The sequence below is a fragment of the Oryx dammah genome, unplaced genomic scaffold (genome assembly GCF_014754425.2).
Source record: "Oryx dammah isolate SB20612 unplaced genomic scaffold, SCBI_Odam_1.1 HiC_scaffold_13, whole genome shotgun sequence".
NCBI lineage: Eukaryota > Metazoa > Chordata > Mammalia > Artiodactyla > Bovidae > Oryx > Oryx dammah.
The window spans coordinates 10711259-10992987 of NW_024070197.1; the positions used below are offsets into that span (position 1 = coordinate 10711259).

The window sequence follows — 281729 nt, forward strand, 5'->3', positions numbered from 1 at the left end:
ATTTGGCTATTATATTTATCTTCTCAAAGAACCAGGTTTTAGTTTTATTGATTTTTGCTATAGTCTCCTAGGTTTCTTTTTCATTTATTTCTGCTCTAATTTTTATGATTTCTTTCCTTCTACTAACCCTGGGGTTCTTCATTTCTTCTTTTTCTAGTTGCTTTAGGTGTAAAGTTGGGTTATTTATTTGATTTTTCTCTTGTTTCTTGCAGTAAGCTTGTATTGCTATGAACCATCCCCTTAGCACTGCTTATACTGAATCCCATAGGTTCTGGGTTGTTGTGTTTTCATTTTCATTCATTTATATGCATATTTTGATTTCTTTTTTTATTTCTTCTGTGTTTTGTTAGTTATTCAGAAGTGTGTTGTTTAGCCTCCATATGTCTGTATTTTTAGTAGTTTCTTTTCCTGTAGTTGATGTCTAATCTTAATACATCGTGATCAGAAAATATGTTTGAAATGATTTCAATGTTTTTGACTTTACCAAGGCTAGATTTATGGCCAGGATGTGATCTATCCTCGAGAATGTTCCGTGTGCACTTGAGGTAAAGGTGAAATTCATTATTTTGGGGTGAAATGTCCTAGATTTCAATTAGGTCTAACTGGTCTATTGTATCATTTAAAGTTTGTGTTTATAAACCTTTTCTGTGTTTTCTGTCTAGAGAAGATCCTTTAACATTTATTGAAGAGCTGGTTTGGTGGTGCTGAATTCTCTCAGCTTTTGCTTATCTGTAAAGCTTTTGATTTCTCCTTCATATTTGAATGAGATCCTTGCTGGGTATAGTATTCTGGGTTGTAGGTTTTTCTCTTTCATCACTTTAAGCATGTCCTGCCAGTGCCTTCTGGCCTGAAGAATTTCTATTGAAAGATCAGCTGTTATCCTTATGGGAATCCCCTTGTGTGCCACTTGTTGCTTTACTCTTGCTGCTTTTAATATTTGCTCTTTGGGTTTGATCTTTGTTAATTTGATTAATATGTGTCTTGGGGTGTTTCACCTTGATTTTATCCTGTTTGGGACCCTCTGGGTTTCTTGGACTTGGGTGGCTATTTCCTTCCCTGTTTTAGGGAAGTTTTCAACTATTATCTCCTCAAGTATTTTCTCATGGCCTTTCTTTTGGTCTTCTTCTTCTGGGACTCCTATGATTTGAATGTTGGGGTGTTTAACATTGTCCCAGAGGCCTCCGAGGTTGTCCTCATTTCTTTTAATTCGTTGTTCTTTTTTCCTCTCTGCTTCATTTATTTCCACCATTCTATCTCCCATGTCACCTATCCAATCTTCTGTCTTAGTTACTCTACTGTTGGTTCCATCCAAAGTGCTTTTGATCTCAGTTATTGCATTATTCATTATTGACTGACTCTTTTTCATTTCTTCTAGGTCCCTGTTAAACATTTCTTGCATCTTCTCAATCCTTGTCTCTATTCTATTTATCTGTAACTGCATTTTGTTTTCAAGATTTTGGATCATCTTTACTATCATTATTCTGAATTCCTTTTCAGGTAGACTCCCTATCTCTTCCTCTTTTGTTTGGTTTAGTGGGCATTTATCATGTTCTTTACCTGCTGAATATTGCTCTGCCCTTTCATTTTGTTTAGATTGCTCTGTTTGGGGTGGACTTTCTGTATTCTGGAAGTTTGTGGTTCCCCTTTACTGTGGAGGTTGCTCCCTGTGGGTGGGGTTAGACTAGTGGCTTGTCAAGGTTTCCTGGTTAGGGAAGCTTGCATCAGTGTTCTGGTGGGTAGAGCTGGATCTCTTCTCTCTGGAGTGCAATGAAGCATCCAGTAGTGAGTTTGAAGGTGTCTATGATAGGTTTTGGAGAAGGCAATGGCACCCCACTCCAGTACTCTTGCCTGGCAAATCCCATGGACGGAGGAGCCTGGTGGGCTTCCGTCTATGGGGTCACACAGAGTCGGACACGACTGAAGTGACTTAGCAGCAGCAGCATGATAGGTTTGATATGACTTTGGGCAGTCTCTACTTTAATGCTCAGGGCTATGTTCCTGCGTTGCTGGAGAATTAGCATGGTATGTCTTGCTCTAGAACTTGTTGGCTGTTGGGTGGAACTTGGTTTCAGTGTAAAGATGGAGGGTTTTGGATCAGCTCTTGTCGATTAATATTCCCTGGAGTTAGGAGTTCTCTGGTGTTCTCAAGTTTTGGATTTAAGCCTCCTGACTCTGGCTTTCAGTCTCATTCTTTGAGTAGCCTCAAGATTTCTCCATCCATACAGCACTGATGATAAAACATGTACGTTAATGGTGAAAAGATTCTCTACAGTGAGGGACAGCCAGAGAAAGTCACAGAGTTACATAAAGAAGAGAAGAGGGAGGAGGGAGATAGAGGTAACCAAGAGGAGAAGAGGGACAGTCAAAAGGAGGGAGACCAGTCTAGCCAGTAATCAGTTCCCTAAGTGTTCTCTACAGCCTGGAACACCCAGAGAGATTCACAGAGTTAAGTAGAGAAGAGAAGGGGGAGGGGGGAGATATAGGTGACCTGGGGGAGAAAAGGGAGAGTCTACAGGGGAGAGAGCAATCAAGCCAGTAATCACATCCCTAAGTAAAAATAAGTACTGAAGATTAGATTCTTAATGGTACAAAATTGATAACATATACCAATAAGCAAAGAGTAAAACATCTAAAGGTTAAACTCTCAAAAATATAAAACAATATCAATCACAAAAATTATAATATATATATATGAAATTTGCTTTAAAAATAGGGTCTTTTTTGCAAGGTAATAGTAGGTTATAAAAATGAAAATTAAAGGAGTAATAAAGAAGTTAAAAATAAAAAAACTAAATAATGATAATAGTAAAAATATATCTAGGAATTTCTCTGGAGCTGTTGAGGACAGCATGGGGTCAGTTCAGTTGCAGATAGTTCCTTGTTCCAGCTTATACTTCTTCTCAAGGTCTATGCTGCTGCTAAGTCACTTCAGTCATGTCCGACTCTGTGCGACCCCATAGACGGCAGCCCACCAGGCTCCCCCGTCCCTGGGATTCTCCAGGCAAGAACACTGGAGTGGGTTGCCATTTCCTTCTCCAATGCATGAAAGTGAAAAGTCAAAAGTGAAGTCACTCAGTCGTGTCCAACCCTCAGCGACCCCTTGGACTAAAGCCTACCAGGCTCCTCTGTCCATGTGATTTTCCAGGCAGGAGTATGGAGTGGGCTGCCATTGCCTTCTCCTCTCAAGGTCTATAGGCCCCTTCCAATGTTTGCTGCTGCTGCTGCTAAGTCGCTTCAGTTGTGTCCAACTCTGTGCAACCCCATAGACGGCAGCCTACCAGGCTCCCCCATCCCTGGGATTCTCCAGGCAAGAATACTGGAGTGGGTTGCCATTTCCTTCTCCAATGCATGAAAGTGAAAAGTCAAAGTGGAGTCGCTCAGTCGTGTTCGACTCTTAGCGACCCCATGTGCCGGGGTCCAGCCCTCGCAGGATCCAGGGGAACCTGAAGGAAAAACGGCGTCGGCGGATGATTTAGAGAGAGATAAGGAAAGAATATTGTAGATAAGAAAATAGAGGAGACAAAGCCTTGGTTTACATAGAAAGCCAATAAAACTTCGAGACAAGTTTGCCCTGTTCACGGAGGCCACAGGTGCCTTCCTGGTCTCCTGAGGGAGTGAAGACGCAGAACGTCTTCCCATTCAGGTCTTAGAAACCCGGGCAAATAAGTGAACGCAGGGAGCCTCCATGCTCCAAGGGATCAGCCTGAAAAAAAAAAAAAAGGAAGGGAGAGAGAGAGAGGGAGGAAATGATTGACACGAGGAGACCAAGCTACTTCAGTAAGCAAGGCCCAATAGCTTTATTTTTTAAAGGTACTTTTATACCTTGTCTTATACATAGAGGGAAATGAAAGATGCAAATCATACAGAGTCAGCCCAAACATTACATCTGTTTTGTCTTTATCAAAACCGGGATTTTTTCTGCAAACCTTTCCCATAAACAATATTGTGTACATTATCTTCTGTCCTTGGAGGCCTGTGAACATTTTATGACCCTCTTTTGATAAAGGCTTCTCAACCAGAAAACTTATTTTCCCTCGAAATGTTTTTTCTTATAGTTCTAATCTATGTCAGCCTCAAAAAGTATTAAACAAGTTACATTTCTCACAGAGCAAAGATGCAGTGAGTTACAAGAAAGAACCAATTAGCTCAAAAGTCTGATGTGGTTAATTTCAAGGCTACACTTGTTTTTCTTACTTTCCAACTATGTTGACTAATGCACTCCCAGGTGCAGAATGGATAAGAGATATGGGAACTTAGTAACAAGCATTTGGCCAAATAATGGAATCCTACATTAACACTACTCTAATAACCTTTAACTCTTTGAAAGGCTCTATGTTTTAGGCTTTCCATGCCTCTCACAGTTGGGAGGATGTAAATAATCATATGCGTAGCTGCAAGGGTCTGAATATACTTGCAGAGCAAGCTATAATGCTAACAGAGGGGGTTTGATTTGAAATATTTTCATGTCCAGGAGACTTATTAGCTATAGCCCTAAGTTAATTTTTTCCAGAGAAAGATGATCAGGTTTAGCCCCCTGTTAATGTCAGAGGAGCTGGTGAAAGTCATGAAGTAGTAAAACAGACAGATTCTGGTTTAGGGGTAGATGCTCGAGAAAGCCTAGGGAGCCCGTTGAGTTCTGAAGCCTTGCTTAACAGTTCTCTTCCACATGACCTTGTCATGGGTGGGATCTCCCGTGGTGGCCCCTGGCACCCATGGACTGCAGCCTACCAGGCTCCTCCGTCCATGGGATTTTCCAGGAAAGAGTACTGGAGTGGGGTGCCATTGTCTTCTCTATTCCAATGCTTAGTCAATGCTAAGTCAATGCTAACTACAGAGTTTTAATTTGTTGCACCTGTCACTTCCAGAGCAGCTCCCTCTTTGCTTATTTTTGCTTCCTCTGTTTGCAAGTTTCTTCACTGTCTAATTTCCACCCTGACACAAGAGGGCGAAGGTGATCACTTATTTAGGCTCACTTGTTCAGTTGTGCTGTAGGGTGGGAGGAATACTGCAAACAATTTTCACTGGCATGTGTGGGGAGTGCTCCCAGTGTATGGACCACACTGGGTTTGCCTCAGCTCAGTCCCTTGTGGATCAGCTGGTAAGGAATCTGCCTGCAACGTGGGAGACGTGGGTTCAATCCCTGGGTTGGAAAGATCCCCTGGAGAAGGGAAAGGCTACCCACTCCAGTATTCTGGCCTGGAGAATTCCATGGACTGTATAATCCATCGGGTCACAAAGAGTCAGACACAACTGAGCTACTTTCACTTTCACTTTCATGGCCCCTATGCTTTCCCGCTCTACACTGCTCAGGCTCCAGGTTGCTCTGAAGGGGAACTGTCCAAAGCAGGCCCTGGGTTGCGTGCCCTTCCCAGGTCTAAACTGCTCAGGTTCAGGTTCTTGAGTACTCCACAAAGGCAGAGACTTGGTTGGGCCTGCATTTTGTGACCTTCCCAGGTCCGAGGAGCTCAGACGACCAGGTGCTTTTCGAGCGCACTCTCCCGGGTGTGCAGTGCATTTTATCACCTCCCTGGTCCCAGCCGCTCAGTTTCCTGGGTGTGCCGCAAAAGAGCCATCTCAGGTGTGCCCTGTGTCTCCTCTGGGGGGCTGATCTCAGGCTGCGACCCTCCTGGCAGATGTCAACCATCCAGGATCCCAGGAAGACTTAGTTAGCAACTGGGAGCCTGCTCACAGTTTGGTATAGGATGCCGTCTCTGGGGCCAAGATTTCCCCCTGTCTTCCAGCTCTGGCTGTCGCCCACCTGTCTCTCTGCCTCTGGCATGGAGATGGGCCAGTCTGCAGCCAGCTAGCTCTCCTATTGTATTCACTCAATTCTTTGTTCTGGGAGCCGACCAGGCTGTGACTTAGGTTAGAGCTTTTTGAGGGAAAGTTCTCTCTCTCTCTCTTTTTTTCCTCTCTCTCTGGCTATCCCACAGTTTGGGTTGCTATCTCATGTTAGCTCCTTCAGATTGTCCTCTGGACATTCAGGCCCGGTCCTTACCCTAAGCATGCGTCCTGCGCCTCCCCCACTTGCTGGTGCCAGACGCGAGCTTCTAGGCTATTTCTCTGCTGGGAGTTGTGCTTAAGGCACATTATCTGTGGGCTTTTTTTTTTGTTCCCCCTCCTGGTTATGTTGCCCTCTGAGATTCCAAAACTCCCCACAGACCCGCTGGTGAGAGGGTTTCCTGGTGTTTGGGAACTTCTCCTTCACAATTCCCTCCCTGGGACAGGTCTCTGTCCCTAACAATTTTGTCTCTCTTTTTGTCTTTTATATTTTGTCCTACCTCCTTTTGAAGAGAATGGGCTGCCTTTCTGGGTGACTGGAGTATTCTGCCAGAGTTCGGAAGGTGTTTTGTAGAAGTTGCTCAGCATTCAAATGATTTTTTGATGGATTTGTGGGGGAGAAAGTGGTCTCCTCATCCTATTCCTCCACCATCTTAGGACTACCCCAAGTGTGTGATTACTTGTTAGACCATACTGAAGGCTCATGGAATAAAGAAAACCTTTAAAGCATTATACCTCTAAGAGGAAAGTCTGATTTAAAGCAAAGCCGTTCTGGTTATAAAATCCTTTTTCTTATCATAATCTCCCAAGATCATATGTGAAGTATTGAGATAATAAATAAGAAGATATGGTAAAGCTCTCTTGTTTTGTTCAAATGTTAGTTGTGAAAAACAGCATTATTGGGGCACATAACCAAGGCTTGAAATCAACTCCTTAAATTTTTGTCAATTTCTCCCTGAAACTCTCTTCCCTAACCCTGACTATAACTCCAGAAGCCCTTCTTAAGTCTCTTTAACAAACCCAGCACTTTAGTGTTTCAATGTGTCCTGAATTGAACTGTACTGGGAACTCCATCATGGTCTTTTGATCTATTTTTTTCAACCTTTCTCTAAGTCATTTTTAAATTTTTCAAGTTTTATTGACATATAGTTGCTTTACAGGGTGTATAGCTTCTAGCGTAAAGTGAATCAGCTATACCTATGCATGAACCCCCCCCTTTTTTTTTTAATTATTTCCTTCCCATTTAAGTCACCACAGAGCTTGACTGGAGTCCTCTGTGCACACAGTAGGTCCTCATAGGTTACCTGTTCTTTACTTAGTAGCGACAGTGTCTATGCGTCAATGTCAATCGCCGGTTCACCCACTCTGGACTCCCCCAACTCTATCCCTACTCACGTCTCTACATTTCTTTCCTCTTTTCCTCTCCCCTCTCCCCCTCCTCTCTCTGCTGTCTCCTCCCCCTCATCTTCTTTTCTGTGTTCTTGCTCTTTCACATAATCTCTCAGATTTTCTCTTCTTCTAGGACACGAGGAGCACTGTGGAGAAGATCTGCCAATTCCTGGGCAAGAAACTAGAACCAGAAGAACTGAACTCAGTCCTCCAGAACAGTTCTTTCCAGGCCATGAAAGAAAACAATATGTCCAATTATTCCCTCCTGAAGGGTCAGTATTTCGAGGAGAATGGCCAACTTTTGAGAAAAGGTAAAGAAAACATTCTGCCTTCAAAATGGATCAGAATATGTAGAGATTATTCTTGGCTTATAATAGGACACTAACCATTGGGAGTAGGGAATGTTTGAATTTATCAATTTAAATTGCTCATCAGTTGAGATTATCTCTTGTGAGCCCTTATCAGGGCATCTCTTTTTAGAGTACTGATGTGGGCTGCAGGTGCTTGAGAAAGTTATTTATTTTAAGATTAATTTGTTTTGGTGTGGACCATTTTGAAGTGTTTATTGAACTTATTATAATATTGTCTCTGTTTTATGTCTTGGTTATTTGGCTGCAAAACAAATAATGGCATGACCAAATAAATAATAAACAATTAAAAAAAAAACAGAGAAGAGTAGTTAGACATCTAATACAATAATGCAGGTGAGAAATGATGTTGGCTTGGATGGAGGTGGTAGAAATAGAAGTTGTGAAAAGTGACTAGACACTGTTTATTACAGACCCCATGGACATCTCTCCATCAGATTCTCCAGGCAAGAATAATCGAGTGGGTTGCCATGCCCTCCTCCAGGGGATCCTCCCAACCCAGGGACTGAACCTGGGTCTCCTGCATCGCAGGCAGATTCTTTACTGTTTGAGCCACCAGGAAGATCTGTTATAGAAAATAAAGCAGTATTATTGGTGATGAATTTCATTCAAGATGAGAGAAGAGAAGGCAGGAAATTGTTCCAAGCAGGCCAATGTGTAAATGAGTATGACCATTAGGCATATGAAAACAACAAACCATTAGTCTTTCTGCTGTATTAAGTGGAGTTTCCATGTCAAACAGACAGAAGGAAATAGATCGAGGGCTTCCCTGATGGTTTAGTGGTTAAGAATCTGCCTGACAAAGCAGGGGACACAGGTTCGATTAGTTGCCCATTGGCTATGGGCTACTAAGCCCATGCACCACACCTGCTGAGGCCAAGCTCTAGAGCACATGCTTGGCAACAAGAGAAGCCCGTGCGCTGCAACTAGAGAGTGGCCCGTGCTCGCTGCAACTGGGGAAAGCCAATGCACAGCAACAAAGACTCAGCACAGCCACAAATACATAAATTTTAAAAAATATATAAAATAAACCATGTAAGAATGTGTTGTGTACTACTTAATAGCAATACATTAAAATAAATAGATCTAGAAGACATGTATTGGAGTCTTGAGACCTACCCCTAGATCTGACGTGAGTCTCTATTTTGTGTTTGTCAGGCGTGACTGGGGACTGGAAAAATTACTTCACGGTGGCCCAAGCTGAAACCTTTGATAAACTATTCCAGGAGAAGATGGCAGACCTTCCTCAAGATCTGTTCCTGTGGAAATAATAATCAAAAACGTCTGGATCTTATACGGACAATGATAATTGCTCTCCTGTCTTCATATATGTGAAGGACTGGGAGTAACTGCATAAAACCTATTATTTCATCCTGGTGCTTCAATTGATCCAATGTCTGCATCTCTGAGGACCTGACTATTAAAATTATCAGGGTATGCCTATTTCGCTTCTCGGTATCCCAGCTTTCAAAAATTGTTTATAGTGTTTCATTTCATTCATACAGAGTGGTCAAGAAAGCACACAAGAAGCATTGTTGCTGTTCAGTCACTAAGCTGTGTCCGACACTTTGTGACCCCATGAACGACAGCACGCCAGGGTCCTCTGTCACCGGCTATCTGCGCGTTGGCTCAAATGCATGTCCATTGAGTCTGTGATGCAATCTAACCATCGCATCCTCTGATGCCCCTTTCTCCTTTTGCCCTAATCTTTCCCAGCAGCAGAGTCTTTTCCAATGATCGGCTCTTCACATCAGGTGATCAAAGTATTGGAACTTCAACTTCAGCATCAGTCCTTCCAATGAGTATTCAGGGTTGATTTCCTTAGGATTGACTGGATTGATCTTCTGTCCCAAGGGACTCCCAAGAGTCTTCTGCAGCACAGAAGCACCACAATTTGAAAACATCAATTCTTTGGGGCTCAGCCTTCTTTATGGTCCAACTCTCACATCCGTAGAGTCAAAACTATGGTGTTTCTAGTAGTCCTATATGGATATGGAAGAGAAGCCCTGGATGGTCTTAATTTTAGCTGACTGAAGCCCACCAGGAAATGTTATCAACCTAGATGTTTCTTGAATTACTTCTGGAGTCAATATTTCAGAAGCGGGCATTCTTCTTTTTGCTTGTTATGTGAATGTGGGAAGCCTTAAATCCTAGAGTCCTCCACTGGGTAATAGAAGGTGGGACCCATAAAATAACAATTGCTATTATAGATTTTCAATGTGGCCAAAAAGAGAATTCTCTCAGCCCAACCACTAAAACCTGGAAGCATTTCATAAATTCTAAGTATGTTAATGATGAAATGGCAAATAAGAACTGGATCCTGCCATGTAGTTTCAACCCCATACCTGTGAGTCTAAAGCAAGTTCTTGTCTCTTATGCTTAAAAAGACAGATTTCAGGGACTTCCCTAGTGGTCCAGTGGTTAAAACTCTGTGCTTCCAATGCAGGGTGTATAGGTTTGATCCCTACACAGGGAACTAAGATCCCACAGGCTACACAGAGTGGCCAAAAAAAAAAAAAAAAGAACAAATAGATTTCTTAAAAAATAGGTTGCTATAAAAAAAAAAGTGTGAAAGATTTAAATCCATGGTATCCCAATTTCACGGTAGCTTATTGTCACTACATCTATTTATTTAATTTTTATTTTGATGTTTTAAGGGCTTCCCTGAAATCTCAGTTGGTAAAGAACCGCCCTGCAATGCAGGAGAACCCTGTTCAATTCCTGGGTCAGGAAGATCCCCTGGAAAAGGAATAGGCCACCCACTCCTATTCTGGCCTAGAGAATTCCAAGGACTTTGTAGCCCATGGGGTTGCAAAGAGTTGGACACAACTGAGCAACTTTTTTTATTTTTAATTATCTTCAAACTTAGGGGAATCTTGCAAGCAATACACACAAAATTCTTGTGTATAATCCACACAGATTTACCAACACTAACTTTTTGTAACATTTACTAGATTACGCTCTCATTTCTTTCACTCTAATATACAATATAAACTTTTTCAGCCATTTGAGAATAAGTTACAGAAATCCTTTCCTTTTATCCTTCAAAACTTCAGCGTATGGGGCTTCTCTGGTGGCTCAGTAGTTAAGAATCCACTTGTCAATGCAGGAGACAGGGGTTCCTCCCTGGTCTGCGAAATCCCACATGTCACAGAGCAACTTAGCCCGTGTGTCACAACTATTGAGCCTGTGCTCCAGAACCCGGGAGCCACAACTCTGAAGCCCTTGGGCCCGAGAGCCCTGCTCCACAAGAGAAACCACAGCAATGAGATACCTGCTCACCTCAATTAGAGAGTACCCCCGCTCACCACAACTAGAGAAAAAGCCTGGGCAGCAACTAAGACCCAGCAGAGTTAAAAATAAATAAATACAATTATTTTTAAAAAGCTTTATATTTTCTAAGATCAAAAATATTTCACTTATAATCACACAAAAATGACAGAAATCAGGGAAGTTTGTATTGATGCAATGTTATTATCTAATCCACAGTGTGCATTCAAATGTGGTCAACTCTCCCAATAATAAAATAATAGCCTTTTCTGTGGTCTAGAAGAAAATCCAGGATTTAGTTTACATTCTCCTCTATCTGGAACATATCCTCAATTTTTCTTTTCTTTTTTAAATAACATTTGATAATTTAAATGGTGCCAGACGATAGTTTTAGAGAAGGTCCTCAATAAGAGTTTACACAATATGTTCTCATGAATACCTTCACATCTAGACTTCATGTTTTAAATATGCCCATATAAAAAGGAGGGAAGGTAAGGAGTTCCCTGGCACTCCAGTGGTTAAGACTCTGAGCTTCCAAAGCAAGGGGTACAGGTTCAATCTCTGATCAGAGAACTAAAATCCCACATGACATGAGGCATGGCCAAAACATTTAGGAAAAAAAAAAGACGGGGAGAGTAAATTTACCATGGGAAAATCCAACAAACATTACTTCTGCCAGGTGATCAAAGTCAACATCAACAATGAGATGTCAGGTTGATAGTAAATACCCTCTGAGTGTTGTGACTGTACTAGTATTTTACTTCCTCTCCAAAACCCAGAAACCCAGTCTAATTATGAGAAAAATATCGGGCACACCCCAAGAGAGGGACCTTCTCCAAAATACCTGACCAGTAATCCTCAAAACTGTCAAAGTCATCAAAGATAAGGAAAGTCTGAGAAACTGTCACAGCTAAGAGAGACCTACGGAGACATGAAGACCCAATGTAATGTCGTGTCTGGGATGGGACCTTGGGCCAAAGAAAGGATATTAGGTAAAAACTAAGGAAGTCTGAATAAAGTATGGACTATGAGAATTCTCTACAATTTTCCTATATATCTAAAAGTGTTGAAAAAAATAACAAAGCTTATTTAATATATATATATTTTAAGACTTCCCTGGTGGTCCAGTGGTTAGGATTCTGCCTGCCAATGCAAGGGACTCAGGTTCAATACCTGGTCTGGGAAGTTTTTACATGCCATGGCACAAGTTAGCCCCTGTGCCACATATTCAGCCCAGCTGCCTAGACCCCCAGCTTGGCAACAAGAGAGTAACCCCTGCTTGCTGCAGCTAGAAAAAGCTCACACACAGCAATGAAGACCTAACCCAGCCAATATATAAATAATTCTTAAAGATATACATCTTTAATCCACCACATATCTACATCCTCCATCTTGTTACTAAACTCCTGGTTCCCTCCCATGAAGTCAAACTCAGGTTACCCCAGAATGTTCTCTGAATGACTTCACGGTTGCCCAATATTATCAATCTCGTGACCCTCTCTTTTAATGGGCAGGCACACTCATCAACAACCTGGGAGAGATTAATGATTGTTCCATGTTGACTATAAAACGGATCTCCCAGTCCAGTAGTGACTACAGCTAAAAGGCTCACAAGAGGTAGAAAGAGCTCATCGTCATGACAGGAAAGTTTGTGTGGTTTGAAGGGATACCCTTCCCAAGTGTGGATTTCTCACCTGAACTCCTGAGAGAGGTGCAGGAGAGTTTCCTTGTTAAAGATGAAGATGTCTTGCTGCTGACTTTCCCCAAATCAGGTAAGGAAGCAGGATCAGATACTGACAGGCTGTGGCTGTGGCCCTCATTCTTCAATAGACAGATGGAACGCTTTCTGTATGCTGACAATGCATTAGGGGAATAGAAACGTGCACTGATACCACTGGTGTCCAGAGAAAAGGGTCGAGCCAGGCAGTTACACAGTCAGCTGAGTGCTCAGAGGGGGTAGTCGAGGCATCGGAGGAAACCATGGGAATGAAGCCTAAGGCAGATTTGGCTGTTTGTAGAGAGGAGTGGAAGAAGATGGAGAGTGAAGTCTGTAGAGGAAATGGGTGCTATTGCTTAGTCGCTTGGTCCTGTCTGCCTCATTGTGAAACCCCATAAACTATAGGCCGCCAGGCTCCTCTGTCCATGACATTCTCCAGGTAAGAATACTGGAGAGGGCTGCCATCTCCTTCTCCAGGGGATCTTCCTGATCCAGGACTTGAATCCTAATCTCTTCTGTCTCCTGCACTGGCAGGGGGATTCTTACCACTGAGCCCCCAGGGAAGCCCTAGAAGAAGTAGGCTGCTACTGCTGCTAAGTCGCTTCAGTCGTGTCCGACTCTGTGCAACCCCATAGACGGCAGCCCACCAGGCTCCCCCGTCCCTGGGATTCTCCAGGCAAGAACACTGGAGTGGGTTGCCATTTCCTTCTCCAATGCATGAAAGTAAAAAGTGAAAGTGAAGTCGCTCAGTCGTGTCCAACCGACTCTTCACAACCCCATGGACTGCAGCCCACCAGGCTCCTCCGTCCATGGGATTTTCCAGGCAAGAGTACTGGAGTGGGTTGCCGTTGCCTTCTCCAGAAGTAGGGGAGGGAGGTAATTCTGTGAGATGATGTAGTAGTTAATTAGCTTGATAGTGGTAGTCTTTTCACAATGTGACATGTAACAAATGAACACGAACGCCTTCAATATTCACATTCCTTTTTAAATAGAATGTAGCTTCTTGCTTTTATTATTGCTATTGACTGTGTTAGGTCTTCACTGCTCCGTGTGCCTTCTCTAGTTGCAGTGTGAGGACTTCTCTAGAGGTAACTTCTCTTGTTGTGGAGCTGGGTTCAGTAGTTGTGACTCATGGCTTAGTTAGTTACAGCGCATGGGCTTAGTTGCCCCACTGCCTGTGGGATCTTCCCGGGTCAGAGATCGAACCCATTTCACCTGCATTAGCAGACAGATTCTTTACCACTGAGACCCCAGGGATGCCCTATTTCTGCTTTATATGAAAGAGACAATAAGCTCCCTGCTAACAGAAACAAGCATCATCCTGTTATTTGTATAATATAATGGAGCAATGCAGAGTTTAGTCTTGCCAAGTTGCCCCTACTGTTTTTGAACTGAGGGTGTTAAATATATCCGTCCTTAATTTGTTAGCAATAAATCAATAAAACAAGGTGGGAGGGTTGGGGTGGGGAATAAAACATAACCACTGCAGCCAAAAAGCAAAGTAGAAGAAATGGCACTAAATTGAAATCAAAAAGAGTGAAGAAGGGGCTTCCCTGGGGGTTCCAAATCTGCCTGCCAATGGAAGGAAGAAAGGTTCAATCCCTGGTCAGGGAAGATTCCACATCCTGTGGCGCAACTAAGCCTGTACACCGCAACCACTGAGCCAGTGCTCCAGGGCACACAAGCCACTGCTGCTGAGGCCCATGTGCCTAGAGCCTGTGCTCCACAACAAACGAAGCCACCACGATGAGAAGGCTTCTCGGTAGCCCCTGCTCACTGCAACTAGAAAGCCCACGTGCAGCAATGAAGACTCAGCACAGCCCTAAATAATACAATAATAAACAACTTTTTTTTAGAAAAAGGAAAGAATTAGCAGCAGGAAAATAAAATGTTTTTCTTTTTTCAGAAAAGAGTTGAATGTGAAATTATTTCAGGAAAAGAGATATTTTCCAGGACTCCCCTGATGGTCCAGTGGTTAACAATCTGCCTGCCTTGCAGGGGACATGGGTTCAATCCCTGGTCCAGGAAGATCCTCCATGCTGTGGAGCAATTATGCCCGTGTGCCACAACTACCGTAGCCTGCAGGCTCTAGAGCCCGTGCTCTGCAACAAGAGAAGTCACTCAATGAGAAGCCCGAGCATCACAACTAGAGAGTAGCCCCCTGCTCACCCCAACTGGAGAAAGCCCAAGTGCAGCAAGACCCAGCCAAAAATAAATGCATGAATAAATATAACTTTTCAGAAAGGAGAGATTTTCCAGGAAAGGTATCAGCATGGATAGTGATCAGGAATTGGAAAAGAACTTGATAAATTTACTGAACTGAAAGGATATGGATCATATATCTACGAGGGGTGGGGTCATAGAGGGACTGTGATTGGCCAAGAAGCAAGGCTGAAGTCATCAGAAGTGCTATGGTAATGATAAGCCAAGGGCAATGGGAATCTGTTCAAAGGCCAAGAGCAACGGGAACATGTTCAAAGGATTTAAGCAATAGCCAAAGCATAGAAGCAACCCAAAGGTCCATTGACAGATGAATGGATAAGCGTAATTTATTATCCACATATTTAGAATATTATTCAGCCTTAGAAAGCAATGGAGTTCTGACACTTGCTCCAACACAGATAAACTATGAAGACATAGTATGTATGGAGTGAAGTGAAAGTGTTAGTCACCCAGATGTGTCTGAGTCTTCGTGATCCCACAGACTCTAGCCCTTCAGGCTCCTCTGTCCATAGGATTCTCCAGGCAAGAATGCTGTAGTTTGTAGCCATTCCCTTCTCCAGTGGATCTTCCCGACCCAGGGATCTAACCTGGGTTTCCAGCATTGCAGGCAGATTTTTTATCATCTGAACCACCAAGCTCTGCCTGGTTTGTAAAACTCCATTTAAATGAGGTATCAGAAACAGAAAGTAAAATGGTTGCCAGGGACTGGAAGGAGAAGAAAATGGGAAGTTGTTACTTAATCGGCACAGAGGTTCAGCTGTGCAAGACGGAAAAATTCTGGAGATCGTTTGCACAACCATGTATATATACTTAACCCTAGAGAGCTGTACAGGGCTGGTGGCTCAGTGGTAAAGAGTCCGCCTGCCTATGCAGGAGACGTGAGTACAATCTCTGGGTCGGGAAGATCCCCTGGAGAAGGAAATGGCAACCCACTCTGGTATTCTTTTTTTTCTTTATTTTTTAAATTAATTTATTTAGTTTAATTGGAGGCTGATTGCTTTACAATATTGTATTGGTTTTGCCATACATTGACATGAATCAGCCATGGGTGTACATGTGTTCCCCATCCTGAACCCCCTTTCCACCTCCCTCCCCACCCCATCCCTCTGGGTCATCCCAGTGCACCAGCCCTGATCACCCTCTCTCATGCACTGAACCTGGACTGGCGATCTATTTCACATATGTTAATATACATGTTTCAATGCTATTCTCTCAAATCATCCCATCCTCGCCTTCTCCCACAGAGTTCAAAAGTCTGTTCTTTACATCTGTGTCTCTTTTGCTGTCTCGCATATAGGGTCATTGTTACCATCTTTCTAAATTCCATATATATGCATTAACATACTGTATTGGTGTTTTTCTTTCTAACTTACTTCACTCTGTATAATAGGCTCCAGTTTCATCCACCTCATTAGAACTGATTCAAATGCATTCTTTTTAATAGCTGCCACTCCGGTATTCTTGCCTGTGAAATCCCAAGGACAGAGGAGCCTGGAGGGCTATAGTCCATGGGGTTGCAAAAAGAGTTGGATATAACTGACTCGCTAAACAACTGAACTGTACTTTAAAGATGGTTAAGATGGTACCTTTTATGATCTGTATACATTATAAGAATTTTTATAAGTCAGATTAAAATGATTGATCAATTTTTCCTTTCTTTATCTAGGAACAAACTGGTTGATTGAAACTGTCTGCTTGATTTACTCCAAGGGGGATCCCAAGTGGGTCCAATCTGAGCCCATTTGGGACCGCTCCCCCTGGGTAGAGAGTAAGCCTGGGTATGAATTACTAAAGGAGAAGGAAGGCCCACGTCTCATCAGTTCTCACCTGCCCATCCAACTCTTCCCCAAGTCTTTCTTCAAGTCCAAGGCCAAGGTCAGTGTACAGCAGGCAAGACAGTCTTCATCAGGGCTTCCCTGGTGGGCCAGTGGTGCTCTGTTTTTTAAGCCATGTCCAACTCTTTGCAGCCCCATGGACTGTAACCCACCAGGCTCCTCTGTCCCTGAGATTCTCCAGGCAAGAATACTGGAGTGGGTTGCCATGCTCTCCTCCAGGGAATCTTCCCAAGCCAGGGATCGAAGCTGCATCTCCTGTGTCTCCTGCATTGCAAATGGATTATTTATTGTTGAGCCAGCAGGGAAGCCCCAATGCAGGGGACACAAGTTCAGTCCCTGGTCGGGGAAGCTCTGCATGCCGTGGGGTGCAGCCAAAAAACAAAAATATAAAATAAAGATAGGCTTGAGCAATGCTTGTTAAACTTTAATTTGCCTAGGATCTCTTGGAGATCTGATTGAAATGCAATTGTATTCAGTAGGTATGGGGTAGGACCTGGGAGTCTGTATTTGATGGTGATACAACCATGCTGCTGCTGCTGCTGCTGCTAAGTCGCTTCAGTCGTGTCCGACTCTGTGAGACCCCAGAGACGGCAGCCCACCAGGCTCCCCCGTCCCTGTACTGAAATACAAATGTGTAGATCATTCTGTAGGTTATGCTAGCCAGGTGTAAGCCAGAGACCAAGGGAAACGATAATGCCAAAATCTTAGAAAACCACGTTTAAAGTCGAACTAGAATTTATAACTGTATTATACCCTGAATAATCCTTTGTTGCTCTAAAAAGTAATAATAAGTAGCCAGTCTTAATTAAATAAATACCTCCTGCCATTTATGTAGAAGCACCAGAGAGTTGCTCGTATGAGAAGCAGCATAATTACATCAACGCCTAAATTCAGGGTGATTACTCTGCCTTCATGACTGGTTTTTCTAACCACTCTGTGTTCCTATATCCAACTGATACTTTGGTTGGTTGGTTTGTTTGGCTGTACCACACAGCAGGTGGGATCCTATTTCACTGACTAGGGATCAAACCCACACCCCCTGCAGTGGAAGCACAGAAACTTAACCACTGGACCACCAGGGAATTCTTTGGCTTTTTCTTCATTATTATGAAAATCAAGAAGGTTGGGGAAAAAAAGGTTAGAAAATGACTTGATTTTTCATTATCCTATTTTTCTCTTTCAGATGATCTACCTTGTCCGAAATCCCAGAGATGTTTTTGTGTCTGGTTATTTTTTCTGGAGGAGTGCAAAATTTGTTAAGAGACCACAGTCACTGGAACAATACTTTGAATGGTTCATCCAAGGAAACAGTGAGTGAATGTAAAATATGAAAGCTAGGGGTTGCCAGAGTCCTTCATCAGACCTCCTTTTTTTTCCTTTTAAACACAACCTGATGTCTCTACATCTTCCCAGGCCATGAGTATCTCCATCACCACTGGAAGCCAGATTTTCTAAATCCACATACTGTCTTGTAGAGCAGCAGAACCTCAACCAGCCTTTTTGCCCCATCAGAAACTATCCTCGCTATTTTCTGAGTCTTCAGGATCTGTCTAATATTAGCACCGAGCACTCATATTCTTTCCTCTACTCTCCTAATCTATGACTTTCTGAAAGTCAGCTTTCATTGGCTTTCTGGACAAGATCATCCTGACTTTTCACCATTTTTCAGATTCATCTTCTTTATCCCTTTATTTATTTTTGGCCACACTGGGTCTTCACCGCTGTGCAGGCTGTTCTCTAGTTGCTGAGAGTAAGGGCTACTCTTCACTGCAGTGGACGGCCTTCTCATTGCAGTGGCTTCTCCTGGTGTGGAGCTGGGGCTCTAGGGTGCTCGTGGCATGTGGGCTGAGTAATTGCAACTCCCAAGATGAAGATCAAAGATCCCAGACCCAGCCCAGACAAACAAATATTTTTTTAAAAAAGAAAGAAAAGCTCAGACACAGTAGTGTTAGTTGCTCAGCTGTGTCCAACTCTTTGTGACTCCATGGACTGTAGCCTGCCAGGCTCCTCTGGCCACGGAATTCTCCAGGCGAGAAAACTGGAGTAGGTTCCCAAACAACTAACAGGAGCGAGACTCCACTCATTAGCTGATGATTGGATTAAAGCTTTACTGAGACAGGCTCTGTCCACCAGAGCAAGACACAAACAGAGATGAACGAATGATACACTGGAAGGAATCAGTAGCAGAATAACTGAGGCAGAATGAATGAATAAGTGACCTGGAGGACAGAATGGTAGAAATCACTGCCACAGAACAGAATATAGAAAAAAAGAATGAAAAAAAGAAAATGAAGACAGCCCAAGAAGCCTCTGGGACAACATTAAAGGCACCAACATTTGCATTATAGGAGTCCCAGAAGAAAAAGAGAAAGGACCCAAGAAAATATTTAAAGAGATAATAGCTGAAAACTTCATAAATAGTCAACCAAGTCCAGGAAGCTCAGAGAGTTCCAGCAGGATAAACCCAAAGAGGAACCCACCGAGACAGTAATTAAACTGACAAAAATTAAGGACAAAGATCAAATATTAAAAGCAACAAGGGAAAATGACAAATGACATACAAGGGAGATCCCATCAGGTTTATCAGCTGATCTCTCAACAGAAACTCTACAAGCCAGAAGGGAATGGCACGATATATTTAAAGTGACGAAAGGGAAGAACTGACCACCAAGAACACTCTACCCCACGAGACACTCATTCAGACTTGATGGAGAAATCAAAAGCTTTCCAGACAAGCAGAAGTTGAGAGAATTCAGCACCACCAAACCAACTTTACAACAAATGCTAAAGGAACTTTTCTAGGCAGGATACACAAGAGAAGGGAAAGACCTAAACAAAAACACCCGAAACAATTAAGAAAATGGTAATAGGATCATACATATCGATAATTACCTTACATGTAAATGGATTAAATGCACCAACCAAAAGATATAGACTGACTGATTGGATGAAAACGTGTATATATGCACTTCCACTTACCACATCACTCTACTTAACCACCCAAATTGTACATGATTATTTTATATGGTTGAGTTAATCACATTTCCATTATGGATTGCGATTTTAATTGTCTTTTACTTTTTGTCTGGCTATTGATTGTGAAAAACTAATAACCATCTTCTATTATTGTGATTATGTAACTATCACTCACTTAACACCATCGCATCATGATTGGCTAACAGAAAATAATAAAATTCTATATCACCCAAACTACCATTTAATAGAAAAACCTGTCATCACTTTTTAAAATCAAGATACCTATTAGAATCATCTTGAAATTTTTTGAAAAATACAAATGCCCAAGTTTGGCCTTTTTTCTCCAAAGCTCCAGATATGTTTCTAATAAGCAACCATGTTTAAAAACAACTGGATTTTATGCTGATCTTTTATCTAGCTTGTTTCACGTTTTCTATTTCATATTTGGTGATCCCATTTCATTTAGTTTATGTTTTCCAATTTCTCCATCTCTTCCTTTTTTTCGATGTTCTTTCTCAAGCCTTTATCAAGTATAGTAGAAAAGCTTTCGTATACATATATGTGTGTGCATAAAATATGTATAATGTATATTTAAAAACTTATGAATTTTTGCCTACCTATAAAACTTATAACATTTTGATCCCACTATATGAATAGAATGCTCAATTTCTACTTAAAAAAAAAGACTGCTGCTAAGTCGCTTCAGTTGTGTCTGACGCTGTGCAACCCCATAGACGGCAGCCCACGCGGCTCCCCGGGTCCCTCGGATTCTCCAGGCAAGAACACTGGAATGGGTTGCCATTACCTTCTCCAATGGGTGAAAGTGAAAACTGAAAGTGAAGTCGCTCAGTCATGTCCGACTCCTAGCGACCCCATGGACTGCAGCCCACCAGGCTCCTCCACCCATGGGATTCTCCAGGCAAGAGTACTGGAGTGGGGTGCCATTGCCTTCTCCGAATGCAAAAAGCAACAAAGGTTTACTGTAGAGCACAGGGAACTGTAGTCAATATCTTGTAATAACCTATAATGGAAAATAATCTGAAAAATAATATATGCATATTGTTGTTGTTCAGTCACTAAGTCGTCTCTGATTCTTTTCTATCCCATGGACTGCAGCATGCCAGAATCTTCTGTCCTCCACTATCTCATAGAGTTTGCTCAGATTCGTGTCCATTGAGTCGGTAATGCTATCTGACCATCTCATCCTCTGCCACCCCCTTCTCCTTTTGCCTTCAATCTTTCCCAGCATCAAGGTCTTTTCCAGTGAGTCGGCTCTTTGCCTCAAGTGGCGAAAGGATTGTAGCTTCAGCTTGAGCATCAGTCCTTCCAAAGAATATTCAGGGTTAATTTCCTTAGGATTGACTGGTTTGATCTCCTTGCTGTCCAATATGTATAACTGAATCATCTTTCTATGCACCTGAAACATTGTAAGTCAACTGTACTTCAATTCTATATATATATATACTAAGAAAGAAAAAATACAGGGAAAGGAAATCTTCAAGAAGATATGCCTGAGAATTACCTCATTGATGAAATCTGTTTGAAGAACCACAAAGCCTTGCAAAGAATTATTACAAACAAATCATCTAGCCTCTAAGAAAGCTGTAGTAGAAAAAAGGAAAGAAAACCTTAAACCAGAGGAAAGACACTTTCCCAAAGAATAATGATTCCAAAAGCAACATTGAAGGCAAGGTGATAAGGGGGCGAGAGGCGGCAGGGAGGAAGCAAGAGGTGTGGGAATGGTGAGAATACACCTAACTACTAAACATTCGAAAGGCAGAACATATTAGGGGCAACCAGAACGCTGCTTCTCAGGTCACATGGCTCTCTGGACAAGATCCCCTTACAGCATATAAAGCTGTATACAGAACCTGCTCCAAGTGAACTAGCCTTGTCTTATTTTATTTGGTTTCTAAATTTTTTGTTTATTTATTTTTGGCTACGCTGGGTCTTCATTGCTTTGCTCGGGCTTTGGTTGTGGCGAGAGGGGCTGCTCTCTAGTTGCAGTGTGAGAGCCTCTCATTGTGGTGCCTTGTCTTTGTTGTGGAGCATGGGCTCTAGGCGTGTGGGCTTTGGTAGCTGTGGCCCACGGCCTCAGTTGCTCCAAGTCATGGGGAATCTCCCTGGCCCAGGGATCGAACCCTTGTCCCCTGCACTGGCAGGCCGATTCTTATCCACTGCGCCACCAGGGAAGTCCTAGGCTATTTAAAGGGCTATGCCTGATGCGGGATACTAGTTACAACAAGCATAAACGTGCCCTGTGCTGTGCTAGCATTTATGTCCACAGAGTGAACGTATATATGGATCCCTGCTTACATTCCGTGCGTCATCTACTCACTCTTCCTACCTCCCCTGTACGCAGTGCCATTTGGATCATGGTTCGACCACACTCGGGGCTGGATGTCCATGAGAGACAAGGAGAACTTCCTGATACTGAGCTATGAAGAGATGAAATGGGTAACGATTGCTCTTATAATCAGCACACCCTTTCTCATCTTCGCTCGCTCTAACGTCCCCCCCTTCTTTAGCCTGTGCATGGTCATTAGAAGTGAGAACTTAGCCACCCGGTCCTCATTGCCCTGCTTACGGTCAAACGCCATGCTCTCCTTCGCCATGTCTTCTTCATCTCACCTTACAACATCCCAGAACCGACTCATTGGAAAAGACCCTGATGCTGGGAAAGATTAAAGGCAGGAGGAGAAGGGGATGACAGAGGATGAGATGGTTGGATGGCGTCACCGACTCGATGGACATGAGTTTGAGCAAGCTCCGGGAGTGGGTGATGGACAGGGAAGCCTGGCGTGCTGCTGTCTATGGGGTCGCAAAGAGTTGGATACGACTGAGCAACTGAACTGAACTGAACTGAACAATATCCAAAGGGCTTTTTCCATATACTGAGGCAGAGTACAGTGGTTTGTGCTCACACTGGTCACTGGTTCTATCATTTCTAGAGGTATATCCCTTGGTGCTGCTGATAACCTAGTAGCGAGAGGGGTCTGAGAAAGAAGATGGGAATGCGTAGAAGCAAGCTGGGTTCCAGAGATAGTAGAAAAATTAAGTCATAAAATCAATCAGTATGATTACTCTGAGGCCAAGTACTGAACTGAGCAGCAATAGGCAGGAAAAGCTGGCATATGAAACTCAAAACCAATAAAGGTGATGAAACCACAGAGAGAACTTTAACCTTAAGCGGTATCTTGGAGAAAAGAAAAATAACACAAACACTGGCTTTTGCTTCTATCTGAGAAACATTACTTTCCATCATCTTCTTCCAGCTATTTCTATTCCATCCTCTATGGCGTCCACACGAATTTCCTTTTTACCAAGGAGTCTTTTGTAAATAACAATTTACCCCAGTAAATTGTTTTCTTTTCTCTCTCTCTCTTTTTTTTTTCCCTGGGGGAGGGGGTGATTTTTGTTTGCTTGCTCAGTGTTGCTTTTTTCCTTTTTCCTTCTTTTTTCTTTTTTTGATGTTCTTTTGTTCTTTTATGTTTTACTGCTGTGTGTTTACTTGTTAGATCATAGTGAAGGCCCATGGAATAAAGAAAAAAAAATTAAAGCATTTTAGCTCTAAGAGGAAAGTCTCTGATTCAAAGCAAGGCCTTTCTGGTTATAAAACCTATTTTCTTATAATCTCCCAGCATCATGGGCCAAGAACTAATTATTGAGATAATAAATAAGAAGACATGGTAAAGCTCTCTTGTGTTATTCAAATGTTAGTCGTGAAAAACAGCATTATTTGGGCATATAGCCAAGGCTTGAAATCAATTCCTTAAATTTTTATCAAATTCTCCCTGGAACTCTCCTGTCTAATCCTGCTCAGAATTGTCTAGAAGCCCTTCTAAAGTCTCTTTGGAAAACTCAGTATGTTAGGGTTAAGGTGTCCTGAATTCAACTATACTGAGAAATCCATCATGGTCCTTCCAACTTTTTTTTCCCCAACTGTTCTCCAAGTCATTTTTTGTTTGTTTGTTTGTTTACTTTATTTCTTCAAATCTTTAGCTCAGTGGTAAAGAATTTGCCTGCCAACGCAGAAGCCCCAGGAGACACGGGTTCCATCCCTGAGTTGGGAAGATGCCCTGGAGGAGGAAATGGTAACTCACTCCAAAGCTCTTGCCTGGACAATCCCGTGGACAGAAGAGTCTGGCGGGCTACAGTCCATGGGGTCACGGAGAGTCGGACACAACTGAGCACACACAGCCATACTTGCTTTCCAATGTTGGCTGTACAGCAAAGTGAATCAGCTAAGCGTTTACACATATCCTCTTTTTTGGACTTCCTTCCCATGTAGGTCACCACAGAGCGTTGGCTAGAGTCTCTGTGCACACAGTAGGTCCTCATAGGTTACCTGTTCTTTACTTAGTATCGACAGTGTCTATGTGTCAATGTCAATCGCCCGGTTCACCCACTCTGGACTCCCCCAACTCTATCCCTACTCATGTCTCTACATTTCTTTCCTCTTTTCCTCTCCTCTCTCCCCCTCCTCTCTCTGCTGTCTCCTCCCCCTCATCTCCTTTTCTATGTTCTTGCTCTTTCACATAATCTCTCAGATTTTCTCTTCTTCTAGGACACGAGGAGCACTGTGGAGAAGATCTGCCAATTCCTGGGCGAGAAACTAGAACCAGAAGAACTGAACTCAGTCCTCCAGAACAGTTCTTTCCAGGTCATGAAAGAAAACAATATGTCCAACTTTTCCCTCCTGAAGGGTCAGTATTTAGAGGAAAATGGACTTCTTTTGAGGAAAGGTAAAAAAAACGTTCTGCCTTCAAAATGCATCAGAAAATGTAGAAGTTATTCTTATGCTTACAACAGAGCACTAACCATTGGGAGTAGGGACTGTTTGAATTTATCAACTTGTATTGTTCATCACTTGAAAATGTCTCTTGTGAGCCCTTATGAGGGCGTCTCTTTTTATAGTACTAAGGTGGGCTGCATGGTTCAAACTCTCTCTCTCTCAGAATTTAACATGGAAGATATCTCTTCTGCAAACAGTAACCAGGTTAATCCACTATTCTTGCTAACTCGCTAGCTGTGACTGACCCAGAAAGTAAGGACAGGATTGGGAAAGTTCATGTTTGTGTTACTCCTGGTGATTGAACATAGAGAAATATCCTCAACAACAACACAAATGTATGAGGAACAGCTCAATTGGAAAAAGGAAAGAGGAAAGACTTTTCACTTAGCTGAGAGCCTGTCTTGTGATCAGACATTATAAAGCCCCCTGTGATGAGAAATTAATCATGTCCATATCCTTGAACTCAAGATGAATGAACAGAATATACAGCATAGAGGAGGAGGAGCCTGTTTTCCCAGAATCCTAGAATTCAAATAGATTGAGGATGTGATTCATGCAAGGAAGAAATAAAATGGACTTCCTGGTGGTCCAGCGACTAATACTCCATCTCCCAATACAGAGTGCGGGGTTCCTTCCCTGGTCAGGCAACTAGATCCCACATGCTGCAACTAAGACTTCAAACGCCACAGCTAAAGACCCCGCATGCGAAAACAAAAATCAAAGATCTCCAGTGCCACAACTAAGACATGGCACAGCCAAATAAATAAGTACAAATAAACAATTTTTAAAAAACCAGAAAGACCAGTTAGATTTCTAATACAATAAGCCAGGTGAGAAATGATGTTAACTTGGATGTAGTTGGTAGAAATAGAGGTTGCAAAAAGTGGCTAAATGTTGGTTATATCAGAAAATAGAGTTACATTATTGCAGACAAATTATACACTGGGAGAGAAGAGAACAAGGAAAATTGTTTCAAGCAGACAGACGTCTAAATGGGTATGGCTGCCAGGCAGTAAAAAGCAACAAACCATTGGTCATTCTGCCTTATTAGCTATGATTTCCATGTCAAGCAGACAGAAGAAATAGATCAGGGCTTCCTTGGTGGTCCAGGTGTTAAGAATCAGCCTCTAGCGCAGAGGACGTGGGTACAATCCCACATGCCTTGGGGCACTGTAACTACTGAGCTCCTGACCCACAAGAGAAGCCACGGCAATGAGAAGTCCTAGCACAGCTGGAAAGGAGCCCCCAGCTGCCGCAGCTAGAGAAAGCCAGTAACAGCAACAGGGACCCAGTGCAGCCATAAATAAACAGATGAATAATTTTAAAAAATAAATAAAATAAAAGGTGTAAGAATGTATCATGTACTACTTAACAGCAACACACTTTTAAAAAGAAAAGCAATAGATCCAGGAAGACATGCAGTGGAGTCTTGAGACCGGACCCTAGATCTGATCGGAGTCTCTAATTTACGTTTATCAGGGATGACTGGGGACTGGAAAAATTACTTCACGGTGGCCCAAGCTGAAACCTTTGATAAACTATTCCAGGAGAAGATGGCAGACCTTCCTCAGGAGCTGTTCCCGTGGGAATAATGCTCTAAATCTTCCGGATCTTATACGGATATTGATATTTGTTCTTCCATCCTTATACATGTGAGTGACTGGGGGTAATTGCATAAAACCTGTTATTTCATCGTGGTGTTTTGAATGATCAAATCTCTGCATTTGACAATTTGGCTGTTAAAATTTATCAGGGTACCCCTAATTCACTTTGTGGCATCCGACTTTTAAAAAATGTTTATCATATTTCATTTCATTCCTATAGAGTGGTAGATAAATAATATAACTATTACCCCCCAATTATGTCAATTTTTAAATAAAACTGAGAAATAAAATTACAAAGCAGATAAGGCACCTTCTGTTTCCATTGCCTGTATCTCTACAATTTACTATTATGATGACCTTGAAGTATATCATTTCCAACCAGGCATTATTATCTTAGTAGGTGGTGTTTGACCATAAACAATATATTGAATTTATGGAGGCTTTTTAAACCTAGAAAAATGGTGTCATGCATAATGCATTCATCAACTTGCCTTTCAACTCAGTATTTTCTGTTTGGATGTCACTGCTTGTTGATTGTATAACTTTTTCATTATTAGGTATTGAGATTTATAATTTTCACCTATCTTCCCTCAGATTAATTTGGATATCTTCCCTGACAGTTTCTTCTGATTTAAAACATGGCTTTAGCCTCACATATGGCCTAACCTTGGAGAATGTTAGATAAATGGATTTTTTAAATGTGATATATACAAACAATGTGATATATACTGAGACTTAAAGAAGAAAGACATTCTGTGAAATACGGATGAACTCGAAGGGCATTCGTATTAGTGAAACAAGTCAGGCAGAAGAACAAATAGTGCATGATTCCACTTACATAACAAACATAAAAGAGTCAGACTCATAGAAAAAGAAAGCAGAATGGTGGTTGCCAAGGGCTGGGGGCAGGGGACATGGGGAGTGTCACTCATCAGGTACTGTCTCAGTCATACAAGATACAAGACTAGGTTCTAGAGACTTACTCTACAATGTTGTGCCTATAGTTAACAATACGGGGTTGTGCACTTAACAGTTTGTTAGAGGAATTCCCTGGTGGTCCAGTGGTTAAAAATCCGCCTGCCCACACAGGGGACACAGGTTCAATTCCTGGTCTGGGAACTAAGATCCCTCATGCTGCAGGGCAACTGAGCCCGTGCTCCGCAACTACTGAGCCTGTGCTCCAGAGCCCGGGAGCCACAGCTACTGAGACCCTCAGGCCCTAGAGGTCATGCTCCACAGCAAGAGAAGCCACCACAATGAGAAGCCCGCGCACGGCAGCTAGAGAAGAGCCCACGCAGCCACGAAGACCCCGCACAACCAAAAAAAAAAAAAAAAAAGATAAAATTCGTTAAAAAAATTTTTTTTATCAATCAGTATACTTCACCATACCCACAAACTAAAGTAAGAGAATCACATAAGTGTATCAACTGATGCAGAAAAATCATTTAATAAAATTCAATATATCCTTTTCTTTTAATGTTTGAGAACCAGCAGTTTTTTATTTTATTTTATTAAATTTTTGGCCTTACTGTGCAGCATGCAGGATCTTATATCCCCCCACTGGGATCAAACCTGCAGTGAAAGCATAAAGTCCCAACCACTAGACGGCCAGGGAAGTCCTCCAGTACAGATCTTTTTACCTCCTTGAGTAGGTGTATTCCCAAGTATTTTATTCTTTTGCTACAATTGTAAATGGAATTGATGGCTTAATTTCTCTTTCTGATAGTTTGTTGTTAGTGTATAAAAATACAACAGATTTCTGTATATTAATTTTGTATCCTTCACCTTCACCAAATTCATTCATGAGTTCTAGTAGGTTTTTGTTGGCACCTTTAAGATTTTCTTTGTACAGAATCATGTCCTCTGCAAACACTGACAGTTTTACTTCTTCCTTTCCATTTAGATTCCTTTCATTTCACTGTGGGGCTTCCCAAGTGGCTCAGATGCTAAAGAGTCTGCCTGCAATGTAGGAGACCTGGGTTCAGTCCCTGGGTAGGGGAGATCCCCTGTAGAAAGAAATGGCAACCCGCTTCAGTATGCTTGCCTAGAGAATTCCATGGACAGAGGAGCCTGGTGGGCTACAGTCCATGGAGTGGGAAAGAGTCGGACACGACTGAGTGACTGGCACTTCCGCTATGTCACTGTGGGTGAAGCCAGGTCCTGGGACTTGGGTTAGCCTACCGGCAGGCAGAGCTGTGCCCTGGGGTCTGGTGGCAGGGCCCAGGGGTTACAGAGCAGGTGTAGGGCCACTGGTGGGTGGGGTCAGTTCTGTCATAGTTAGCTGCAGGGCCTGGGGTGTCTCGATGTTCCATTGACCTGCTAGCAGATAGGACCTGGGCCCAGCCAGTCCCCGGGGAAAGATGTGGCCTGCTAGTGGGTGGGCCTGGTCTGCAGACTGCGGGCCTGAAGTCTCCTTGCTCCTGTCTGGCCTCCTGGTGGGTGGAGCTGTGCTAGAGGCTCTTGTTGTTGTTCAGTTTCTCAGTCATGTGGGAAATTTTCAAGACCTGCCAACCGGAAGTTACCACCTCCTTTCTTCCTGAGCTGAATGGGAATTCCAGATGCTTCCATCGTCGTGGATGCTGAGGACACAGCCTGAGATTGTGGAGGGAGGTGGAATAGAGCCCCAGAGCGCTTGCTAGGGGGTGGCAAAGATTCCTGGATTCAGAAGGGGGTGGGGGGATCCCTAGGAGCACCACTCTGCCTCCCCCATGCCCAGAGTGAGTCTGAGTCTTATCTCCCCCCTCTTCTGTCCCCGAATGCTCACAGACTTCCCCAACCTGGGCTCCTTCTCCTGGAATAAAGAGAAGATTAGATTCCTCCCTGCCCTCCCCTACAATGTCAGGGTTTGAGTGGGGTGGGGTTCCAGGGAGTTGTGTGTGTACATCCCCACCAGGGTCTGTTGGATAATCAAGAGGGTTCTCATTACACCCTGGCATTCTCTCTCCCCCTCCCCCGTCCCCCAGCACTTCCCCCCAGAGCCTGTCACATGAGCGTTCCCCTCCCAAATCTGATCTAATTCTCTCTCTGCTCTGCTGAGGCCGGCCTGGCCTTAAGAGGATTGGAACATTTGCTAAATGGGACCAGGCCAGGGTCAGAGGACCGACTATGGGGGAAACTCAGGAGGCAGGGCTGCCGCAGGGAGGCGATAAAGGAAGAGATGGATGGAGAGACAAGACAACTAGAGAGGAGATGAGATATTCCTACAGCATTTGGTAAAATCAAAGAAGGGGATAACAAACACTCCTTAGCTCTGTAGGAAACAGTGCTTACAAGATGACCTTGAACATTATGAATTTTCAAATTATCAAGCCCAAAACAACATCCAGATAAGTTGTTAGGAATTTTTTTTTCAATTGAGCCAGGTCCCTAAATACAAAATAAATGTATCCACAGAATCCTATATACAGAACAAAGATTTTTTTTTTTTTAATTTTTTAAATTTTAATTGGAGGCTAACTACTTTACAATATTGTGGTGGTTTTGCCATACATTGACATGAATCAGCCATAGTTGTACATGTGTTTGTTCCCCATCCTGACCCTCCCTCCCACCTCCCTCCCCATCCCATCCTTCAAGGTCATCCCAGTGCACCAGGCCTGAGCATCCTGCCTCATGCATCAAACCTGGACTGGCATTTCACATATGATAATATACATGTTTCAATGTTTCTCTCAAATCATCCCACCCTCACCTTCTCCCACAGAGTCCAACAGTCTGTTCTTTACACCTGTGTCTCTTTTGCAATCTCATATATAGGGTCATCATTACCATCTTTGTAAATTTCATATATAGCATTAATATACTGTATTGGTGTTTTTCTTTCTGATTTACTTTGTTCTGTATAATAGACTCCAGTTTCATCTACCTCATTAGAACCGATTCAAATGCATTCTTTTTAATAGCTGAGTAATATTCCATTGTGTATATGTACCACAGCTTTCTTATCCATTTGTCAGCCAGTGGACATCTAGGCAGAACACAGATTTTGAAATAAAAATTTAAATTCATCTAAAATATCAGGTAATCACAAGACAAAGCACTAGAAATAAACCTACAGAAATAATAACACTTAGTCGAGGCTTTTTGTAAACAACCAAATGAATGATTAATAAGTAATATACCTAGATTGGAAGGCTCAGTATTGTAAAGATGCCAATTAGCTCCAAAACTATTTATGGATTTAATGCCCCCTTTTTTATTTGCAAACATTTATTTGAAACTACAGGTAAGGATAGAGACAAGCAAAAACAGAAATCTCTAGACATGAAAGGAAGGTAAAGATTTAAGGCAATTTTAATTAAATTCCCTATGAGGCTGGTGAAAGTCCTATAGCAAGTTCCCACAATAGTGAAACAGACGCTGTGAACAATAATTCCACCTCTGACTTGGAAATTCACAGAAATACCCACGTGCACCTCAAATACTAACGAGGGCGGGGACATTCAGGGCTTTGAGACTCCAGGCTGGACCAAGGGAGGGAGGTGCGGTCCCTTTGCAGACAGTAAAGCAGCTGTGAGGACCAAGCCAGCGCACCTTCCCGCATCCCCATGCGCACCACGTGCAGACTCACAAGGACTTCAGCCCTCTGGCCCCTCAGAGTGTGCAGGACTGTGTGGGAACAGATGACCACGACCCTATAAATTCGTGAACTGCCGGGGGCCTGTGTCATTCTCATCCGCAAAGCTATCTCCCGTTTGGTACCCAGACGTCGGGGAGGAGAGCTCCTGGGATGAGAACATCAGGCCACAGGCAGGAAGCAGAAGAGGATCTGGGCGGTAGTTTGAGACGTAGGGGTCCTGAGGCCAGCCCAGGGCTGGGGCCGGGGCCGGGGTTGGAGCAGCCGGGCTGTACACGTGGACGCCCTGTGCCGGGACCCACATGGCCAGGTGGTGACTGGAGACGCCGGGCTCGGGCGCTGGGAGCACCCCCGCGGGGCTGGGGGGAGGAAGGCGGCTGTAGAGTCCCGGGCTGTCTGGGAAACTGGGGCTCGCAGCTGTGGCAGTAGATTCCAAGGCGGGGGCGGGGGTCTGGGGGGCTCCGGGGTCCGTGGGCACATGGCCGGCCCTCTGGTATCCGCCCTGGGCCTGTTGTCGCTCCAGACGGGAGCGATGGGCCCGGCGGTTCTTGAACCACACCTGGTGGGGCAGAGGGGACCAGGAGGAGGGGGTGTGAGAGGCGAGGGGCCCCCCGGTATCGCCTCTGCTCGGGAGGTGGAGGGGTGAGGCTGTCCTGCTGAGAATCCCGCCTCCCCTCTGCCTCCGCCCCCCCCCCCAGACCCAATTAGAGGCTCCTGGGGTTCAGGAGGCAGCGGGAAGGGGCGCAGAGGGCAGGGGGCAGGGCTTGGGCATCCCCGGGGCAGGAAGGGGTCTGCCCGAGAGTGTCCGCGGGGTCAGAGGCCCTGAGGGCTGGGCACCGGGATACCCGGGGCGGTGGGGGGCGTCAGGCAGGCCGGATGCGGCTGGCGCGCTGATACAGCACAGGGTTGACCCGGGGTCCAGCCCTGGGTCCGCAGCGGGGAGACCCCTTGCTTGCTGCGGGACCCGGGGCAGCCCTGGCCCCTCTGGCCTCGCGGTCCCCAGCGGTGGCTCCAGGAGGGCGGAGGGGTGGCCCCGGGGCGGGTGGGCTCAGACCTGCACTCTGTGCTCATCCAGGTGGAGCCTGGCCGCCAGGCGCAGGCGGTCCTGGTAGCTCGGGTACTCGTTCTTCAGGAAGGCTTCTTTGAGCGCCTCCAACTGCTCTTTGCTGTACACCGTGCGCTCCTGCCGCTGCCTGTTTGGGGGCGCCAACTTCCGCGTGGGGCCTGACCAAGGGGGAAACAGGGTCCCATCAGCCCAGGAACAGCCCCCAGCCTGCCTGGCGCCCTCCCCATCCCTGGACCAGACCCAGGTGAGCGGGTGGGACTCAGGCCCGAGGGCGGGAGAAGCCTGGGGCATCCAGAGTGAGGTTGTTGGTCAGACCCTGGCTGTCTGCCCTCCAGCCCTAACCTCTACACCTCTCTGGGCCTCAGTGAGCACAGCTTGGAAATGGGCTTGATCTCAGCCCGTGGAGTATTTATTCCAGGGCCCTGCCCTAGGAAGGCAGGCAGGACAGGCTCCTTGGTGACCCTTGGTGCTCCCCCCAACCCCCCACTATCTCCCAACCAAGGGGTAGCCACCCTGACAGGGGACCCCCGAGGACCAGGCTCCCCCTGCTCCTCTCCCCCAGTAATGTGATTCCACCCCCAAACTCCACTAAGTCCCAGGAGGCCAGACTCACTCATGATGGACTCGGGTTCTTGCATCCTCCTGCTGTTCTGCCATCGGAGTTTGAGGCTCTGCTCACAGGCCTGGGACAGACATCCTGGTTTTATGCTGTGCCCACCTTAGGCACACCCTAGGGTCTGAAACCCACCCTCTCTTGCCCCACCCTCAGCCTCCCTGCCCTGCGAGAGAGTGATTAATAATTGGTTAATCCTTTTATTGTTGAGCAACTACTCAGTTCAGTTCAGTTCACTCACTCAGTTGTGTCCGACTCTTTAAGACCCCATGAATCACAGCACGCCAGGCCTCCCTGTCCATCACCAACTCCCGGAGTTCACTCAGACTCACGTCCATCGAGTCCGTGATGCCACCCAGCCATCTCATCCTCGGTCGTCCCCTTCTCCTCCTGCCCCCAATCCATCCCAGCATCAGAGTCTTTTCCAATGAGTCAGCTCTTCACATGACGTACCCAAAGTACTGGAGTTTCAGCTTTAGCATCATTCCTTCCAAAGAACACCCAGGACTGATCTCCTTCAGAATGGACTTGTTGGATCTTCTTGCAGTCCAAGGGACTCTCAAGAGTCTTCTCCAACATCACAGTTCAAAAGCATCAATTCTTCAGCGCTCAGCTTTCTTCACAGTCCAACTCTCACATCCATACATGACTACTAGAAAAGCTATAGTCTTGACTAGACAGACCTTTGTTGGCAAAGTAATGTCTCTGCTTTTCAACATGCTATCTAGGTTGGTCATAATTTTTCTTCCAAGGAGTAAGCATCTTTTAATTTCATGGCTGCAGTCACCATTTGGAGTGATTTTGGAGCCCCCCAAAATAAAGTCTGACACTGTTTCCACTGTTTCCCCATCTATTTCCCATGACGTGATGGGACCAGATGCCATGATCTTAGTTTTCTGAAAGCTGAGCTTTAAGCCAACTTTTTCACTCTCCATTTTCATTTTCATCAAGAGGCTTTTTAGTTCCTCTTTACTTTCTGCCATAAGGGTGGTGTCATCTGCATATCTGAGGTTATTGATATTTCTCCCGGCAATCTTGATTCCAGCTTGTGCTTCTTCCAGCTCAGTGTTTCTCATGATGTACTCTGTATATAAGTTAAATAAGCAGGGTGACAACATACAGCCTTGACGTACTCCTTTTCCTATTTGGAACCAGTCTGTTGTTCCATGTCCAGTTCTAACTGTTGCTTCCTGACCTGCATACAGATTTCTCAAGAGGCAGGTCAGGTGGTCTGGTATTCCCATCTCTTGAAGAATTTCCCACAGTTTATTGTGATCCACCCAGTCAAAGGCTTTGGCATAGTCAATAAAGCAGAAATGGATGTTTTTCTGGAACTCTCTTGCTTTTTCCATGATCCAGGGGATGTTGGCAATTTGATCTCTGGTTCCTCTGCCTTTTCTAAAACCAGCTGGAACATCAGGGAGTTCACAGTTCATGTATTGCTGAAGCCTGGCTTGGAGAATTTTGAGCATTACTTTACTAGCATGTGAGATGAGTGCAATTGTGCGGTAGTTTGAGCATTTTTTGGCATTGCCTTTCTTTGGGATTGGAATGAAAGCTGACCTTTTCCAGTCCTGTGGCCACTGGTGAGTTTTCCAAATTTGCTGGCATATTGAGTGAAGCACTTTCACAGCATCATCTTTCAGGATTTGAAATAGCTCAACTGGAATGCCATCACCTCCACTAGCTTTGTTCATAGTGATGCTTTCTAAGGCCCACTTGACTTCACATTCCAGGATGTCTGGCTCTAGGTGAGTGATCACACCATCATGATTATCTTGGTCCTGAAGATCTTTTTTGTACAGTTCTTCTGTGTATTCTTGCCACCTCTGCTTAATATCTTCTGCTTCTGTTAGGTCCATACCATTTCTGTCCTTTATTGAGCCCATCTTTGCATGAAATGTTCCCTTGGTATCTCTAATTTTCTTGAAGAGATCTCTAGTCTTTCCCATTCTGTTGTTTTCCTCTATTTCTTTGCATTGATTGCTGAAGAAGTCTTTCTTATCTCTTTTTGCTATTCTTTGGAACTTTGCATTCAGATACTTATATCTTTCCTTTTCTCCTTTTCTTTTTGCTTCTCTTCTTTTCACAGCTATTTGTAAGGCCTCCCCAGACAGCCATTTTGCTTTTTTGCATTTCTTTTCCATGGGGACAGTCTTGATCCCTGTCTCCTGTACAATGTCACGAACCTCAGTCCATAGTTCATCAGTCACTCTATCAGATCTAGTCCCTTAAATCTATTTCTCACTTCCACTGCATAATCATAAGGGATTTGATTTAGGTCGTACCTGAATGGTCTAGTGGTTTTCCCTACTTTCTTCAATTTAAGTCTGAATTTGGCAATAAGGAGCGGTGGCTGCGTGGGTGCAGGAGGCCCGAGAGGAGCTACTCCATGTTCAATACAAAATTAACCTTCCTTAAAAGAAAAAAAAAAAAAAAAAGCCCCCTCCAGGCCCATATGCGTCACTGTTGAACTTGATCACATACTTGAAGAAGAAATAAGACCTTGCATGAACTCCCGTCCTGACATCTGTCTTTTCTTTCCCTGCCTAATCTCCTCCGCTCTGCTTTCTGTTCTGCATTTTCTCCTCCTTTTCCACCCTCTCTTGACCTCTTTCCCTCTCCTTCACCTCCTCCAAACTGTGGGGGGCTGAAAGGGTCACCTTTGAAGTCACCAAACAGAGAATGCGTTTGCACACTCTGCAACCGCGGGGCCGTTCCATTATCTCCCAGACTCTGTTTTTTCACCTATAACTTGAAACCACCAGGATGGCTGGGACAGGACCCCGATCACTTTGGGAAAGTTACTTAACCCCTCCTGATCCATCGCATAGAGGAGATGCGGGTGGCCCCTACCTCATGAGGTTGTAATGAAGATTTAATAAGTGAGAAATGCAGGAGTGCCTGCCACACTGTAAGCCCTTCGTAATGAATTTAGCTGTGGACTTTCTTGGTGGTACAGTGGATAAGAATCCTCCTGCCAGTGCAGGGGACGCGGCTTCCATCCCTGGTCCAGGAAGATTCCACGTGCCGTGGGGCACCTAAGCCCGTGGGCCACAACTACTGAGATGGCGCACCTACAGCCCACGCTCTGCAACAAGAGAAGTCACTGCGATGAGAAGCCTGGGCACCGCAGAGAGGGTAGCCCCCTCTGGCAGCAATGAACACCTGGCACAGCCGAAAAAGAATTCAGCTGTGATTTTATTACTGCTGTGTGTCCCAGGCACGGTTTCACATGGAAGGCGCAAGGGTGGATGACGCCATGCCTTAGTTAAAACCCACTCGTCTCCCCGAAGTCCCCTTCCCCCAATGGGTCATGGGTCTGAACCTAATCCCCGCTAATTCCCCTGCCATTCTGCTGAGGCTGGGCCATCATAAGAGGATTGGAGCATTTGCTAAATTAGTCCTGTTCAGGGACAGAGGAAACAGCCAGGGAGGGGCTCAGAGATCAGGAGAAGCAGGAGGTCGGTCGGAGACATATGGGGGTGAGGAGAGAGATGAAGAGAGGAATAGCACTTGAGCCTGAGACCAAAGAAGAGAGAGACAGGCGGGAGAGAAGCGAGGAGAGGCAGGGTCAAAACTGGGGAGGAGGGGGAAATGCCAGGAGGGCCCGGAGGGTCTGCCTTCCAGCACGAGCCCTGTACATCTCAGTTCTTATCTCTTCCTGGTTGTGGGACCATGGGCAGGTCACCTGACCTGCCTCTGACTCGGTTTGCTCATTTGTGAAGTGAGGATGATCATAGCATCTATCTGATAATAATAGCATCTCTCTGGTAGATTGCTTTGAGAATGTGAAGAGTTAGGATTTACTTTCTCCAGTACTGGCAAATAGTACCTGCTGAGTAAGTTTTTCTTTTCTTTCCCTTCCAATTTATTGAGGTATAATTCATATGTTATAAATGCCACTCATTTTAACCATGCAGTTTGATGAGTTCGGGCAATCATATACAGTCATGGAAATACCCCCGTAGTCAAGATAGAGGATATTTCCAGCATCTCAAAAAAGAGCCCCTTTGAGGGACTTCCCTGGTGATCCAGTGGTTAAGACTCCATGCTTCCGAGGCAGGTGATATCAGTTCAATCCCTGGTCAGGGAACTAAGATCCCACATGCTAAGTGGTGTGGCCAAAAAAATTTTTAATTTTTGTAAAGGGGAAGTCCTTCTGTCCCTTTGTGGTGAATCTGATCTATTGATTCCCCAGATCCTGCTAATCACTAATCACGTTCTGCCACTGGTTTTATCTTTTCTAGAATTTCATGAAAGTGGAATCCTACTATATACACTGCTTAGAACCTGGTTTCTTCCACTCATTATTGAGTTATTCATCCAGTTGATCTGTACACCAGGAGTTCATTGCCTTCCATTGCTAAAGACATTCTCTAGATTCACCAGGTTTTTTTAGCCGTTCACCTGTTGACGGACACTTGGACCGTTTCCAGGTGGAGGCCATTATGAATAAAGCTGCTATGAAGGGCACAAGTACAACATCAGTGGAAATGCTAGGTTAAGATAACATTTAGCGCAATGTCTTCAAGGCAGACATCCAGACTGTTCCCATCTGCTTGGTTATTGTGAATAGTGCTGCTGTGAACACAAGAGCACACTTTTTTAAACACCTGTTTTCAATTCTTGGCTCAGCTCATAAAGAATCCACCTGCCATGCAGGAGACCCCCGGTTCGATTCCTGGGTCCGGAATATCCCCTGGAGAAGGGAACTGCTACCCACTCCAGAATTCTTGGGCTTCCCTAAGTGGCTCAGATGGCAAAGAATCCACCTGCGATGCAGGAGACCTGGGTTTGATCTCTGGGTTGGAAAGATCCCCTGGAGAAGGGAACCGCTACCTACTCCAGTATTCTGGCCTGGAGAGTCCCATGGACAGAGGAGCCTGGCGGGCTACAGTCCATGGGGTCACAAAAAGTCGGACATGACTGAGCAACTTTCACAACAGACTAAGGAGTGGAATTGCTGGATCCTATCTAATTCCAGAACTTTTTCCATCAACCCAAAGAGAAACTCTCTCACCCATTAAGCAGTTCCTTCCCAACGTCCCCTCCCCCCAGCAAACACGAATCTGTTTTCCATCTCCATGGATTTACCTCTTCTGGACATTTCACATAAAGGGATTCCTTTGATATGAGCCCTTTATGTCTTGTTTCCTCTGTGAATGTATTTAATACCATTGAGTTGCACACTATAAAATAATAATGGTCACTCTTACGTGACGTGCATTTTGCTATACAAAATAAACACTTATTGGGCTGTTACCATGGGCCAGACTTCAGGGCCAAATACTTAACAAAATGACATCATTTAATTCTCTTGAGGTGGGTCTTCTCAATGTCTCACATTACTGAGGGGAAACTGAAGTTGGGAGGAACGGATTGCCCAAGGTCATAGGACCAGATGTGGCTGAGCCAGGCTCAAACAGCAAGTCTATCTGACCTCATTAGTTCTGTGTTAAATACACACACACATTTTAACTCAGGATCCAGCGAACGAGAGGGGCATTAGAGAGATTGATGACCTGGAGTTGGAGCAACAGAAAGGCAAAGGATAAGGATAAGAGAAGAAGAGGAAAGAAAGAACAAGTTAAAAGCCAGCAGAAAGAAATGTGGACCTTGGAGTCTGAGATTTGACAGTCAAGAAGGAAAAAGGGGGGTGGGGAAAAAAGAGAGAGAAAAGACAAGAGACAGAAGCGATATGGTGGGAAAGTGAAAATGACCAGAACGGGAGAAGGGATGGAAGGGAAGGTGGCAAGGATGGAAGGCGGAAGGGGGAAGCATGAGATGAAGCTGCAGAGGCTTGGAGCCTGATGGGGAGGGCTCCAAGAATCCTTCTTCCTTCGAGAGCCAACTGCTAAGCACCTCCCAGCACACCACTCCCTTCCCAAGCTACTTTAATCCTCATGTGGACCACTGAGGCAGGAAGCAAGGTCACCAGCCCCTTGCAGCGAGGGGTCATAGCAGGTGGAAGCTGGCCATCTGAAGCCCACATTCCTGCCTAATTGGCTTTACAGAGATGTCACAGAAAAGACAGCGAGCAGAGAAACCACATGGACACACCCAGGCCCCCAGAGACAGACGTTTTTACCTCCAGGCCCCTCCACGGAAACAAACAATCACCCAGACTTTAAGCAGGATCCAACGTTTTAATCATTTTCACTCCACAGGTGGCCAGCGAAGGGAGACCTGGAGCTCCAGTGAGTGGGCAAGGGGAGGACAGAGGACTTAACACAGAATGAGGGGGACCTCTTGTTCTGTCCCCACTTCCTTTGACACTCTTCCTGGCTTTAGGAATCCCTAAGGGACAGCTGAAGAACCAGGCTTCAGGAGACTGGCCCAGGAGAAGGAACCTGGAATCTCCTGAAAGATTTGACTCCTTCCTCTGTCCAAGTCCTAGAGAACTCTCAGAAGACCCCAGGAAGTTGCGGCGGGCGGGGCGGGGGTGGTGGTGCAGCTCTTAAAGTCTTACTCCCATTGGCCTGTGTCTCTGGCCCCCCCTCCCAGATTCTATTACTGCCTCTGAATCATTTGCATAAGACACTCCCTCCTCTGTGAATGGAGAACTTAGTGAGGCAGGGAGAGACTCTACTCACACCTGAGACCCCAGCCTCCAGCAAAGAGTGTGGGAGCCTCTGCAAAATGCCTAATGGACACTTGCATCCTGGTCCCAGCGTTTACACAAATCCAGAGCACAATGCCATCTCCGACCTGCCCCTCCCTGGAAAATTTTTGCCTGGATCGGTGGATTGACATCCATCCCGTATGTCAATATATGTTGTCTTTCTCTGTTTAGATATTGCTTCCCACAGTGGATTCTGGGTCTAATGTGCCAACATGACTCAGACCCAGGAGAGATGATGCGAAAGCCATCTTTGGGGGCTCTAGTGATCTCAGGGTGCCACTCATGGTTCCTCCTGACCTGGCATCATCTGATGCCACCCAGTCTCACTTTGCATTGTGCCCCTCCTCCTGACCTTCCTTTCCGCCCTGGGGGCCTGGAGCCAGCTTGTCCTGGCTAGTGAGCACAGACTGTAAGTATCTCTTCCTAAGTGCAGGGACCTCAGCCTGATGCCTTGACATCAGCCACAGTGGGAGTATTTACACCACAGAAATGGGCAACAATGACAAACCAGGATTTCCTCTTCCTTCCAGAGCCCGTTGTTAAGCACCTCCCAGCATACCACTTCTCTCCCACACTACTTTCTTTCACCCCTGGCCTTGTGAAACCCACCAGTGACTGGCTCGTGGCTCCCGCCTCTCCCACCCCAAAATAAAAGAACTCAGATTGAGAAAGTAGGTGTCAAAGTACCAAACTTCAAAGAGCATTGGAATGCCTGCATCCTTCAGATTCTTACACTGCTTGTCTCTGCGGCCACGGGTCAGACTGTATTCAAAGAAATACAGTGTTGCCCCTGGAAAATTTCCCAGGCCAAGCTCTATTTATAGTCCAACCCCACCATCGAAACTGAAAACAAAACCTCTAAAAGAGGGAGTGTGAGTGTGGGATGTGGGGCTGCCCCCAAATCCATTTCTCTTGCCCCACCCCTGTCTCTTATATATTTACAGGTGGGAAGCCTGTCCAACCTCTTCTTCTCTTGGAAATAGCCACAATCATAGCTGGTGTACCCCAAGCAGCAACCGAGATTCTTCCAGTGTTTGGGTGAAGTTCACCTTTTAAAAAATGCTAAAACGAAAGAAAACAAAGGAGACGTGAAACAGGCAACTTGCCTTCCATTCTTCCACCAGATATGCCCATTTCCAGTGTCATGAATGAACGAAAGATGAAATGTCTTTAAGAAGAAACTAACAGCAGGAAGAAAATGTGTGTGTGTGTGTGTGTGTGTGTGTGTGGCCCCCTAAACCTATCATGCAAACCTGACATCCGTGAAATCTGGAAAACTGCCAAATGAATTTCTGAACTTAACAGTATAGCTGGCCTAAAGGTTCCATCCTGGGACTCTGTAAAGTCTGTCTTTGGAATTTCTAGAAGGATCTCTACCCATGAGCTAAAGAAGTGTCCCCAAATGGAAAGTTAAGGAATCAAGCCTCCCTACCTGTTTGTTCAACAGCACTGTGATTTTCTGACCTAAACATGACCCCAGGTCAACTGCAAGTTTGGTTTAATTTCATCTCAGGGTGGATTCTCAGCACCAGTTTCTGGAGTCTGGGGCTCATGGTTTGAAACGCCGGTTGGACTCCGTATGAGACCACCTTGGGGGTGAGAGGATGACTAAGACCTATCGAGCTCCCCAGGAGGAAAGGGGTGGACTGTGTTGGTCATTGGAGCCAAAGAGGCCGTGACCTTCGGAAGGACTCCTGCCACCCCCACCCGGATGCTGTCCCAGGGCAGGTTGGGACAATGTGCGGAGGGGACGAGAGATGGAGAGAGGAGGGTCTTCTACAAGATCTGAAACTTCCAGGCACTCTGATCCTTGTAGTCCAGGGGGTCCATGGGGTTGTAGGTGAATTTCCAGGTGCCTGTGGGGTCCTTGAATTCTAAGCTGTCCACAGGGCTGTAGGTGCCATAGCTCTGGCCTGACAGGGAGGTGGGGGACTGGGTCAGGGAGGGCCCCACAGAGGGGCCTGAAAGGGGGCTGAGGGCCGGGCCCCCCAATGGGGGCACCATGGGAGACAAGTAGGGGTCCAGGCCACTGAAATAGGAGCTCGGCGACCCATAGGCTGAGGGAGAAGAGCAAAAAGCAGAGGCGGGGGCGTAGGTCATGGCATAGGGCGCTGAGGTCAGAGAGGGGCCCGAGGCCACTAGCCCTGCCCGCTGCGCCTCGGGCAAAGGGGACTCAGAGGCCGGACTCCAAATGGACACCGTGGCCACTGCCGTGGTGGGAGAGCCCGAGGGCCCGGGGAGAGGGGGGCTGTAGGAATCTGAGATGCCCAGGGGGTCTGGACAGACATCCGTGGAGGACCTTGGAGATGTGCCTGCCTTCCTCTTGGCAGGACGAGCCTTGGCTTGCGCCCCTGGGGGCTGCTGCTGCTGCTTCTGCTGCTGCCGCTGCTGCCGACATTTAGCCCGGCGGTTCTTGAACCAAACCTGGGGGGCGAGAGCGGAGATGAGGGAGGGAGAGTGGGCAGGAGGCCCAGGGGAGCCTTCATGATGCCCAGGAGAGCCTTCATGATGCCCAGGAGTGGTGATGCCTATCGGTGAAGCATGCCAGAGTCATAACTCTCCGTTTGCAATTGGCTGTGGGGCACTCTGGGGGCTTCCCAGGGGGCTCAGGGGTGAAGAATCCGCCTGCCAAGGCAGGAAACTCGAGTTTAATTCCTGGGTCAGGAAGATTCCCTAGAGAAGGGAATGGCAACCCACTCCAGCATTCTTGCCTGGGAAATCCCTTGGACAGAGGAGCCTGGCGGGCTACAGTCCATGGGGTCACAAAGAGTCAGACACCACTGAGCAGCTAAACAACAACATAGGGCACTCTATTCATCCACCACCCATTCAATTATTTATATACATGATTGTACGGTCACACATATACAATACGCACAACTGTACATGCATACATTTGTGTGTACACACAGTCACACACATATATACACATTCTTCCAGCCAATCATATGTACATACCTACTATCATGTAACATACAAATATACACCTATACATTCATCTGTCCACCAAATCACTCATATATACACGCAGACATACAGTCATACCTATGTACATTCACCATCTAATCATATGCACACACATAACAGTCATGCATAAGCACAGTTGTGAGTATATACACACAGTAATGGGCTTCCCTGGTGGCTCGGATGATAAGGAATCTGCCCGCAATGCAGAAGACCTGGCTTTGATCAAGGGAATGGCTACCCACTCCAGTGTTCTTGCCTGGAGAATTCCATGGACAGAGGAGCCTGGTGGGCTACAGTCAATGGGATCGCAGAGTCCGACATGACTGAGAGACTGACACTTTCACCTCACATATAATGACACATACTTTCATCTTTCCAATCCTATGTACATATGTACACATATTATCATACAAACACATATACGTCCATATATACAATCATATATGCATCATACATATACACAATCAAACACACATATACATTTACCCATCCATGCATGCATGCATCCATCCATCCATCCATTCAATTATTTAATAAACATGTATTCTTCGACTGCTTTGGGGACACACCAATGAAGCTGACATTCTACTTGAGAGAAAGAAAGAAAGAAAGTTGCTCAGTCGTGTCTGACTCTTTGCAACCCCATGGACTGTAGCCTACCAGGCTCTTTCGTCCATGGGATTTTCCAGGCAAGAATACTGGAGTGGGTTGTCATTTCCTTCTCCAGGGGATCTTCCCGACCCAGGGATTGAACCTGGTCCTCCCACATTGTAGGCAGACGCTTTACTATCTGAGCCACCAGGGAAGTCTTGAGAGAGACAGCATATAAATAAATAGGAAGGAAGGAAATCACACAGAATTTTAGAAAGTGATAAATGCTATGGGAGAACCAATTGAGCAGAGTGAGGGGGAGTAGCAGAGTTGGGATGACGGGAAAAAGCTGCAGCTTCTGATGCCAAGGGCGGTGTAGGTCTTATTGACTGGCCAGGTGACTAGATTGGTTGATAAACAAAGACTTGAACAGAGGGTAGGGAATATATCTTCCAGGTAGAGGGAATAAAGAGTGTTCTTGGTGGGAATGCTGAAGAAAGGACCAGGGGCGGTGCTCACGCAGTAGAATGAGAGGGGATAGGCATGCAAAAGAGGAAGCCAGCGAAATTACGGGGATGAGGGATCAACAAGACACTTCAGCCCTTCCTCTGTGACCTTCCCCTCTTCCCTCCGCTCTGGATCCCAGGGACCAGGGCGCCCACCTGAACCCTGGACTCCGGCAGGTTGATCTTCAGGGCCACCTCCTCACGGGCATACACATCCGGGTACTGAGTCTTGGCAAACAGGGCTTCCAGCTCTTCCAGCTGGCTTCGCGTGAAGGTGGTCCGTTCCCGCCGTTGCTTTCTCGGGGCGCCTGGGGTGGACAAAAAAAACAGGACTGTCGGGTGACCTGAGACCCCATTCTCTGCATCTGCTGACGCAAGGTCCTGAGAAGGCATGGGATGCCAACAAGCCTCTTCTGGGCGTTCATCTGCCCAAACTAAGGGGGTGCTGATTCCCTCAACTTCTAGACCTCACTCTGTCCCCCTGGGAAATGGGTTCTCCCTTTGCCGGTCCTTAGGGGGACTCTTGCCTCACCCCGAGGAGAACTGGCTTTACCTGTGTAAGGAGGTATCTGAGTTTGGTTTTTATCCCCTTTCTAAAATTTCTTCTGCACTAAGACATTCACTTGAAACATGACATTTGGGATATCCAGCCTATAAAAGAGGCAGGACCGTAATGGTCAACTTAATAAAAGAATAATACCATCAAAAATAGAACGCTTCCTTCGCTAAGAAATAAAGCATCGCTGACAGATGGGAATTCCTCTGGGTCCCCCTTCCAGATGGTTTCTCTCCCTCACCCGAAAGGGAACCACTGTCCTAAATTTCTGTGAAGATCCACATGCTTTCCTGCATCCCTAAGAGATGTGGGGTGGTGCTTTGCATTTACTGATGAGTCCGTTTGGCTGGTGTATGGCCCTGATGTTACCCTTGTAAGTACCCATCCTCTTCCTGAGGGCAAGGGACCCCAGAAGGTGGGGGCCAGCTGGGGTTGGGGGGGGCGGGGAGGACGATTGTACTCACTTGGGTAGGACACAGCTGGGTGCATCAGATCCACACTGGGGCCACTCAGGGCCAAGGCGTTGACGGAATAGTGGGGCCCCGGGTTCATATACGCCATCATGATCTTCGGGGATGCTGGGGCCCAGGTCAGGGGGCCTGCGAGAAAAGGATGGGTGCTCACAAACTCCCCAGTTCATCACCGCCTCAGTCTCTTCCTAGATATGTGACCTTGGGCAACTTACCCCCCACTCTCTGCCTGGGTTTCCTCACCTATAAAACAGCCCTCTGCTTAAGGTCGTCAAAGCGTCCCTGGGACTCTGTAAAGCCAAGATCAAAAGCTGTAATGAGCATTCTAAATGTAAGCTCTTATTCCTACTCTATCCTTTAAAAGATCTTCTGACCAACCCCCTTGTCCAAGACCTTTCCCCCACCCCGCGTGTTAGTGTTAGTCGCTCAGTCGTGTCCGGCTCTTTGCAACACGTGGACGGTAGCCCTCCAGGCTCCTCTGTCCATGGGATTGTCCAGGCAAGAACACTACAGCAGGTTGCCATGGCCTTCTCCAGGGCATCTTCCCAACCCCTAGCACCTCAAAAAAGATGTTCAGCCTCACACAGAATCATGGCAAGTAGGGAAACTGGTTGTCTCAGTCTGCCGGGGATGGAGAGCTTTCTAGGGATGTGGGATTTCAGTGACAAATCTGAAAACTCCCAGACAAATTGGGATGGTTAGTGACCCCAAAGGAGTCACAGTCAAATGACAGCAAGGGATGATCTCCCATGACTATTTTTGACCCATCAAGTTGGCAAAGATCAAAGAGGCTTGGTAACTCCAGGGCTGGCCTCAGAACAGGCTTCTTGTGTCAGATGGGCGACAGTGTGGATGGAACAAACTGCAAACATGTATCAAAGAAAAACGCCGTCTTTCCTTGGTCCCAGCAATTTGCCTTCAAGGTGCCCTGGCCACCTCATCAGAAGATGGGAACGAACAATACAGCTTACATCTTTAGGTTGACGTGAGGGTCAAATGAATTATTGTGCATCTGATACTTAAAATAACACCTGATGTGCAGCAAAGCCTACAAAACTGTGACGGTTATTATTATCTGCAAGCAGACGTTTGCATAGACTTTATGCTCGGATACTTCTTATTGGAGTACAGTTCACTTACAATGTCGTGTTAGTTTCTGGTACGCAGCAAAGTGATTCAGTTCTGTATTTTTTTCACATTAGTTTCCATTACAGGTTATTACAAGAGCGTGAATAGGGTTCCCTGTGCCATACAGTAGGTCTTTGCTGTTTCTCTCCTTTATATATCATAGTGCGTTTCTGTCAATCCCAAACTCCTAATTTATCCCTCCCCATCCAAGCTAGGATTTTTAATGCAGCATGTTTATAATTGCCGCAATGTGGAAGCACCCTATACGTCCACCAAAGGGGACATAGTAAGTAAGTTATGTAATTTAAGTAAGTTATGTTACGATTATGGCACATCCGGGCAAGAGAGTACTATAAAGTCATTAAAAACTATAATTCTCTGTGAATGGACTTGAAACGACCTCTAGTAAATAGTTAAGGAAAGATTATCCTGGGACTTCCCTGGTGATCCAGTGGTTAAGAATCCACCTTCCGATGCAGGGGATGTGGGTTCGATCCCTGGTCTGGGAACTAAGATCCCACATGCTGTGGGGCAGGGAAGCCTGAGCAGCTCAGCTACTGAGCCCACGTGCTCCGGAGCCAGTGGGCTGCAACTAAAACCCAGCACAGCCAAATAAATAAATTTTTTAAAAAGATTACCCTAAACTTAGCAATGAGACAAATGGTTGACAGCAAGTCACTTCCTGGTTCTCTAGACAACCAAGCCAAGCATTAGTTCCTTTTCTAAGGAACTTGTTCACTATTGATTAGGATCCAGACACTGACAAGTTCAATGGCAACTTTCAGATGTTTGGTTGCCCATGATTTGTCTCTGGTAGGAAAGATAACCTCAGGGTTACAGTTTTGCTGCCTGTAGAACCTGAACTAGTTTTGTACCTAACCTGACCAGCTCTTTTCAGCACACCTTTTCTGAATAACAGTATTAACCTCTCTTCCTTGAATTCTCCTTGGAAACAGCCAGTTCACGACTTAAATCTTTGTTTTTGGCTTATTACATGTGCCTAAGAGTCAGGTTTTTAATTTTTTTTTATTACATTTTGGCAATACCACAGTGTGTGTCTGTGTGTTAGATATCATATTTTACCAAGTTATGGGCTTCCCTGGTGACTCAGGGATAGAAGAATCAGCCAGCTAATGCAGGAGACACAGGTTCAACCCCTGGGTGGGGAAGATCCCCTGGAGCAGGAAATGGCAGCCCGCTCCAGTATTCTTGCCTGGGAAATCCCATAGACAGAGGAGCCTGGTGGGCTACAGTCCATGGGATCGCAGAGAGTCGGACACGACTGAAGCAACTGAGCACAGCATATATAGATATATTTACGCATTCCGATTGCATAGAACATTCCCAGGAAGAAGGACACAATATACAGTAACAGTGGCTGCCTCTGAGGAGCTATGTTGTATCCATATCTCGTTTTACAGCTTGGATTACTTTTTAACCACGTGTGTGTAAATTGCCCTTTCAACAACAAAACCAACAATACCACATATTTAAAAGAGAGAGACGCTCTCCAGGGCTCCCTATCGCCCTAGTTAAGATGACCTCAGGAGACCTCTCAGCCTCTCCAGAAACTTCCAATAACTGTTCTGGGCCAGGAATGCCTCTCTCCCAGCCCAAAACCCTCTCTCACCAACTAACTAACCCCTTCTCCTCCTCCAGGACACAGCTCAAACATAATTTCCTGGGAGAGCCAGCCCACACCCTAAACAGGATGTCACACACACACATACACACTTTCTTCTGTTCTTCAGGAATCACACGTACTAAATATGACATATTTATAAGTATGTTTGCCTGTCTGTCTCCCCTAATCCAGCTACCTGAGGATGGAGACTAGGAACATTGTAGTCCCTGGGGTGTCCCCAGCAAGCCCAATAAATATTTGCAAAATAAAGAAATGCTTACAGTTGAATGGTGTTTACGTGAGTGCCCACCTCATCCTTCTCTCACCGCCCTGTCCTTCTCAACCCTCATTTGCGAGAGTTTAATTTATCATAAATTGAAGCTCTGCTGTCCACTTAGCAAATATTTTCTGAAAATCAATCATGCTCTAAGGTCTAGGGAGACAATAAGAAATAAGACACACAGCATCTCTGCTCTCATGGGATTGAAATTTGAGGTTCTGATCAGGGAAACAAACATCTAACAAGGAAATAGACTTGTTTTGCTGCTGCTGCTGCTAAGTCACTTCAGTCGTGTCCGACTCTGTGCGACCCCAGAGATGGCAGCCCACCAGGCCCCTCCGTCCCTGGGATTCTCCAGGCAAGAACACTGGAGTGGGTTGCCATTTCCTTCTCCAGTGCATGAAAGTGAAAAGTGAAAGTGAAGTCACTCAGTTGTGTCCGACTCTTAGCAACCCCATGGACTGCAGCCTACCAGGCTCCTCCATCCATGGGATTTTCCAGGTAAGAGTACTGGAGTGGGGTGTCATTGCCTTCTCCAAGACTTTTCTTAAGAAAGTCAAAATGCTTCCAGAGAGTTTCAAGAACTCCAAGGAAAATTAAATGGGGTAGTAAGAAATTAAAAGACGCTTGCTCCTTGGAAGGAAAGCTATGACGAACCCAGACAGCGTATTCAAAAGCAGAGACATCTCTTTGCCAACAAAGGTCCATGTAGTCAAAGCTACGGTTTTTCTGGCAGTCATATACAGATGTGAGAGTTTGGGCCACAAAGAAGGCTGAGTTGCTTTCAAACCGTGTTGCTAGAGAAGACTCTTGAGAGTACCTTGGACAGCAAGGAGATCAAATGAGTCAATCCTAAAGGGAATCAACCCTGAATATTCATTGAAAGAGCTAATGCTGAAGCTGAAGCTCCCATCCTTTGGCCACCTGGTGAGAAAAACCAACTCATTGGAAAAAACCCTGATGTTGGGAAAGATTGAAGGCAGGAGGAGAAAGGGAATACAGAGGATGAGATGGTTGGATGGCATCACCGACCGTCATGAGTTTGAGCAAGCTCCGTGAGATGGTGAAGGACAGGGAAGCCTGGCGTGCTGCAGTCCATGGGGTCACAAAGAATCAGACATGATTTAGTGACTGAACAATGAACAACAAAATAAGAGAGTGATGGGGTTTGAAGCGAGGGTGAGTCGTCTGATTTAGGTGAATGATCAGGGAAGTCAGATGTCAATCAGGGCTGCCGTCACTTAAAGGCTTGACTGAGGCTGGACAGTCAGATTCCTTGGGGTTCATTCCTATGGGTGTTGCCAGGAGGCCTCAGTTCTTGCCACACAGACCTCACCACAGGACTGCTCAAGCATGCTCTGGGGAAGCATGATCGGGGAAGACCTCTCTCTAAGGAGGCGACTTTGGGGCTGCAAAACGAAGGACTCTGCACCCGCTGTGAGAGGATCTCAGGGTAGAGGTCTCTAGGCAGAGGGAGCAGCAGATGCAAAGGTCTGGAGGCTGGAATCGTTTCATCTCGTGGGAGGAGAACCAAAGTGTCCAGTGCTGCTGGAGCAGAGTGATCAGGATGGAAAGTGGACTAAGAGTGGGTGCGACCTGATACAAAGGTCTTGGGGACGCTTGGTATCGATACTAATCATAAAAGTAGAAATAACACACTAATCCTAAGAATCAAGAGGAGTCCTAGGTAATGACTGGTATTTACACCCTAGAGGTGTCCCTCCCACGGAGCAGGGCTGCATGTGCAACCAATGAGATATTGTGGAAATGACCGTGTGACCTCTGAGGCTGGCCTCTCTCTCTCTAGCAAAGCAGCTGTTGTGCCGAACATGCTTGCGCAGTCCTGTGGCGAGGTCTGTACGGCAAGAACTGAGGCCTCCTGCCGACAGCCATGGGAATGAACCCCCAGGAATCTGACTGTCCAGCCTCAGTCAAGCCTTCAAGTGACGACAGCCCTGATTGACATCAGACTACAACAGAACGAGAGACCCTGAGCTGGAATCATCCAGTGATGCTGTCCCTGGATTCCTGTGACCTCAGAAACTTTTGCCCGTTGTTCAGTCACTTAGTCGTGTTTGACTCTTTGTGGCCCCATGGACTGTAGCAGGCCAGGCTTCCCTGTCCTTCACCATCTCCCAAAGACTGCTCAAACTCATGTCCATTGAGTCGGTGAGGCCATCCAACCATCTCGTCCTCTGTCATCCCCTTTCTCCTCCTCCCTTCAATCTTTCCCAGCATCAGGGTCTTTTCCAATGAGTCGGCTCTTCACATCAGGTGGCCAAAGGATTGGAGCTTCAGCTTCAACATCAGTCCTTGCAATGAATATTCAAGGTTTATTTCCTTTAGGAAACTACACAACATCATAAATATGTATTTGTTTTAAGCTCCTAGGTTGGGGTTAACTCGTTACACAGCCACAGATAACTAATACACAAGACTTCCCAATGCAACACGGCACTGAGTCCTCAGCCCAAGCCTGGGTCGTAGAGACAGTATTACTATTATGTTCATATTTTATCACTGAGAACATCTGCAGACTCAGGTGCTGGGACTTGCCTGGGTCACTCAGGCTGTGAGTGGGGACCACCCTCCTGGAGGCCCTGTTCTCCCAGTTCCCAGCCTGGATCCCCTCTGTCACCTTCTTTTCCTCTGATGGTATTTCATCAGACCCTCATGAGAAAAGGGAAACAGGGAGCCTGCTGAACTTGCCCTGTAGGGACAATTTGCAGAGCTTGGAACAAAAGCATCCATTTCTAGGGCTTCCCTGGTAGTACAGTTGGATAGCAATCTGCCTGCCAATGCAAGAGACACAGGTCTGATCCCTGATCTGGGAAGATTCTACATGCCTTGGAGCAATCAAGCCCGTGAGTCACAACTACTGAGACTGCATGCCCCAGAGCTTGTGCTTCAAATCAAGAGAAATCACTGCAGTGAGAAGCTCATGCATCTCAACAAAGAGTAGCCCCTGCTCACCGAAGCTAAAGAGAGCCTGCGCAGCAAAGAAGACCAAGAGCAACCAAAAATAAATAAATAATTTTTTTAAAAAATCCATTTCTACTGTCTTCACCAGGGAATCTGCATCAAGTTGCCCGGCTAAGGGGTTGGTCTTCCAGGAAAGCCTAGATCTCTCTCCCTGGGAGGATCCCATTCTACAGGCAGGAAACCTGAGTCAAGCAGCTGATAATGATAACGACCTCCAAGGTCAAGGGTTTGCCCACTCTACAGATCATCCAATAAGCAAGCGTGTGGCGGACAAGACGGCAGCAAAGAACGGTAAGAACATAAGTGATGTCAGACACCCACTGAAGCCCTTCTCTGGGTTTGGCAGCTAGATGAGGTGGTCGATGATATCAGACCTTCCGGGACTTCTCTCCTCCAAACAGGCTTTGTGTGTCCAACCTCCAAGAGCACAGACAACAACCACAGTGTCCATCTTTCACTGAGAATTTGCTGTGAGCCTGACAGAGACCCTTTATCATCCTGCCAGGCGAATTTCAAGGCAGTGATGTTTCATAGTCCCAAACGGTAGAGCTGGGAAGATCACTGTCCTTGCCCTGGGGACCAACCAGTGGGGCCTGAGGCTGTTGCTCAGGGCTCCTGGGGTTCAGCAGCTCTGAGGCCAGACTCCCACCTGAGCAGATGCTCGGACAGGTGAGGTCTGAAGGCTCACACCCACCTTGTGGGTTGTCCTGAAGATAATCTATGGGTGGAGAAACCAACCAAGCCTTGGGAAAGGAAGGTGTCTGCCCCTGGACAGACAGAAAGTCCTCCATCCATTAGGACCTCCAGTTGGAATCCCCAGCTGCACTGGAACAAGATCTCCAGGAACAATAACCCAGTGAAATCGTCCCACGGGGTAGGTCTTATTGTCACCTCCATTCCACAGAGGAGGACACCGAGGCTCCGAGAAGCAGAGTCCCGGGTCCCATCACACACACCAGCAGCAGAGCCAGCACCCTCCCCTACAGTCTGCGCCCTCCCGACCACCAAGTTACACGACCTCAGGATGCTCCCCACAACCCCCTGTGGAGCTCACATGCCCATTTCTCAGATGAGGAAACTGAGGCTGAAGGGGGTTCTGTCCATTTCTGAGGACACACAGGGGTGAGTGGAACAGTCAGGAATAAAACCCAGATATCTTTGATCTCAGAGCATTGCCTTGTCCCCCCAAAAATGCTCAGGACCCCCCAAAGTGGGATGAGGCCAGCCCTCTCCCCTGCACTCACAACAAGCCCAGGTCTGAGACGTGAGCTTCCCATGGCTCATCTGACTGGATCATGACAATAACTTGTCATTGTCCCCACTTTGCAGATGAGGAAACTGAGGCTCCGAGTGACCTCACCACAGACCCACATGGCTCCACCTCAGTCTGAGCAAGACCTACCCCCTAGCTTTGTCGGATCTTTGCAGCCCGCACTGGCTCGGTCACCCAAGAGACAAGGAGCTGACCTTGTTATGTGGCACCCTGGATGGGAGGGGAGTTTGGCGGAGAATGGATACATGTGTGTGCAGGGCTGAGTCCCTTTGCTGTCCACCTGAAACTATCATAGCATTGTTGATCAGCTATACTCCAATACAAAATAAAAAGTTTAAACATTAAAAAAGAGAGAAGAATCTGGGGCTTGTGCTCACCACCCAGGATTGGACGTGGGGAAAGCCAGAGCCTCAGGGGACAGCGAGGTCCCCAAAATAATCAATTCACCCCCATTTCATCCCCAAACTATCGCATCCCCAGCCCCCGGGGGTAGTCTCCTAGTCTCCCCTCCCTCCTTCCTGCTGCAGCCACAAAACCTTGCCGCTCGGTGTACGTGTCTCTCCGATTCTATTTCGCTCATCCATCCATCCATCTATTCAACAAATTCTTAGGCATCCCAACCACATGGCAGGCACTGGGAGGAAATCAGGGTTCACTGGGGGAGACGGGCAATGAGTAGATGAACGCACACATGAAGAGGGAGTTTCAGACTGTGCTAAGTTATAATGTACAAGGAGATGTGCCAAGGAGTTGCCTTCAGGCTGTGAAAAGCGCCCAACCCTGGGAGCTGGCGGGCTTGGTCATGTCACCTCCCCAACAAGCCGCCCCTGAAGGAGCCTGTGTGCCATGGGCCAGCTTCTCCTGTCCATCCTTGCTGCCCCCGGCTGCCATATTTCCCCAAACATCAGGACAGACACTCTGATCCCTGTATGATCATCCAGCCAACATCATACACTCTGGCTCCTCAACCCTGTGCCAGACCCTGAAAACACAGCCATGAATAAAATGGACCCACGTCCCGAGCCCTCCTCTCCCCTCTCTCGCCTCCACTTCCTCCATCCCCTCTCCTCGGCTGCTCCTGCGGACACTCACCTTCAGAGAGTGGGGACAGGGCTCTCCTGGGGGGCCCGGGGATAGAGTCATCAGACAGCAGGGGCTGAAGGAAACGGGTCCCCTCGCATGGGGAGATTTTAAGCCCTGGCTGGGAGTGATGTCATCTGCCGTGGCCTGGATCTCGGAGGGTAATCCTGGCCCCCAGTGGGGGGGACCCGACTGGGCGCCAGGAGGTGACATTGGCGGGGAGGGGGAGGGGCGCCCGTCTGCCTAATCCCCTCCTCTCCTCCCCCTCCCTCCCCGCCCCCCTCAACCATGACATCTTGGCAATTAGGGCTGATGGGGATGGGAGGCCCCAGCACCCTGGGACCAGGATCCTGTACTCCTCAGGGAAGATCTTCCTTAGGTCTAACTGGAGTCCCTCGAGCTTTGGCTGTTGTTCCATCAAAGAGGAAGGAGAGCAAGGTGGGGTGTTCTGAGAGATCATTCGAGAAACGAGGGGCGCGGGGCTTTCCGGCTCCCTCTCCTGGGTCGTCCTTTCTCTCCCCAGCAGTCTATCTGTCTACTAAGTCATCTCTGCATGGCCCCGTTGTTTCCTGCTCTGCCTCAATTTCCCTTTTTCTTCTTTGCCTCGGCTTCCGTCACTTGTTGCTGTTCAGCCGCTCAGTCGTGTCTGACTCTGTGGCCCCATGGACTGCAGCACGCCAGGCTTCCCAGTCCTTCACCATCTCCCAGAGTTTGCTCAAACTAATGTCCATTGAGTCGGGGATGCCATCCAACCATCTCTATAGCTCTTTGATATCAACTTCTCCCATTTCCTCTCCCCCCAAACCCCGCTCTCCCTACGCGTGTCTCTCCACCTCGATCTGTCCCTCCCTCGCTCCACGCCCTTCGTCTTTGCTTGGGATTTCCGGGCCTCCGTTTCCTTTTGCTCTGACCCGCAGGCTCCTGCCCGTCTGCCTTGAGTACCCCTCTCTCATTCTGCAGCGCTGGGGCCCTCCGGTCGGGTCTTCACTGATTCATCGGTCTGTCTTGGGCCCTCTTGCCGTCTCTCTCATTCTCTCTCTCTGAGTCCCTGTTCCCATTTTGATTTTCGTCTCTGTCCTTGTCTCTCTGTGTCTACAAGCATATGGGCTTCCCGAGTGGCTCAGATGGGAAAGATTCTACCTGCAAGGTGGGAAACCCAGGTTCAGTCCCTGGGTGGGGAAGATCCCCTGGAGAAAGGAATGGCAGTCCACTGCAGTATTCTTGCCTGGAGAATTCCATGGACAGAGGAGCCTGGCTACAGTCCATGGGGTTGCAGAGAGTCAGACACGGCTGAGCGACACACACATACACACGCCTCTCTGTGACTCCAGTCTCTCCCCTACCCCACCAGTACCACTGTCCTTTATCCAACCTCTTAAACTTCAATTTCTGTTCTTGTTTCTCTCTCTTCCCTGTTTCTTCCTCTGATTCTTGCTTTCTTTCTCTCTAATTCCCCCTCCATTTCTTTCTCCCTATCTTGATACCTTTCTTGATCTGTACTTCTGACTCTCTTTGTTTCTGCCTCTGAATTTTCTCCTCTCTGTCCTTTTCTGTGTGTGTGTGTGTGTGTGTGTCTGGATATAAATATCTCCCTGAGCTCCTGACTCCACGCGGGTCTGTTTTCCATCCCAATGTATTCCAACACCTACCTATGTGCGTGCGTGAGATCTCAGTAATCCCGCCTTGTGGCTGGGTCATTGTGTCTCACCATAAGGGGCCCTTTCTTCCTTCACCTCCTCCCAACCCCCTGCCAGGAGAGATTAAGGCCAGCAGCCTGGCTGGGGAATCAGGACCCGTCTCATTAGCTTGAGCCAGGGGTGACAGGGAGAGAGGGAGGGGCCACCTGACCCTCACTGACCGGCCAAAAGGCTACTGATGGGAGGACCCAGTCCTGTAACAGACCCTCCTGGCCCACCGGAGAGGGGAAAGAAAGCTGGTCATCAGAGAGTGGAAGAAAGAACAGGTCCTTGGGGACTGCCCTGGAGGTCCAGGGTTCAAGAATCTGTGCTTCCACCATAGGGGGCACACGTTCAATCCCTGGTCTGGGAACTAAGATCCCACACAAGGGGCTTCCCTGGTGATTCAGTGATGGAGAATCCACCTGTCAGTGCAGGAGACACAGTTCAATCCCTGGTCCGGGAAAATCCCGGAGCAACTAAGCCCATCCGCCACAACTACTGAGCCTGCGCTCGAGTTCACGCTCCACAGCAAGGGAAGCCCAAGCACGGCAACTAAAGAAAGGCCCTCGCAGCAACAGGGACCCAGCACAGCTCAATTAATTAGTTTTTTTTAAAGATCCCATATGGAAAAAAAAAAAGGAACAAGTCCTCAAAAGCCCCCAGGTGAAGGTGTCAGCTCCTTTTCCACCAACTTTTCCCACCCAGGGTCCTACCAGGCTGGGTAGGTGTGGGCAGGTGGGTTTCAGGTCACATAGGTGGTTCAGGATGTCAATTAAGCTGAGTCTAAACCCAGGCTACTCCTCCCCTGAGGCAAATAGCTTTCTTTTCTCATCTACACCCAGAAGAAAACGTGGGCAATCAGCCTTGCCTTCTCCCTTTTTTCCTCAGCATACCCCTCCTCCTCACACACAGCTCAGATCCACCCATAAATCCTATCATCTCTGCTTTCAACTAACTGTCCAGCTAAAAATTACAAACCACTGCCGGGAGAAAGGAAACAAGACTCAAGTCAATAGTGACATGGGCTTCCCTAGTGGCTCAGATGGAGAAGGCAATGGCACCCCATCCGGTACTCTTGCCTGGAAAATCCCATGGACGGAGGAGCCTGGTAGGCTGCAGTCCATGGGGTCACTGAGGGTCGGACACGACTGAGCGACTTCACTTTCACTTTTCACTTTCATGCATTGCAGAAGGAAATGGCAACCCACTCCAGTGTTCTTGCCTGGAGAATCCCAGGGATGGGGGAGCCTGGTGGGCTGCCATCTATGGGGTTGCACAGAGTCGGACACGACTGAAGCGACTTAGCAGCAGCAGTGGCTCAAATGATAAAGAATCTGCCTGCAGTGCAGAGGACCCAGGTTCGATCCCTGAGTTGGGAAGATCCCTTGGAGAGGGGAAATGGCAACCCACTCCAGTATTCTTGCCTGGAGAATCTCACGGACAGAGAAGCCTGGTGGGCTACCCTCCATGGGGTCCCAAAAAGTTGGACACAACTAAGTGACTAACACACATGCCAGGAATGACAAAGATCAAAGATATATTTCTTGGGACTTACTTCTCTGGTGGTCCAGTGCTATAGTCAGCCACATAGTCGACATATGGTGACATATAGTCTGCCCTCCTAGAAAAAAAGGAGAAATATTTTCTTGACCTCAAGAAGCAGGCAAAGATTTCTTGAATAGGACATGGACAGCAGTAACCATAGGGTGGGAGAAGGGAGGAAGGTTCGAGAGGGAGGAAAGATGTACACCTGTGGTTGATAGATGCATGGCAGAAACCAACACAATATTGTAAAGCAGTTGTCTTCCAATTTAAAAAATCTTTTTAAAAATTAGATTTAATTAGAATGGGGAACTCCGACCCTTCAAAAAACTTCAAGTTAAAGAAAATCCTAGCTACAGTCTGTTAGAAGATATTTGTGAAACCTTATAGCTGGCAAAGAACGTGTATCCAGAATACATAAGGAAGACTCCAACTCAGTAATAAAATAGCTGAAAGAGATCCTGCACAAAATATATACAAATGGCCAATAAGGGCACAAAGATATTCTTTGTCATTGGAGAAAGAAACACACACACACACAAGGAGATACTACACATAACCACCAAAATGGTAACAAAGAAAAAAGATCAACACCACAAATGTTGGTGAGGTTGTGGAACAACTGGGAAGTCTTATACTTTCTGGTGGGAATGGCATGGTCCCACATTGGAGTACGACTTAGCTGTTTTCTATCAAGATGAGTTATTTTAACCGCATAAGTTATTTTAACCTCATACCTCTTATGAGGTATTTATCCAAAAGAATGAAAACGTATGTCTACCATAAGACTTGTACAGAAATGTTCATGGAAGCTTTTTTCATGTCCCAAGGCCCAAATGGAAAACAGCCAAATGTCTTACTGAGCTGTAAAAGAACAGAGCGTGACACAGCCGTGTGATGGAATATTACTCAGCAATGAAAAAGGAACAGTCTACTACATGTACAACATCACGGATGAGTCCCAGAATCTTCTCTTGGGTGAAAGAAGCCAAACACAATATATTTATTTGTTTGGCTGCACCTTATCTTATTACAGCACAAAGGATCTTTAATGGCTGCATACAAACTCTTAGTTGCAAGATCTAGTTCCCTAACCAGAGATCAAACCCCTGTCCCCTGGATTGGTAATATAGAGTCTTAGCCACCAGACTACCAGGGAGATCCCCAAAATATGTCTTTAACCTTTGTCATTCCCAGCATGTTAGTCACTTCAGTTCAGTTCAGTTCAGTTCAGTTGCTCAGTCGTGTCCGACTCTTGTGACCCCATGAATCACAGCACGCCAGGCCTCCCTGTCCATCACCAACTCCTAGAGTTCACTCAAACTCATGTGCATCAAGTCAGTGATGCCATCCAGCCATCTCATCCTCTGTCATCCCCTTCTCCTCCTGCCCCAATCCCTCCCAGCATCAGGGTCTTTTCCAGTGAGTCAACTCTTCACATGAGGTGGCCAAAGTACTGGAGTTTCAGCCTTGGCATCAGTTCTTCCAATGAACACCCAGGACTGGTCTCCTTTAGGATGGACTGGTTGGATCTTCTTGCAGTCCAAGGGACTCTCAAGAGTCTTCTCCAACACCACAGTTCAAAACTATCAATTCTTCAGCAATCAGCTTTCTTCACAGTCCAACTCTCACATCCATACATGACCACTGGAAAAACCATAGCCTTGACTAGATGGACCATTGTTGGCAAAGTAATATCTCTGCTTTTTAATATGCTATCTAGGTTGGTCATAACTTTCCCTCCAAGGAGTAAGCATGTTTTAATTTCATGGCTGCAATCACAATCTGGAGTGATTTTGGAGCCCAAAAAATTAAAGTCTGACACTGTTTCCACTGTTTCCCCATCTATTTCCCATGAAATGATGGGACCAGATGCCATGATCTTAGTTTTCTGAATGTTGAGCTTATATGTTGAGATTTATGTTGAGCTTTATGCCAACTTTTTCACTCTCCTCTTTCTCTTTCATCAAGAGGCTTTTTAGTTCCTCTTCATTTTCTGCCATAAGGGTGGTATCATCTGCATATCTGAGATTATTGGTATTTCTCCTGGCAATCTTGATTCCAGCTCATGTCCAACTCTTTGGGACCCCATGGAGTGTAGCCCACCAGACTTGTCTGTCCGTGGGAATCTCAAGGATACTGGAGTGGGTTGCCATTCCCTTCTCCAAGGGATCTTCCCAACCCAGGGATCGAACCAAGGTCCTCTTCATTGCAGGCAGATTTTTTACCATCTGAGTCACTAGGGAAGCCTATTCCCTGGAGCTCCTAAAACCTTTAGGATTTCTCGTGAGGAGATAAATCAATATGTCTTTTGTTATGTTAATGAGACACCCTTCAGAAAGCCTTAGGTGACTCAAGGATGATTGCCTGGGGAACCAATCTTGGGATTAAAGGATTAAAATTTCAGTCCCTTCCACCTCACTCCCACTCTCCACCCAACTACCCCCTCCTGGGATGTAAAAAGAGCTAGAGATTCAGGTCAACTGCCAATGACCAAGGATTTCATCAATCATGCCTATATAATGAAACATCCATACAGCCCCACAGGATGGGGTTCCAAGAGCTTAACAGTTGGTGAACTAGGATACAACTTTGTGCTGCGAGAGTGAAAGTGTTATTCCCTTCAGTCATGTCCGACTCTCTGAGACCCCATGGACTGTAGCCTGCCAGGTTCCTCTGTCCATGGAATTCTCCAGGCAAGAATACTGGAGTGGGTTGCCGTTCCCTTCTCCAAGGGATCTTCCCATCCCAGGGATCAAACCTAGGTCTCCTGCATTGCGGGCAGATTCTTTACCTTTTGAGCCACCAGGGTTGCAGATTCCAAACCCCAGAATACAGAGGACAGAAGCTCCTGTGCCTGGGAGCCTTTTGATCTCATCATCTGTCCAGTCACGGTCATGTCCAATGCTTTGCGACCCCATGGACTACAGGGTCCTCTCTCCTCCACCATCTCCTGAAGTTTGCTCAAATTCACATCCATCGAGTTGGTGATGCGATCTAACTATCTCTTCCTTTACTGCATCTGGCCGTTAAAATGCTTTTATAATAAAGTGATAATTTAGCGAGTGTTTTCCAGGATTCTGTGAGCCCACTCTAGCAAATTAATGAAATCCAAGGAGGGGATCATGGGAATATCCAATTCATGATTGGTTGGTCGGGGGGCACAGGTGACTATCTGGACTTGAGATTGATGTCTGAAGGGGAGGAGGAGGGCAGCCCTGTGAGATGAGACTTAACCTCCGGCATCTGACCCTGTCTCTAGGTAAGTAGTGTCAGAACTCAGTTCCTTGCTTGGTAATGTTGGAAGACACACTCTGAGCTGTATAATCCTAAAGTTCAAGAACAAAATATCTGATTTTTAAAAAGATGAATAAAATTGAATTGCCAGGAGACTTATGAAGAACAGAAACTGAAACAAAAAATTCATTATCATTTAGTCATTAAGGAAATTAACCCTAAAATCACAATTGCTACTGCTACTGCTAAGTCACTTCAGTCGTGTCCGACTCTGTGCGACCCCATAGACGGCAGCCCACCAGGCTCCCCTGTCCCTGGGATTCTCCAGGCAAGAACACTGGAGTGGGTTGCCATTTCCTTCTCCAATGCATGAAAGTGAAAAGTGAAAGGGAAGTTGATCAGTCGTGTCCGACCCTCAGTGACCCCATGGACTGCAGCCTACCAGGCTCCTCCATCCATGGGATTTTCCAGGCAAGAATACTAGAGTGGGGTGCCATTGCCTTCTCCGAAAATCACAATAAACGACCAATAATCCTTCCCCAAAAAGAGAGAAAAACAAACAAAAAAAATTTATAAATCAGAAAATCACTTCCAGGGCTGGCACATGTGTGGATAGAGAATGGAGAGTGACTGGTTCCACAGACAGGATTTCTTTGGGGGATGATTAAAATATTCTGAAATTAGATCATGGTGATGGTTGCACAATCTTGACAAAATTCTATAGAAACACCACTAACGTGTATGCTCTCAATGGGAATTTTATGGTATGTAAATTTGATCTCAAATTTTTAAAAAAAAAAAAGGGCAGAAAAAGCAGTTGCCTGGAGAGGAAGCACTGACTGCAAACTGGCCTGAGGAAACTTTTGGGAGGCTACAAACCTTCTGCATCTTGACAGCATGCCAAGAGTAAGCCTTTGTCAAAATCTGTCAAGCTAATCACTTAAAGTATATGCATTTTCTTGTACGTGCATTGTGCCTTGGGACTTCCCTGGTGGTCCAGTGGCTAAGACTCCGCTCTCCCAATGCAGGGGACCCAGGTTCGATCCCTGGTCAGAGAACTAAGATCCCGCATGCCGCAAAGAAGATCGAATATCCCCTGTGCCACAGCCAATACCCAGTGCAGCCACAAAAATGTGTGCGTGCTTAGTCGCTCAGCCATGTCCAACTCTTTCCCACCCCGTGGACTGTAGCCCACCAGGCTCCTCTGCCCGAGGGATTCTCCAGGCAAGAATACTGGAGTGGGTTGCCAAGCCCTCCTCCAGGGGATCTTCCCAACCCAGGGATCGAACCCAGGCCTTTTGCATTGCAGGTGATTTTTTTACCACCTAAGCCACCAGGGAAGCCCAATAATTTTTTAAATTGTGCCTTGACTTAAAAAAAAAGAATATTGGAGGGAAATATTATCTCCAATCTAACTTTTTCTCACTACATGGACTACTTGTAGCCTAGACAAGGAGGATTGCGGAAGCTTCTTTTTGCAGCCCTATAGCCCCAGCCTCCATCAGTCCTCTGCTCAGGATCACAATTAGAAGACAATCCACCCTGTGCTCATCTCTGTGTGGACAGGCTCCTAACCACTCACTCCCCCCGACCTCCACCCCCCCTGGCTATTCTTTCTGTCCTCGCAGTTAGCCAAGCACAAGAAAGGAGCCCAGAAGGCGAGAGGGGCACCCACGAGAGACAGGGTCTCAGGACAGCTGGCGGTGAAGAGCAAGTTCAGTTCAGTCGCGCAGTCGTGCCCGACTCTTTACAACCCCATGAACCACAGCACACCAGGCCTCCCTGTCCATCACCAACTCCCCGAGTCCACAGAGAAACTGAGGGAGAGTAAAGGACTGAGAGATACAGTGGGATAGAGGAGAGCTACAAAGAGGGAATAAATATCCATTCATTACAATGATGGGATGAACAAGACAGAGAGACACGAGAGAGAAAGAATCTTGGTGTTTGTCAAGGAACGTCAAGGGCCCAGGACTGCAGTGGGAGGGAAGAGGGTTAGACCGTGGGGGTGGCCCCAGGTCGTGTGAGATTCAAGTCACTGATGGGTTTCAGTCTTGGCTCAACCACACGCCTGCGGGCTCCTCACACCTGCACCCCTTTAGCTGCCTAACACATTCACGCCATTTTACTTTCTGCAAAACTCTCATCACTGCCTTTGGATGTAGTACTTTCTGCCTGTCCAGAGGCAGGCGCCTTCCCCCCGCCCCCCGCCCCCAGGCTTGGTTTCTCCAGCTGTAGATTATCTCCAGGACAACCCACAAGATGGGTGTGAGCCTCCAGACCTCACCTGTCCAAGCACCTGCTCAGGTGGGAGCCTGGACCCAGAGCTGCTGAACTGCAGGAGCCCCAAGCAACAGCCTCAGGCTCAACTGGTTGGTCCCCAGGGCAAGGACGGTGATCTCCCTGGCTCCACTGTTTGGGACTATGAGACATCATTGCGTTGAATTTCACCCAGGATGCAGAAGACTTAGACAGGCATTTCAAAAATGAAGTAGCACACGGCTCGTGAACTCACTACACAGGAAAATCGAAATTAACACCTTACCGTGATATCAGCCTCTATGTCCCCTGAGGATGGCTCAAAGGGAGAGCTGACAATGTGTGTTAGATAAAGACATATATGAGTGTACTATTACATATATCATAATTCTATATTATAGATCACTTGAGATAGTAAAAATACACTTATACATTTGCATGTGTGTGTATGCACATATGTGTGTGTGTGTGTGTATAAAATATTATTTGGGCCCAATAGTGATGGCAGAGCCTGTGCTGCTGGACTAGGTCCTAAGGACATTAACTCTGTTATGAGTAGACCATAAGGACACCCAAGGCTCCCAAACGATGGGACCCCAGAGGAATATAGGAAAAGGGCCTCAATCAACCCAGTTTTCTCAGGACTGTCCCAGTTTAGAAGGCTCAGTGGTAGAGAACCCGCCTGCCGATGCAGAAGACCTCAGTTCCATCCCTGAGTTGGGAAGACCCCCAGAGAAGGAAATGGCAACCCACTCCAGTATTCTTGCCTCGAGAATCCCATGGACAGAGGAGCCTGGTGGGCTACAGTCCTTGGGATCGCAAAGAGTTGGACATGACTGAGCGCACATGCAGTTTAACACGGGAAGCCCCGCATACTGGGAACCCGAGCCCAGTCAAATGGGGAAGGACTGCTCCCCTTACTGACCAAACTCTTTGGATAGACGAGCTGGACTCTCCCTACTGGCGTGTACACTGGACAGACTGTCAGCTTCAGAGATGGGAATTATCAACTTAGGTCTTCAGAGGAGGAAACCTGAGATGCAGACAGAGGAGAGACTCGTCTGGAGACACACAGCTAATAGTGAAGCAAAACAATATTTGGGCCAAGGTTTCTTTGCCAATCGAAACCAATGCCCTTGAGTGCATTGCTACCCTTGACTCATTCTCAACGGGGTGTTCACGGAAAAACAGACACCACCCACGACCTCACGAGCTTTTCAAAGTTACCGAGGACTCAGGAAGCTTGGTTATATCAGTTGCTATTTATTGTATTTAAAGTTAAAATGCAGAATTGTAAAGTAAAAATTAAAAATAAATAAATAAATTAAAAAATAAATAAATAAAGTTAAAATGGAGGTATTTTTTTTAATGTTTCTAATTTTTAAAAATGTATTTAAAATGTATTTTAAATTCCGTATTTTTTTTTTTAATTGAATGCTTTCCTTGAAAAATCCCAACACTACAAGGTACCTCGTGTCTTGAGATGAACCTCAGGGCTCTGCAGAAAACTGCTGGCAGGTCAGACCCTTCCAGAACATTGTCTGATCAGAAGCCCTGGGTCATCTCTGAGAGCCCTGGTCAGACACACGCAGAGTCCCTCACTTGTACTTCCTTTCCCCATCTCTAGAACTCCCTGTGACTTCCAGGGGGACAGAGAAGAGAAAGAGGGTAGGAAATCAGAAGTTTCAAGATAAATTTTTTCCATCAACCAAGTTGGCCCCCTCGTAACCCTTTCGAAATTGTTGCCCAAACAGCCAGGGAGTGCGCATGCGCGCGGCGCCCCACTCACCCTCTTCTCTCCCCTCACCCCTTCTCTCCGGGGGGCTCCTCTTCGCCTCTGACGCCCCCCTGCGGCCGCCCTGGCCCCTAGGTCTCCCCACAGCTGGTCCTCTGACCCTGGCCTGGTCCCATTGGAGCATTAGCAAATGCTCCAATCCTCTTAAGGCCGGCCTCAGCAGAGCCGAGAGAGAATTAGATCAAATTTGCGGGGAGAGTGGCCCGTCATGTGATGGGCTGGGGGGAGGGGAGCGGACAGACCGTAGGGATAGAAAGAACAGTCCTGCTTGTTTCAGCTTCCACGAGGAGGTCTGAGGCGTCTCACACACTGAGACCCCCCCCCAAAAGGAGACTCGGATGTGGGGGAGCGGGGGGTTGGGGGGACAGAGGCACGGGGCAGGGGCACCTGGGAGCCGAGGTATCTTACTACCCAGCCCGGAGGAGCCTGACGCTTCTGTCTGCGTCTTCACGCCATCTCTCCTCTCTTTAAGGATTTTAGTGTCTCTTCTAGAATCCTTAATTCTTGGCACGTGTGTTTTTACGGGACAGATATTGACAGCCTTTGGGCTGCCCTCAGACGCTCCCCACCACCACCTCCCCAGCCTCCCACCCCCACCCCTACTGCCCGCCTTCGCATTCCAGCCTGAGGGACAATGGTTAGACTCACAAGGTTTTCCAGAACAGAGCAGCAGGCAGCCCCTGAGGGCAAGCCCTTTCTCCTTTAGCATCTGATGAACACTCTAGGCTTCCTTCCCGAGGCTACCAAGCTGCAGACAGCCCCAGGAGCTCACGGGTTCCACACCCCCTATTCTTTCCAGGACCTTCTGAATGGGGCAAGGATGAGACCTCCTGGGGGGAACAGAAACAGTGGAGGCAGAAACCTGTCTGGTCCAGGAGCCAAAGTCAGGTTCCACTCTTCCCAGAAGCTTGACACTTGGCTGGAAATTTTCACAACCCTCCCCCCACCAGATTAGACCCCAGGCTTGTTATGCCTGCGGGCTCCCTCCCTTCCAAGCTCTGAGCTCACAGGTGACATCTTTTGCTGTGATTCTTTGAGTAGTTCTGCCTTGTAAAGCCACTTCAAACGGGGAATGCTCCCATTCAATTCTGCTTTTAGCTTTCTTGGAGCCTCTGCCTGCCTTTCCATCAGTCAGTATGTCCCCCTGTTTCATGTATGTTTCATGTGTGTTTCTGTTTAAGGACACTCTTTACTGTGTACAGTTGATTCTTGCACACTGAGCACATGGCCAGCACCTCTATAATTTACACGGGAAGGAAGCTTATCTCGAACACGTATTTTCTCAGCGGGACGCGTCACTGCCTTCTGGAAAGGAACAGAAGACAATTCAGCACTGTTCTTGGGAGTATTTTGAACAGTAAGATTGGGACTTCCCTGATGGTCCCAGTGGTTAAGACTCCTCGCTTCCAATGCAAGGGGTACGGGTTCAATCCCCAGTTGGGTAACTAAGATCCCATATGCTTTGTGTCACGGCAAAAAAGTAAATAAATGGAAAAATAAATAGTGAAATCACCAACAAAAAGCACCAAAGTACCATATGAATCAACAATTCTGCTCCTAGGTATATATCCAAAAGAACTGACAGCAAAGACTTAAACATCGAGTCCTTAGTTCAAGGACTCTTCACAAGAGCCAAGAGCTAGAAACAACCCAAGGGCCCATCAACAGATGAATGGAGAAACAGAATTTAGCACATGCATGTATATAATGGAATGTTATCCAGCCGTAAGCAGGAGTAAAATTCTGATACACACCACAACATAACAGAACCCTGAAGACAGTCTGCTTAGTGAAATGAGCCAGACACAGAAGGAGAAAATAGTGTACAGTTCCACTTAGAGGAGGTAACTGGAGCTTTCAGAGAGAGTCAAAGTACTTCAAAGGTCACCAGAGGCTGGGGGAAGGGGGAAAGTGTTTAATGGGTCCAGAGACTCTGTCACGATGATATAGGTATAGAGAGTAATGATGGTTACACACTGTGAATGTATTTACTGAACTCTGTACTTGTGCTGTGCTGTGCTAGATCGCTCAGTCATGTCCAACTCTTTGCAGCCCCATGGACTGCAGCTGCCAGGCTCCTCTGTCCATGCGGATTCTCCGGGCAAGAATACTAGAGTGGGTTGCCATGCCCTCCTCCAGGAGATCTTCCCAACCCAGGGATCGAACCCAGGTCTCCCGCATTGCAGGCAGATTCTTTACCATCTGAGCCACCAGAAAAGCCCAATGGAATGGGTAGCCTATCCCTCCTCCAGAGGATCTTCCTGACCCAGGAGTCGAACTGGGGTTTCCTGCATTGCAGGCCGATTCTTTACCAGCTGAGCTACCAGGGAAGCCCAGACTACATGCTTACAAATGGTTAAAACAATATTATATTATAAAATCTTACCATGATTTTTAAAAGCACAAAAATATTCCCCCCAATGCGGCCCAAACAGACCTCAAAAAAGGGCACTTGTTTATAGCACAAGAGCTGAGACAAGAAGGCAGAGTGTCCCTGTATTCCTGGTCAGCTGCGAGCACGTGAGGGTGGCTCCTTGAATTTTTCACAGCTCTGCGCTTGTCTGCAAATAACTAGAAACACGCTGGACTCCTCCTTTGGCTGTTGCGAAGCAGTTTTACCCAGTAGGCAAACTGGCAAATAGTGAGGATGGACTGTATTTCAAAAATGAAAGAAGAGGCAGAGAGCAACGTCTAGAGAAGTTCTAGAAGGTAGAGATCAAAACCCTGGCCCCCATCTCTCCATCTCCCCAGCCTTTTCCTCCAAGCCCAGATTGCTCTTTTAATGTTGCCTTAAGTGGCACTAGGAGTAAAGAACCTGCCTGCCAATGCCGGAGACATAAGAGACTTGGGTTCCATCCCTGGGTTGGGAAGATCCCCTGGAGGAGGGCGTGGCAACCCACTCCAGTATTCTTGCCTAGAGAATCCCATGGACAGAGGAGCCTGGCGGGTTACAGTTCATAGGGTCACAAAGAGTCGGACACGACCGAAGTGACTTAGCATGCACTCATTGCAGAGAGCCAGAGAGGTCTCTCGATGGGCGTCTCTCGGGCAGGAGGCAGAGATGGAGCAACCGTACAGGGAGGGCCAGAAGCACAGCTCATCCAGAAAGGGGGCTGCAGAGATCAAGAAACTGATGGATGGGGAGAGAGCCATTGTTTCGGTTCTGACTGGACCAAAAATGAAAGTAATAACTTTTCCCTCTTAGCGCCAGTTTATCGACTTCTTTCCCATCTCTGTCTCTTCCGTCCAAGGAAGAACTTTCAGGAACGCTTCCTTCCCCCAGCTGTACCTGGATGGGCTCTGCCCTCTGGGCTTCCATCCAGCCCAGGGATAAACGAGGTCAGAGAAACAGAAGGCAAGGCATCCACGTGGCCTGGGGCAGCACCCAGAGCCAGAAACTAGCCTTGTTTCCCTGCTTGCCAATTAAAAAATAAGAGCCATTAAGAAGTAGAAAAGAGGAAAAAAATGAACACAGCCTCTGGATACTTGATTTTGCTGTGTTTTGGGGGGTTTTTTGCTTTTGGCCACCTCACTCGAAAAGTTGACTCATTGGAAAAGACTGATGCTAGGAGGGATTGGGGGCAGGAGAAAGGGACGACAGAGGATGAGATGGCTGGATGGCATCACCGACTCGATGGACATGAGTTTGGGTGAACTCTGGGAGTTGGTGATGGACAGGGAGGCCTGGCGTGCTGCAATTCATGGGGTCGAAAAGAGTCGGACACGACTGAGCTACTGAACTGAACTGAACTGAACTGAATGCAAATATATTATGGATATATATATAGTATGTGCTTATTGAATGTATACATTCTCAGAAGTGAACAGTGTGCCGAGACATCGCGTGCATGCTCAGTAGTTCAGTCATGTCCGACTCTTTGCAACCCCATGGACTGTAGTCCACCAGGCTCCTCTGTCCATTGGATTTTTCAGGCAAGAAATAGGGTGGGTTGCCATTTCCTCCTCCAGGGGCTCTTCCCAACCCAAGGATCGAACCAGAGCCTCCTGTGCCTTCTGCACTGGCAAGCAGAGTCTTTACCACTGAACCACCTGGGAAGGCCCTCTGAGACGTTACTCCACGTCAAAAGCGGCATACTCATCCAGATCGCTTAGCACATTATTAGTCATCAACTTTTGAGTTTTTCTCATTCTAGACTAGGATATTTGGGATGTTTTGGACACATTTATTTTGACAAAAGAGATACACCAGGCAAACAAAGCAAAAACTACACTGAAAATCATCAATTGTTATTAAAGTTTCTAAGCCTCATTCCTTCTGTTAATTAGCATTCCACAGTCTAAAGTTACCGAGAATTATTTATTCATTCTCTTTTTCAAGGACACAAGTTGATCCAATTTGTTCAGCTGATTGATAGCTCAAGTAAACTTTTTCACGCTTGTTCACAGCGGTCAAGCACTCTCCCAGGCCAGGACTGCCCCGGCGGTCCAGGGGTTAAGATTCCATGCTTCCATTGCAAGGGGTGGGCATTTGACCCCTGGTCTGGAAACTAAGATCCCACATCCATCCCATGGCCAAGAAAAAAATAATTCGCCCAGGAATAAATCCTTTTTGATTAAAAAAAAAAAAAGTATTATACTCATTCGCTCCTGTTCAGTTTCACCAATTCAGTCTCCAAAATCTCCAAAAATCTTTTCCCAACCTTCATTCCAGCAGCAATGAGAAAAGGCCACATTCCCCATCCCTGTGTCCCACCCAACTTGATCAGTCTAGTAGGCAGGAATGTTAGCACTGCATTCATGACTATATTTTTACTGATAGGTATTCACACAACATAAAAGTTACCCACTTAAAGCCTACAATTCAGGGTTTCTTAATTTATTCACAGAGTTGCCCATTCATCACCATAATCCGTTTCAGAACGTTTTCACCACCCAAAATAGACCAGTTAGTCCCCATTTCCCCTTCTCCCAAGTTCCTAGAAGGTGCTAATCCACCTTCCGGCCCCATGGCTTGTCTCTTCTGGACATTTCCTATAAGTGGAACCATACAACACGTGAGCTTTTGTGTCTGGCTTCTTTCTGAGCCGAATGTTTTCAAGGTTCATCCATGCTGTAGTATGAATCAGTACCTCATTCCTCTTTGTGGTTGAAACAATATTCCACGGTATGAATAAATGACGTTTTGTTTATCCCTCCACCAATAGATGGACACGTTTGTTTCATTTCCACCTTTTGGTTTTTGTGAATAGTGCTTGCCGTGACCATTTTCACATTTAGTGTATACATTTTCCTAAAACAGTATCGGTGAGTTAGTCCATCTAGTTGCACTTTTATTGGCCAAATAAACTGCCACACTGGAAAATCTTTGAGGGCAGGGAAATTACTCTTCTCATCACTCCTGCTTTCCCATCACATTTGTTAGGCTTGACAGGGAAGAGTTGACAGATGATGAAACTTTTCTGTATCTAATGCTAAGTAGCAGTTCAAAACAATGAACTTAACCTATAATAACATTTCTGTTTTATTTAATTTTATATATATATTTTTGGCACTACAGCTTGCAGGAGTCTTAGTTCCCCAACCAGGGATCAAACTCTCGCCCCCATGCATTGGAAGGGCAGAGTCTTAACCCCTAGACTGCCAAGGAAGTCCTTGTTATATTTAATTTTGAATGTAATCTCCCATATATTTCTAGCGTCCCAGACTATGAGCCTTGTCAGTCATATTCTCCCTTGACCCTTGACCCCTGAACTCATGAGGGTACCGCCAAAAGAGGATGGAATCACCCACTCAGGTCTCTGGACAGAACAGATGTACCATCACTGTCCACCTGATGGTCTTTGACTGAGGGTATTGGCAGCAATCACCCAGTCTGTCTCAGATGCCAACCTACACTCCCAAAGCATGAGAAAGCCCGATTCTGGTAGAAAGCTACCAGTCCCCGGCATGGTGTCTCTTCTCAGTCACTGCTCATCTAAACATCATGATGTTCCATTTATTACCTTGAAAAAGTAGAGAGAAGGTGGCCTCCAGTTACATCCTATAGACCAAGGACATTACCACGTTTGCCCCTATTGACAGCAGCAGCAGTCTTGCTGACTAGTGTGTTCCCAGCTGCCCAAGAAGCAGAAAAGATGTCCAATTATGGCAAAAGGCTGGCGGAAAGGGAGCAGAGTAAATGTCCACTGATGGCAAAATGCCCCCATGAGCATCAAAGAGTGACATAAATCGAAGAACAAGATCTCTTTGCTTTGTTTCATGTCATACTTGATCACTAATTTGTCGCCTCCCGATGATGACAATAAAAGTCCCAGGGGATGAGCATCATGAGCTGTGTTCTCCCCTGCTGATGGTCCCCCGGAGATCCAGGCACAAGCCAGGAACTCAGTATGATGCTTAGATCCAGGTCTACGCAGCCTCAGTTCAGTTTAGTCGTTCAGTCGCTCCAACTCATTGCAACCCCATGGGCTGCAGCACACCAGGTCTCCCTGTCCATCACCAACTCCCAGAGTTTACTCAAACTCATGTCCATTGAGTCGGTGATGCCATCCAGCCATCTCATCCTCATCCTGGTTCTCCTCCTGCCCTCAGTCTCTCCCAGCATCAGGGTCTTTTCCAGAATCAGCTCTTCGCATCAGGTGGCCAAAGTATTGGAGCTTCCGCTTCAGCATCAGTCCTTCCAATGAATAGTCAGAGTTGATTTCCTTTAGGATTGACTGGTTTGATCTTCTTGCTGTCCAAGGGACTGTCAATAGTCTTTTATTATTGAGCAGCTGCAAGTGAGTCCTGTCCTGGGAGGCATCAGGAACCCTCTGTATTAAGACAGCTTGGGGCCTGCCCTTCGTGGATGAATGAACTGGGTCTGGTTTCCCTGTTGCATTCAGGAGCTTGGGTCCCAGGAGCCCGATTTCACACTTCTGTGGTGTTGGAGAAGACTCTTGAGAGTCCCTTGGACTGCAAGAAGATCCAACCAGTCCATCCTAAAGGAAATCAACCCTCAACATTCATTGGAAGGACTGATACTGAAGCTGAAGCTCCAATACTTTGGCCACCTGATGCGAAGAGCTGACGCACTGGAAAAGACCCAGATGCTGGGAGAGATTGAGGGCAGAGGAGAACCGGGATGACAGAGAATGAGATGGCTGGATGGCATAGATTCAATGAACATGAGTTTGAGCAAACTCTGGAGACAGTGAAGGACAGGGAAGCCTGGCAAACTGCCGACCATGGGATCTCAGAGTTGGACACGATTGAGTGACTGAATGACAACATCAAATAAAAGGATTAACCAATTATTAATCACTCTCTTGCAAGGCAGGGAGGTTGAGGGTGGGGCAAGAGAGGGTGGGTTTCAGACCCTTAGGGTGTGCCTAAGGTGGGCACAGCATAAAACCAGGATGTCTGTCCCAGGCCTGTGAGCAGAGCCTCAAACTCCGACGGCAGAACAGCAGGAGGATGCAAGAACCAGAGTCCATCATGAGTGAGTCTGGCCTCCTGGGACTTAGTGGAATTTGGGGGTGGAATCACATTACTGGGGGAGAGGAGCAGGGAGCCTGGTCTTCAGGGGTCCCCAGTCAGGGTGGCTACCCCTTGGTTGGGAGATAGTGGGGGGTTGGGGGGAGCACCAAGGGTCACCAAGGAGCCTGTCCTGCCTGCCTTCCTAGGGCAGGGCCCTGGAATAAATACTCCACGGGCTGAGATCAAGCCCATTTCCAAGCTGTGCTCACTGAGGCCCAGAGAGGTGCAGGGGTTAGGGCTGGAGGGTGGACAGCCAGGGTCTGGCCAACAACCTCACTCTGGATGCCCCAGGCTTCTCCTCCCGCCCTCGGGCCTGAGTCCCACCCGCTCACCTGGGTCTGGTCCAGGGAGGGGGAGGGTGCCAGGTGGGCTGGGGGCTGTTCCTGGGCTGATGGGACCCTGTTTCCCCCTTGGTCAGGCCCCACGCGGAGGTCGGTGCCCCCAAGGAGGAAGCGGCGGGAGCGCACGGTGTACAGCAAAGAGCAGTTGGAGGCGCTCAAAGAAGCCTTCCTGAAGAACGAGTACCCGAGCTACCAGGACCGCCTGCGCCTGGCGGCCAGGCTCCACCTGGATGAGCACAGAGTGCAGGTCTGACCCCGCCCGCCCCGGGGCCACCCCTCCGCCCTCCTGGAGCCACCGCTGGGGACCACGAGGCCAGAGGGGCCAGGGCTGCCCCGGGTCCCGCAGCAAGCAAGGGGTCTCCCCGCTGCGGACCCAGGGCTGGACCCCGGGTCAACCCTGTGCTGTATCAGCGCGCCAGCCGCATCCGGCCTGCCTGACGCCCCCCACCGCCCCGGGTATCCCGATGCCCAGCCCTCAGGGCCTCTGACCCCGCGGACACTCGGGCAGACCCCTTCCTGCCCCGGGGATGCCCAAGCCCTGCCCCCTGCCCTCTGTGCCCCTTCCCGCTGCCTCTGAACCCCAGGAGCCTCTAATTGGGTCTTGGGGGCGGAGAGAGTGGGGAGGCGGGATTCTCAGCAGGACAGCCTCACCCCTCCACCTCCCGAGCAGAGGCGATACCGGGGGGCCCCTCGCCTCTCACACCCGCTCCTCCTGGTCCCCTCTGCCCCCCCAGGTGTGGTTCAAGAACCGCCGGGCCCAGCGCTCCCGTCTGGAGCGACAACAGGCCCAGGGCGGATACCAGAGGGCCGGCCATGCGCCCACGGACCCCGGAGCCCCCCGGAGCCCCGCCCCCGCCCCGGAATCTGCTGCCGCAGCTGCGAGCCCCAGTTTCCCAGACAGCCCGGGACTCTACAGCCGCCTTCCTCCCCCCAGCCCCGCGGGGGTGCTCCCAGCGCCCGAGCCCGGTGTCTCCAGTCACCACCCAGCCACGTGGGTCCCGGCACAGGGCGTCCACGTGTACGGCCCGGCTGCTCCAACCCCGGCCTCGGCCCCGGGTTGGCCTCAGGACCCCGACGCCCGGAATTACTGCCCAGATCCTCTCCCGGTTCTGCTTCGTGACTGTGCCCTGATGTTCTCATCCCAGGAGCACTTTTCCGAACCCTCCTCTCCCTTGAATTCTGTGTCCCCTGTGGACGAGGACGATTTAGGCTCCCGGCAGTTCACGAATTTATAGGGTCGTGGTCATCTGTCCCCGCAAAGTCCCGCAGACCCCGAGGGGCCAGAGAGAACGAGGGCGCTGTGAGCCTGTACGTGGCGCCCCCGGTCCGAGAAGGTGCGATGGTTTGGTCTTCACAGCTCCTTACTGTGTGCACCTCCCTTGATCCAGCCTGGGGAAGGGGCGTTTCTGTGTCACTGTGAGGCCACCGCGGGTCGAGAAGTCCTGAAGATCTCTGCCCGGTTATTTGGGGCGCACGTGGGAACTGCTGTCAATGGAATCGCTGCTGGCAGTTCGTGTGTGTTCCGGCTTCGTGGATGCTGCAGGAGAACTTTCTGTGCAAGCGAGACCAACATCATTCGCCCAGCCCCCCGAATGTTGAGGATTTGAGACATTTTCATGTTTGCTGATCTGCCCTCTTTCGGCTTCTTTGTAGTTTTAATACTGATCCCTCCAATGATGCAGAAGTTAAGTAAGCTCTTCTCAGGTATTAATTGGACATTAGGAATACTTGTAAATTGTCCTCCCCAGCCCGTCCATTTTTCTCAATTTGTTTGAATTTATATATCTATCTCTTTTGGTGGCTAAAGTGTTGCAAACATTTTTCCCATGTGTATTTTCTATAAGTAGAATTTTCTTGATTTTAATGTTGTGTGTTTCAGTGCCTCTCGTCATCTTTTGTGATGAATTCGTGTTTTTCTTTCGTTTACATCAGTGGCACACTGATACGCTGAAAAAAAAATAGAATAAAAAATTTTAAAATAAAAATGATTTTTTTACAAGATGGGCCTCCGTTTTCGAGTTGACATAAAAGTTTATAAAAGCTGACTGTTTAGGGTTTCTCTGGTGGTCCAGTGGTTAAGAATCCACCTTGCAATGCCAGGGACACCAGTTCAATACCTGGTCCAGGAAGATCCCACACGCCACAGCTACTAAGACCTGCACATCCTAGAGTTTGGTCTCTGTAACAGGAGAAGCCACCTCAATAAACTAGAGAAAGCTTACGCAGCAATGAAGACCCAGCACAGCCAAAAATAATTTTTTAAAAAACTTGACATTCAAGGCCTACTTGCTTTGTCACAAGCTGAAAACAGTTTACAGATAACATTAGTCTGAGATTCCCAGTCTGCTGTTTCCAGTATAGCTCAGGGGTTTCAAATGGCAACCCATTTCTGTATTCTTGCCTTGGAGAATCCCATGGACAGAGGAGTCTGGCAGGCTAGAGTCCATGGGGTTGCAAAGAGTGGGATACGAATGAATGACTAACATGGGGGTTTCTGGGACGGGGATGTGGAGGGAGGAGTTGCTCTTTTCTTCTCTAGCATTACTGCTTTTTAAACAGTATTTGGCTGCATCTGGTCTTAGTTGGGGCATGTGGGATCGTCGCTGCTTCCTTGCAGCCATTGTAGCATGAAGGCTCAGTATTTATGGCATGCAGACTTAATTGCTTTGCAACATGTGGGGTCTTAATTTCCCAGCCAGGAATGGAACCCAAGTCCCCAGCATGTCAAGGAGGATTCTTAGCCACTGGACCACCAGGGAAGTCCCTACCGCTCTTCTCTTTCCTCTTGTTTAAGATATCTTTCATTATCATGTAAAGATAATGTCTTCTTCCCTAAAATCATAACAGTTGTAACTCCCATATTTAGGTGTTAAAACAACTAGAACTGATTGTGGATGTATGGTGTGAGGTAGGGGTTTCTTTTTGTTTGTTTTTTTTTCCCTCATGGAATTTCATCCCAGGGGGCTCAGTGGTAAAGAACCTGTCTGTCAATGCAGGAGACGCAGGTTCAGTCCCTGGGGCAGAAAGATCCCCAGGAGAAGGAAATGGCAAGCCACGCCAGTATTCTTGCCTGGGAAATCCCATGGACAGAGAAGCCTGAGGGGCTACCATTTACGGAGCTGCAAAGAGCTGGACAAGACTGAGCACACACATGGCTTTCCAGTGGTCATTTTGTGGAGAGGTTGGTTAATTTGTCATCAATCAAGGGTCCAATCACAGATGGATCGATGTCCACAAAGGCTTAATTTGGGGTCCTCGATCTTTATAACTTTGCATCTATTACCTGTTCCCTCTGTCTCCAGTTTCTCTGCTGCTCATCCTGACCCCTAGGTCTCCCCACAGCCAATTTTCTGGCCCCATCCTGGTCCCCTTTAGCAAATGCTCCAATCCTCTTAGGACAGGCCAGCCTCAGCAAAATAGAGTGAGAATTAGCAGGGATTTAGAGGTCCACGTGACAGACTGTGGTTTGCGGGGGTAGAGAGACAGTTGCGAGGATAGAAGGAGACCGTGTTTATCAGAGAGGCCCTGGTAGAAATGAAGATAAACACACACACACACAGGCCCCACAAGGAGACTGAGGGACACAGGAGAGAGATTGGAGCCAGAGGAGACATACAGAGAGGCAGAGAGGGGGAGTTAGGGGGTGGGGCAGAAAGGAAAGGGAACTGAGGCACCCCAGCCCTGCTCCCTAAACGAAAACAGACAAGGTCCCTCCCGCATGTGTCACTTTCCATGTGACAGCTGCTGTCCTCCATGCTCTAATATCCTTACAAAAGGTCCTTTAAGGTCAGCAACCTAATCCCGTACCCACAGGAGGTCACACCAAACATCAGAGCCTTCAACTGCCTTTCTGAGAAGACGGCGGGCATCTAAGCTGAGCGTGAACCAGGCTGCCCAGCTGAAGACCTCAGTCCTTAACCCCTCCACTCTCTCGAGTTTTACCAAGTTTATCTGCTTCTTGGACCACTCGGAGAAAGCCATGTGGACAGCTGGATCTCTGTGAGACTTCGGGTAACAGTCATCACTGGGGGTGGGTGTGAATTACACGGAGTGTGCAATTGACACAGTGGGCACTAATTCACAGGAAGTGCTGAGTAAATGGGTGGTCTTATCCTACCGGGCTTCCCAGGTGGTTCTAGAGGTAAAGAACCTGCCTGCCAATGCAGGAGACTTAAGAGATTCGGGTTCCATCCTTGGATCGGGGAAGATTCCTCTGGAGGAAGACATGGTAACCCACTCCAGTATTTTTGCCTGGAGAATCCCATGGACAGAGGAGCCTGGTGGGCTATAGTCCGTAGGGTCGAAAGGAGTCAGACACAACTGAAGCGAGTTAGCATGCACGCGGGCACTATTCTACCACTGAGACAGCCCCCTGACCCCCATCTCCATCTTTTCCCTCCTCTGACTCACCCATCTCCCGTCTCTCTGCCCTGTATGCTTCCCTCCCTCTGGCCTCTCTCCCAGCCCTTCAGGTCCCTGGCCTTCTCCCCAGCAGCTTTCCTTGGCTTTGACCTAGTCTGACTCACCACGTGCCCCAACCTCTTAGGCCAGTCAGGCCAGCATCTGCAGAATAAGGGCACAGGTACCATCAGAGGTGGGCTGAAGGGGACATGGGTCTCACTGGCAGATGAAGCTCAAAACTTTCTCAACCCCCGACTCACATCTTCCCGTGTTTCCTTGGTGACCAGGAGAATTCCGTTTCGGCAGTTGGTGCTGTTGGGGTCTCCGGCATTCCCCTCCCCAACATAAGTCCCAGGGAGATGCTCTCAGGAAGCAAAGATGCTGCCCAGTCTCCTCTAGCCCTGATTGATCTGCCGTGACTCAGGCAGTGGACAGAGCACAGTGTAGATCACAGATACTTGGTGGCATTTGCATTTTTATTCAGAATTTCACTACACTTATCTCCAAACTCATTCAGCTGAATACATGAAATATATACAGTTTTTTTAGGTCCATAAAACAGGTTTATGAGGAGTTGATGGAATCCTAGTCCTTTGCAGTGACTAGTGCATACTGCTTGAAACTCCAGACAATCTTTCTTTTCTCTCTCAGTTCCTCCATACCCCTCTTGCTCACACCCTCTTCATTTATAGCTTAGCTTATTTATTCCTTAAATATGCAGCCAGTGACCATGCAAAGGGCTTCCCAGGTGGCGCTAGCAGTAAAGAATCCGCCTGCCAATGCAGGAGACTGGGGTTCGATCCCTGGGTCAGGAAGATCCCCTGGAGGAGGGCATGGCAACCCATTCCAGTACTCTTGCCTGGAGAATCCGCATGGACGGAGGAGCCTGGCAGGCTACCGTCCCTGGGGGGGGGGGGGGGGGTCGCAGAGTCAGACACGACTTAGCACGCATGCATGCACAACCATGCAAATACTGCTAGCCATCACAGCCAGGGAGCATGTCCTCCCTTTTAAAACTTTCCCTCTCCCTCTGTTTCTTCCCATCTCAGATGGGCGCATCACTCACCTCTCTTTCCAGCTCCCTCTTCCTCTACCGCCCCCTACCGCCCTCCTGAGGCCATCCTGGCCCCTGAGTCTCCCCCACAGCCGGTCCTCTGACCCTGTCCTGGTCCCATTTAGCAAATGCTCCAATCCTCTTATGCTGGGCCGGCCTCAGGAGAGCAGAGAGAAAAATTAGATCAAATTGGAGAGAGAGGGAAGGGAGTCATGTGACAGGTGACAGAGGTTGGGGAGGGGGGTTGGACAGACATAACAGGATGGATGGCTCTGGGGGCTGCCAAGATGTAGCAGAAGCCCCTCCTGCTTATCTAACAGACCCTGTTAGGGATTGATGCAGAAGGACACTGAAGAAACAGGGGCAGAGGAGCGAGACCCAGAGGCAGAAGCACTGTTGATTGGAATGAGTTTCTCCCACTCATAGACATGGGGCGTCTTGACCCCTGAGGGCCTGGAGATTTTGATATCTCTCATCTAGATTGCTAGGAGCACAGATTATCGTCTCTAAATATCATTTCCCTCTGGGAGTAACCCGAGTTTTGGCATAAAGACTGGATCCAGGTCTGAGGCCAGAAAAATGAAGGTGAGCTGAGACCATCTCGTCACAGCAAAAGCACAAAAAAGCTCTCAGAGATGATGGGGTTTCTGTCCAAACGCTGAAGAAACCAAAGGCAGGACCATTAAAGCTTCAAAAGAAGAACGTCGGCAAGCAGGTTGAAAGATGTCAAATACGTAAAAACCCATAGGTTCATAATGGTCCTCAAAAATAGAGTAAAAAGAGAGAGGGAAAGAAATTGGTTGAGGCTCTGATTTAAACATTGCCATCTTGCCACTATGAGGCATAAACCAAGCTAAAGAAAGGAAAACATGAAAATACAGAAACGTTCTGGGAGACTTCCCTCGTGGTCCAGTGGATATGACTCTGCATTTGCAATGCGAGGGACACCGGTTTGACCCCTGCTCGGGAAAGATCCCATATGCCACCGAGCAACAAAGCCCAAGCTCTACAACTACGGAAGCCTGCACGCCTAGAGCCCGGGGATCCGCAGCAAGAGAAGCCTCTGCAATGAAAAGCCCCCGTCTGCTGCAGCTAGAGAAAGCCCATCCAAAGCAAGGAAAACCCACCACAACCAATAAATAAATGCATCTTTAAAATAATAATAAAAGACTATACGTTTTCAATTCAGGGAGTGTGGGCCCGATCCCTGGTCTGGGAACTAAGATCCTGCATGCCATACGGCAAAAGAAAAAATAAAGTGTCATATCACCAAACCTAGGATGGTTAATCACTTTACAGCAAATCTCAACGAAATGATTCTATAGTGTGCATACAGATTCCTGGTGATCCGAGGGGATGTGGGAAGCTGCAGTTCTCCAAAGTGGCCACACGGTGTCGCTGTTGGAAAAGAATTCAGTGTTTCTCCCAGTTCAGGCTTCCAGTGACGATCCTGCTAAATTCTTTTTCTTGAAGACGTTAATTGTCTTGGTTAAGACACAATAGGGTCATGGTATTTTCTGTTTCTCCTCCACGCATAGGTAAAATCAAAAGGAGCCTGGTAGATATTTCTAGCGCTTACCAATTTTTCGGGCTCCCCTTCCTTTCCTGACCGCCGTTCCCAGGTGGGTTCTACAGGTGGGTGGAGCCTTGTGCCCATTCTGGCCAATGGGCTGTGACTAAAACTGAGACGTGTGTCACTTCCTGGCTAAGGTCTTTAAGAGCTAGTGCGTGTTTCTTTTCCCAGCCATGCGGATTGAGGATGCTGTGGGTCCAGGTGCAACAACAGGAGAAGAGAATCTCTATCTGTCTAGATCTGCACTGTCCAATAAGATAGCCACGCGCCACACTTGCCATGAATTTGAATGTCAGTTGAAATAAAGTAAAATAAAAATTCCTAGTTCCAGACTTGCCTGGTGGTCCAGTGGCTAAGAATATGCCTGCCAATGCAGGGGACACAGGTTTGATCCCTGGTTCGGGAGGAGTTCACGTGCCTCGGGGCAACTAAGTCTGTGGGCCATGACTACTGATGCTGCCGCTGCTAAGTCGCTTCAGTCGTGTCCCACTCTGTGCGACCCCATAGACGGCAGGACTACTGATGCCTGCACGCCTAAGGCCCGTGCACCGCAACAAGAGAAGTAAGCGCAATGGGAAGCCTGTGCCCCACAAATGGGAAGTAGACCCCACTCATCACAACTAGAGAGAGCTGGAGCACAGCTATGAAGACACAGCACAGCCAGAAATAAATGAATTAAAAATTCAGTTCCTCAGTCACATCCACCTCCTTTCAAGCTCTGCCTAGCACCATGTGGCATGTGCCTAGTGGCCACGGTGCTGGACAGAGACAGAAAAATCCCATCTTCACAATGCCCTACCGGACAAATGCTGCTCTAGGTCACTGACTGGCCGCAGGGAGGACACCTACCCTGAAGAGGGCTTTGCACGTGCCGGGTTTAACCCATTGAGATTTGCGTTTGTTTTTGTGTGTTTCCACAGAAGCATAACCCAGCCTAGCCTGACCCACTAGATTTCTTGCTTAAACAAAGGACTTGAGAGTCTTGTGTTATTTAAATTACCCTCTGGTGGCACGATGTGACATGGCTAAGCCAAAGGGAGAGCTGAGGGTAACACCACGCAGGCTCCAGCGGGGTTAAGATCGAGCTTCCTTGAGTCCCAGTCCACCTACCTGGTTTAGGTCTAAACTGCCAGAATGTACTGAATTGTCAGAATTGTTACCAGTGAAGATGAGGGAGGGCTTTCCTTCTTGTTGGTACTATTGATGGTTGTCAGGGGAGATTTTCCCAGATGACACTGGGTATGGATCCATGGAGCACAGGCGCAATCTCATGGTTCAGCATTTGGCTTAGGGGAGAAATGACTTCATTTCTGTGACTCAAGGTTTGAGAGTTCATTGGGTTAGAATTATATTTGAAATAAGTGCAGACTTTATGGCCACCAAAAGCACTGAGTTTCTTGAGGGAATTTTCTGGTGGCCCAGTGGCTACAACTTTGCGCTCCCAATGCAGGGGGCCCTGGTTTGATCCCTGGTGAGGGAATTAGATCCCACATGCTGCAACTAAGACCCGGTGCAGCCAAATAAACAATTAAAAAAAAAAAAAAAAAGAGTTCCTCAAATGAAAAAAAAAAAAAGTTCCTCAAACTAAAGGAAAAAAAATTCCTCAATTCTGAGCAAATCTAATGGTCTTCATATGACCTTCTGCCAGGAAAGTTCTTCTTTTAAAAATCATTGCTGTTGACCCAGCTGTTCCACTCCTAGCTATCTGCCCAAAGGACCTGAGAACTGGTGTTTAAACAAAAACTTGGACACGGAAGTCCACAGAAGCACTGCTCACAGTAGCCTAGGAGTATAAACAACCTAAATGTTCACCAACGGATGAAATGGTGGCCCACAGAGCGGAAAATTACTCAGCCATAAAAAGGATGACGTTCTGGTGTGTGCCAATGCGCATCATGGACGAACCTTGAGAACATTATGCCAAGCAAAAGGAGCCACAGACCACACATACCGTATGATTCCACTTTTGTGAAATCTCCCAATAGGGAAATCTACAGAAAGTGGATTAGTGGTAGATCCAGGGCAGGGTGGGGGGAGCAGTGGGGAGGCGGTGCTGGGGACCAAAGGGGTGCGTGCTCAGGACTGGAGGGGTGCTCTAGAGTGTAAGGGTTCCTCCTTGAGGTGGTGAAAACGTTCCAAAGTTGACCATAGTGGGACTTCCTCAAAATAGAGGATTGTACAGAAGGACATCAGTGGCCAGACTCCCATCACTTCTACCATCTCGCCACAAGAGAGATTTAAGAACTGACCCTGTGAGACTGCCAGGCCCTCCTCAGTGTCCTGACACTGGGGGGACCACCAGGCCTCTGAAGGCCCAGGCTCAGACCTGGTGTGGTTACGTCTGCCTCACTCCACTGGCCAAAGCAAGTCATGGGATCAAACTCAGAGCTAGGAGGTGAGGACAGCTCGTCTCCAGTGCGAGGACGGTAAAGGGGGCAGGCAGGCGAGAGGAGGGGTGAGCCAGCCCTAACACGCCACCCAGCACTTTCCTCCCAGTTGCTGCCAGGTTACCTCCAAATGCGGGAACCAGGAACCCGCTTCACCCTGCAGGATGTACACCCATGGCGGCTCCAGGGAGCTCCAGGGGGGCACCCAGAGCCCACCTCCACCTTGGCTTGAGGAACCACTGAAAAGTTCAGCCCTGAGTTGGTCCTAGCTCCGCGCTACGAAGTCACTAATATCCTAGGGTGGAGACCAGCGGGAGGCCGCTGCAGGGGAAAATGGACACACGCAGACACAGGCCTGTTTTGTTAACCTCATCACCATTTATTGAGCTGTGAGCTGTTGCCATCACTGCTGAAATCTGAGACTCACTCATCCCGATCCTCCTCTCAGCTTCCCCTTGAAAAGGAAGCCTGGAGCAGGACCAGCCCATACACCACAGGGTAGAAGGGAGACATGGCGGGGCGGTGGCGGTGGAGATGCAGGGAGATGAGCGATGGGGAAGGCACCAGGACCAGCGTGCAGGGACACACGCACTCACACACACACGCACAGGCAAAGACCAGGGGTGTCCATCTCTGCTCCAACCGGCGGCCGTGAGAACATCAGGGAAGGACCAGGCGTCCAAGAGACATTTCAGTCCTTCCTGTCATGAAGCGTCTGCCGAGAGGGGCTGGGCCACGGTTACTGGTCTGTGCAGAGAAGAGGCGGGGAGAGGTGTGCAGAGGCCGGATGAAGCGAGGTGCTTCCCTGCCTTTCATCGCTTAAGCTTTCCCTGTAATAAACTGTAACCGGGACTGCAACAGCTCTGCTGTGTTCTGAGTCCTGCAAGAATCGCTGAGCCTGACCGGGGGTTTCGGGACTCCTGAAATTGCACTCAACCTGTGAACAAGAGTCACTCCTTTCCCTCTCTCTTTTGTATGAATCCCATCTTGGCTTATCTTAGATAAAATCATCATTGGTGGACTTCTCTAGAATCCAAGCCAACCTCATGCTGGTTTAAGCAAATGCCTCCGAGTGACTGACAGTCTGGAGGTGGCAAACGGTGTGTTTCTGCAAGGGATTCTCCATTTAAGAATTCAAGTCCCCCCCAAAGGGGCACCCCTCCCTCCTGACAGCAACAGCCCACGCACAGCCAGCTCATGCAGCCTGGGAATTATGGAATTCTTTTTTTTTTCCTTTTTCTTTGCGCATCTTTTTTCTTTTTTTTTGGAATCATGCAATTCTTTTTTTTTTTTTTTTTGTAATTTGGAAAGACTCTCCTTTTCAGACCTGCATAGGAGGCAAGACATTTGTATTTTTGTACTGCATTGATTCAAATTGTACTGCAGGTCCAAATTCCCACTGAAAGCCGCCTCATTCTGCTCCAGTGAGGATGACGAGAAATGGAACTCGAGGTCAAGGCATTTGAGAACCAGGTTGCTGGTGCAAAGCATGCTGGGGGTAGGGGGCTGGGTCCACAGGCTCCTGGGACAGATGCTCAGTTCTAGCACAGGGGCAGGAACTGGCACTCAAGCTTGATGGAGGGTAGAAACTGCTTCCAGGATCTCAAAAGCCAGGAGTCAGAGCTTGGTTACAGACTAGATAAGTGATCAGGGCCCAGTTCTAGAGTAGGCTTGGTTTGGGGCTCATCTGGAACACAGAAGCTCGAACATTGAAAATCAGGCTCAGAAGATGCTGAAAAGCAGTGCTATGGTCCAGAGAACAAAGTGGAAATTGCAACCAGTGTAATGTACTGGGCTGGAAACTAGTCCTCAGGTTTGGAGTCCATTGGGAACCAGGGGTCAGTTCTGTGGCCTCGGGGCGGGGCCCCCCTCACCTCTGCCTTCAGGGCACATCAGGCCTGAGCCAAAGCGGCTTTGATGGCGGCCACCAGCTTCAGAAACTTGCTCTCCGTGTCCACGTAGCCATCGCCTCCCTGGAGAAGGGAGGACCAGAGGAGGGATGGGCTGGGACCAAGACGCCAACCCCAGTCCCAACCCCCCACTGGCCCCCAGTGAGGCAGGATGAACAGACATACCTTCTTGGAGTGAACCAGCTTTCCCGCTACGAACACTTCAAAGAAGCCGGTGACCTGGGGAGTCCCCTCGCCGCACTGGGGAGAAGGAGAGATGCTGGAGGGGCGGAGACACCCCCTTGCGGACACCTGCCCCTTCCCAGGGAAGGGAGAACACATTTTGGGGTGGGGGGGGGCTGACCCAAACCACCCCCGCTGCCACCAGGACTGAGGGACAGACAGGACCCATGTCTGACTCCTTCCCCTTCCCCTAGACTCACGATCTCTAGACGGCTAGGGAACTCATCTTCTAACTTCTTCTTGAGTTGAAGATACTGGAAAGGGGTGGGTGGTCACACCAGGGTCCACAGAAGCCACATAGGTTAGCCCACCATGGGCTAACCCCCTCCCCCACTTTCCAGGGCAGCCTCTTAGGACCACATGGCTTACCTTGGGCTTGTAGCCTCAAGCACCACTGGTGGGAGCGTGTCCAAGAGAGTGGGTCCCGGGAGAGGAGGCGGCGGACAGTGGAGATCCGGGGAGAGGAGAGAGAAGGGGACAGTGGGGATCCAGGGATGGGAGGGGAGAGGCAAGGAGACAGAGGCAAATGGCGGGGAGGAAGCAGGAAGAGATGAAGAGGGACATGGATGATACAAGGAGGAGGAGGAGACAGACACTCTCAAAAGAGAGGAAAGACACGGGGGCACACGGGGGCGGGGTGCAGCACAGAGATGGAGAGGCGCAGGAAGGGAGCCAGCCACACAGGGAAAATGCACAGAGCAAGGGAGACAAGAGGCAGAGCGTGGGGGGAGGGGGAGCGGTGCACAGAATCGGGGCGACGAGGAGAGAGCACAAGCGCAAGGCAGAGGGGAGAGGGCGGCAAAATGGAGAGAGCCAGGTCAGGATGAGAGCTGCCCAACGACAGCAGCCCCACCCACAGCCGATACCCAAGCCTCAGGGAAACCATTACTGCAGGATTCCCAAGGCCCTCCCATGCCTGAGGGTGAAGGATAACCCCCCCACCCGCGCGCAAACTATTTCAGGACCGGAGTCTGGTGCACAGGCAAGGCGGGGGAGGGGAAGGGGAGGCGCCTCAAAATGTCACTCTCCCCTCTGCTTGACTCAGCGGGCAGGGACACTGCTAACTAACGCAGTGACAGGTCTGAACCTTTCAAAGCCCCAGGCAGGGACCCTCCTCCCCCGCCCCAAGTGGTCATTTCAACAGGACAGCCAGCAGACCCAGGCGCGGGGTACCCCTGTGATCCGCCCGTGCCCCACTCCCAGCCTCGGTTTCCGCACTTGTAGAATGGAGCTAAAACCCCTGCCCAGGGAGTTTCTGGGGAAGGAAATTCAGGGAACACGTATTTATTGAGCGCCCACAGGCCAGCATGCCTGTGCAGGCCAGCAGAGTCCAAGGCGCCAGGGCTGTGACACCGCCTACGGGACAGAACACTCCCTGCCGAGCACACGTTTTCACCCTTAAAGCGGGCAATTAGACCAAACGTGTAACACCCAACACACCGCACTCCCTCCGCCATAACCATTAAGACGACAACCTAGCCGGGGGGAGGGAGGTTCAAGAGGGAGCGGACACACGTACACCTACGGCCAATTCACGTTGACATATGGCAGAAACCAACACAAATTGGGAAAGCAATGATGCCACAATCAAAAATAAATCTAAAAAAAATCTCTCCCTCTACGGATGAGAAAAGTGGGTCAGAAAACGAGGAGGGTTAATAGCAAAAAAGCATCCACCGTCTGGGTTTAAGTCCTTGCCCAACACAGGCCGGGACGATCTAGAACGATCTGGAACGATCCTGACTCTGGCCGGCCCCACCCGACGACCGGTCCTGGGGGAGGGCAGACGGAACCGCCCAGAGAGGTTCCTCCTGCATTACAAACCGACCCCCACCTGCTCCCCACCCTGAGCCCGGGAATCAGGGTAGAGGTTAAAACGACACACACGTGTCTCAGTTCTACCTTTTAGGACCTGAGACGTCTAGAATGTCACAAATTGGGGAGAAGAGGGGCCGAGAAATCAACATCCTCGTTTTCCGCCTCCTCCCACGCCCACCGCACCCACACGGAACCCTCTCCCGAGTGCAAGGCTCCCCAAGGGTCCTGCCCCCTCCCCCGCGCACCCCCGACTCTGCCAGAGGCCAGCTCCGCCGGGACAGGGCGGGGCCCGAGCGGGATTCGAAGAGGGCACCTCTGGCCCGCGTGCTCACCAATAAACTACTCGGACGACGACCGCCATAGCTCCGGACCGCGGTGCCCGCTGCAGCACGGACTCGCGACCCGAACCCGGGCGAGGCAGGGTGAGGTCTGCGCCCGGGGCGGGGCGTGTGCACACAGGCCTAGCACTTGGCGCTCCGCAGCGCGGACCATGCCAGGAGAGGGGGTAATGAGGAGAGGCCTCCAGAGCGGAGGCGAGAGGCACCCTGAAGCCCACCGCCCTGAGCCCCCCACGCAAATCTTCCCCCTCGTTCCCTGTGAGGCCAGGGAAAACCCCGGCAGAGGGGGTCCTCAGAAGAGTCCTCTGCGCACCCCGCTCCCGGACTCCCCCCTCCTCCGAGCCAGAATGGTACGGTCTCAAGGGGCGGGGGTTCAGGGCCAACAGCTGCTGGTTGCAAACGGAATTGCAACTGACCTTGCTCGTTTCGCTGGGAGGACCTTGAGGGCGGCCTGAGGGGGAAAGGGAGCCGAGTTCGCAAGGATTCGGGGTACACAAAGGCGGCCGCTGAAGCTGAGGTTTTTTTCAATGAGCGGTCCGGAGGACCCGCTGCCTTATTAAATAAAGCCTGGCATCTAGAGCTGGGCGCCGCCTGATAGGCACTGAAGTACCGCCCCCCGCCCCCGCCCCGACCAACTCACCCACCCTTTTGCGCCTTCCAGACCTTTTTGAGGCAAGGGGGTCATGGAAAGTGCTAGAAGTTGGCAGCTGAAGTATAAGGGCTTTAGAAAGCCGATGCATCTCTCTGAGCCTCAGTTTCCTCTTCCGGGCGTAAATGCCTTCAGAGAATGTTTACCCATTTAACAAATACCTATTGGGTACCTTGCTGCAGTCATAGGTTCTGAAGATACAGCTCAGTTCAGTCGCTCAGTCGTGTCCGACTCTTTGCAACCCCATAGACTGCAGCAGGCCAGGCTTCCCTGTCCATCACCATCTCCCAGAGCTTGTTCAAACTCATGTCCATCTAGTCGGTGATGCCATCGGAAGATACAGCAATGAAAAAATAGCCAAAGTCCCTGACCCAGGTCTTCCCGCCCCAGCTTCCGTCTCTGACCCCCTGATCCTCACCTGCCGTGATGCTGATATCTCGGGGCTCGTGGCAGACTAGGTTCAATTCCCACCCCCCATTGCTGCCAGCTGTGTGATCTCAGTGGTCTTGGGCAGGTATGAATATAACGAGCCTGTGATGCAGAGCGGTTAACATGCAGCCGGGTGTAATCAGTGTCCCATAATCAGGTGTCTGTCAGGCTCCCAGGGGGCTCAGAACAAAAACCCAAGCCTTGGGAAGTCCCTGGTGGTCCAGCGGTTAGAATTCCAGGCTTTTACTATGGTGGCCAGGGTTCAATCCCTGGTGGGGAAACTGGGATCTCCTAAGGGGAAGCTAAGATCGTGGCATCCGATCCCATCCCTTCATGGCAAATAGATGGGGAAACAGTGGAAATAGTGACAGACTATTTTTTGCATGCTCCAAAATCACTGCAGATGGTGACTTCACCCATGAAATTAAAAGACGCTTGCTCCTAGGAAGAAAAGTTATGACCAACCTAGACAGCATATTAAAGAGCAGAGATATTACTTTGCCAACAAAGGTCCATCTAGTAAAACCTATGGTTTTTCCAGTAGTCATGTATGAATGTGAGAGGTGGACTATAAAGAAAGCTGAGTGCCGAAGAATTGATGCTTTTGAACTGTGGTGCTGGAGAAGACTCTTGAGAGCCCCTTGGACTGCAAGGAGATCCAACTAGTTCATCCTAAAGGAAATCAGTCTTGAACGTTCACTGGAAGGACTGATGCTGAAGCTGAAACTCCAATACTTTGGCCACCTGATGCAAAGAACTGACTCATTGGAAAAGACCCTGATGCTGGGAAAGATTGAAGGCGGGAGGAGAAGGGGACAACAGAGGACGAGATGGTTGGATGGCATTGAAGAAGGAATTCATAGGGCCTGGACTCCATCTTAGGCCTGTTCATGCTGATCATGCTCGGCCACCTTTCCAGTGGACTCTGAACTCTGTGTTTAGTGCCTATGAAAACAACAACCGAAGGATAAGACCCCCTCCAGACAGGGGAACCTTGAAGATCATATCTAGGTTACTCATTGCCTAAGAGAAAACATACACTAATCACCCCTTCCTCCAGATAGGCCATAAATTTTTCCATATCAATCGGAGTGTAACCTCGGGTTTATTCATTATTGGCTAATTGTTTGACTGTTTGAGCACATGAGCACATAGCACGTGAATGATGGGGTTATTGGGATTGTATTTTCCTTGGTTTATGTAAGTCTCAAGGAATTTGGAGTGGTGGGTTCGGACACGTACACATGGGGTCTAAAAGATTTTCACAAATGCTGGTTGGGGTCCTTGGCTAAGAGGAGACTCTGCCTTGGGCCCGCCAGTGTAATAAACTGCACTCCACTATCTGCGTTGTCCTTCTGAGTGAGTTTGTTTACTGGAACGCGTGGCTACAACAGCATCACCGACTCAATGGACATGAGTTTGAGTAAACTCCAGGAGTTGGTGATGGACAGGGAAGCCTGGCGAGCTGCGGTCCATGGGGTCACAAAGAGTTGGACATGACTGAGCAACTGAACTGAACTGAAGGGGAAGCTTGGCCCAAAAGAAAAAAGAAAACAAAACTGCAACAAGATAACCCAAGACTTAGCATGCTCCGCCCCTGATTGGCCCCATTGTTCCCTTCTGGCCCCTCTCAGTGCCCTAGCCACATGGAATCTTGGACCTCACCCACTCACCCGCCTCTGGGCCTTTGCACAGCTATTTCTACCCTTCCCTGCTGCCTGATCCTGCTCATCCTCCAAGAATCAGTTCCAACATATTGTAGGAGAATTTTTGTGTCTTGGTAAACTGTGGCTTCTCCATATTATTAATACATCTGTTGCTGTTGTTCAATCGCTAAGTCATGTATTCACTGTTTGTGATCCCATGGGTCCTTCACTATCTCCCAGAATTTGCTCAAACTCATGTCCACTGAGTCGGTGATGCCATCCAACCATCTGGTCGTCTGTCACTCCCTTCTCCTCCTGCCTTCAATCTTTCCCAGCATCAGGGTCTTTTCCATTGAGTCGGCTCATCATATCAGGTGGCCAAAGTCCTGGAGCTTCAGCTTCAGCATCAGTCCTTCCAATGAATATTCAGGGTTGATTTCCTTTAGGACTGACTGGTTTGATTTCCTTGCTCTCCAAGGGACTCTCAAGAGTCTTCTCCAGCACCACAGTTTGAAAGCTTCAATCCTTTGGCGCTCTCTTTACGGTCCCTCTTTTGACCTTCTTTATGGTCCAACTCTCACATCCCTACAGGACTCCTGGTCTTAGTTTGCTAATCATCACTATCATCGCTAAGCCCCAGAAACTGAGTGACTTAAACCACAGACATTTATCTCATGGTTCTAGAGGCCGGAAGTCAGCAATCAAGGTGTCAGCAGGGTTGTTTCCTCCTGAGTACTGTGGGAAAGAACCTGCCCCCTGCTTCTCCCCTAGCTTCTGGTGTTTGACCGGCAATCTTTGGTGTTCCTTGGCTTATAAGTGCATCATCCAGTTTCTGCCTGCACGTTCACAGGACACGCTCCCGGTGCGCATGTCTGGGTCCAAGTTTCCCCAGTTTACAAGACCCAGTCATTTTAGGCTATAGGGCCCGCCCTATGCCAAATGACCTCCTCTTCACTCATTACATCTGCCACAAGCCTGTTTCCAAACAAGGTCACATTCTGAGCTGCTGGGGGTTAGGATTTCACAGACGAATTCTGGGTGGGAGATAATTCGAACTGTAACCAATCATTCAGAGTTACCTGATTCTATGGGGTCTGTTTTACAACTCTATAAACTGTAGGTAAGTGAAGGCAACACAAGATACATCTTCTGTTTTTGTTTGCTTGTTCGTGTTTTTTTTTTTTTGGGGGGGGGGGGGGGGGCTCCCCTTGCCGTGCCATGCAGCATGTGGGATCTTAGTCTTCCAACCAGGATGGAACTCACGTCTCCTGCATTGGAAATTCAGGGTCTCAACCACTTGATCGCCAGGGAAATTCCAGGATGAATCTTCTGTAGAGGTATGCACATAAATTCTGTCTGGAAGAAAAACCCTACCTCCCTTAGTCCGTTTGGGTTGCTGTGACAGAATACTACAGCTTATATGCTTATAAACAACAGATATGTATTGCTCCCAGTTATGGAGGCTGGGAGTACAAGATCAAGGTGCCAGCATGGTTGAATGAGGGCCTTCTCATGTTCATGGCTGGCCCCTTCTCGCTGTGAGCTCGCCAGGTGGAAGGGACTGGGGATGTCCCTGGAGCCTGTTTTCTAAGAGCACTAATCCCACTCACGAGGGCTCCACCTTCATGACGTCAGCACTTCCCAAAGACCCCACCTCCTCATACCATCATCTTTGGGGAGCAGAATTTCAACATATGAATTTGGGGGAAACACAAATTTTGAGACCATAAGACTCCCCCCAAAATGTTTTGCCTCTACTTGCATTTTTGATTCTCTATCTCTGATCTATAAGTGCAACTGTTTTTGTTTTTTTTTATCTTTTTATTTTTTGGCCACACCCCGCAGCACATGGGATCTTAGTTCCCCGTCCAGGAATCGAACCTGCGCCCCCTGCACTGGAGGTGAAGAGTCTTAACCACTGGACTTCTAGGGAAGTCAGTGTGTCTGTTCTTTGAGTCTCCTCTGAAGCAGTTGTAACACTTCACAGGGTTAAGTGAAATCTTTAACACGTGTTCACGTTAAGATCTGTTTGAGTCTTGGTTTCCCCAAAGTCTCTCTCCCCAAAATTATCTTCTAACAATGCTGTCGTCAAGGAAGCCCAGCACACCCCTCAGGCTGGCCAGGGTCCCTGTAGGGCTCCCCATCACTGCCCCAACCACTCTGGTTGTCCCGGGTCTGACGCTCTCAAACATGCAGCAAGTGGCTGAGCACAGGGCAAATGCCCAGAGGCTGTTTTGTCGACCAGACTTGAGGCTGAGAATTTGCCAGGGGCCTGAAGAATGAAACACCCCCTTTATGCCACCGAGAACAAAAAGGTCTCTGTCGCCAAGGAGTGGGGGATGCTGGAGGCATTAGTCATGGTTCTGGGGCTGGGAAACCATTTCTTTCTTGCTCACTCTCCCTCACACACACGTGTACACACACATACACACACACACAAATGGTAACACACAGTGCTCACCCTCATCTGGCTAAACCACTGCACATCCAGAGACACAACACAACTCAGCACATACCTCTATTCTGCTACACAACGACACAAAAACACCCTTCACTCTCAATACACAACAGCCCAGCCCATACCCAGCCGGGATCACAACATCAACACCTCCAAATGTACAGCTCACAGTGACGCCGCCTCTCTTCGGCCATGTGGCGGAACACACAACTGTACCCTGGACACACAATGACACAACACACCCATGTCCAGCCAGAGACACAACAGCCCACCCTGAGATCCTGCTCACTGGGACCCACGATTGTATACAGAGCACACACCACTGGCTTTGGTCATGGACGTTGATACACAACCGCACAGCTGCACACACAGGATCATTAATGCCCCCTGATGTAGGCACACAGCAACAGACAACTCCATCTGCTCCCAAGAGACAAAGGCACACAATTACACAGTAATACAATGGTACACATCACCATGGCAGGGACAAGACACACAATGAGACTATACAACCACAGTGCTACCCTGGGAGGCAGACCCCAGCACACAGCAATACAACCACACACACACACAACATTAACTAACACAATAACCCAGCCAGACTCTCACTGGGATGCATCACGACTTGAACACCATTGCACAACCACACACCAGCCCAGGGACACACTCAGGCAGAGACACTGCAGCCCAATTACACGCACACAGAGGCTCCCCCAACAGCCTTGCAGTGACCCGCACCCAAGCTCCGCAGGCCTGGGGTCACACAGTAAGCAAACGTGGTCCCCGCCTTCTGGGACTCGCATTATGGTCAAGCAGACAGACACGGGAAAACAGAAACAAACAGATTTCGAGAGGCTGTAGCGAGTGCTGTGAAGAAAAATAAAGCCAGGAAGGATGGTGGGGGTCTGTAAACAGATCAGGGAAGGCAGCTCTGTTATTAATAACAGCAGCCAGCCCTTGAATATACAGTGACATAAAAGCCTCTTTCGGGCCCTAAAAGGCAGGAACTGTGATCATCCCATTTTACAGATGGGCAAACTGAGGTACTTGGCTGAGGTCACACCAGACCTTGTCTGACTGTGGAGCCTGTGCTCTGAACCAGCTTCCTGTCAGCATGATGGATAAAAGCGGGGTGGGGAGGTGGGGTGGGGTGGGGTGGGGACTTGTCAGGGACCTCGAAAGCTTCCCTGCTGGCTCACATGGTAAAGAACATGCCTGCAATGCTGCAGACGCGGTTTCCATGCCTGAGTCCAAAAGTCCCCTGGAAGAGGGAATGGCTACCCAGTCCAGTATTCTTGCCTAGAGAATCCCAAGGACAGAGGAGCCTGGCGGGTTACAGTCTATGAGGTCACAAAGACGACTGAGCAACTGACGCGGAAAGCTCAAAGGGGGTGAAGGAGGCCTGGACTTCTGAAAAGCCAAGAGATCCAGCCTCTGCCTCGTCCCTGTTGCAGGGAAGATGCTACCCGAGGCTCTGTGCCAGGGAGGGTTTCCTGGAGGAGGAGACTTCTGAGACATAGAGGAGGGAACCTGGCAGCGGGAAGAGCAGGCTCTCCCACACCCAGACCCAGCAGGGCATCGTGCTGCACCCCACCTGCGTCTTCGCCAACAGCCCCGAGGTGCGGCACACGCAGGAGCAGGCGGCCAGTGGTGGCGACGGGAGCCGAGGTACCGGGAGCCCCGGCGGGGGTGGGGAGAAGCCCTCCATCAGGGGTGTGAGGGTGCACAGTGATCTTGGGGTGCCGCTCGCCGTCGGGGGTTACCCCCTCACACCTCCCACACTCCACCTTCCCTGGGGCTGCTGATCTGGGACCCGCAGGTCCCTGGAGCCACACCTGGCTGGGTGGCCTTGGGGGGGTTCACCCCCCTCCCCACATGGTGCTGGCTGCCCCGAGCCTGGAGCCTGGAGCCTGTCCCACAGCCTGAAGTATTAGTTGCTCAGTTGTGTCTGACTCTTTGCCACCCTTATGGACTGTAGCCCGCCAGGCTCCTCTAAAATCCTAGTTCATGGAACTCTCCAGGCAAGAATATCAGGGTGGGTGGCTATTTCCTTCTTCAGGGGATCTTCCAGACCCAGGGGCTGAATCTGTGTCTTGCGTCTCCTGCATTGGCAGGTAGATTCTTTACCACTTGCACCAACTGGGAAGCCCAAGAAGCTCCCCTATCTGTTCACAAACAAAGCTGCTCTGTACTTTCGTGTATGCACGTCTTTGCATGGCCATAGGCTTTCCTCAGGAGGGGGGGTGGTGAGGAGATACCCCTCGTCCAAGGTAAGGAGCAGCGGCTGCGCTTTGCTGGAGCAGCCGTGAAGAGATATCCCACGTCCAAGGTAAGAGAAACCCAAGACGGTAGGTGTTGCAAGAGGGCATCAGAGGGCAGACACACTGAAACCATACTCACAGAAAACTATTCAATCTAATCACACTAGGACCACAGCCTTGTCTAACTCAGTGAAACTAAGCCATGCCCACGGGGCAATCCAAGATGGGCGGGTCACGGTGGAGAGGTCTGACAGAATGTGGTCCACTGGAGAAGGGAATGGCAAACCACTTCAGTATTCTTGCCTTGAGAACCCCATGAACAGTATGAAAAGGCAAAATGATAGGATACTGAAAGAGGAACTCCCCAGGTCAGTAGGTGCCCAATATGCTACTGGACATCAGTGGAGAAATAACTCCAGAAAGAATGAAGGGATGGAGCCAAAGCAAAAACAATACCCAGTTCTGGATGTGACTGGTGATAGAAGCAAGGTCTGATGCTGTAAAGAGCAATATTGCATAGAAACCTGGAATGTCAGGTCCATGAATCAAGGCAAATTGGAAGAGGTCAAACAAGAGATGGCAAGAGTGAACGTCAACATTCTAGGAATCAGTGAACTAAAATGGACTGGAATGGCTGAATTTAACTCAGATGACCATTACATCTACTACTACGGGCAGGAATCCCTCAGAAGAAACGGAGTAGCTATCATGGTCAACAAAAGAGTCCAAAATGCAGTACTTGGATGCAATCTCAAAAATGACAGAATGATCTCTGTTCGTTTCCAAGGCAAACCATTCAATATCACAGTAATCCAAGTCTATGCCCCAACCAGTAATGGTGAAGAAGCTGAAGTTGAATGGTTTTATGAAGACCTACAAAACCTTTTAGAACTAACACCCAAAAAAGATATCCTTTTCATTATAGGGGACTGGAATGCAAAAGTAGGAAGTCAAGAAACACCTGGAGTAACAGGCAAATTTGGCCTTGGAATGCGGAATGAAGCAGGGCAAAGACTAATAGAGTTTTGCCAAGAAAATGCACTGGTCATAGCAAACACCCTTTTCCAACAACACAAGAGAAGACTCTATACATGGACATCACCAGATGGTCAACACCGAAATCAGATTGATTATATTCTTTGCAGCCAAGGATGGAGAAGCTCTATACAGTCAACACAAACAAGACCAGGAGCTGACTGTGGCTCAGATCATGAACTCCTTATTGCCAAATTCAGACTTAAATTGAAGAAAGTAGGGAAAACCGCTAGACCATTCAGGTATGACCTAAATCAAATCCCTTATGATTATACAGTGGAAGTAAGAAATAGATTTAAGGGACTAGATATGGATGGAGGTTCGTGACATTGTACAGGAGACAGGGATCAAGACCATCCCCATGGAAAAGAAATGCAAAAAAAGCAAAATGGCTGTCTGAGGAGGCCTTACAAATAGCTGTGAAAAGAAGAGAAGCAAAAAGCAAAGGAGAAAAGGAAAGATATAAGCATCTGAATGCAGAGTTCCAAAGAATAGCAAGAAGAGATAAGAAAGCCTTCCTCAGCGATCAATGCAAAGAAATAGAGGAAAACAACAGAATGGGAAAGACTAGAGATCTCTTCAAGAAAATTAGAGATACCAAGGGAATATTTCATGAAAAGAAGGGTTCAATAAAGGACAGAAATGGTATGGACCTAACAGAAGCAGAAGATATTAAGAAGAGGTGGCAAGAATACACAGAAGAACTGTACAAAAAAGATCTTCATGACCAAGATAATCACGATGGTGTGATCACTCACCTAGAGCCAGACATCCTGGAATGTGAAGTCAAGTGGGCCTTAGAAAGCATCACTATGAACAAAGCTTTTGGAGGTGATGGCATTCCAGTTGAGCTATTTCAAATCCTGAAAGATGATGCTGTGAAAGTGCTTCACTCAATATGCCAGCAAATTTGGAAAACTCAGCAGTGGCCACAGGACTGGAAAAGGTCAGCTTTCATTCCAATCCCAAAGAAAGGCAATGCCAAAGAATGCTCAAACTACCACACAATTGTACTCATCTCACATGCTAGTAAAGTAATGCTCAAAATTCTCCAAGCCAGGCTTCAGCAATACGTGAACCGTGAACTTCCTGATGTTCAAGCTGGTTTTAGAAAAGGCAGAGGAACCAGAGATCAAATTGCCAACATCCTCTGGATCATGGAAAAAGCAAGAGAGTTCCAGAAAAACATCTATTTCTGCTTTGTTGACTATGCCAAAGCTTTTGACTGTGTGGATCACAATAAACTGTGGAACATTCTTCAAGAGATGGGAATACCAGGCCACCTGACCTGCCTCTTGAGAAACCTATATGCAGGTCAGGAAGCAACAGTTAGAACTAGACATGGAACAACAGACTGGTTCCAAATAGGAAAAGGAGTACGTCAATGCTGTATATTGTTACCCTGCTTATTTAACTTATATGCAGAGTACATCATGAGAAACGCTGGGCTGGAAGAAGCACAAGCTGGAATCAAGATTGCTGGGAGAAATACCAATAACCTCAGATATGCAGATGACACCACCCTTATGGCAGAAAGTGAAGAGAAACTCAAAAGCATCTTGATGAAAGTGAAAGAGGAGAGTGAAAAAGTTTGCTTAAACCTCAACATTCAGGAAACGAAGATCATGGCATCCGGTCCCATCACTTCATGGGAAATAGATGGGGAAACAGTGGAAACAGTGTCAGACTTTATTTTTTGGGCTCCAAAATCACTGCAGATGGTGACTGCAGCCATGAAATTAAAAGACGCTTACTCCTTGGAAGAAAAATTATGACCAACCTAGATAGCATGTTGAAAAGCAGAGACATTACTTTGCTGACTAACGTCTGTCTAGTCAAGGCTATGGTTTTTCCTGTGGTCATGAATGGATGTGAGAGTTGGACTGTGAAGAAAGCTGAGTGCTGAAGAATTGATGCTTTTGAACTGTGGTGTTGGAGAAGACTCTTGAGAGTCCCTGGACTGCAAGGAGATCCAACCAGTCCATTCTGAAGGAGATCAGCCCTGGGATTTCTTTGGAAGGAATGATGCTGAAGCTGAAACTCCAGTACTTTGACCACCTCATGCAAAGAGTTGACTCATTGGAAAGACTGATGCTGGGAGGGATTGGGGCAGGAGGAGAAGGGGATGACAGAGGATGAGATGACTGGATGGCATCACTGACTCGATGGACGTGAGTCTGCGTGAACTCCGGGAGTTGGTGATGGACAAGGAGGCCTGGCGTGCTGCGCTTCATGGGGTTGCAAAGAGTCGGACACGACTGAGCGACTGAACTGAACTGAACTGATCTGAGGCTTTCCTCTGTCTGGCATAAATACCTAGGTGTGAAATTCCTGGGTCATAGAGGGGTATATGGTTCATTTTTTAAGGAAACTGCCAGACTGTTATCCATGGAGGTTGTAACATTTCATATTCCCACAAGCCGGGTGCCAGAGTTCTGGTTGCTTCATCCCCATCCTCACCCTCACCAGCATTTGGAAGACTCAGGTTTTTTTTTTTTTTTCATTTCAACATTCCAATGGGCCTGGGGAACTATCTCATTGTGTTAATTTTGCACTTGTCGGGACTCCTCTGGTGGTTCAGTGGCTATAATTTTGAGCTCCCGATACAGGGGGCTTGTGTTCCACCCCTGGTCAGGGAACCAGGTTCCATATGCCACATGTAACAGCTCACCTGCCACAGTAAAGGTCCCCATGCCACAGTGAAGATCGAAGACCCTGCAGGTGCAACTAAGACTCGGTGCAGTCAAATAAATAGAACTTTTTTTTAAAGAAATGCTTTTAAAATTAAAATAAAATTGCATTTCCCTAAAGATTAATGAAGACTTTTCACGCCCTTAGTTGCCAGTCTTTTCTGATGAAGTGTCTACTTCCTCACATCTTTGGCCCATTTTTTATCGAGCCTATTTGTCTTCTTATTAGATTGTAAGGATTCTTTATAGATTCCAGATACAAGTTTTTTGTCGGCTATCTGTCTTGGAAATATTTTCCCAGTCTGTGGCTTGCCTGTTCACTTTTGCAACAGTGTCTTTTGAAGAGCAAAAGATTTTCATTTTGATGAAGTCCAAGGTACGTTTTTCTTTAATTATACTTCATGATTTGTGGTTATATAAGGTGTTTATCGGAGAAGGCAATGGCACCCCACTCTAGTATGCTTGCCTGGAAAATCCCATGGATGGAGGAGTCTGGTAGGCTACAGTCCATGAGGTCGCTAAGAGTTGGACACGAGTGAGTGAATTCACTTTCACTTTTCATTTTCATGCATTGGAGAAGGAAATGGCAACCCACTCCAGTATTCTTGCCTGGAGAATCCCAGGGACAGAGGAGCCCAGTGGGCTTCCGTCTATGGGGTCGCATAGAGTCAGACATGACTGAAGCGACTTAGCAGCAGCAGCAAGGTGTTTATATCAAACATATGTGTGTGTTTGACTCTTTTTGGAGTGGATTGCCATTGTCCTCCTCCAGGGGATCTTCCCCCGACCCAGGGATTAAACCGGCGTCTTCTGAATCTCCTGCTTTGGCAGGCGGATTCTTAACCCATGAGCCTATATTTTCTTAAAGATGATTCATGGTTTTAGCTCTGCTTTGGGGACTTAGGCGTTCTTTTTCTTATCTGGTTTCTTGTCTCATTATCACTGCTAGTTGGAGAGATATAGATTCAGCCTGACAGCAAGCGTCAAGGGTTGGGGGCGGGGCACTGGATCGCCAGGAACAATTACTAGCATTAGAAAGGACTGCAGGCAAGATCCGCCCTCCCCTTGGATCAGGGAAACTGACTGATTTTCCTCCCCTAACCCAAAACTTTCCTGAAGCTAAGAACTGCTCTCTCTGCCTAGACTTACGAAGCAGTATGGTTTATGCTGCCGGTGTCTGCTTCCTTTCTGGAAGTCTGGCATTTAGGTACGTGCTGGGTAGACTGTGCCTACGTGAACAGCCGCCCCCAAATTTTCGGGTGGGTCCTGAGTCTCTAAGGCGCTTCTCTGCGCGGAAACTTTGAATACAAGTGGCCGCATTTTCGTTGCTAGGGAAACGTGCTGGGGCAACCCTGCTGGGAGGAGCCAGAGGCAGGAAGCTCGCCAGTGGATGCCCCGGGAAGCTCCCCTTTGATCCGCTGCGTGTCCTACTACATCTCTACAGTATCGACTCTATATTGACTCGTGTAGGACCTCCTACCAAGTCGCTGAACACGGGAGTGGTTTGGGGACCCTGACTCAACTGATAACCCTGGGTCAGACCCAGATGGAGAGGGGGCGGTGCCTGAAAAAAAGTCTAAAATGCAAACTACACCATGCTGTTCGCTGTTCCATTGTGTGTGGGCTGCCAGGAATTGCTTTATTACATTTAAATTCTACTGCACGAAATGTTAGCAGAGTGGCGCAGCGGAAGCGTGCTGGGCCCATAACCCAGAGGTCGATGGATCGAAACCATTCTCTGCTAGCTGCAATGTTTTGGGGCTTCCCCGGTAGCTCAGCTTAAAGAATCCACCTGCAGTGCAGGAAGCCCCACGTGGACTCCTGGGTCAGGAAGATCCTCTGGCCGAGGGATAGGCTAACCTCTCCAGTATTCTTGGGCTTCCCTGGTGGCTCCTGCAATGTGGGAGACCTGGGTTCGAACCCTAGGTTGGGAAGATCCCCTGGAGGAGGGCAGGGCAACCCACTCCAGTGTTCTTGCCTGGAGAATCCCCATGGACAGAGGAGCCTGGCGGGCTGCAGTCCATGGGGTTCGCGAAGCAGCAAGTAGGGAGAGATTGGGCATTTATGGGTATGGGATATAATTACTGCAGATTCCAAATGCATATTTCTAGCCCTTGAATGCTAGACTTTTATATCCAACTGCCTACTCGACACAGCCAATTGAGCATCTAACGGGCACCAGCAATCTGAGTTCCTGATTCACCCACACCACCTCTGGGCCCCTCTCTCTCCCGTCTTCCATCTTGAAATGACAACTTCAGACCAGGCAAAAGTCCATTGGCTTCTTTGTAGGTCAGCCATCGATGGTGGATTCACTCTCAAAATGTATCCTGGGTGCACCCACCCCTCTGCACCCCGACCTGCTGGCGCTGGGAGCCGCCAGCACCTCCGGGCGGGACTCAGGGAGGCCTTGCTTTCCCTCGGTCTGTTCCCCACATGGCCGCCAGGGGGCGCCAGTCCGCACCAGCGGCCGCTCACGCCTGGCTTCCTCACCCACAGTCACCGGCGTGGACCACAGTAACTGATGTTCCGACTCCCGCTTACCTTCTGATCTTACACCCTCTTCACGACGCTCCAACTACACTGCGCTCCTTGCTTTTCCCGGAACACGACCGACACACTGCCTCTTCAGAGGTTTTCTTTTGGGGAGGGGGGGTCGTGGGGTTTTTTCCTTTTTCAAAAAATTGAGGTTAAATTCACATCTCATAAAACTAACCATCTTAGGCTGTAGGATTCAGGGGCATTTGGTACATTCCAGATATTCTTTTTGAAACAATGATCTTGTCGTCATTTGTTACACGAAAGAATGGCGATGGGACTTATGTTTAAACTGTGGTAAAAGACACCCTAATCTAACCTTCACCCTTAGAATTAGGAAGACTTCCCTAGTGGTCGAGTGGCTAAGATTCTGCTCTCCAATGCAGGGGGCCACGGTTCCAACCCTAGTCAGGGAACTAGATCCCACATGCCGCAACCAAGACCCTGTGCAGCCAAAGACAAATACTGTAAAAATAAACAAACTGGTCAGAGTCATACTGTGTTCTTCCCTATTTTAACAGTTCTCTTAGACCTTAAGTATATTCCCCTGATCATTAAAAATTCTTCCCCTTCCCAAAAAATTCTCCCCAAAGACGGTGTTCTCTAAAATGGTGATGGAATATCTATTGTGTAGACATCCCACTTGTAAAGACCCTTTCTACTGCCTACATTTGGACAGTCCGTTTCTAATTTCAACTGTTTCCAGTCTTCCAAACAGCACAATGGCTGACATCTCTGCATTCATCAAGGAATCTTTGTCCACAATCTTAATTCCTTTTGAAAAAAAAAATGTGGAAAAGCTGGAAAAAGTCTTAAGAAGGGAAAAAAAAAAAAAAAAAAAACCAACCCTGGAATCCCCCACCCAAGAGACTCTGGGGTTAGTTCAGTGAACCGCAGCGTGGATGTGGGCAGATCCTGTTTGCTTTATTCCACAAAAGAACAGAACACAAACACATCCCGGTTATTACACACGCTTCCGACCCTGGTAACGGCTGCAGAGGCTGGCCTCCCTCCCCCGAGTGGCCCGCCCGCCCCACAGCCATTACCACACTTCCTTCCATTCTGCACAGCCCTCTGACCAACCTGTCTCTACATTATGTTTTTTCCCCACATTTCCGGCTGTTTCCTTCGGGCATGTTCCCAGGAGTGCAATCAGTGGGTCAAAAGGTAAGAATATGTATGAGTCGTCTTTGGCACAGATTGCAAGTTTCCATCCTTTTTTTTCCCTAACCATTTTTGTTTCTTCCCTAACATTATAATAGCCAACACTCCTCTAGGGCTTACTCTGTCCCAGGCCCTTTTCTAAGCACTTTTATGTACAGATTCCACCCTTGGAATAACCCACACTTGCAGACAGGGACTCTGGGGCACAGAGAGGTGAAGTAACCTTCACAAGGTCACACAGCTAGTAGGTAAGGGAGCTGGGATATAAAATCAGAAACTGGCTCCCAAGTCCACGCTACTAACCACAATTTAAGGCTCCTGCCTACAGGTGGGTTTTTTTTTTTTTTTTTGGCCGTATTGGGTCTTAGTTGCAGCATGCCAACTGTGGCATGTGGGATCTAGTTCCTGGACCGGGACCGAAACCACGCCCCCTGCGTTGGCAGCGCAGAATCTAACCTAGGGAACCACCACCAGCAGGGTAGTGGTAAAGGATGGAGGGAAGCCCCTAGTAGCTGAAGCTTTATAAGGCCACCTCACGGTCACTCGGCAGTATCATGTACTATCATTGATTCAGCCATCACCCAGCTGGCGGGTTAACTCCACTTTTATACCACAATCAGGCAGATACAGGTTCTGTGGTGCTGGAAGCTTTTTACAACTGGGGGGGCTCACTGTAGGAAAAATGCCAAGTTACAAGTTCAAAAGGTGTAGGGCCTTGAAAGGGACTAGTGCAATTGGCCTCGAACCTCAGCTTCACCAGCATCATGCTAAACCCTAATGTACTTTTCCCCAATAACTATTAGGAAGATTTTCAGACAGTAAAGCCAAGAGTTTTCCTGGGACTGCCACCTAGATTCTACCATCACAGTTCCGAGCTTGTTTGAAGTCGAGTCTAGGTATCTATCCCTCTCTGATTTGTCCCCCATTCCCCCTATTTTATTCATTTCAAAAGAAGTTGCAGAACACGGGGGTATCACTGCAGCTTGCAAATCGTTTAACTAGAGTTCAGCATTTTCTTTTCTTTTAATGTAAAAACCAGAAGTGAAAATGTAATTCACGTGCAGGAAAACCCACAAATGTCTTTGTGGCCGACCCCCGGTTTTTGTTATTGCACACAAGTACACACACATTCCCCCGGAGGCCATTAAACAGCACTTCCTGAGGACTCAGCATTTGCCCTCCGGTAGCTGGGACCACCCCATCCCCCAGGTGTCCTCATGTCTAGCAGACGCTCTGCTAGCCATCTATGGACATTAACAATCTCCTCCCTTCTTCCAAAGTTTAGCTTCCTTCAGACTCCCTCCCCAGGATGGATTACCGGGTCAAAAGGCTGAGGCTTAAGGCTTTACCACACGCGACTTTCATTTTCACTTCAACTTACCCTCTTCTGACCCCTCCTGTACATACACGCAGAGCTGTTTTCTCGTCTGTACAACACTCTTTTCTATTTTTAAGATGGCAGAAGGGGAGGAACAGCAGAAACAGAAATCATGATGTGGGGGGAAGGGGAGGCTCTGACGTTAGTCTCTCCCTTCAGCCATTTGTTTTATAAATTGCCTGCTCTATTTTTATAAACATCTTGTCCTGGAGCAATCCGCCTAAAGGCTATGGTTTAAAAAAAAAAAAAAAAAACAGAGGAAGACTCAACACTTCTGGCAAGATAGCATGCACGATGTAAAAACGAAGCTCCTGGGAGAAACGTCTGTAGCATGTATGATATCCTCAGATCCGTAATAAACAAGCAGCTACTACAGATAAACAACAGTCCACGAGGAAAATAGTCCAAAGGTTTGGAGAAGCATGGAAGAAACTGCGAGTGATCATCTGAAACGATGCTCAACCTCACTGGTAATCACACAATAAACTTTAAAAATTCACGAGGCCATACAGTAGTAGTCAGTAGTGGTAGTGTTCTTGCCTGGAGAATCTCAGGGATGGCGGAGCCTGGTGGGCTGTCATCTATGGGGTCGCGCAGAGTCAGACACGACTGAAGCGACTTAGCAGCATATTCAGCAGCAGCAGCAGACAGCAGTAGAGCTATGAGCAAGCAAGAGGACGCCTTGGCTGCTGGAGGGCAAACATCAGCCCAGCCCACGCAGAGCAATTTGGCTGAATCCAAATGACCCTTTAGATGCTTTCCCTGTAGCCCAGAAATCCACTTCCAGGTACCTGTCCTACAAACTCATGTGAAATGGCACAGGTGCACAGCCATCCCCTTCCAGCTTCACCAGGAGTAATATGGGTCTGGGTGAGTGGAATTCCATGCAGCTGTGGAAAACAATAAACATGCAGCCTACACAGATGCAGAAAATTCCCCAACATGCGCAATAGGGCAAATTATAGAGCCACATTACTATGACCCTATCCAAAAGGCAGAAAAGTGAGAAGCCTTCTATTTTCTGACGCCTGTGTATATAATTTAATAGACGCACACAGGGTACATGACGGAGCCATTCACAGGAAACTGCAGAGAGCTACCTGCGCAAAGAAGTTTGGAATGGAGGGCAAAGGTCAAGGGTGATATTCACCCTTTCTCTGGTACATTTATGAACCACAGTGACGACTTACAGTGAGACCACAGCGCTTTACAAAAGATTTGAAAAAGGCCTTTATGGTGGGGGGAGTGAGAGGATTAACCCCTACTAATGAGCATCAGTTTCCTCACTTTTAAAAGGGGGACAGATCATTCCTGCCTCCTGAACCGGTGGCTGGACAAGGCAGGACGGGCAGGTGGCTAACATCAGGGGCTGCTCCGGCCCTGTGACGGGGCTGCTCTCAAGGGCTGCCTCCCCACCACTGGATAGCCACCCCCGCATCAGAAACCCAAGCGCACGCAGCCCACACCGCAGGCCTGTCTCCTCTGCCCATGCCTCTGCCGGCCCGCCCTGGCTTCCCACCAGGCTTCAGTGGAGAGGAGGTCCCGGCACCCATATCCCTGTGTGCTCAGCAGGGCGGCAGGGGAAGCAGCTGCCCCCGGGAGGGAAACGAGGCACGAGTCACACTCAGCGAGGCCCGAGGTGTTGGTCAGGAGCTGCTTTATTGGGGGGTGGGGGCTCCGGCATCTCTTGGCAGCTACAACCTGGGGACAGAGAGGAGGCTGAGGGAAGACCAGGGGAGGGGGCCCGACATCCTGTCCACATGACGCCCTTCTTCTGGCAGGGGGCCCCCCCACATCCCCTGGAGCGCCCTCCCTGGCCCGACCCTGGGGTCCGATGGCTCTGGTGGGCTGAGCCTCTCCTGGGCTCGGCCAAGGCAGCATCGCTCCGCCCCCGGCCATGGCGACTGGGTCTGGGAAGGGCCCCGGGACCTGCTGCACACCCCTGGGGAGAGGGGTAGCCACTCACTGGATCTCCCGGAACGCACGCTTCTCCACCAATTTCACTTTGTACTTGCGTTTGAACCTGGAGGAGGGAGGAGACAGCAGTCAGTGACCACCAGCCCACCCCCGCGGGAAGGTCCCGGAGGCCCACCCCCACCGCGGCCCCGCCCTTACTTGGCTCGCTCCCGAGGCTCGATCATGTTCCTCCTCTGGAAGCTCTTGAACCGGTCACGGAGGATGTTGCCCTCGGGCTGCGGGACACGGAGAGGCCTTAGCAGGCGCCTGGCAGAAACCCTCAGGCCCTGACTTCTCCATGGGGGCTAGTGAGGGGTCAGCCTTGCAGTCCCCCGGTGAGCCAAGGCGCCCAGTCCAGCCTCGTGTACACCAGGGACTCGGCCTGGTCCTGAGCTCGTGGGGTGACAGGTACTGACCCGTGGACCAGCCCTGAGGAGGCGGCTGGAGAAGTGGAAACGGGCGGGGCCAGCAGTGGGGCTTGGAGGGTCAGAGGGAGAAGGGTGCACAGTGGCCCGCTGCCCGGACCCCCAAGGCAGGCAGAACTACACAGGGCCCATGGCCGTGCAGGGAGCTGGGTTTTCTCCTGGGGGCACCAGGGAACCACAGCAGCTTCTGAGCGAGGGAAGAACAGGCTTTGCTCTGAGCTTTAGGAAGACCCCTCTGGGACCAAAGACATGGAGGGTGGGGCTGGGGGACCAGGGACAGCACAGGAAAAAAGACCTTCTGGGGGTCCCAGGCTCCAGCCCGTCACCTGGGGGACCCCGTGCCCTCAGCCCCCAGGCATTAGCCCCACTGGCCCCGCCTGGGGGTAGCCGTGGTGTCGCCCACAGTCCCTGGTGGACACGGGGAGCAAGGATGGGTGTCATCACTGGGCACAGGCGCCTCCCCTTCAGCGCCCGGTGGGACAAGTACCTTCAGGGTCCTGAGCGAGTCAGAGAGCTCTGAGCTGAGCTGCACGTCGATGTCGGGCTCCTGATACCTAGAGGACACGGGGCGGGGTGTCCCGGGGGTCAGCCCAGCCTGGCACACAGGACCTGGGGCTGCTCCCGGGAACCACAGGCCCAGCAGCGAGGGTTCGAGAACCTGGGGTGTTGGGGAGAGAGGGTCTCCTGGGAGGAGCCCATGCTGAGCAAAGGTAGGAGGGTGCCTGCTGTGGGGTGGTGACCCCTCCCAACCTCCCGGGGAGCCCCGGGGCCGGGCCTCACTTGAGCCGCCCCAGCCGCCGGGGCTTGTCTGCCTCCGCCAGCCGCTTTGCCTTCCGCTGCTCCTGCCGCCGGGCCAGCTCCGCCAGGCGCCGCGCCACCTGTGCCTTGATCCCACGCAGCCTAAAGAGCTCCTGGTGCCGGAGGCGGGCGGCCTGCACCGCGGCCTGCTGCGTCCTCTGCAGGGACAGCAGGGTCAGGGGCCCGGCCAGATGCCACCCTGCCCTGGCCACCTGCTGCCAGGTCACAGGCATGTCCCCACAGTGACTGTTTGCTGAGCCCACCTTCCTGACCCTAACTCTGACCCACCTGTCTCTACGGTTCACACACCCTTCTCCAGCCCTCACCCCGAACATCAGCCCCACGGTGGCAGGGGCTTGACCTAAAATGTTCCCCACTGTGTCCTCAGAGAGGAAGGTTGGGAACTAGTCCTCCGCTGACCAAGTGGCTTCAGGGATCCCAAACACCCCCGAAAGACAGGCTGAGCCTGGGAGAAGCAAGCCAGGGCCCACGGCGCTCACCAGCATCCGGGCGGTCTTCTCCCGCCGCCGCTGCTGCTCCGTCTTCTTCTCCAGGGCAGCCGGGCGGCCATGCGCGGGCGAGGCCTCCCCTCCTGCGGCCGGGTCTCCCGCCTCGGGCCCCTCGTCCTGGCCCTCGCCTGGCTCACCCTCCCCGTCAGACTCCTCTAGCAGCCCCTGGCACATCTCCCGGAAGGCAGACTCCTGGGGAGAGGGGGCGGGTCAGGCGCGGGGCAGGGGCAGGGCGGGCAGCAAGGGTGGGTCTGCGCTCCCCGCTCACCTGGGTAGCAGCCTGCTCTGAGGCCGGCAGGGCCAGCTGCCGCTCCAGCTTCTGAGCCGCCTTCTCCCGCTGCAGCTCCACCTCATGGGCCGCCCACAGCAGGTTCTGGGAGGGGACAGGGACGCAGGTGAGGACCCAGACCTGGGGGGCCCTCTCCTCGAGTCACAGACCTGGCCCTCCCACCTCTGACCTACACCTCCACCCTGGCCTCCCTGCAGCAGCCAAGGGGCTTCGAATTCTTAACCTCACCCCTGCTCTGCCCTTTCTCTTCAAGGACGGTCTACTCTGCCCCAGTACACGGAAATTCCTCAGACAGGGCGGAGCAGGGGCTGTCCAAGACCAGGGAAGACAGTGCAGTGCGGGGTGACCGCTGACCGGCGTGAGACTTCTTTCCAGGGTGACGAGAATGGTATAAAGCTGACTGCACGATGGCTGCCTAACTCTGGATATACCTTGCACCACTGAACTGTGCCCTCTAGGTGGGCAAATCGCAGCGGCCTGAGAATCGAGATCTGATTTTTTAAGAAGAGAAAGACTATCTGATCTCTCCATGAGTAACAGCCTTAATGAGCAGCCGTGTCCTCTCCGAGTTCAGCATGGGTTTGCCCCCAGAGACACCACTCCCCAGGTGAGGGTCACGGCCCCCGCCCAACTGGCTAGGAATCCATCCCCCAGTAAACGACCCTGGCTGGCATTCACGGAGCACCTGTGTCCACTAGTGACCTGGGTTTCTTTTGGGAAATCTGTGCCCCCAACAGCGGGGGTCCGTCCTCTTTGCTCGTGACATTGGTGCCTAACAGATACCTTCGAAACCAACAGCGACTCGCCACCAGTTTCTCCGGCTGCTAAACTACCTTTGCCAACCCGCAAGGCTCACACGGTCACGTGGTTTGTTGCTACCAGATGAAGGCCTCTTGCGTTTATGTCTGAAACATGCCACGGTCTCCCTCACCTCCGTGAGGGAGGAGGAACACCCCATCCTCTCTTACCACAGCAAACTGCCCCCAGTCCCAGTGTTGATGGCCCCCCCCCTTCAGGAAGCCCTCCAATTCCCAAGGCTGGATCTGAAGCTCCCTCCGTGCCCCTCTACCCCAGCCCTGCCCACTGTGGGACATCATGGTCCAGGAAGAGGTCTGTCTGCCCGACAGGACTGTGATCCCGGGAGGACATGCTGACGCACTGGCCAAGCGCTGACCAAGGAGAGGCCTGGCGGGGCGGGCGGCCGCCGTACCTGGTGGTCCTCAAAGGTTGGGTTGTACGAGGCTCCCGCGGGTGTCACCTCCACGGCAGGCGCCTGGGAGGGCTTGCTGTGCAGATGCTGCGGCCGCTGGAGGAAGACAAGACCAAGGCCGGGTGAGGCCTGGGAGTCCCATGACTCAAGCTCCCGCAGGCACCAGTGCTGGGACTCCGGGCCTGGGAGGTGGCAGAGGCCTCAGCACGGCCCACGGCCTTCAAGCTGGGAGGGGCCTGCGCATCTGAACGATGCAGAGAGGGACCGGCACCCCGGGTACGGCGTCCCCAGGACATGCAGGGGCTCTGCTCACCTTTCCTGAGGAGAGTCCCTGTTGTCCAAGTGGGGGACCCTTGCAAAATCGTGTGGCACAGTCACCAGGCCATCACTGCAACAGGCAGCTGGGTTGGGCAGAGGGCACAGCCGACGAAGGGCCCCCCCGGGAGCTTGGGACAACGGCACTGCTGCCGGCTCAGCTGAAACCCGCCCACGGGTCTCTAACAGTCCCCAGGGGACCCAAGCACTGGCTCAGCTCTGAGCAGCAACCCCCAGCCAGACCCCCGAGTCCCTGCTCAGCTGGCTCCCACCCCAGTGAAAGCCTGGGGGTCACCAGGCTGCCCCTCCCCAGCCCCCACTGCCCGCCAGGCTGGGTGATTCTGCCTGAGGACTTCTCCTGGGTCACCCCCCATTCCTCTCCACGCCAGGGTACCTGCCCCACCACAACCCCACCTCCGCAGAGCGCCCCACAACACCAACTCTCTCCTGTGCAGAAGCACTTGACATAAAGCTCACAGCCTGAGCTGGGCTCCCCGCTGCCTTCTCCCCGCCAGCTAGCCCCACAGGCCTGGCCTCATCTGGAGGCTCCGCCCTTCCATCTCCAAAGGCTCACTCACTACCCCAGGGCTCCAACCCATTTGCAGCACCTTTTTGGCCCTCGTCTCCCTAAAAAATGTCCCACCGCTCTGCTTCCTCCCTCGGAGGCAGCAGACTCGCAGCCTGGCTCCAGCCTGTGCGTTCATAGTCCTAGGATGCTCGGGCTCTAACACGGCATTTCTATGGCCCCATCCTCTGACCCCTAACTCCGAGGACGCCCTGCTGATGAACTCTCACCTTCACGCCTTTCTTCTTGGTCTGCTCCAGGAAAAACTCATCCTGGCCCTCCAAGGGCTGGTCCAGAGGGTCTGTGGAGGCAGCGAGGGGCGGCTGTGGGACAACACCGTGGCCCTGAGGGGCTCCCTGCTACCCCCCCTCCCTTCAGAAAGATAGCACTGAAACACTTATGCAAAGATAGCCGAGGAAGGACTGAGTCTCAGACCCCAAAGGGCTTCGAGCGCCAGGGAAGAGAGCACATGAGTGAGGCCCAGAAAGCAGAAAAGACCCAAGGCCAAGGGACAGGCATCAGTCCGTTCCGGAAAGTGGAGCAGGAACGAGGACAGGGAGCCACTTCGAGACACCTGACTGGGCCGAAGACCCTCAGCGACACCCTCAGGGTGCTCCCCGAGGTCACTGCACAACCCAAAGGCCTGGGCCTGGCAGCAGGGACACTCACTGTCTTTGGCCCAGAGGTCGTAGAAGGGCCGCTGGACGGTGTCCTGGGGCCCAGGCTTGGCTCTGGCCGCTGGGGGGTTGAGGAGCCGGGCCTGCGCCCTGCGCACCTCCCCGGGCAGCTTGCCCTGCTTTGCCAGCCTCTCCCATAGCTGCTCCTTCCGCTTGAGCTTCCTGGCGTTGGGAACCTGGTGGGCAAGGATGCTGGGTGGGGGAGAAGTGGCCCGGAGCAGTGGGTGAGTCAGGCCCTGCCTCTCAGACCCCCCCAGCACCCCCTCCCTCCTTGAGGCGCCTCCTCAGGTTCCTGCTCCTTCTCATCCAGCAGCTCAGAGCCTGCCCCCCACACCCGTCTCCCAGCTGAGCTCCAGACCCGGCACCACCACGGCCGCTGGGGGGGGCCTCGCCCGGGAGGCCTCCAGGGAACTCACACGTCGCTTCAAAACCAACCTTGGCCTCCCTCCACCCCCCACCCAGCCCCCTCACACTCCCTCAGGATCAGTCACCAAGCCCTGCCGGACCCTGCTCCCGACTGGGGCGCCCGCCCAGCCCTGCCCTCCGGCCTCAAAGCAGGTCTAGGCTCCTCTCTTCCTGCCCCAGCCTGGCCCCAGCCTCACTGCCTCCGATGTGTCCTCCAAAGCCCCTAATCTGGCCCCGTCTCCCCACCAGCACCCTTCACCTGTCACCTTCTTTTCCTACAATTCCTCTGGAGCCAAGAAGTGAGTAGGGGCCCCACAGAAGGACATGAGGCCAGACCGGGGGGCGGTGGGGGAGGGGAAGACGATCTGGGGGGGTCAGGGGACACTCACTCTTTGGGAGCTGGGACCTTGGAGGTGTTCTCTAGGATGAGGTCGCTCCGGAGGGGCTTCTTGAGAAGCAGTGACCTCTTCTGGCTTTTGGTCCTCTTCTTGTTCAGTTCTGGGGGTGGCAGAGAGCAGAGAGTCCACACTTCAAGCCTCCTCACTACCCAAGAGGGACTTCTTGCCCTTCCCAACCCCTACCCCCACCACTGGAGCCATCAGACCTGCAGGCCCCAGGCTCCCACCTGAGCAAAGAGGCCCCCAGGGGCAGGGCCCAAGCTGTGACCACCCACCACACCCATTTCCTGGGCCAGCTGGAGGCACCCCTGTGCTGGGGACCGAGACCCACAGCCCTGCAGACAAGAGGCTTCCTGAGGCAGCAGAGAAGTGGGCACAGAACCTTCAATACTAAAAAGAAAAAAGTGATGAGGTGACACGAGGCCCAGGGAGCTGGACTCAGGACAGACCCAAGACCATTGATTCTCAGCACAGGGCCATTTCCCGCCTTTACTTCTAAAGCATAGTAAGAACCCCAGGACAAAACATGCTGGGACAGAATCTGTATCCTTCCATTGGCTACGAAACCTGACAGAAGTGACTTTGCTCCTATGCAGCCAAAACAGGAATGTTTAATGCCTACCCTAGAAATCAGATATGATTACAGCTGACCACTGAACACGATGGGTTTGAACTCATACCCAACTTGCTTCAATACTAAATACTACGAGAACCCACAGATATAACACCAAGGATAGAGAGCTGATCACAAATTATACGCGAATCTTCGACCATGTGGGAAGGTCAGTGCCCTGAACCCGTGTACTGTTCGAGGGTCCGTTGCCTTCCAAGATCCCACAGCAGCGATCACCCGAGAAAGCATGCAATCGCTGCCATTGTTTAAAAAAAAAAAAAACTAAGACAGAATCTATAACTACTTCTTTGCCAAGGCAGCTCCCTGCCTGACCCTTCAGTTCACAGAACAAATCTCCTCACTTCTGTAAAAGCCGACCTCTTTAACAACCCTGTCTTACCTGCTCAAAGACTCCACCCAGCCACCAAAGAGGATCTTTCATTTTCCTCAGACCAGATCCCGACTGATCTCATAAAGGGTACCCTCCTGTAACAGCAGCCTGGTGTTTTGCTTATTAAAGCTATTGGTTTTCCGATTAAAATGCATCTCTTGGCTTTTCTATCCTCTCCTTAAAGAAGGCCACTTATTCTTTATCTTTCTACGTATTGAGAGTAAACCCTATTATTCACTGAAGGAAACCCTAACTTGCTTCTCCTCCGTTTGTTTTAGCAGGTCCCAACCCTGTATTTTGAAAAGTTAAAGCAAGGAGGCCAAGACAAGTTTCTTACCAACTCATTCAGGCTGATCCTTTTGTTTTCATTAAAGCACATCTTACTGACTAAAAAAGGGCTGTTTCCTTATAAGTCCTTAGTTTGCTTTTCTGCAAATTAACGGAGACCTCCTAACTTATGTCGTTATCTACTCATCAAGGTAGATCTCTACTGGCTGCTTCTCTAGGCACTGAGCTCTCTCTGAAACTTAAGAAAGAAAAGGAGTTATTTAGGTTAGTCATAGCTTGCTTTCTGCTCCTTTCAGGTCCTCTTGTTTACAGCAGAGACCCTTTTCTGATGGTGTTTGCCATCCAAGCCACGCCGTGTTTTGGAGGCCGAGGTGGCCTAGGTAACGACTAATCGCCATACATCGCCACTGAAACCCTTCCTCACCTTTATCCTTGAAGCCAGTGTCCACGAAGAAAAGTTTCTCATCGGGGGCCTCTGATATCAAGCCACTGGGAGATGGAAATGCAGAATGTCAGCTATAGATGGGAGGGGTCTGCGGAAGGAGCAGGTTTTCTTATGATGGTCATTCAACCACACACTAACCGCCTGGAGTCCCCTCCAGGCCAGGGTGCCTCCGTCCAATTTGCAGAATTTAATACGTAAAACGCACTAAATTACGGTGGGTCACTGGACGCACTGACATCAGGAAAACTATTCGCGGTTTACCTGGGAGTCTCGTATCTGGTAACCTGATCAAGTCTCCCAGCCTCTTGCCCAGGGTCCCCGGCTCACCTGCTGGGTTTCTTCGGGTGTGCCCCAACAGGCGCTCCCAGCCCGCCGGAACTAACCCCAGGCAGCACGGCCTCCCACCGCGCTACACAGAACCTGGTCCTGCTGCCGGAAGTCCGGCCCTACGCACCCGCTCGTGCGCTCCTGCAGCCGCACGTCCTCCAAGAACTGATCGACCTCCAGTCCCAGAGGCTCTTGAGCGAGCCGCCGCCAGCCTCGCTTCTTATTTCTTGGGCCTCGCCGCCGCCTCCTCAGCGCTGGATCCACTGACGTGGGCCGCAGCCCCAGGAAGCCGGTATCGGTCTCGTTTTTCGAGCACGGCCCGCCACCACCACCATTATTTCCTGCCGCCATCTTGTTAAAGAAAGAACCAGGCCGCCGGCACCCGGAAATCCGGTTTGGGGCATGCGCGCGCCGAAGTCCTTCCCCTTCTCGTGACGTACTTCCGCTGGCCGCCATCTTGGTAGGGTGGCTGGAGCCACAAAGAGGCGTGAAGGCCGCCATCTTGGTAAAGGATAAATGGCTCCTCCCTCTTCTACAGATTCTGGCCGGGCCCGGCTCGTAGGTTCCGGGTTCTAGCCCTAGGCGAAATACCTTTCCCTACAGCCTAGAAGTACTTTTAAAATCTGAATATTTTTAATTTGCTGATTTTTTTTTTAAGTCTAGTTTTCTTAAAAAAGTAAAGTTAGATGGGACGTCCCTGGCTGTCCAGTGGTTAAGACTGCGCTTCCACTGCGGGACGCTTCCAGTGGGGAACTTAAGATACCCCACATGCCCTGCTGTGCAGCCAAAAAAAAAAAAAAAAAAAACTGTCAGGGCAGATTCAGCACAAGGCACATTCCAATCTCAGAACGTTTGACCTGTCAATGTTCCAATCCTAGAATCTTGGAAATTAAAGAGCTTTCAGAAGTCGAGGTTGGGAGCACAGAACGTTATATATGGATGCACGCCAAATGTTAGCAACATGAAATATTAGAACCCTAGAAGCGCAGGCTCAGAATACTGAGCCTCATAGGTTATTCTGGAGATTAAACAAGGTAATATATACAAAGCCCTTAAGATGGAGCTAAACGTTAGCTATTGTTACTGCCTTGCCCCTTGAGACTTCATCTTATAACAAATCTAGTCTGTTTACAAATAAGGAAGGAAGCTCAGAGGCCCTGGGGCCCTGGCAAGCATCCATAGGGATCCAGAGCCTCATAAACGCACAGAGAGGGAAAACACCACTCGAGGATTCACACCGCAGAATTCGGCATGGGAAAGGTGATGGGCCCCCGGGTTGTGGCCCTGGAGACCCGCTTACCCATCAACCTGGGACTGGGCCGGGGCGGGGGGAGGGCAGTGTGAGAAGTGGGGGGTGTGGTCACCGACTCGCCCGCCTAGCTCTCGAGCGTCCACCAGGGGGCGCCAGGAGCCGAGCCACTGGGCGCGCGTGGGCGGGGAAGGCGCGAGGACAGCGTGTCCCCGGGCGCCGTGGGTGTGGCCTGGGTGTGAGTTCGCGGAACCGGGAGCTGGGTCCGCAGCGTTGCGGAGGCCCGAGCCCCCCTGGTGTGAGCCAGCGCGTGCGCACACTTGGTGTTCGTGATGGGCAGCATCACCGCCTCTCCTCCGGGAGCCCGCTGGTGTTACGTGTCGAGCTGTGTACCCAGGTTGTGTGGGTGGACGTTGGAGGAGAGGGAGGAGGCAGGGGTGCACGCGCGCGCGCGTACACACACACACACATACAAAACCCTACGCCCCAGGGCTTGGTTCCCAGGCTCCCACGGCAGGAGGTAGGAGGGAGGGATGTCCCAGAGGGAGGGCCCCAGAGTAACTTTTCTACGGAAAATATGTCGGTCTGGCCCCCAGCCCAGGCCTGAGTCATCAGGCTCCCGATGCATTGAGTCATGGCCTCCACCTCCGCCCCTGAGAGCTTGGAGGGACCCCCCCCCCCCGGACTCCCCGCCGTTAAGTCCTGCCCAGGGTCGTCCTTCCCCAGGGGGTTTGGGCAGAGAGCGACCCCTGCCCTCATCCCATCACAAGACAGCCAGACTCGCACTGGGAAAGAAGCCTTGGCTTTATTTGCACTCTGGGAACGCTATTCCGTTCACAGTACCCTCCGGGGCACGGGGTGAGGGGTGATGGGCGTGGAAATCCCAGCGAGCTCCCTGGAGTGGGCGTCATCCCCATCTATTTCGCTCTTCCCCCCGTCTTTTCCGTGGGCCCCCCCACCAGGGTCAAGCACTAATGTGTGGTGAAGGCAGGGAAAGACGTGTGTAGTGGGGGTGAGAGTTCCTTTTAGAGGAGGGGAGGGAGGGCTGTAGCACCAAGAACCCCTCCCCCCACGACGTCCCTGAAAAGGGGACTAAAATGACGTCCTGGGGCTGTCCTATCTAGCAGGGGCTCCACTTAAATATGGACGGAGGGCGGAGAGGCCGTGCTTCCCCCTCCCCCCCCCCCCCCCCGTCAAAAATGCAGATTATCATTTGTGGGGAGCCTGCGGTGCGGGGGGGTGGGGCGGGTAGCAGGCCAGGCTTTCAGTCCAGAGCAGGTGAGCAGTGGAGGACAGGCCTCAGAGCGTGCGCCGGTCTGGGAGAAGCAGGCGTGGAGGGGTCTTTTCGTCCACCGAGGATCCTTAGTCAAGAAAGGGGTGTGGCCGGAACTGGGGGGCGGGGCTAAGAGGGGTCCCGCGGAGGAAGCAGGAGGTTGCATCTCCCCGCTCTGAGCCCCCGGTGGTCCCTAGGCATGAGGACCCGATCGGGTGGAGGGGCCTTGGCCTGATGGGCAAGAGGAAGTGGGGCGGTGGGGCCCCTGTGTTAGTCATTTCAACCAAGCGGCGGCTCACTTATGGGGACAGGCGAGGGGTCTAGCTCAAAACCAGGGATCAGACTGGTTGGGGCTGGGTGTGTGTCTGACCTTGGGCGTGCTCTCTCCTGAGAATGTCAGCTCCATGAGAGCAGCAGATAAACGTGTCTGTTTTACTCCCCAGTGTCTAGGAGACCTGAACATAGAAGGTGCTCAATAAATACGTGAATGAATGAGGCCCGGATGGGTGCTTCTGTGTGTTAGTGTCGGAATGATGTGCTAAGTGTAACGTGAGGGTAGAGGTGTGGAGGGTGGGCAGAGAAGCCTTGCCCCTCCCCTGGTCCTCACTGTTTAATGGTGGGGGGTGGGGGCCGAGGGACCCCCATCCTTACAGCTGGGAGAGTGGGCAGGGAGCGCAGTTGTGGGCCAGGGGAGGAGATGTGTGTGCAGCCATCCAGAGCTGGGGAGCCACAGCAGGGCGAGAGGGAGGGAGGACGGGCAGGCGAGGGTGGGGCGGGGGGCTGGCTCACTCGGCTGAGCCCTTGTGGCGCCGCTTGGAGGGTGGCACCAGGCGGCGGGGCAGGTTGGTGGGCAGCCCGTGGCCCTCGAGCTTGGCCTCGATGAGGTGGCTGGCCAGGGCGAACTCCTCGTCGTCCAGCATGCCGTCGCGGTCAACATCGCTCAGCTTCCAGATGCGGCCCAGCACGGAGTTGGGGAGCTTGGTGCCCACCATCCAGGTCTTGGCCTTGGTGCCGCTCAGCTTGCCGTCGGCCGGCGCCAGGTTGTAGAAGATCTCGTCGTACTTGGACTTGTCCTTGGTCACTACCCACTCGGCATCGTCATCCGAGCCCTCCTCGCCGTCCTCCAGGGCCTCGTCGGGCCCCCGCTCCACGAAGGGACCCATGTGGGTGCCCTCGAAAGCGCCCCCCTGCACACCCACATCTGTGCTCTCCAGCTCCTCCTGCCGGAGCAGGGGCATGAGCTTGGCAATGTCGTGGGTCAGCATCTCATCCAGGGCCTCCAGCAGCTTTGGCTTCAACGAGTGGAACTTGGTGAAGTCGTGAGCCATCAGCAGCTCCTGATTGCAGGGAGGTTGGGTTGGGGGGGGGACACAGAGAAGTCAGGAGGCACCATCCCCAGGCCCCCCAGCCCCATGCTGGCTCCAGGACACTTGGCCAGCTCTTGATGGAGACGGGCAGAAGTATCTGATTATGGGGGAACACCCCAATTCACGTGGGTACCCACCACTCAGTACAGACTTGGCAGCAAGCTCCCACCGCCCCGTGACTCACTGGACAGGAGGGAGAACAGGGACCTCTGAGTCAGAGCAGCAGCCGTCCGCCAGCCAGGGGAGGAGGATTTCAACGTGGTGATGTGAGCTTTACCAGAGCGCAGCCCTCAGCCCTGCCCACCCGCTATGGCACCCCAGCGCCCTGCCAGCACCCCCGACCATCATGCAAGTTAAGAAAATGCAATTCCTGCCACCCTGCTGGCTCTGTTACCCCACCACACAGAAAGGGCTAAGCGGCTTGCTCCCTATTTGGTGGTTAGGTTTGGGATGGACAAGTCATCAGGAGATCCTGGGACCGCCCCCACCACCCCACCCCACCCCCAAATCCTGGCCCCAGGCAAGAAGTCATCTGGTGCAAGAGCTGAGCCGCTGCTGGGCGGAGTCTGTGTTCACCCTGCTTCTCACATGCACCGTTGCTAAGCCAGTTGCACCAGGATAGTCGCTGCAAAGACTAATCCACATTCTGGTGCCACGTTAAATTCCCACAGCCAAGGCATAAAGATCGTGAGACCATAAAGAGAGAAGGGTGTGGGGGCTTCCCCGGTGGGCTCAGTGGTAAAGAATCTGTCTGCCAATGCCGGAGTCACGGGTGTGATCCCTGATCTGAGATGATTCCACATGCCTCGGAGCACCTAAGCCTGAGTGCCACACTATTGAGTCTGTGCTCTAGAGCCTGAGAGCCGCAACTACTGAGCCCAGGCGCCGCAGCTGCTGAGGCCAACTTGCTCCGAAACGAGAGAAGCCACCGCAGGGAGAAGCCCGCTCGCCACAACCAGAGAAAAGCCTGAGCGGCAACGAAGACCCAGCCCAGCCCGAAAAAAAATCATAACAACAGAAAAGTGACAGGGATGTGATGGTTGTGAGGGAGGAGGACTCCAAGGCCAGACTGCCCAGATTCCAACCCAGCTGTCACTTGGGAGCTGTGCATCCTCAGGAAAGTGACTTCACCTCTCTGGTTTCCCTGTCAGTTTTCGGATTTGTAAAACAGGTTGAGAACTAGCACTCCCCTCATTGGGAGGTGGCAAAGTATAAATAAATTTATCTGGATCAAGTGCTCAGTAAACGTCAGTGTAATCTTCACAGCTGCTCTTTATCAAATCCAGCGGCTCTCAGCCAAGGATGGTGGTGTCCCCCAGGGGACAGCGGGCAATATCTGGAGATGTTTTTGATTGTCGTAATTCGGGAGTGCTACTGACAGTCTAGTGAGTAGAGCCCAGGGATGCTGCTAAAGACAGGGGGCTGCCAGGCACAAGACAGCCCCCTACAGTGAAGGATTATCGAGTCCCAGATGTCAGGAGCTCAGAGGTTGAGAAACCTTGATCCAGCCCAAACTCAGTGCTAGATACTGTCCTAAGGAGGTCACTAACACCAGTCAATTCAGCATTCAGGGTAGATACAATCAGGATGATGCCCATTTTCCAGGTGAAGAAACTGAGGCTCAGGAAAGGTGAGTGACTTGCACAGGTTCACAGAGCTAGTCAGTGGCCAAGAGGAATTTCACTGTACTCTAATTCCTCAGTCTTGGAGTAGAAACATCACAGACCCAAAGGTCCCAGGCTTTGAGTATCACCCCAAAACAGCCTCAAAGCAGAGCCTGGGCAGGGGGCTTCCATGCCTGAGCTCGGACCTCTGTCCCCATGTCCACTGGTTGCTCCTACCCCAGCCCACCTCCAGCGGTTCTTCATGTACCCCAGGCTGCCACCTCCAGACCCAGTGCTTTCCATGTCACTGGTTAATCCTAGGCCCGAACATGGGAGGAGCCTTCTGTGATCCCCAATATCCATCTTTCCTTCCTCCTGAGTATAGAATCCCCAAATGTTACCTAGGCACCTAGAGGGAGAACTACACTTTGTAGCTTCCCTTGCAGCACCGTGGCCATGTGACTACGTTCTGGCCAGCCGGAAGTCAGCACAAGTTGCACTTGCAACTACAGAATTACCCTGTTCAATACAGTAGCCACATCTGGTTATTTAAATTAGTTAAAACCTAAATTTTCAGGTTTAATGTGGCTAGTGCCTACTACATTGGACAGCACAGCATAGAACATTTCCATCATCATAGCGGTATTGGACGGCACTCCTCTAAAAAGTGTTCTTAGAGAGCTTGTACCATTAACTCCCGCCTCCCCCACTTCTTGCTGGCTGGAATGCAGACACAATGGCTGGAGTTTTCACAGCCATTTTGTACCACGAGGAGTTCTTGGGCCTGGAGGCCAGGCATGGAGGAGAATGGGCCAGGCATGGACAGAAGAGAACTAGTTCTGTAAAGCACAAAACCAGCCCTGGACCATCTTCCAGGATATTTATGAAGGAGAGAAATAAACCTCTATCCTAATTAGGCCACCATTACTTTGGGATTTCTCTTCACTCCCTTATCCTAACTCACACAACCATACTCTCAGGGAACCATTTGTGGGAGGTGCTTTCAGGAACCTGCCATCCATCCCTCTAGTTTTCGAGGCCCCATCCTCAGCCTACAGAAGTTGACCTTCCCATCACCCCTTGCCCATCCCTCCTGGGCGTCCACCCACCTGCATCTTCTGGCAGTCCGGGAAGTCACCCGGAGATATGTGATGTTCCAACTGAATCTTGGCGAAGATGACAGGCAGCTTGAGGATCAGCTGCTTCTTCTTGTTCTCCTTCCCAAACACGGAGGGCATCTCCTTCTTCAGGTAGCTGATGATGTAGGCGTGAACCTGTAGGGAGGTGAGTTCTCGCCTGAGCCTGCCTCTTGTCACCTGGGAGGCTCCTTAAAACATGGGTTGGCTGGAGTTTCCGAGTCACCAGGTCCGGCGTGGGGCCTGAGAGTGTGAATTTCTAACAGTTACAGGTAAGCTGCTGCTGCCGTAGGTACAGGGGCTCACCCCTCTCCTCTAGGTCATCTCAGCCCCTCCTGTGGCTTCAACATCCCTCCACGTCCACTGCCAAGTCGACATACCAGCCTCGGCCTCTCCCTGGAGCTCGACTCAGAGCCGATTGCCTTGTCAACATTCCTGGACAGCTCCATCTCGGGGACGCCCGCGGTGGAATTCAGGCCCCGCCCGGCCGTGTCACCCTCAGCTGTGCCCATCTCTGGAGGCAAGTGGCACCCGCCCCCCACCTCTCCCTGCCCAGTGGAGCCCAGAGATCTGGAAATTACTCCTGATTTGATCCTCCTCCCTCACTGGTCACATCCATTTCATCAGTCGTTCCTTTGAACACCTTTGAACTCTCTCCCACTTTTCCAATTCTCTCCACCTCACCATCTCTTGCCTGGTGGGGGACACACCTGTCACCCCACTGGACTCCTGGCTGACCCTCTGTCCCCTTCAATCCTTTCCCCATGAAGCAGCAGCTGGAGGTTTTTTTTTAAGGAACAAATGCCAGACCATGAGACACTGCTCCCAAGTTTCGATTTGCTTCTTATCCAAGTGCAAAATTCCTCCCACAGCCGCCAAGGCCTTCTGGCAGCAGCAATTCTCCAAGTGTGGTCCAGGGAATCCCCAGGGGGTCCCCAAGACTCTTTAAGGGGGTTGCACACTCAAAACTACTTTCACAAGAATGCTGAGGGCCTGTTTGTCTTTTTTACCTTCATTCCCTCCTGAGTGATCTGTGGAATTTTTAAAGGCTAAAAGATACTGCAACTAACTGAATGTAGAAACAGATGTTCGAATCCCGATGTCACCTTTGAAGCCAGACATTAAAGAGATTTGCAAACATGCAAAACAGGGCCACTGTCCTCTCTACTTTGTTTTTTTGGAGGGTTTTTGAAAACAGTTAATTTTCATAAAACATCTGTTGTGTGTTTCTGTGCTCAGTCGCTCAGTCCTGTCTGACTCTGCAACCCACCAGGCTCCTCTGTCCATGGGATTCTCCAGGCAAGAATACTGGAGTGGGTTGCCATTCCCTTCTCCAGGGGATCTTCCCAACCCAGAGATCAAACCCAGGTCTCCTGCATTGCAGGCAGATTCTTTATCATCTCAGCCACCAGGGAAGCCCAAAACATCTGTTACTTAGGTTAACAGGCAATAGGTTTTTCTTGCTATTTTAAATGATTTGATAAGAGTATCAATATCTGTTAATATACATGGGCATGATCAACAATGTATTGATAATATTTATAATAAATTATCTACTATTAAGTATGTGAGTATTGTTTGGGAATCCCCAGTGGTCCAGTGGTTAGGACTCTACACTTTCACTGCCAAGGGCTCAGGTTCAATCCCTGGTCGGGGAAGTAAGATCCTATAAGCCTCATGGTGAGGCTGATCTAAGTATTGTTGGTTAATTAATATTATGAGAAAAAGTGAAACGTTTCTTAGTTTTAACTTTTTCCTTTTTGGGCTGCACCACAAGGCTTGTGGGATCTGAACCAGGGACTGAACTCAGGCCATGCCAGTGAAAGCCCCAAGTGTTAACCTCTGGACCACCAGGGAACTCCTTCAGTTTCCTAATACGGTTAATATAGAAAGATCTAATCTGTGTATACACAAACTCTCTGGGGTCCTCAATAATGTTTAAGAGTGCGATGAGGTCCTGAGATAGAAAGGTTTGAGAAGTACTGCTCGACAGGCCTTGCCCCCTGCCCCTATCTGCTCAAGCTTCCTCAACAGCCTTCCTTTTTAAAAAAAAAAAGATCAGCCTGCAAAACTCTCCTACATCAAGGCCTTTGCACATGCTACCCTCTGCCTGGAATTCCGCCCTGGTCTTCCAACAACTGAGTCCTTCAGCTTCCTTTTTCTTTTTTGACTGCACCAGGCTACATGTGGACCTTAGTTCTTAGTTCCCCAACCAGGGATTGAGCTGTGCCCCCTGCACTAGAAGGCAGAGGCTTAACAGCCGGGCCACCAGGGAAATCCCGCCCTCAGCTTCTTTCTGATGTCACCTCCTCACAGAGACCATCCTGTGGGAAGAAGTTTTCCCAAGCACCACCATCCAATTTCGCTCTATCTTTACTTTCATTGTTTCATCCACAGCACTTATCGCAATCTGTCATTATTATTCTGTGTCCTTTCATCCGAATGTGCGCTCCAGGAGGGCTGGGACCTTTTCTGTCTCTGTCCCCAGAGCTGGCACAGTGTGCAGAGAAAAGACTCAAGAAATATTTGGGAAGTAAACCAGTGAACTTGAGAACCTCTGAGCCACAATCTCGTATGTTATCAAAAAGTAAACGAGGAGAGAAAACCAGCATTCATACGTCCTGTTTTTAAATGTGCTGTGCTTAGTCACTCAGTTGTGTCCGACTCTCTGACCCCATGAACTGTAGCCCGCTGGGCTCCTCTGTCCATGGGATTCTCCAGGCAAGAATACTGGAGTGGGTTGCCATGCCCTCCTCCAGGGGATCTTCCTGACCCAGGGATGGAACCCAGGTCTCCCGCATTGCAGGCAGATTCTTTGGCATCTGAGCCACCAGGAAAGCCCTATTTTTAAATAGGAAGCTCAATAATTAAATGGATATGCTTAAGTAAAAATACAATGTATCTGGAAAAAGACAGAAGAAACTATTCCTGTGGGTTGTCTACGGGAGAGAGAACCTGAGGGCTGTCGGGGTCAGGGGTGGGAGGGGGCACCTTTGACAGTACATGAGTGCCTTCCCATGAGATGGCCTTAAATGTTCAATTAAAAACATTCATTAAAAATTCCTTTTAGTGAGTCATAGGTTTAGAATGCTCAACATTCTGGTGACATCTTGGCTGGCTTTGAATCCTCATATCCTTTCACCATCCTGTCTCCTCCAGCCACCCTGGGCTCCATATTCAAGCATGTCCTGGTTTCAGGGCCTTTGCACTTGCTGTTCCCTCTGCCTGGGTACAGTTTCCCCCATATCTCCACCCTGCTCACCCCTTCCCCTCCTTTGGTACTCTGCTCGAGAATCACCTCCTCCAGGAGACCCTCCTTGATGACCCTAGTCCCTTAAGTAGCCCACCAGTCTCTCCTCTGCTTCATGTTTCTTTATAATCCTTATCACATTCAGTGTATCAGGGCTGAATTTGTTTAATACTCACTTCCCCGTTAAAAAGCAATTCTACAATAAAAGAAACTATCTGCTTTTGTTTCCTGTGGCATCCCCAGGGTTTAGAACAGTACAGGAGCCCAGTGTCGGTGCTCAGTCACTGTGGAATGGAAGCTACTAAGCTGCCTCAGAGAGCTCTGTAGGAAGGCTCAGGGCACCCTGGCCTCTTTAGAATTAGAACCTCCCAAGACCCTGCCCATCAAGGGTCTTGAGCTGTGCTCAAGCGTCACACAGCCCATGGAAATCGCTCCTTCTAACAGCAGCTGTCGCTTCAAGCAAAGGTGCAGAGCCAGAGGGTTCGCCCACATCCTAGATCGTTACAGACAGGGAAACTGAGGCATAGAGGGGTAGTTACCAAGAGTGAGGAGAGGCCTTGTACTGTTGGGGGAAAGCATGTGGGGAGGTGAATCGTGTGGGCTGTTTGATGGCTGGACCAGGTGTGGCAGAATCCCACCTGGGGGATGAGCGGGTGACACAGGGCAGGGGAAGGGCACCGAGGCTTGGTCACAGTAGACCCCGGATCTTGAGGGGCACTGGGGAGGCGCAGAAGAGCCGCAGGAGCAAGGGGGGAGGCGTGGGTGCCAAGGGGGAGGTCTGAGGGGACCAATCGGGGCAGGGGTGTGGCCAGGCGGGTGGGTGGGGCCTGCGAGAGCGGGCCAATGGGGAGAGGGGGCGGGGCCTAAGGGCCACTCTTCTGGAGCCCAGAAGACACGAGGAGGGGGGGCGCTAATGGCTTTTCCAGAGAGGAAGTGGGGGAAGGTGCCAGGAAGAGATAAGGTGGGTGGGCGGGCTGAGCCTGGGCGCGGGTCCGGGACTCCGGGGTTTGTCTGGGTTTCCGGAGCCGCCTCCTACGTGGTGGGGGCACCAGGTGTCCGGCCCCACCCTGCCCCTCGGTCCCACGGACCCTGGGGTTCTAGCTCCTGCTGCTGCGGGAGCAGCTTCCCCGAGGGGCCTGCAGGACCAGGTCCGTGGGGGAAGCGGGTGAACCAGGGGGAGACCGAGGGAGGGAGAGGATGGAGAGAGGAGAGAAAGAGAAAAGAGAATGATGAGGGGAAAAAAAGAATAAGAGAGAAAAAACAGAAAGAGGTAGAAATGAGGAGATCGAGAGAGAGAAGTTGCCTGGAGAATCCCAGGGACGGGGGAGCCTGGTGGGCTGCCGTCTATGGGGTCGCACAGAGTCGGACACGACTGAAGTGGCTTAGCAGCAGACAGAGAGACAGAGACAGTCCAGGGCATGGGCAGAGGAGAGAAAGGTGTTTTCTGGAGGCTTCAGGAGCTGACCGCACTGGGCCGCTCCCTCCTAAGCAGGATTCCTGGGGTGGGGGGTAGGGGCTCTGACTCACCCCCTCTGCTGCTCCTTAAACCAACACCTCAGGCTCCTCCACCCCCCATAAACTTCTAGGCCTCCTTGCCTGCTCGGCTTCCTGCCCCACCTCCAGCCTGGCTGGCAGCCTCCCCTGTGAATGTTCCATTCGGCCTCCAGAAAAGCTCTTAAATCAGTGCTCCCCTCCCCTTCCCCAAGGCTATGTCCTGATGATCCAGGCTCCTCCTTGTTCCTCGGTCCCCCAGCCTCCTCCCTAGTCTGGGAACCCAGTCTTACTGCCCTTGAATCCACCCTCCAGAAGGCAGCGAGGGTCTGACTCTGTCCCTACCCTGAGTCATTCCATGGCTCCCCAGTGCCCTTGGGACAAAGCACAGGTTCCAGACCACAGTCTGGGGTGATCTGACTCTCACCCAGCCCACCCCAGGCCACCCCCACCCCTCAGTTGCAGTTACTCCCACCATCTACACTGGTTTCAACACTGGCATTTCCCCTCTTCCTTGAACTGGCCATGTTCTCATCGCCAGTCCATGCACTTGCTGGCCCCATTTTCTAGAATCCTTTCCCCTCCTCATCCTCATAATCCTCCAGTTTGCAGCTCAGATGCCCTTTCCGCCAAGAAGTTCTCCAGGATTTCACCTGGGCTCCCAAGTTCTCAGCCCTGACCATGCTGGATGGTAACTCTGGGGATGAAACGGTCTTCTCCCCTGGACTGCCGTGGTCAGAGCTCCCTTCCCAGTACAACCTGGCAGAGGGCCAGGCACAACAGTAGAACTTTCTCAGATTAGTGAACTAACTCATCAGATAGCTGATGCCAGATCAGGGACCAGCAGCCAAGTAGAGGAGGATCAGAGGAAAGGCAAGAGCAGCAGCTGCCTCCCCATCCCCCATCACTGCTCACCCGCACCAGCCGGGCTCTCTTCACCAGATCATTGAGCTTGCGCAGCGCCGCGTGGCGCGGCAGGCCCTGGATGTCGCGGAAAAGGTCTTGTTCCTCCAGCTCGAAGAGGCGCCGGTTGTCGGGTACCAGCAGGGGCTGGGACCAGAAGGAGCCGATATAGACGCGCAGCACCTCGGGCGTGCCCACCACCTTGCCCAGCGCCCACATGAGCGCCCCGTAGACACGCATGAGCTGCTGCGTCTCCACCATGTCGGCCTTGTTGAGCACCACGCGGATCTTGTCCTCATGGCCTCGCAGGGCGCCGATGGCCTCCGAGAACTCGTCCGAGATCTCCAGCTTGTGAGCATCGAAGAGCAGGATGATGAGGTCCACGCGCTCCGCGAACCAGCGCAGCACAGCCGGGAAGTCGTAGCCTGCAGGGGAAGGGTGGTACAAGGGCGTGTGCCTGCGTGCTCGCTTCAGTCGTGTCCGACTCTGCGACCCCCAGACTCTGTAGCCCCCTAGGTTCCTCTGTCCATGGGATTCTCCAGGCAACAATACTGCCGTGGGTTGCCATGCCCTTCACCAGGGGATCTTCCCCACCCAGGGATCCAACCGTCCCTTGCGTCTCCTGCACTGCTGGCAGATTCTTTACCGCTGAGTCACAGGGGCTCCAGTCCCCCAAAGCAGAGGTCAGCCCCCAGCCTTCAGCCATTGGGACACATTCATTGCTTTGGGCTCAAACTGGACTGTACAGATGTTCAGGTTGTTAACCACTGAAAATTTTGTCTGTGGGAAATAGCTCCAGGCCCCCAGCCTCCAGAATTTCCCCATCACTCTGGCCCTCTAGCCATCTGACTACCGGAGGACAATCACCCCCCTCACCTTTCCATTCATTCTTTGGGCAAATATTAGCAGCTTGCATCGGTCCCCTTATTAAAACAGTGAAATGTTTACTATGCTTCTATGGACCTCTGAGTCCCCCAAATGCCACCATCAACCCCAACTCCTCCCCAGGATGTGTTCGATCACCCTACCATCCAGCAATTGAAAATTTTACTTGGGCCTTTGTTAGAGTCTTGCCATAGCAGATGTTAAATATTCTACATTTATTAACAATAAATTACTGAGAGTCTCCTGTGTGCTGGGCCCTGTCCTGGACACTGGGGATCCCACAGAGAACATACAAAGTCCTTGCCTTCGTAGGGCACCTATCCCACCAACAGCTGGCTCCTGGGACCATTCATTCATTCCTTTCACTATTCATTTCTTCATTCCCTCATTCATTCAGCAGCCAGCAATGCTTGGGAGAGCAGAGAGGAGCCGTTGAGACCCCCTGGCTTGGCAGTTGGGAAGGCCTGGGTTTGAATCCCAACTCTGCTTCCTTCGGCTAGGTGACCTTAAGAAAGCAAGTAACCTCTCTGAACCTGTTTCCTCTTTGGTAAAATCTAGAACCTACCTCCTGGGACTGTGTGAAGATGGAAAGAATACACATGAGCTAAGCTGTATGAAGAGCTTAAACAGTGCCTGGCTCTGAACTATATACTTAAAAGGCGTGAGCTTTAGGCATGTAGATTATACAATAAAACTTAAAAAAAAAAAAAAACAAGGACTTCCCTGGTGGTCCAGTGGTTAAGAATCTACCCTGCAAAGCAGGGAACCCAGGTTTGATCCCTGGTGGGGGAACTAAGATCCCACATGCTGTGGAACTAAACGCCCACGCACTGCAGCCACTGAGCTGCACGCTCCGGAGCCCACCTGCTGCAGACCCGATGCCGCCAAACGAACAAAGAAACATTAAAACAAAAAAACCCACGGAGCTAGGCACACGGCGAGCAATCCACAAGAGTTCCTCATGACACCACGGTGGAGCCGTCGAGGAGCCGCCCTCAGAACAGCCTGCTCTGTGCTGGGCACACAGGGTGGCTCAGACAGCCCCAGTTCCGTCCTTACTGGGCTTACCGTCCAGAGCGGTCAGGCTGGGATGGGAAAACCCAGGGAGCCGCAGGAGCCTGGGGGCGGGGGGCGCCTGACCACCCAGGCTGGGTGGTCAGGGAGGGCTTCCTGGAGGAGGAAACACTGAGTGGTGATCTGGGGGGTGAGGAGTTAACTGGCGGGACAGAGAGCCATCGCTGATTCACCAGAAGTCACCTCATGCCCTCCCCAATTCAACTCATCGAATCTTCAAAACGACTCCAGGAGACAGGCACTCTTAGGACCCCTATTTTCCAAAAGGGGAAACTGAGGAACAGAGTGGTTAAGGAATCCACTGGTTCATTTGCTCCAGACACAGAAGCTGCAGCCCTGGGGGTCTCCATGCTCTGCTGGGGAGCTGGTGCTGGGCCCATCCTGCCTCAACGGAAGTGGGTTCCTGTAGCCACAGGGGACTGGCTGGGACGGGATGGGGTGGCAGACGCTGTTTTGGGGGGAGGGAGGGCCAGGTCAACAGAGGGACCAAAGCTAGGGCCCTTCCTGTCCGCAATGTTTACACACTCACACACACACACACACACACACACACACGCATGTCCAGATTTGGAAAGTGTGTCTCATGCAGGGAGGGAGGGAGGGAGGTTGAGTCAGCATGGGAATGGGAGACGTGGCAGGCAGACACCCCAGATGCAGAATGACAGCCTCACAGAGGAAAAGCAGTCATCACAGGACCTTCCCTAGCTCCTCCTGGGGGGCCACACACTGCCCTAAGTGCCTCACACACTTTGACTCTTTTTTTTTGGCCTCGCCACGTGGCATGCAGGCTACAGGATCTTGGCCCCCCGTTGGGGTTGAACCCGCACGCCTGCGATGGAAGCATGGAGTCCTAACCACTGGACCACCGGGAAAATCAGCAAGGTACGGCGTGAGACTATCATGTTCCCACTTTACAGGTGAGAAAACTAAGGCACAGAGAGGTTAAGCGGCTCGGGCAACGTCTCAGTGTAGAAGGAGCAGAGGCCAGATTGGAACCCTGCCAGAAGGCTCCACTCTGCCACAATCACACACGTGTACGTTGAGATATTCTACACAGAGGTCACATGCTTCATCAGTGCACACACACGCGCACATACAAACTTGTGCACCCTAGAGCAAGCAGACACCTGAACACCATCTGAGTCACACTACAAGGTGCAGACTCTCGCACACACCCTCACCAGCAATCTGGAACCTACATAGGCAACCAGGGTCACACAATGGCAAGATGTTTGAGAGCCACACAAAATAACAAATAGGCACACAACGAGCCTGTGCGTACCAGCAGACCCCCCAAACAAGAGATGCAATCACATAGTTACACAAAAGATACGCTCATGCGCACACACCCCCCTCACTTGTACAACCCAAGAGCACAATTGTATACAACATGCGGTTATACCCTATCTAACAAAATCACCTCAGTCCTACAGGGCCACACACTGGTACAACCACGAGCACAGCGCTGACACCTCAGAGTCACACCCACAGTTACACGGATGCAGTCCGCCAGGCTCCTCTGTCCATGGGATCCTCCAGGCAAGAATACTGGAGTGGGCTGCAGATTCCTCCTCCAGGGGATCTTCCCGACCCAGGGTCGAACCCGCGTCTCCTGCATTGGCAGGCGGGTTCTTTACCACTGAGCCGCCTGGGAATCCCACACACCTTCCCAGACACACACTAAATGATCCACACAGTCACATAAAAGTTCCCCTGCACAACACACCAACCACACGCTTCACAATACAACTACCTACAGAGACACGGTGAGTCACAGTCACACACAATCGCACAAGCGCCCCGCCCCCAGGCCCTTGGAGCTGCCCAAAGTCACACCTAGCCACCCACACGGGCACAGACGCTCATACACACACTCACCCTCAAGACAGACAGGCACAACTCTCCTCTTCCTCTACTCCCGCAGCCACAGAAAGAGACCCCCGTTCTCTCCCCCATGGCACCCCCCGCCATGGCTTGGAGTGGCCCCCTCCCTCTCTCCCGAGGGAAACCCCAAGCCCCCTGCCTCCCCCATGGGGCTGGCAGCTCACCTCCCCCCTCCCCGATCTCCTCTGCAGCTGTCTCCTGCCTCTCTCCCAGGGGACAGGTTCCCGCTGGGCAGCGGCCAGGGACACCAGTAACCCTCCGCGCCCTCACCCGAACGAGGCCCAGCCTCCCTGCCTCCTCGCCATCGCCTCCGGGTCCCCTCTGCCCCACACTGCAACCTCCTTTGCCCCAGTTTCTGGCCTCCAAGGCCTCACGGGGCAGGGGTGGAAGGGACAGAAATGCGGGGAGGTGGGGATTGGGGGGGGCGGCGCGGAGACTGAGCCAGGCAGGGCAGGGGTGGGGGCCGGGCTCACCCGGAGGCCCCGCTGGAATTCACCCCCTCCCCCCGCCGCTCTCCCTGCACAGCTGTTTATAAATTCCTGGCCGCCCTTGGCCCCTGCCCAGACTCCCCGTCCCGGGCCCTCCTCAGCCCCATCCGTGGCCCAGAGCTGGAGCCAGGCGCTGACAGCGGCCCAGGGCCTCCCCGCTCGGCTCTGCCTTCTCGCTGGGTCTCCCACTCTCCGGATCATCTCTCTGGATCCCGGCCTCGCCCTCTGAATCTCTGTCCACCTTGGAGTCTCCCTCTCTCTTGGTCTCTCCCCCTCCATCCTTTGGACCCGCCCAGACATGCAGCCGCAGCGGGTTCACACGTGTTCATCCCCACGCCTCCCCCACCCTTCAGCGCGCGCCAGCTCGGAGGAGTCACAGCCTTCCACCAGCTCCCTTCGGCTACGCAGCCAGCTCAGGGCCGGCGCACACAGTTCTAGCAGTGACCCTGGGCCTTCCTCCCTCAGACCCAGGAGCCCAGCCTCACTCACCACGGCTCACTCTCTGCTTGGCCCCCGACAGGATGCCCGGGGTGTCGATGATGCTAATACTCTCCAGGACCTGATTGGGGAGCTGGGCACACATGAACCTGGAGCAGAGGGAAGGTCAGGGGTCAGTGCAGGCACAGGTAGGAGGAGGGGACACGTGAGAAGGGAACCCAGGACTTGCACGGAGGAGAATCAGGCTCGGAGAGGGAAAGAATCTTGGAAGAGAAAAGGAAGATTAGGACAAAGACTAAGAACTATTTTAAAAAATCAGAGCTGATGTTAATTGAGCACTTACTTTGTGCGGGGTGCTGTTCTAAGCACTTTGTATGTTTTCCTTCATTTAGTCCCCACAACAGCCCTATGGAGGAAGGACTGTGGTTATCCCCATTTTCCAGATGAGGATAAGAAACAGAGAGGTTAAGTTGCTTGCCCGAAGTCACCCAGCTAGACAGGAGTCGAACTCAGGTGTCACTGGCTTAACTGCTCCCCGAGAGAAGGCAAGAAGAGGAAGGCTCTAGTAGAGAGAAGGGGATTAGGACTGAAAAGGAGAGAGACACAGGAGGGGATGGGACAAAGACGGGGGCCAGGGACGGGAGGACCCTCCAGGCTGCTGGCTGCGCACCTGTTGAGGAAGGTATTCCCGAAGGGGTTGAGTTTACGGAAGGGCTTGTCCGGGTCAACGACGAGGGCATTGCCAGGCACGGTGCCCTCGGTGTCACCGTGCATGACAGCCACGAAGCAGTCGGTGGTGGGCTCAGGCCCCACCCGGGAGCCGGGCACCTCCTGCTCCAGCAGGTACTGAATAAAGCTGGTCTTGCCCGTGCTGTACTGGCCGGCCACCAGCACCATGGGCTTGCCGTCGAAGTCAGCATCCTCCAGGGCCGGAGAATGGAAGGTCCCGAAGCGGTAGTGCTCCTCCAAAGGCAGCAGCTTTTCGCGGTACAGCTCCTTGAGGGCCGAGGTCACCGTGCGGATGGCCTCCGGCTGCTGGCCCCGAGCCCCGCCCCGCTTCAGCCAGCTGAACATGGTGGCTCCACACTGCCCACTGAGCTCTGACGGAGATGCCCAGTGCGAGGGCTACCTGTGGGAGGAGAGGATGTTGATGGGGGACTGCCTGGAGGAGGAGGTGGAGAAGAAAGGGAGCCAGAAGGTAGACTAGATGGACAAGGCTGGTGGGATGGGGTGTCGGGGAGAGCTTCTGAGAGCACTGAGGGTGGATGGCAGGAGCTGACAGCTGAAGGAGGAAGAAGGTGATCATTCCAGCTGGAGGAAGAGAGAGAGACAACGGCATGCTGGAAGAGGCGAGATTGGTGATGGAAGCCCAAGAGATAAACAAGGGGAAGGAGGCAGAAACTGATCCGAAGAAAAGGATTCCTCCGTCTTTTTCTATCTCCGTCCCCACGCCTTCCATTATTTGGCAATTTTCACTGAAATCGCACCATGTGTCAAGAGGTATGGATCCAAAAATAGACCAGAGACCAGTCCCCACACTCTCAGAGCCTCCAGTGTGGAGAGAACCGGGGCACGGAGCAGTCAGCGAGGTCTGGGCAAAGCTGGGTGGTGGACTTGTAGGCACCAGAGGGGGACAGGGTGAGCCAATCACAGAATTAGGAAAGCTCTGGCTGGGCTGACTTTTCTTTTCACGTTTATTGTTTATTTGGCTGTACCAGATCTTAGTTGTGTCCTGTAGAATCTTTTCCCACACATACTCTCCAGGCCAGAATACTGGAGTGGGGAGCTGTTCCCTTTTCCAGGAGATCTTCCCATCCCAGGGATCGAACCCACGTCTCCTGCACTGTAGGCAGATTCTTTACGAGCTGAGCCACAGGGGAAGCCCCCTGGGCTGACTTCTGAGCTGCTCCCTGAAGAGTGACAAGGGCATTTAGGCGGAGAGGATGGTGGGTTTCATGACCTGGAACTGTAAAATGGATGGACAGAGTGGCTGAACACGTGGGCACAAAGATGAGAAATGAGTCTCAATACTGCCTGGGTCCCCCCCAGATCATGATGTTATCATTCACAGGAATAATATTTGTGATCACTGCATGCCAGAAACTGCTCTAACTCATTTAATCTTCACAACAACCTTGTAAGGTAAGGCTGTTATTACCCCCACTTTTCTGATAAGGAAATAGAGGTTCAGGAAGATAGTATAACTTCCCTGAGATCACTCTGCTAGTAAGTACTCAATCTGGGACTCCAGATAACCTGACTTCAGAGCCAACACGCCTATCACAGATCTAAGGAGTTAGGGAGAGAACGAACTGCCAGCCCAGCAGCAACCAGCAGCCTCAGCACCTAGACTGTGTTCCCTACATCCCCTTACTAGCGTTTCATTCACTGTAGGACCCGTAGTGATGTCCCCCCTCCCTCTTTCATTCTCAATTAGCACTCATTTGTGTCTTTGTTTTCTTTCTCCAATCCCCCTGCCCCGGCCACCGCCCTGCCGCCCTGCCCCGCCTTGATCAGTCTAAGTGGATGCTTATAATTTTACTGATCTCTGCACAGAACCGACTTCTGGTCAGGTTGGGGTCTCTAAATACCATTTTCCACTAAAAGAGAAACTGAGGCTTCTGGGAGAAATGGCTAATTCCGGGGCTGAGGCAGGGAAAGAACAAGTGAGTCCGGGTCAGATAGTGGGGATGTGCTCACACTGGGATGGGGCGTGTCACAGGGACAGAGTCCTGGCTCGACAGGCCTCCCACTGGCCAAAGATGGGACACTTTGAGCACCCAAACTAACTGCACATCCAATATGTTAAAATCCATAAAATCATTGCCATGCTTTAAAAAAAAAGTGTGCTTGTGTGGGAGGGGGAGAATTCAGGGAGGGTGTGCCAGAAAGGTGAAGGAGGCTGGAGCCAAGACCTGGGACGTTGGCAGAGGGAAGGGGCCCTGGGCGGTGTCCTACACGGGGAGGGACCTGGGGGACATCTTAGCGAGGACGCTTTGGGGTGGTTGGACAGGCAGTGGGGTTGGCGAGGTAGGAGAGGAGCTTTGAGGGCGGGAGGAGGAATGGACAGAGGTGGATGAATGCGGTGGAGGGAGACTCCAAGGAAGGCCGCGGGAAGGGAGGAGGAGAATGGGGAACACCGCTACAGATTGAAGGGGCCGCTGCGGGGTCGGGGCAGAGAGGGAGATGGAGAGGTTTCCGGAGGGGCTGCGGAGAACTGAGAGACCCCCTACACACTGCCTGGGGTGGGGACTGAGGGTCTTTGGCGAGCAGGGGAATGATCCAGGGCAGGCTCGAGGGCTCCGCGGGCGGAGGCTGGGGGGCGAAAGCCTCAGTTAGGGGTCACTCACCAAGGGGGCGCGCGGACTGCAGGGCAGGGCAGGGAAAACTGGGCGGGGGTCCCGCGGAGATTGGAGGCGCCCGCGGAGCGGCCTGTGCTCGCGGTCCTGTCCGGAGCCGTCTGAGCCGGGTGGGGCCCAGAACTGGGAGGAGGGACGGGAGGGGCAGAGAAGGGGGGGGCGGGACGAGGCGCCCCCCCATCCCCAAACCGGGCGCCCGGCCTCTGGCGCCCTCTGGTGGGGGCAGGCACAGTGCCTTTGCGAAATGGGTGCGCGCGCGGGTTCCCAGTCCTGCCTTCAAACTCCACCCCGTCTCCCTTCCTGACATGGGAACAGCAATAATAAAACAGTAACACCACCAACAATATTAATTTTAATTATAAGTAATCATAATAATTTTTTCAACGGAAACGAGTGCATGAAAACTCTGTTCACAGTCCTCCATGGTTCTTCTTTCACTCAAAGCAGAAGCCAAAGCCCTCAGTGTGGACCGCCAGGCCCTGAAAGATCTGCAGGTTCCCTCTGCCGTCTGCTCCCTCTCTCCCCCTCGATCACTCAGCTCCAGCCGCACTGGCCTCTCCACTGTTCCTCAGACAACCCTCTTTTCAGGGCCCTTTGCACTCGCCCTTCCACCACCTGGAAAGTCCCACCCGGCCACTCCCATCCTGGCTCCCACCCTTCCCGCCTTCCAGTCTCCACCCAAATGTCACCTCTTCGGAGAAGCCCGCTCTGATCTCCCTGTTTAATGCAGTACCCACCATCCATCCATTCTCGTTGCTTTATTCTTCTCCGCAGCCTTTATCACCATATTTTACATTTTTCTGTTTCAGGGAGGGTCTCCCTCACGAGAACATGAGTCCTGTGAGAGCAAGGATTTCAGACCGTCATCAAGAGGAATCTTCGATGTCCTCACACTGTGCTTGGAATTTCCAGTGATTGCTTACTCATCACTGATTAGACCCACCGCGAGCTAGCTTTCTAATCCTGCACTGGTACACCAGACCCGATCACCATGTCACAGCCTTGTCGATTTAAAAAAATACTGATAACTGTATCTCAGTATAATTGGTTCCCTTCTGATTCTGAGGGTTACATTTTGTGCATTAAAGATAATATTCTAGGAAGGGGTCAGTGGAGTGAAAAAGCTCCACGTTGACGTATTCAGCTCCATTAAATACCCTTTGAGCCCTTAATAACTACGGTGGCTGTCACATCTTGCTACCTGCTGACCTCCGAATCAGGGAGTCTCTGACATCTGTCCCCAGTGTCATCAAATTTCCTCGATGCCTTTGCAGCCTCTGGAGTCCCCACTGCAAAGCACAAGCTCAGATGTTCTTTTCTCTGCCCCCACCCCATCTGTCAAAACTGAAAAGAGAAACTGACATATTCTACGACATGAATGAAGATGTTCAGTTGAATGAAACAAGCCACTCACAAAAGAACAAATATTGTGATTCCACTCACACAAGATGCTTAGGGTAGTCTGATTCAGAGACAGAAAGTGGAATGCTGGTCGTGGGGGAGCTGGGTGGAGGTGGAGGGGGGACAGGATCATGGTTTCATGGGCACAGAGCTTCAATTCTGCAAGATGAAATGAGTTCCTGACTTCCAGGCTGACCGCCAGCTCGGTGGCCCAATGGCTAAGACTCTGAGATCCCATTGCAGGCGGCCCAGGTTCGATCCCTGGTCAGGAAACTATGAAGCCACATGCTGCAATTAAACAAACAGACAAACAAAAAAATCCTTCACGTTGCAACTAAGTTAAAAAAAGAAATGATGAGATGAGTTCTGAAGATTGATGGTTGCACAATGTAAATGTCTTAATGCTGATGTGATTACAAAGGTTTACTTTATGGGTATTTTTTTCACAATTAAAAAAAAAAATGGAGAAAGCAGCCAGTGAGCTTGTTCACTTGGGACACTGGTCAGTCTTGGGTTCCAGTCATGCTCCGTGTCCAGGTGATTTGGGTCCAGAGGTAGTCATTTGTGGCTTCTTTTTCCGGATGGCTCAGCTGTAGAAAGGGGCTTCCCAGGTGGCACAGTGGTAAAGAATCCACCTGCAGGAGATGCAAGGGACTCGGTTTCGATCCCTGGGTCAAGAAGATCCCCTGGAGGAGGAAAAGGCAACCCACTCCAGTGTTCTTGCCTGGGAAATCCCAAGGACAAAGCAGCCTGGCAGGTTACAGTCCATGGGGTCGCAAAGGGTTGGACACCACTGAGTGACTGAACACTCTCCAGATGCCCACTCTGCTGTATCTAGCATCTAAGAGCGAGTATGCCAAAGGCTAACTGTAGAAGCTGAGGTCAGTTTTGGTCTCATACCCTGGGGCTTGGGGAGGAGGCTGTCTCTGCCTTTGCACAGCAGATTTACCAAGGCCTTGTATACAGGACTTCCCTGGTGGCTCAGATGGTAAAGCGTCTGTCTACAATGAGGGAGACCCGGGTTCGATCCCTGGGTCGGGAAGATCCGCTGGAGAAGGAAATGGCAATCCACTCCAGTACTATTGCCTGGAAAATCCCATGGACAGAGGAGCCTGGTAGGCTACAGTCCATGGGGTCGTAAAGAGTCAGACACGACTAAGCGACTTCACTTCACTTGTTGCTGTATACACCTCTCCCCCCAGGCTGGGTGTGCACAGGGGAAGATTGCAAGCTCCTAGCCAGACCACCTGGCTTGCAGCCCAGTATGCTACTTACTACATCTCTCGGGGCCTCAGTTTCCTCATCTGCAAGATGGGGTTATTAATTCCCACACGACAGCTTCTGTGAGCATCAGATAAGATATTCTGGGTGAAGAGCTGGGAGCAATGCCCAAGGTAAGTGTTCTGGAAACGTTAGTCATCATGTCCCTCTGCTTGGGCTGCATTCAGCTAGCCTTCCAATGTTCAATTCAGTTCAATCGCTCAGTCGTGTCCGACTCTTTGCGACCCCATGAATCGCAGCACGCCAGGCCTCCCTGTCCATCACCATCTCCCGGAGTTCACTCAGACTCATGTCCATCGAGTCCATGATGCCATCCAGCCATCTCATCCTTGGTCGTCCCCTTCTCCTCTTGCCCCCAATCCCTCCCAGCATCAGTCTTTTCCAATGAGTCAACTCTTTGCATGAGGTGCCAAAGTACTGGAGCTTCAGCTTTAGCATCATTCCTTCCAAAGAAATCCCAGGGTTGATCTCCTTCAGAATGGACTTCCAATGTTAGTCGGTGGAAATGACCGGCAAACTTCTTTCCACGGCCACGTGAGGTCTTCCAGGAGCGTGCGGGGATTCAAGGATGTAGAGCACTGCTGTTCTCCTTTAAATCTTTATTACATACGCGGGGGAAGTAGATCTAGAGCTAGGAAGGAGGGGGCGGTCTCTCTCTTGGAGATCCCATGTATCTGCTTCTCCCCTCCCATACACCCCCAGGAGCCTGCCGAGGAACGGGGTGGATCACCCTAGTCCAGCCGCCGTCACACCCACCTGACTGTGGCCGTTGCCTCCTTGCCCTGTAGCTTGCATACATGGCCGCCAGAGGGCGCCTAGGAAAACGAAGTCAGCTCACAGCCCTCTGCGCAGAACCTGCTGATGGCTCCTGCCTCATTCTTAGAGTAAAAGCGGAGTTTTCAGCGTGGAGCTACAGGATCCTACAGGATCGAAGCCCTTTGTTCCCACTGACCTCACCTCTTGTCTGCACCCCGTTCTTCCCCAGGTTCCAGTCATAGACCCATTTGGCGGTTTTACATTCTATCCATGCTCCTGCCTCAGGGCCTTTGCACGGGCTGTTCTCGCTGCCTTGGGTGCTCTCTTCCTGTGGTCCCCTCCCTTCTTTCATGCAGTTCTCTGTTCAGATGTCACCTCCTCAAAGAAGTCTTCCCTTCCCACTTGATCCTGAGGGCCTTCGTGTGCAGTTGGGCAGGTTGTTCACTGCACAAACCACCGGCTTGATTGAAAGGGGCTGGAATCCGGGTCATGTGCTGCTCTCCAAATCCCCAGAGGAAGGGGGTGCTGTTTTCTAGTGCACACAAAAGGGTTCTAGGAACGAGCAGCTGCTGTGTCCTATTGAGCTGCGTCTCCCCAAGAGATATGCCAGTATCCTAACCCCGAGTGAATTACCTGTGAATTTGTGATCTTCTTTGGAAATGGGGTCTTTGCAGATGTCATCTAGTTAAGACCAGCACATACTGGAGTAGGGTAGGCTCAAATTCAATACGGCTGGTGTCCTCATAAGAGAAGACACACCCATGCAGAGGGGAAATGGCTCAGAAGGAGAGAATGGAGGGATGCAGCTACAAGCCAGAGAAGTCCCGGGATGACGAGAGATTGGAAAATGTAAGGAAGGACCCTCCCCTTGTCTCTAGGGGAACTGTGGTCCTGACCACACTTTTGATTTGGAACTTCTAGCCTCTGGAACTGAGAGAATAAATTTCTTTTAAGCCACCCGCCCAATTGGTTTTTTTTTTTTTCCCATATAAAGTGATTTTGTTTATTGGCTGCACTGTGTGGCATGTGGGATCTTAGTTCAGCCATCAGGGATGAAACCCATACCCCCTACATTGGCAGCGTGTTTTAACCACTGGACCATGAGGGAAGTTCCCGGAGGTACCTTTTTTTCATATCCACGGGAAGCTAACATATCCTGCTTGACTGCCCCCACATCTCTGACACTGTACACATTTAGTCAATCCTATCAGCAGGTACCCTGCTTGTGAATTCATCTACTTGTTGGAACTTTCGCCTGTTGCCAAAAACCCGTGCTACTTCCACGGACATGCGCAGAGTGGCGAAAACGTTGAGTCACCCAGCAGGCATGTTTCTGACTGAGTGCTGAATAGGTGAGGATACTCTCCTACTTGAAACGAAGCATCCTTTTGCAAGTGTATTCACATTTTGGTGCTTTTGTAGATTTCACTGTTTTAAATGGCCCCCGGGTTCTTGAGTTCTTAAGCCCAAGGAGGCTAGGATGTGCCTTACAGAGAAAACACCCTGTTACAGAAGCTTCATTCAGGCACGAGTTAATGCTGCTGGCTGTGCAAGCAGTGTTAATGAATCAACACTATATATTAAGTGAAGGGTCTTTAAACAGAAAACACACATAAAACAAAGTGATGTGTTGAGGGTTTGACAAAAATGTGATCAGAGGCTGGCTGGAAGCTAGCCGTGTATTTTTCCCAGGAGGGATGGTTACATATTGAGAATTCCGAGCTCCGGGAGACCACAGAACCCCACCAGGAACGATACAAAAACACCTGGCTGAAGTCAGGCCTCCCAGAACAGGCACTTCCATCATATTCAGCTGCCCCCTTGTGCCTAGAATAGGACCTGGCCCCCAGCAGGGGCTCACAAATGAATGTGTAGTAAGTCCCCACAATCCCCCTCTCCACCCACCTGTCGCCCCAACCCGCAGACTCCAAACAAGTTCCCGAAAATCCCAAAGCAATGCGGGCCGGGGGAGGGGGCGTCAGTACAGTTTTAAAAAAAGGATCGCTTTTTAATTTACAAGAGTTCTAAATGTACAGAATTCTCCTTTTAAAAAAATCGTTATACACAATAAATACAGTACAAAAAAATTTATCTTACAGTACTAGTTTTGTCTCCAAGATTTCAAAATCTGGCGCGGGTGGCTGGCGGCAGGAAGAACAGAGGGGAAGACTGGCTGGGGAAGGGGGTGGAAGGAAGATCCCGGTTTTATTTGGGAGGTGCTCGGATTTCAGTCGAGGGACTGGAGGCTTTGAAATCTTTCTCACTCGAGCACATAGAGAGGGACATAGGACAGACACACACACACACACACACACACACACACACACACACACACACACGGATGCCACACGGGTGCCCGCAGGCACGCACTGCCAGGTGGGGGTCCCGGGAGGCAGGCTCACGCCGCCCTTTCCCTGCGTTTCCTGTCTCGGCCTGTTGGGGGCATTGGAGAGACGCGGACACTGCCAGCGATGGGCGCAGGGACAGATTGAAGCCACGCGGGCAAACCGGGTACCTGGATGCGTGTGAGCGGTGGGGAGCGCCAGGGAGCCCTCCTCCCTGGCCAGTGCGCACGTGTTCCCCCGGGCGGAGGGGCGGAGCATGGCTGGAAATGGGAAGAAATAGGAAATGACACACCAGGATTACCCCCTCCTTTGGCAGGGGGGACCTTGTACATTAGAGCCTCCCCTCCCCGAAATCCACGACCCCCACCCAACCACCCGGCTGAAGCAGGAGGTTGGTGGGACGAGGCCTTTGTGACTCAAATAACTTAGGCAAGAAAAACTCAAGGGGTCCCCGGCTCGTGTCCCCCAGGAGGCTGAGGTCAGACGCCCGGCTGTCCCCTTCCCCGCTCCCCGCTGCATCCCTGCGGAGCGAGGGGGCAAGGAAGGGAAGTCCAGCCCGGTGTTATCTGTTCAACGTCCTGGTACCGAGGCCACCGTTGTGACTGGAGGGCGGGTAGGCCTCTGGCCTGTGCAGGGGCGTCGGGGAGGTGGGCGTGACGGCCGCGGGGGCGGCGTGGGGGTACGGGGGTGCGGGCGTCCGGCCGGGGGCCTGTTGGAGGTTCAAGATGCTGTCGATGGCGCTCTGCAGGTGTTCCGTGAGCGTGTCGTCTTGCGGGCTGTCGCTGGAAAAGCTGGCCTGGTCCACGTCGGGCGACTCGGACTTGCGCCGCTTGGCGGGGGGCAGCGAGGGTGCCTCCCAGCCGGGCTCCCGGCTGCCGCTGCCCTGCCCGGTGCCCGCCGCAGGCTCGGCCGGGCTGGCCTTCAGCATCCGCTGGTACAGCTCGTCCTCCACTGCCGCCAGTTCGCGGATGAGCCCGCTGGTGGCCTCATCCACTTTGGTGGGCAGCGGGGCCGGGCTGCCGCCCCGGGCTCTGCCCACGGCCGCTGCCGCCGCCCCCTCAGTCACCCCCACACCCGGGGCCTCCACATTCTCGCGGTAGGTCTTGCGGAGGGGTAGGCGGGGGCAGTGCGGGGCCGGTGGCGGTGGCTTGCGGTCAGCGGCGGCCGGCGGCGGCAGCGGGTGGTCCACCGTACCATTCATCTGGCCGGGGGCGGGGGGCGGCGGTGGGGGCCGGGGCGGGGGCTCGGCTGCCTTGAGGGAGGTGGGGGGCGGCGGCGGCGTTTGGTGCACCGGGTCCAAGGCCGTGTTGTGGACGACCTTGCTGAGCCCGGCTTCCTGTTTGATCTTGAGCTTGAGCCCGATGCGGCTGCGGGCCTCGTAGGTCTTGATGGGTGGCCGGTTGCGGGAAGGCATGGGACCGTCCTCGTCGGCGTCCAGGGAGGAGGCGGCAGAGGACGAGGAGGACGAAGACAGGGAGGATGAGGAGGCCCGCGCCCAGGTCACGGAGGGGGAGCCACCCACGCCGCCGTGTCGGATCACCAGCTTGGTGGGCAGGTGCAGAGGGGGCTGGGCTGGGGCCCCGGACGCCGAGGACGGGGACGGGCCGTGGCCGGGCAGCCGGTGTCCCTCGGAAGAAGCGGCGACGGGGAGGCCGAGAGTGCGGGAGGAAGACACGTACTCATCTGTAGGAGAAGGGGGCCAAGAAAACCCTGGGCGTTAGCCAAGGCAGGAGGCCCCTGCAGAGCTGAGGAGCCGGTGTCCACTGAGTACTGACCACCTGCCGGGCCCGGGGCTAAACCCTTCACTCACGAGGACACTGCTAGGCAAGACCCCTTCCCCAAGTCCCCAGTCCCCATAATATGCCAGCAGCCCTCGGCACCGGACAGAGGATACCACCTAACTTCTGCAACCCACCAGCTGCTGCTGGCTTCACCCCAGTCCTGGCTCTGCTCTCCCGCTTTTCTGTGCCCCCGAGGGTGGCAGAACGTTCCCTCCCTCCAGGGCCAGGATTGAAGGGGCGAAATCGACACAGGATGATGGGACGAGCTGGAAGCGGAGGTCCACTCTCAGGGCTTTCAGGCTGGGCTCGGGCGCCGCCCAGTGGCGGAGTGAGGGACAGCGCCGCACCCGGCGGAGGCGGCGGGGACCCGGCTCCCTCTGCTCTCACCTACCTGGCTTCTCCTTGGCCAGCTGCTTGTCCAAGGCCAGCGTGGTCTTTTCCTCTTGAATGAACATTCGGTCGATCATTACCATCTCCGCGGAGGGGCTCACCCTCTGGGGGCAGGGAGGGGGAGACGCGATTAGATGAGCCAGTGAAGAAGTGAGGTGGAGGAGGGGACGCGATCGCCAGGGATGGATGGGAACAGATTCTCAACTGTCCTTCTTGTGATCTGATCCACCCTCCCTCCTTGCGGCGGCGGGGTGGGGGTGGGGGTGGGGATGGGGGAAGGGCAGGGTCACCCAGGGAGAAAGGTGACAGGCCACCCTACCCGGGACTCCTCCAGCAGCAGGAGGCGGTATTTATTGAGCATGGCCTGGGTGCGTTTCAGCAGCTGCGTGGAGACCGTCTCGAACTCCTCGTCCACTGCGGAGGAAGAGGTCCAGAGACCCAGATGTTGGGGAGGACCCGCAGTCAAGGGCACCTGCACCTTGTTGGTCTTCACCACCCGCCTCCACACCCAGGGCAGGCCTCACCTTTGTGGTAGTCGTTGGGGGAGGGGAGGGCACCCTGGTAGACATGATAGGGCAGGAGGCGGTGCACGGCATCCTCGAAGGAGGGGAAGGCTGTCTTGCAGTCGGGGTGCAGGACGGAGCCCTGATGTTTGTGCAAATGCTCCAGGAAGCTGGCGGGTCGGGGGAAGGACCACACACACAGACAACTCATGGTGAGGCCAGGAGACAGCAGAACCAGATCCTGAGCCCCCAAGCCACAAGGCAGACAACGAGGAGGGAAGGAACGCTGCAGGAGTATGTGTGAACGTCTGCCTGGCCTGCCTCACTGTATCTCTGGGGACAACCAACGGCAGGAAGTGGTATCCTTATGCCCGTTTTACAGATGAGGAAACTGAGGCCTGCAAAGATGAAGTCACTGATCCAAAGCAGCTAGAGGCAGCACTGGGAGTTAGACGCCAGAGCGAGTGACTCACCTTCCATGCAATACCATCTCCTGCCACTTGGGGTCAGCATGTCCCCGCTCTACCTGGAACCCAGCAGCAGGCTTGGGGAGGCGGGCAGGGAGGTTGGGCCCTTGGGTGGTTGGTTGATAAGATCTGCTTTCGCATTGGGCAGTAGACTATCGCCTACTATATATGGCTGTCTCTCCCATCAGACATGCTTGCTTGTCTGTACCCAGTGCTGAATGCCAGCAGCCCTCACACACAGTGGATGCGGGACCTGGTCTGTCCAGTGTTTCCAGAGTCCAGCACAGGACTGGGCACCTGATGAGGATCTGACCAACACTCTCAGTGGACGGAGGGCAGGAGAGAGGGACAGAACGCGAGCATCCAACACTCACCCGCCCACCCGCCCAAACAGCCATCCGTCCAGCCACGCACCTGCCTGAGTAGCGTCCATCCATCCATTCACCCTGGCCCCCAGGCATCCCTGCGTCCACCTGAACACGCACCCCCCACCCCCAGACAGGAGCCACTGCGTGCCAGCCTGGTCTGAGGCGCTCAGGGTACTGCGGTGACCAAGCCACACCAAATATCCACCCCTGCTCACTTGAAGCCAGCAACCTAGCTGCCCCACGAATGCTGCTAACACAGCCACATGGAATCCTCGTCATTCACCCTATAATCACTACTATTCACACCCCCCTCCCTAGAGGGGGAGGCAGAGAGATCAATGGTACTTCTCAAACCCACAGTGGGGGACGGTGCCCACAGCGGGGACAGCGCCGGGAGGGGAGGCACCCACGGAGCTCACCAGGCTTCTTTGCTGGGCTGAAGCGCAGGGGGTTTCTTCAGGCTGCCCAACTTGCTCTCATACTGCAGGGCAAAGAGAAGCCAGTGAGGGGGGTTCGTGGCAGAGGAGGCTTCCCTTGGCACCTGAGCCTCTCTACCCACAGCCTGGGACAAAGATGGGAGCGGCTGATGCCACCCGAGATGGGGTCCCGGTCCTAGCTGCAGGATTCCCCACCCAGCAGACTCAACCTGCGGGGAGAATGGGGCTGGATCGGGGAGGGGGGGGGGCGACACGGCGAGGAGAGGGTGACAGGCAGGCTCAAGCCCCAGGCATCCGGGTGGGCCACCTCCTCCAGCCCCTTCTCAGGCCTGGGTCTCTCAGCTTCCGCCTGGTGCCTCCCTCCCTGCCCATCGAAAGGCCCACAAACCCCCCCTCATTGTCTAGCACCTGATGGGCACGGCCTCTTTCCTCCTGGCCTGCCTAAATCTCTACCTTGACTTCCCTTGTCCTGCCTATTCTTCCCTTTCAGGCTCTCTCGAATCCTGTCTCTGCCTCAGTCTCCTCCATCCTCCCTGCCTATGCCCCTCTGGCCTGGGTGCCACCATCCTAGCTCTCCTCTTGACCACCCCCCACCCCCCCGCCCCATCGCCACCTTCTCTCTTTTTTCTTTGGCTGCACTGCAAGGCATGTGGGATCTCAGTTCCCCGACCAGGGACTGAACCCGTGACCCTGCGCTGGAAGTACGGAGTCTTAACCGCCAAGGCCGTCCCTCTGCCGTCTCTGACTCAGTGTCTCGCTGGCCACCCTGCCCTGTCCTTCCTTTTAGGGTCTCCCCACCGCCTGTCCTGAGCCAACACAGTCCCTCCTCCCACAGCCTCCATCTCTCTCACCTGCTCATGCCCCCAGTGACCGCCTGGGATCTCTCTCAGGCCGTCTCTCCCATCCTCATTCTGTCGTTTTGGTGTTTTGGGGTATTTCGGTCCAACCGTCTTGGTTTCCCACATGCCCCGGCCTGGACTGGCCTGGTGGCCTGCCCCCACCTGGCTGTGTCTCTGCCCATCTCTACCTCCCTGCCTGCTGGCCAGCCTCCCCTACCCCTCCAGCCCCATCCCAGTTCCCCAACGACCTGGCCTGGGCCCTAGCCCGCCATTCTGGGTGCCCCTTACCTGCAGCCCAGAGGACTTCGCTGGCCCGGAAGGGGCGGCCTTGGCCACAGTCAGAGTTGGGAGGTTGCTGGCAAAGGCTTTGCTCTCGGCAGGAAGCAGGGGAGGCAAGCCTGGGGTGGGGGTGTGGGCAGACAGGGCTCAGGGGTCACGGGCACAAAGGCCCCCCCAGAGACCCTGCACCCCATACTGCTCTGGTTCTTGGGCCTCGGTGGCCCCAGAGTGAGTGCCCCTGGAGGGGACCTGAGGAGTACAGCCTGGCCCCCTCCACCGGCCCTGTCCCTGGAGATCTAGGCGACCCTTGGGCTCTGGTGCCCACAGTTATGGCCCATACATGCTCCTTGTCACTCCCACCCACCCGCTTCGGGCCCCCCATGGCTCTGTTGCGGGCTCCCTCTCCCTTACCTGCGGTGGCCATGGGCGCTGGGGCGGGGGGATGGCTGGGGGTGGTGGGGGTCCCGGATGGAGCCTGCCCGCTGACCAGCACGGAGGCAGTGGGGCTGGCGAGGGGTCCCAGGCTGGCGGAGGACTGTGGGGCGGTGGGGGCCCCGACGGCCTTGCTCTGGAGAATGATCCCGGACGGCACCTGAGGAGGGGGACAGGTGGTTTGGGAGGGGACACACGCTAGGAGCAGGGGCAGCCAGGAACCAGGACCGGGGGTGCAGAGAAAGCCAGAAAGCAGCGGGAGGGAATCGGATCGGCGGGGAGGGCGGGGGTGCGACGTGGGCCGGCCCCTGCCTCTAATTACCTGGTGAAATCTCTCGAGAAGAGCCTTCGGCTGGGGCAGCGCCGGGAATGGGGTGGTCACCATCTGGAAGGTCCGAGGAGGCGGTGGGGGGGGCGCTGCGGGCTCAGGGACCAGGTGGAGGGTCGGAGGGGGCGTAGGGGACTTGTGGGGCCCCTGGCTGGGCGGGTACTGCAGCTGGAAGTCGGGCGGCGTGGGGGCTGGCAGCCGGGAGGACGTCTCGGAGGAGGAGGCGGAGGCGGCCCCGACAGTGGAGGTGGAGGCCGGAGGGAGGTGGGGGGCAGGGGCCAGTGGCCCCTCCAGGGGCTGGGATGGGGGTCGCAGCGGGGGCTGGGGCGGGCCTGGGGCGGTGGGGGCCGGGGTGCTTGCAGCGGGGGCGCCGCCCAGCTGGTTCTGGATGACAAAAATGCCAGGCAGGGTAGGGGGGGCCTGGGGAGGAGGGCAAGGGTGCAGGGCGGGCTCTGAAGGGGGGCGGGACAAGCTCTGTGGCTGGGAGGGCGGGCGGGAGTGGGGGCGGGACGGGGGGCGGGAGGGGGGCCGGGCTGGGTGAGGGGACGGCAGGTGGGGGCTGTCCCCCAGGGGGGCCTGGTGAGGTAGTGACGGGGAGGAGGAGGGGCCAGGGCCCTTCAGCGGAGCTGCCGCGGGGATCTGGGCAGGGGAGGGAGGGAGAGGTGAGGGGGCGGGGGTCAGAACCAACCTTGGCTCTCCTGGCCCCAAGACGCTGGGGACCCCGGCCGCTCCCGCCCGGAAGCCCCGCCTCCTTCTTGGCCACCCCTTGTCCTGATCCCCGCCGCCACCATCCTCATCACCCCACCTCCGTCCCCAACCTTGCACCTGCCCCCCACCCCCTACCTGTCCACCTACCTCATTCCCTCAACCTATCCCTTCTCGACCCACCATCTGCCCCCCAAACTCCGTACCTCTGCCTTCTGACCTCCCCTCCGCCCCCCAGAACCCCCTCCCCACCCCAGAGGAAGGCAAGCTCTGCAGGCTTTGGGGGCAGCAGCGGAGGAAGCAGTGGCGGCAGGAGCACCACAGCAGCTGCCGGCGGCAGGTAGGCAGAAGGGGCCAGGGAGCAGAGCACAGCAGCAGGTGCGGGGGTGGGGTGGGGAGGGCTCCGGGCCGACGGGCCAGGGGACCCAGAAGAACAGACACCAGCAGGGAGACCAGGCTGCTGTGAACTGGGGGTGGGGGTGGGGGCCGATGGTTGAAGAGGGCACGCTGGGGATGGGGGAGCCGCTGGGGCTGGGGGAGCCAGCGATGAGGATGTAAACTAAGGGTCAAGGTCAGGGTCGGATCCCCCTGGATGCCAGTACATGAGTTAAAGTCCCCTTCTAAGTGTCCATGACCTGTACCTGTGGGGTCGTGGCTGCATGCCTACCTGGAGGTCGTGGGAGCCTACAGGTACAGGTGTGAGTGTGTGTGCATACGTGTGTGTGTGTGTGTATTAGGCTTGCATATGCAATCTAAGCACTAGTCTGTAACACGTACACAGTGACCTCACCTAAAACACACCTCAGTCAGGGTGTCCTCCCCCTGAAGGTCACCTAAAGGTGACCTCTCCAAGAACCTCAAACCTCAGCAGCTGCTATTGAACCATGGGCAACAGCTGGGCACCCAGTACTGAACTGGCACCTCTCTGCTCTGGGTTACAGACTCCACCCCCCCCCACCCCCCCACCCCCCATCGACAGCACCCACTGACCCAGCGCTTGCAGCTGGGAACGGGTACCCACTCATGGGCTCTCTCCGTGGTCCTGAGAACTGTGATCATATCTGACCCACTTCACAGATGAGACATTGAGTCCAGGGGACCAAAATGACCAGTCCAAATGATACAAATGAACTTACAACACAGAAAGAGACCCATAAACTTAAAAACCTAACCTACTGTTTCCTGGGGGGTGGGGGACAGGGGGAAGGGGATTGGGAGGAGTTTGGGAAGGTCAAGTACACACTGCTATATTCAAAATAGATAATCAACAAGGACCTACTGTAGAGCACAGGGAACTCTGCTCAATGATATGTGGCAGCCTGGATGAGAGGGGAGTTTGGGGGAGAATAGATGCATGTACATGTATGGCTGCTCACCTGAAACTATCACTGAGTTGTTCATCGGCTATACTCCAATACAAAATAAAAAGTTTAAAGTTTGGAAATAAATAGTAAGTGAAACAAACAAAACAGAAGAGCCTTGAGTGGACCTGGTAATCTCGCCTGCAGGAATTAGTGATCAGGAACATTCAGGCTCTTGCTCACAGGGCTGGCCACCGTGAGACTATTTACAACAGAGAAAACCAGAGAAGAAAGCTGGTGGGAGCTGCAGGCGACGAGCTGACAGTGAGGACCAAGCGAACTGTCCCGCTTGGCACTCTCCCCTCCTAAGCACAGACTTCAGAGGGCACGGTGAAGTGGCAACACAGACCAGATGCTGAGTGAGAGGACAGCGATCCACGACATGATTGCTAGACAGCTGGCTGCACCGCATTATGGACGGTGAATTTGATAACAGTATTGTCGCAACGCTAGGTGCACTGGATCTGATGACTGCGGTGGTTGAGTGAGAGGATGCTCTTATTCTCAAAGACAGAAATAATCAGATCAAAATATGAAGGGGGTGCAGAAGCATGATGTCTGCAATTGACTCTCAAATGATTCAGGAAAAGAAAAAGGGATGCATGTTGAGGGCCATGGCTAAAGCTAATGTGGCCAAATATTTACAGTGGTTAAATCTGGGGTGGCCCCCAGCAATCCCCGCCTCCCTGTTTTCAGGCTCCAATCAGGGGTGGCCCCCAGCGATCCCCGCCTCCCTGTTTTCAGGCTCCAATCAGGGGTGGCCCCCAGCAATCCCCGCCCCCCCTATTTTCAGGCTCCAATCAGGGGTGGCCCTCAGCAATTCCCGCCTCCCTGTTTTCAGGCTCCTCCTACACTACTAGGGCTGGTCTCCGCAGCCATAGGAACTCAGCAGAAGTGATCACGTGTCACTTCCAAGATTAGGTTATAAAAAAGACTGGCTTCTCTCCTGGGCAGCTCCCTTGCTCTTTTTCTAGTCGATTAAGCGCTCAAGGGAAGCCGACTGTGGATCATGTTGTGAGCTGCCCTTCGGGGAGGCCTCAGTTTCTCTCTGCGTAGGCCCTCTCTCCCACCAGCAGCCCTACCAGTGCACCATCTTTGTAGTTGTTATTCTGGCTGCGCAGTGCGGTATGCAGAATCTTAGTTCCCTGACCAGGGATGGAACCCTCACCCCCTGCGGCAGAAACACAGAGCCTTAAGCACTGGGCCACCAGGGAAGTCCCACGAGTGCAGCATCTTGGAAGCAGACTGTCCAGCCTGGTTAAGCCTTCAGATGACAGACAGCCCTGGCCGATACCTTGACTATAATCTCCCAAAAGATCACAAACCAGAACCTCCCAGTTAATCTGCTTCCAGATTCCTGATCCTTAGAAATCACGTGAGGTAAGTTAATGTTTGTTGTTTAAGCCGCTCAGTTTAACAACAGGTAACTAAAACATCTGGTTCTAGTAAAGAATTCACATGGGTATTATTCCCACATCGTAGTCTTACAACTTTGTTATATATTTGAAACGAACTTTTCATTTAAAAATGAAAAGCTTAAAAATAACCCAAAATTGAAAAATATTCTTAAAAATTCTCATCCTCAATAAAAATACAGGGACAAATACACACTCCCCCCAAACCAAGTCAAGAAGCAAATGACATACTGGGGGAAATAGTGAGAGTCCCTTGGACAGCAAGGAGATCAAACTGGTCACTTCTAAAGGAAATCAACCATGAACATTCATTGGAAGGACTGATCCTGTAGCTGAAACTCCAATACTTAGGCCACCTGATGTGAAGAACCCATTCATTAGAAAAGACCCTGACGCTGGGAAAGATTAAAGGCAGGAGAAGGGGACGACAGAGGATGAGATGGTGGATGGCATCACTGACTCGACAGACGTGTGTTTGAGCAAGCTCTAGGAGATGGGGAAGGACAGGGAGTCCATGGGGTCACAAAGAGTCAGACACGAGTTAGTGACTGAACAACAACATAGCCTAGACAAAGCTCATCTCTCTCATATAAAAAGAGCCTCTGGAAATCACTAAGAATAACAAGCAGTGAGAAAAATGGGGGCAAAGGATATGATCAGACACAGTGTAGAAAAAGAAACACAAAAGACTTAAATACGTCAAGAGATGCTCAACCTCCCTTGTAATAAGAGAGATGCAGATCAAAGGTGCCCTATGGAGCCAAGTTCAGGCACACATTACAAATAAGTCATATGTCTCATAAAGGCACTCGCATATTGCCCATGGGAGTCTAAACTGGCACCATTTACTACAGCCTCAGAAGAATGCAATTCAGCAGCTGCTGTGCAGATTCTAAGTGCTCCTGTGCTTTGATCCAGCAAACAGGCTTCTGGGAAGTGACCAGAGAGATACATGTACACGAGATGATGGATGTTTACTGCAGCTCTGTGTGAAGGACCAAAGCCTAGACGTGGTCTAAGGGCATCAGGACAGCATGTCTGAGGATGAAAGCCCGTCCAGCCCCATCTACACAAAGGAATACTTCTCCACTGTAACAAAGGACCAAGGAAATGCTACCCAAGTACATGGATAATGTGCTACCTGCTGGGTAGAGAGAAATATTAACCTATACTTGCACAAGGTTGTATATGCATAGAGCTGGAAGAAAATACAAAAAAGTAAGTGCTGAGGCTATGGGGAGGGGTTGGGAATGCAGGCATGGGGTGGGATACTTCCCCTCATACTTCAAAAATCCTTTTTGGAACTTCCCTGGCTGTCCAGTGGTTAAGACTCTGGGCTTCCACTGCAGGTTCAATCCCTGGTCAGGGAACTAAGATCCCACACACCACAGATAAAAAGAAAAAAAAGATTAAAAAAAAGAAAAGCTTTTTCATGATTGAACCATGTGAATATACTACCTAATGGTCAAAAGGGACAAATGTTTGAAATGGATGAGAAGAAGAAAAGCAAGGCTAAAAGAAGACTTCATACCAAAAATGTTGCCAGCAGCTTCTGCAAGCTGGTATTTTGGGTGATTTGTTTTTCTTCTTAGTTCTTTTCTGTATTTTTTAAATCCTCTAGAGAAGCATGAAATTATTTTTATAATTACATTTTTTTTAAGCTCCCACGAGTGGACTGTTTACTGAGAGATTCCAACTGCCCGTGGGGAGATGGGAAGACGTTCGAATCAAGCAGAATTTGAAAGCACAGGAGTGGGGGGGCATGCATTTTCCCCTGTGGCGGGCAATGAGTGGGTCACTGATCTAGGGTTGAGGAGGCTGACAGAGGCCTTTACCAGCAGGAACCTCATGAAGGAGCAGCTGGATTGGTCCATAACATGCTTGGGCAGTGTGTACTGTCAACCCTCCATATCTACAGGGGCTCACCCCATCAGATACCAAAATCCAAGGATGCTCAAGTCTTTTATACCAATGGTGCAGTACTTGCATATAACCTACGCACAACCTTTCATATATTTTAAACCACCTCTAGATTACCTACGATACCTAACAAATGGCGCTAGTGGTAAAGAACCCACCTGCCCATGCCAGAAACGTTAAGTGACGTGCATTCAATCCCTGGGTGGGGAAGATCCCCTGGAGGAGGGCATGGCTACCCACTCCAGTATTCTTGCCTGAAGACTGCCATGGACAGAGGAGCCTGGCGGGCTACAGTCTATGGGGTCGCAAAGTTGGACACGACTGACGTGACTTAGCACGCACGCACACACGCACAATGCCAATGCTATGGAAGTAGTTGTCTGCATATTCAAACGGTGCTTTTTGGAACTTTCTGGAATATTTTCCCCCGAATATTTTCCATCCACTGGTGGTTGAATCCAGCGGAGCAGAATCTGCAGATTCGGAGGGGCAACTGGATACCCTCCAATGCAGCAATTCTATTTCTAGACATTCACCCTCTTGGCATTCTCACGCACATGCAAAGCCCGGTATGAGAATATGGACGGGACTGTTCGTTAGCGATTCCGTGGGACTGGATACCTTAAGTGTTCACCAATAGGGGACTGAATAAGTGAAGTCTTGCACATCTACATAATAATAAAATAAAGATTTCAAAAGGTTTGGCAGACTAAGGCCCAGAAGCCAAATGTGGCCTGCCGCCTGCTTGGCCCGACCATTTTGGACGGCCGACAAGCTAAGAATAGTTTTACGCTTTTAAATGGTTGAAAAGAAGTCAGAGAAGAAGAATATTCTTTGACTCGGGACACTGATAGGAGATTCAAATTTCAGGCTTTATGGGAGCCCACCCACGCTCATTCATTTATCTAGAGCCATTTCTAGGCTATAGTGACAGTCCTGCAAAGCCTAAAACCTTTACTACTAGCCCTTCATGGAAAGTTCGCCGGGCTTCTCCCTCATGCTCCGGGACTTCCGACATGTTGGTCCTGTTGAAGCACTTTACATACGCTAATTCATTTACTCCTCACAACAGCCACTGTCCTCAAACCCATTTGTCAGGTCAGGAAGTTGAGGCCCAGGGAGGTTAAGGGGCTTGGGGGAGTACCATCTTGGTACTGTTGGTCACCCAAGGAGCGAGTCCAGACAAGCACCTGCAGGGTGTGTGTAGATCACATACGGGCCTTGCCCGGCTCTCAACCACAGTACTCAGAAGAAGCGCTCCTACCAGCCCTGAGTTCCAGCTGAGGATGGAAGGCTGGGAGAGGGGACTGCCCTTGCCCCGGGGACCCAGGCCCACGTCTGACCACCCTGGAAACAGTACTTTCAACCTGAGTCTCTCTCAGTCCAGGTGGCCCCTGGCCCCTGCCCTTCTTCCCTGTGTAGAGATGACCTGAGGAAATCTTGGCCCCCTGTCCCTCTGGACTGACCCGCGCTTGATGCCACAAACGCTACAGCTAAAACAAGCATTTGTTGTTGAGTCACTGAGCCACGTCCAACTCTTTTGTGATCCCCATGGACTGAAGCCTGCCAGGTTCCTCTCTGTCCACGGGATTTCCCAGACAAGAATACTGGAGTTGGTTGCCATTTCCTTCTGCAGAGGCTGTTCCTGACCTAGGGATCAAATTTGCCTCTCCTGCACTGGCAGGCAGGTTCTTTACCACCAAGCCACCCAGGAAGTCCCCAGGTAATAATAACAATAGCAAATATTTTTGGACTGCTTACTCTGTGCAAAGCACATAGCAACTCGGTTACTTGTCCTAGTAGACGTATAAAGAAACTACTATTCCCATTTTCCAGATGAGGAAACTGAGGTTCAGCAGTTACAGGGACTTGCCCAGGGTTAGCACAAGGCCTGGCACATACTTAGCATTCTCTTTTCCCTAAACAACAGTTGACGGAATGAAGAAGCTGGTTGCTTCCAGTCACGTGGTGAGTAGCAGAGCCTGAGAGTGAAATCATGGCTATTGACGGCCAAAGTGCAGCTGATTTCTGCCTGCCTGGCCCTCGTTCATCTTCTTTCCTCCTCTTCTGCCTGTCCTAATCTACCTACCCATGGATCCTTTTTGAACAAGTGCAACATCTATACCTCCAGAATAAAAAGGGCCCATCCTAACCTCTCATATGCTGATGCACTAATGACTCATATAAGACAGTCTATTTCTCTAATATGTAAAGAGTTTCTACAAACCAACAAGAAAATGACCAGCAACTCAAATTTGAAAATGGCCAAGTGTATGAACAGATAACTCCACAGAAAACACAAATAACTCTAAAACTCTAAATCTATAAAAACCTGCCCAGCCTCATTTATAGTAAAAGAAATACAAATTAGAACAAGATACTGTTTTTTACTTACCCAAGTGGCCAAGTTCAATATCACTTGAGGGTGGGGGCAAACAACCAGAGATCATATACTGATCAACCACAGATAATCCATTAAACCAATTTATACTTTACAGGGAGCAATTTGGCAATATTTGTCACAATTATAAATGCATATGCTCTCAGACCTAGAGATGTCCTTTTAGAATTTATCCTACAAAGAGACATATGTACAGAGTTGTACTTTGCAGCCTTGCTCATCTGACAGCTAAAGACCAAAAGTGACCTAAATTCCCAACAACAATATCTGGTTACATAAAGCGTACCCACACACAATGGAATACTATGCAATCATGTAAAAGAGTGAAGTACAGTCTCCAAGATGAACTTCTAAATGATAAAAGGTGCAGAATGCACGTAGAGTATTGCTTTCATTTTCGTAAAAATGGAAGGAAAAGAACCCCGTTGTCTTTTTGTTTGTCTCTTCGTGGGAAAGGAGTGAAAAAAACCCTCTTGGGGAGGGAAAGCCAGGCTTGGATCTAGACCTCTTAATGTCTTCCTCGAAATGTGAGCTACTTATCCAGACAGAAAAATGATCATTCCAGGACCTAACTATGCGTCCCTGACTAGAGTGTGGTCTCAAGCATCCACGGCCCTCGGGAAGGATCTGGGGAGCCAAGGGGAGCACCGCTTCCCAAGCCAGCGAAACAGAGAGGCAGGCAGGACAGCCAGAGAGCGCGTGGAGGGGGTGGGGAGGCGGGGCGAGGGGCAGGGCTGGTCTGCGCTGGGACAGAGGCTGCTTGGGGTTCGTCTACCTGGGGGGCCGGCACCGGGGAGGCCTGGCTGTCGGGGGCCTGAGGGCCAAGGCCAGCTCCTTTGGCGACAGGGGTGGTCGGGGCTGGGTCTTGGGCGGGAGGCGGGGCGCTGACTATGACCGAGGCGGGCACGGAGAGGTGGGGCCCCTCTGTGGAGAGGGGCTGCTGGCTCCTCTCCTGCAACGGGCAGCCCACAGTGGGTCAGAGGCCACCCCCACAAACCCAAGGCCTCCACACCCCGACTCCCAGCCCCCGCAGGTGCTCCGGAGAAGGGGGTGGTGGGAATCAGTTGGGGGGCACCCAGAGGCTAAACACCGAAGTCAGGGGATTGGGAGCTCCAGGGTCCAGAGGGCGTGACCTGAGGTAGCTCAGTCCCCTCAGTTCTGTGAGTCATCTTCCGGCTCCACCCCAGCATCCATCTCTCCCACCCCGTCTGTCTGTCCATCCGTGTATCGCCCACTCTCTCTCTTGGACCCTTCTCCAACCCTCCAGCAAGAGGGCAGCCTTTCTCTCTGTCCCTCCCCTTGTCTCTCTGTCCTGGTGTCAGTCAGCTGGGCCCTGTCCCCCCGGGACCTCCTCTGAGCAACCTGGGGCAGGGGTGGCAGCTCTGGGCACCATTCCTGACCCCCGGGCCCCTCCCCACTTGCTGCTTCAACCACATCTGGTTCCAGCTCCAGGCCCCCCCTCCACGCGGGCCCCTGCCCCTGCCCCGGCAGCCCTGGTTACCTGGGGCAGAAACATCTGCAGGGAGTCCTGAGTGAGGACGGCCGTGGGGGCAGCAGAGGGAGGCTGCCCCAGGACAATCTTCTCTGGGCTGGACGCCAGGCCCGGGCTGGGCTGCGGGGTGGTGGCCTGAGCTGGGGCGGCAGCCTGCGGGGTCGGGGCCTGTGGTGGCGGCGGCTGCTGTTGCTGCTGCGGCTGCTGGAGGCCCAGAGGCAGTGGGGTGCTGACCGTGGGGGGCGCCTGGGGCGCTGTCTGCACCGTGAGGACAGGTGTGGCCTCCCCGGTGGCTGGGGTGGCGGGCTGCACCAGACCGTCGGGGGTGTTGAGCATGGCCACGGCGCTGGGGGGCAGGGTGACCCCCTGGAGGACGGTGGTGGCGGCTGGCCCCGCGGCGGCCGGCTGACTCTGCGTGGGCAGGCTGCCGGCGGCCAGCGACACGGGCATCTGGAAGAGCGCCGGCTGGCCCACCTGGATGGGGGCGGCCGAGAGAATGTGGGCAGCGCTGTGGGCCCCCGAGTGGGGGGCCAGCACGGGGCCCAGGCTCAGCGGGCCCGCCAGGTTCTGGTTGGTGAGGATGGGGTTGGCGATGAGCTGTCCGCCCGCATGGGGGGCCGCAGCCGCCAGGATCTGCCCGCCCACGTTGGCCGGCAGGGCTGAGAGCGGCTGGGGGAGCTGGACCGCCGACGTGCCGGGCAGCAGGAACTGGTTCTGGCCTGGAAGCATGTGCTGGGCAGGGATGACGATGCTGCTGCCTTGGTTCAGGAGATGCACGCTCATGGGCTTGCTCAGCGTCCCGGGGGGCTGCGGGGGAGCCGCCCCCGTGGTGGTGGCTGGAGGCGGCTTGAAGACGTTGGCCTGCAGGGCAGGTGCTGGGAAGCCTGACAGCACTACGTTCTGGCCAGCCTTGCCCGCTGCCATGAAAGTCAGGTTCTGGGGAGCCTTGGGTGGCTGCGGGAGGCCCCCAGCCTCGCCCTGGATGGTGAGCGTGGCGCCCGCGGGGGCGAACGGCTTGGGGGTCAGCTGGTAAAGCTTGGGAGGCAGCACGCCAGCAGGCTTGGGCTGGATGGGTGTGGGCGTGCGGTGAAGAATGACATTGGGCGCTTGAACCAGCGGCGATGTGCCCAGGCCGGGGGCCACTGCCAGCGGCTGTCCTGAGGGCGCCCCGCTGGCCGCCGCCGGGGCAGCTCCCGCCCCTCCGAACACCGAGTTCCCATTGAGCGTGGTGGCCACAGCGGCAGGGAGGTTCTTCTGGAGGACCAGGCCGGCCCCCTGGGGTGAGACGCCGGCTGATGCCAGGGTCACTGGCTCCGAAGGGCCGGCCGCTGAGGCCAGGTAGCCGCTGACGGGCACCTGCTTGGCCAGGAGCTGGGAGGTGGGTGGGTTGAGTGCCATGACGGGCTGGCCGACCACCTGGATGGGGGCCAGGCCAAGAGTGGCTGCTGCGGCACCCCCAGGGCTGCCATTGGGCAGGCCCTGGAGGCCCGGGATGGGCTGCAGGGTCACGTTGCCCAGGCCCACAGGCTGCAGGAAGGGCTGGACGCTCAAGGCTTTGCTGACCACATCCTGGGGTGGCACCAGGGCCTGGTGGGTCAGCACGGTGGGTGGGGCCTGCAGCCCCAGCAGGTCGGCGCCCCCCGAGAAGAGTGCCTGGGGTCCCGTGGCCACGGCAGCAGCCCCTCCGGCCCCCGCCGGGCCGGCCCCACCGTCCGCGGGCTGGAGGGTGGGCAGCTGGAAGGGGCCCAGGTCCAGCTCGGCCTCAGCCTCAAGTGTCTGCTCAGTGATGTTGGCCTCCTGGAGGCTCTGCTGGAGAATGTCGCAGGGCTGGTCGGCGGCCCCCGCGCCCCCACCGCCGCCCCCGGCCGCGGGCGAGTCCAGGATGTCATCTTCCAGGAAGTCGAGGTCCACACTGGGGGCCGGCTGGCTGGGCTCTGGGTTCAAATGGTTGCCAGAGGCTTCTTGCACATGGAGCTGGAGACAGGGAAGGTGAGGGAGGAGAGAGCCCAGGTTAGCAAGGGGCCGGGCCCAGGACACAGCTGAAGCCAAGGGTACCTGATGTCAGGGCAGCAAGGAAAGAAAGAACCTTCTACAAGAAGTGGCTGGACCCGGGTTCAAATCCCAGCTTCACCAGGGCTGAGCTGGGCACCCCAGGGCTGGCTTAATCTGGCCTGTTTTATCCCCCATCTGCGCACATCAGCAGAAGGTTAACAAAAACCATTTTCTAAACAGGCATACAGGCCCATGATGCTCATCTGCAATTCCAAAACTCCAAAGGCTCTGAAAACCATGAATGTTTTGAGAACTTCAGGCTGGAAAGCCCTGACCAGAATGCAACTGATGCTCAGAGGGAAAGGCGTCATTCAGCCACGCAACAGGACTCGCCCTCGGTGTGACCACAGAAAAGTGAGCGTGTTACGTTACACACAGCACACACGCAGTCAGCACTGCCTTTCCAGCATCTGAAAAACCCTGAATCCCACAACAAGCCTGCCCCAAAAGTTTTGGATCAAGGATCATGGTTCTGTTAAGTGCAGGAGCAGCAGCAGCAGCCTTGCCCGGTGGCAAGCACTGTGAGTCTGAGATTTCCTAAGTGCTTTCCGGATGGTGATCCAGGTCACGAATGTACGATCAATACGTGTAGCATTTTTGAGCAAATATTCCATAAGTAATGAGTACGCTAGCAGCATGGAATACCCACTGATAATGGGTCAAAACTGTTGTTAAAAAGATTCTGAGTTCATTCCACGTGGACGGCTCAGAGCGGTACCCGGCACCCGAGAAACACCGTCTATCACTGCTGCTGGCATTACTATTACTGTCTAGGTCGCTGCTGTTAGTAACAGCCCAGGGAGGTGGGCACTGCTCCCTCCTTGCCCCCTAGATTGGGAGGGGGTCACCCCGCTGCCAAGCAGGGGGCATTGCCTGGCGAGACAGGCTCCAGCTCAGCCCCCAACCAAAGACCAGGGGGTTCTGAGCTCCTAACTGCTAAATGGCTATAACCAAACCTGCCTCCTAGGACGGTTGTGACATTTACTGACATCATGCATGTGAGGTGCTAAGACCCTGACCAGGGTCCTTATAGGTTAAATTAAGACAGGGCGGTGTGGATAAGAATAACGCGTACTCTAACCGATCTGTAAGTGTAATAACATGAAAGTACTATTATTTGCTGGGTTCTGGATTTAGGCATGTATATTACGCCAGATCAGTTGTTTGGAATGTGTTATTACGGTGGTTGTGAGGATTAAATGAAAGTTACCATAAAGGGTCTAGCATATGATAAGTGTTCTGTAAATGACAGTTACGATGACGAAGGAGGGGGCGGGGTAGGGAGAGAAGAGGGGAAGGGAGAGGCCACAGAAGGGGAAGAGGACGGGGGGCCTGGCACGCAGGAGGTGCCCAATAATGTAGATGCCCACTGCGTGCCCCGCTTTGGGCTTTGCCCATCATCCCTGCTCTCATTTTCAGGCAGAGACGGAGGTCTGTATCAGTGGATCCTCTTTCCTGGCTGAGCCGGGACAAGACCCCCAAGATGCCCCTTGTCCCCACTTCTCAGGAGCCAGCCTCAGCCTCCATGCCAGTGCTATAGCAGCTGATCCCTAAGGCCAGGGACCCAGGAACCACACCTCCTTCTCTGAGGCACAGCCTGGAGGTAGGGGAGGTATCTGGCAGCCTCGGCCTCACCTGCACCCCACTCTGCTCTCAGTGACTGCGCCCCAGCCCCTCACTGGAGGGGCAAAAAGTGCCTCAGGGAATAAGTGAGACGCCCTCCAACCCTCCCCTACTGGCTGCTACCACGGGCGTCCTGCCCACCACCCTCCCCGAGCCCCCGTGGCCACTTACCCCAGGACCTTCATAGAAGGCACTTTGGGCCTCCCCGGGATTATCCAGGAGGTCATCACTGTCGAGCTGCAACAAGACCCGCCCCCACCCAAGGTCAAAGGTCAGCTGGGCAGTGGGCCGGCCCACACGCTAGAACAAAAACCAATTTCGTGTTACACAGACACAAAGACAAAGAAGAGGTGGGGGTGGGGAGGATGCAGGGTGTCGGGGAGGTTCGAGGGGTACAGGAAACTCCACCTCCAGAAAAGAGGCCCCAAAGAAAGGGGCTAGGCTGCAAGTTTAAATCCTAAGGAGCCCCCAGCACCACATCCGAGGCTCCCCGACATGCCTGCCTGGAACTCTCTAGAATCCTGCCTCCGCACCTTCACCCAAGCAGTGCCCCGGCCCTCCACCCTCTGCCTCTTTGGTAACACATCCTGCAGGGCCTGTCACACGTGCCTCCTCCTCCCAACACGTGCCCGTCTGTCCCTTCCTATGAAATCAGTCCTTCCTCTGCACAGCCGCGTTCCCTGGGCACTGGACCTGTGAGCTGCTCCCATGTCTGGGAGGGCAGGGACCGGTCTCATTCCAGGAGTTATCCTCAATGCCGAGAACAGGCCTTAAGCGCCCACTGTCCACAGTCGAGCTCCCCAGTTTCTAGCTGATCCCCTTCTAGAACCCTAGACTGGTATGGGGTTGGCCAAAAAATTCATTTGAGTTTTCTCATTACATCTTACAGAAACACCCAAACCAACTTTTTTTGGCCAATTCAATATATCCAACAGCTGCCCTCGGACTTCTGGGATCTGCCCCAAACTCCCAGTCTCAGGGAATGGTACAACCCATTTGGTTGCTCAGGTCAAGTCCAGGAGGCAGTCTGGACACTTCTTCACTATCTAATCCACCGTCAAGTCGAGTGACGCTGCCTTCCAGGCTGACCCCAAAGTCAACGCCTGGCACCTCCTCCACCGCCTGCCTTGGGGCCCAGGCCACCATCCTCCCATTGCACTTGCCTCTGCTCTGCAAATTATTCGATACATCCCCTTGAGGAGTGGAGCTCTTTTCCCTCCCTGAGAGTGTGGGTGGGCATGGTGACTCGCTTCCAGTGAATGCAGTGTGACTTCGGAGACTAGGTCATAAGAGGCACTCAGCTTCCTCCTGGCTCTCTCCCCTGGGTCACTTGCTTGGGCAAACCAGCTGCCACATCATGAGGACGCTCAAGCAATCCTCTGGAGAGGCCCGCGTGGCAAGGAGCTGAGCCCTCCAGCCAACAGGCACAGGAGTGAGTCACTGTGGAAGCAGGCCCCCCAGCCCCAGGCAAGCCCCCAGATGACAATGACTCCAACCAACATCCTGAATGCTACTCAGGGGAGACTCTAAGATAGACACCCAGACTGCTCCTCCATTCCCAATCTCCAGAAACTGAGAGCTCTAACAAATGTTATTAGAAGTCAATAGAAGCCACACCGCGTTGAGATAACTTGGTATGCAGCCCTAGGTAACTGATACAACCCCTTGTGGCTCAACAGATGCCCCCTCATCCCCGCTTTGCTCCCTTCTCTGGAGTGCAAATAGAATATGCCATGTGGCTGCTGAATAACCTGTCAGAGCTGCCTGTCACATTCAGAATAAAGTCCAAACTCCCCAGTCAAGCTCCTCTAGGCTCTGCATAACCTGGGGATTTTTGTCCACTCCAGTCTCCCCTCCTACTAGTTTACCTTTCATCCTGGCCCCACTGGCCTTCTTTCTGTTCCTGGAATGGGTTGGACTTTCCTGCCTTCCCACCTGCTCTCCGCCTGGTCAGAGCACAGTGGGTGCCTCCCTTTGGTCCTTCAGGTTCACCCTCAATGTCGCCTCTCTGCCCACTGCAGCTAACGGAGCCCCCGCCCTCGCCCCCCACCTCCCATTCATTTTCTTCGGATCCTCCTTTGTGGTGCAAAAGTGATGTTGCTATTTCTTCTGCTGCCCAGCATGGTGCTTTCCACCACTGCCTTTATTAGTCACTGGTTGCTTGTTTACCCAGGAAATGTGTATGGCGTGAGGGCAGGGATTTGCCGTCTTTTTCCCTCTTCGCCGTGAGCTTGGGGCCTGGCTCCTGGAAGGCAGATGTCTACTCAGTGTGGTGGGTGGGGGGGCTTGACTCACAGCACCCTGCAGCCCTGGGGGATACCTCACCCTGCCCAGCACTCACCTTCTCGGATCCATGTAAGAAGTCATTGAGGGCCTGAGGGTCACTGAAAGAGAGAAGGGGAGAGACACTTGAGGAGATGAGGGACAGGGGAGGGGAGGGAGAGTGATTGGGGAGGGGGGACGGAAAGCCCACTACTCACCAAATCACGTCTAGTAAGCATCTCCCATCCTCATCATCCATCGCCACTGGGTGGGGCGGGGCAGGAAGAAGGCGACAGGTTAGATGGCGGCAGCAGGCCAGGACCCTCCCCACAAGGACCATTTCCTGGGGGCCCAGAGCCCTGGAGCCTGTGGGCATTGGTGGGGGGGCGAGGCAGGACCCTCCCCACCAGCAGCTCTGACCAGAGAGACACGGCTGCCTTGTCCTCCGCCCTCTGTCCCCCCAGCATCCGGTGATGACAGCGATGACGTCAGTCCTGACTAAGTGAGCCCTGATCACGTGCGGGCCCCGTGCCAAGTGCTTCACACACACTAATGCAATTAATCCCCAGGGAATCCCTCGAAGTGGGTCTTGCCGCCCCCCAGCTTCGCAGAGGAGTTAATGCAAGAGCAGAGGCTGTGGTTCTCCATCTCCTGGCTCGCAGAGGTCTGGCCCCCGAGCTTGTGTCTGCCTCCTGAGGGCAGGGCTGGCCCAGAGCGGGCATTGGGGGGCTTGTCCTACACGAGAACGGGTCGGGGGGAAGGCATGAAAGGGCCCAGGTTCTGGGTCCCCGTGGAAGACACATGCAGTGCAGTTCTCATGGAGGGAAAGAGAGGGAGAGGGACCCGGAGGGTGGGCGCTTGGCGTCAGAGCAGCCGCCGGAGCCCGACTGAGCCCATCAGAGTGATGAGGATGAGGACGGCTAACATTTGGCCCGTGCTTATCACGTGCCCGCCAGGCACTGTTCCAAGCATTTCACTAATGTTAGCTTGTTCAATCCCCATGGGGAAGGGTGCTATGTGTCCCATTTTATAGCGAGAAAACTGAAGTTCTCTGTGTTTGCCATCCCCCTACCCCCACCCCTCACCTAACCTCCCATTGCTCCAAACATCCCACCAGGCTTCCAAGCACCCATCTCGCCAAACTTCCGCCTCATGGTCCATCTCTCCTGTCTTCCAAACACATCCAACTGATCCATCCTTCCATCTGCCCACACATCCTTCCCTCCCAACGATGCAGACAGGACACGAGAAATCACATACAACCCCAGCCCAGAGCCATGGACTTCTTACCCTCTCTTTTCTTTTCTTTTTTTTTTTTTTTTTTCGGTAGGGAGAGCAGGAGTGGTCCTGAACTCACTGAGGAGGATCTACCCCTCCCTCCACCTCAAAACACACAAAATCTCACTTGTGCCCTCAGCTGGGTCATGATTCCTCACTCTGACAGATCCTCTGAACTTCCCAATCACCACCCCCACCCCCAGTAACCTCAACGGCTCTGTGACATAGCCTCGGGAGGGACCCCGCATCACTCGTTCAGGGTCTTCTCTGAACTGTGCCTTGGATTGGAGGGTCTGACGGAAGCAAAAAGACCCTCTGGCCAGAAACACGCATGTGGGCCAGATATGTTACACGTACTTCTGCATGGGACATGCACACACCTATGCACACACGTACACACTTCACGGGCCCCGGGTTACAAGGCCAGTCTAGAACAGAAACATCCATCTTCAGGGCCTCACACGCCAATCACCCTCCCCTCTAGAGCTGGCCCTGGGCACGGACCCCAGAGAGGCCTTTCCCTTCCAAGACTCTGGCTGCACCAGCCACTGGTACAACATACTCTCTCTGGCTTCACACCCCTGCCCCCACCCAGGCTGCCTTCTTCCCACGCCACCAGCTGCCCTTCCCGACCAGCCCGCAGTAGGCAAGGCCTGGCCGGGGAGCAACTGGCAAGATCTGCAGAGCACGTGGAGAAGAGGGGGATGTGGGAGGGAGATCCTGCTCCTCCTGTAGATGGTGAGGAGGCAGGGGGCTGGCTCGAATGACCCCGGGGCCCCAGGTTGGGAAGGGTGGGGCTGAAGGTTGCGGCTAAGTCAAGGAGGACCGTCCCTTCCGTGGAGGAGGTGGGGGACCACAGCCCCTCTGGGAATGAGCTGACGCTTGGCTGGTTACCTGCGCTACAAACGAATCATGAAGGGAAGGAGGGGGTGTCCACTCCAGGTCTACGCGGGGCCCCCAGCTGGGGAGTTGGGGAGTGTCCTTTTGGGGGCCAGCTGTGGAGAGAGAGGGAGAGAGAGGCTGTGAGTGGGACCGTCAGTGAAAAGGAGAAAGATGCAGCCAGAGAGAGGAGAGGTCAAACCCAAGTGTACAAACCACAGGAAACAACGCCGCACATGATCACATGCGTGGTAAGTGCAGACAAGCCTGCCCTGTATCTGCCCGCACTGCATATGTACATATACACACTCACACAACAGCACGCAACACCGTACGGCTTAATCCACCGGCACTTCTGAGCCGTCGGCCCTGAGGAAATACAGGGTTAGCTTCCTGCCAGCCTCTGGCCCCGTTCTCATCAACCCAACAACACACTGCCTTGGCTATGTGTGTTTCCGTTTAAAGACACCTTGTTGAATATAAATCAGTGAATCGCTCACACTGGGCTTGTGGCCAATAGCGCTGTAACTCAGGTATAACTGTTCATCTCCCACGTGCTTTCTCCATAGAGCTCACTGCAGCCTTCCTGAGCTTATGAGCACTGGGTGGCTTTTCACCTCTGTGCGGGAGAGGCCATGTTTAACAGCAAAACCACTCACAAAAGCACAGAAGTGCAAAACAACAGGGCCCTAAGGAGGATGCTTGTTGACAGCTGAACTGAGAAGGCAGAGGGTCACCGTGTTCCACCTCTGCTGGGGGGATGTGCACCCAGAGACTCAAAGACTTCACGACTCTGCACATGACTGGGAAAGCCCCATACTGATTTGGGGCTTATTGACGTCAGTGGGTGGGTGGATTCGCAAATACGGAATCCAGGAACACCGAGGATTGACCTGACGTGATGATGGTGATGATAGCTGCTGATTTTAAGTACTCTGCGTGTTTCCCCTGTGTCACCATCTTGGACTCCCTATGAGGCGGGTGCTCTGCTTAGCCCCATTCTGCAGATGAGGACGGCGAGGCTCCAAATGGTGAGCCATACGCCACCCCCAGATGCCTGCAGTGGTCAGCGGCCAGGCTGGGATCTGAGCCAAGGCAGGCTGACTGCAGAGTCCCCGCCCTTAACCACAATCCCACAGACAGCCCTCTCATCGTGCAGTTTCTCTTCAAAATGTGAAGCAAACATGGCCACAGTGTCAAGATAAGACAAAGCTGGGTGACAAGCCTTTGTTAGCATTTTGTGAATGCCTGGGATAGTTCAGATCCAAAGACGCGATAAGGGCGAGTGGATGGAACAGAGAAGAGGGACGGGAACTGCTGCTCCTTTTGATGGAGAGTCCCAGACCCCCGGAAAGGTCTAGAAAGCCTCTGTCACAGGACCCTGGAACATGGAGTTCTGGCCCATCTAGGCTGCAGGGGCACTGCCCTGGCCCGGAAGCGATCCCAAGCGCCCGCAGCGGCTTCGTGAGAGCCGCCAGCTCCACGTGGGTCCCCCCCACCCCTCCTCCCTGCCCCGAGCTTCGGGTGTGGCCCAAGTTCTGTAAACCTCGGACCAGAAGGAGAGCCAGGAGGCGGTATTTCCTGAACGGAGCTCTCCAAGTGGGACCTGTGGGTGAATGTCCAGCAGGAGGCGCCAGGCTGTGAGAATCTGTCATCTCTGCGTTTTCATTTTGATGGTGACAGCCGCGCAATGGGTGAGGGGGGCTTTCCGGGGAGAGGACAGATCCTGCACTGCGATGGGGCATCAGTTATATGGGGGTTTAAAAATTTATAGCTCAGGGCTTCCCTGGTGGCTCAGTGGTAAAGAACCCGCCGGCCAATGCAGGAGACGCGGGTTTGATCCCCGATCCAGGAAAATCCAGCATACCCCTGCAACCACTGAGCCTGGGCTCTAGAGACTGCAAGCTGCAACTCAGCACTGCAGCCTTTGCTAAAGCCCAGGCACCGCAGTGAGAAGCCCACACACGCCAACTGCAGTAGCCCTTGGCAGCAACGAAGACCAGCAAAGGGAGGAAGGAGAAGAAAGAGGGGATGGATTCTAGGCGTGTAACAATGGCGTCGTAGTCTCTTTCTTTTCATTTAGAGTCCTTACCTTTCAGAAATGCATCCTAAAACATGTAGAGGTGACATGATAAAACGACTGTGACTTAAGTTCAGAATAACCCAGCTGTGTGAGTTCAGAGGCATACTGTCCTATGCCGTTCAAAAACAGTACCCACTTAGCCACACGTGACTACATACATTTAAGTGCAAGCTGCTGAAACGAAATTATGGCAAAGAACTGGAGTAGGTATTTGTCCCAAGACGACACATGGAAAGATGATCACCACCACCAAACATTAGGGCAATGCTGTCGAAACCACAGATGCTGCCTCACTCCTATTAAAAGGTGACGAGCAAAAATTCAAAAATTAACAAGTGTCGCTGAGGACCTGGGGAAACTGGAACCGTGGCGCCCTGTTGGTGGGAACGTAAAATGATGCAGCTGCTGTGGAAAACACTGGTGGTTCCTCAAAAAATTAAAAATAGAATTAGCATATGACCCAGCAAGCCCACTTCTGGATATATATAACACAAAAGAATTGAAAGTGGGGTCTGGAAGGGCATATTTATGCAGCCCTGTTCATGATTCCCAAGAGCCAAGAGGTACAACAACCCAGGTGTCCATCAACAGATGAATGGATAAGCCAATCGTGGTATCTGTTTAAAACAGAATTATCATTCAGGGAGGAAAGGCTGAAGGGATGGCATGGATGACTTTGTGCCAAGTGAGGTCAGCCAGTGACAAAAAGACAAGGATACCATCTTATTCCACTCTTGATGGAGAGACAGGAAGGAGAATGCAGTTTGCCAGGGACTGGGGGGTGGGGTAGAGAGAAGAGAGGAATTGTTGCTTAGTGGGTATCCAGTTTCAGTTCTGCAAGATGCAGCAAGTTTGAGAGAAGGATGGGGGTGATGGTTGCACCACCGTGCACACGCACTTGATGTCGCTGATTTGTACACTTAGATGTGGTTGCAACGGTCACTTTTGTTATGTGTATTTTAACCACAATAAAAGGATGGAAAAAAGAGAGGATAATCAGGAATATGCAAGTTTTCAATAAAACAGTCACATTAAAAGTGCAAAGGAAATTAAAACACCGAGTCCACGGTCACCCCCGCCACATTTCGTGGGCTCAACTGCCACACATGGCTGGTGGCTACCACGTGAAACAGCACAGATCTAGAACGTTCCCGTGGTGGCAGGAAGCCCCCTTGGACAGGGCTGGTCTGTCAGAGTGGTGGAAGATCGGTAAAGCGTTGGTTGATGCGGTTCAAGTTTTACTATTCTCTCTGCTTTGTGCACATTTGCAATTGTCCACAACGAAAAATTTTTACTTTGAAAATACTTGAGCTTCAAAAATCATATGACTCTCTGACTGTTTACTGTCTGTCTCCCCTACAAAAACGTCAACCCTCCGACTACAAGGATTTTTGTCTGTTTTGTTCCTTGTGGAATGCTCAGAGTCCACACAGGACAAGGCACATGGAAGGAGCTCACTAAATATTTGTGGGATGAATGAATGAATTTGCAGGGATGGTTAAAACAAACCCATTCATTCATTTAAAGAGCAGCCTGGTGAAAAGGGCATTTATTCGTTGTCCGTTCTGTGTTGGGGAGAACTGAGGATCCTGTAATGAGCAATGAGATCCTCCAGCCCTTGACCTTGGGGAAGATGATGCTTAGTGGTTCTTAGCCAGGGATGACACTGGATGCCCAATGTCACACACATACTCAAAAAGCTTTTGAAAAAAAAAAAAAAAGCATCGGGAGACTGGGGCAGGGGACACACAATTAGCATGCAAAGCTGCAAACCCAAAATATCCACACGAGAGGACGTCTTCCGCCCCTGCAGAGCAGAAGCTTGAAAAGCCACTGTATGGTTCCACTTGAGTCCCACCACGATGTGGACACATGGATAGAGCCACAACCAACCCTCAGAGCTTGGACACATGAGCAAGAGAGGAGCATTCGCTGCTGTCAGCCACTGAGATCCGGGGCTCACTTGTTACTGCACATCACTCAGTCGAAGCTGACTGATACATCTTGGAAGAGCACCCCCCCAATCCCAGTGCTTCCTTGGCATCAGGCCATGTGCTAACTCCATATAGACTCCTCCCAGTCTCCAGGGAGACAGGAGGAATGTGTCCCATTTCACAGCGCAGGAAACTGAGGCTCACAGGGGTCAGGACACTTGCCCCAAATCACACCGTGGGACCAGACTCTGAACCCAGGCCCTGTGATTCCGAAGAACCTCATTCTCCAGCATCGGGCTATAAAAAGCATGAGAAGCCAGGCCTGCAAAACCACAACCAGCTCAAGAGAACAGCCATGACGCAACAATGACAAAGTGTCCTTCCAGAAAATCGTGTGAATTCTTCCGGCACTTGGAATGCCTTCGGAGTTTTGCGTTGTCATCAGGAGTTGTGCTGAAGCCAGGGTGCTGAGCAGGACACAGAATTCAAAGTCCCCGTGAAGCTCCATAAACAGGCTTATTTTAATTTCCCGATAGGAATGCTACTAACCCTCGGGTTATTTGCAAGTCATAAAAAAGAAAGTCAATGGAACCCTATCATTTGCTGATGGGAAGTGATAGGCAGAGAAGAGGATATGGCAAAGTCTAGCTGTTGCTTTTCCAAACACCATTTCCCCAGCCCTCCTTGTCTTGCTCATGTAAGCCCAATCTCAGGGTAACACTTGCCAACTCCAAGATGTAAACAAAGGCTGTTCTGAGTCAGTCTTTTTCAACTATGGGTCACGCCTTTGAGGGTTGTGAAATCCAATTAGCAGGTTGTGACCAGGGATTGCTTTTAAGTTAAGGAGTATAGGATCAAATGGCTTGGGATAGAATAGAAAATATTAAAAAGTATCACACAGGGTTTCAATGGACACTGGTTTCAATTATGTGTGTGTGTGTGTACATATTTCCTACTGTAGGTTGTGGCCAAAACAGCTGCTATCCCTTTTGAGACATTCACTTTCCAAGGCTTCCTTGCAGCCAGAGTAGTCAGTTTTGCAAATAAGTAAAAAGCAAAGTGTATAGAATTGGGTTCTGCTCAATGAGTCTTTCAGGGAAGACAGAATTTGAGAAAGTTTTTCTTCCAGAATATCAAGATAGAGCTTCTCTAGGGAGAAACTCATTTCTCATTTTGAATATAGTTGAGAAGAATGGAGCTGTGGCAGCCATTTTGCTGCCACGAGGCAATAAACCTGAGGCTGATAAGCCTACCTGTAGAGAATAACTGATGAGAGGAGAGAAAAAGACTAGGTTTTTAAAAACTCCTCATGGCTTGCCTGCCTCTAGACTGCTTAATCCTAACAGTTTAAGCCACTATTAAGTTTCCATTGTTTGCAGTCAAACACAACTTAACACAAATGAGTAAGTACTTCTAGGTATCTTTGCAACCCAACACAAGGACTCTTGCAGCCTTCCATTAGTCAAGGACTGTACTCTGAATCCACTTAGAAGAGAGGCCCAACAAAATGGGAGAGGGCTGATGGTAAGGGGATCTGAAAAAAATAAAGACTACTGTGGTTGACTGCAAAAGCAGCCAGAAACGTTTCTCCTCCTGGTCTTATCAGGGCCTCCTATCAAGAGATGGAGTCTATTAACCAACCCTTGGACTTGGGTTAGCCTCTTGGCTTGCCTTAGCCAACAGGATGTAGCGGAAGTGACGGTGTGTGTTTCTGAGCCTATTCTTTGCCCAGCTGACATGTAAAGAAGTCCAGGTTAGCCTTCTGGAGGACAAGAGACAAATGCCATCACCGCCATGATTCCAGTTCACAGGCAGCCAAGCTGTCGAAGCAGAACCACCTAGCTGACCTACAGCTGACCACAGCGAAATAAGAGAGAAGTAACTAGGCCCAGGCCAAGTTCCAACCATTGGGATCACGGTTTTGTTTTGACCTACTGTGGCATATTGTGTTTTTCAAAGATGGCTGCAGTAATGTCTCCAATCCCCCATGATATTCCACCTTGTTAGTCCCCTTGAATTAAGCAAAGTTCGTGACTACTTCAACCAGGACAGTGAAACAGAAGCGCCACTATGTGACTTCTTAAAGCCAGTTCACAGTTTCTGCTGTGTCCATCAGGACATTTACCCTAGAAGCCGTAAGCTACTTTGATGGAATTCTGGCTGCTTTGGGGAGGCCATGCTATGGGGAGGCCTAAGCTAGGCGCACGGAGAGACCACAAGTAGGTGCTCTGGTTGATAGTCATATTTTCCAGTCATCCCAGCCCAGGTGCTAAGCATGTGTGTGAATGAGCCTTCAGCCCCTAGCCTTTAGGTCTTCTCAGCTAAGAACTTAGACGTCTTGGAGCAGAGACTCACTATGTCAAATTCCTGGCCCATAAAACTCATGAGCACAGTACAATTTTTCCCTTAAGCTTTGGGATAATTTGTTGAACAGCACTAACAACCTCTAAAGGTTGGGGGTTGTTTGTTACGTGGCAGCAGCTAACTGATACAGCCCTCTCTAGAGACAAAGGAACAGCCATGACCTCACACCTCTGACTCATTCTTATCCATTCCACCTCCCGAATCTCTCCACTCTATCTCCTCCTTTCCAAGGCCACTATTCCTGCCCAGATCTAAGTCTCATTGTCTCTCTTTCCATCTGTCCATCCAACCAGCCTGCTTTAACATGCAGGGTAACAAGTGGCTGCTCTGTTTTTAAAATATTCAAGCACTTCCTTACTGGCTGGTAACTAAATGTTGCCCCAACCCCCAGAACCTCACCTGCCTGCTCAGAACCACCTGAGATACCCCCATGGCCCAGCACAGCAGGGAGCCTGCAGGTCCCTCCCTTGGCACCATGCTGGACACTGCCTGCCTGGTATCCATGCTGCTTGTCGTGAACTCTAAATATCACCACTGCCGCATCCAGCCATTCACCCACTGATGGGCAAGTGTTGCGCAATACCTCCCATATTCCTGGTCCAGGCTGGGTGCTGAGATACAGCTGTGGACAGACAGAGATATACCTTCACAGAGGCAAGGCCACAGGTAAAGATGCCAATGAAACTACACACAGACGACCATATAATGCCCGCCTCCTCCTACTGGCTAGGGTCTCACTGGCCTCTGCTCACGCGTGCCAGCCCCCATCTCACCAGCCACCAGCCCAACCTGCCCAACCACAAGACCAACCCCCTGCTAAGGAAACTTGCTCAGCTGGCTGGAGTCTGGAAGTTCAGGCATTTGAGGTGGTGCAGGTCTGTGCCCTCTGCCCTCAGTCACCACCACTTCCTGCTTTGTCGTCCGCTTCGTCACCATGACCAAGGTTTGCCCAGGGTTCACCACGGGCCAGGTGCTGTTCTCAGTGCTTCATCTCACCTCATTGCAGCCTCAACAATCTTACACGGCAGGTGCCAGTGTCCTCGTACCCATTTCACAGCTGAGGAAACTGAGGCTGCAAAAAGGACTAGGTGACTTGCCCAAGGTCCACCCAGGTAGCAGGATGGCAGAGCTGGGATCCGAATCCAGGCTGACAGGCTCCCGAGATCATGGAAACTACAGAGCGGTGGCTGCCTGCCTGGCTATCTCCCGTCCACCCTGCCGTGGGTGTACTTCCTGCAACGTCTTCATAGGCCCCCCACCCTCCTCCAGGCACCCACTCGGGTGCTCTTCCCCGACACTTTCCTGAAACGCCACACAGAAGTCATAGCACTTTCCCCACACCTGGGTCACACACAGACTGGGTGATTCCCCGATGGGCATTCCACGCTGGACTCAACATACCACAATGCCGAGAAGTCATGCTCTTAGGATGCATTTTTTTCTTTTTTTTGACCATGCCACACAGCTCGTAAGATGTTTTAGTTCCCCAACCTGGGATGGAACCCAGGCCCTCAGCAGTGAGAGTGCAAGAGTCCTAACCACTGGACCACCAGAGAATCCCCTTAGGATGCATTTCTAAGGCATCTGTAGTGCACTGAATGGTAGTCCCCCTAAAAAGATATGTCCACGACCCGAAATCTGTGAAGGTGGCCTTCTTGATTTGGGAAGAAAAGGCTCTGTAATTAAGGATCTCAAGATGAGATCATCCTAAATTATCTATGAGCCCTGAATCCAACAACCAAAGACTTTATTTTTAGCCACGTCACGCAGCATTCAGGATCTTAGTTCTGTGACCAGGGACTGAACCTGTGCCCCGTGCTGTGGAAGCACAGAGTCCTAATCACTGACGCATCAGGGAATTCCCGACCAATGACCTTTTAACAGACAGAAGATACAGAAAGAGAATGTCACATGAATGTGGACGTAGAGATTAGAGTGATGCCGCCTCAAGCCCCAGACCACCCAGAGCCACCAGAAACAGGAAAAGACAAAGGATTCTTCCCCAGGGCCTTCACAGAGAGCATGCCAATACCTTGATTTTGAACATCTGCCCTCCAGAACTGTGAGAATAAATTTTTGTTATTCTAACTTGTTATAAGATAGATGCTTGTCATCTGTAGATACAGGATATGTATGCACCAACCACCATGTACAGTTGTGCAGGCTGTTCACTGCACAAAGGAGTCCAGTATGGGTACAAGTCGGGCCTGAAATCCAGCAGAGGCTCTGCTCACAGCAGTGAGACTCAGAGAAAAGCTACATCCACACTTGGGGAAGACTCACTTTTCCTAATTCACTCAAGAGAGACTCTTGGGACTGTGCCCTCCCAGAAGAGACCTTTTGCAATTCCATGCAAAGACCTGGTAAGAGTAAACTGGGCCCCAGATATGTAGCCACGGGCATGCCGTGTCAATTTCAAAGCCAGAAAAGAAAAACAGGGAGGGGAAATGTTGATTCCTCACCTACTCCCACCCTTTTTGGGGGGAGAGAAAGAAAGCTATTTGGAGAGCAATTAAAGTCGACACCAGCTTTATTTTCACTGACCTTTAGAGTTCTCAAATCTCTGAATGAGTTTAACAACATAAAAGCGTGCCCTATAAAACTTGGATTGCTCATAAAGCGACTGGTGTCTAGCTCCTAAAAGCCTCGTTTACACAGGTAGTTACACACTAGAAATGTTTTGTACATTCTTTCTTTTTCCTTTTGCTATTCATCGCTGTTCTAAATGAAGCTATATTGCTGCAGGCCTGCCAAGAAAATCAGGCATCTGAAAAGGTTTTTGCTTTTTTTCTTCTTAATACTAGTGTATAAAAAACAAGCGGAAACTCTGAGAAGGAATGGAACGGGCAATGGGGCAGGGTGGGGTGTGAAGGCAACACAAGCAGTGACTACCTTGACAGGACCAGGGTCACCCAGGGCATCAGGCAACAAGAGAAGGCTTCAAGTTCAGGACAGAACGGAGCTAAGAGAAGTGAACGGGAAACGAGCCCCTACAGCATCCACACATGCTTTAGACCACTTGGTCCTAAATGTGTGGGCAGGCACCAGAACCACCTGGAAGGCTTTTAAAATAAAGAATGCATTTCAGAGGGGCTCCCCTGGTGGCTCAGTGGTAAAGAATCCGCCTGACAATGCAGGAGACACAGGTTCGATCCCTGATCTGGGAAGGCCCCAGGTGTCTCGGAGCAATTAAGCCTGAGTTCTGCAACAAGAGAAGCCACCACAGGGAGAAGTCTGTGCACAACTAGAGAGGAGCCCCTGCTCTCCGCAGCTGGAGGAAAACCCACGCAGCGCTGAGGACCCAGCATGGCCAAACAAACAGAACTATTGTTTTTTTAATGGATTTCAGAACCTGAAGGTTAGGGGCGGAGGACTGAAAATTTGCATTTCTAACAAGCTGCCTAGTGATGCTGATGCTGCTGGTCCCAGGAGAACCACTGCTCGAGAAGCTTGGGTGTCTTTAGTTCTCCTTCTGGGGCTCTTGCTCTCGTATAGAACACCAGGCCACCCAGTTTCGGGCCAGTGTCCAGGCCCCTGACAAAGCGGCCTCACAGGGTCCTCTCCGAGGCTCAGGAGGATGTAACAGCCAGTCTCTGACAGCTTGGTGAACAGAACTTGAACTTGGTTCCATTCAGCAATGTACCTTCCCAAGAGAATGGCTCACAATGAATGCAGTCTTTTGTTCCCTTGCCAGAAACGTCCTTTCACAGCCTCGTTTGCAGCTAAGTATGGACATGGGAAAGAGTTTTACATTTGGATTAAAAAAAAAGCCTTATATTGGGAAGATTATTTGCCCCTACTCTTTCCTGCTTGAAAGGCTGATGTGAAGCATGGTGATAATGGCCGGTGCTAGCGCAGCCATTTTGCACTCCTGAGGGGGAAAGGTCAAGAAAATCAGAGACAGACCCAGTGGCCAGGCAGTATGAGCTGCCAAATATCCCTGGATAGGCCTTCCACTACATGTCTTGCTCCAGAAGAGAATTAAAAGCATTGATTAACTAAGGTTAAACAAACACTTACGTCTATAACCCAGCAATTCCAGTCCAAGGCGTTGACTAAGTAGATGTAAAAAGTATGTCGACAAAGACATTTGTACAAAAATTTTCCTAGCAGCCTTATTAACAAAAGCCCCAAATTGGAAACAGCACAGACGCCTGTTGACTGGTAGCTGGATAAACAAACTGTGTTATAACCCCGCAACGGAATATAGCTTATTAACGAAAGAGAATAAACTACTGATACAGGCAAGGTCATAGATGAATCTCAAATCCACCATGCTAAGCAGAGGAAGCCAAGCACAAAAGACGACCCACTGTGTGATCCTCTTTAAGTCTAGTTCTACAAAACTGACAGGAAAAAGATCGGGGTGTAGTTGCCTCAAGGGGGCGGGATGAAGGGAAGCGGGCTAAGTACTGACCAGGAAGATCCACAAGGAAATATTCTGGGATGACGCAAATGGTCTACAGCTAGATCTGGGTTATGGTTTCCTAGGTAATATTTGCCAAAATTCATCAAGCAGTGCACGTAAGATTTGTACATTTTATTATATCTAATTTGTATCCCAGTAAAGCACAACTAGTGTGTTAAAATAATAAAGCCCACACAATCAATTCTTGTTATTTGTGGTAGTTACGTTCTACAGAGTTGCCACAAACACTGAATTCGAGAACAAGGAACTATTGCTCCAGAGAGAAATACAGGTTCTTAAGAGCCTCTGGTCCCAACATTTTCATCAACCGATCAATACATAACCTTGTTTTTACGAGTGCTTCTGTTTAAAGACACCTGATTTAATATATACTGCTGATTCATTCGCATTGAACTCATAACCAGCGGCAATGTAGCTCGCACCGGAACGAAGCTCATCTGAGACACATCACAGACTTCTGGAGCTTAGGACCACAAGCCAACACTTCAGCGTGATGCTTGGGGCATTTCAACGAAATGAATCACCAACGAAGAGCCCCCCAAATGTGAAAAACGTGGCACTAAACAGACCAAGAAAAAGCCACTTGTCTGCAACGGAAGAGCTGAATCAAGAAGACAGTGTCGCCACGGTCCATCTCAGCTAGGAACAGGCATACAGGACAACTCAAGACTTCCATCTGCTCTGCACATGTCTGCAAGCGATCAGGAAAGCATTATGAGTGCTGATTTGGGGCTTACAAAGAAACTTCAGCAGGTAGATGAATTTGCAAAAACAGCACGAGGGAATAAGAATCGACCATATAGGGAAATAATTATCAAGATTATAACACATTTACTCTTTACCTGGAGATGTCCCTCATGGGCCTGATCCTCTAGCAAAACCTGATCCTTTAGCAAAAAAGTAGGATAGGGGACCTGCAGATGGGGACAAATGGGAGGGAGACATTCCGCTGCAAATTTTTCAGAAATAATATTTGGTTTTTCAGCCAATGTCCTAATCATTTCAAAAAGGCAAATATTAAAAACTGGGTTAGGGACTTCCCTGATGGTCCAGTGGTTAAAAATCTGCCTTGCATTGGGACGTGGATTCAATCCCTGGTCAGGGAACTAAGATCCCAAACGCTGCAGAGCAGCTAAGCCCGCACACAGCTACAGAAGCTCGAGAGCCACTGCTAGAGAGTCCGGATGGAAAGTCCTGCATGATGCAACGAAGGTCCCACGTGCCTCAACTGAGACCCGGTGACAATAAATAAACAAAAAGAATGTTATAAAAATAAATTAAAAATGGGTTAAAAAAAAAACGAGAGGAATATTCCCACCATCGCTCATCAGATCAACTGTTACTTGCAGCCGAATGCACATGAACTAAAAGCTATCCAGTGGTAACAGCAAGCGCTGGGGTTTGAACCCAGATTCTGTGGAAGCCTTGGACTGCCTTCCAGGACATGGCCCTGCCCCATTTCCAGTGCCCGTGAAAACGCTGGGAATCTGGCCATCTGCTGGCATGACCTCCCTTCCTTTCCCCAGCAGAAACTCTTTTCTCCCCGAACTTGGACGGAGCCTTCCAAATCATGGCCTGATTTCTCCCACATGATGACTGAGGCAGAAATTCGGGAGAGTCCTGAGAAGGGCGAGCCAGAGGCCCACGCCAGGAAGGGGTGGGGAGCCAGGTGGGCAGATCCTGAGCCAGCCACGAGTTTACAGTTCTGGCTTCAAGAAGCCACACTTCATCCTGTTTCTGAACAAATGTCTGCACCTTCCTCTGTTGTTGTTGTTTAGTTGCTAAGTTGTGTCCGACTCTCTTCCGACCCTATGGACTGTAGCCCAGCAGGCTCCTCTGTCCATGGGATTTCCTAGGCAAGAATTCTGGAGTGGGTTGCCATTTCCCCCTCCAAGGGATCGTCCAACCCAGGCATCAAACATGAGTCTCCGGTGTCTCCTTTACTGGCAGGCTGATTCTTTACAGCTGAGTCACCAGGGAAAATCCCACCCTCCTCCAGGGCTTACTCAAAAGTAGCATCCCTCCAGGCAAGAACACTGGAGTGGGTCGCCACGCCCTCTTCCAGGAGATCTTCCCTTCTCTTCTGTCTCCTGCATTGGCAGGCGGGTTCCTTACCACCAGCGCTGCCTGGGAAGCCCACTCAGGCAGCATGGTCCCTCTGGCCCTGTCTGTGCTCACCAGCTGGAAGGCTGAACCAGCCTCAGTCTCCTGCTTCTTCTAGAGTCCCTTCTCAACTCAGCTCCCCACTCCAGGGCCAACAAGATGCATGCCCTGAGAGCCCACGTGGTTTCCCCCTCTCGGGACGCTCTGCTACCCCTAACAAAGCGGTGCTGGGGAGGCAGCAGCAGGGACAACAGACATCCCTGCTCCCCTGGCACGGTCTAGGGCAGGAGCCAGACCATGAACCAGCGACACTGCACTGAGCGGAGAAAAGCAAGGATGCAGGAGACGGTGACGCGGGGGTGGGGTGGGGGAGGGTGCATGTTTAGTGGTCAGGGTGTCCCCACGACGGAGGGAGTCCGAGCTGATGCGCAGAAGATAAGGATCGAGGTAGGCAAATGGGGAAGGGCGTTCTGGGCAGAAGGCAGAGCAGATGCAAAGGTCCTATGGCAGAAACATCCTGGGGACGCTTAAGCAACCGCAAGGAGCTGAAGCGAGGTCAAGGAGGTGGGGTCAGACAGGTGATGAGGACAAGCCATGCAGGCCCTTGGGTTTTGGTTCTGAGTGAGTCCAGGGAGGTGACTGGACTTGGGCTTTCACAGGATCCTTCTGGCTGCTGAGTGGAGAGTGGATTGCAAGAGAGGAGGATGGGAACAGGGAGCCCATCGAGGAGAGAATGGTGACAGGTGGAAGTGTCAGTCGCTCAGACGTGTCTGACTCTCTGCAACCCCATGGACTGTAGCCCGCCAGGCTCCTCTGTCCATGGAATTCTCCAGGCAACAATACTGGAGTGCATTGCCATGCCCTTCTCCAGGGGGTTTTCCCGACCCAGGGACTGAACCCGGGGCCTCCTGCGCTGCAGCAGTTTCTTTACCACTGAGCCACCAGGGAAGAGAATGGTGGCAGGGGAGGAGGTAAAAAGTGGTTGGATTCTGGAATGACGGCAAGGCAACAGGGTCTGCAGATGGACTGGCCAGGAGGTATAAGGGGACGAACAGAGTCGAGGGCCCGCTGTTATCTGAGATGGATGGGAGGGTAGAGCAGCTGAAAGTGGGCAGCTAGTCAGGACGAGAAGCCCTCACACGCCCTCTTGTATCAGCTCTCTTCGTTGACCTAGCACCTTCCAGTTAAGGCCATTTCTCCTTAAGGTATTCTGATGGTCCCAAAGCTATTAATTATCTTATTAGCAGAGGGATTGACCTCCCACCTGGGGCAAGAGCAGGCGGGGCTGCTCAGTGTCTAGACAGAGAGGAATAGCTGAGACAAGCAAGACCTCCAAATCTTCCTCACCCAGCAGCTCTCTGTGTATCTTGTTTCAGAGTCTGGCCTTTCCCCAAAGTCTAAACTGAGATTCACAGTTTAGATCCAACTCTGAATCCTTAAACCACCTGGGGGCATATGGTGTGAGTTAGGGTGCTCAGTTGCTCGTGTCCGACTCTTTGCGACCCCTTTGGACAGTAGCCCACCAGGCTCCTCTGTCCGTGGGATTCTCCAGGCAAGAATACCGGAGTGGGTTGCCATTTCTTTCCCCAAATGGACCCCCCCCATTTCGTCTCTTTCCAAATGAGCTTTTGGTCCCCAGCTTGGCTTATTAAGTCTCTCCTTTCCCATCAATGAGACCAGTGGCTATTCTGGCCTCACACTAGATGTCCATATGTGGTCTGGCTTTCGACCTGGGCTCCCTTCTATTCCATCGGTAGAATGTCAATTTCAATTTATTCCCTAATCTCAGAGATAAAATGTATTCAGCTGGACAGGTAATCAATACACGGACTGACACCACATAGGATGTGAGGGACAGTCCAGATAGCAAGACGCCTCGGAAGAGCACAAGGTGCCCAAAGCAGAGATTGTGATTTCCCTCTGCTGGATGACACATCCTTCAGTAAGCTGACGTATATCACACTGCCAACCTTTAACAAAACTATCCTCACAAAGATACAGAAGGCATAAAAAAGTACTCACAAAGAAACCAGGAGATTGAAAATAATAATCTGTGAACACAGAAGGTCACATATCGTACGATTCCATTGATATGAAATGTCCAGGTAAATCCATAAAGACAGAAAGCAAATTCCAACCAGTCCATCCTAAAGGAAATCAGTCCTGAATATTCACTGGAAGGACTGAGGCTGAAGCTGAAACTCTGATACTTTAGCCACCTGATGCGAAGAATGGACTCATTGAAAAGACCCTGATGCTGGGAAAGATTGAAGGCGGCAGGAGACGGGGACGACAGAGGATGAGATGGCTGCATGGTATTGCCGATGCAATGGACATGAGTTTGAGTAAACTCCAGGAGTTGGTGATGGACAGCGAGGCCTGGTGTGCTACAGTCCATGGGGTCACAAAGAGTTGGACACAACTGAGCAACTGAACTGAACTGAACTGAGGAGCTGCGGAAATGAGAAATGAGGATAAACTGCTTAATGGGCGTAGGGCTTCCTTTTGGGCAAGGGAAATTATCCTAGATAGATGGGTAGGCAGAAACTAGACAGAGACAAAGACTGTTTAACATTACTAGTGTAACTAAAAGCCACTGACTTTACAGTTTAAAAAATTCTTTTTTAATTGACATATAGCTGATTTACAATCTTGTTAGTTTCAGGCATACAGCAAAGTGATTCAGGTTTTTATATTTACATAGATTATTTTTCTTCCCTTATAGGTTATTTCAAAATATTGACTATTGTTCCCTGTGAAGTACAGGAGGTCCTTGTTAATCTTTTATATATAGTAGTATGTATACGTTAATCCCAAACTCCTAATTTATCTCTTTGTCCCCAAATTGCTAACTTCATGACATGTGAATATTAACTCAAAAAAGGCAAACAAAGTTAATGTAAGCAGTAAGTAGACGGTTCTGTTCCTACTATAAGCACTCTGTGTGTGTGTGTGTGTGTGTGTGTGTGTGTCTGTGTGTCTGTGTGTCTGTGTCTGTCTGTCTGTCTTGTCTGTCTGTCTCTCTCAGTTGTATCTGACTCTTTGCAACCATATGAACTGTATGTAGCCCACCAGGCTCCTCTGTCCATGGAATTCTCCAGGACATTCTCCAGGTTGCCATTCCCTTCTCCAGAGAAATCTTCCCAACCCAGGGATTAAACCCAAATCTCCTGCATTGCAGGCAGATTCTTCAACGTCTGAGCCACCAGGGAAGACCTGTAAGCTTTTTCTAAACCACGTTAATAATAAAATCAGTGATGTTTTTAGCAGAACTAACAAAAAGTTGACCGAAACTTTAATTATCAAGAACATTATGCAAAATACAGACTTTAGGTTATTTTGTTTTCAGACTTCAGTTTTTATCATTAGTGATGACTACTGATAAATAATAGCTGGAATTAAGATTGCCGGGAGAAATATCAATAACCTCAGATATGCAAATGACACCACCCTTACAGCAGAAAGTGAAGAGGAACTCAAAAGCCTCTTGATGAAAGTGAAAGAGGAGAGTGAAAAAGTTGGCTTAAAGCTCAACATTCAGAAAACTAAGATCATGGCATCCGGTCCCATCACTTCATGGGAAATAGATGGGGAAACAGTGCAAACAGTGTCAGACTTTATTTTGGGGGGCTCCAAAATCACTGCAGATGGTGACTGCAGCCATGAAATTAAAAGACGCTTACTCCTTGGAAGAAAAGTTATGACCAACCTAGATAGCATATTCAAAAGCAGAGACATTGCTTTGCCGACTAAGGTCCGTCTAGTCAAGGCTATGGTTTTTCCTGTGGTCATGTATGGATGTGAGAGTTGGACTGGGAAGAAGGCTGAGCACCGAAGAATTGATGCTTTTGAACTGTGGTGTTGGAGAAGACTCTTGAGAGTCCCTTGGACTGCAAGAAGATCCAACCAGTCCATTCTGAAGGAGATCAGCCCTGGGATTTCTTTGGAAGGAATGATACTGAAGCTGAAACTCCAGTACTTTGGCCACCTCATGCGAAGAAGACTTGACTCATTGGAAAAGACTCTGATGCTGGGAGGGATTGGGGGCAGGAGGAGAAGGGGACGACCGAGGATGAGATGGCTGGATGGCATCACTGACCCAATGGACGTGAGTCTGAGTGAACTCCGGGAGTTGGTGATGGACAGGGAGGCCTGGCGTGCTGCGATTCATGGGGTCGCAAACAGTCGGACACGACTGAGCGACTGAACTGAACTAATAAGTATAACATTATTTAACATGTTTGATTTTTAAAAAATCTCCTTTACCTGTCTTATGATAAGCAGGTGACACTTAAGAGCCTGGACTTTGGAACCACCTCTGCCACTTAACTGACCTGTGACCTCAGGCAAGTTACTTCAACCTCTCTGTTTTCTTTCCCTACAGTTTCTTTCCCTGTAAAATGAGATTAAAAGTAGTGCCCACATCAGAGAGTTGTTAACCCTAAAATGAATGGACGCATGTAAACAGATATGCATAAGGCACACGCTTACCATTTTTACTGCCAAGAGTGTGGACTCAAAAGCTGTTGTGGCCTGGCCAGGCAATCAAGGTCAGCATCAACCTAATAAGTCAAGCTGATTGTATGTACCTTTGATGTGATAAGATGGGAAGGGCAAGGGCACTTCCTCTCTGCAGTCTGCCTAAACCCCTAGGCCCTTGTGTAATCACAAGAATGTTGCTCAGGTGTGTCTGACTCTTTGTGACCCCAGGGACTGCAGCCCGTCAGGCTCTAGGCAAGAATACTGGAGTAGGTTGCTGTTCCCAACCGAGGGAATCGAACCTGGGTCTTCCTGCATTGCAGGCAGATTCTGTACCAGCTGAGGCAACAGGGAAGCTCAATCACGAGGAAAAAAACATCAGACAAATCCCTAGAGAGGCACATTCTCCAAAACTCCTGACCAGCAGTCCCCCCAAATGTCAAGGTCACCAAAAGGAAGGAAAGTCTGTGAAACCGGCACAGCCAGGAGAGGGAGGTCTAAGGAGACATGAAGGACATGTAATGTCATCAATGTAATGGGGTGTCCTGGGTGGAGTCCTGGGACGGAAGAAGGACATCAGGGGCAAACAGGAAATTGGAATCAGTTCCTAAGTTGGGTTGATAGGAATGCTGCTCTCTTGGCTGTGACAAACTTTGACCAGGTCCTGTGCCCTCTGACCCCCGATTGTGCCCTGGTTCTCCTACAGTCTCACCCCCACATGGCGGCCAAAGGGACCCTGTCCATTCACATCGTCCTCTGCTTAGAGCCCTCCTGTGACGGCTGCCTCACTCAAAGTCTAAGTTCTTCCCGTGACCTTCTGCCTCCATCCTGCCTCTGGCCTTGCCTCGCACCCTATCTCTCCCTCCTTCAGTCCCCTCCAGCCACATCAGTCTGCTCCACATCCCTCCAAGGCATCCGGCACACGCCTGCCTCCGGACCTTTGTACCAGATCAGAGATGCTCGGCATTCTGTGGACAGCTGTGGGCCCCACCCCCTCACCCGGCACTTCCACCTCTCTCTGCCCCGCTGTGCTTGTCTTCAAAGCTCCGATCACCATCTCACGTGTGACTGTGATTGAGCTTATCTATGGTCTGACTCGGCTGGGAGGGATGAGCGCCAGCTGTTTTGTTCCTTCCGTGTAAACAGGGACTGAATGACAGAGGGGGGTGTTCTCAGGGGTCACAGCTGATGCTGAACAGAGGCGATGCGTGACCGGGTTTGGGGGAGGGCGTGGTGGAGGGGGCAGCATCAGCCACAGGCAGACCAGGGACCCGTGAGGCTGGGCTCGGAATGGGGGACTGGCCATGGGGATGAGAGCAGGGACCCAGGGGGAACCTGTCAGTGGCAGATGGGAGGGGTGAAAGGTCATGGGTCATGGAGGGGGGAAATTGAGCCTCAGCACAGAAAGCTGATCAGAGAAGGGGTAATTTAGCAGGGGGTCTGATGAGGCCAGAGCTACAGAGAGCAGCTCAGAGAGAGATAAAGAAAACGAGAGGGAGAGAGAGGGGAGGTGGGCGCATCTCTCCAGGACAGGGTCGCGGGGGCGGAGGGAAATGCTCCACAGGACTTCTCCACCTGCCCCCGCCCAGCATAGCAACCCAGGAGGCAAAATAATCCAGTCAGTCTACACCAGTGGCTTCTGCCCCAAATGCCAGGAGCCACCCCAACACAGAAGACAACAAAAAACTCCAGACAAGTGTGCAGAATGTGTGCAGACATCGCCCAGATGAACCCCGTCAAGCTGGTGAGGATGCCGTCCCCTGGGGCCAGACCCTCAGGCATCTCCACGGACGTCGTGGACGGCTTGCTCATGGGCACTGTGGAAGAGGACGTTCCTCCCGTCCGCAGAGCAAAGGCTGAAGAGCCACAGCAGCAGGGAGGTCTGCCATGATGGGTTTCAGTCCTCACCTAGGAAGGAGGAGGCTAGAACATACGATGTGGAGCACACTCTGTCGAGGGAGGAGAGCCGACACACAATATTCTACCTATCATCATATGAAGCCAGGGGCCAGTCTTAATTCCACCCTTGTGACTAATGGGGCAGATATAGAACATTCTAGAATGTTCACACCACCCTCTAACTGGAAACACCCCAGATACCCATCAATGGAAGAAAGCATGAATATGCTGTGGTTCGTCCACACAATGGGATACTACACAGCACGAAAAAAGGGCCAGACTACTGGCACACAGAACACAGAAGCATCTCACAAACATGATGTGGAAAGAAAACACCACCGTATGGCTTCATATACAAAGTACACACCCATTCTAACTATGGAGCTGGAATCAGGATGGTGGTTCCCCGGGGGCTGGGGGGGTGAATGGAGGGACCAGAAAGGGCTGGGGCATCTTTGGGGAGGCTTCCCAGGTGGCTCAGTGGTAAAGAATCTGCCTGCCAATGCGGGAGAAGGGGGTTCGATCCCTGAGTCAGGAAGATCCCCTGGAGAAAGAACTGGCAACCGACTCTAGGAAATCCATGGACAGAGGAGCCTGGCGGGCTACAGTCTGTGGAGCTGCAGAGTCAGACACGATTTAGTGACTAGACCACCACCACACCACCACGTTCTGCTGTTTGTTTTTTATCTGGGAGCTGGTTATATGGGTGTGTCCAATGTGCAAAAAAACTCACCCAAATGCACGTTTAAAATGTGTGCACTTTTCTACCTGTTGTAATTCAACAAAAAGTTCCTGGTAAAGGGGAAGAAAATGATACAAAAGAATAACTGTCCCCCTCATCTACTCCTGGTATGATATAACAACGGTGTGGTGTTATGGGAAACAGTCTGGCAACTCCTCAAAGGGTTAAGCAGTTACTTTATAAGCCAGCACTTCCACTCCTGGGTACATTACCCAGAAAACCTGAAAACAAGGCCACACACGAACAGGTGTACAAGATGTTCACAGGAGCATTATTCGTAACAGCCAAACAGTGAAAACAATCCGAATACCCGTCGCCCGGTGGATGGAGAAGCAAAATGTGGTCCAGCCAAGCGACGGAACATGACTCAGTCGCGAAAAGGAGCGAGGCACTGACACGTGTTATGACGTGGACGAGCCAAGGAGCCATCATGCCAAGCGAAAGAAGCCAGGCACAAAAGACCATACACTGCACGATTCTCTTTACATGAGATGTCCGGAACAGACAGATCCGTAGAGGCAGAAAGTAGAGCAGGCTGGGGATGGATGGCAGTGGGAGGAAGGGTGACGGCCCAGGGGCACAGGGTTTATTTTGGGGGTGATGAAAATGCTCCAAGTGGATTATGGTGAGGGTTACACATCTCTGAGAACGAGCTATAAACCAAAGAGTTGGGCATTTTAAATGGGTGGACTGTAGGGTGGGTGAATTGAAGCTCTATAAAGTTATTTTTTTAAAATATATAACTTTATAGAGCTTGCTATCTTCTCATTGCTGGATGGAACACGTTTTCCACTTTTCTGTATGAACCCTCTATTTCGCAATTTAAAGAGAAAAGTAGGGACTTTCCTGGGAGCCCAGCGGTTAAGACTGGGCACTTCCACTGCAGCGGTCGCGGGTTCAGTCCCAGGTCAGGAACTAAGATCCCACGGGTGACCACACCCAGTCACTTGATTTTCCCCATTTTACAGAATGAACACTGAGGCAATGTCCCCCCCCGCCCCTCGAGGATATGCCCCAAGTCACAGAGCAGGTCTGCCTGGAAGCCGGGCTTTGGGTTGTTGGACGGCTGGGTCCTCAGGAGTCCCTGCTTGTTTTGGGAGGCAGAAAGCAGGAGAGACCAGACTGGTGGGGGACGCGGTGGCTAGGACAGACCTCCAGCCCTCTCCCCTGTGCCTCTGTGCCAGCAAAGACTGCCTGCTTCTTTGGCAAAATCATTCAATTCAAAATCAGCGAATATTCCCCAAACCCACATTATGCCTGAATTTCTTCAGTAGCCTCCTCATCAGTCTCCCTGCCCCCACCCCCAGTTCAGGGACCTGGTTTGAACCCAAATCACCTCCCGTACGCACTCTCCTCAGAATCCAAGCAGAGTTCTGGTCTCATTCAAAGTCAAGTCCTCTCTGTGACCCACCAGGCCCCTCAGGACCTTCCCCTGCTCCCTCTGCCCACATCCCCTGCCGTCTCTCCTGTGTGCACTCAACTCTGGCAACACAGGCCTCCTCAACCTCAGGTCTCTCCATTCAAATGTCGTCTCTGCGATGACCTCACCGGCTCTGACCCCTGCCTTGGAAGTTCAGCCCCAACCTTCTGCACCCTGATCCCTCCTTCTCCTGCTTTATCTTTGTTAGGAAACTTACTGACACCTGACATAGTAAATCTTTTACTGACTTACTTGTTTACTGTCTCTGAAGTAAACACTTGGGAAATACTGGCTAAACCCTGGCTAATCATGTACAGCTGTGTAGGTTGTACACTGCACAACCCTGCCCAGGGAGGGTGGGGCATTCCTATTTTAGGACACTGTAGATTCATATATATACATAAGGACAATTTTCTGACAGATGGCAGTAAAGAGTCATAAGAAAGGGTGTCTGTTTTTAGTTCCACATAGGCTGGCGGGCTACAGTCCTTGGGGTTGCAAAGAGTCAGACAGGGCTGAGGGACTAAGCACACACACAGGCTTGTGGTGGCCACAGTTAAAGAAACAGGTGGACTGCTTCTTCAGATGCACCCAGACTGCCCAGGTTCAGATCCCACTCTGATTCTAAGCACCGGTGTGACCTTGGCCAAGTCATTTCTTTCTGCGCCCCCGTTTCCACTTCTGAAGGGAACCATAACACCTCCATGGTGTTGTGTGAGGATTAAATGAATGAACAAGTGTAGAGTTCAAGCCTGGGGCGCCGAGGCTGTCCTAGAGGAGTATGCATTATCGTTAGGAGTAACTACTATTCCCAAACCCTCAGGCTCAGGTTTCAAAAAATAAAACACAGGGACTTCCCTGGCAGTCCAGTGGTTAAGAATCCGTGCTTCCACTGCAGAGGGTGCAGGTTCGATCCCTGGTCCAGGAACCAAGATTCTTCAGGCTGCGCAGCAACTAAGCCTGTGAGCCACAAATACTGAAGCCTGCATGCTTCAGAGCCCATGCTCCACACCAAGAGAAGCCACTGCAATGATATCGCAACTAGAGATTAGCCCTCCCACACCCCCCACAACTAGAGAAAGCCTGCACACAGCAAGGGAGGCCCTGCTGCTGCTGCTGCTAAGTCACTTCAGTCGTGTCCAACTCTGTGTGACCCCATAGACGGCAGCCCACCAGGCTCCCCCATCCCTGGGATTCTCCAGGCAAGAACACTGGAGTGGGTTGCCATTCCAGCACAGCCAAAAACAAAATGCATTTAAAAAAAATGGGAATGATAATGTCTTCCCAGGTTGTTCTTAGAGTCATAAGATTAAAAAAATGAAAAAACTTAAAAACTGTTAAGTGTGATGCTACCAGCCTCATACATCTTCCGCTTTGGGTTTAGAGCATTCTTGAGGAGCCCTGGAGATCTAGGGGCAGTTCCAGCAGGGACCCAACACTGCCTGCTCACCTCAAGGATACAGCCTCTGGGCCTCTCCCCTGGGAACAGCTCAGGGGGCACTAACTCCCAGTACGCACGCCCCACCCATGAGACACCCACTTGGCCAGCTCCCCAAACACCCCTGCACTGAGTCTGACCTCCTGAAATTTGCTCTTGGCCTCAGCTCTCAAAATATGTCACTCCTGTCAACTGTGCAAGAATGACTGTCCCAAGGGCAAGAGGAAAAGCAGACTGATGGAGAGGAAAGGTGCCAAAATGTTAATAAGGCTTTTCTGCCCTGGGAGACAGAACAAGTCCATTTCATGTTCTCAGCGTTTCTGGAACTCTGTATATTCCAATTTCTTCCCCCTCCCTACCCTCCCTCTTTTATCTCTTCTAATGATCTTTCATTACTTGCTACATGTTAAGAGACTGTGTTTTCCTTTAACTTTTTATTGACATCACACATCTCCCCAGATGCTCATATTGGAACGGTAATGGATTGTCAAAAAATGAACACGCCAGCCGCTGGAAGCAGAACAAGACGACCAGCCCAGCAGAGAGCTCCTTTGAAGGAAGAACTCCAGCTAGTCAAGAGAGCAGGTTCGGACTTCCCTGGCGGTCCAGTGGCTAAGACTGCACTTCCAACACAGGGAATACGGGTTTGATCCCTGGTCAGGGAACTAAGACCTCATATGCTGCATGGAATGCCCCCCCCCAAGAAAAATGTGGACAGATCCTGATCTATGGAACCTGGGAATAAGCAACAGAGGGTTAGTGTTATACTGTTCTTTCTAATTCTGTGTACATTTGGAAATTTTCATTAATAACATTCTTTTTTTTTTTTACTGCACATATCCTTTGTCCAGCAATTCCACTGACGGGATTTTAACTTACACTCTACTCACACTGGTGGCTCAGCTGGTGAAGAATCCGCCTGCAATGCTGGAGACCTGGCTTTGATCCCTGGGTTGGGAGAATCCCCTGGAGGAGGCAGGGCAACCCACTCCGGTCTTTTGCCTGGAGAATCCACGGACACCGCAGTCCATAGGGTCGCAGAGTTGGACACAACTGAGCAACTAAGTGCACACACACACACACACACTCACATTGACACAAATCAACAGTTGTACACACCCTGCCTCACTGTAGTCTTGTTTGTCATAGCCTGGAACTAATCACAGTGTCCAGCAGAGGGGGACTAGTTTCAGTAAGTTAGGGTCCTCCAGTGGAATAAACACTATGCAACTACGAAAGACACAGAATTTGACAAGTTAGGATATATTATTATATATCCTATATATAGGATATATATATTATTAAAAATTAATAATACATTAACTCCAGCATATATTATTAAAAGTTAAAAGCAAAGGGCAGAACAGTGTTAGAATAACTTGCCATTAGTACCTTAAAAAATAGAGGGGTGTGAAGAGAAAGTGGAGGGCGGGGGGAGAGAGAGATGCTAACACAGGCAGAATGTCTGTTTAGAAAGAGGCTCCCAAACCACAACCATTTACGAGGGTACAGGTGGCCGGGAGACAGTGAGGGGTGGGGGGGTGGGGGAGAAGAAAGGCTTTTCACTAAAAATCTTTGATGTTATTTGAGTTTTACACTTGGACACGTTGTTTCCTTTTTTTTTTTTTAAATGTTTTTAAGCCCAAAGAAAATCGGTTTCCTAAGCGTGGCCCTGTCCCCACACATCTGCTCTGAGGCTGGAATAGAAGGATCAGGTTGTCCCCTCTGGGGATGGGGCAGGCATGGCTGAGACTTAGCAAGGACAGCAGAGCCACCCTGCAGGGCTGCCCGGGGCTCCCTGGAAATGATTTCCTAAAGAGCCGCTTGATGAAAGTGAAAGAGGAGAGTGAAAAAGTTGGCTTAAAGCTCAACATTCAGAAAACTAAGATCATGGCATCCAGTCCCATCACTTCATGGGAAATAGATGGGGAAACAGTGGAAACAGTGGCTGACTTTATTTTTCTGGGCTCCAAAATCACTGCAGATGGTGATTGCAGCCATGAAATTAAAAGACACTTACTCCTTGGAAGGAAAGTTATGACCAATCTAGACAGCATATTCAAAAGCAGAGACATTACTTTGCCAACAAAGGTCTGTCTAGTCAAGGCTGTGGTTTTTCCAGGGGTCATGTATGGATGTGAGAGTTGGACTATAAAGAAAGCTGAGCGCCGAAGAATTGATGCTTTTGAACTGTGGTGCTGGAAAGACTCTTGCGAGTCCCTTGGACTGCAAGGAGATCCAATCAGCCCATCCTAAAGGAGATCAGTCCTGGGTGTTCATTGGAAGGACTGATGTTGAAGCTGAAACTCCAATACTTTGGCCACCTGACGCGAAGAGCTGACTCATTTGAAAAGACCCCGATGCTGGGAAAGATTGAGGGCAGGAGGAGAAGGGGAAGACAGAGGATGAGATGATTGGATGGCATCACCGACTTGATGGACATGGGTTTGGGTGAACTCCAGGAGTTGGTGATGGACAGGGAGGCCTGGCACGCTGCGACTCATAGGGTCGCAAAGAGTAAGACACGACTGAGCGATTGAACTGAACTGAACTGGCTGAGGCTGTGGGAGGGGGAAGTACAACTCAGGAAGCACTGGAGGAGGAAGGGGAGGAGGGGGAGGCCTGTGTACCTATAAGAACACACAGGAAGAGCAGGCTCCTGGGCAGGGGGTGGCTGGAAACGCCATCTCCCACCTTGGCTGAAGAAAACAGCCCCCAAGTAGCTTCATTCGTAGTTGACAAAAAGCAGAAACAACACAAATGTCCCTCAGCGGACAGATGGGTGAAGCAGATGCAGTATGCGTGCACAATGGAATACTACTCAGCCAGAAAAAGGGAGGAAGCACTGATCGACGCTACGATGTGGATGAGCCTTGGAAACAGTATACAGAGAGGGAGCAGCCAGACACAGACGACCACATCTTGCGGGATTCTGTTTGTTTGAATGTTTAGAAAAGGCAAAGCCCCACAGGCAGAAAATGGGGCTTTGTGCCAGGGGCCAGGGGACGATAGGTACAGGGTTTCTTTTTGGGTGATGAAATTGTTCTAGAACTAGAGTGTGGTGACGGTTGCACAATTCTGTGAATGTACTAAACCCCACTGAATGACATGCTCTAAAGGGGAGAAATGAATGGTATGCAAGTATCTCAGTGTTGAAAAAGAAAAAGGAACAAAGCTCTGAGACATGCTTCAAACAGTGTGGAAGTCAGACCAAAAGGCCGCATAGTGGTGGGTTCTATTTATATAAAATGTCCAGAAGAGGCAAGCCCGTAAGAGGCAGAGAGCAGATTAGGGGTTCCCAGGGGCTGGAGGGCAGGGGAAATGGGAAGCAACTAAGGGAATTGGGGTTTCTATCAGGGAGGATGAAAACGTTCTGGAACTAGACTGGGGATGGATGCACAACTCTGTGAACGTACAAAACACCAATCAATCGTACTCCTTAAATGGAGTACGTGAACTCTGTGGTGTGTGAACTCTATCTCGATTCAGCTGTTTACAATTTGAAGCAAGGGGGGAACTTCCCTGGCAGTCCAGTGGTTAAGACTCTGCCTTCCAATGCAGGGGGCGGGGAAACCAAGATCCCACATGCTGCGAGGTGTGGGAGAAATAATTCAGAAATAAATAAGCAAGGGAAAGAAGAAAGGCAAAAAAAAAAAAAAAAGAAATTTTAAGCAAGTTTAAAAAAAAAAGAAGAAACTGGTCACGCAGCCCACTGCCACCCCGACTCAGACCCTGACTCCCAACCACACTTCCCAGGCCATACATCCTCCCAGGGCATGTCCCCTCAACGCAACAGCCCCCACCCCATCAAACACACAGGGAGCACCTAGACCCAGGCTTCCAGTCCTGGCTGTGCTTCCTGGGTTCCCTATAGGAGCCGGTGGGAACCTCATCACCAAGGCAGATCCCTGGGTCGCCTCCCTCTGGTTGACCCCGGAGGGCCCCTACAAGGGCTGAATACGAAGCTTTAACCTCTCATTCCACCCACCCCGCCCCAACCCCACCAAAGCCAAAAATGGGCAAGAAAACACAGAAACCACAAAGGCCTGTGAAATGTGCTGGGTTTGTAGAATTTCTTAAGTGTGTAAGATCTCAGAGGCATAGATGCCTTTAGACTTCAAAAACACAAAACCCAGCACACAGAGGAACCTTCCTGCTTCAACAAAAACTAAGAACACATCCACACAGAGCAACTCGGGCCCAAGGGGCTGGAGGGAAAGGACCTGAGGGAACCCCCACCCCACTCCACCCCCCCACCCCTGGCTCCCACCCCCCACCTCGGCTTTGCGGTGCCTCGGAAGGTGAAGCTGGTTAAGAGGTGAGATTTAGAAGTGCCTCGGAAGGTGAAGCTGGTTAAGAGGTGAGATTTAGAACTGTTACTTCCGCAGAAGACAGGAAAACCTGCACGGTTCCTTCAATGATCTTTTGATGAAATAATCGTCTACAGACTAAGTTCTTGCTTCAAGCTATTGATTCCACAGCATTCCTGGGAATCCCTTTCCATAGAGGACAATCTACCTTTCCAAAATGCTGATCAGAGAAGCTGCTTTCCCACCAGGCAGAGGAAAAAACAAAACCAAAAACATTATATTCACTCACTCAAGGAGTATGCAGTGAGCACCAACTATGCCCCAGGCTCTGGCAGACCCTTCAGGGAAGAAACAAATCCTAAGTTGGTAAACAAAGTCACCTACAAGGTGATACTGGCCAGTAGTCGTTGTTCAATCATGTCCAACTCTTTGCAACTCCATGGACTGTAGCCCACCAGGCTCCTCCGTCCATGAGATTTCCCAAGCAAGAACAATGGAGTGGGTTGCCATTTCCTCCTCCAGGGGATCTTCCTGACCCAGGGATCAAACCCAAGTCAGCTGCATTGCAGGTGGATTCTTGACCACTCACTGAGCCACCTGGGAAGCCTGAAGTGAGGCGGGATCCTGGCAAATAGGTGGGGGGGAAGCATCCCAGACAGAGGTAACAGTGAGTGCAAAGGCCCTGGGGGAGGAATGTGCCTGACTGGCACCAAGAACAATTAGATCACTGTGAAGTGGGTGGAGGTATTAGAAAGGATGGGGGAGGGGGGGTGGACAGGTAAGCAGGGGAAGTGAGGGGATTTGGAAGGAATCTAACCTTCCAGAAGCGCCTCAATGCCTCCAACATGCTTCTGGGTCTGAGCCTGGGCTATATAAGGGGACCGAGGCGGTACTCTCTCAGGAGTCTAGAGGTTGCCAACAGTCCAAATTTTCTCACATTTCTACTTTCATTTTTTTCATTGTTTTTTCAAATTGTGGGTTGCAAAATTTGAGCAGTGATGCAATCAGTGTAGTGGGTCTCAACCATCACTGAAACAATGAAGGAAAAACAATTGAATTAAAATCAGAAAAACGGATTGCTGAAGGACTCGAAAGTGGTTAGGCTAAGTGCTCCACAGAACTTTGTTTCAGAGGCATATGTGTGTGCCTCTCCTGGGTCACGGTGTGAAATATGTCTCATCAGAGACTACAGGTTCAAAAGTGAGGAGAACAGCTAATCCAGATATCCCCTCCCACGGATCTGGGGCCTTCCCACTCATTTGACTGGCCACATGGACAACTACAAATAAACACCCAATATGAAGAGGACTGTGTCGGTGCTCCCACCCAACCATTTTCTTTTCCTGGACTACATTTCCCAGCACCCCTTGTAGCTGGCTGTAGTCACGTGACTGGATTCTGGCCATCAGCATGTGGGCAGAAGTGACACTCGTGTTTTCCAGGCCTGGCACAAAAGACATCCCTCCACGCTTCGTCATCTACAGTGGACCCCACAGACTAAGGGAAGGGCAGAGCCACACAAGGAAAAGAGCCCAGTTCTCTGGATGGAGGGCACGTGAGGCCGCCCCAACAGAAACACCCTCCTTGGTCTATAACATGTGGGAGAAAAATACTTTTAAGCTGCTTAATATACTTAAGCCACTGGAGAATAAAGGGCTTATTTGTTAACAGAGGCTAGCATGACTTGTGCTAACTTATAAACACCGCCCCCCCACCCCCAAATGAAAGCTGGTTAACTCAGCAGCCTGCCAGATGAAGAACATTTTTGTTGAAGTTCCAGAGAGGGAATGAAAGGAAACTGAGTCTCTGCACGTCGCAGAGTAAACCAGGTGTGTCCGGCTCAGAAGAGCCTATTGCGAAGCATCAGGGTCACGATCAGGGTCTCGTTCAAGGACAGAGATGTAACATCCACAAAATGCGTTCTAAGCCACAACAGGTTCTTAGTTTAAAAAGAAACACAAACTCCATGATGAAGACACAAGTTGTACCTCCAGCCCAAGACCACATCAAAATTAAGCGTGCCCATTTAGAAACCACCATCACCGGAAATGATCTATAGCTGATGTACAATCTCACGTTAGTCTCAGGTGTACAGCACCATGACTCAGGCTTTCATGACAACCCTGCATCCCTACTTTACCAATGAGGAAAGCTGAAGCCAACAGCCCACTTCACAACAGGAACTGAGGTTTACCACAGGCCATTACAGTGCTCTATTTAATTCCACATGACCCCGGAAGTGGGAGCCCAGGCTAGGTCAAATGAGGGTGAAGACGCTGCCTACTAGGCTTTCCTCGTGGCTCAGTGGTACAGAACCCCCCTGTCAATGCCAGAGACACAAGAGACTTGGGTTCGACCCTGGGGTCGGGAAGATCCCCCGGAGAAGAAAATGGCAACCCACTCCGCTATTCCTGCCTGGGAAATCCCATGGGCAGAGGAGCCTGGTGGGCTGCAGTTCGTGGGTTCTCAAGAGTCAGATGCGGCTTAGTGACCAAGCAGCAACAACAGACGCCGCCTACTTTATCTACTACAGTGCCTGGCACGTGGCAGCAAAGCAGGAAGTATCTGTTGAATACGTGAGCAAACAGCTACTCTTCTCCCTGTTTACAGATGAGGCCACAAGGCCCAGAGAGGCAAGTCACTGACTCAGGGTTACCCAGTAAATGAGGGAACCACAGTTCAGATAAAGTTCACATACCCACTCCCCGGCATTCTCCTGTCTCTTCTGCCAGCCTGTTCCCTAGCATCCCTGACACCCACTCGGGGCCTTTTCTCTGCTCTTCCCAACTTCCTCTTCTCTCCCTGCTCAACATACTTTCTTATGGCTAATTCACATCCTCCAGAGTTCCTCATTCACTAAATATTCACCCATTCAGCGATTAAAGCTTGGGACATGTGCTGCGTGCCAGGCCCTGCTCTAGAAGCTGGAGGGAAGGCTGTGAACAAGACAAAGATCCCTGTTCACTTGGGGCTTACGTTCTGGAGGAGGGTAAGGATGGAGACAAAAAAAAAAGAACAATATAACATATTCAACTAAGTATTTATAAATATTTAATTTATATATATTTAGTTCTTATTTATTGAATAAACATTAATAGATATTTTAATTTATGTTATACATAGAGTTACTTATCAATAGAGAATCTGCCTGCCAAAGCAGGAGATTTCAGAGACATGGGTTTGATCCCTGGAGAAGGAAATGGCAACCCACTGCAGTATTCTTGCCGGCTAAATCCCAGAGAAAGAGGAGCCTGCCAGGCTACCTGCCCATGGGGTCATAAGAGAGTCAGGCATGACTTAGGGACTAAACAACCACCATGTGATATAAACAAATATGATCATTTCAACATGTCATCAATATAAAAAACAGTTAATGGGAGATTGACTCTTTCCTCCTCTCCTCTCAAGGCTTTGAGATCTAGCGTGTTTCTCTTCTTGAACACTCACGGCTCATCCAGTGGGTAGCGCACCGGTGAGCAGAGTTCTTGGGTATTTACCGATTGGCGGGAGCCGCGAGGGCTCTGAGCAGACTCAGGTTATAACAGGGTCCCTTTGGCTGAGTGAGGGAAAAGGCTGATAGCGGGCAGAGGATGGAGGGAGCCCCGGGGGGAGAAGGCTGATCTCAGGCAGGAAGTGACGGTGGCTGGATGGGGCTGGGGGCTGCGGAGGAGGTGGGGAGAGGGGCCAGATCGTGGAGGTCTCCTGCAAGCTGAGCTCCCAGGCTACGCTGGTGGACCAACAGGGGACCGAAGACAGGCATCGACACAACGTGTGAATAACAGGCGTAAGGTGGCCAATTTCACGTCATGTTGCTTATACCACAGTAAGAACAATTCCAATTGGGAGTTCCCTGGCAATCCAGTGGTTAGAACTCGGTGCTTTCAATGCCAGGGCCCAAGTCCAAATTCCTGGTCAGGGAACTGAGACCCCCACAAGCTGCACAGCATGGCCAAAAAAGAAAAAAGAAAAATTAGAGAGAAAGAGTCAAGGATGACGCCAAAGTACCTGACCCAGGTCAGTGGGAGGATGGATGGACCGAGATGATGACAAACTGGAGAGAGGCAGGCTTTGTTTTTTTGGCTGCTGTTTATTTGTGTGTGTGTGTGTGCGTGGCGGGGGGTAGGCAGTGGGGTGCTAGGTGTCAGATGTGTTTGGGTTGAGGTGCCTGTGAAACAATCCAGGGCAGTGTTCAGCAGAGCAGGATGTGCGCGTGTGCTAAATCGCTCAATCGTGTCTGACTCTTTGCGACCCCATGGACTGTAGCCCGCTAGGCTCCTCTGTCCATGAGGATTCTCCAGGCAAGAGTACTGGAGTGCGTTGCCAGTCCTTTCTCCACGGGATCTTCCCAACCCAGGGATCGAACCCAGGTTTCTGGCATCTCCTGCGTCGGAAAGCCGGTTCTTTACCAGTAGCACCACTCGGGAAGCCCAAGAAGGGGAAGGGCTGGAGGCAAAAGTGAAAAACCTCTGCTCCCTTGCCCACTCGCCCTTAACTCCTCTCATGACCATTTCCACAGCGTGGCCTCCCTGGACACTGCGTCTATCAGCACAAGGAGCATCGCATCACAAGGGCTGGCCCTTCACACTCCCCCTTCCTCCTCACCACCAGTCAAGGCCCAACACAGACTCCAGACTCCCAGGTGCAGGGTACAGGCTTCCAGAAGCCTCTCTACCCACTCCTGCCACCCACCCAGCGTCCTTGCCCTCAGAACCCACCAAGGCTCGATGCGGCTGCTCATTTTGCACAGTCTACCAAGAAGCGCAGAACCTGAATAGTAAACACCACCCAGTATCACTACATGGGCAACTTGCACCCTGCAGGGTGGGCCAGCAGGCGACAGAATCCATGTGCTTAGAGGTCCCCGAGGCTTTGTTCAAAACCCTGGAGGGGAGATGCTTCTTGAGCAGCAGATTCTTCTACAGACTTGGCCAGGTGCTGCGATGAGCACGTGTCTATGATGGACCACCCACAACCGGCTGTGGGACGCCAGGGAATCAGACGCTAATATTTCTGCAGCCAAATATATGAATATTCACACAGAGCACAAAGACAGACTATAAATAGCCTGGCTTCAGGTCAGGTGCCTGACGAGGCACCACAGGTGAGCTCCTGTTACCACTGATGGAGGTGCTGTTACCCTGAGTGTGTCTTGCTCTGTGTGGTGCTCTGAGAAGGGAAGGGTCTTTATGTTAAGCATGAGGCTTCCCCAAAGTCTGGAAGCGGGGAGCCCCTGAGCCCAGGTCCGACAAACCTGGCTTCAAATCCCTGCTCCACAGTTTTTCTGACCCCAAGCCACTGACCTTGTATCTCTGGGGTCTCAGTCCTAAGGGGTCTGGAAGGAGCTGGCTGTTGCCTATAAGCCTTAAATTAATAACGATGACAGCCAACCTTTATGGAAGGGCTTCCCTGGTGGATCAGTGGTAAAGAATCCGCCTGCCAATGAAGGAGCTGCAGGTTCGATCCCTGGGTCGAGAAGATCCCCTGGAGGAGGAAATGACAACCCACTCCAGTATTCTTGCCTGGAGGATCCCCATGGACAGAAGAGCCTGGCGGACTACAGTCCATGGGGTCACAAAGAGTTGGACCTGACCGAATGCCTAGACAACAACCACCTTCATGGAGCCTGACTGGTACAGGGGGCCCCAAGTGCCACGTGGCTATCACCTCACTGACTGGACACTTATCACCCTCCAGGGAAGCGGCATCTGTTTTTTTTATCCTCTTTGAACAGAGGCCTGGTGCAGTTGGCCCAAGGAAGGAGACAGCTTGGGGCTCCAAGTCCAAGTGTATCTGCAATAGGCCCTAAACACGTCCAGAGCACGGTCACACCAGACCTAGGTCAGGCCGCCCGGTTCCTGATGCTGATCCCCTCCCAGTGGGGATTAATTAGTCAACCACCCACCCATGTGCTGTCTGCCTCCCACTGAACCCTCCCAAACAAGCCCCGAGGGGGAGGTGCTATTATTTTACTCCTCAGCTATACCCCGACATGTCCCACATGGAGGGGGAACCCCCACAGTCTCCAGACAAACAGAGTCTGCCTCCGGATCCAGCCAACACTCACGCCACCTGGGCTGGACCAAGCCTCCTTCCAGCACCTAGAACGGCCTCTGGCCTCTCCTTTTTTGGTTCTTCTGAAAGCTTTGCCTTCTTCTGAGCTCAGAGGCCGCTCCAGAGGCTGCCCCACATCTCCAGGACGAGAGTTATCTAAGCAGCGGGACCTGGCTTGATTCTCAACAGCAACTCCAGGGTCTGGCACATGCCTGGCACTGAGCAGTCACTCAGTAAATTCTAGCTGCTGTCTGCCAGGGCTGAGAACGGGGAGGCCTTTCTGGAATGCCACTTGGCACTGCCTCCCTAATCCTCAGTGGACGCTTCCCTTTGCCTTGGCAAGTCCTCTTCCAGGAATCTGGCCGGTAGAAACCCTCTTGCACAAGCCACTGCAGGTGCAGATACAAAAATGTCAGGTCGGGTCACTCCCCAGCTCAAAAGCCTGCTGTGGCTCCCATCTCCCTCCAAATGGGAGCCCAAGTCCTGGTCAAAGATGCAGAATGGAAACGCTAGAGTAGCAGAGAGACAGCGTGAATCAGCTCCTAGTGGAGATAAGATAGAATGGCAAACTGCTCAAACTAAAGGAGTCAGGAAACAGGGAAAAAGGAACAGGGGACACTGGAGATAAACTGAAAACTAACAGCAAGATGGGAGATCTCAACACAGCCGCATCAGTAACGAGGGCAAACACGAATGGTCTAAGCCTGCCCCATCCACTCGCAGCAGTCTCACATGACTTCCTAGCCCCGGAAACAGAGCTGGTCCAACAAGATGTTCCGAGTGGAAAATACACACTGGACTTCAAACACTCAAGTATGGGGCGGGGTGGGGGAAAGACCACACAACCCCTGTTGGCAAGGACGTGAAGAAGCTGGGACGCTTGTGCGCTGTCGGTGCGAATGGGAAAGGGCGCAGCTACCGTGGGTGACAGTGGTTCCTCGGAAAGTTAGAGAGAGAATTACCAGATGACCCAGCGATTCCAGGCCCAGGAATATATCCGAAAACACTGAAGGCGACACTCGGATACTGGTGAGGAGGCGCAACAAGGTTAGGAGACCATGCCACCTCACATCCTTTTTGTTCAGTCGCTCAGTCGTGTCCGACTCTTTGCAACCCCATGGGCTGTAGCTGCCAGGCTCCTCTGTCCATGGGATTCCCCAGACAAGATTACTGGAGTGGGTTGCCTTTTCCTCCTCTAGGGGATCTTCCTGACCCAGGGATGGAACCCGTTGTCTCCTGCATCGGCAGGCAGATTCTGTACCACTGAACCACCAGAAAGCTCAAAGATACATACAGGCTCACAGTAAAACCTGTAGCCCAAACAAAACCAAACCAAGAATCCACTAAGTAGAGGTTAAATAAATTATGGAATACTCTTTTAGTTTGCTAAAAGAGTTCTAGAGGGGCAGGGGAGAGGGAAGGATTGAGAGGTTGGGATTAGCAGATACAAACTATTATATACAGAATGGACAAATACCAAGGTCTTACCGTATAGCACAGGGAACTGTACTAAACAGTCTGTATAAACCATAATGGGAAAGAATATGAAAAAGAATGTGTGTATAAATATATATATATATAAACTCAATCACTTTATTATATGCCAGAAGCTAACACATTATAAATCAACTATACTTCAATTAAAAAGGAAAAAATAAAAAAAAAAGAGGGACTTTCCTGGTGGTCCAGTGACTAAGACTCTGAGTTCCCAATGCAGGGGGCCCTCATTTGATCCCTAGTTAGGGAACTAGATGCCACATGGTGCAACTAAGACCAGGCGTAGCCAAGAACATAAATATTAAAATGAATAAACGTAACAGGAAGAAAACAAAAGAATGGAGTCCGAGATTGCTGTCACGGAAATAATTCTAAGACGTTTATTCAAGTTAAAAGAGCCAGGTGTAAAATAATTCACATGAAACATGTGATCAAGAGGGGAGAAAAATGTACTCATAGAATAGAGGGGCAGAATGAATGCACCCCAAACTCCTCACAGAAGGCCCACTGGAGGGGGCAGGATGAGGGGACGGTGAAAAGACTTTCACGGTGCTATATATGACTTTCTTCCCTCCGTATTAATAATTCATACGGATCTGCCTTCAAGTTGTTAAGCCCCAGAGTGGCGGCTCAGATGGTAAAGAATCCGCATGTATGCAGGAGATCCAGGTTCAATCCCTGGGTCTGGAAGATGCCCTGGAGAAGAAAATGGCAACCCACTCCAGTATTCTTGCCTGGAAAAATCCCATGGGCGAAGGAGCCTAGCAGGCTATACAGTCCACAGGGTCGCAGAGAGTCAGACATGACTGGGTGACTGACATTTTCACTTTTAATTTCAAAGAGTTAAATCCTAAAGGAAATCAAACCAGTCAATCCTAAAGGAAATCAACCCTGACTACTCATTGGAAGGACTGATGCTAAAGCTCCAATACTTTGGCCACCTGATGCGAAGAGTAGACTCACTGGAAAAGATCTTGATGCAGGGAAAGACTGAAGGCAGGAGGAGAAGGGGACGACAGAGGATGAAATGGTTGGATGGCATCACCGACTCAATGGACGTGAGTTTGAGTAAACTCCGGGAGGCGGTGAGGAACAGGGAGGCCTGGTGCGCTGCAGTCCTGGGGGTCGCAAAGGCTGAACCACCACCGAAGAGTTAAATCTGACTTTAGCTTCTCTGGTGGCTCAGGTGGTAAAGAATCTGCCTGCAGGGCAGGAGACCGGGTTGATCCCTGGATGGGGAAGACCCCCTGGAGAAGGGAATGGCTACCCACTACAGTATTCCTGCTTGGAGAATCCCATGGACACAGGAGCCTGGTGGGCTACAGTCTGTGGGGTCACAAAGAGTTGAACACGACTGAGCGACTAATTCACACTTTCACTTTAGTATCCAGGGCAGAACCCTTGAAGCAACTCAAAAATCATCCAGAAACCACTCTATCCCTTGCTACTCAAATGTATGGCCCCAGACCAAGTGCAGCCTCGGTGTCCCCTGCGAGCCAGCCGGAAATGCAGAGTCTGAGGGCTGCCACAGACCCTGCACTTGAACAGGCTCCCCAAGGGATTCATGCTCAAGGTGGAGAAACTGTTGATCTGCAACACAGCCCAACCTGTCCACACCAGCAGGTACAGACTAAAGGCTGGTTAGTGATAATAACAGCAACCAACATCTACAACGGGCTTACTGAGTGTCAGGCCCTGGATGGTACCTTATCTCAATGAAGCTCCACAGACACCCCAAGGGGTAGATCGTTTCTGTCTACAACCCCATTTCTGCAATTCCGACCTCAAAAATCTCTAAAAACCAACTCCTTTCCCCCACCCCCCACTTTACTCTCATTGAGGGGTGGGGGGAAGGCAAAAGTTGACCTGCCGTGACCATCCTTCCATATCCTGCTTAGTATAAACTGTCCCAGATATACTGGGTGAAGTTCCTTTAGGTTTTTCCGTAAGCTGCTCTGGAAAAACCCAAACGAACTTTTTTGGCCTACCCAATATTAGCAGCAGAAATAGTATTTGCTGCAAAATTCTTTAGCCTCTTTGGGGAAGGAGAGCTGCCCTGCCCGGATGGGAGCTGTTCTACCTCATCTAGCCTGCTCTTGGCTCTGAAATATTCTGAATGTTGAAACACCACTGAAGCCAGTTACTACCATAAATTTACAGCACTTCTGCTGACATGTGACGTCATCTATGAAACCTCTGCAAGGCAGGCATCAGGCCCTTCTTGCTGATGGGGAAACTGAGGCTGAGCGGGGTGGAGAAGCTCCTGCGCCCAGCCAAATCTGCCTTCTGGAGTCCTGACCCCTTCGGGCAGGCCTCGCTGACTCACACTCAGTCATCCACCCGGCTCCATCACAAACTCACAAACACATCCCACAAACTCACAAACATATCTGTTGCCTGGAGGAAGCACAAGGTTATGTTAATGAAGACACCAAGGAGTGGAGAGGGAGAAAGAGGAGGGAGGGAGGCCTCCTGCTGAGCCAAGACCTCTCCCCCCAAACCAGGCCAGATCCCAGGGCAATAGTAGGAAGGGGTAAGGGCAGCTTCTGGATTATGGGCTTTGGTCCTGGCCCCTGCAACAAGCAGGCAGTGAGGCTTTATGGCTAAAAGCCTGGGCTCTGGGGCTAAACTGGGCAGTCTGGGAGGCAGAGTTGGGAGGAGGGGTAGGCGGGAATCCCCTCTACCCTTCAGCAGCTGTGTCACTCCGGGCAAGTCACTTAACCTCCCTGGGCCTCAGTCTGCTCATCTGTACAACTTTAACTGTTGTTCAGTTGCTCTTTGCGACCCCATGGACTGCAGCACACCAGGTTTCCGCATCCATCACTATCTCCCGAAGCTTGCTCAAACTCATGTCCATTGTCAGCGATGCCATCCAACCATTTCATCCAGTTGCCCCCATCTTCTCCCACCCTCAACCTTTCTGTACAATGGGGGTTGCCCATTGCACCTACCTCCTAAGTTTCCACGTGTGTAACGGAGTCAGGTCTTGGGAAGGCCCTACACCAGTGCCAGCATTGAGTGAGCTGTTATTATTAGTGTTGCTATGGTAACTGGATCCACCCTCCCCGCCCCGAAATCCTCCACCAAAGGTTGGGATGTAGAGTCAAGCATGCATTTCTCTGGGGGGAAGGTCAGTGGCCTCCAAACAGGTTCGCTAAAGAATCCTCAAACTAAGGACCACCACCTGCTCTTAATCGGGCAGAAACAGATTCACTTTAGGGCTTCCCAGGTGGCGCTATTGAAAAGAACCGCCTGCCAGTGCAGGAGACATAATAGACCCAGGTTCGATCCCTGGGTTGGGAAGATCCCCTGGAGGAGGGCATGGCAACCCACTCCAATCTTCTTGCCTGGAGAATCCCACAGACAGAGAAGCCTGCAGTAAGACACAACTGAAGTGACTTAGCTTCAGCACGTGCTCTTAAGACCTCTAAAGATAAGAGGCGGCTGCCTTCTTCCAGCCGTGGCAGGACTGCCAAAGCTCCCTCCCTCCTAGCAGCTGGCAATACGACCAGCTTCCCCTCAACCTTCTCCTCCCGTCTCCAAGCAGGTCTGCACTGGCCTCCTGAACTCCTTCCCAGCTACACAAACACCCTTCTGCCTTCACTCCCCTCTCCTCCTCATCTCCTGACCTATAACCAGCACCACCCCCTCCTGCCTCTTCTAGAATCTTCCTTCCCTCTTTTTCCCTAAGCCTGTGCCAATCCTAGGAATCTCTGTCTCTAAGCCTGTCCCCTCTTTCATGCAGTGAATACTGAGTCTGTACTTCTTCCCAGTCAGGTCTGAGGGATGAATCCTGACAAGGAAATAAACCAAGTGACGTAGATGAAGTTGGACAGGGTCATCAAGGAAGGTTTCCTGGAGGAGAGGGTATTTAAACTGAGGCCTGCAGGACAGGACGAGGAGCCCAGAGACAGGAAGGAGTGGGTAAAGATGAGGGCAAGGAGAGGCAAGAGCAAAGGTGGGAGGGGGCAGGAACCAGTTGGGTGCCTGAAGAAAGCAAGGTGAAAAGGCAGGAGATGAGGTCAAGGAGATAAGCCCAGGCCAGACTACTGGGCTTCGTGAGAGGAGGGGAGGGCTAGATTTTCACCTGAAAACACTAGGGAGCCAGAGAATAGCAGATATAGATATAGATTTTCAATCTCAGGCTGCCAAGAGCTCCATCTGCCTGCCTGCCTTCCATCCATTTATCCAGTATCCATTCAGCCATCTTCCATTCATCCATCCCGCTATCCCTGAAGCAATCCATCTTTCTTGACTCCTCACCATATTCCAGTCCGCCTCAGCTCCTCCACGCCCATCAAACCCAGGCTCCTCCCTCTCTCTGTTTTGGCCAAAGAAGCTCCCACCTCTCCTGTCCTCTCCTGGAGGAACGGTCCCCATCCCTGGGGCTCGAGTAATCACTCTGGGTCGGCGTCTCTCACTCGCAATGCCTCCAGTTCATTCATTCCTCCCGTCTGCACCTTTCCACCAGCCAAGAGGGTGCTGGAGTTTTCTTCTCTGGGGTTTGTGCTCCCCAAACCACAGACACCACTACAGCGTCCCATGAAATGGTACCTGCATCCACTCAGTCGCTCAAGCCAGTGACCTTGGATCATCCTGGAAACCCTCTTCCTCTTATGTCCCATCAACAAAATCTGGGCACCTCAGATCTCAGTCCCAGTGTGCTAGTCCCTCTTTCCCTGGAAGTTTTATGCAAAGCATCCCGGGGTCCTCTGCTAGAAATGGTCTGCAGCCCAAAGCCCCCTCCCAACCCTCCATCCCTGAAGCCCCCCTCCTCCAGGAAGCCTGCCCTGATGCATCAATATAGCCCAACAGCCATGCCTCCTCCAGGCCAGCCCAGGAGACACTCCCGAGATACAGATCTCACCTAGCTGGGAGGATGGGTGTGTTTGGGGCTTACTCCCCTCTCAGTCCCTGAGGGTAGAGCTCTGAGACCAGGGACAGGAGAGGCCTGCTGTGCAGGTCTCAATTAACTAGCAGGAAGCACCTGGATTCAAATCCTTGCTCCACTAGCAGCTAGCAGTGTTGACCTTGGAAGAGACATTTCACCGCTGATAACCACAACCGAAGGAGTCCCACAGTAGGAAGAAGCAGGCGAGATGGATTAGTGGCAATATGGAGAAACACGGGGCAACACAGGGCGGGGCCTGAAAGTGGGGGTGCTGGGCAAAAAAGACACAGAAGAAGAAATACAGCAGGAGCCTCTGGAGAAAGCAAAAATACACCACACAGAGCAAACAGTTTGCCAGGGCACTGAACGATCTGCCAGGGCAGAAGGCCAGGGAAGGGGATGGGAATAAAAGGGGATTGTATACAGACTTATAAATCTATACTTGCAGATATTTGTATATAACATATACATTTATTATATGCTCACCATAGTGCTAAATTTACATTTACTATTAAACTATTATACAAACTACAATGATATGGAACATGTGGAAATGTACGTGTATACATTTTTTTTTCCTTTTTTTTTTTTTACTGTCTGTTTGCTTAAAGTAGGCTTATGTTAGGAACTCCCTTAGATAAAACTCCCTCTTCTACAGGGCCTTCCCAGGTGGCTCAGTGGTAAAGAACTCACCTGCTAATGCAGGAGACTCAGGTTTGATCCCTGGGTTGGGAAGATCCCCTGGAGAAGAAAATGGCAACCCACTCCATTATTCTTGCTGGGGAAATCCCGTGGACAGAGGAGCCTGGTGGGCTACAGTCCATGGGGTTGCAAAGAGTCGGGCACGACTTCATAAACAACAACAACTCCTGCTACACAGTTTGGCCCAGAAATGGGCTCGGCGTCCCTGTGACAAATGGAGACGCAGTGTCCTGCCCCTTAATGATCTCAAGAAAAAAAAAGCAGGACTGTGGAAGGGGGACGGGGCGGGGAGAAGAGCTGGGTGGACGTCAGGGAATTCTGCTTGTCCAGCTAGACAGAAATCTGACAAAGAGAAACAACACTTCATGAAGCAGTTTTGAGATGTAGGGGGCAAACCGTAGGCATTCAGAAAAGCGAAAGTGTGAGTCACTCAGACGTGTCTGACTCTCTGCAACCCCATGGACTGCAGCCCACCAGGCTCCTCTGTCTGTGGAATTCTCCAGGCAAGAATACTGGAGTGAGTAGACACTCCCTTCTCCAGGGCATCCTGCTGACCCAGAGATGGCACCGGGGTCTCCTGCATTGCAGGCAGGAGACCATCTGAGCCACCAGGGCAGCCCGAAGGGTTGCACAAACCTGAAGGCCAGAATGGAAGAGAGATTTTCCCAAAACTGTTACCAACCGAGACCTGAGTCTATATCCATCTATAAAAGGAGATGCAGCTTACAAGCGACAGCTAAGATTTGACAGAACACAGAATGGCTGGTTTCCAGTCTGTGACTAAACTCAGGGGGACAGCACTTGAGCACCGCCCCCCACCACCCCGCATCTCGGTGTTTCCATTGAGCAAGGGCCAGGCTCCCGTCCTGACCTGCCCCACGGGCCCTGATTCACTCCCTCTCTGTAGATAGTTAGGGAGCGCCTACTGGGCACCGGGAAGGCAGCCAGGGTAGGACGTAACAGCGCCTATGGAGCAAGGGTCATGAGCAGCTGGGAGACCAGTGGCCTCCTGTCCGGAGCCCTGCAGCTTTGAGGGCTGGGCATCCTGAGCCAAGGAAGGGGCACTCAGGGGTAGGGCGTGATAAAAGTGCTAAGGGGATAGGTCCAGGGCAGTGATGGAGGTGGCTAAGTTGGCCCAGGCCCCACCCACCAGGACTCTCAGGAGATATGTTCCAAGTGGGAGCCCAGGATTGGCACTGTTAACAAACACCACTGGTGCTTTGGAAGCAAATGGATCACCCTTTTTAAGAAATAGAATGGTGACTCCAAACACAGGCTCTCTGCTCGGCTTTCTTCACCCCTGTGACATGTCCATCCTTCAGTCAGTCAGTTGGTCAGTCAACAAACATCTCCAAAATTCCTATTGCACGCCAGGAGCTGGGAACACGGGCACGCTGTTTCTTTCCTTCCATAGTTTAGAGTCGAGTGAGAAAGCCAGGCCTGGAGGGACGCTCACAGGACATCTACATCCCAACAGAGCTACAAGGGGCGGTGTAGTGAGTAGAGACAGCATCCCCAGACTAGGGGCTGAGGAAGGCACCCAGGCGAGGGGCTCTTGAATGATGAGATTCCAGGGGGGTGGGGAGCGGGAAGATCTCTCTCTCCGGAGAGAAAGGAGGGAAAACCTTCCCAAGGACTCCTGCTTGGTGAAAACCAGGCAGGCCGTCCTGAGACCACGACTACATGGCCTAATCTCAAGACAGTGATGCTGAGATGCTCAACCCAAAGGACCAGGCAGGTCTGCGAGAGTCTATGGGATTCGAGAAGAGGCAAGGCAGATCTGCAAGCCCCGACATGAGGGAGCAGCAGGGTGTTGACTAGGAGGGGGCACAAGGGAACTTTCTGGCTGCGATGCAAACGCTCTAGGTCTTGACAGGGTGCGGATTACACAGGCGGCTACCATTTGGCAAGACTCGGGGAGAAGCATCGGTCATCTCTGTGCGTTCAGTTGTGTATGTCAATTACATCCGGTGAAAGGATAAGTGGGAAATATATGCCTTTCTGTGAAAGAACACACACTTCCACAGAACCAGGAGGTCACTGTGCAGGTTCTGGGGAGAGGAATGAAGCCAGTGTGGCGAGAGCTTGCCAGGACAAGGGGAGCCCGGCCCGACCAGGTAAAGAGCTGAGAATTCTTCCAGGGATCCCCCCACCTCGCCTCGGGGGCTGAGTGTCCGAGGATGGGTGAGGTGCTTCCTTGAAGGACAGAAGGGAGGTTATACAGTCCAGCCAACTGTCACAAGCGTCTTGGGAGGCCAGTACTGTGGGCATCAGCCTGCCCAGCACCACACAGTGAAGGAGAGGCAGGACAGCATGCCTCCTCTGGAAAAAGGGGACCCAGGGACCCTCAATCTGCAGGTGTCCTGGGGGAACAGGTTGCAGAGACCACCGGGGCTCCCTCCAGGGCCCCAGGGGTCATTAACAAGGATCCCACAGCCATAGCCAGACATTACTCCTTCACTGCGCTCCCAAGGCTGCCAGGCTGGGACCTACGGGGCATAGGGGGTGGGGTGGGGAGTCATCGAGAAGTCAGCAACCCTTTCGCCTCAGCAAGGACAAGAAACACTTCGAAGGAGAATTACAGAGAGATGGAGTGAGCAAGAGGAGGGGAGAAAGGCAACTGGGCCTGGCTGGGGGACTCCAGAGACATGGACCCTTTCTCTGACCTCTGAACCCTGGAAGGAGCCTTTGGTTACAGTCCCCTTGTGGCACACCTGGAAGGAATCACGACAGTGACATCAGTGACCTGCCAAGCGCTTACTCGGAGCCAGGCACTTGCAAAACACTTTTCCACGCGGGACCTTATTTAACAAATGCAAAAGCTCTCAGAAGAACCACCAGTTATTATCCCTGTACTTCTGGTTCTCTAATCTGGAATAAGAGGAGGATAGTAACTTGCCTCCGAGTCACAAAGTCAGGAGGGGCAGAAAGAGGACCCGAAGCCCTCACTGTCATCTATCCGTCCCCCTGTCAACAGCCCACCTTCTCTGTGATTTCTGCACAGAATATCAGAACCCCCAACCCACACAATACACATCCAGGCATAAATCCCCGAGCCTGTGTGATGTGAAACAGCTGCCAGTGTGCAAAGCCTGGGGTGGCCAAGACAGGATGGGACAATCTGACCACAGCTTACCGCCTGCAGCCTTGATTGCCCCCACCTGTGAAATGGGCAGATCCCAGACATGATGAAGTAGATTCTGGATGCCAAAAATAATAATACCATTAAAAACGTTAATGTTACAGTTGAACTGATACAGCGTTTGGAATTTGCTTAAACACTTTAGCAGAAAAGGGAAAGGAAAGGGCAGAAATGAGGAGGGAGGATCAGGAAAAACTGGCAAAGCTGGAGATGGATACACGGGGGTTGATTATTCTATTCTCTCAACTCTTGGTGGGTGCTTTAAAATTTCCATGATAAAAAGTTAAAATAACAACAAGCAAAGCGAACCTTCCCTGTGCAGTCCTGCAAGCCACGGTCTGTCTTAAAAGCTCTCCTACATCTTCACTCATTTAAGCCTCACAGTGACCCCATGAGTTTTGTCAGAGATGAGGAAACTGAGGCCCAAAGGGGCACTTGATTCCCTTGGATTCTTCTTTTCAATTAAAATGGCCAACATTGTCTGCCCAGGGTTTTAGGGGAAGGAGGCAAAGACTTGGTATCTAATTCCACGGGAGACTTTGGTACTTCTCTCCATCACTATCAACATCATCACCGCCATCACCACCATGATCAGCACTATTACCATCATCATCACCATCACAACCATGAACGTTTGCTGAGCACTGGCGATGTGCCAGGCACCATGTGACGCACTCAACAACCGTGAGCACAAAGGTGGGTCTCCCGTCACAGCCACTCTTCCAGGTAAGGAGACTGAGGCCCAGAGCGGGGTGGCCCCGTCCAACCCCAGGGCCGCGCCCCCTTGCTGCATGCCAGAGCAGCCTGCCCTGTGCCCTCCGCAGCCAAGCATTACAGAATGCCAACGTTCCCTATGTGCCTTTTGGGAAGACAATGGAAAGCTTTCAGAGCAGGGAAGTCAGCATGGGGCCCATGGGAGAAAAGTAATCATAGCGAAAACAACGGCAACATCAGATGCTGATTCCCAAACACCAACTGCCCGCCGGCCCACTGCCTCCTCCTGCTCTTACAGCCCTGCCAGGGAGATGCCACGGGCCCATTTCACAGACAAGGAAACCAAGACCTGAGGAAGGATCACTCGCCCAAGGTCACACTGCAGGTAAGTGCAAAGGTCATCTCCCCTGCCTATCAGTAAGGGAGTTCACAGCCCAGGATTAAGGGGTTCCTGCCCCCAGGTGATAGGACTGCCACCGAATGACAGATGACACTGCCACGGACAGCCTAGACTAGGCTACCTATGAGTTTGGTAGATACTATTTAATCCTCGTAACAAAGTTTCCAAAGATAGGTACTGAGACCGGCCCATTTAACAGAAGGGAAAACTGAGGCCCAGAGTCAGCAAGTCCTCAGCCTGCAGCCATTCAACCAGCAAGTGGCAGAACCTGGATTTGAACCAACAGCACTCATGCCCTTGATCTCCACCTGGGGTGGGTGCAGGTTACGGGCAGGAAGGAGGGGGCAAGGAGGTCATGAGAAGCAAAGACAATGGGGCGGACTGGCGGGATGACTTGAACAGGAGGGGGAATGACTTCCTTCAAGATTCAGCTGCACAGGTGCCTCCTTCATGTGACTCAATGACAAATAGCAGGCTCTTGACCCATCAATCCTGCCTCCAGTATATCTTGGCGGCATACCTGTTTCCTGAAACACCAAGCAGAGGTCTGTCCTCCTGTTCAGCAGGTAGAAACATCAGGAAACACCTCCATATCCATACTGAGTCATGGAGGACGTGCCCACACCAAGGAATACAACGCAGTCAAGAAAAATCCAGAGGAAACCCTCTGGGTACTGTGTACGTCTCCCAGGGAGATGAAGCAAAACAAGCAACATGCAGGACAATGGGCAGAGGGTTCTAGCATGTGTAAAATACATATTTTTAAAGACATACACATGTACACAAATGTATGTGCACAGAACATCAGGATTGTGGAGTCGCCTCTGGGGAGTTGGGAGACTGGGGAGGTCCCAGAGGAGGAACGGGGAGCTATGTTTGGCATCTTGAATTTGTCCTGGGTATCACTCAGGAGGAAAAAAAAAGAGAGAGGGAGAAAGAAGATGTTTCCTCCCTGGAGCCTCTGCAAACCACCCAGACAGAATGGATCAAGTCCTCCAGCAGCCTTGAAGAAAACTCTTCTCTCTGCCCTCCTCCTGAACTGGGTCCCCATATCATAACTGGGCCCTGGAGCCCAGGCACACAGAAGACCCTCAGGAAGTTTGATTAGGAACAATTAGAGACACAAAGGCCTTCTCTCCAGCTTCTCCTGCCAGCAGATCCCCAGCATCAGCGAATATCCATAAACTCAGGACACAATACTCATTGTTGCCAAGCCAGAGATGTCTTAGAAAACTCTCTCTCTTTCCTGCTGGGGGTATCCTGCGTGCTGCTGAGACACAAAGGCTTCAGTGGATGGGGACAGAACTCTAATGGTGGGACCCCAGGCAGGGGAGAAGTCTAGGGAAGGGAGGAGGAGGGAATCCTCGGGGACCACTTAACCAAACATTTCCCACGTGTCTCGGGAGTGACACATTCTAACTGGAGAGCCAACTCAGGCCCTCCGCCCTCAGAGTGCGGGGGACAAACATGGGTATGAACCAGTGGCGGGGGTGGGGGGTGGGGGGGGAGGTGCCGCCCAAGTGATTGTGCTTGGTGGGGAAAAGTGTTTCATACCATGGATGTAAAACAGGCAACTTGCTGTTTCCAGTAAAAGTCAGGGAGCCCGGTGAGGGAGAGACCCCAGAGAGATCAAGGCAAGATAACCATGCCCCCCACCCCTCTCCCCTGCAGGGCGGGAGAGGCAGAAAGGCAACCCTTCACTGCTTTCCAAGCCCAGGCCGTCTAGAAAGGAATGCCATGTTTTCCTGTTTCCAATTAACTTCCCCCCACCAGCAGCCCTCTGCATTCTTGAGACCAGGAGTCAAGACAGCCACGGGGGAGAGCTGGGGAGGGTGACTCTGGTTGTGACTGGGCCTGGGGTGAAAAGGTGACCCCCCACCCCAGGACCCTCACACACACCCCAGGACCTCTCTAGCCAGGCTCTCAGGGCTTGGCGCTGACCCCTGGGCCCTTTCAAAGGGGAGAGGGGGGAGACCCCCACACATCCCCAGGGAAAGTTGGGGAAGGCCCCAGAGGCCTCTGGGAAGGAAGTTGGCAAATAAGAGGGCGGGGCATAGGCCTGTCACTCTTGGGCCTTACTCATGCTTCCCCCACTTCCCTCCCAACCCCCCAAAAATCAGGAAGCACTCACTCCAGAGAGGCCCACAGCCCCGCCCCTCCTGCCCCCACCCCACAGGGATTATTATGACTTCTTATGCCTGTCACCTTAGGAAAGTATCAGCAAGGGGTCCCTGAAAGTGTTCGCCCTTCTCCAACGGTACCCCCCAGCCCCTTCATCCCTGCAGTCTGGGTTGGAATCCCCTCTCAGCCACGGACCGCAGTTTCCTTATCTGTAAAATGGCAAGGTCACCCCTACAGCCTCCCTCCCGGGGTAGGCTGGGCCCTCCACAGCCCTTCTCCCTCATGCCAGACACCCACCCACCCAAGGGTTTATTTGGCACCAGTAAGTGCTGAAGGGAAAGGGTCCCAGCAAGCTGGAGGAAGGGGGTCACCAAAGTGAAACTATTTTGTGGTGCTCATCCACCACAGGGAATTCCTCCAGGGTGGATGCCTTTTGCTGGTCACCCTCAAAAACCCAGCCCCCCAACATTCCTCCCCACCCCTACAGGCCAGCCATATTCCCGCAGAGTGAGGGGAAAACAAAAATAACACGCGTGGATAAAACTTTCAGCCACTGCGAGGTCAGTTAGAGAGGCTCTAATGGTCCCCCCGCCTCTGCCGATGAGGAAACTGAGGACAAGTGAGTTGAATCTAGTGCCTGAGGTCGCAGGGTGGGACAAGGAGCCTGCCACCCGGGCCACGGAGAGGATGGGCAGGGACTTCTCTGCCAGCTGTGTCACAGCACCACGCAGGGTCGCCAGGCAGAACCACAACGAAGTTTCCAAGTAGCTCAGCGTCCCTACCAGCAAGGCTGAGGAGCAGCACGCTGGGCCAAGAGCCAGCTCAGGTGCAGGAAGAGGATGACAGAGGGGCCAACTACCAAGTGCCCACCCCCCTCAAGCCCCACCCAGCAAGGCCTGGGGCCCCCCTTCTCCCGACCCCCACGTCTTCAACCCTCAGCTCCTGCAGGTGAACCCTTTGCTTGGGCCACAGGTGAAAGCACCCTGCCCTCAGCCCAGCTGACCCCTTACGCGTACTCTGGGGCGGGGGGGGGGGGGGGGGTTTGGCAACTCCTTCCCGGTCTCTTCTACATTTGAGACCCAGCTGAAGTCAAAGGGACGAAAATGCCAAAAGCAGGTACAGGCAGACCTAACAGTTTTGAGCTGAGCTGGGAAAACTTGAGATGGTTACAGACTGGGGCCGTGGGACCCTGGGCGAGTCACTCAACTGCTGTGAGCCTCCATTAGCCTGTCTGCAAAATGGGAATCACATAACTGACCCCCCCAACTTCCTCCTTGGGTTGTGGCCAGTGTGTAGCTCACCTAACAGCGGCTAATCCCTAGTGCTCTCTGGGTAGGGAGATGTTATTTCCGGCTTCTAGGAGTGGGGGAGCTCCGAGGGAGGGGCAGGGGGTGTAGGTAAGCATACCCCGTAAGGCCCGCTGGACACTGGCACGGGGGTCCTCATCTGCCCACCTCCCCGGTTCTCCCATCACCCCAGCAGGTCAGAGATGACGGAGCCCCCCGCCCAACTCCCATCCCAAGTGGGGGTTGAGGTTGAAAGCACAGAGCGCTTATCAGAAATCTCAGGCCGTGAAGTCTGGGGTGTTCCGAAAAACTGTTTCCTTGAGGAGCAGCCGGCGAAAGAAGGTGTGAGGGGAAAGCAGACACATCCCCCCAGACGGTTACACTATCGGCGGGCTGTGACAAAAGGGGCCGCCTGGCCGGCATCAGTCCAGGCACGGGCAGCAGCAGCCCTGGCCCGAGCACACCGGAGCGCTGGGACCTGTCACCCCGGCCTCCCGGGGAGCGCTAACACAGCGGCCTCTGACCCCACCTCCCGGGAAGTTCAGCTGCTCAGAACCACAAAGCAAAACAAAGGGGTGCGGAGAGGAAGGAGCCGCCGAGGCTCCAATCACCGCTGCCTCCCCAGCCCGCCCGCGGCTCCTCGCCCCGCTCGCCGCTGGCCGCGGACCAAGGCCTGGGCAGCTCCCCGGTCCCTTGTCTCCCCGCGGGCCGCCCGTGACAGGAGCCGGAGAAGCCGCCGAGGGGCAACCAGGGATGGGAAAACCAGATGGGTCCGGCCCTCCTCCCGCCTCCTCCATCCCTCCCTCCGGGTGCCCGCGGCCTGGCCGCCCTCCGCAGGGGCCCGGGGAGGCCTCGGGCCCGGCTCGGCCGGGCTCACCCCAGGGAAAAGGTTGCCTTTGTCTAAAGGTCACCACCCGAGCGCGGTGCCCGGGCTGGGCCTGGTGCCTCCCATTCCCCGGCCGAGGGGGTGGAGATGGGGGGCCGCCCCAAATCTCGGGAGGTGACAGGGGTAAGGCTCACTTCCCTCCTCCCCCCTACCGCCCTCCCCGTAACGGCCCCCTCCAGGACCCGCCAGCTAGCGGGGGAGGGGGTCAATTCCTTCCCCTGCTGGGGGGTGGGGGACCAAGTCAACTCCTTTCATTGTTTAGGGGCGATGGGGAGGGGGAGACCCAGTGGCCGCCTTCCGCATCCATCCCCCACCAGCTTGCCAGAGGCCCTGTTTCTCCCCGGACCCCCGGGAGTGATTTGAGGAGGGGGCGCAGGGCACGGGGAGAAGAGGGGGAAGATGAAGGCTCGCCGGCTCCGGCCGGGAAACCGCCATCCGCTCCCCCGTGGCCCTCTTCTTCTCCGAAAGGCGGGGAGCGGAGGGAGGGGAAGGGGCCCCCGGGCCGGGGGAGGGGGTCTCCCCGCCCCTCCCCCCGTGGAACGTTAGCTCTCGTTTTTCCGCCGCTCCATTGTATCCCCGGCAGCCGGCGGGAGGGCCGGGGAGGCACCGGGCGCGGGCAGGCGAGCCCGGGGTGGGTGGGCGGGGGGGTCCCCGCAGGATAAGGGCGGTGGCGATGGTGGGAGAGAAGCGGGGGGTGGAGGGAAGCTGCCGGGGGTGGTGGGCGCGGAGCAGAAAAAGAGGCAGCGGGCGCTGCGCCCCGGTTGGGGGGCTGAGTGTTGAGTGTCGGGGGGGTGGGCTCGGCCCCGGCTTCGGCTCCCCCAACACACACCCTCGCCGCCAACCCCCACTCCCCCCCTCGCTTTTGCGCCCTGTCACAGCCCCGACTCGCAGGTAGAGAGAGTTAAGAGATTTAAAGAGAAATTGCTACATTGTGAGAAACTCACCCTGATGTTTGAGCAGCCGTCGGCGCGGGGTCTCCGAGACGGCCCCGCACGGGCTGCAAAGGGAGGACCCAGAAGGGGCCGACCGGCCGGGCCGGTCAGCGCACTGCCTGATCGCATGGCGGCCGCCCGGCGGCCTCTGCCAGGCCCTTGCCGCCGCCGCGCGCCGCGGCCCGGGCGCCCCGGACTCGCGCCCGCTCCGGGCGGGACCCCTCGGGTTTACAAAAAAAAAAAAAAAAAAATTTTTTTTTAATTAATGGAAAAAAAAAAAAAAAAAAAAACCTTGCAGGTTTTGTGTTCCGCACCCCCCCCTTTCCTCCTCCTCCCTCCGCCCTCACCGGGGGACGGGCTTGGAGGAGGCCCCACCCCGCGACTCGGCGAACCAGCTCCGGCTCTGGGCGCGGAGCGGCGGGCCCGCGAGCGAATGGGAGGCTGCGGACGCCCCGGGAGGGTGACCTCCGCGCCGGCACCGCCCCCTCCCCAGCCGGAGTCCCGGGGTTTCGGGGGCGCGCTTTCCCAGGCTCCGGTGGAGTCGACCGACAGCATCGAGCGATGCTCCAGATTAGAGAGAGAGGCTAAAGGGATTGGCGCTCCCGGACCTCGGGCTCGGCTGGGCCGGCTGGGGAAGGGGCGCCGTTCACCCTGGGTGCGCCCCGACTCGGGGGACGGTCGCCTGGCGGGAGGACGCGAGCAGGGGTAACGCCGATGGTTCGAAAAGGTAGCGGGAGTTGAGGATGGAGGATACGGGAGGCCCCGTAGGTGGAATCGCGAAGGAGCCGGGAGTCGGAGTTCAAAGCGTGGAAGGCGCGCGGGGCGGGCGGAGGATGTTCTGGGACTCCTCGCCGGGACCCCGAACGCTGCTTGCTCACTCACCTCAGTCGGCCTTTTGAGCTGCTACGGCCCGGGGAGGGCGCCGGGGACGCGGGTCCGACCTGTCTTACCACCTCCTCGAGGCCTCGCGGGCCGCGCAGATGGGATTCCCAGAAGCCCCGGGACGCCTTGGTGGTGTTGGGTCTGTTTCCGCCTCGCCGGGCTGTGTACGCCTTGCGGGCGTGACAGTTCGATTCGCGTATTCCTTCAGGGAACGCTTGCAGAGCGCCTGCAGTGCGGCCTGCGCCGTGCCCGGGGCCCATTGAGCACCCAGACAGCTCGGAGCTACCCTCCCGGGGCGCACAGGCCAATGGCACCTACACTCTGGTCTGTTATCTTCCGCTTCCCCGGTGCCCTGGAAAAGCCACGTGCATACCGAAGCGACTCAGTAATAATGTGTGTTGAATAAACGAGTGATTGTTTTAAGCTTTGTGTTTTAAGCTTTAGAATTGATCCTGGGATCTTGGTGGTACTATGCATATTATTGAAGAGACCACGGAGGTCCAGGGCCCTGACGCCAACCAGTGAGCCCTTGGTTCACATCCTCCCACTCCCTTTGCTGTGTGACCTTGGGTAAACTACTTCACCTCTCCGTGCCTCCATGTCTAAGGGGAAATCAATAACAGGCGTCATTTCATAGGGTCATTAGGAGAGAATGTTCTCATGGAGAGCAGCACCTGACAGGAAGTGCAGATAAGTGCTGTTATTGTTATAGCAAAAAGGAAATTTTATCCGTCCCAGATGTGAGCACATGTATTGCCCCAAACATAAGCCAGTAGTCAATCTATAAGTTATACAGTGGTCATCCACAGTCCGTGGAGGTATGTGACCCTTCCAGGAACAGCAGTATACACAGACATTATTTTTGTGCAGTTTGCCTTTCATCTGCCAAGATTGAGTCTAGGGGGCTATGCCTTGAGTATTCATGTATGTGCTGTTTTTCCAGTCTTCACCAGACAAGAGACCTCCAGGGACCCCCACCTGGAGGTCTTTAGTGATTCCCACCTTGGTGTTCAGTCTGGAAGCTGTGTCTGACTCTGTGACCCGATGAAGTGCAGCACACCAGGCCTCCCCCCTTGCAGTGTAGAAAACTAAATTGGCTCAGAGAGGAGAAGTGTTTTGCCCAGGGTCACACAGCCAGCAAGCAGGACCTGATCTGAGCTGGGTGGCACTGATGTCTCAGAGATGCCAACCCTGGGGGACTTGGAACTTGGGAATTGTGGGGTTTAAAGTTAGCAGACAGGAGGCATTGCAGGGGTGACTATCCAAGTTTATTCATTCATACAGGAAATATTGTTTATGAGTGTCCAGTCTGCCGAGAATATAGTTGTGACCAAGAGCACCCTGGTTCCTGCCCCAGTACGCGGTCTGATGATGAACAATAAGTTGGTTACCCTCAGTTTCCCCTGCCCTCAGGTTGCAGGTTTCTTTGGTGCACTGTGGTAACCACTCTCCGCCCCCCCCAAACACACACACCCCAGTACAGTACCTGGCACTTAGTAAGTGCTCCAGAAAGATCTATGAAACCATGAGATAATGCCCACCCTTCTACAGACATTCTCTTTGGACCAGGTCCCCAGGAATAGGCATGAGTATGAAAGAAGCCCCCAGTCTAGCCATGGCTGGCAAAGCCCTGGGAGGTCAAACATCCAAGGCCAGAGGAGGGGTCAACATGGGCCCAAAAGGAAAGAGACCTGCTATCCTTTGCAGGGGAGTGACACATACCTTCACTTTGCAGCTCAGATGCAAGTTGGGAGTTCCAGATTCAGAATGGAGTTGGCGATGAGACCCAGAGAGGTTCAGCAACTTGGCCCAGGGATGCCCATCCAGGGGAAGGACTTATTCAGTGCACCTGGGTGTTCTGTTTGTCTCCAAGTCACCAGATGGACCTGGGGCAAGCCACTTCTGCAGCTCCTCCATGTTCTCACCTGTACAATGGGACTGTAGAGTCAGATACCAGAATTCATCTCCCCCAACATTTTCTAATGAACATTTTCAAACATGGAAAAGTTGAAGAAATAGAACAGCAACACCAAAATACCCACCATGAGCACATTCAACAATCAGCACGTTCCTCTCCTTGCCGTGTCACACATCTGTGCCTCTATTCATTCATCAAATCCATCTCATTTTTTTGATGCATTACACACATCTGTGTATCTCTCCCAAACACATGGTTAACACAACCGTAATGACAAGCCCCTGAGCCAGAGAATTAAACCTCAATTCTCATTTTTTGTGTGTGAATGAGAAACCAGAGAGGGTAAGAAACTGGACCAAGGTCACACAGCTGGGGATTCATACCTAGCTCTGTCTGTTCCCAGAGTCCAGACTATGAAGACCACCGGGAGGATGAAATGGATACAAGACATGCAGAAGCTCTTATGGGACAGGGACAAAACAGCATTCAGATGTAAGAAATTAGTACTGGAAAAGATGCACCCAACTTTGCTCAGTGAGCAAATATGCTACATCCCTGTAGCCAACGTGAGCTTGGGTTTCCAGGCCCCTCATCTCGTTTAAGGGCTGTTTTAATTATACTCGTGTAGCAGAAAAGAACAGCTGGAAACCGCCTCCCCCATTCCACCCCACACACACTCATTTGCCACGGAAAAGTCCAGGACATTGGAGAACTAATTTGCCCTCTCCAAGTGGCCAGGATGCCTAGGTCCACTTTTAGTCCACCGGCTCCAAGTCCCGAAGGCTCTCCCAACACTCCAGCCCAGAAGGCTCCCCTCCCCCACCCTCAGTACCAGCGCATTTCTGTCCCACCCCCTCACATTTCAAGTTCTCCACTCCCCCCCTCTCAACCAGACCCTAATCCCCTTTATCTCTAACTGCCTATACCTCCTACCCGTCCCACAGTCCAGCTCCTACTCAGCGGGAGCTTGACCAGAGTCTGGCCTGATTACCATCTCTCTACAGAGAGGCGTGGTTTTCCTTTTTCTTTCTTTCTTTCTTTTTTTTTAAAAACAAGCGGTTTGTGCCTCTGAAAACCAAAACAATGCCCATCGCGGCTCCTCCCTCGCACCCGCAGCTGCGAAGTTTAAAACTTGGTCAACTTAAGTAGCTTTTTGATCTGGGAGGATGTTTCCACTGGTGTTTTTCGTTCTCAGCTGATAGGCACGCTTAAGATTTATGCACTTTTCTGGAGGCGTATAGATTCCATAACAAGAAGGAACAAAACAAAAAACCTTGCGTCTCGGTCAATCCAACGTCAGGGATCCGAATACTAGCCGCCAGGTGGGGAAAAATAGGAGGGCTCGGAGGGCACTGACTCCGGAGCGACCTTCGCCCTCTGACCGCGCCCTTTAAACGTGCCGCGTACAGCGGGAAAGCGCTGCCCTAGCTCCCAGAGACGCTGCCTAACCGGCAGCGGCAAGACCACGCGCGGCCGCGAATCAGGCAGATACAAGCCCAGCCCGACTTCGGGTCCTCAGAGCGGCAAGTGCGAGGGGCGGGGCCCAGTCGCCCATTGGCTCACGCTGGGGGCGGGGTCACGTATTCGTCCCGCCCCCATTCTCCGCCAAGCTAAATAGGTTTCGCGCCGGCCGGGAGAGTTATTCACCGTGGGGCGGGGTCGGGGTTTGTTTACACACTGCTATTGGCTGGATTTGAATCGGCCAGACTGCCGGCTGCGGGGCGGGGCTCCAGAGGGCCCCTGCGGGCTCCTGACAGCTTCAGCCAGGCAGAAGCCGCGCCGGACGCGCCGCTGAAGCATCGGGAGACTGGAGACGGGAGTGCCCTGGGCGGGTGCGGGCAGCGGGGGCCGGCAAGTTTGAGCCTTCCCTTGGCTTCTTGATAAATGCTAAGCAAGGGCGTAGGGAGCATTGTTTTTGTTTCCATAAAAGTGCATAAGGAAAAACAAACCCGGAAACAACCTAGCTGCCCATGGATAGGGGACTCAAGTAAGCTAGGGGACTCAAATAAGCTGTGATCTGGCCCGTAGTGAGCTTCCCAGGTGGCGCTAGTGGTGAAGAACCCGCCCCCTAATGCCAGACACCTAAGAGGCTCGGGTTCGATCCCTAGGTGGGGAAGATCCCCTGGAGAAGGAAATGGCAACCCACCCAAGTGTTAAGAGTCGGACACTACCGAAGAGACTTAGCACTCACGGAGTGGCCCGTAGTGGGACATAAACATAAAATGAGGAAGTAATACATGAACTGACACGAACTGAGCTATGAATTCAGTTAAGGGAAAAAGGCAATAATGGAAGCAGAGTGTATAATAATTTAAGGTGCGTGAGAAAATATAACCTTCTGCTTGTTAAACACGCAGAATATTTTCGAAAGCAAAAACAAACTCCTAACTGCATTTGTCTGTGGAGAGAAGGAGCGAGGTGCGTGGAAGGCAGATCACTTTGGACCTTTGTAAAATTAGCAACTTGTAGCACCTATTCAAAGACATACAGGGTAAACAAAAATATTAAATTCTGAGAACTCTCCCCACGTATCTCATATCTCGAAGCAACTGCCCCTAGGAAAACTCTTGACTAGGCTATAGAGGCCATGGACCCCCAATCTGCGTTCCTTGCATCCCACAATGGTATTGGGGAGTGGGAACGCGTTAGGAAAGAGCTGCTTCACCTACTCAATGACCAAGAGATACCCGGATCCAATGAAGGGTTTTTTTTATTTATTAGTAATCACTGCAGGATTTAACATCCCGACTGGGAGGGAGGGGCACCTTCCTGAGAGACGCTAAGTGGAGGATGTGGGGGAGGCCCTCTTAGGAAAGAGAAGTCAAAACTAGGAGAGGCCCCTTTAAGAAGGAAAGCCAGCCTCCTCTGGTAAACGACGCGAGGCTGACGGAACTGACCGGCAGAAGGGAGAGTTGTCCGGATTTTGACGTTTGTTATTACTCTGTTCCCGGCGATCTGGAGGCGAGGATGAGAACGATTTCCTGCAGCTGAGTTTTGACCTGTTATGGATCTTACTTGTAAAGACTTCCTCTGTATAAGTTCGCTAAAGGATTTGTAAAACATTGTTTACATGTCTGGGAAAGTCACCCAGGCCCGTAGTGAAAACTTGCAGAGCTTGTAGTTCTAAGGAACGCGCCTATCGGAGCTGGCGCTGCCGGCCCAGATACACAGATAAACTCGGTGAATGCCCCAAAGATCCTCGCACCTTCTAACAGCAACCCGTTTTACGAGTATGGAAACTGAGTCACAGAGAGATTATATAACTGCCCACGTCTGGCGTCACAGCTATTTGGACCCTGGCAGCTCTGCTCCACTGTTCATACTTTTAACGAATATTTTACACTTGCCCCTAAAAAACTGCTTTGTCTTTTGATGCATTGTCTTAAAAGCCATAAAAAGCTTAATGCAGATTCTTAATGACGGTGAACCATTTTCTACGCTTTCTGTTGTAAAGGAGTTTTGTGATTTTTTTTAAATTGAATATAGCTGATTTACAATTCGTGTAAGTTTCATGTGTACAGCAAAGTGCCTTGATATATATTTTTCTTCTTTTTCAGATTCTGTCCCCTTAAAGATTGTTATAAAATACTGAGTATAGTTCCCTGTACAATACAGTAGGTCCCTGCTGATTATCTATTTTATATATTATATCGTGTATATGTTAACCCCAAACTCCTAGTTTATCCTTACCCCTCCTTTCCCTTTGGTAACCACAAGTTTGTTTTGTCTCTTTCTGTTTTGTCAATACGTTCATTTGTTTGGGGTTTTGTTTGTTTTCTTTTTGATTCCACGTATAAGCGATATCATATGACATTGTCTTTGGCTTACTTCGCTTAGTATGATCCTCTCTAGGTCCATCCATATTGCTGTAAATAGCGTTATTTCATTATTTTTTATGGTTGAGTAATGTTGTGGATTTTTTTGAAATAAAATAATTTCTGATTTTTTTTTCCCCTAAAATTCTAGATCAGGGCAAGCTTTGTAATTTAATTTAATTTTTTCTTCCTCAATCTTTTTTATTTTTTAAAGTACCTTTCACGAGGAAACATTTTGCCCTAAGCCATCCTACTCCTCTCTCACCATTAAATACTTCCCTAATGATTACCATGTGCGAGGCACACTTCTAACTCACTGAATTGTTACAACAACCCTGAGGTCAAAATGGTTTTAGCGGTCTCACTTCACAGATGAAGAAACCGAGGCACAGAGAAGTTATGTAACTCGCCCAAGGTCACACATCTATCTCCAGAAAAAGAAGAGGAAGACCAGGAATGGGTAGATCAGGGCAGGAGAGAGAAGAAGGTATGCAAAGTTGCTAAGAGACAGAACAAATGGGAATTAAGCCTGTGGCTAAGCAGCAAGTTCCCACTGTATAGCACAGGAAATTATACTCAGTGAAGTGAAGTGAAAGTCTTTCAGTCCTGTCGGACTCTTTGTGACCCCATGGACTATACAGTCCGTGGAATTCTCCAGGCCAGAACACTGGAGTGGGTAGCCTTTCCCTTCTCCAGGGGATCTTCCCAATCTAGGGATCAAACCCAGATCTCCCGCATTGCAGGCGGATTCTTTACCAGCCGAGCCACAAGGGAAGCCTAGTTATGTTCAATATCATGTAATAAACCATAAATATATATTTTTTAAGTTAAAACCTAGGGACTTCTCTGGCAGTCCAGTGGTTAAAACTCTACATTCTCAATGCAGGAGGCACAGGTTCGATTCCCTGGTTGGGGAACTAAGATCCCATATGCCATGGATGGTGTAGCCAAAAAATAAAGAAATAAAGGGGAGGGGGGGTAGGTGGGGCCCTTTAACAGAGAGAGAGAGAGAGAGATAAGCCAGTGGATTGGTGAATACAGGGAAAATAGCTTTAGAGAGGTGGTAGGAGCTAAGGTCCGAAGAAGGCAATGACACCCCACTCCAGTACTCTTGCCTGGAAAATCCCATGGACTGAGGAGCCTGGTAGGCTGCAGTCCATGGGGTCGCTGAGGGTTGGACATGACTGAGAGACTTCACTTTCACTTTTCACTTTCATGCACTGGAAAAGGAAATGGCAACCCACTCCAGTGTTCTTGCCTGGAGAATCCCAGGGACAGGGGAGCTTCGTGGGCTGCCGTCTATGGGGTCACACAGAGTCGGACACAATTTAAGTGACTTAGCAGCAGCAGCAGGAGCTAAGGTCAGTTTGCAAAAGATAATGACCAAGAAGCACACAAAAAGATACTCAAAGTTACTAGTCATTGTGTATATGCTCAGTCTTGTCCGACTCTGTGGCCCCATGGGCTGTAGCCCGCCAGGCTCCTCTGTCTGTGGAATTACCTAGGCAAGAATACTGGAGTGGGTTGCCATTTCCTACTCCAGGGGATCTTTCCAACTTAGGGATGGAACCCATATCTCCTGCATTGGCAGGCGGGTTCTTTACCGCTGTGTCATCTGGGAGGGTATTAGTCATTAGAGAAATGTAAGTCAAAACCACAATGAGGTGCCCCTTCACCGTCATCAGAAGGGCTATAATCAAAAAAAGGGACAATACCAAATGATAGGAAGGATGTGGGGGAATGAGAAGTGGCTAAAATGGGGCCGCCAGCATGGACGACAGTTTTCTGTTTCCTCCATCAGCTGCACCTGGAATGACCACAGGGTCACGCCTATGCGTATACCCAGAACAGGTGAAAACAGGCGTTCAAACCATAATTTGCACATGAATGTTCCCAGCAGCTGTAGTCACTGCTGTTTTCACAGAGGTGAAAACAACCCAAATGTCCATCAACGGATGAAGGAATCAACAAAATGTGGTATACCTGATGGGAAATTATTCATCCCCATAAAAGAGAATGGGTCCATGCTGCAACATGGAAACAAGGCTGAGTGGAAGAAGCTAGATCTGAAAGATCACATATTGGATGAGCCCATTTTTATGATTTGTCCAGAAGAAGCAAATCCACAGAGACAGAAAACAGATGAGCAGAGGTCAGGGGATGTGGGGAGGGGGGAATGGTGAGTGACGGCTACATGGGCACAGAGTTTCCTTTTGGGGTGAGGGGGGACTTCCCTGGTAGTCCAGTGGTTAAGACTCCATGCTTCCAATGCAGGGGATCTGGGTTCGATCCAGGAACTAGATCCCACATGTGGCAACTTAAGACCCAGCAGAGTCAAAAAAAAAGAAAAAAAGATAGTGGTGATGGTACAATATTGTGAATGTGCTTAATGCCACGGAATTATACATTTTAAATGGTGACAACAATCAATTTCATAATACACAAATTTAAAAAATTTTTAGATGATGAGAAAACAGAGGTGTTAAGCACACATGATTTAAAAAAATAATACACATGAGGGGTTCCCTAGTTGCTCAGTGGTAAGAAATCTACCTGCCAGTGCAGGAGACATGGGTTCGATCCCTGATCCAGGAAGATCCTGCATGCCCTGGAGCAGCTAAGCCCCTGAGCCAAAACTATTGAGCCTGTGCTCTGGAACCCGGGAGCCACAACCACTGAGCTCTCAAGCCTAGAGCCCATGCTCAGCAGCAAGAGAAGCCACCCCAATGAGAAACCTGTGCACAACTAGAGAGTAACATCTGCTCTCCTTAACTAGAGAAAACTCTCACAGCAATGAAGATTCAGCACTCAAAGATAAATAAATAATTTAAAAAAAACATAAAAGTATTCTGTAATAACTTATATGCATGCTCGGTGGCTCCAGTCGTGTCCAGCTCTTTGCGACCCCATGGACCCCACCAGGCTCCTCTGTCCATTGGATTTCCCAGGCAAGAGTACTGGAGTGGGTTACCATTTCCTTCTCCAAGGCATCTTCCCAACTCAGGGATCTGGACCCCCATCTCTTATGTCTCCTGATGGGCAGGCAGCTTGTTAACCACTTGCACCACCTAGGAAACCCAACCTAAAGAATCTGAAAATGGAGGGATATATGTATATGTATAACTGAACCACTTTGCTGTACACTTGAAATGAACACAACATTGTAAACCAGCTACATCCCAATATAAAGTAAAAACTAAATTAAAAAATACACATGGCAATGTCCAAAAACAGTTAGGGAGGGATTGGTGGAGAGAAAGGCTTGAGGGAGATCTGGGGAGATGGCAGTGGAGTGAGACCCAGTCAAGGTCCCTGCTCTAAGGTTCCTGAGAGCCTAGGGTGGACCTCGTGGAAATCTCACAGGTCTCTGGAGGATACAGACCCACCCCCAGGGGGTAGACAGGGCTGATATGGGGGAAGCCCAGAGCAGGCACTCCACCACACAGCCTACAGTTCAGGAAGGCTTCCTGGAGGAGAAGAAGGATAAAGAGGGGTCTGATAGAAGAGACTGGATGGGGAGGAGTGTGGGTCTAGAGTAGAAAAGGAGCCTAGAATTTCTTTTTTTTTTTTTTAATATTTATTTATTTGGCTGCACCAGGTCTTAGTTGGGACACATGGAATCTAGTTCCCTAACCAGGGATCAAACCCAGGTCCCTGCATTGGGAGCTGAGAGTCTTAGCCACTGGACCACCAGGGAAGTCCCAGGAGCCTGGAATTCCTAAAGCACAGATCAACCTTGACACTCCTCGGATGGAAACCCTCCCAGGGATCCTCAGTGCCCTTGGGTGAAAGTCCACACTCCAGAATTACCTGTGTTCATTCAGCACACCCTCTCTGAGCAGCTACTGTGAGCCCCGCCCTGCACCAGTAATGCTGGGATACAGTGGGGAGGAGACAGGCCCTGCCTGCCTTCATGGGACTCAAACTGCCGCGGGGGAGACAGGTGTGAAACAAACCGTTTCCCAGCCTGACAGGTGTTAGTCTGATGGCTGCTATGGGAGTGAACCCAGCCCCCAGGGGGTTCCCCACTTTGATTATGCCTGAGGGGCTATTTCACAGTTTTTGCAGAGTACTGCCTCTGTTGTTTGTATCTTAAAGATCTGTCCTCTTATAAACAAGCTTCTCCTGTATAGCACGGGAAAGTATGTGCAATATCCTATGACAAAGCATAATGGAAATGAATGTGAAAAAGAACTTGAAAAAGAACGTCTAGGAGCGTCCCTGGGGGTGTAAAGAGTCCACCTGCCGATCCAGAAGACACGGGTTTCATCCCTGACCTGGGAGGATCCCGCATACCTTGGGGCAGCTGGGCCCATGTGCCACGACTGTTGAGCCTGTGTTCCAGAGCCAGGGAACCACAATTACTGAAGCCCATAACCAGAGAGAAGCCCTGGCAGCAACCACGACCCAGCACAGCCAAAAATTAAGAAATAAACTTATTTTTTAAAACTCTTACAAAAAGAATGTCTATATACGTATCACTGAATCACTTTGCTGTACAGTAGAAATTAGTATTGCTAAACCAACTCTACTTCAGTAAAATAAATTGTTAAAAATTTGTCCTTTCATTCAAGTCTTTTTTCTTACTCTGATGGGTTTCCCTGGGGCTACCTTAGGCTCACACCAAGCTACAAAGTTCATGAAGTCCAGTTACTTTTTCCCCAACATGCATTACAATAAATCACCTGGAAATCATCCCTAATGCTACTTTGGGAACCCGGTGACCTACACTCTGGAGATTAAGGGACACCTTCCTGAAGGGAGCCCATTGTAAGCTAAGACTTGCAAGATAAATGGAGTTAGACAAGGGTGGAGGGGAGCAACAGGTGCAAAGGCCCAGAGGTGGCAGACATAGGGAAAGAAGGCTGGTCAGGCTGCTGGCATCTGAGAGCTCAGCTGCATGAGGCTGAGGGACTGAGTGACCTTACACCCGAGGTTTCAAGTTTGATCTCAGAGGTCGTACCCAGTCACTGATGGGTTTGTTGTCATTGTCATTATTACTTGTAATTGCCAGGCAATTCACATACCATGAAACTCACTTGTTTAAAGTGATCCATTCCAAGGTTTTTGTTTTTTTTTTTTTAATAAGAACTTTTAAAAAGTATTTATTTGTGTTTGGCTGCACCAGGTCTTCGTTGCTTCAAGGGTTTTTCTCTTGCAGCAAGCATGGGTTACTCTCTGGTTGCAGTGCTCAGGCTTATCACTGCAGTAGCTTCTTTATTTTCGGAGCACCAACTCTAGGGCACTGGGCTTCACTAGTCGAAGCACATGGGCTCCAGGGTGCAGGCTCAGCAGCTGTGGCACTAGGGGTTTTGCTGCCCCGAGGCATGTGGGATCTTCCCCGACAAGGGATGGAACCGATGTCTCCTGCTTTGCAAGGCAGATTCTTAACCACTGGACCACCAGGGAAGCCGCTCCATGGTTTATTGCATATGCATTCACAGGCTTGCGTGACCATCACCACTATCTAGTTCCAGAACATTTCCATCATTCCAACAAGAAACCCTGTATCATTAGCAGTCCCTTCCTATCCCCCACCCTCCCCACCAACCCTAAGCAACCACTAATCTGTTTTCTGTCTCTACCAATTTGTCCATTCTGGACCTCTCGTATAAATGAAATCCTGCCACATGTGGCCTCTGTGTCTGGCTTCTTTCACTTTGCATTATGTTTCTTTTTATTTTTTAGCTCCGCCTCATGGCTTATGGGAACTTAGTTCCCTGACCAGGGATTGAACCTGGAATCTTGGCAGTCAGAGTGCAGAGTCCTAACCACTGGACCACCAGAGGATTCCCAGCATAACGTTTTCAAAGTTCATGTATGCTATAGCGTGAGTCAGAATTTCATTCCTTTCTATGGCGGAATAATATTCCACTGCAGGGTCTCCCAAGGTAATAGAAATAAAAGCAAAATAAACAAATGGGACCTAATCAAACTCACAAGCTTTTGCACAACAAGGGAAACCATAAGCAAAATAAAAAGACAACCTATGGATTGGGTGGAGAAGGAAACTGCAACCTACTTCGGTATTCTTGCCTGGAAAATCCCATGGACAGAGGAGCCTGGTGAGCTATTACAGTCCATGGGGTCGAAAAAGAGCTGGACGTGACTTAGCAACTAAACAACAACAACATGGATTGGGAGAAAATATTCGTAAATGATGCAACTGACAAGGGCTTAATTTCCAAAATATACAAACAGCTCATACAACTTGAAAACAAAAAAATCAAACCTATCAAAAAATAGACAGAAGACCTACATAGCATTTCTCCAAAGAAGATACAGATGGCCAACAAGCACATGAAAAGATGTTCAACATCGCTAAAAATTATCAGAGAAATGCAAATCAAACCTACATTGAGGTATCGCCTCACGCCGGTTAGAATGGCCATCATTAAAAGTCTACAAATAATAAATGCTCGAGAGGGTGTGGAGAGAAAGAAACCCCCTCACATACACACTGTTGGTGGGAATATAAACTGGTGCGGCCACTATGGAGAACAGTATGGAGGTTCTTCAAAAAACTAAAAAAACACACACACACACAGAAACTAAAAATAGAGTTCCCTTATGATCCAGCAATCCTACTCCTGGGCCTATATCTGGAAAAAACTCTAATTTGAAAAGATATGTGTACCCCCATGTTCATAGCATCACTACTGACAAGCAACCTAAGTGTCCATCCAAAGATGAATGGATAAAGAAGGTGTGGTACATATACACAATGAAATAGTGTGTGCATGCTCGGTTGCTCAGTTGTGTCCGACTCTGCAACCTCATGGACTATAGCCAGCCAGGCTCCTCTGTCCATGGGATTTCCCAGGCAAGAATACTGGAGTGGGTTGCCATTTCCTCCTCCAGAGGATCTTCCTGACCCAGGGATTGAACCCATGTCTTCTGCCTCTCCTGCATCAGCAGGCAGAATCTTTACTGCTGAGCCACCTGGGAAACCCACAGTGGAATAGTACTTAGCTATAAAAAGAGTTAAATAATGACATTTGCAGCAAAATAGTTGGACCTACAGATTATTATACTAAGTGGAATAAGTCAGAGACATTTAAATGGCAAATGACGTCACTTATATGTGGAGTGTAAAGTATATGATACAAAGGACCTTATTTACAAAACAGATTCACAGACATAGAAAACAAACTCATCCCTCTCAAAAGGGAAAAGACAGGGAGGGATAAATTAAGAGTTTGGGATTAGCAGATACAAACTACTATATATAAAATAGATAAACAACAAGGGCCTACTGTGTGGCCCAGAGAACTATATTAAATACCATATAATAAACTATAATGGAAAGAATACATATATATATATATATATATATACACTTATCTATATGTGCATGCGTGCTAAGTCGCTTCAGTCATGTCTGACTCTTTGCCACCCTATGGACTGTAGCCCGCCAGGCTCCTCATACACACATATATAACTAAATCCCTGCTGTATATCTGAAACTAACACAACATTGTAAATCAAGTTTATTTCAATTAAAAAAAAATTCCACTATTGGCATATACCACCTTTGGTTTAGGGCTTCCCTGGTAGCTCAGCTGGTAAAGAATCCACCTGTAATACAGGAGACCCTGGTTTGATTTCTGGGTCAGAAAGATCCGCTGGAGAAGGGATAGGCTACCCGCTCCAGTATTCTTGGGCTTCCCTGGTGGCTCAGCCGGTAAAGAATGTGCCTGCAATGCGGGAGGACTTGGGTTTGATCCCTGGGTTGGGAAGATCTGCTGGAGAAGGGAAAGACTATTTACTCCAGTATTCTGGCCTGGAGAATTCCATGGACTGTATAGTCCATGGAGTCAGAAAGAGTCAGACACGGCTGAGAGACTTTCACTTCACCTTTGGTTTATCCATTCATCAGTGGACAGATGTTTAGGTTGTTTCTGCTTTTCGGCTGCTGTGAATAGTTCTGCTTTGAACCTTGGTGTATAAGGGTTTGTGTGGACATAGATTTTCCTGTCTCTTGGGTATCTACTGGGAGCAGGAAGAATGGTTTGTTTTGCTGATATGTTTTTCACCAGATATAAGATCAAACAACGGAAGACAAGCAAGAAGAGTAAAAAGAACTCCTCTTTCCTAGGTTTGTCCGTCAATAATATTTTGCCACATGTGTTTTATCTCTTTTCTGAGTATTTGAGAGTCAGTGGCAAACATCCTGTCCCTTGGTCCCTATAAATACTTCAGCATGGAGCTACAGAACAAAGACATTCTCTTCAGAAGCCCCAGGACAGTCATCAACATCAGGAAATGTAACACTGATACAACAGTACAATTGTTTAATCCACAAATTCAGATCTCTCGCCTCACTTCAATAACACCCTTTATAGCCATGTTTTCCCCAAGTTCAGGGTCCCATCCTGGATTGTGCAATGGACTGAGTCATGTCACCGAAAAATCTTAGGAAGGAAGGCATCTGATCCGCTTTACCCCTTCTTTGCCTCCCGTTGGCTGACTGGGGAGCAGAGATGGAGGGGTCAGCGGGAAATCTCGAAGACCAGGGAGAAGCTGGTGCTCACAGTCAGAGAAGGAAATTCAGGCAACAGATGGATCTCAGTTTAAATCTATGTCAGTCATTCGGTAACCGTGACCTTGGGTAACTGTGACCCTGAGGCGGTCTGAGCCTCAGTTGTCTCGTGGGGAAAATGAAACTAAGCCCTAGGCTCCCTGGGAGGACCGGTGATGTACCAAGCACAGACCCAGCACATCAGGTGGAGTCAGTCAGGGCCATTCAGCTCTGTCAATTTCCAGGACCAGGGCAGCGCCAATGCTGCAGCTCTTTAGACGAGGTTGCTTTTCAGATCCTTACAACAAACACCCAGGTAAGCAGATAGTTTTATCACTAATCTAGAGAAGTGATTCATTCTTTTTTTTTTTTTTTGGTCACGCTGTATGCAAGATCTTATTTCCCAGATCAGGGATCAAATCTGCGCCCCCTGCAGTGGCAGCAAGGAGTTTTTTTAACCACTGGACCACCAGGAAAGTCACAGAAGTGAGCAAGGTATCATAGAAGACGTGTCTTAAGTCTGTCTAGGATGATGTAACAGAAGACCATAGACCAGGTAGCTTATAAACAACAGATTTTTTTTTTTTCTTATAGTTTTGGAGGCTGGGAAATCCAAGATCAAGGTGCTGGCTGATTCAGTGGCTGGTGAAGTCCTACTCCCTGGCTCACAAACAGCCACCTTCCTGCCTCGGGCCCACAGGGCAGAAGGAGTAAGAGCACCCTCTGGGGTCTCTTTTCTAAGGGAATTTACTTTATTCATGAGAATCCCCACTGTCATGACTTAATCACTTCCCAAAGGCCCTGTCTCCGTACAACATCACACTGGAGATTAGGTTTCAAGATATAGATCTGTGGGACGAAGGGGGAACATAAACATTCAGTCTACAGCAGAAGGAAACTGAGGCACAGAGAGGTAAAGTCAGTCCCCTTCGGTCACCCAGCTAGTTCACAGCAGAACCAAGATGAATACCCAGACACTGCTGCTCACCGTGCTGCCTTCTAAGTCTCTTTAGTCCGACCCTTTGTGACCCCATGGACTGTAGTCCACCAAGCTCCTCTGTCCATGGGATTCTCTAGGCAAGAAGACTACAGTGGTTTGCCATGCCCTCCTCCAGGGGATCTTCCCAACCCAGGGATCGAACCTGTATCTGCCATGACTCTTACATTGCAGGTGGATTCTTTACCACTGAGCCACGGGGGATGCCCAACCACTCACCACCGCCATACATATGGTTGTTGTGAGTCTAAGACAAGAGATAATGGTGACACCTGGACCAGGGTGGAGGCTTCTAGAGACAGGAGGACTGACCCACAGGGAGGCAGAAGGGTGACCGCCTGGGGGGTGGGCTAAGAAAGTGGGAGGGGTGGATTGATGGAGAAGAAACACTTCCTCACAGGAGATGGAAGAAATAAACAAGAAGCAGGGAAGGAGGAATCAGCCTGATCCTAAAGTAAGAGGGGCCTCATCAGTGATAACGGGTGGAGGTGGGGTTGGGGACTTGAGATAAAGCAGCCCTGAAAGAGATCAAAGGGACCCACAGAAAGAAGTGAAGATTAAAATCAGAAAACAGGAACGTGGGGCATATGAAGCAACTGGACAACGGGAATCAAACTTTCACTGACCAATGGGAAAAGAAGCAAAAATAGGAAGGGACCACTCTTCTTTGATGCTGGGAAAGACTGAAGGCAAAAGAAGTGGGTGGCAGAGGATGAGATGGCGTCCTGAGATGAGATGAAGAGGTGGCATCACTGACTCAATGAACATGAATTTGAGCAAATTCCAGGAGATAGTGAAAGACAGGGAAGCCTGGCGTGCTGCCATCCCTCGGGTCACAAAGAGATGTGAGAGTTGAACCATAAAGAAGGCTGAGCACCGAAGAATTGGTGCTTTCGAACTGTGGTGCTGGAGAAGACTCTTGAGAGACCCTTGGACAGCAACAGGATCAAACTAGTCAATCCTCAAGGAAATCAACCCTGAATATTCATTGGAAGGACTGATGCTGAAACTCCGATACTTTGGCCACTTGATGCATAGAAGTGACTCAATGGAAAAGACCACGATGCTGGGAAAGTTTGAGGGCAGGAGAAGGTGACAGAGGATGAGATGATTGGATGGCCTCACTGACTCAACAGACATGAGTTTGAGCAAAGTACAGTGAAGGATGGGAAAGCCTGGCATGCTGCAGTCCTTGGGGTCACAAACATTCAGATACAACTGAGTAACTGAACAAAAACAGCAAACTCTTCTCTACTTTGAGGCTACCCTTCATCCCTCCTGTATCCAGGCCCTTTGCTGTGTGCTTTTGCAGCTCCTCCCATCAAGAGACAGAGTTTTTTCCCCTATCCCCTGAACTGAAACATACAACTTGTTTTCATCAGTAGATTGCAGATTAAGCCTTAAGAGGCTCTGAGTATTTCTCTTCTCTCTCCTTGCTGTGAGAACATGCCTAGGCTAGCTTGCTGGAGGGATGTGAGGGAAAGGTAAAGAAGAAGTGAGTCATCCTAGCTGAAGTCATTTGAAACCAGCCAGCCTCTGGTTAACCTGCCAGAAGATGATGGCGGATTCATGAATGAGCTCAGCCAAGGTCAGTGGAACCTGGCCCAGATTAGCAGAACTGGGTCCAGATGACCCAGATAACATATAAGAAAAAAAAAAAAAGTTGTTCTTTAAAGCCACTAAATTTCAAGATGATTTCTTACACAGCTGTAGCTAGCTGATACAGAGGAGAGGCTGAACACTAGGATAAACATGTGCGCATTCTCAATGAATATTCTAGTATTCATTGAAAGACAAAGGAAATCCAAAATTCTCTCTTATCTTTCCTTCAACAATTCCTCTTGAAACTTATTCCAAATCCAGCTCACAGCTTGCTACAAATAATAACAAAACATGCCTTTTCCAGGGATACGATGTTAACATTTTAAGAAGGAAAGAGCGACATGGCCAAAGAGTAACAGCTTTGGAACTGAGGCCATGGATTAGCTGAGAACTACTTTTATCACTGAAGTTAAGAACAATGGCATGGATTTCAGAGGGACTATGATCTCGGAGAAGGCAATGGCACCCCACTCCAGTGTTCTTGCCTGGAGAATCCCAGGGACGGGGGAGCCTGATGGGCTGCCGTCTATGGGGTCGCACAGAGTCAGACACGACTGAAGCGACTTAGCAGCAGCAACAATGATCTTGTTCAATGTCAGGAAATGAGGTGAGAAGTTCTAGTAGAAATGAGAGAAGAAGCCACCCATATCACCTGTGCAAAGTTGGCAAATTATTTTTTTTACATCGTTTCTTCTTTTCTGGACTCCACTCAGAGAAACTGCAAAGACTTAGGTAAGGAAGAGATGATATTTGTGAGCCTGGATTTTCCTGTTAGGAAACATGGGCGCCTGGGTGGCTTCAGACATAGAACACACTTGGATTTTAGTTCCTTCATGGAAAAAGCTGCACTTTGGAATCCTGGAGCCTTGTGTCTCAAACAGATATGGCGAGACAGAGCATGGACCCATCTGCCAGGCTGGGCTGGTGCTACTTGTGCTCAGAAAACCCATCTTGTGAAGGCTGGACCCTTCTCATGTTTGAAAGAAAAAAAAAAAATCCATCCCTAAGGAAGTTTAAGTAGAGGGAGCTGAGATAACCTGTAACACATTCCTAAATCCCTCACCACAACTCCCCACCCCACAGTCTTAACTCATTCAATAGATTTTAACGGCAGCTTCTTTTTTTTTTTTTTTTAGGAGAATGTCATTACAATCTTAAAGGATTTCTTCTTTTCTATTGAAGAATAAGTTGATTCACAATGTTAGTTTCTGCTATACAGCAAAATGGTTCCATCATTTATACATTCTTTTCATATTGTTTTTTCATTATGAGTTATCTCAAGATATTGAACACAGTTCCCTGTGCTATGCAGTAGGACCTTGTTGTTTATTCAGTCTATATATAATAGTTTGCATCTGCTAACCCCAGACTCCCCAGCCTTCCCTTCCCACTCCCCTCCCCTTGGCAACCACAAGCCTTTCTCCATGTCCCTGAGTCTTTTTCTGTTTCATGGATAGGTTCACAAGTTCATAGTGTCCTATTTTAGATTCCACATGAAAGTGATATCATGTGGTACTTGTCTTTGTCTGACTTACTTCACTTTTTTATAAGATACTCTCTAGATCCATCCATGGTGCTACAAATGGCATTATTTTGTTCTTTTTTTTATGGCTGAGTATGGATGTGAGAGTTGGACTGTGAAGAAGGCTGAGGGCCGAAGAATTGATGCTTTTGAACTGTGGTGTTGGAGAAGACTCTTGAGAGTCCCTTGGACTGCAGGGAGATCCAACCAGTCCATTCTGAAGGAGATCAGCCCTGGGATTTCTTTGGAAGGAATGATGCTAAAGCTGAAACTCCAGTACTTTGGCCATCTCATGCGAAGAGTTGAATCATTGGAAAAGATTGATGCTGGGAGGGGTTGGGGGCAGGAGGAGAAGGGGATGACAGAGGATGAGATGGCTGGATGGCATCACTGACTCGATGGACGTGAATCTGAGTGAACTCCAGGAGATGGTGATGGACAGGGAGGCCTGGCGTGCTGCGATTCATGGGATCACAAACAGTCGGACACGACTGAACGACTGAACTGAACTGAATATCTCATTGCGTATATTTACCCCATCTTCTTTATCCATTCATTTGTCAGTGGATATTTAGATTGCTTACTTGTCTTAGCTATTGTAAATAGTGCTGCTATGAGCATTAGGGTGCCCTTTTTTAAAATTATGGCTTTCTCCAAATATATGCCCAGGAGAGGTCATACGGCAATTCTAGCTTTAGTTTTCTGAGGACCCTCCATACTGTTTTCCACCACAGTGGCACTGCAGCTTCTTTCTGAAGTCAGAGAACATGACATTGAGAGCAGGCTCTGGAATGAGGCCTCCAGGTTCATACCCCAGCTCTGCCACCTACTGGCTCTGCGTCTTGAGCAAATTAGTCTCCTCTCTGTCCCTCAGGTTCCTCGTGGATCCAGTGGGCATAGCAGCAAACCCTCGTTCACCTGGGGAGTGAATGTGAAGGGCCTACTACACTGGTGGAAAAAAAAGAAAATGAAAGTCTGTTTAAGCTGTATCCGACTGTTTGCTACCCCATGGACTGTAGCCCGCCAGGCTCCTCTGTCCATGGAATTTGCCAGGCCAGAATACTGGAGTGGGTTGCTATTTCCTTCTCCAGAATCTCCCCGACTCAGGGATAGAACTGGTGTCTCCTGCTTGGCAGGTGGATTCTTTACCACTGAGCCACCAGGGAATCCCTGGTGCCTTTACGTTATTACTAGAAGGTCCTGTTAGGTACTGAAGACCCAGTGACCAAAATCAGCATGGCTCCCATCCTCACAGAATGAGCAGAGGAGACACGTACTTAGTCATTAGTTACACAGGGAGGGATTTTATTACAATTAGTCAGAGTCGTCATTTTTCACCATCTCCATACCGACCACTTGAGTCCAGGCTGCGGTCATCTGTGACATGGTCAACTGCTGGGAAACATTTTTCCAGGAGAAGGGCAGAATCAGACACCAACACCCCTGGGGGAAGGCTGGTGGGAAGCAGGATGCTCACGGGATCTCATAGCATCACCTCTCAGACTGCTGGCTGCAAAGAAGTTGCCTTTACTACAGATTCTTTACTTTAAACAGTCACCAGCGAAACACCTTTAGGCAAGAGAGTAGTAGCTAAATCTGTCCACACCCTTCTTCCCACCAAAAGTGGAGGGGTCCCATTTTCCTTTTAGAAAGGATTGCAGCAGCTGGTGTGGGGCAAGATTGTGCAGGAAGAGGGGAGAAGGTGGGGGAGAAGAATTAGAAGGAGGAGCAGTAGAAGTAACAGAAGAGGAATGATGAAGGAAGAAAAGAAGGTAAAAGAGAAAAAAGAACAGGATGGAACCCAGGGGTTGGGGGACTGGTAATGAACGGGAAGTTGCAGGGGCTTGTGCTCTGGTACTGGGCAATGAAGAGGTTCCCAAATGATGGCTTCAGTCTGCACAGGGAAGTGAGGGACGTGGCCACCAGCTGGATGAGAGGGCTGGGTGGGCGGGGGGCCTGAAAGGGAACAGGTCCAATTGCAATGGGACAGAAAGCCAGCTCGCCAGAGACACAGAGAGAACATCGTGCGCCCCCTTGAGGTCTGTGATTTCTCTGGTTCGGGTTGACCCTGCCGGGCTGACTGGGCAGTTTCCTCCCGCTACGTTGTTCAGCTGGCTTGGAGAAGGCAGATGGCTGGAGTTTGACCAGGTGCGTACTTCAGAGGATGAGAGGGGCAAGGGCTTCGAGAATGCTCAAAGGAAGTGAATTCCAGGGATGAATGTGGGGACAGGAAAGTGAGGAAGGCAGGAAGGAGAGACGTGTGGCCAGGGTGGACCTCTCACACCTTCTGCAGAGCATCTTGTTTTTGTTTTTTAATATTTATTTGTTTGGCTGCGCCAGGTCTTAGTTTCGGCACGTGGGATCTTCCATCTTCCTTGCAACATGTGGGATCTTTAGTTGCAGGATCTAGTTCCCTGACTAGGGATCAAACCCACCCCCCACTGTATTGGGAGCAAGGAATCTTAGCCACTGGACCACCAGGGCAGTCCTCGGAAAGCGTCTTTTCCCTTCACTTCACTGGGGCTTGATTTTTCATGGTTTTCCTTCCACTTCTATGGTTCCTCTTTTTTTCAGCAACCTCACTGATCAACTTCTCCTCAAATGTCTGCACTTTTCTGAGTGCAAATCTAAGCACCCCTTCCCCACCTTGACTCTCCTTTTCTGCCCAGGTTTCCTAAGCATCTTCACGCCTTCCAGAGGTTCAGTGACCAGCTAACATTTCTGATCCCAGTATCAGAAGCACTGTTGAGAATTGTTGAAAGGATCAGGTCGGTGGTCTTCATGCAAGTCAGGCAGTGGTGGGAGGCGGAGAGGACTACAGAGGCAGCTTTATCTATCAATGACCAAGGAAGAATGTGATGAGGACTTGACTTTTTAAAAAAACATATTTATTTACTGAATATATTTGGCTGCCCTGGGTCTTAGTTGTAGCACGCAGAATCTGTAGTTGTGGCATGTCAACTTTTAGCTTCTGCATGTGGGATCTAGTTCCCTGACCAGAGACCGAACCTGGGCCCCCTGCATTGGGAACACAGAGTCTCAGCCACTGGACCACCAGGGACGTCCCAGGATTTGACTTCTGAGATGGGCAGGTTTTCCTACAGTCACAGTAGTGATTCCCAAACTTGGCTGCATACTGTGGTCACCTAGGGAAGTTTTAAAACTGAACAATGACTGGATCATGGGCTTGTCAATTAAATCATAATCTCCAGGCATGAGATACTGCACTTACCATCATGTTTGGGCCTGGTTGTGTAAAATTGGGTCACACCAAGGGGAGAAACTATTGGAAGACGCTGTTTGCCACCCCTAAAAGATTTATTCTTTGCAATTATGTGTGATCAACCTTGTTAGTCACTCAGTTGTCCGACTCTTTGCAACTCATGGACTGGAGCCCACCAGGCTCCTCTGTCCATGGAATTTTCCAGGCAAGAATACTAGAGTGGGTAGCCATTCCCTTCTCCAGGGAATCTTCCTGACCCAGGGATCGAACCTGGGTCTGCTGCATTTCAGGAAGATTCTTTATCATCTGAGCCACCAGGGAAGCCCCTAGGACAGCCTTAGGGCAGCTCTAATTGTTACTTGGAATATTATTCATAATAATATTGCTGAGGTGAGAGTTTGAAGGATGATTGGGAAATCTGAATATGTACTATATATTAGATTAAAATTGCTAAACAAATCAATGTTTTGTGGATTTCTCTTCTAGCCAAACCTAACCCAGAACCATAGATGGAAGGGAATTCTGAGAAATGTGGCTCCAGGTTAGCTAAATTGTCACAATATGAAGCCACTGCAGGCCCAGAGTGACATTTTTGTAAATGTCCATCAGATTGTGCCTCTCCCTGCATATAACACTGCAGTGGATTCTAACGATTTCACATAATACCCAAACTTCTTCCCAGAGCCCACCAGGCTCTGGGTGGACCTCATCTGCTTCTTTAACCTCATCAGTACCCCTGAGTTGCTTGCTGTGGCCACACTAGTCCTCTCTGACAGTTTCTTTTTTGACTGCGTTTTGCAGCATATGGGATCTTAGTTCCCAGACTGAGGATGCAACCAGTGCCCTCTGCAGTGGAAGCACCAAGTCTTAACCACTGGACTGCCAGGGAAGTTCTATAATCCTTTCTGAGCTCCTCAGACCTCTACTTGGTATCAGGACCTTTGTACCTGACACTCCCTTTGCCTGGAAGTTTTGCTCTAGACCTCTCCTTGACCATCTGACTCTTAACTTTGAGGTCTCAACTCAAATTCCACCTCCTCCTAGAAGTCTTCCTGGATCATGCTAAGGCAGTCCTTCTCAAAATTCAAGGTGTACACGAATCCCATGGGAATTTTGCTATTAAATTCAAGACCTCCTGCCTTAGGAGGACTGGGATAGGGCCTGGTCTTCGGCATTTCTAACAAACTGGTGGTGCTGCTGGTCTGGGGACTGTGCTTTGAAAATCCAGCTTCTCAAGCATCCAGATCCTCTCCATCACATCATTGTGTTCATTTCTTTCACAGCTCTCATCTCCCTTTGGAATTAACTTGTTATTTATCTCTTAACCCATCTCTTCCCTTATTTTGGTACCTCTTTCAAAGCACAGCACCCAAACGACTGTCAAGGATTGAGAGGAAATAAAAGGAATTACTTGAATTGTTCCAGAGCCCAAAATCTTGCTTCCACAGCTGCACCCCCAAATCTAAAAAAAAAATGTTGAGCTACAAATGCTTAAACATTTTAATATAGTTTAAAAATCAAATATATCTATATTATAAAGAATAAAATGAGTGGGCCCACCATAAGGGAAAAAAATCCATTTCCTCTGCACTTCCCTTATGGGTCCTTCTCCATCTCAATTCATTTCCCTCACCCCTCAGGAGTAACTACTTTGCTAAATTTTGTGTTTCTCTTTCCTTTGCTTTTAAAAAGCCCAATTCACTTTATTTGTGTCCCTACACTGTATATTGTGTATTTTGGCCTATGTTTTGAAACTTTATAAATAAATGGAAGCACATCTGTATTGTAGTAATTGAAACTGTCACTGCTATAAAATATTCCATTGAATAACTATACTATACCACAAGTTATTCAGAAGAACATTTTTTCTTTTTCTCAAACTTTTGATTTTGGTGTAATTTTAGATTGAAAAGATTTTTAGATTTACAAAATGTTGGAAAGACATACACCTCCATAGACCCCTCACCCAGATTTCTCTGTCAGCTCTGAGGTTACCAGAGTACATTTGTCAGAAACATGAAATCAACACTAATCCACTACTATTAACTGAATTTCAGTTTCTGAGATTTCACTAGTTTTTCTATCAATGTCCTTTTTCTGCTCCAGAAATCATCCAATCCAAGTTGATTTTTTGTTTTTTGGTTATTACAGACATTACTGCTTATGACTATTCCTATGTCCATCTCGAATGCATATGAACACGAGTTTCTCTACTGTCAATCCTTGCATTGCTGGGGCATGGGACACATTACATCTTTAACATTTTTTGGCTGTGTCGGGTCTTCGTTATTGCATGTGGGTTTTCTGTAGTTGGGGTGAGTGGGGGCTACTCTCTAGTTGCAGGGCGTGGACTTCTCATTGCAGAGAAGCCGTTGCAGTGGCTTCTCTTGTTGCAGAGCACCAGCTTTCGGTAGAAGGGCCTCAGTAGTTGCAATGCATAGGCTCAGTTGCCCTGCAGCACATGGGAGTTTCCTGGACCAAGAATCAAACCTGTGTCCTCTGCATTGCAAGGAGAGATTCTTAACCCCTGGAGCACAAGGGAAGCCCTATGTTTTTAATTTTATTCAGTATCTCCAACTTGTTATCCAATGTGACTACCAATTTTACCCATGACCAGTACTGTGCAAGTTCCCCTTGCTATGCCTGACAGAAAAAAAAAAAAAAAAAAGTTTAATTTTGCCGAACTGGTGAGTGTGACCTAGTATCTGTGGCTTTAATTTGCATTAAAATCTTGCTATTGTTAGGTCGTTTTTCCTATTTTTTCTCTTGTAATGAAATGCCTCCACATACCTTTATTTATTGGGTTGTCACATTAATTTGCAGTCTTTTAAAATAATTTCTGAATGCTCTTTTTGGTGTTGTGTGTTGCAAGGATCTTCTCTGGCCATAAATTGCTTGGTATTTGTCAAAGGACAGGAAAAAACATCACTTTCATTCAGGACCTTAAGGCTTGTTCTTAAAACTCTCATCTACTCATCGACCAGGGTACTCATTTTCTTCCATCAGGAGTAGAGATCATACTGCTGAAACTCAGTATTTTTTAATGTTTGCTAAGTAAACAAAGAAACCCTCCTAAATTAAAGGCAGATGCTTAATGACTGTCTTTGCATAACCTACACGGTTCTACATGACCTGCCCCGAGTTTACTCTTTGCTTACATGGTTCAAACCACAGTGGTCTCTGAAGATGGATCCCACATCTTCCTACCTCAGGGCCTTTGCACTTGCTCCTCCCTCCAGATAGTTTTACTTTGTCTGCACCATGCAGCATCCTGGATTTTGGTTCCCGACCAGTGATTGAACTTGGGCCCCCTGCCAGGGGAGCTCAGAATCCTAACCGCTGGACCGCCAGGGAAGGTGTGTACTCCGTACCGCGCCACCCCCCATCCCGCCCCCGCCCCCACCTCGCTCCTGTCCATATTTTTATAGCTCCCTTCCTTACCGCCTTCCAGTTTCTGCTCAGTGTAACTTTGCCAGAGAGGCTTTTACTGGCCTGTATAAAATAGCATCTTCTGACACACTGTAGTGTCCTTCCTTACATTAAAACAAAACAAAACAAAACAAACCTATAACTATATTGTATTCTAAATGTCTTTGCCTGCCCCCTCTAAAGATATGCCTGCTGTTCGGTACCTAAGCCACACGTTTGGCTATATGGAACCCTTGAAACGTGGCTAGTCTTAATTGAGATGTCCTGTCAATGTAAAATATACGGCAGATTTTAAAGAGTCACCCCCAAGGTAAATTATCTTTCAAAACTTTTTGTACTGATTACATGTTGAAATAACATTTAGGGTTAAATCATATTATTAATTTCCCACTTTTTTCTAACTTTGAAAACTATGGCCACTAGAAAACAGAAAGTTATGTGGCTGGCACTTAGTGCTTGTATTATATTTCTATCAGACGGTGCTTCTCAGGAACATAAGCCAGAGCAGGGCTGTTTGACTCATACACTGCAGTATATCAGAACAGAAGCTCAATAAATATTTGCTGAATAAAGGAATCCAAAGGTGGAATGTCAGTCCTTTTCCTCTCCTCTCTGTTCTACCTACCCCAGGGGTCACGTTTTTTAAAACATCAAAACTTTACTATAATTTACATGAAAGTCACCCATGTAAAGTATACAACACAAGGATTTTTAAAATAGTCATCACGTTGTGCAGTCGCCCCCTACAACCTACTTTCAAAATACTTCCATCATCCCAAGCAGGTCCTCTTAGAGTTTAGAAACTTAGTCTCCATCCCCATCCCCACCCCCCGGCAACCACGAATCTGATGTCTCTCTAGGTTTTCAGCGCACAATTTCTAAGGAATCAAATCCCCGTCTAAGTCGTTCCGGGGTTCAAAATTCTTGACCGATCATCAACCACCCCAGCTCCCAAGCCACTGCTGCTGCCGGTTTCCTCCTCTTTCCCGATCCGGAAACACAGCTCAGCTCAGAGCCTGATCTACAGACGCCTCAGGATTTGGCTTTAAAAAGGTAGAGGAGATCGTGTCCCGCTTCGTGCTTCTCCAGCCCCACGTCTTCCCAACCCCCTGGCAGGAAGAGCTCGGTGGCCCCAAGGGAGCACAGGGGCTGCCTCGAGGGTCCCACGACGCTGCGAGGGGCCCTTGCTCTCACACCGACCACCCCCAACACACACACCCTCTGAGGCTGCAGCTTAGAGCGGCCCGCGGGGAGCCAGAGTTCCCCAAGCTGCGTTCTAACGCCGCCCTCCAGGAACAATGGCCGGAGACGCCCGACTCTCCGCCTCAGTGTGTGGGTCGTGGGACGCCGGCCCCTCCCCCCGCAGTCTCCTTCCCTGAGCGCCTTCACACTCTCCCGCCTTCAACCGCCCTCCTCCCAAAATGGCGACCAACCGCCTCCTTTCCCGCCTGCCGCAGGTCGCCTGACCGCGCCTGGCCACGCCCCCTCGCGGCCCCGCCCCCTCGGCGACGTTCGAATAGCCGCCGAGACTGCGCGGCCGGGCGGCACGCGCCGGGAGCCCGGGCGGCGCGAGGCGCGCGCGAGGCCGCTCTGGGCGGCTCGAGGCAGCCCGCGGCCAAGTACGCGGGGCTCTCCAGGGGCGGGCCCGGCTGCGCGTGCGCGCCCGGCCGGCGGGCGGCGCGGGGCAGACAGAGGGCCGCTGGGATGCCCGCGAGGCGCGAGGCCCGGCGCGCGAGCCCCCGGGGGCGGGTAAAACCCGGTTGCTGCTGCCCCTGCCCCCTCCCCTTCCTTCCTACCCCGCCCTTTCCCGCCCCTTCCTCATTCGTGAACCCCTCCCCCTTTTAAAATCTAATTCGTTTTTATGTTTCTTTTTTAGGGGGGCCCAGCTCCCTTTCGAGAGGCGCAGCAGGCGCGGCGAGCGCCCCTCACCCCGCGTCACGCACGCACCTTCTGCACCCCAACAGCTCCGGGCCCCGCTGCATCCCCGCAGCCCCTTCCCCCTTGGAGAAAACTCTCCTCAGAGGCCCCTGGCTCGCTGCACCCCCTTTTCTTTCCTACCCCGCCCCCCAGGCCCCAACTGCCCCCTCGCAGCTCCCCAGCTCGCGCCGCGGGCCCTACCCGACCTCCGCACTTTCTGCATCTCGGCCTTGCATTTGCCCTCCGCTTTTCCAGGCCCTGGTGCTAAAAATCCACTTTCCTCCCAAAGATCCCCACTTTAGAGGACCCAGATTTGTTTCTATTTAGGATCTTCCAGCAAAACCGAGAAGCCCGCCTAGACGCCTTGAGTTCGCCCCTCCCCCTCCTCTTAGGAACTTCCTCTAGCAAAAAAAAAAAATTTTTTTTTTTTTCTCCATTGAGGATCACTTTCCAGCAAAAATTCTTTCTTCCCACCATGAGTCCCCCTGTTTGGAGTATCTTTCCAGTGGTAACAAACCAACTCAGTCTTTCCGTTTTCTCTCTTGTCTAATATTTTTCTTTCCAACTCTTCCCCAGCCATCCCAACACAAACCCCTTTTCATCACCTGTTCCACCTCAGTTAGGCTTCTCCCAGCAAAGCTCTCCAGGTTCCTTTCCAAGGGGAGGAAAATAAGGAAAGAAAGAAAAAATAAATAACTCCTTGAACATCAAAATCCATTGTCCTACCTAGATCTCCCCAGTTTAGTATTGCTTTCTTCTTTTTTCCAAAAATTACCAGTCGCCCCCAGTTTCACACCTGTGCCCTTGCTTCTTTGGGGACCCAGCTTCTGACAGCCCCTTCCTTTCCACAACCTGCTTTCAGGGCAGAAGAAGTTGAATAAGAGTCCTGAATTTACTATCCAGCGTTCCAGGAAGAAATAGCCAATGATCTGACTGTCACCGGAACCCCTTTCTCTGTGGGGCCTAAAACTGGGCTCCCTGTTCCCTGGGGATTGATTCACTCACTCCTTCTTCTCCTGGTGAGTTTCCTTGCTTTGCACTTGTTGGAGAATGTCTCCGTTTTCAGATGGATTCCTTTTTCTCAGAAGGGTTTCTAATCCATTCAAGGGTCTCTGTATCCCTGGTGAAACCATTGCAGAAGTTGCTGCTTTAGGAGATCAGATAAGGAAAGGGATCACTTACTGTACATTTTGACTGATCTGGAGGAATGCAGACATTTATTAGATTGATGTAGGTTTCATTATTTATTGCAAAGGAATCTTTTTCTTCTTTAGCTTAGCAATGTAGATGCCTACCCAGGGGATGGGCAGGTAAAGGTCCAGAGTGTGGTGAAGTAAAGATTGTGTTCCCCATCTAGTGATGCCAGCCAGTGGAAATGGCCAAGTAGAAATGTCACAACAGTGTTGCCAGAAGTTTTTGTTTTTGAGAAGAAACCATAACGCTGTCTTTATGTGAAATCTTTTGATCGGTAAATGTTGAGAACCAATTTAACAAGTTTTTAAATACAGTGTGGGGCCCTTGCAAAACGTGTTTGCTGGCCACCAGTTTGGAATTTGGGGTTTAAGTTAGATACACTTACACAGATACATATTTGTTTGGGCCATGCATATGTGCTGGACTTTTTTCCTTCAGAGCAGCAGTTCTCAAACTTTTTTGTCTTCAGAGCCCTTTAGACTTAAAAATTATTGAAGACCCCACCCAGGGTGTTTTTGTGTATGTGAACTGTGGTGGTTTTGTTGCTAAATTGTGTCCAGCGTTTTGTGACCCTATGGACTGCAGCACACCGGGCTTTTGTGTCCTACACTATCTCCTGGAGTTTGCTCAAATGCATGTCCATTGAGTCATTGATGCCATCCAACCATCTCATCCTCTGCCACCCCTTTCTTTGCCTTCAATTTTTCCAGCATCACAGACTTTTCCAATGAGTCGGCTCTTTGCAGCAGGTGGCTTAAGAATTTATATCTGCTGATATTTGCTGTATTAGGAGTTTAATAAATTTTTAAAATATGAATTCATTTAAAAATAGCAATAGTAAACCCATTATATGTTAACCTAATTGGCACTTTTATTTCAAAAAACATTTAGTGAGAAAAGTGGCATTGTTTTCCATTTTTAGAGTCATCTGGTGTCTTATATCTGCTTCTGCATGCAGCGTCTTGAGATAAATCCTCTAAAGTTTCACTGAGTGTAAGAAAAGCAGATAACATGTAAAAATTATTATGAAAATAGTTTTGAGCTCACAGACTCTCTGAAAGACGCTTGAGGACCCCAGGGGTCCTCTCATTGTCCTCACTGTGAAAATGTTCTAGATTTTAATGATTATCTGCATTTTCTGCTAGGATCAGCTTGTGGAGTGAGAAACTTTGACGTCTCTTTTCTTCATTTAGTTAATTCTGTGTAAGAATTCACTCTGGCAAGTACAGTCATAGCCTTCTGACTCCTCAATGTCTTTCTCTTTTCCAACGAGTGATCAGTGGAAATGAGTTAACTTTATAGTTAAAATTATATTGGTTACATGGCTAGAGGAAGATTTTTCCTTGATTGTTCAACTTAAGAATCTAAGTGCAAAATATAGGGCAGGAGTCCCAGCATCGAGTGTGGAATCACAGCACAGTGGAATGGTGAAATGGGCTTTGAAGGGCTTTGGAGTCAGACATCCCGGGGTTGAATCCTAACTTTGATTTGGTACAAGTTACTTAACTTCTCTGCACTTTTATTTACCTCATCCGTAAAATAGGGTTAATAATATAGTTTATGCCTCTAGGGGCGCTGTGGGAATTAAGTGATATATACGTGATTGCAGTAGAGCCTGGAACATGATAAATCTTCAGTAAATGTGTGCTACTGTTATTATAACGCTGATGATTATGGGGGCCAGGCAGGAAGATAAGTGAGGACCACGGGAACTGGAGGCCATCACCCAGTCCAGAGATGTCCATTGCCCCTCATGTGTGCACGCACAGTCATTCAGTCGTGTCCTACTCTTGCCACCCCATGGACTGTAGCCCTCCAGGCTCCTCTGTCCAGGGGATTCTCCAGGCAAGAATACTGGAGTGGGGTGCCATTTCCTAGTCCAGGGGATCTTCCTGACCCAGGAATCAAACCTGTGTCTCTTGTGTCTCCTACATTGGCAAGTGGATTCTTTACCACTGAGTCACCTGGGAAGCCGTTTGTCCCTCACTCTCTCCTATTGTTAATTAGCAGGGAATATCAAATCTAACCATCTTTAAGAGAAGCCAGAAATTCACATATCTAGTTGAGATATTCCAGATGAAACATAAAAAAAATGTTACTGATCTAATTTTTAAAAACACTGTGTAGGTCGAATAGAATAGGCCTAGAGTTTACAGCAGTGTTTGGTGTGGAAAAATAAAAACGAATTGGTGTAGGTAGGGTAAAAGCTGGAAGTCTCTCCTGTCTTCCAGCTCCCAACAACCTGATGTTACCCAGACATGCTCACTCTCTCCCTGGTGACCCTGACGCAGAGAAAGAGGAAGTGCCGCTTGGGTGGGGCAAGGGGAGAGAGGGAAAGCCGACACACTAGCAGGTTAGGACTTTTCAAAGAGGGCAAGAGGTGGCACAGTGGAATCCTGTCACTCATCAAGGAAAGGGATGCTGAGAGCTCCTTTGATCAGCGTTCTGTGCCCGGCAAGATGCTGTGAGAAGTATCGATACCTGAGGCAGAGCTGGAAGTCATGCTGGGGCTTATAGTCTGGGGCAGCCTGAGAGAGAATTAAACTCTAAGGTCTTTTGAGTTGTGTTAACTGGATTGTCAAACAATTGCTTATCAGAGTTCTGATGAGGGAGAAATAATCTCTGACTTAATTATGTTGGGAGTATTCTTCAAAGTGGAGGGGCCGTTTCGGTCTGATTTTGAAGGGTTTCATTTGGTAAAGCTGAATGGAGAGAAAGTGGTCAAGGGAAACAGCACAAGTCAACCATTATAAATTGAGGTGTCTTGGGACACCTGAATGGTCCGGTGCCTGGTGGTCCAGTGGCTAAGACTCTGCGCTCCCGGTGCAGGGGGCCCAGGTTCGGCCCCTGGTCAGGGAACTAGATTCCACATGCCGTAACTAGGAGTTCAAATGCCACAACTGAAAAAGAAGAAAAGATCCTGCATGCTGCAACTAAGACTCAGCACAGCCAAACATAAATATTTTTAAAAACGCAGATGTCTTGCCAGGCCCTCTTTAGAGGAGCCTGGCAGGCAGGTAAATGAGTGGGGTGGGAGGCTGTGAGCGACCAGGGAGTGGTGGGGACTGGCAAACTGTCGAGTGCACTGTGTCTAAAGGCAGCTGTGAGGACTTTCCTGGTGGTCCAGTGGTTAAGACCGCACTCCCACTGCAGGGGGCGTGGGTTCGACCCTTGGTCGGGGAAACTAAAATCTCATATGCTGCACAGCATAGCGAAAAAAATAGAAAATAAATAGATAAAGAAAGGCAGCTCCAGCCAGTTGTTGCTTTGTAGACTCAGCGTTGACAGAGCATCAGATTTTTTCCCCCAGGTTTTTAGGTAGAAGTTGGAAACATTCTCTTAATGCAGTGTCCCATGTGACAGCCACTAGCCACTTGCTGCTGCTGCTGCTAAGTCACTTCAGTTGTGTCCAACTCTGTGTGACCCCATAGACGGCAGCCCACCAGGCTCCCCCGTCCCTGGGATTCTCCAGGCAAGAACACTGGAGTGGGCTGCCATTTCCTTCTCCAATGCGTGAAAGTGAAGTCGCTCAGTCGTGTCCGACTCTTCGTGACCCCATGGACTGCAGCCTACCAGGCTCCTCTGTCCATGGGATTTTTCCAGGCAAGAGTATTGGAGTGGGGTGCCATTGCCTTCTCCAGCCACTTGCAGCTAATTTAATTAAAATTAAGTAAATCTGTCAGTTGCACCAGCTACATTCCTAGCTGCTTGTGAGCTACATGGGCCCAGGGCTTGTCACTGGACAGTGCAGATTTAGAACATTGCCACTGGCGCAGACAGTTCTTTCAGACCATGATTATCTGCCCCAAAGAGAAACCTAGGTGACACAGAGGTAAAGAATCCACCTGTTAGTGCAGGAGACGCAAGTGATGCAGGTTCGATCCCTGGGTCAGGAAGATCCCCTGGAGAAGGAAATGGCAACCCACTCCAGTATTCTTGCCTGGGGGAAATCCTGTGGACAGAGGAGCCTGGTCGGGCTACAGTCCATGCGGTCTCGGAGTCAGACAGGACTGAGCACCAGCACATTTCACATTTCATTTTCACTCTGTCCGAAAGAATGCGGACAGATTTTTCAACCTGATAACTAATTGAAAAATAATGAAATTGACTGTGGACTAAATAAAACATCTTTGTAGACAGGTAGATACTGAGATTGTTCCCTGCCTCCCTGCCAAACAGAGCTGCTATGGATTTTATTTACCTAGTTAGTTGTGGATTTATGGCTGCTAGCTACTATCTTATAGTGAGTTTCTTTCCCCAGAGGTTGTAGTATTTCACAGGAGACTCCCTTTGTCTTTTTACCCCCACCAGTCGTGGAATGATGGGTCTTTTTAAAAGGCAAAACTTAAAATTGCCCTGGATCCGCAGTGTTGTTTTAAATTTTTTTTTTTTAACTAATGAACAAAGCTTAAGTGATGATAAAGTGTACAAGTTCCTGAAGCTTACAGCTCTGATGCCACTGTAGAGCCAAAGTCAGCTTGCAAATTAAATACAAACAAAGCAACCAAACTAATGTAACTCATATTACAAATGTTAATTTAATGAGAGGGATGCTATTTTACCAAAACTTAACTGCTTCCTTGAGACAAAGACTTTTGCAGACTACCACACAGGGCCCTTTGGGGTTTAGCACACCCTGTGGTGTCTCAGATCACCTATCCCTTCCTTTTCTCAGTTTCAACAGCAGCAAAACCTCCACTTGTACCCTGATGTCTGTTGGCTTTAGTTGAGCCCCAAAGCGTTATCATGAGCCAAATCCACCTCTGTCCTCTTCTCATTAGCCTGCAGCAATTAAAGTTGTCCCATTGGGCATTACTGGTGTTGGTGCAATTATAAACCTACCCTGGGGCATTGAAACCAAATGATAGTAGTACAGGTGATCAGGGGCTTCCGCAGGGCACAGTGATAAAAAAGCCATCTGTCAGTGCAGGAGATGCAGGTTCCATCCCTGGGTCGGGAAGATCCCCGGGAGGAGGAAATGGCAACCCACTCCAGTATTCTTGCCTGGGAAATCCCATGGACAGAGGAGCCTGGCAGGCTTCAGTCCATGGGGTTGCAAAGAGTTGGACATGACTGAGCACACTCTTGCGCACGCCCTAGGTGATAAAGTAGTAATCCATGTATAAAGGTGCTCTTCTTTTAGGTTATTCTCAAAACGAAAGCACAAAATATCAGAACCCTTGGGAAGAGTAGTTGGACGTTTGGGAATGTCTCCAAGGGACAAGACACACTGCCCTACAGGGCCTAGGAGGGAGCTCTCTGCCTAGCAGGTGCTAAAACTTGTTGAATTGAATTATCTGTTGACAGAACAAGAGCAAGTTCAATATTGGTTGAGTGGGGGTTTGCTTTACTCTCTGGAAAAGGATGTAGATATCAAAGCATGGCCTTTGGACTTCTGGCATGCCTGCCTAAGGCTGCAGCCAGACCAGTTTGCTGCATGGAGTGTGCCAGTATGTTGGAAGGCAGGTGACTGGGCACTAGGGAAGCCAGATGCAGCCTGTCTTCCGCCCCGCCCACACCCTGCACCTTGTGTGTTTCCTAGTATAATTGGTGCAGTGCCATCTAGAGTTTAGCTTACAGGGAATCAGTATTGTGTATCAGGTAAGAACACAAGCTCTAAAGTCCAAACATCTGGGTTTAAGATCTGGTTCAACTCCCAGTTAGGTGTGTGACTTTTGACAAATGAGTTACTTGCTCAGAGTCCCCTTTCCTCTCTGTTAAATGGAGGTGGAAAAAAAAGGAGTGGGGGGCAGTAATAATAGAACCGACCTCCGGGATGTTGTGGAGAGTGAATTCTAAACGTAGAACACTTAGTGTGATGTCTAACAAGGAGAAAACACTGATGATTTGACTTTGTAAGATATTGCTTTCTGTTTCTTTGAAATAATGGTTTATGTTTTGTATTATTTGCTCATTTTTTATTGATGGGAGGTGAAAGCAATGGTTTTTTTCCCCCTTGTTGTGCTGAGAATACTTTATAGCAGCCCTGCAGAAGCAACTTTGGAACTGGCAGAGAAATCCCCTTTGTCCTGGAATATAAACCTCTGTAATCCACATTCTCTTGTCTGCAATTTAGAATCCCCAAAAGCTCTGAGAATGCTGAGGTGGCTGCAACCTCATTTGGTGGCCGTACCTGAACTCACACATTGCTCTTCGCTGTCTTTATTTCATTTACTCTGAGTGGTCAGGGTGTAGGGGTGGTAGTTTAGCCACTAAGTCAGATCTGACTCTTGTGACCCCCTGGACTGTAGCCCGCCAGGCTCCTCTGTCCCTGGGATTCTCCAGGCAAGAATACTGGAGTGGGTTGCCATTTCCTTCTCCAGGGGATCTTCCCGACCCAGGGATCGAACCCGGGTCTCCTGCATTGCAGGCAGATTCTTTACCAACTGAGCTGCAAGGGAAGCCCGGTGGTCAAGGTATCGATGAGGAAAGAGTGATGTGGTCACCAGGTGCTGCCCGGGGCCCCCGGGGGTTGGTCACCCTGTGGCATACGCATTGCTTTACCTTTCTAACTGCCCCCCCTACCCCAGATTCTGAATTCTGAGACTCACTTGGGCCCCTGAGTTCTGGTGCAGGATTTCTGACCTGCACTGAGCCTTAATTCAAGGGCCCGCAGTAGGCTACTTACACAGACACACAGGTGGACACGTAGTGTGACACTCAGACGCTGAGGGTGCAACTGTTCTGTTACATTGCATCATGAAAAGTTTAAAAACAACAGACACTTATGGCCTAGGAAACTAGACCCAAACTCCAGTTTTTCTAGGATCCACTCCATTTGTTATCAGTGAGTCATCAAGTGTTTATTAAATGTCTCACTATGGACAGAATTACTCTTGATAGCTCAGAACAACCCAAATACCCACCCACAGATGAATGGATGGAGAAAATCCGGACAGTGGAATAGTGTTCATCCATAAACGGGAATAAAGTGATGATTCATGCCCCAGGCGGGGATCAAACTCAGAAATGCTCTGCTTAGTGAAAGAAGCCAGGAAGAAAAGGCTGCATATTAGTTGATGCCATTTATAGGCAATAGATGACCTTCTACATACTTTGTTGGCATGTGTCCTAATTTCTTTGTTGAAAAACTGGACATTTTGATCATTATAATGTGGTGGCTCTGGTAATCAGATCCCCCATTCTAGGCTTTGCTGATGCCCACTGTGTGTTGTAATTAGTGGCTTTTCTGGGCTCTTTTTATAAGGACTGTACTTTTGGTCATGTGTGGTCAGTGAAGTCTCTCTTCTGTTAGTTGAGAGATTTGACAGAGATTCCCTTCAGCTGTCCAAAGGGAATACAACCAAACAAACCCCACCTCAGGCAGCTCGTAGCCTTTGCAGCTGGGCTCTGGGTGAGAGCTGAGACGGGCCTTTGACGTTCCGCAGGCAGTTCACAACTCTGCTCCCACGTTAACTTCCTGCTTGCACAGAACCCAGGTCAGCCGGCAGTGACAGCTAGAGCCTTCTCAGGCCTTTGCTGAGCGGCTGGCCCGCCCTGGGCATGCAGCCTTCGAGATTCCCTGGAACATGGAATGTGTGAAAGGTTTTGTTTTGTTTTTTTAAATCAGCAGAAGTCCACGGTTTGCCTTCGGGCCCACGCCTTGTGTTGGGTAGCTCTGTAGGTTCTGACTTACATGTGATGTCGTGTATCTCCTGTTACAGTACCCTGGAGAAGGAAATGGCAACCCACTCCAGTATTCTTGCCTGGAGAATCCCATGGATGGAGGAGCTTGGTGGGCTCCAGTCCACGGGTCGCAAAGAGTCAGACACGACTGAGGACTTCACTTTCATTTTCACTCTGAAAATCCTCCCCTGCTTCATCTCTTCTTCCCTCTTTTCTGTCCCAGAACCATGGCCACCACAGATCGTTTTAACGTCTCTTTATAGTTTTGCCTTTTCCAGAATATCATGTAGTTGGAATCATAGAATGTACTGTCTTTTCAGACTGGCTTCCTTCACTTAGCAATACGCATTTAAGCTGCTTTCTTCCATGTCTTTTTGTAGCTTACTCGCTCCTGGCTTTTTGTTGATGGATGACATCCCATTAAATGACTAACTACAGTTTATCCACTCCCCTGTTGAGAGACATCTTGGTTACTTCCTGTTTGGGGCAGTCATGAATAAAGATGCTCTAAGTTTTTGGCTCATTGGAATGGATATCTAGGCATGGGATGGCTGGATCGTATGGTGAGACCATGGTTTATGTTTAGCTTTCTAAGAAACTACCCGTGCAGAAGGACTGTCCTGGCGGCTCAGCAGTAAAGAGTCCACCTGCAGTGCAGGAGTCACGGGAGCCGTGGTTTCGATCCCTGGGTCGGGAAGATCCCCTGGAGAAGGGCATGGCAACCCTCTCCGGTATTCTTGCCTGGAGAATCCCATGGACAGAGAGGCCTGGTGGGCTACAGTCCATGGGGTCACAAAGAGTCAGACACGACTGAAGTGACTTTGCACACACACCAGTGCCGAAGCCTCTCGAAGCCCTTTTCCCCCAGAGCATCTCACTCTCCTTTCCTCCCGGCCTCAATAGTGTCTGCGGTCAGTCTCGGTTGAATATCCTGTGCCCTTGGCTGCAGTGTCTGGTTCCTTGCCTTGAGTGTAGTTGACAGACACCTTCTCCGTTTCCACTCTGCTCTGAGCGAGTTCTGAGTTAGAACCTTGCATTTCTAGAAGTTTCATTTCTTCCTTTTTAAAAGCACCCCTGCCCCTTGTGTCTTTTTCTTTTCTCTACTAGGTTTTGTTGTCTCTCATCCTGTTGTTAACTAGTTCTTGGAATGCCTCTCTAGACTTGTGCATAGGGTTTTTTTCTTTTAATTAATTTATTTTTCCTGTGAGTGGCTTGACTCTTCCAGGGCCTCAGCTCTTCCCTGTGAACTCAAGGACCGGTTTCCCCTTCCATCTGTCTGTTACAGCCTCCAGGATAGTGCTCTCTAATAGAAATATAATATGAGCCAGATAATGTAATTCAAAGCAATCTCATAACCATGTTAGAAAATAAAAATAGGTAGGTGAAATTAGTTTTAATAACATATTTAAGCCAGTAGATCCAAAATGCTTTGATTTCAATGTGTAATCAATATGAAAATGAGTTATTTTTGGTACTGAGTCTTCCAAATCCAGTATGTAAATTACACTCACCGCAGGTCTCAGTTTGCGGCCACATTTTCAAGTGCTTCATCACCACCTGTCACTCCCTGGTGGACGTCATATTGGAGGATAGCTCTAGGCCCCATATAGGAGACTGACTTCACCTTGGGCCCACTCGTGGGCCAACTCACACCTCTGGCTTTGGGTTTCTTCATTGTTGCTGGCACCTGGGGTCTTACCTGTCTCTTGAGCCTGGCTCTCTACTAAAAATTGTCTTGTATCTCATGAGTTTATAGCTGGAGAAAGAGATCAGTTCAGTCCATCATGTCGCCAAAACCTTTTTAATTTACTCCTTACAACAGTCTCATGATGGAGATATTCTTATGCTGAATTTAGAGATGAGGAGGCTAGGGCTCATGGTGCTTGAGTGCCCAAGGTCACATGGCTGCTGAGTGGCAGAGAACAGACTCCAATACGCATCTGTGTGAATTCCAAGTCCACACTCTGTCCCCCGTGCACGTTGGCTTCTCGTAACTGTGATTCTTCCTCGTTCGTTCTCAGGAATTAGACACCATCAAGGCCTGCTGTCTCCTCCCTGACTCCACACACAGCCCTGCTTGTCTGGAGAGTAGCTCTTGGCTGAGCCCTGGTGGTGGAGAGCCATGGACCAGTACAGCCTGGAGGATGAGGGTGCCCTTCCCTCCGAGATGCACCTCCCTTCGTATCCCGAGAAACATGCGCTCACCTGCAGCGACGCCGTTAACCGGGACCTGGGGCCTGGCACACGGGACCTGCTCTACAGTGGCCTGAGAGGTCTGGAGCTGGACCCCAGCTTCCCAGCACCAGACACGTCCAGCGAGCCGCTGGAGGACAACCTGGACACCCTGTCCCTGTACTCAGGGAAGGACAGTGACTCCACGAAGCTGCTGGAGGAGTATATAGATCCCGAGTCTCAGACTTCCTTACAAGGTGAGGTTGTGCCCCCGGGGCCGGGGCCTGGTGGGCTGTGGAGGTCCCTGGAGGTCTAGAGCCTGTGCCTTCTCCCTCCGTCTAGACCTGGGGCTGGGCGCCCTCAAGGTGCCCAAAGAGGCGGATGAAGGAGGCCGGGCCACCTCGGGGAGCGCGCGGAAAGGCAAGCGGCAGCATAGCTCCCCGCAGAACACGCTCCTGGACTGCAGCCTCTGCGGGAAGGTGTTCAGCAGCGCCAGCTCCCTGAGCAAGCACTACCTGACGCACAGCCAGGAGAGGAAGCACGTGTGCAAGATCTGCAGCAAGGCCTTCAAGCGACAGGACCACCTGTGCGTAGGAGCCGGGTCAGGACGTCTGCTCAGGGGGCTGGGGGCGCGCCTGGGCCTCAGCACCCCTCCCATCAGCCCACACCCCACGCTGTCGAGGCCCCCAGGGGTGTGCAACCTGTGCTCAGACGCAGACTGGTCTTGAGCTGCCAGGGTTCCTGGGGCCAGACCCACAGGGCCCCAGCCCCCAAATCCACTCCAGAGAGGAGAGTGCTGCTGTGATTGGCAGACGGGACCCCTGTGGTTTAAAGACACACCCCAGGGGCAGTTTTGTTCTGGAGGGAATTGGGCTAACTCTGTGCAGAAAGATTTGGAGCAGGTGCCTGAAGAGAACAGATCTGTGCTCTGTGAGGGGTATGCATCGGGATAAGAGGCTGTGAGAGGCTATGAAATGCTTGGAATGTTCACTCTCCCTTTTTTTTTTAAATTCTTGATTTTAAAAAGCAAGCCCAGTGTAAGAGCAGAATTACCTTTGTTCTTCATATCTTAGAAATGATAAGGTTTTCTTGCTGCTGAGGAAGGAAAGACAGACTTTCAAACAGAAAGACTTGCAAGTGGGAAGGATGATCCGTCACCTTTTGATAGCATGCCCAGGCTTGCCAGGAGAGACACTGGTAAAGAATCTGCCTGCCAGTGCAAGAGACATAGGTTCAGTCCCTGGGTAGGGAAGATCCCCTGGAGGAGGGAATGGCTACCCACTCCAGTATTCTTGCTGGGAAGATCCTATGGACAGAGGAGCCTGGCGGGCTGCAGTCCATGGGGTCACAAATGGTCGGACATGACTGAGTGGCTGAGGAGCACAGCCTGCGCAGAGTATCAGTGAACCCCACTTTCATTCTGTCCTCGCTGCCTAACCCCCTGCCCCCCCACCAGGGATAGGAAGCGATTTGCTCATGTCACAGGAAGGTAACAGTTAGGGCTAGGAAGTGGGTCTCTTGATCCCTTCTCTGCTGCTTCCCTCAGATGGAAGCTAAGGGTCCACCTTTCGGGGCAGAATTTCTTTATTTATTGTGCCACGTTTATTAGAACCATCCAGAGTAGGACTGCTGGGAACCCAGAGGATGATTTACCCATTTGCTGATTTCTGTAATAAATTAATATAGATACAAGTGTGATATAAGACATTTGTATTCATCCATATTTGCAGAAATTATAGGCAAATTTGGCTGTTTTCTAGAGAGTCTTTACTGACTGGGCATCTGTAATTTTTACTTTTTGTTTTGCAATGGGGGTCGCAGGTGGCTCTCTAGAGGCATCCTATGGGAAGGCAGAGACTCCTTTGTTCAAAGAAGGAGCACCCCCAAGTTAACACTTCCTCGAGTGCATTCTCCGAACTCTGTTTCTCAGGGATGCTAAAAGGGGCTCTTTGAAAAAAAGTGATTCTGTGGGCAAATAACTTGGAGAGTTAAACAGGTTCGCTTTATCTACTCTATGGCTTTTCACTTTGCTACTATGAACATCCAAGAAGTAAACAGTGTCTTTTCAAAACTCACTTGCCAGCTGAGCCCAAGTCCTCAGGGAGCAACCCTGGAGACTGGTGTTGCTTTGGGGAACTCTGACTTGGCTCCCACGATTTTTTCTCTGATTAGGGGTTTGCTTAAGGATGAGGGAAAGCGCCCCCATTCCAGATGACTTTGACCTTAGTCCGGGGGGGGGGTCTTTCCTCGTGGGGTCTGAGCCCATTTTCTGCCCTGCTGGCCCCTGGGGACACGCTTGGGTTCGTGTGATGGGCGACCTGCGCCAAGACCCCCCATGACCCTGTCCTTGTGTGCTTCCAGGACCGGACACATGCTCACCCACCAGAAGACCAAGCCCTTCGTGTGCATCGAGCAGGGCTGCAGCAAGAGCTACTGCGACTACCGCTCGCTGCGCCGGCACTACGAGGTCCAGCACGGCCTGTGCATCCTCAAGGAGGTGCCCCCGGAGGAGGAGGCCTGTGGGGACTTGCCCCACATGCACGAGGTAGCAGGCCAGCCCGCGCCATCCGGCCTGAGGTCCCCCGGTCCCCTCCTGCCCAACCGAGACCTCCTGCGCTGCCTCGTGAACAGCATCGTCCACCACAAGATCCCTTCCCCGGGGCCGGCTGGGCCTGCGGACAGCGGCGAGGGGAGGAACGTGGCCTGCTCCTGCCCGTCCTCGTCCGGGTCCTCCTGCTGCGGCCCAGCTGGCGCCCTGGGGACCCTGGGCCCTGATGTTCTCGAGGAGCCGAGGCCCCCACGGAAGGAGCCCGCCGCTGACGTGTTCACGGCCATCCACTCGCGGGCGGCGGAGAGCAGCAGCCCCGACCCAGCCGAGCTCGAGCCACTCCAGCTCTCGTCCTCCCTGGAGGGCTGGCCCGAGGGCGCCCCTCTGCCCTCCTGCCTGCCTGTGTTCCGTGGCCAGACAGTCCCCACCACTGGTTCCCAGCCATCAGGCCACAGTTTCCAGTGGCTCCAGAACCTGTCGGGCTGCCCCAAGAGCAAAGGGAACAGTATGTTTGTCGTCCATAAGCCGCCATCCCGGGAGGGCTCTGAGCCTGGCCCTGGGCTCAGCAGCGCCTCCCCAGTGGGGGAGCCCTCGGCTGGCCTGGGGCCTGGCCCAGAGGACGTGCCGCCCTTCCCTCCCGTGCTCCTGAAGGCTCCTGGGGAGGTCTCAGGAGACCCCAGATTTGCCAGTGCCAGCGGGGATGATGACTGCTGGGCTCCCAAGAAGAGCAAGTTTGACTGCGACTCGTTCCGGTGGCCGAAACCCGGGGACCCGGGCTCGCAGGACCCTGGCTCGAAGCCCAGCAGCCTCTCGTCGGACACCACGCCGCTCTTCCGGCAGCTCTTCCTGAAGTCGCAGGAGTCCCTGGTGAGCCACGAGCAGATGCAGGTGTTCCAGATGATCACCAAGTCCCAGCGGATCTTCTCCCATGCCCAGGTGGCCTCCGCTGCCTCCCAGCTCCCCACTCCCGATGGCAAGCAGGGCCCCCTGAAGCCCCTGCAGGGGCCATGGCCACAGCAGCCTCCGTCTCTGACGCCCGCTGTTGACTCTCTCCACGCTGGCCCCGTGAACCCTGAGCCAGAGGGCTCCCCAGCCCGCCGGAGAAAACCCACATCCACTTTCCCTAGGGAGGCCTCACCTGGCAGCATAAGCCGGGATGCAAAGGGCGGGCCAAAAGTGGCTGCCGCTCCACCAGCCCTCACAGCATCGTCCCTGGACCCTCCCGGGAACCCAGACATCTCTTCTCTGGCCAAGCAGTTGAGATCCTCAAAAGGGACCTTGGACCTCGGCGATATCTTCTCTCCTGGGGGCCTGCGTCAGACCCAGTTAGGAGGGGACGAGCCATCTGGAACCCACCTCCCAGGGAAGCAGACCCAGGCCGAGAATGGCATGGCCTCCGGGGCCACGAAAGCCGAAAAGGGCCCAGTCTGCTCCCGGGGTGGAGGCTACAGGCTCTTCTCCGGCAACTCCAGAGCACAGCGCTTTTCAGGCTTCCGGAAGGAGAAGGTGAAAATGGATATGTGCTGTGCGGCCTCCCCAAGCCAGGTGGCCATGGCCTCCTTCTCGTCGGCCGGGCCTCCAGCAGACCCCACCAGGGACTCCAAGTCCAAACTGACGATATTCAACAGGATCCAGGTACCAGGGCCATCTCACGGACCTAACCATACCGGAGGCAGAGTCTGGTCGTTACCCATTTCTGGGTTTCTGACTTGTCCAGGCACCTTGTTTAACCTCAGCGATTCCTCAGATGCAGTTGTACAGAGAGGGGGAGGGAGGGTTCAGAGAAGAGGTGGTCCCTCCCATCATCCCCCACCCCGACCCCACTGCACACACGTGAAATGGCTTTCGAGCTGGGAGAGACACTTGGTGACACGTTGCTTCACTACCCGTTCTCTGTTTGCTTCCTCTCTCCCTCTCGCTTCCTTTTGGACCCGCCTCCTTCGCGTCTTCAGAGGATGTAAAGGTAGAGCCCCTCAGCCCTTGACGTTGCTGCGTGAAATGCTGCGTCTGGTCGTGAGTCACAGGTCACGGGTCTGACTTGGCCCCCGCTGCTGGCGGTGTGCTGGTCCGCCCTTGTGGAGCACTCAGGTCCTCCCGCGTGGTGCTCACGAGGTCCCAGGAGTAGAGCGCTCGGCCTCACCTCCTGCCGGCGTTCTGAGGGCCAGCATCCTTCCTGTCAGGCCACAGCTATCTCATCCTCTTCTTTTTTTATTATTTTTGACAGCTTTAATATTTACATGCTGTCTCACCATTTTATTTTTTGAGATTAAGTTTTCAGTTTTATATTTGGTTATTTTATTTTGGCCACAAGGCATGTGGGATGTTAGCTCCCGACCAGGGGTTGCATCCGTGCCCCCTACATTGGAAGCATGCAGTCTTAACCTCTGGACCACCAGCAAGTCCCTGACTCACCATTTAAAAATGTGCCATCCATTGGCTTTTGAGCATGTTTACAAGGCTGTGCACCCTGTATTTCACTGCTCTTTGCCTAAATACTTTGCTCACCCCCAAAAGACACCCCATACCCTTAGCTGTCTGCTGCAGTCTCTCCGTCCCTCCCAGCCCCTGGCGAACATGAGTCCACCTTCTGTTGCCATGGATTTGCGTGTCTTGGACACTTCCTATGGTTGGAATCATACACTGTGTGGCCTTTTGTGTCACTTGCTTCTTCCACTTGGTATGATGTTTTCAGAGTCCATCCGTATTGTAGCATGGATCAGAACTTTTCCTTTGTATTGCTCCGTAATCGTCCATTGTACGCATACACCATGTGGTGTTTGTCCATTTATCAGCTGATGAGCATCTGGGTTGTGTTCACTTCTTGGCCATTGTGATAGTGCTGCCGTTAACATTTGTTATTGTTTAGACATATGTCTTCATTTCTCTTGGGAGATAATACCAGAATTGCTGGATTATAGAGTAATCCTCTCTGTTTCAGAAACTGCCAGACTTTTCGAAAACCCGTCTTACCTTCCCACTCAGAGTCTGAGGGCTCCAGCTTCTCACCAACACTTGTTATCATCCAGCTGTTTCCTTCTAATGCAGCCAACTTAGTGGGTGGGAAGCGATAACCTGATGATGGTTTGATTTGCATTTCCCCGATGGCTAACAGTCTTGAGCATCTTTTTATGTGCTTATTGGCTATTGAGACATCCTCTTTGGTTAAGTGTCTGCTCAGAGACTTTGCCCATTTTTAAGCTGGTTTGTATTATTACTCTTGAGCTGTGAGAATTCCTTATGTATTACAGATACAAGACCCTTACCAGATGCATGATTTGCAACTCTTTTTCTCCCATTGTCTTTTCACTTAAAAAAGTTTATATTATAGTTGATTTACAACACAGTGTTGGTTTCAAGTGTACAGCAAAGTGATTGTCACACATGTACAGATATCCATTACTTTTCAGGTTCTTTTCCTTGAAGGTTATTGCAGGATGCTGAGTCGAGTTCTCTGTGCTGTACAGCAGGTCCTTGTTGGTTACCTGTCTTGTATGTAGTCGTGTGTTTCTGTTAATCCCAAACGCCCTCTCCCCCCCTTTCCCCTTTGGTAACCATAAGTTTGTTTTTGAAGCCTGTGACTTTTCACTTCTTGATGCTATCCTGTGAAGCACAGAAGGTTTAAGTTGTTTTTTTTTTTTTTAAAGAAGGTTTACATTTTGCTGATTTGTTCTGTCTTTGGTTTTGAGTCACCAAGAGACTGCGGCCTCTTCAGGGTCGCTAAGAATCACACCCGTGTTTCCACTAAGCGCCTCACAGCTTTCACTCCTGCACCTCATTTCTGACCTGCTGGCTCAGGTGCGCTTTCATCTCCAGGGTGGAAATATCTACCGGCTCCCCGACCCGGTGAAGGAAGAGAACGTGGCCGGTGGCTGGTAAGTGCTGGAGCCCCTCCCTGCCCGGCCTGGGGAGCTCAGCATCCCCGGGAGTCCCCTGCTGGCTTTGACCTGCCGCCCAGGGGGCGAGCTGTGGGTGCTGCCCTCCTGAAGGGGCGAGCACCAGGCCGTGGGGGCTCGGGGCATCGTCTCCGTTCCTTCAGTTCGCCCAGAGCTGTCAGGGTATCCGGGCTTGGGGATGGAGCCCCATTCTCCCTCTCCCGCCTCCTGACACGTCTCCCCACAGTCACCAGCACAACAGGGCCCCCACAGACTGGGCAGAGCCAAGGAGCACGTACATTTGCAAGAACTGCAGCCAGATGTTCTATACAGAGAAGGGGCTGAACAGCCACATGTGTTTTCACAGCGACCAGTGGCCGTCACCTCGAGGGAAGCAGGATCCACAGGTGAAGGGGCGTGAGGCTGCATTCAGCTTGCCGGAGTTGGGCGGAGGTGGGGGCCTGGCTGGGGGCTGGGAGCCAGGGCGGTGCTCCTCTGGAGGGGCCCTTGCTCCCAACCTGCTCTTTCCCTTAAAGGGCTGTCTCTTCTCTGTGTGCAGGTGTTTGGCATGGAGTTTTGCAAGCCCTCAAGACAGGTGCTGAGGCCAGAAGGGGATGGGCAGAGTCCCCTGGGAGCCAGAAAGTGCCTGGACAACCCAACCACAGCCTCTTTGGGGGTCCCTGTGTCGGTGCCTGTGGCCCCAGCAAACCATCCCCCAGGGAGCAAGGTGGGTTCTGATCAGTCCACCTCCATCCCGCCACTTTCCACCTGCCAGTGGGAGCTGTGGGAAAAGCCCCAAACTCCTGACTCTGGAAGAGCTTAGTTTCAAATCCATTCATTCATTCACCCTCCACTGGACTTTCTCTGTGTCTGACCCTGCGCTGGGGACACTGCAGCAACCACAGCAGCCTGTCTCCTGGGGCTCCCGGCCCAGGGGAGTTGGAGAGCCCCCGTCCGCAGACAGTGACACCCAGAGTGGGCTGGGCTGGGCTGGGAGGGGAGCTTGGGAGCTGTGGGAGCCCCGAGGGGGCACCAGAGACCAGCTAGAGCAGGCCAGGGAGGACTTCCTGGAGGAGGGTTCTTAGAGCTGAGATCTGGAAGACGAGAAGGAGTAAGATGGGGGTGGGGGGGCAGATTGCATGGAGGTGAGAGAGCATACTGAGTTGCACCATCAGTGAGTTTCCAAAATGGTCTGAGGGAGGGCCTTTCCTTGGGGGTGTGGATGCACGAGAAGGCTCCAGCTCCGCGCACTGCCCAGCTCAGGGTCTGGGGTCTGGCACAGGTGTGGTGGCCCTGCCCGGCCTCCTCTGCTGAGGGCTGTGGGCACAGTCAGGCCGGGCATGCGTCTGTGGTCGCTACCTGTCCCGCTCTCCTGGCGTCTTGAGGCCTGAGCTTGGGGCAGGTGGCCTCAGGTAACCCCTCGGGGTTCTGAAGCCTATTCTTGTCCAGGGACAGGAGAAGGGCGGGGACGAGAGAAACAGCAAGGAGAACAGCCAGCACCGAAAGTGGAAGAAGCGCCCCCAGCCCAAGGCACTGTTCGTCCCTCTTCCGCCCCCCACGTTCGGGCAGCCGGGCCCGGGGGGGTGTCACCAGAGCCGCCTGCACTCTCCCATGTTCCTGGTGGACCGCCTCCTGAAGGGGCTGTTCCAGTGCTCACCCTACACGCCGCCGCCCATGCTCAGCCCCATCCGGGAGGGCTCGGGGCTCTATTTCAACAAGCTCTGTTCCACATCCACTCAGGCCAGCCCGGACAGGCTCATCAGCACCGTGCTCAGTGAGTGAGGCTGATCCCCACCCCCTCCAGCGGTCGCGGCAGGCCAGACCCACCCCTCCGGTAGCATGCGGTCCAGGCCTATGGCCGCATCGGTCTGGTGGTCCCGTTGCTGTTCAGAACTATCCCAGGACCATCTGGGTCCAGCAGCCTTCTAGGTGCTTGTAATTTTGTAGGCAGAAAGAAAACAGGCCATTTAACCTAGCCACCCTTCTTCTGCCTGGTCTTTTGAGTAACTTTTAAACAGCTTTGCTGCTGCTGCTAAGTCACTTCAGTCGTGTCCAACTCTGTGTGACCCCATAGATGGAAGCCCACCAGGCTCCCTAGTCCCTGGGATTCTCCAGGCAAGACCACTGGAGCGGGTTGCCATTTCCTTCTCCAAGGCATGGAAGTGAAAAGTGAAAGGGAAGCTGCTCAGTCATGTCCGCCTCTTTACTGAGATTAATTCACAGATCACAAGAGCCACCCGTTTAAAGTGCACAATGTTTGTGAGAATATTCGTCGGGTTGTGCACCCGTCACACAGTCTGATCCTAAGCACGTTCATCTCCCCAGGAGATGGGCTATATCCACAAGCAGTTACACACAGGCCCCACCGCCCCCGAGCTCCTCAGCCCTGGGCACGGCTCACCTACCGGGCTCCTTTCTCTCTCTATGGGTCTGCCTTCTCTAGACGTTTCGTAGAATTGGTGTCCTGTGATGCGTGACCATCTGTGTCTGGTTTATTCACTTGGAGTAATGTCTGCAGGGTTCACCCCTGTTGTAGTATGCATCAGGGCTTCATTCTTTTTGTGGATGAATGATACTCCATTGTCTGGACAGGTGACCTTTTATTTATCCACTTGTCAGTTGATGAGCATTTGGACTGTTTTTGTCCCTTGGCTATTGCAAAGAGCACTGGTTAAGAACCCTTAGCCATCAGTTTTTGTTGTACCTAAGTTCTGATTTCTCTTGGGTGTATGCCTCAGAGTGGAATTGCTGGTCTATAGGGTAACTGTTTAAGGAACCGCCAGACTGTTTCCCAGACTGTCATTTGACACTTCCACGAGCTCTATATGACAGTTCCTTGTGCTCTTGTGTACCGCAGAGTTTCCTTCTTGAAGGCTGAACGGTGCCCCACTGCAGGCACACACCCCGCTTCCTGCGTGCGTGTAGGTGCCTGTCGGGACACTGTGGTTGTCTCCACATCGTGGCTCCTGTGCATAGGGCTGGAGTGGACATGGGCGTTCAGGTGTCTTTGAGATCTTGACTGCAGTTCTTTGGGATGAATACCCAGAAGTGGGATTGCTGGACCACATGATAGTTCTGCTTTTTGAGATAATTCCATACTATGTAGTCTTTTTTTTTTCTAATTTTTTATTTTATATTGGAATATTTTTTTTTTAATTGGAGTATATATTCAGTTCAGTTCAATTCAGTCGCTCAGTCGTGTCCGACTCTTTGCGACCCCGTGAATTGCAGCACACCAGGCTTCCCTGTCCATCACCAACTCCCGGAGTTCACTCAGACTCACGTCCGTCGAGTCCGTGATGCCATCCAGCCATCTCATCCTCTGTCGTCCCCTTCTCCTCCTGCCCCCAATCCCTCCCAGCATCAGAGTCTTTTCCAATGAGTCAACTCTTCGCATGAGGTGGCCAAAGTATTGGAGTTTCAGCTTCAGCATCATTCCCTCCAAAGAAATCACAGGGCTGATCTCCTTTAGAACGGACTGGTTGGATCTCCTTGCAGTCCAAGGGACTCTCAAGAGTCTTCTCCAACACTACAGTTCAAAAGCATCAATTCTTTGACACTCAGTGTTCTTTATAGCCCAACTCTCACATCCACACATGACTACTGGAAAAACCATAGCCTTGACTAGACGGACCTTTGTTGGCAAAATAATGTCTCTGCTTTTGAATATGCTATCTAGGTTGGTCATAACTTTCCTTCCAAGGAGTAAGCATCTTTTAATTTCATGGCTGCAATCACCATCTGCAGTAATTTTGGTGCCTAAAAAAATAAAGTCTGACACTGTTTCCACTGTTTCCCCATCTATTTGCCACGAAGTGATGGGACCAGATGCCATGATCTTCGTTTTCTGAATGTTGAGCTTTAAGCCAACTTTTTCACTCTCCTCTTTCACTTTCATCAAGAGGCTTTTGAGTTTCTCTTCACTTTCTGCCATAAGGGTGGTGTCATCTGCATATCTGAGGTGATTGATATATTGGAGCATAATTATTTACCATGTTGTTTTAGTTTCAGTTGTTCAGCAAAAGTGGTTTGGTTATCCACTTATCTATTCTTTTTCAGATTCTTCTCCCATAGAGAAGCTCATTGAGTATGGTTCTCTGTGCTGTCCAGTCGGTCCTTGGCTTTCTTTTGTTCTGTTCTATTTGTTGGGCTGCCCCGGGCCTTCCTTGCCGCGTGCGGGCTTTCTCTAGAGGCGCACGCGGGGTCTGCTGGTGTGCAGGCTTCTCACGGCGGTGGCTTCTCTCATTGTGGAGCGCGGCCCCAGGGCGCATGCACTTCAGAAGTTGCAACACGCTGGCTCAGTAGTTGTGGCACACGTGGCATGTGGGATCTTCCCAGATCAGGGGTTGAATCCGTGTCCGCTGCATTGCAAGGTGGATTCTTAACCACTGGATCACCAGGGAAGTCCAGTAGGTCCTTGTTGATTATCTGTTTTATATACAGTAGTGCGTCTATACCATGAAATCTTAAAGAGCCTGCTTTTAGCTGCTCCAGAAAGGCAGTCAGAAAGGGCCTCATGGGTCAGTTGTAGCCAGCCTTTTTGAGGCTCTTCTTTACGTGTTTTCCAGATCCCCTGGATGGCTCTTTTGGCATCTGTGTGGTAAAGGACGACACCAGGATCAGCATTGAACCGTGAGTTGGGACAGACTTAGAACCTGAGGGTCCTTCCAAAATGGGGACGCTCTTACCCTCTGCGCATTCCCGTGTGGCTCTGTCGGCACCTTCATCCGGGGGAAACCAGGTCTAGGAGAGAAGTGCTGGGCTTCTCTGGCTGTCCCCCCAGCATTCCGTCTGTCCAGACATACCATAGTCGGCTCCCTGAGGACAGAAGGCCCAGAATATTGGGGTTCTGGGTAGAACTGCCAGTGGCACAGTGAGACACGCGTGCAGAGCTGTGGACTGCGGCTAGATGAAGGGGCCCTTGGATGTAGGAGCAGGCCAGGTATCAGCACACACCTCCCCTGTCCTAGACCCCAGACAGCTGAGGCCAGAAACCTGGCAATGAAATCGGAGGAAGGAATTGAGCGTCCCGCAGGAGGTTTTTGGAACGCCTGTGTGTGTCTGTCGGGGTAATGGACACTCTGTGTGTCTGAAAGACGGCAGAGGGCATCCACAGAGCAGGGCCGTGGCCCAAGAGCAGGGCTCATGGAGCGTCTCTGCTTTACTTCCCACCTTGGTCACGCATTGTACGTAAGTCTTGTGTGTAAGTCTTGTACACCTGTGGGTGTGTCCTCGTTTCAGACACATCAACATAGGAAGCCGTTTTCAGGCTGAAATTCCAGAGCTCCAGGACAGCTCTTTGGCTGGGATTGATGAGCACATTGCTTCTCTGGTCTGGAAGCCGTGGGGAGATATGATGAGCAACCCGGAAACGCAGGACAGAGGTGGCCAAGACCTTGGGGCCAGGGTCCCAAGGGCCCTCCTCTATCTCCAGAGATTTCTCCTCCCAGTTCCCACCCTGACCAAGAAGCAGTGTGCGGGGGTAGGGGGTTGGAGGGTGGACAGAGGCGGCCTTCAGCACAGTACTGCTCCCGCCTGCGGTCCCTGGCCCACATCCCCTCTCTCCCGGTAGCCGGCAGGCTGCACGGAGCAGGTGCCAGGTCAGAGTTGAGCCCTTCCTCCAGGTCCCTCCCTTCCCTCAGCCTGCCTTTACTAGAGGGAGGTGATGACAAGGAGCCTCTCCCACCCTAATGGTGCCCTCAGGGAGGCCTCTTCCCTGGCTCGCCCTGACCCTCTGTGTCTCCGCTCCCTCCCCTCCTGGAAACAGTAACAGAGCTCTGCAATGTGGCCTGCTCCAGCGTGATGCCCGGCGGGGGCACCAACCTGGAGCTGGCACTGCACTGTCTGCACGAAGCCCAGGGCGATGTCCAGGTGAGGTGCAGGCACCGGGCGGTGAGCAGGTGGGCTGGCTGGGCGTGGCCCTGGGGTGGGCGTGGCTTTAGGGCAGGCTGCCCGGGGTTTCCAAATGAATGAAGGGATGAAGGCAGGCCTCCACCTCCCGTGCCCCCTGTTCCAGGTTGCCCTGGAGACCCTCTTACTCAGAGGACCCCAGAAGCCACGAACTCACCCTCTCGCCAGCTACCGCTACACAGGTGAGTGGAGCACGACTGCTGGCGTGGTGGGGGCCTGGCTGAGGCCCCCGAGGGCCAGTCAGTTTCCACGGCAGAGCGGTGTTGTCTCAGGGTCTCACCTGCCTTCCCAGGAGGGCCTGTCCTCTCTCTGGGGGACTCCATGGGCGCCGTTCTCTAGCTGGTTCCTACCTTCTGTCCACTCATTTCCTCCTGGGCTCTGCCTGGCTGGGACAGGGGTGCCAGGGAGGGCTGGGGGCAGGCACTCGAGCCCCGGAGTCTGCCTGCCCTTGGGCGAGCCACTTAACCAGTGGCTGCCTCAGTTGCGGCATCTGTCAAGTGGGGATGGCAGTAGCCCCTGCCTGCTAAGGTTTCGTGAGGCTTGTAGGAGACCAAGCAAGAAGGGGGCTTAGCAGAGATCCTGGCATCTGATTGGTACTGGGCCACGGCAGCCTGAAGAAGGAGGGGCCGTGACTGTGGTCCCAGAGGAAGAAATGCCCCCCGGCTGTTTCTTGCTAGGTTCAGACATCTGGACCCCCATGGAGAAGAGGCTCTTTAAGAAGGCATTCTGTGCCCACAAGAAGGACTTTAACTTGATACACAAGACGGTAAGCGCACGAAGCAGGCTGGCATAGAGGAGGTTCCCTCACCGCGCTGAGGGGCTAGAGCCGCAGGGCCTGTCGAGAGTGACTCTCCGCTCCTGCTGTGAACGACTGACAACTTTAAAAAGCCGTCACTGAGAACAGCCCCAAACAGTACAGAAAAGAAGCCCGTGTTCAAAACAAAGCCCTCTAGGCCCCAGCCCACTGTCTACTGACTGTAACTTGACAGGCATTTACTGTCCGTACAGTTTACACACATATGTACATTTTCTCAAAAAATGATGAGAGTGTATATTTGATATCCTGCTGATTATCTTGCTCTTTTTTAAAAAACTGGTCCACAAAACTGCACATAATCGAAGTGTAAGATTCGATGTTTTGACATACCTATCCCCGGTGGCTCAGCAGGTAAAGAACCTGCCTGCCAGTGCAGGAGACACAGGAAACGCAGGTTCGATTCCTGGGTCGGGAAAATCCCGTGGAGAAGGGACTAGCAGCCACTCCAGTATACTCACCTGAAGAATCGCATGGACAGAGAAGCCTGGCAGGCCACAGTCCATGGGGTCAAAAGTTCCCTCCTGTGCCTTTGTAACCTCTCCTTCCTGCCATCAACTCCTGTCTGCTTCCTGCCACTGTAAATTAGTTTGCATTTTCTAGAGCTTTATAGAAATGGGAGTAATCACGCAGCATGGGCTCTGCTTTGTCTGGCTTCTTACAGTCAGCATGACAGTCTTGCACTTCATCCACACTGTCGTGTGTGCCAGTAATTCATCAGTTTGCTGAGGAGTATTCCATTGCGTGTCCCCTTCTCTTTTTCAAAAACCGTTCATTCCGGGCTGCACTGGGTCTTCCTTGTGTGGGGGCTTTCTCCAGCTGCAGTCTGTGGGCTTCTCATAGGGGTTTCTGTTGTTGTAGAGCTAGGGCTCTAGGGTGCGAGGGCTTAGCTGCTCCCCAGCATGTGGAATCTTCCCAGACCAGGGATCAAACCTGTATCCCCTGCATTGGCAGGCAGATTCTTAACCACTGGATCACTAAGGAGGTCCCATTGTGTTGCTCAGAGTGTGCAGAGCTTAGCTGGTGTGGGCTCTGGTGGTTTCCTCTCTGAGGCCCTCACCCCTCGGAAGGAGTCTGTGATTCTCTGCCCCTTTAGCAAAGGGGCCCGCCAAGCCATAGCAGGAGAGAGTTCAGGAGGGCTTTCAAAAAGTGGCAGCTGGCCCCCTGAGGGGGAGGGGCTTTAGGGCATCGAGGCCCCACTCACTACTGCTCCTGAGGCGCTGTCCATAGCCGCCTTCTGTCTTCCCCGATCAGATCCAGACAAAGACCGTAGCCCAATGTGTCGAGTATTACTACATCTGGAAAAAAATGATCAAGTTTGACTGCGGCCGAGCCCCAGGGCCAGAAAAGAGAGTCAGGAGGGAGCCAGATGAAGTAGACAGGGCGGAAGCCAAGGTAGGGGGTCTTGGGGCAGGGGGTCTGGAGTTCAGCCCGATCCGGAGGCCTGGTGCCTATCCATTGCTGGGCAGGGGTGGGGGTGCTCCCAGAAGGACGGGCTTTCCATGGGCAATGTTCCCATGGGCTCTGGGTCCGTGCTGGTCCCTTAGCAGGGTGAGGGGGTGGCTCAGCACCCTTTTGCCATCTCTGCCCACCCCTGCAGGCCACTTGCAGTCCTCGGGAGAGACCCAGCCACCGTCCAACCACCGAACTAAAGATAAAGACCAAGAGTTACAGGAGGGAGTCCATCCTCAACTCCAGCCCAAGCTCTGGCCCCAAGCCGAGCCCCGAGGCACCCAGGAGCGTGGAGGGCCAGGGCGCCTTTCCCTGCCGGGAGTGTGAGAGGTACTGGGCTCCCTGGAGGTGCCTGCACCGCCTGCCCTCAGCCCCACTCCATCCTCTCAGGGTCCCCCCGCCCGCCTCCCCCTGCTCTGATCCCCATGTTCTCTGGTGCCTCTGCAGGGTGTTCGATAAGATCAAGAGTCGAAATGCCCACATGAAGCGGCACCGGCTGCAGGACCACGTGGAGCCCATCGTCAGGGTCAAGTGGCCGGTGAAGCCCTTCCAGCTGAAGGAGGAAGAGGAGGAGGAGGAGGAGCTGGGGGCTGACATCGGGCCCCTGCAGTGGTGATTCAGGGCAGGTTGGCAGCGGGGGCAAAGCAGCAAGTCTCCCCAAGGTGCCCCTCTGCCTCCCCCACCGTCCCTGTTGCCAGGGGCCAGCCCAGCTTGCAGACACGGCAGGCAGTGGGTCACGAGCAGGGGACACACGGTCATCTGACCGCCATGAAGGCCCTGCCGCTGTATCGGAGGCTCTATTCTCTTAGGTTCATAGTCTCTCCCCTTCTGTCAGTTCGCCTCTTCCTGGAGCAGTGAGGCTTGGGGAGGGAACAGGTTAGGTCTGGGTAACTCTTCAGTCTTAGCCTCTGTTTCGGGCTTTGGTTACGTTTATTCAGTAGGCCAAGATGTAGAGAATCAGTGGGAATTACCATCAGATCTCCACCACACCAGGGCCCCTCGCAGAGGGTCTCTCTGCATTCTAGATTCTGCCCCTAGTCTTGACGTGACTTGTACGTTGTTAGGTTTGGTTTTTCTTTTTTTGTACGTGTCGACTTGTAAATCTTATTAAATTGGGTTCTTAAGCAGCTCTCTTCTTGCTTCCTCGCCTGTTGATCCCGTGAAGGCTTGAGTCCCTGCCCCTCCAGGAACCACAGAGATGAGTAAGCTGAGTCCCTGCCAGCATTTATTAAGCACCTGCTGTTGTTAGGCCAGACAGTGCCCAGGCCATACAATGGGGACATGGTGACATGGAGGAACGGGGCCCCTCTCCTCACAGAGTTCACAGTTTAGGAGCAGAAGGTAGCAGTGATAAGCCAGCAAAGAGGCCAGTTTAGATATCGATCTCGGATGTGGCTTTGGCCATAGTAACAGAGGAGTTGGCCTAGGTTTAAGCTCTCAGGCCATGTGGTAGTGGTGTGAGCAGCTCTCTTGTGAAGTTCAGGCCTGCCAGCGGTGACCAGCATTGGCAAGAGCAAGGACCCCCTCCTCCTCCACCAGCACCCCAACCTTCAGAGGGCACAGGGCAGACAGCACGTCCCTCCCTGCCTTGCTTCCCTTCTTTAGAGGGAGGAAAGCTTGTGGTGGGGCTTCCCAGGGACATTAGGACATTCTCAGGTGGTGCTAGTGGTAAAGAACCCACCTGCCAGTGCAGAAGACTCGGGAGAGGCCACTTTGATCCTTGAGTTGGAAGATCCCTGGAGAAGGAAATGGCAACCCACTCCAGTATTCTTACCTGGGAAATCCCATGGACAGAGGAGCCTGGCGGGTCCATGGGGTACAGTCCATGGGGTCACAAAGAGTCAGACATGACTGAAAACACACACACACACAGAAACCCCTTGTAGCAGCACCCAGCAGAACTCGCCTCATACCCCCTTGGCCAGGACTGTAGCCCATGTTCTTTCTAAACTGATCCCTGGCAGCAGGAAAGGAAATGGCCACAGTTATCCCGGACACTGGGGATCTGTCTCCAGGCCTGCAAAAAAAACAGTGTTTGCCTCAAGTTCGTTTTCACCCAATCAAAACTGGAATCCTGTTTGCCAGGAAAAGAGGAAGCAGGAATGGCTCCTGTGGAGTCAGACCTTGTGTCCACCCCAAAGTGACACAAGGAAAGGGGCCAAGTCTGAGGGAGTGGCAGGGTGTGGCGGGCGCTGGTGAGTGGATGGGGAGGTGGGGTGTGCAGAGGACGCCACTGAGGCTGAGACCTGGCTTCCAGGCCAGAGCATGAAGCACAGACTGCCCCAGGAACCAGAGGAGGTGGTTCAGAGCTCCAGCTGCCATGTGGAGGTTGTGGTGGGCAAGTCGGGAAGCCAGAAGGCTCTAGGGTGAGATGATGGCCTGGGGTGGGGTAGCAGTGAAGAGAGCCAGGAACACAGGCCTTAAGGATCCGGTTAGAAGCAGACTCAGACTTGGTGATGGGTCACACATCACATGGACAGCTGGTAAGGAAAAGGACAGAACAAGGCTGGCACGGCAGGTTTGGGGGTTGAGCAGCTGAGTAGACACTGTCAACTGAGATGGGGAAGAGGGACCCATTAGAGGATGGACAGCTTCAGGCATGACTGTGTCTGCTGCCTTCTGAGGGACTAGCTGGGGGAACAGGGTAAAGGGTAGTGTCAGGAGACTTCTTGGTGGCTCAGATGGTAAAGAATCTGCCCCCAGTTCAGGACACCCAGGTTCAGTCCCTGGATAGGGAAGATCCTCTGGAGTAGGAAATAACCCATTCCAGTATTCTTGCCTGGAGAGTTTCACGGACAGAGTCTGGCGGGCTACAGTCTGTGGGATCACAAAGAGTCGGACATGACTGAGTGACTAACACACACACAAGGAGACTTCACAGCTCAGTAAATCTGCAAAGGGTGGGAGGGAGGAGAGCAGAGGAGGAAGCTGAGTTTGAAGCAGTGCAGATACTGCAGTTAAGGGAAAGGACCCCGGCATTGGGTGATCCGGGATTGACAGCCTGGCTCCCTGTGCCTCTTTGCCACTTTGGGCAAATTTCACCTCCCCTGTTTGGGTCTCAGTCATCTCCTTCTGTAACTGGGAAATGCCCACCCCCAAGTATCTGTGGATGAGAAAATGGAAATCAGGTATTGGCAGGTGCCCGGTGTGACCTGAGCAGCTGCCACCCATCGAGCGCAGGTGCTGTCGCTGTCATTGTGTGGGTCCCACCTTCTCAAGTGCGGCCCACTGACTGTGGAAATGAAAGTGGCTGGCTTCGTGGTCTGGTGGTATGTTGCTGTGTAACAAATTAAGCTGAAACTTAATGGCTTAAAACAAATGGGAACTTTTACAGTTGCGCTGCTTAGAGGGGCAGGTAACCCAAACTGTTTGTGGTTATCCAGATTCGCCCCCCCCCCCACCACAAATCTTATCTGTGGTCAGAATGCAGTGGCAACCGCAAGTGGTGGTCCCAAAGAGACTCTGAACTTCAGAAGAGAGCCGGGCAAGGTTTCCTGTGCTTTACCTCCCCTCAGCCAAACTCCACCCTCAGAAAAGAGAGTCTTCTTAACCCTGAATTATCTCCACCCTGATCATTTGGGGGTCCTGGAAAAAATGCACATTCTTATGCCCTACCACAGACTTTCATAATCTGAATCATTGGCGGTAGGGCCCTGGGACTTAAAAAAATTTTTAAGAGGCTTTCTTAGTAGAGCAGTTTTTAGATTTATATGAACATTGGGAAAATGCTACAGAGAATTATATGCCCCACACCCAATTTCCCCTCTTACTTTTTTATTTATTAATTTATCTTCGGTTGTGCTGGGTCTTCATTGCTGCAACGGCTTTCTCTAGTTGCAGTGCAAGGGCTTTGTTGCCTCTCAGCATGTGGAATTTTCCCAGACCAGGGATTGAACTTGGGTCGCCTTCACTGGCAGGCAGGTTCTTAACCACTGGACCACCAGAGGAGTCCGCCCTTACACTTATCTGACATTAGTGTATGGCATGTTTGTTACAGTTAATGAGCCAGTATTGCTATGTTTTTATTAACTAAAGTCTATTCTTCAGATTTCGTTAGTTTTTACCCAAGGTCCCTCTTCTGTGCAAGGATGCTCCCTAGACAGGACACCACATTTAGGTTCCTCTCGGTTGTGACAGCTTCTCAGACTTGCTTTGTTTTTGATGACAGTTATGAGGAGATGTGGTCAGGTACTTTGGAGAGTGTGCCTCGGCTAGGGTTAGTCTGATGCTTTCCTCCTGATCAGAGCGTGAGGGAGACGGCAGAGGTGAAGTGCCACTGTCATCACACGTTATTAAGAGTACATAGCATCGGCGTGACTTGTCACTGTTACTGTTAACCTCCGTCACCTGGTTGACAACGTTTGTCAGGCTTCTACACTGTATATGTAGCGCCTCCACCCCCAACACCGTCCTCTGCAGAAGAAAGTCACTGTGCACAGTCTACATGAAGGAGTGGAGTCATGTTCCATCTTGAGAATGGATTATCCACATAAATTATTTGGAATTATGCATGGAATATTTGCTTAGTCTCCACCATTTATTTTTCAGTCATTTATATCAGCATGAGCTCATGGAGATTTTATAGACTGGGTTATAATCCAGGGCTGCTTGTTGCTCAGATTGTTCCATCTTTGACATTGGGAGCTCTTTCAGTTGGCTCTTGTCTCTTTGATATACCTCATCGTGTGTGTGTGTGTGTGTGTGAGAGAGAGAGAGAGAGAGAAAGAGGGAGGGAGGGAGAGAAGGAGATTCATGGTGTGTGTGTGGGGTGGGGTGGGGTGGGGGGTGTGGGGGGTGTGGGAGGGTGGAGGCAGAGAAAGAGATGGAGGCCAGGAGACTTCCCTTCTGGAACTACAAGATGTTCCAGGCCCATCCTGTGCAATGTCCTAGAACCAGCCTTTTATCCAAGGAGCTCTCATTCCTTTTATTGGAGAACAAAGAGTATTAAAAACTAAGATCTGGGCGCTAGATATGGTTGAACCTAAATTTTTAACAGTTTCACTAGCTTTTTTTTTTTTAATGAAACCAGCGTTAGACAACCTCTGCTCCCCTCTGCATACCTCTAAGACATTGCAGGTTCAGTTCATAAATAAAGCCAGTCACATGACTTTCCCTTTGTTTCCCAGTGCATGTAAGTTATGTTTACACTATGTGTGTATGCGTGTCAGTCGTTCAGTTGCATCCGACTCTTTGAGACCCCATGAACTTTAGCCGGCCAGGCTCCTCTGTCCATGTAACTCACCAGGCAAGACTACTTCAGTCTATTAAGGGTGCAGCAGCATTATTTTAGAAATGTATAATTTAAAAATATTTTATTGCTAAAAAATGCTAATCATTATCTGAGCCAGTCTTAATAATAACATCAAAGGTCACCAATCACAGGTCATCCTAACAAGAGTAACAAAAAACTTTAAAATATTGTGAGAATTATTAAACGTGGCACTGAGCCAATGCTGTTTGGGAAACCGCACAGCTCTGAGAGAACTGCTTAATGCAGGTGCCACAAACCTTCAATTTGTTTTTTTTTTTAAAGTGTATCTTGGAAGGGCAAGAAAGCAAAGCACAATAAAATGAGATATGCAGCCTTCTCTGGTCTTCCCAAACCAATTTCAGCATAGGTCGACAGAGGGCGCAACAAAACGGAGACCGCTTTCCTTCTTACCCACTGACGCCTTTCCAAGTGAGAGAGACCTTCAAGAGGTAAAGAGAGGAGGCGGGGACTAAGCTCTGCGCAAAAGAGCTGTCAAACCCAGTCTTCCGGCATGGAGCTATCACGTGACGACTAGGGATCAGCTGACTAGGGTCTAAATTCCGCAGGGAAGTCCGAAGGAGCCGAAGGCTGAAGTTGATTGGTGGAGGAGGAGCAAGCCCCAGGAGGCGGGTCCTTGGCGGTGAGGGCTACGATTGGCTTATGTGGAATCACGTGGGTTATCAACCAGCGCACCAGGAACCCTAAGACAGATATATGCGCATGCGTTAAAAATTGGATCGCTGATTGGAGGCCGTGAATCACGGGGCGGCGTGCCTAGGCTGGAGGGGGCGTGGTCTGCGGTGCGCAGGCCGCGCCACGAGGCCGTTGGTTGGCCAGCTCGAATCACGTGGTTCTGGCCGCAGGGGGCGCGCGCCGGTGCGACGTCAACGCAGCCCACTAAGCTCCCCCGACCTGTCTCCTGCGACCCGGTCGTATCTGAGTACCCGAGGGCAGGGCTCCGGCGGTTTGCTTGAGTACTTTTGCGGCCGCTATGGACAACTCCGGGAAGGAGGCGGAGGCGATGGCGCTGCTGGCCGAGGCGGAGCGCAAAGTGAAGAACTCGCAGTCTTTCTTCTCGGGCCTCTTTGGGTAAGAACCGCGCGCAGGGGTCGGCCGGGACCTCGGCTGAGAGGACGGAGGAGTCATGCTCTGGGGCGGCGGTAGAGACGAAGGGCTCGAGCCTAGAGGACGCGGGGGATTGCGGGCTTACGGACATGGTCTGAGGCAGCAGAGGGTACAAGCCATGGCCAGGACGCCGGACTGTGGCACTGACAGCATGATTCGAGGAAAGACTGTCCGAGACGGTGGCAGGGCCGTGGGCTGAGGACGCCCGGGCCGAGGCGAAACCATCTGGAGGCAGGAAGGGGCCCCAGGCTGGAGACGGGCCAAAGGGCCAGGGGAATACAGTCTCAGGCCTTGAAGGGAATGTGGCCTGCGGGGACCGAGGGAGCCTGGAGGGAAGCCAGGCCAGGAAGCCTTTTGGAGCTCAAGGAGAGCCTGTTTGAAAGATCCCAGACGGGAGTCTTGGGGCCTGAGACTGAGGACTTATGCCCGAGGGCGTCCCCTTTCCGAGACCTGGGCTGATGGACTTACATGAACTCTGGCCCGGGCGTCAGGGCTAAGATGATCCTACGATTGATGAACCCAGTCTGAGTTGCGTGGGGTGTCTCAGGTGAATATGGCCCAGGTCACAGCTGACTAGTGTAAAGAGACCTGACTGCCAAGTGAGATCTGAACAGAGGAATCTCTGGGGTGATGGAGTGAAGGCTGAAGAGGGCTGGGAGGCTGGAGACTAAGTGGGAGTGAAGCTTGGTTTAGGAACTGGTGGGATAAAAACGAGAGATGAGGGAGATAAGAAAATCTAAGGGGCCGGAGGCCTGCTGTGTGATCTTTGAGTAAAGATGGGGCATGCAGTGTGAGCAGGATGAGATTGGCATGCCCAGGTTAGGGCTGAACGGGCTGGAAGACAGAATCAACACCTAATGCTTGTGGCAGACATTTCACATGAGTTCATGTTGGCTCATAAGAGTTGTTCTGAGACTGTCGTTTGAGGAATTTTGGTGGCTGAGGAGGGTCAAAAGCTCAGGTCAGAAGCCTAGGCTCTGCCATTTCTTGACCTTGGGCAAGCTGTTTAACTTCCCTTATTATGGGGGGGTAGTGTTTCAGAGAAACCTGTCTCAGGCATTTGCCACTAGTATTGAAGTAGGGCACGTGTAAAGGGTGTAGAATTGAGCCTGGGACGTGGTTATCACTCTGAAAGTGTTAGCTACGATCAGTGTCATTTCCAGGAAGGAAACATGTACGGAGCCTGTTCGGGACTGATGGGGATCAAGGTCGGGGTTTGATGGGAGAAGTGGGGTGGGGGCTGTCAGAGCAGGGAGAGACAGCGTGATGAGTAAGGAGCTGGAAGGGGTTGGGGAAGGAACTCGGGCCATGGGGACTTGATAGGATTAGGGGAGGGGGCTTGAGACCTCTGGTGGAGAGAGAGCCAGGGAGGGACTGAGGAACATTGTGTTGCTCTTGAAACTGGGAGGAGAGCTGCAGGGGAACAGGCGGGTGTGTAGAGAGTTAGGAGGAATTGTGAGGAGGGGCCATGGAACCTGGCAGCAGAGAGGCAGAGGCTGGGGAAGGGGTTTGCCGGGGAAGACTGGGGCTTTAGCAGAGACAGTGTTCGGAGGTTGGTAAGAAATGAAGAGGAGGGTTCTTCCCGGGAGAGGAGATGGGAGCTGCTCATTGTTACAAGTGGTGGATAATGTTCGCTTCTCCACCGCCAGAAGTTGAGTAACCTGGCTGAGACCTCGCTAGGTGGAAAACATCCGGGGCTGATGGGCTGTATTGATTAGGTGAGGAATGTTTCCTTTCAGAGGCTGAGAGTGGGGAGAGTGTGTCTGTGTTTCTGCTTCCTTCACAAGGGGAGAAACTCAAGTGCAGTGCTTTGTGGTGGGGCCAAGAGCTCAGTTTTCAGTCAGGTCATGGTTTTACTGGGTGGCTTTTGGTGTCTGGTCCCTGGGGATTCGTGTACTGTTGGGCCATGCTTGGAAGGCGCAGCCAAGTCAGGGCCTGAAACACTTCGTCACCTGGCTGGGGAGGCAAGAGGAAGACTTGCTAACACACTAGTAAAGCAGCATTGTCACATGTGATTAAGGGCTGCATTTTTTCATTGATGGGAGGTTCCTGACCTGAGAGGAAGCTGCATGAGCTTAAGGAATGCCTTGATGAGGAATGAGCTGGGCCCCCGGGAACCCTGGGACATGCCGCAGGAGTGGGGGCTGGAGAGGGTGTTCCAGGCAGTGGGAATTGTGTGAACAGAGGTCTAGGGTGAGGGGAGGTTTGTCCAGAAATGATGGGGAACTGAGATCCAGAGAGACGAGGGCTGGCTCCCTGTGGGGAGAAGCCTCCACCCGTGAGGATGAGCAGGAGTCCAGGGGTGCTCTCTGGTGGGAGAGCACAGCTTCCAGCAGAGGAGGCAGCTTGAGCAAGGCCCAGGTGTGTGAAGGTCAGCGTCTGAAGGTTTACTGCAGGGGGTTCTGTGTCAGCCCATAAAGGTAGAACAGGCAGAAGGGGATGAGACTGAACAGGAACCAGGCTCCATCCCAGAGGGCTTTTTGAGAAAAGGCTTGGATTTGCGGAGGTGCTGGAGAGCACTGAGGATTTTAATGGCCTTTTTAGGCTGTTCAGACTGCTGTAACAAAATACCATAAGCTCAGTACCTATAACCATCAGAAACATATTTCTCACATTTTTGGATGCCAAGAAGTTCAAGGTTGTGGTGCTGACAGGTCTGGTTCCTGGCGAGGGCCTGCTGCCTCCCAGATGGCTGTTGTTTCACTGTGTCCTCACTTTGGGAGGGCAGGAGACGGGGAGAACTAGCTCTTCCTGGTGTCTTTTGTAAGGGCACTAATCCCAGTCAGGAGGGCCCCACCCTCATGACCTAGTCACCTCCCAAAGGCCCCACCCACCTCCTCATACATCACCCTGGAGCTTAGAATTTCCACACACAAGTTTTGGCAGGGGACACAAGAATTCAGTTCACCTGAGGGCCAGTGCTGAAGACCTCCTGTTTAGAAAGGACTCCAGCAGCTGGTGTCAGGGAGAGTGAAGGCAGTGATGGGAATAATATCTGATAACATTTATTAAGGGCTCACTCTGACTCTGACTCAGGCCTGGGCCAGGCACTTGATGTGCATCTTCTCGTGTGGTCCTCACAACGTCCTTCTGGAGGTGGATGTGTAGGGGTTAGAGTTGTGGATCCTTGTGCCCAGTCTTCCACTGAGTGGGCACTGGTGTTCATACCCAGGCCTGTCTCATCCCAAAGCCCTCTTGCTGCCATCCAGAATTCTTCTTTGAGGCTCAGGCCCATTTCTGGGCACTCCGTTTAGGAGGATGTTGGCAAACCAGGCGTCTCAGGGAGTTTCCTTCCCCTGATTTCCCCGTCTTCCCCACCCACATGGCAATTTTCTCCAAATGTCTGAAAGAGAGAAGAGCAGGAGTGTCCACCCCAGAGCCTTCAGCTCCAGGAGCACTTGCAGTGGTGTGGGGTTGCGGACGGAGACTGAGACCAGCATGCCAGAGCCTGTCTGCCTGAAAGGCCAGCCCAGGAGGACGTGCCTTGCAGGCAGGAACCATTCCTGACACTTGGCCTCTGGAGCTGGGGTTGCTTGGCTTCCACGTTTGACAAGCCCCCTTTCCGGAAATGCAGGAGGAAGTGTCAGGGCTCAGCTCATCCCTCCAGCTCCCCCTTCCCCTTTCAGGAACCTCAGTGATGACAGCATTCCAGTTTGAAAGGTCTCTGCTCAGATCAAAAGGGCCAGGCAGGGTCGCGTCTGCCTGGGATCCAGGGCAGTCTGGTTGCCTGGGATGTTAAGCCCTTTGCCCTTTGTTGTTTCAGGGCCGCCAGACACTAGGGGGCTTTGGCTCACCAGCAGCCTGGAGGGGAGGTGGTACCAGCCGGCTCTCAGATCCAAGCTGCTTCTGTTCTTCCTTCCTGCTGCCTTCCCCTCCCTCAGCTCCCAGACAGGGCTCAGGAGATGGGAGAGCAGCCCCGACTTCTGCCCTGGAAGCAGAAAGATGGTGATTTCCCAAATATAGTGTAAGTGAAGAAAAGGAGAGAAGACAGGGAAAAAGCAAGATGCGCTTTTTCTTCCTTCCAGCTCCCGGTGGACCCAGACTTCCTTGCTCTGCCCCTTGGGGATTTCAGACAGTGCTTCTGTTCCCTGGGGCTTTCCCCTCCCTGATTTCTCCCCCTGACTCCCGCTCCCACGTCCAAAATAAAAACTTTCTTCCACTCAGATACCAGTGTGTTTAGCAAGTTTCTTCATGTGTGAAATGAAAGTCGGAGAGATACATACTCCCTCGGGTTGTTTTAAGGAGAGACTGAGGCTATGCATGTAAAGTGCTGCGATCCTGGTGAGTGCTTTAGTGCTTGCTGCTGTTACTAATATTAATGTTAGGTATTGTGTTTAGAAGTTGAGCCTGAAGTCTTGGAGAGCTAGAGATAACAGGGTGCCATGTTGTGTGTATGGACAACAGCCAGGAGATCATGGTGGCACAGTTCCTGCTTGAACTGTCCTTGGGCACCAGCAACCCTCAGGAGCCCTGGAGGCTGGCTTCCCTGAGACCTGCCTGACCAGAGACGGGCCAAGGTCTGAGTGGGTGTCCCCCGGGCCCTTGGTGCGCCTGGGTTGGGAGTGATGGCTTTCAGACCGCTCTCCGCCTGCAGAGCACGCAGAACCTCTGGTGCAGGTGAATTTGGCACTGACTCACCGAACCCTGCCAACTGCCAGGATCCCCAACTCAGCATTCGGCAGCTCTTGCCCAGGTTCAGAGTGGAGGCTTTCCTGAAGGGACCCAAGGTTTCCAGGAACCCGGCCCTTATGTCTCTGCAGTCTGGGGGTTCTGCCTCTCTTGGTGGAGGTGGTCACACAGAGGTATGGATGCTCCTGTTTAGGCTGGGGCTGCTAAGAGGCAAGGGCTTCCCTTGTGGCTCAGCTGGTAAAGAATCCATCTGCAGTGCAGGAGACCTGGGTTCGATCCCTCGATTGGGAAGATCCCCTGGAGAAGGGAAAGGCTACCCACTCCAGTATTCTGGCCTGGAGAATTCCATGGACTGTATAGTCCATGGGGTCGCGAAGAGTTGGACATGACTGAGTGACTTTCACTTCACTAAGCGGCAAGGCTCTTTCATAAACAGTTTTTTTTTTTTTTTAAGTAAATATTTATTAGTTTTGGTTTCTTCCTTGCTGTGTGGGGTTTTCTCTAGTTGCAGCGAGCAGGGACTACTCGCCTGTTGTAGGGCGCAAGCTCTCAGTGGGTGTGGCTCTTGGGCTCTAGAGCACAGGCTTAATTGTCTTGGCCTGACCCATGGCCGAGTTGCTCTGCGGCATGTGGGATCTTCCTGGATCAGGGGTCAAATCCGAATCTCCTGCATTGGCAGGTGGACTCTTTACCACTGAGCCCCCAGAGAAGCCCCAGAAACATCTTTTAAGAACAGGAACCATTGGGCTCTCTGGCTGGGATGAAGGAAACCTGTTGGGGTGCAGAGGGGATCAGTGTGAGAACCGCAGGAAGGCACCTGGCCCCTGCCTTTGAGCTCATGGTCAGGAGGGCGCTGGGATGTGCTGGGGGTGGGGTAGTTGGGAGGCCCCGGGCTCTCTGGAAAGTGGGGGAGGGGTGCCCCTTGGCTAAGCTGGGGGTGGGGAGATGAAACCCATGCCAAGATGCTGTAGGAAGTGAACAGTAGGGATCTGCTCTCTCCCCCAGCCTGGTGAGGGTGACGCTCTCTTTGGCTCAGCACCTGCTGTGTCGTCGGCACTTTCCTGGGTGCCTCCTGCAGGGTTCCTCGTGCCTCCAGCAGGCCTGCAGGGGTGGCGTCTTCTCCCCACTTCCTGATGAGGAAGCAGAAGGAAGCAGGAGCTGGGGCACCACAAGCCGGCCCTGGAATCCAGGCCTGCCTGACTGTGCTCCCCAGATTTTCTACCGACCCCAAGCAACTCTAGACTTCCTGCTGCTGCCGGCAGCCCTTGGAGCGTCTCTCTCCTCCTTCCTATAACAGCGTCCAGTCGTGCACATGCTCCGAGCCCCGCTCTGTGCTGTGCACCAGGTATTGCGTCTCTGTCGTCTCTGAGCCTCACAGAGACACCTCCCAAGTCGGGCTCATTGTCTTCATTTTACAGATAAAGAAACTGAGGCACAGAGATCGCTCGCCCAAGTCACGCAGCTTGCAGAGTGCCCGGGGCTGATTTCAACCCAGGTCTCTGGGCCCCTAAGTCCATTCTCTCTCTCCCCCTTGCCCAGCCAGCCATTTCAGAGCTGGGCAGTTAGCGTGAGACACTGGATTTTTCCCTCCTCCTGGGGCCTATGCAGTCACAGTGGGGCCAGGCCGTGCTCTGCGGGATCTTGGCACACTGCAGAGCCAGCGAGGGGCTTAGGGTGCATGGGCGGAGATGCTGAGGGATGACCGGAGACCCCGTGGCTCAGGCTCTGGACAGCCCTGTGCAGTCAGCAGTGGGGCAAGGCTGGGATCGCCTGCTGCTCCTTGGCTGGGGGGTGCCTTCTCTGTTGTCTGATGTTCCTTCACCTGCTGCACCGCAAGGAGGGCTCGGGCTCTGGGGCGTGGGGAGGGGATTGACTTAGTGAATCCCTTCCCATTAAAAAGCAGAGATATCACTTTGCTGACAAAGGTCCATATAGCCACAACTGTTTTTCTAGTAGTCATGTTTGGATGTGAGAGTTGGACCATAAGAAGGCCGAAGAATTGATGCTTTTGAACTGTGGTGCTGGAGAAGACTCTTGAGAGTCCCTTGGACAGCAGAGAGATCAAACCAGTCAATTATAAAGGAAATCAACCCTGAATAGTCATTGGAAGAACTGATGCTCAAGCCCCAATACTTTGGCCACCTGATGCGAAGAGCTGGCTCCCTGGAAAAGCCCCTGATGCTGGGAAAGACTGAAGGTGGGAGGAGAAGGGGGCAGCAGGATGAGCTGGCTGGATGGCATCACTGACTCAATGGACATGAGTTTGAGCAAGCTCTAGGAGTTGGTGGTAAACGGGAGAGCCTGGTGTGCTGCCGTCTGTGGGGTCGCAAAGAGTTGAACACGACTGAGCAACTGACCAACCCCAGCCGACAGCAGCATCTGCTACTCAGGTGAGGGGGACCTGAGCAGTGCTGGCTGTTTAATCAAGAGGCGAGGCTGGAGCAGGGAGGGGCCTTGCCCCCTGCTCTTTCAAAAGACTCTCAGTCATAGAAAGGAGGCCCCTGGATCGCCGAGTGAGCGAGAGGCTTGGGCCTTGGGCCAGCCCCCGGGGCTTCTGTGAGCCCCCGCCGCCTCTGTCTCCAGGCTCAGACCTGGAGGGTGACTGTGGGGATCGCTGTGCTGTTTCAGGCAGTGCCCAGCTGGCCACTGTACAGAGTTATGAGGATGGACTGACCCATCCGGGCAGCGGCTGAGAATCAAGGTGGGGACCTCCAGGCTGAGGAAGGGACCCAGGGAAGGTGGCTTGGGCACCACAAAAGGACAGGTCTTCCTTGGTGGCTCAGCTGGTAAAGATTCCTTCTGCAATGCGGGAGGCCTGGGTTTGATCCCTGGGTTAGGAAGATCCCCTGGAGAAGGGAACGGCTACCCACTCCAGTATTCTGCCCTGGAGAATTCCACGGACTGTATAGTCAGTCCATGGAATCACAGAGTCGGACGTGACTGAGCGAGGACTTCAAGTGGGAGTGACTCCATCTGCATTGCCTTCTGAGGACCCCCAGAGACTGCGGGTGGGTGGGGTGTGACGTGTGACGTGTTTCTGGGCTCCAGGAAGTGCCCAGGGGACTGAGGAAGGAAGGAGGGAGGCTGAGATGTTGCCCTGCGGACCCCCAGGCCCGGGTCCCACCGGGCCGTCTGTGCATTCCTGGCATGGTTCCCTCCCTCCGTATGGCGGTCGTGGAGGCTGGTGGCCGTGTCTGGGAGACCTGAGACCGCTTCCTCCACCTTGGGACGGGGGAGAAGGCAAAGCTGAGTGGGGGTTAATTATAGACCGCCCTGCTCCAGGCCAGCCCAAACCGGTTCTGTCTATTCCCGGCGTGGCTCACAGGATCCGTGGGATGGGAGGCGTGGAGCACAGGCAGCTTGGGGGGTTGGAGGGGGAGAGACAGCCAGCTGCCACAAGCGCCGCCCCCCGGGCTCGTCAGTGACTCAGGACCGGCCAGCTCCTCTGGCAGTTGGGCAGGGGTCCGAGGGAGGCCTGCTTTCCTTCCCTCAGGGAATTGGTGGGTTTTGTTGGGGAGGCCACCCTTGGATAAGTGACATGAAGTGGCCTGAGCTAACTCTTGACAGCCTAGCTCCTCAGGAGAGGAGTCCTATAGTGAGCCACACAGATTTGTCACGAGGGAAGGCAGCTTGGAAAAGGAGAGGAGCTGGGGTCGTCTTCTGCCCCTCCTTTCCTTTCCAGAACCCTCCTTGTTACAGGGCCCAGACCCTTCTCCTGGCTGCCAGCCTGGGGTCCCCCGCCTGCCTCTTCAGCCTTGTGGCCCGCCACTGCCTGCAGCTTAGGCGTCCCAGCCCCCTTCTCTTCCTTGACCTGGCCCGGGTTGTTCATGTCTCAGGGCCTTTGCACATGCCGTGACTTCTGCCTGCCATGCCCTTCCCTCTTCACATGGGTGCTCCTGAGTCATCTTTGAGGACTAAGCTGAAAATCTCAGCAGTCACAGAGCGTTTCTCTGACCTGCCCATTCAAGAAGCCCTCACCGCGTCCCCTTTGGCAGGGTCTCGCTGCTGTCCTGTTTACCAAGGTCTTCCCCTTCGTGTGCTGCTGTCCCCGCAGTGCCTGGCACGTCCTCAGCACAGAGATGTGTGTCTCCCCAGTGAACGAACGGCCTCTCCTCTGGAGTCTACCAGGGACCCGAGGCAAAACGACCTTCGCCTTCTGTGTCTCCACTTCCAAGAGGCTGGCGCTCCAGAGAGCCTCCTGTCATTGCCTAGTCAGGGACCTGGCCGGGGCCCAAGCACAGAGGAGGCCGGCCTGGAGGCCTGAGCAGATGTTAATCCCTCTGGCTCTCCCACCCCACGGTTAGAATGACTGACCCAGCATGGGGTCGGCCTAGCTCAGCCTGGGATCACAGAATTTCAGCCCAGCAGCCGACAGACTCTGTGTCTGAGTTTGCTCTGTCCCACAAGCCGCGGGGAGCCGCCTGGGGCTGACTCTGCTCATGGCTGATCATCCGGCTTCGAGCCTCGCTGGGGTGGGATGGGCCACTCCTACTCATCTGGGAGCCTGAGGTTTCTCCGAGGACAGTGGGGTCTGGACGGGACTTCACTGCACCCACTGAGAAAGGAAGGATGCCCTCAGGAATCCGTGGGAGGGGGGCAGGCCTGAGAGCACGGTTAGGGAATGCACCTGGTTCTTCCAAGAGAACCTTCCAGGGACGGTCCCCCAGGAGACCCTTCTGAAATCGCTTCTGCCCAAAGCTGGTCAAAGTTCATCACCTCTCCAAGGCCAGAAGTGGGTTCTGAGGAAATCGCTCCACACGGGCCCCAGGCCCACAGTGTGTTGTGCAGCTGAGAGGGGAAGACAGTGGGACCCAGTAGGGCGAGTGTCGGGGAGCGCGTCCTGGGGACCGCATAGGGTGGATGCAGTGTCTGTCCAGCCCCAGAGGGCAGAGGGGAGACATTTCAACTAAAGAATACCCTTAGCTGGTGCGACTTGGATCCAGGAGGCCAGGATACCGGTCCTGGCCAGCCCGCCCTGGAGCCATCGCCTTCTGACATCACCTGACGGGACAGGTCACTGGTGACTGCTTCCCAAGTGGTCAGTCTGGGTCAGCTTCTTTCCTCCCAGACTCGCCTGATCAGCTGAGTCATCTGGGGCCATCCTTGCAAATCCTGAGTCCAGGCTGCAGCCCAGGCCTACTGAGTGGAGTCTCCAGGTAGGGTGGCTCCGGCTTGATTATTGCAGCAGACATCTGACATGAGTCCAAAGTATGGGCGGGCTGGCCCCACCGCACTAGCAGTGATGCTCCCCGCACAGCACCCAGGATCACCCCAGACACCCTCGCCCTCTGTGGCTGGAGTCAGCAAGGTTCCAGGGCCGGTTGACAACAGATGAGGGGTGGGAGAGTGAAGACGATTTTGTGTCGTCTCATCAGAAAATACCCACCTGTTCTCTTCAAAATGCAACACTGCATGATGTCAAGGAGGAGCGAGGGTAAAATCCATTTGCTGGGACTCCTGAGCCCTTGCGTTTCATTCTCCTGAGTTACATGGGTGGTGGGCCTTCGGACACAGACACTCACACCGCGTGGGCTCAGCCTGGCTGGATTATTGAAGCTGAAACAACAGAAGGACAAGGCGGGGCCTTGCAGATGAGGTACTAGCAAAGGCCCCCCCAGTTCAGGAAGAGGTTCGTCTGTACTGCTTGGAGGTCAGAAAGCTGGGTAAAGCTGCCCATATGGGGAGCTTTATTTTTTTTTCAAAAATGTACCTCCCCTGAACCTTCCAGGTTTACTACTGTTTCACAGTAAGTTTTTTTGAAGGTTATTACTTTCCCATTTTATTTATTTACTTGTGACCTCGCCACACGGCATGCAGGATCTTAGCTCCCCAACCAGAAACTGAATCCCAGCCACGGCAGCAGAGCACCGAGTCCTGGCCACTGGGAATCCCCATGGTTTTGCCACTTTCAACAGTCTTGTTTTGAGCATCCTTGTACCTTAGTTTCGTGGGATAAATTGCTAGGAGTGTAATTCACTCCCGGACCACGGGACCCAATGCAAACCGTAATACTTAAATACATGCACTTTTTTTTCTCAAATAGGTAAAATATGTAGATGCTTTCAAAATTCGGACAGTACTAAAAAGGAATATAAGTTTGTCCCCTACACCTGGTACCCAGTTCTACAGACCCGACCTTAGGGAAAAATATGGTAACTGTTCTGTGTGTGTTTTTCCAGTAATATGCTATTTACATGTATGTTTCTGGTCTCACTTTTTTGTTTTAACACAAGTGGGAATTTTCAGTGTACTTACTTAAAAACAATATTTCTTTCTGTGTGTGTATTATTACATACCTGCCAAGTTGTGAATGGGCGGTGAATGCAAGGCACAGGGTTAAGACTGAGGAAGGGACCCAGCATCTACGGCTAGACTCCTCTCCCAGAATGCTTTGCAGTCTCATGGGGAAAGGGATTTGCAGAAAGCGTGGGAACCCCCAAGCATCTGAGCAGAAAGTGGAGGAGACTGTTGGAGGCGGGGCTTCGGGGGGTGGTCAGGAAGGGTCCCCGCCATGAGGGTGCAGCCCAGACTGGCCCATGGAGGGCCTGGACAAACTGAGATAGGGTGGGGGCTGCCAGCTCTGTCTCCCTTGAGCCCATGTGGAGGCCCCACCTGCAACTGGACTCACAAAGCTGGCTTCACAGGGAAGTGGGGGCCACCTTCCAGATAAGATCTTTTCCTTATCTTTTTTTCCTTTCCTTTTTCCCAGAGGCTCATCCAAAATAGAGGAAGCATGCGAAATCTACGCCAGAGCAGCGAACATGTTCAAAATGGCCAAAAACTGGAGTGGTACGTGATCCCTGCTAGAGCTTCCGCGTGGCTCTGTCTCCTCCTTCCCCTCGGCTCCCTATCCCAAAGGCCTGTCTGAGGGCTCAGCCTTGCGGGCCCCGTTCTCTAACGCCATCGCCAGCTCTACAGACCCGCTGGCCTGCCGTCTGGTCGTTTTGAGCTGGGTTATTTTACAGCTTGGGTCCCAGGGCCCGGGAGAGCGGACTTAGATGATAAGGATCAATAATAGATTATTGAATTCAGATAGACCCATGTGGATTGGTGAACTCTTTAAGGGGCTTCTCCTTAAATTCAGAATGTCAGTTTTCCAACAAGGATTGACTGGGCAGCACAGGGATCTATACTCACAATTTCATAATAGCATATAATGGAAAAGAATCAGAAAAGGCATATATATATATAAGTGAGCCACTTTGCAGTACACCTGAAACTCAGACAGTATTATAAATCACACATACATCTACTTAAAAAATAGAAAAGAATTTCAGGTTTCCCTGGAAGCAGTTCTCTAATTCTTCCATCAGAGTCTGAATTCTGGGCTGAGGGACGTTCAAGTGGTCCAGCAATAACATTAACCACGGCTCCATTTACTGAGCACTCCCCTGAGCACCAAGCAGGCGTTGTTTAATTCAACCGTCACAGGAGCGCCATGAGGGTCAGTACCATCCCCATTTCACAGACTTGAAAACTGAGGCTCGGCCCAGCCCTTTGCCCAGCACACCAACACGAATGAGTGGCTGAAGCAATTCAGAAACCAGAACTCCGGCTCTGGAGCCTGAACAGCTCCCTGTGGCTTCCTGACCTTTGGAGTCCCGAGTGACTGGCATTTGTGTCCCAGCTCAGACTGGGGCCACGTGACCCTGGGGAAGTTACTGGACTCGCCTTGGAGGGCAGCACGGAAGGTAACAGTCCTGACCCCATGGGGCCGTGGTGTGGGCTCAGCCGTCCCCACGCAGGGCAGCCAGCCCAGCACGGCGACAGCTCCACGCCTCACTCATGGCAGCAGCACCCCTCCCTCTGGAGGGGGAGGGAAAGCCCTTTGAGGACTCTGGTCAGCAGATTGGCAAACTGCAGGAGCGCTGACCGGTCCCCGGCCATCTGCGCTCACTCCAG

The 281729-nt window shown here is 50.9% G+C and overlaps 10 protein-coding genes, 1 long non-coding RNA gene and 3 other non-coding genes across 17 annotated transcripts in view; 6 read left to right on the forward strand and 8 right to left on the reverse strand.

The window, feature by feature from the left end:
• Positions 1-9091, forward strand: part of LOC120872214 (sulfotransferase 2A1-like) — a 19879-nt gene extending 10788 nt beyond the window's left edge. The window contains exons 5-6 of the mRNA XM_040252419.1: positions 7304-7481; positions 8697-9091. Of these exons, the coding sequence (XP_040108353.1) occupies positions 7304-7481; positions 8697-8809 (291 nt within the window). The 3' untranslated portion in view covers positions 8810-9091. The remainder of the gene's footprint in view (positions 1-7303; positions 7482-8696) is intronic.
• A 3289-nt stretch (positions 9092-12380) lies between these two features.
• On the forward strand, positions 12381-26662 carry LOC120872213 (sulfotransferase 2A1-like). Its single transcript, XM_040252418.1, has 6 exons — positions 12381-12580; positions 16415-16623; positions 17767-17893; positions 21922-22016; positions 24127-24304; positions 25834-26662. The coding sequence occupies exons 1-6, from the start codon at positions 12445-12447 to the stop codon at positions 25944-25946; spliced, it is 858 nt and encodes a 285-aa protein (XP_040108352.1). The 5' UTR covers positions 12381-12444; the 3' UTR covers positions 25947-26662.
• A 3930-nt stretch (positions 26663-30592) lies between these two features.
• LOC120873094 (tetra-peptide repeat homeobox protein 1-like) lies at positions 30593-31605 on the reverse strand. The gene is made up of 2 exons (XM_040253832.1): positions 31372-31605; positions 30593-31093 (listed from the first exon to the last, which is right to left on the reverse strand). The coding sequence occupies exons 1-2, from the start codon at positions 31603-31605 to the stop codon at positions 30593-30595; spliced, it is 735 nt and encodes a 244-aa protein (XP_040109766.1).
• Positions 31606-40614: 9009 nt separating this feature from the next.
• Positions 40615-44022, reverse strand: LOC120872215 (cone-rod homeobox protein). Its single transcript, XM_040252420.1, has 3 exons — positions 43923-44022; positions 43059-43210; positions 40615-41262 (listed from the first exon to the last, which is right to left on the reverse strand). Exons 1-3 carry the CDS (start codon positions 44020-44022, stop codon positions 40615-40617), a joined length of 900 nt encoding a protein of 299 aa, XP_040108354.1.
• A 36378-nt stretch (positions 44023-80400) lies between these two features.
• Positions 80401-85075, reverse strand: SELENOW (selenoprotein W). Of its 2 annotated transcripts, XM_040252422.1 has the most exons (6): positions 84325-85075; positions 82544-82568; positions 82375-82428; positions 82118-82192; positions 81917-82015; positions 80401-80789 (listed from the first exon to the last, which is right to left on the reverse strand). In XM_040252422.1, exons 1-5 carry the CDS (start codon positions 84351-84353, stop codon positions 81935-81937), a joined length of 264 nt encoding a protein of 87 aa, XP_040108356.1. In that variant the 5' UTR covers positions 84354-85075; the 3' UTR covers positions 80401-80789; positions 81917-81934. The 2 variants fall into 2 exon arrangements, with proteins under 2 accessions (XP_040108356.1, XP_040108355.1); XM_040252421.1 differs by having other exon boundaries at positions 81917-82192; positions 84325-84442.
• A 12095-nt stretch (positions 85076-97170) lies between these two features.
• TRNAM-CAU lies at positions 97171-97242 on the forward strand. Its single transcript has one exon. It is a non-coding gene; the product is annotated as a tRNA-Met (tRNA).
• Positions 97243-101770: 4528 nt separating this feature from the next.
• On the reverse strand, positions 101771-111095 carry NOP53 (NOP53 ribosome biogenesis factor). 2 transcript variants are annotated; one of them, XM_040252423.1, is made up of 13 exons: positions 110317-111095; positions 109842-109906; positions 108117-108225; positions 107315-107514; positions 106876-106946; positions 105766-105861; positions 104535-104639; positions 104258-104458; positions 103740-103915; positions 103447-103513; positions 102694-102770; positions 102545-102601; positions 101771-102279 (listed from the first exon to the last, which is right to left on the reverse strand). In XM_040252423.1, exons 1-13 carry the CDS (start codon positions 110688-110690, stop codon positions 102273-102275), a joined length of 1605 nt encoding a protein of 534 aa, XP_040108357.1. In that variant the 5' UTR covers positions 110691-111095; the 3' UTR covers positions 101771-102272. The 2 variants fall into 2 exon arrangements, with proteins under 2 accessions (XP_040108357.1, XP_040108358.1); XM_040252424.1 differs by lacking the exon at positions 101771-102279 and having other exon boundaries at positions 102541-102601.
• LOC120873355 lies at positions 103299-103409 on the reverse strand. Its single transcript, XR_005723432.1, has one exon. It is a non-coding gene; the product is annotated as a small nucleolar RNA SNORD23 (small nucleolar RNA).
• A 1129-nt stretch (positions 111096-112224) lies between the features above and the next one.
• Positions 112225-130699, reverse strand: EHD2 (EH domain containing 2). Its single transcript, XM_040252425.1, has 6 exons — positions 130582-130699; positions 127902-128360; positions 127283-127380; positions 122475-122887; positions 116792-116956; positions 112225-114048 (listed from the first exon to the last, which is right to left on the reverse strand). The coding sequence occupies exons 2-6, from the start codon at positions 128303-128305 to the stop codon at positions 113497-113499; spliced, it is 1632 nt and encodes a 543-aa protein (XP_040108359.1). The 5' UTR covers positions 128306-128360; positions 130582-130699; the 3' UTR covers positions 112225-113496.
• A 5311-nt stretch (positions 130700-136010) lies between these two features.
• Positions 136011-209559, reverse strand: BICRA (BRD4 interacting chromatin remodeling complex associated protein). 2 transcript variants are annotated; one of them, XM_040252426.1, is made up of 15 exons: positions 209421-209559; positions 159601-159701; positions 157647-157692; positions 157508-157550; positions 155338-155403; positions 151501-153465; positions 150775-150951; positions 142192-142836; positions 141849-142029; positions 141447-141556; positions 140302-140363; positions 139069-139217; positions 138864-138958; positions 138546-138648; positions 136011-138056 (listed from the first exon to the last, which is right to left on the reverse strand). In XM_040252426.1, the coding sequence occupies exons 3-15, from the start codon at positions 157685-157687 to the stop codon at positions 136936-136938; spliced, it is 4758 nt and encodes a 1585-aa protein (XP_040108360.1). In that variant the 5' UTR covers positions 157688-157692; positions 159601-159701; positions 209421-209559; the 3' UTR covers positions 136011-136935. The 2 variants fall into 2 exon arrangements, with proteins under 2 accessions (XP_040108360.1, XP_040108361.1); XM_040252427.1 differs by lacking the exon at positions 209421-209559 and having other exon boundaries at positions 159601-161376.
• Positions 209560-209892: 333 nt separating this feature from the next.
• LOC120872220 lies at positions 209893-210713 on the forward strand. The gene is made up of 2 exons (XR_005723202.1): positions 209893-210135; positions 210499-210713. It is a non-coding gene; the product is annotated as an uncharacterized LOC120872220 (long non-coding RNA).
• An 11026-nt stretch (positions 210714-221739) lies between these two features.
• On the reverse strand, positions 221740-221813 carry TRNAQ-CUG. Its single transcript has one exon. It is a non-coding gene; the product is annotated as a tRNA-Gln (tRNA).
• A 26363-nt stretch (positions 221814-248176) lies between these two features.
• ZNF541 (zinc finger protein 541) lies at positions 248177-263949 on the forward strand. The gene is made up of 15 exons (XM_040252428.1): positions 248177-248483; positions 248569-248812; positions 250588-252409; positions 254588-254646; positions 254894-255053; positions 255206-255373; positions 256081-256420; positions 259215-259278; positions 259888-260030; positions 260414-260517; positions 260663-260738; positions 261234-261322; positions 262625-262765; positions 262971-263152; positions 263270-263949. Exons 1-15 carry the CDS (start codon positions 248177-248179, stop codon positions 263436-263438), a joined length of 4068 nt encoding a protein of 1355 aa, XP_040108362.1. The 3' UTR covers positions 263439-263949.
• Positions 263950-268892: 4943 nt separating this feature from the next.
• The window catches only part of NAPA (NSF attachment protein alpha), a 25969-nt gene continuing 13132 nt past the window's right edge, over positions 268893-281729 (forward strand). The window contains exons 1-2 of the mRNA XM_040252429.1: positions 268893-269162; positions 280537-280616. Coding sequence (XP_040108363.1) covers positions 269065-269162; positions 280537-280616 — 178 coding nt within the window. The 5' untranslated portion in view covers positions 268893-269064. The remainder of the gene's footprint in view (positions 269163-280536; positions 280617-281729) is intronic.

Excerpts from the sequence above, each read along its gene's own strand:
- NOP53 (XM_040252423.1), bottom strand. The coding sequence starts at position 110,690 with ATGGCGGCCTTCACGCCTCTTTGTGGCTCCAGCCACCCTACCAAGATG. Across the intron at positions 105,862-106,875 it reads CCAAGAAGAAAGGCGTGAAG|CGGCCGCAGCATCTGCACAG; the intron begins GTGAGAGTTCAT and ends GTCTTCCTCCAG. Across the intron at positions 104,640-105,765 it reads CAACCTTTGAGGACCACCAG|AACCTGCTGTGGGCGGCCCA; the intron begins GTACGGCGGCCG and ends GTCCCCTCCCAG.
- EHD2 (XM_040252425.1), bottom strand. The coding sequence starts at position 128,305 with ATGTTCAGCTGGCTGAAGCGGGGCGGGGCTCGGGGCCAGCAGCCGGAG. Across the intron at positions 127,381-127,901 it reads GGGAATACCTTCCTCAACAG|GTTCATGTGTGCCCAGCTCC; the intron begins GTGCGCAGCCAG and ends CCTCTGCTCCAG. Across the intron at positions 116,957-122,474 it reads AGAGAGCCCGGCTGGTGCGG|GTTCACGCCTACATCATCAG; the intron begins GTGAGCAGTGAT and ends ACCTCCCTACAG.
- BICRA (XM_040252426.1), bottom strand. The coding sequence starts at position 157,687 with ATGGATGATGAGGATGGGAGATGCTTACTAGACGTGATTTG. Across the intron at positions 150,952-151,500 it reads TGCAGATGTTTCTGCCCCAG|GAGAGGAGCCAGCAGCCCCT; the intron begins GTAACCAGGGCT and ends TGCCCGTTGCAG. Across the intron at positions 140,364-141,446 it reads CGAAGTCCTCTGGGCTGCAG|TATGAGAGCAAGTTGGGCAG; the intron begins GTAAGGGGCACC and ends TTTGCCCTGCAG.
- LOC120873094 (XM_040253832.1), bottom strand. The coding sequence starts at position 31,605 with ATGAGCACAGAGTGCAGGTCTGAGCCCACCCGCCCCGGGGCCACCCCT. Across the intron at positions 31,094-31,371 it reads CCACCGCCCCGGGTATCCCG|GTGTGGTTCAAGAACCGCCG; the intron begins GTGCCCAGCCCT and ends CTGCCCCACCAG.
- ZNF541 (XM_040252428.1), top strand. The coding sequence starts at position 248,177 with ATGGACCAGTACAGCCTGGAGGATGAGGGTGCCCTTCCCTCCGAGATG. Across the intron at positions 252,410-254,587 it reads CGATATTCAACAGGATCCAG|GGTGGAAATATCTACCGGCT; the intron begins GTACCAGGGCCA and ends TTTCATCTCCAG. Across the intron at positions 263,153-263,269 it reads CCCTGCCGGGAGTGTGAGAG|GGTGTTCGATAAGATCAAGA; the intron begins GTACTGGGCTCC and ends GTGCCTCTGCAG.
- LOC120872213 (XM_040252418.1), top strand. The coding sequence starts at position 12,445 with ATGACAGGAAAGTTTGTGTGGTTTGAAGGGATACCCTTCCCAAGTGTG. Across the intron at positions 16,624-17,766 it reads TCTTCAAGTCCAAGGCCAAG|ATGATCTACCTTGTCCGAAA; the intron begins GTCAGTGTACAG and ends TTTCTCTTTCAG. Across the intron at positions 17,894-21,921 it reads ATGGTTCATCCAAGGAAACA|TGCCATTTGGATCATGGTTC; the intron begins GTGAGTGAATGT and ends CCCTGTACGCAG.
- LOC120872215 (XM_040252420.1), bottom strand. The coding sequence starts at position 44,022 with ATGATGGCGTATATGAACCCGGGGCCCCACTATTCCGTCAACGCCTTG. Across the intron at positions 43,211-43,922 it reads CCCAGCTGTGTCCTACCCAA|GCGCCCCGAGAAAGCAACGG; the intron begins GTGAGTACAATC and ends TGTCCACCCCAG. Across the intron at positions 41,263-43,058 it reads TGCCGGAGTCCAGGGTTCAG|GTTTGGTTCAAGAACCGCCG; the intron begins GTGGGCGCCCTG and ends CTCGCCCCCCAG.